This window comes from Lissotriton helveticus, chromosome 2_1 (genome assembly GCF_964261635.1).
Source record: "Lissotriton helveticus chromosome 2_1, aLisHel1.1, whole genome shotgun sequence".
Lineage (NCBI taxonomy): Eukaryota > Metazoa > Chordata > Amphibia > Caudata > Salamandridae > Lissotriton > Lissotriton helveticus.
In genome coordinates, this window is record NC_136059.1 from 1,245,745,954 (window position 1) to 1,246,034,311 (window position 288,358).

The 288,358-nt window shown below is 45.6% G+C and overlaps 1 protein-coding gene across 2 annotated transcripts; it reads right to left on the reverse strand.

The window, feature by feature from the left end:
* Positions 1 to 1,112: 1,112 nt before the first annotated feature.
* On the reverse strand, positions 1,113 to 231,683 carry PLAC8 (placenta associated 8). 2 transcript variants are annotated; one of them, XM_078676192.1, is made up of 4 exons: positions 231,545 to 231,683; positions 60,413 to 60,541; positions 8,792 to 8,916; positions 1,113 to 3,237 (listed from the first exon to the last, which is right to left on the reverse strand). In XM_078676192.1, exons 2-4 carry the CDS (start codon positions 60,513 to 60,515, stop codon positions 3,133 to 3,135), a joined length of 333 nt encoding a protein of 110 aa, XP_078532318.1. In that variant the 5' UTR covers positions 60,516 to 60,541; positions 231,545 to 231,683; the 3' UTR covers positions 1,113 to 3,132. The 2 variants fall into 2 exon arrangements, with proteins under 2 accessions (XP_078532318.1, XP_078532317.1); XM_078676191.1 differs by lacking the exon at positions 231,545 to 231,683 and adding an exon at positions 82,465 to 82,649.
* Between the last annotated feature and the right edge of the window lie 56,675 nt (positions 231,684 to 288,358).

Here is a 288,358-nt window from a genome sequence, read left to right on the forward strand (position 1 = left end):
CAAAGCAATTTTCATACATTATACTTAGCATGACGTGTACATAGATCACAGTATTAAGCATATAAACATTTCCATCACTCTCATAGTCCCAAATTCGGATAACGCCCTTTCCTACTTTCTCCCTTATCCCCACGTGTGTTGAACAGTCTACTTTGGCTGGTTCATTTAAGTACTCTCATCCGAATCATAATCCTCAGGGGGCGGCTAACATTAATCTCCCAGATAGGAGTTCCATCTCCCCCACACCCCTTCCCACTTTTTTGGACATCCCCGATGAATAATGACAGACTTTTCCGCCACCATTGCCAGGTCCATGTCCGTACACCACTGGGGAAGGGTAGGGCCAATCTTAGACCCCCATCGCTCTGCAAGGTTCCGCTTTGCCACTGTAACCCCAAGAGTCACCCATCCCTGAGTCGTCGTACTCAAGTCCGTTGGTTCCCATATATTGAGCAAGCAGTACCTCGGCTCCGGCAATATAGTGACTCCAGTGACCTGGGAGAGTATCCTCATCACTGCCATCCAGTATCTCACTAATGTGGGGCTTCTCCAGATGGTATGGAAAAAAAAAGTCCCCAGCTCCCCGCACCCTCTCAAGCAGTTCGGCTTGTCTGTCCACCCAATTTTATGGAGGAGCACCCTCGTGTAGTATGTGCGGTGGAGAATGTTAAGTTGGATAAGTCGTAGCCTTGACGGAATTGCCGCCTCTTTAGGGGAAGCTAGCACCTCCCTCCAGTCTGCCTCATCAATGTCTCCCATCTCTCACTCTCCCATGCAGCCTTGACAGTCCATGTGGTGTCCGGTCTATTGTTAATTATTTTTTTTATACGTCAGTGAGATCACTTTTTTTGCAGATGGTCTGTCAGGAGTCTATCCTCTAATGGCGAGGTTTCCTCCGGGGTCGCGCCTGGCGGTAAGACTGATTGCAGTGCATGTCTAATCTGCATATAGCAAAACCTTTCAGTTTCAGCAAGGCCATAGGTAGTCTGCAGGTATGCGAATGGAACCACTTCTCCTTTCTGCCATAAGTCCCCTAGCTTGAGGTATTCTTGATATGGACCGGAGCTGGAACAGTTGTACTGTGCTCCTTGGAATAAACCGGATTTTCTGCATTTTTTTTTTAAACAGATTTTATTGATAGATCACATAGAAATCACAGAGCTCTGTACCCCAGAGACAACTGCCAATCATAGAAACAAACATAGTGCTTTGCGATCCATCATGTCTTTTACATTGAAAACCATAAAATGAATGCCGTTAACTCCCCTCCCTCCAACCCTCCCTCCAGCCCACCCCCCAGCTCCCCCAACCCTCCCGGAACCCTCCCTCCCTGCACGGTTTCAAGCAATGTCAGCAATTTGTGTACACACAGGATTTTCTGTATTTTAATATTTTCTGTATTTATTGCTGGAATCTAACAAAGCCCTTTTGAAGAGGAGGGCATTGGGCAGTTGGCTACTTTGCCCAAGACTTAAAAAGTCTCTGGGGGAAAAAGCCAAGAATGAAGCTTCCAGGGTGAAAAACAAAGAAAATTCCCAAATTAAAGGAACACACTAGTATCTAGCTTTGACTGAATATTAAGGGCCATATTTATCAAAATGTAAGGCAGCGCAGCAAGTCACTGTGTTCCAGGGAAAGGGCAGGAATGCGCTGAATTATGGCACATTCCTGTCCTTTTATCCCTGCGCCGGCACACAATTGGCTGCTGTGCGCCACCGCAAGCACTCCTGCACCATGGTGCAAGGATGCCTCTGTTGTAAGCAGGATTAATTTTGTGTAGGAATGCAGCACACATAGAAAGAGGAAAAACGAGGAGAAATCAAGATATTTTTCCTTATTATACCTTGTCTGGGAGGCGTAGCATTATGGAGTTTTCCCAGGTCTACCAGTGATGATAAATCTGGGAATGCGTCAAAATCCATAGTTGTTGCATGGGAACACCCACACACCACCAACGGAAGACCTCTGGGCAGAGTAACATAATGGAGTGATTTGAGCCGCTTTACTCTGGATTTATCCTGCTCAGGGGCCTTGTGTGGCTTGATAAATTGAATCTTAGGGGTTGTGTCGCTTCTGAAACACGTTGTGTGGTACAAAAGCGATGCAACCCCATGATAAATATGGTCCTAAGTATTCATAGCCACAGCATGGGACCAAATCCATTTTACACGTGTAAGAACTCATTTTATTTCAGCCATTTCTCCCACCTGCCGTCACCTCGCGGGACTGCAAAGTACCTGTACTTCTGGGAGTACAGAGAGCCAAGAGTTCACCACATACACATCGTAGAGAAAATGCGTCACCAAATTCCAAGCTTAATTGATATTAGACTTTAGAGTCAACTCCCAGCCAACTTGTGATACAGCAATGGAACACAGCCTTTAAAGCAGACAGACATCACACTTACAAACGAGAGCACATTATAGGTTTACAGGTTTTTAAAGACGGCGGCAACTCAATTTGGCTTTTTTCCCATGGCTGCAAAAGCTGATCTTTTACAAACAGTGCCACAGCTTTGTGAAAAATAATAGACACACCCACAACATCATTGTCTTTTATTGACTGTACAAATATAATATTTTACAAATATTCTTGTTTCAAGCCAAGGGTTGCAGGAATAAATCTAGGAAGTAGAAGAGTAGGACATTATCAGTCTATAGTTTTAAAATCATGTTTGCTTGCTTACCACATTTCCAACCCCCTACGGGTAACCCCATTTGATATACAAGGCTGTGATTTAAGGTCAAGCACTGTCAATTAATAGGTTTTATGAAACTCCAGTAGGGCTTAGTGATCAGGTTCATTCAAGGGGAAGTATTTTGGAAATGTTTTCATCTGCATTCAAACTAAGGCCCACATGTACTAAAGTTTGCACTGACGCTCGTGTGATGCAACACAGTTTAGCACTGTGCACTAGGTCCTTTACTAAAGTAATTAAATAGACACTATTTTTGCATTGCACAAATGCCCGTGCAAAACTTTCGAAATTGTGGGCTGAAATCTCTCTTTGACTACTACATTTGTCATTTTCTCGATCTCCTTTTCAGCACACAATTTAACTGGATGGTTGAAATTCTGGGACACTGAACTTCTGCATTTTGACAGGGGTGTTCACACTGCAGCTGCATTCCATTAAAAAGTACCCTGTTGTTTTCTCGCATTGATGTCTCTTTTGAGTTGGCAAAGTGTACAGTGAGGGCAAAACAATGTTAACAAAAAGTCATTGCAGATGGATCCCTGCGGAAACAAAAAAAAACGACAAGTGAGGAGAAATGATGACTAACATTTTTAGGCTTCTTTTTAGTTTATACCTAGCCAAATTGAGTACAAGACATGGCTGTTCTTCCAGCAGAGAGATTTACTTTGCAATTAGAGTCTGCCATTTTTTTCGTCTTAACTGTCCTCACTAACACACACAATATAAGTAGCACCAACATAGGTAACAAACGGTTTATTTACACAAGGTTGCACAGGTTCTTGTGAGCTGCTGCGCATTTTTTTGCAGGATCTGCAGCCATTTGCAATGGTAAGCAAATCGAAGCAAAGCTTTGCGCTGTGCACTTTGTGCCACATGCAAAACCTAAGTAAATAGCCTCCATTTTGTTTTAATACCTGCGGATATGTTTTTCTAAGAGCTAATGATCAGCAATCTGGGTCTCTGAACAATCAAAGTGTGGGGTTATTTTACCAACAGGGAACGATGCAACCACGTGTAATATGACCTAGTACACAGATCTCCGTCTTTCACTATAATAACAGCTATTTATGTTCAATGAAAATCATCCCAATCTACTAACAAACTGTCAGCGTTCCAATAGTAGCCATTTCAGACAAGATTCCATTGGTGGCAGTCGTATAATGGCTTACAATCAGTGCATGAAGCCAGGTCACCAATAATAACGTAAAACAAAAAACACTTTATTAATTTTAGTTTTGACTCTCGTAACGTGTCATAGCAATCATATGGGATGTCCCCTGGCATTTAGGAAAAAAACATCAGTAATAAATCTCCCCAAACGCAGCATGAATAATCAATTAACTATCGGTCTTAGGGGAGGAGCCTAGCTCGCGACCGAGATGGCCGCGTTTTAGCTCGGCTCCGTCCGGCCGCCTGTTTGTCTTCATTTATCCTGTATTCCTCCCGCCCCGGGAAGTCTTCCTTGCTGTGTTTCGGTACTCCAGTCATTTGGCGGACACTTACCTGTTGCTCCGGTGATCCTGAGTGCTGTCGATCCTGTGCAGTGGTCCCGCTCGGAGCCTCCGGGGCGGTCTGGCCGGGCCTCCTTGCTACGCTGGGCCGTGACGGAACGAGTTGGTCGGCCCTTGTTGGCGCTGTGGAGCTGGACGCGGAGGCTGATGTGTGAATTGGCCGGCTCTGCCCCTTGACGGACCCGACTGGCCTGGGCCCAGAGGTATGAACGCTGCTCCTCGCGGGAGAGCCTACTCAATTGTCTGGTGGGGTCCCCCTTCTGTTCCCCGGCCCGGCCATTTTGAATTTTTCCGCCCGGGCTCGGAGAGCGGGGCCGGCGATACGGGGGGACCGACGGACATCCTTCTTCTGGTGGCTCTCCTTTCCGCCTTGGGGCGCCCTGCCGCAGACTGGCTGACCTCCTTTTGCTCTGGTGTTACCCCGGCCGGGGTTCCCGGCGACCGGAGACGTGCTGGGCTCTTAAGATGGCGGCCGGCCCTGGGAGTCTTTGCCGGGCCCGGGCGAGCACTGGGGGCCCGCCGCATGGCCCGGACGTCGGATCTTGTAAAGAGCTTCCTGCGCTTCGAGTTGTCCTGGATGCGCTGCACTCCTGGCGGACTGCCGTGGCTGCGTCTGTCTCCACTGTGGAGGCTGACCCTCGTCTTGAACAATGCGGGCCCCCGTCATCAGATTTGGCCTCCTCGTCGATGATCGCGACTGATGTGCTCCTCGACTCTGTGCCCCCGGCGGGGACCGCATCCTTGGCTCGGAGAGTCTCCGGCGCCCCCCGTTGTCCTGTCTGGTTGCCTCGGCCATTGGGCGGCGATCCGCTTGTATCCTGGCCTGGCGTTGACGATCCTTCCAGTCTCTCTTCGCGCCGACTCCCCGACCGAGAAATATGTTCCGGCCCGGCTGGGCCTGCCTCGTTCGAACTGTCCTTGGAACTCTGTCTGCAATACGATTGTTGTACTGTGACTTTCCTGGATCTTCAATTTTTTCTTTCTAGTTTCTTCTTTGGACTGCCGCGAAATTTTCTCCTGAGCCCAGTGTCCCTCATCGTTTGCTCTTTGTTGGTTCGGTTGGTTACAACCTTGGACAAAAGTGGACAGGGCTGAAACAACTTTTATATGCGGTAGTCTGGTTTCTTTGCTATGTGATTGACAAGTGCTGTTGTGATGTTTCTGTAATTTTCTGGGACTCCTGAAACTTTTTCTCATATCGTTACCTTCCCATGGGCTATACCCTTCCCTTGTAGCAGGTGGCGGGATGGACGCAGATGATACTGATTTTTCGCCCTCCCCCGTGTGTGCGTTGTTCCTTCCCTTCCCCTGCCCCTTCCCTTTTGTCTTTGTTTCTGCCCTGTTCCTTTTCTTCTATATTTCGGGTTCTATTTAGGGCGACAGGCACGCTGCCGGGGGGTAGGCCATAGCCCTCTGCAGGGGTGTAGGGTGGGCTTGTGGGGTGGGTGGGGGGGTCTGTTGTTGTTTTTGGGGGGGTTTTTCTCTCCTCCCTTTCTTCTCCCTACTTGGTTCTATGGCCCTTGTGTATCCCCTTTTTCGGGGCTCTGTCTGCCGTCTGTCCCCCGGGTGTCTTTCTGGTGTCTTTTTCCGGTACTACAAAGATGATGATTTGTGCTGTTTGTCTTCCTATTTTGTGGTTGATTTTGTACCGGAGTTTTGTTTTTCCTGCTTTGTCACCTGGGGGCGGGTGGTTGGGTTGGGGTCCCTTCCTTTTCCTTTTTCCCCTCTCCCCCCCCCTTACTGTGGGGTTTTTTCTACTTGGGGGTACAATTCGTGTCGCTTTGGTATTTGGGTCCTTTCTTGTGCTGATCGGTGGGACGGGCGGTGGCTACGGTGGGCGGGCAGTGGATCGTGTGCACAACTGTTTTTCTTTCTTTTCGTTGTTTTGCCCGGTACTTACTGGTGTACTTCTGTTGTGTTGATTTCTCCTGTGTCTTTATGATCGCTGCGTTGCTGCCCGCCGCGACCCCGCCCCTCTGGCCTATGTTATGGCCCGCCAAGCTCCTGATCTCCCAAATCCGTTCTTTAAAAAGAAAACTACCTTTCTATTTGTTTGCTCCTGAGATTGCTCTAAGATTCTTGCTCTTTCCCCTGATTTGTTGCCTTAGTATATTGTGACGCCTGAGGTATGTCTCCTGATGCTTTTCTTATGTGGTGGCCAGCCCTGGTGGGTTGTAGGCCCGTATTTGTGAGCTTTCTCTGTTCAATAAAGGTTTTCAAAAAAAAAAAAAAAAAAAAAAAAAAAAAAAAAACTATCGGTCTTAAATATATTTTTTCTCCAAAAATTAACTGATCAGTTCTGAAAATACACACATTTTGCTTTAATATACATACTTTAATTTTGGAAACATGCATAACTCAATTAAACAAAAGTTATTTATTAACTCGGTTCCGCTTCTCACAAGTAGCTGGAGATCTACCAGTAGTTACTGAGCTACTCGTTGGAGAACCCTAGATTAGATTTTAAGATGTGGCCTGACAAGGCAGCTATTTGCTGACCTAATGTTAATAATTCTTTAAAATAAACAGAAAATAAAATACAGAGTGAGCTTTGGCTGGGCCTACAGACGTATTTTCTCTCTCACTTCTGTTGATGTATCATTCTGCCTTTTATGGATTGCTTGCTATGCATAAGGAACTATTTTACTATCCAAAGGTACTCTAAATCATATATTAAATTAATTATCCTATAGAAGCATTCTATATAGAAAGCAATCGTTTTTACACTGCATCAGGCATTTGTTATTCTTTTATAGAAGCCTTGCCAAAACTTGTTTAAGGTACGCCTAAAGGATTATACCATTTTGAATAACTTAGGTCACATCTCAGTTCTCCTGTGACCTTGGGTGGGATGAAAGCTACATAGCTGCAGCCGAGTGATGAGCTTGTAGCCAATCAGCAGCCAGGAACCCTGCAGGAAGCATGGACCACTGACTCGGCAGGTGGCGCTATGGGTGATCTTCGGAACAAGCAGCCGCAGGGCATCTTTCAGTGCGGATTCTGCTGGGCATACCTGAAACATTTGATACTCTGGTGTAGACAACTTGGGCTCTCCACATACCTCTGAAGACGCATTTGAATGGCTTGGGACGGTTCCTTCTGGACAGAGTTTAGAGGGTGAGAATGCAATCTTCATGGATCTTATGAATCAAAAACTGATTCACACCTATAAGGATGACTGAGAATGCGGTCATCAAGGATCTTATATAAGTGGAATCAAGTTGTATGTTACCAGGGCTCGGATTACGATTTGCGTGGCACTGATGGGGCGCAAACTTCTCACCTGTGTTTACCATTGCCATGTTGTAACACCGTACCAGTACTCAGCAGTTATGCGCTAGACACCGGAGAATGGGAAATTACTGCGTATAATCTGTATACACCGAAGAGGAGTGAGAAGTTTATGATGAGGGTTTACCCTCGGCTTCCCTATTTTACTATGCATTAATACAGGAAAGGGGAGACCCAGTTATTTGTGACAGTGTCTGTCTTGTCTGTATCCCAGGTAAATCGGTGCTTGCTTCACAATTTCTCAGACAGTAGTCTTTATCTGAGATGGTGTGAAAAATTAAACTATTTACATATATATTGTAGCTGAAAAGAGAAAAAGTGGGGGAAGGATTAGGCACCTGTGGGTGCTCGTACTTTATTGGAGCACCACCCCAATGGTGAGATTATTAAATAGGCTATAAGTATTTAGGTAAAAACCATGGGTTTGCCTTAAAATTGTAATAATTAGGATTGCTGCCTTCGCAGGGGCAATGTGTGCAACTGCGTGAAAATGCTACATCCGTGTCACCTTTCGGCTGCTGTACAGGAGTATGGACATCCAACGGAAAGTAGGAAGCCTTTCAAAATCTAGTCTAAACATGCATGGTTGTACCCATAACACCCGAGGGGGAAAAGGGACTTGTAGTAAAGAGTAGTTTAAAATATCGACTTTGAGCTGGCCAACAACTCATTAACCCACTAAGGGGGCGATGAGCTAATACTAACAAGGACAGATTACACCAGGGCCTCAATAAGCGTGATATGATTTTAGTTGAGATCACCATTTCAAGTTTTACTTCTCTGAATGAGGGTGTAACCATGGAAATCGGAGATCATCCTCCAATTTCCACAGATTTCCCGATTCCAAGCCCTAACTTCCTAATACATTTTATAGAATGTTGTGGTTAAGACTTTCTCCATAACACGCTTAATTTGTATTTGGCTGGATACTCCCATATAGAGCCAAATCAGGATTTTAAGATAGCTAGTTTTGAGGGCCTAAATGGTGGCAATGTATATATTTCTCATCAACATACTTTTTTGAGGTTTTTGAACTATATTCAAAGATTTATATATCACGGTTCTCAATAAATATTGAAAGGTTTCAGATTTGCAAAATCATTTGTTTCGTAATTGTGCAGTTTTATGTGACCTATTGATAACTACTAAAATATAATGTGAATTTTCAGACTTGAAACTATGTTGTTTAAAAGCCACTGACTTAGTACAACAAATCAATTTCTCTGATGAAACATATGCTTTCTTGGGTTAATCCAAGTAACGCAAAAAACTGGAAGTGTAAAAAGCTTACAGGGATGTTGTATCTGGTTCTGTACATGGTCCTTATGGCGACACTTCCGCCGCACATACAGCATTCCCCCATATCACCGGCGACTTGACATCCTAAGCATGTGTAACAGAAGGCGCCACAGAGACCTGCAGAGAGAGGGAATGTGGACATTAGTTATGAAGCAGGTCTGCACTTTTACGTATGCATTACTGACCAGGAAAAAGTGACTCTCTCTGGTAAATACACTGTCTGTCCCTTTAAGTCATAGGAAAGATAACAACTATTAATTGTCAATGCAGGAGGCGGTCTAGCACTTTAGGTGCATCCTGTGAATGACATCACAATATTTCTCAAAATCCAAGGAGATGTCAAACTCAGGAAAGCTCTAGCACACCTAGTGTTGGTCATTGCTAGCAATGCAAGGCTGGATAGAGAGAACTGCTCTGAAATTATCTTTCAAAACTCTTATAGGAGACGTCCTGTAAAGGAGAAAACAGACTCCACAGAGAGCACATACCTGTACTACTTTAGGAAAGGCAACTATTCTGATAACTGAAAATGTCCCCCCTCCCTATAAATCACAGATTGTCAGCATATTGAGAGTCAGATGTACCGCCATTCCAAATTGCTATGTTTTGCGACTGGTAAAATGGAATGTACAACAGTGTCTCAGACACTGTTTGCGATTCCTGATGGTGTCGCTAAAGACTTGACTCAATAATATTAATGAGTTAGGTTGCAATTTGCGACCCCTTAGGAATCTCGCATAATACTGGGATGGTGGCTTGCTGTAGACAGCAGACCACCATGTCTAGGTTTGCTTTTTAAATAAAGAAGCTTTTTTTTCTAATGCAGCAAAATGGGATGCTTTTGAAAGAAAAACAAAAAAACAATTTTGTTTCATTAATTAAGGGGCAGGTAGTGAGTGGTCTGTGGATCCACTGCCTGCTCTTTAAAAATATTTTCACATACATTCACAAAGGGGAAGGGGTCCGCTGGGATCCCTTACTGTTTGTGAATGGCTTACCACCTATTTGAAGCAGGTAGTAACTGCGATTGTTACACGACCACATTTGCGGTTGCAAAACAATCATACATACCAGTGCAACTCGCTATTAGGAAGGGACGCCCTTGACACGCCCCTTCCTAATAGCAACTTGCAAACCCTATTTTGCGAGTTGGTAGGTTACCGAATCGCAAAATAGGGTTTGTACATACCACAACACTTTTTAGGGGTCGCATACCAGCTGATGTTCCGTTTGCGACCGCTAAAAAAGGTTGACCATTCAACCCTTAGTGTATGTATGTTAAATTTGCTGCATTTGTGTAGCCCACCGTCACCCTTTGTACGGTCCTGGCGCGATTTTGTAATCTGGGTGTCAAAAAATTCAAACAAGAAACTACACATACATATCTATAATCAGGGCCACTGGAATTAGGCGATTGGGGAGAAACAAATTATGCGGTTGGGGTGATTTAAGTATGTAGTAAGAAAATGCAAATTATGCAGTATAATGCAGCACATTTTGTGACAGAATTTTTTTATTTTGTTGCTTTTACATGCGCTGCTGCATTTTTAGGAAAGTATGATCCATTTGAGCTACAAGCATTTATTTTGTTAGAATGTACAAATTATGCAGCAGATAATGGGGTGTCAAATTTTGCAAATCCAAAATTGTGTAAAATGCTACAGCCACCAAATTACATAATTCCAGTGGCCCTGCATCTAGTACACAATAGATTTAACATCCCAAACGAAAGGACACACTAGACGAGGCTGCACACAATAGGTCTGATGAGACTGGTACTTGGATGTCACTGTACACACAGCAGCATATTCCATCAGGAAACAACATCCATCAGGAAACCTAAACAGCACACTGAGCACATATCCAAAACCGCTTACAGCCTTACCAAACATTATATGTATATCTTTTTTTCATATAGCGCGAAGTCAACCCAAAGGTATTGGATCACTTTACATGAGCACCAGTGAAAATACAGGAGGACACATTCATTTTTGGTTGGCTCGGGGAGATAGTGATTTGTCCAGAATCACAGGATGTTGAGCCGACGCTGAGACTCGAACCTGGTTCCCTAGTTGGCTGCTCTGGCCGTTATACCACATCCGCTCCCATAAATAACAAATATTAACAATTTCCCACCAAACACAGTCACAATATATACACATTCAACACAGCTGACAGGCAACATATAGGTGGGCTCAGAGTTCACAACGCCAATCCACATGAAACAATATACAACTGCACGACAACACATAACACACTGAACCAAGAGCTCGTCTGGTGCACAGTGGCGAGGGGGTGCATGTTAGGGACCGTTTGCGCATAGCACGCCACTGAATAATCGCACGGTCGCACCTATCCTGATAAAGGGCTTCCTCTTCAGATTGAGAATCGAGTAGTTTTCACGTCAACTAGTGACTTTCAACACACTTGGGACTAGTCTAGTCCCAAGTGTGTTGAAAGTGTCCAAGTTTTAGCTCGATGTCAATTGAAGTACAGCAAAGTGCTCATATTCAGGCCTACAGTGCCCTCTAGCGAGTCAACAATAGATCACCGTCTTGAAAAAAGCCCGTCTTCTAAACAGCAATATTTCTGCTTTATCTCCACATGATGCTTAATGGGTAGAAATATCGCCACAACAAGAGCGGGAGTTAAAATTGCCCAATTAGGGATCCCGATCCGCACAAACAATTTCCTTTGTTTTTGGACCGAGTGTTGCTGATGTTTCCAAAACGATCTGCACCTGACTGAAGAGAGCACAAAGTTGATTCAGTAAATTTAGCACGCTCCTTAGCAGGGAGGGGGTCGCAGTCACAGCACTTGCACTGCATCGTTTGAAGAAGTCGATCAGTTATAGGATAATTTTGCCACTCGGCGCAGTCCATAGATCGATGGAATGTGCTATCCATGTCCATTACCCTAGGGACGGTTATGACATATTAATATTTTCAAAGCTATAAGGTCCCAGGCCCAGACGGTGTCCCAGCAGATTTGTGCAAACAGAATCCAACTATTTGGGCAAAAATGTTAACTAAAGTTTTTTATGTGGCTAGTCAGCAGGGATTTCCGATGTCCTGGTCTCACTCCACCATTATTTTGGTTTTCAAAAAAGGCCAGAGAGGTGACCCAATCTGATGTAGGCCTATATCCCTAATTGATTCAGAGGTAAACGGGCTAGGGAGAGTGATTTTAAGTAAACTTTTGGATTGGATAAATTACAGTGATGTTTTAATAAATCTCGAATATAGTTTTAGAAAAGGTAAGAGCACACTAGATCAGTGTTTAAATGTGCACTTATTAGCAGGGAAATACACAGTGGCCAAGGCTGGGACATTACAGTTGGCCTTTATGGTTCTATCCTCAGCATTCAATCTAGTAAATAGATCGAAGCTATGGGCCATATTGATTGATATGGGAGTGGATCACTGCTTAGTCTATTTCCTGGCCGACCTACACAGGGATCTTTTGGGGAGGGTGAGAGTTAGCCAAAGTGGCGCATGCACAAAGCACTTTAGCATTGGTAGAGGCATCCAATAGGGCTGCATTTTAGCTCCCCTGCTTTTTACCCTTTATATAAACAATCTAGGCACCTCCCTATGCTCTGCCAGCCAGATATTCCATGTGTAGGGGACAGGGCTATCCCTACCCTCCTATGCACAGATTATGCACTGTATTTGACTCGTACAGCTGACTCCAGAGGCTTCTGGACTCATTTGGGGCCTTTATGCAATCTTTGAATTTAACTGTCAACATAGCCAAATTGTATGAGAAAAACAAGGACCCCCTGAACCATGAATAATACGATTCCTAGGACAGGGACTAAGCGCTTGAAAAGTATCACTCCCAGGCAATCTAAGATTTGAATACCAATAAACAATTTTTAAATGTGGCACAATATAAAATGTGAAGTATAAACAACCAATGATTAAAAAAAGTACACAGTTTTTAATAATGGGTAAAAAGTCCCAAGACCGGGATTTACACAATACATACAATATTAGACATTAAAAAAGAAAAATAAGTTCAATTTTATATCAAAAGGCTTTAAAAGTGGCAAAATCTTTCAATTCTGTCTCGACGCGCGTTTCGGCATATGAACGCCTTCTTCAGGAATAGCCACAATATATTCTGTAGATAAAAAAAGTATATAATTTAAATATTTAATATTAAAATCCCCACAAAATTTGAATTTTATCCATAGATCACACAGTAGGTTTTACATTCAGTTAAAAACACCATTTATCAATTAATCACTTTTTCTAATGAAACACAATCTGAAACTTCTGTATACATCCTGAAACAACATTGGTTCTTCACATGTCCCAACTAATATAATATTACTTGTCAGGTACTCATACAAGTGCTCAATGTTCTCAACTTTCAAAAATAAAGGTTTCTTCCTTTAAAAAATCATGTCTCTGGTTTCATATTTAAAACGTCAAAAAGATTGTATACAGAAGTTTAAGATTGTATTTCATTAGAAAAAGTGATTAATTGATAAATGGTGTTTTTAACTGAATGTAAAACCTACAGTGTGATCTATGTATAAAATTCAATTTTTGGGGGGATTTTAATATTTAAATTATATGTATTTTTTATCTACAGAATATATTGTGGCTATTCCCGAAGAAGGGGTTAATACGCCGAAACGCGCGTCGAGACAGAATTGAAAGATTTTGCCACTTTTAAAGCCTTATGAAATAAAATTGAATGATCTTGTTATTTTTCTTTTTTAACGTGTAGTATTGTATGTATTGTGTAAATCCCGGTCTTAGGACTTTTTACTGATTATTAAAAACTGTGTACTTTTTTGGTTGTTTATACTTCACATTTTATACTGTGCCACATTTAAAATTATTTATTGGTATTCAAATCTTAGATTGACTAGAAGTGATACTTTTCAAGCGAACGTAGCCAAATTGCACACGATGATTATGGGCCAGAGACCAAAAAAGCTTAAAACTTTTTATTGTGACGGCTTAGAGCCGTCTAGGTTGACCTCTTTTACCTATTTAGGGGTATTGTTTGAAAAGAGCGGTTCGTGGGTTCCTAACACAAAGCAATAAAATATGCCATGGCAGCCGTCCATGGTTTTTCTCAGCGACTTGGGGCCAAGCCAATCAAAGTTTCCTTCGTATATCTTCGAAATTTGGTGCTGAAATGTTTTGTCACCCAAGCTTACTGATGAATTCTATTTTAAATCTTATTATTGGTTTGATAAATGTTGTATGTTGTGTACTTTTATGGTTTTTATTAACAGAATAAAGTGGTTTTCACTGACTAACAAAGCTTGTGTGACCACCGAAATAATGCATCACTGAACGGAAATGTTTTTTCTGCTGGAGAAAAGACTAAAGAGGAGAGGAGTGTATCCTAGGCTCTTGCAGCCTCTGAGAGGCCAGGACATCCCAGCATTTCTAATGAAATTAAAACCTACAAAATAAATGAATGACATTTCAGAGGGGCCTCTGCTCAACACATGCAATGTTAGGCAGCTTGGCCAAGGGCAGTTTTAGGACTGCTGCATTACATTTTAAAAAGTGGACGTCATCCTTTTGCGTTACATCATGTAGGAACCTCATGTCCCGCTTAGAAGATGGCTGTTAAATCCAACCTCGATGATTTGAACAGTGATGCGGATGGCAAATTGGTATGAGGAGTCAAAATGTGAAAAGTTGAGTCTCTGCGTCAGCTCAACATCCTGTGATACTGGGCAAATGTCTTTATCTCCCAATGCCTACCAAAAATGAAAAGATCGCTACAAAATTGTTTTTATGACTAGGGCCAACCTATCCTGCTTAATCATGCTGCAGATTAACAGTTTGTGATAAAGGCCTTCCTTTCCATATTCCCTCCATACTCGTTCCTTCCCAAAAACAATGAGAGGCATATTCCTCTTGTGTGCTGCACACATAGAAAGAGGAAGTAATGAGAAGAAATTAAGACATTTCTCCACGTTCCGCCTCTCCTGGGAAGTAGTATCTTTTTGGTTTTTTCCCAGGTTTACCAATTCTGGTAAATTTGGGAATGCGTCAAAAATCATGGAAGTTGCATGGGAACACCCATGCAACATCCATGGAAAGCCATCCTAGGGCACACTAAGGCACCGCAACGATTTACGTTGCATTGTCTTGCGCCAGATTTATGGATCCACGCAGGGCCACGCAAAGTGGCCTTGAGTGACTTCATAAATCTGACTAAAGGGTTACGTCGCTGTGCAAGAGCAATGCAAACCAGCTTGTAAATAGGCCCCTAGTTCAGTTGATGGAACATCAACCACTTTTATTTTTTATCGTACCCTATCCGCTAAGGTCCTAATAATGTCCTTAGTTTGACAAACTGAAGCACACGCAAATTAATGCTACTATCCTAAGTACAACTGCAGTGACCTCTAGTGTACAATTAACACTGCAACATCCTACTGAAAGCATGTAATAAAATAAAAAAATAAAAGAAAGATTCTAACTGAAAAACGCACTTGCACAAAAAATGTAAAAGTCTGGGCTATGTTCAGTGAATGTGCTCATTATTTTAATGTCTGTAAGGTATGTGATATTGTGGATACACAAATATGGCCCACGTGCAGACACAGGTAGATGATAACATTGAGGTGAGAAATGTGATGTCTCGAATTTGACAGACTGATACCTCGATCAGCAGACTCTCTCCAAGAAAACAGGCCACAGACACGGGTCTTAGATAGCAGAGCTATCCCTCATAGGATAGCTAACTTGATTGTTGGCTCATTCTTCACATAGAAGAGTAATCTTCTGCTTATTCAGTGGTAGGCATCAGCTATCACATAGAAAGGTCTATTACAGCACAGCAGTCATAATGCCCCACAGGATAAATCAAAGGCCCGACTGAGCGAGTGGTGTTGCAAGCATGTTCGTGAATGAAGGAGGGTTGTAACTAGGGTGAAAAAGTGTGTGTGTGCAAGCCATTATATGGGATTTACTAAGCCTCGCAAAGCTACCTTGAGTGGCTTTTTTGCATGGCTTAGTAAATTCAGAGTAACGCAAGCCCGCGCAAATCGCTGCCTTGCATAACTCTGCGTTGAGGAGGACATTCCCATGCACCCTCCCATGGATTTAGATGCTATCCCAGATTCAGGGGTGTGGAATTTAATAAAATATCTACTTGTCCATGGGACTGGTAACTTTATAAACCTACTTGTCCTGTACAAAATCCACTTGTCCTTTTGGTGCCATGTAGTGCACCGTCAAATAATGGCAGCACTCATTATAGAAGAGCTCGGATAATAGCCTCTCTGGTTATGTCAGGCTCATAGCATAGAAGGATTTGAATACTAGTGATTTCCTTATTTTGTCTCTTTTCTGCAGATCTACCCATTCATTCACCAACTGATATCTAGCATTTCACCTATACATTGGCCTCCATTCATTCTTTCACCAGCCTTTCTCCATTCTCTTTGTAAATCCATCCATCTGCTCATCCATATCTACCGATCCATCCCCAAACTTATCCATCTCAGCCATCTGTCCATCCTTTCGCTCACCCATTCTTCCGCTCATCCATCAATTTACCGTTTCACTCATCCATCCTTTCACTTACTGATCCGTCCACCCTGCAACCCATCTATCTTTTCACCCTTTTCTTCATCAATACATCCATCGTCCTTCCACCATCCCTGTCACTCATCCCTCCTTTCACTCATTCATCCATCTAGCAAGCCACGCTAACATTCATACACTCTCATCTATCCACCCTTTCACCCACACATCCATCCTTTTACTCACTCACCCCTACACGTTAATTATGGGCCTTTGTCTGCCGAGCTGCAGAGAGAAGAGGCTCATCAAGAGTTCAACCCCCGCTGTAACTGCTAAAGTGAGTGTTTCAGGACACCCCTGGCCAAACCTATCCTTCCAGCTCCAAATCTATCATTCAAACGCCTCCATCCCTCCTCCCTTCCTTCCACTCATCCATCCATCATTTCGCTCATCCATCCACTTTCACCCCCTCCATCCATCCTTTTACTCATATCCATCCACTTTCACTCATCCCTCCCATCAGCCATCCTTTTGCTCCTCCATCTTTCATCCCTCCATCTTCCTTTCCACTCATATCCATCCACCCTTTCACTCATCTCTCCATCCACCGTTTCACTTAACTATCCACCCATCAATCTATCCATCCGTCGACCCATCAATCTATTTATTCTTCCACCTATCTATCCTTCCACCCAGCCATCCATCCATCCACCCACTCCATCAGCCATTCATCCACTCTCTCTCATCCATCAATTCACCCTTTCATTCAACCATCCACTTTCATCTCAACCATTCATTCACCCTTTCACTCATCCATCCTTACATCCATCCTTTCTCTCATCCATCCACGTCCACCCCTTCCATCCATTCCTTCATCCTTGCAATCATCCATTCATCCTTGCACTCATCCATTCATCCATGCACTCATCCATCCATTCTTTCACTCATCCATCCATTCTTTCACTCATCCATCCTTACATTCATTATTTCACTCATCCATCCACTTTCACCCCTTCCATCCTTCCATCCATCCATCCTTTCACTCGTCAATCCATTCATTCATCCTTGCACACATCCATCTATTCTTTCACTCATCCATCCTTTCATCCATCCTTTCACTCATTCATCCATGTATATATCCAAGCACCCTTTCATGTCAATTATGAACCTTTGTCTTGACCTGCAGAAAGAAGAGGCCCCTTGAGAACTCCACAGCTGCTGTAGCTGCTGTAGCTGCTACAGCAGCGTGTTCAGGTGCCCCTAGTGAATGCACAAAGTGAGATGAGAGGCCCAGTGCAAGGAGAGAAATGAGGCTGTGCCTGAGGATTGCTTGAATTTCTCATGGGGAAACTAATGAGCTGTAAGGAAAGCCCTGGATGAGGTAAGATACGAGAGGCCAAGGGGAGCGGGTCAGGTCAGTCAGACGGGGCAGCAGAGGGGGTGGGGTGGGGTTAGCAAGTACATGCACCAGGTGAATCATAAGGTGTACAGGCAAAGGAAAGTGCAAATGAGGGTTGCGCAGGGGCTGCACGAGAAGGGAAAGCATGGGCTTTACTGTAGGCCCCCGGAGGCAAGGGTGAGGAGGGATCTTGGGCCGATTTGAAGCTCCAGGGTGAAGCACAGAATGAAAGGCAGGGGGTCACAAGGTTAAAGTCAGAGGCGTCTCGTGCTCGAAGAAAATGAAAGGACCCGCAAACCACACCAGTGCTCGGGGAGAAAGACAAAAGACTCTTTCCTGGCGGTGCTGTGGATGTTTTATATGGAGCTGCAACTTTGTGCTCATCTCCATCATGATGTTGTTCTGCTCCGGGGAAGTGCAGGCGCCAGCTTTTGCATTGACCCTTTCACTGCCAATAAACTGCTCGGAGCTCCTTATTAACTGGCTGTGACCAAAAGGGTTGAACAGGCTGCAGCTGTGTATCGGATTACCGTAAGACTTTCTACTTGTCCTTTGGACAAGTTAGAAATTAAAACCTCTTGTCCTTGTAAGGAATCTAGATGTCTCGGGCGTCGGGAGATAGGAATTCCCCACCCCTGCAGATTTACTAAGGTCCGTAGATCTGGGGTTGCGTTAAAATGGTACGCTTTAAGTGAGGCATAACAAGGAGAAATATCTTTATTTCTACTTGTTGGTTCCTCTTTCCACATGTGTAGCATTCTGCAGTACATGTAGAAAGATGTAAATGTATCTAAAGGATTGTTTTTGTGCAGGAAGGTATTCCTTCCTGAACAAATCAATGCCACATTTACCATAGGCACCATGGTGCAAGGATGCCCTCTTTGGCACCAAGTAGCACACAGTGCGCCATTGCAGGGAGTGAGCAGACCTGCATCATTTCTTAGTAGATATGCCGCATTTCTGCTCTCTCCCTGTCACGCAACACAGTGCAGCAAGTGGTCTTGTTGCGTTGCATGACTTTAGTAAATCTGTGATTCCTATGGTGTACCACACAACCAGTATTTTGGTGCCTCTGTGACTTTGTTAATGCATCCAGACCAGTGCTTAATTGGAGCAGGTGTGGCCCACTGGCACTCATTTGTGGGGACCTGCGCTTATTTTTCCCCATAACATTTACTGAGAGCAAGAGAGGAAAAGAGACGAAAAAACCATCGCAAAGGGAGAAAGCAATTGGTGATAATTGTGAGATAAAGGGGCAGACAGTGTCTCATATTGGATTAAAGAGAACTGTGGTGGATTCAAGACTACCCAGCCTTGCTTTTCGCCACACTGACATTTAATAGCACTGACTGTGGGCTTCTAAGCAGAGCTTTAGGCATTCATTTTTTTGTGCAAATTAAGCATTGTTCCAGATATACAACAAGCAAATGCCTTATCCCTAAAATTAGCCAGGACTATTGGCTTTGATTATATTCGTTAGCTGTTTAAGATAACGTTCTATACAACAATATGCTATAATGGACAAAAATACAGATCATCATCATCCTGGAAATAGCCAACACTCGTAGGGAAAGCAAAATAATGTAAAACACGTGGAAAGTGAACAGGAACTAAATTGCTGACATGGATTACTTTCCCATTTTTTACGTTCATGGTTTGGAAATTGATCAATGAGTTTACAATTAAAGTACGGACAATGATACCAGATAGGGACCTGTTTCAATGTCCATTTTTAATTTCCATCGGATCAGACGGCTAGATTGAATGTGACCTGCGGTAAATGGACGACTTGTATTATGAGGTGCCACATTGGTTTTGCAAGCCAGTCACATAATGGCATACCATTATCCAAGTAAGATTAAAAAAACACTTTTCAAATTAAATTGATGTAATAGGTGCCCCTATTAAGTGATGATGCATCATTAGTGAATAAAGGGAGCATACAGTGCACCAGTGTTTTTTACAATGACAATATATACACGTGACTGATAGGGACAATGGGATGTTATTACTAGTAGAAAGCTTTGAGAAGAACCTAAACCCACCAAACAACTTGCGGAAAGTGGAGGAACTTACAGATCATTACACTACAACAGTAACAAATATAGTCAACACCACGATGCCACTAAAACTGAAAAGAGTCACAGAAGATTAAAAATCCATGGTTCAGTGGAACACTGAATGAAGAAAGGCGGAAACTAAGACTGGCGGAAAGAAAATGGAGACAACACCCATCATCTCCCGAACTGAAATCCATCAGAAGAATCAGGAGCGAATACAACAAAAAGATCCTAAATTCCAAAAAGGAATTTATCAGATCTGACTTGGTGTAGGAGAGTAGGGTCTGCAATCCTATGATCACCCAGATTTTTGCTTTTTGCTGCACTGGTTTACGACTTTCCCTGGCTGTGGGCCTGCTAATCAGACCCACAGCCTAGCTGTTCTCTCTACCCAAATTGTACTTAGGTACTGAATTGGCACTGGGCCCTCTCCAAGTCCCTGTACCCAGGGCTGAGGTGCACCCAGAAGTCTCCCAGGGGCTGAAGCATGTATTATGCCACCCCTGGATTGACTAACTAAAACTGACACAACTGGCTGCACGACAGCTGGGGCAAGGTGGTGTACTCACCCTTTGCTTTAGATATAGTATACCTATATCTAACCCTAAAAATGGACACACAGATCTCCTATCAGTCACTCCTATAGCAGGCCTTAACAATCCTGAAGGCAGAGTGCTTGGAATCGTGTGAGATGGTGCTCTAGCATGAGCTGAGCCTGTCTGCGGCTTTCGGGATCCATCCCTTAGCCGTTTCCATGATATCGCATACCATATACTCTTAAGTGCATTATAATCCTCGCGGTTATGTGCCAACTCTGGTATCGCTTTATCAAAACATGTCGAGTAAGGTGTCATACGAATTGGAATACTAACCCCTCGCCAATTCTGGCGACGGGGTTAGCATTCCACCCTTCTAGAGGGACACGACATGCCTGTAACCTATAACCCGGTTAAAAGTCAGACAGAGCCTTAGCATCCACAAAATGGATGCTGCCACCGAGACACAAGTCTGCCCTCCTGCTGCTGGGAGTCCTCCCAGAGCAGGAGATAAGGACAAAGGGTTTCCTGCCAGGGGCGGTGCCAGCACCGTCCCAGACAGGGTTTTGTGTATTGTAGGTAGGCAGGGCTTTAGAGGAAGGTGACTGCAAGTAGCACCCCGGTGCTCACTGTGCATAGGCCGGCTTGAACCAGTTCCAGGGTCACTCCAGACCCTGTGCTGGGGAAAAGCCCGCCAAGGAAGTGGGTGTAACCACCCCCCTCCTAGTCCCACCCATAGGGCAGGACTTAGTCGCGTGCCAGCCCCTTTTTACAGGATAAAGGTAGAGACTGGCCCCCTTCCAAATCAGATCATCTTTGAATCCTGAAACTACTTTCTGCGAAAGGAACTCAAGACTTCTTCCTAAGATTTCTCCCTTGTGACTAAGGAGTAGTCACCCTGCATCCGCAGGCACCATCTAAGAACACTGCGGTCTGCTGCAAGTCCTTCCTCCGGAATCCGACTGCCCAGCTCGACGAGAACCGGCTTCCCTGGCACCTCTGACCTCTACCCACCTCTACAGCCCAGCTGAGAACCGTGGGTGCGACGAGACCTCAAGGGACCGGCCATCTGCAAGACTGCACGACTTCTTTCCAGCAAGCCCGCCGAGTGAATTCCTGGTGAGTGCTTTGGGGTCCGAGAAGCCCCCACCCTGAGCAGCTCCAGCACCGAAGAGCAGCCCCCCAGCATCTCCACGATCTGCGTGGGGCCCTTCTGCTTTCCGCTGCTCACCGCGTTGTTTGGCTACTAGCCCGTTGGCTTGTGGCCTCCCTGACGACGCCCGACGACATTTCTGCTGCTGGTCTGGTTGCTCCAGACTGGCCCTTGCTCCCTCCCAGAAGAGGAGCACCCCGGACCCTCCTGGTCCACTCAAGACGCCATTTTGAGTCCACCGCGTGGGCTTGAATTAGCCAAGGCTTGTTGCCCAATCCTGGGTAACTTCGACGCCAACGACTTCATCCTCCGTGGGACAGCTCGCACCTCCATCCTGGTCGCCGACAACGCCTCCTGGTCCGAGAGACTGCAGAGCCCAGCAGCGCCCACTCACCTGACTGTGGTGACTTCGCCCGGTGCCATCCTGGTGCCCACTTAATCACTGGCTAGTGATTCAAGAACTTGGTCCCCTCTGCTTTCAGGTTTCTTCTTCCTTGATCCAGGCTTGGATCCATCGAACTTTCCTTCACTGGTCGCCTGCCAGCAACTTCTTCCTTCCAGGCTCCTGGTCCGGCAACGAGATCCCCGACGTCTTTTCAGACCTATGCAGCTGCAGCCCTGGGCTAGGTAACTTCGGCACTCCGGTGTCCCAGCATAGCCTCACTATCCAAGGGTCAGGATCCACTGTCGTTTTCTCCCTACCAGGTCGGGTTCGCCCGTGAACACTAACTTTGTGAGTTCTAGCTTCCATAGACTTTGTCCCGCATCCCGCGTGAGAGTGCACACTCTGCACCCGAGTTCCCTAGGCCTCCTGCTAGTAATCTAAAGGTTCAGTAGTCCAGTCCTAGCGATCCCAAAGCCTCTGAGAATCGTTACTTACCTGCTAGTAATTCGCATTCCACTTTGAAAGTATATGGTTTTTCGTGCCCCTCGGGCATTTGTGTAACGTGCTAACTTAAAAGTATTTTCGTAAGAGTTTTGTTGTGTGCTTAGCACCCTGTCCTCATAAAGAGTACAGGGTTGTTGTGATTCTAATAAATACATTGTTTATTTTCATAACACTTGTGTGGTGTCCTTTCACTGGGTGTTCAAGGGGTAATGAGGTGGTAAAACAGCTGGCTTAACACGCCCTCTAGAGTCTTAGCCTTAGACTGCTCGTATCCATGCTACTAGGATAGCTGGTCTATAAGGTTGACTTACAACCAATCATCAATAAGGGTTGTTTGGACTGATATATAGTGATCACTAGAATAGTGAGCACTGCACATCAGGCCAACTTCTCACATTGGTGAGCAGCGGTTGGGATTTGAGCTTGCTGTTGTTTTACCACACATGCCCTAAGAATATCTTGTGAAAGATCACATAAGTACTAAAGGTACATATAACTTAGCTTAGAATACTCTGAGTTCTACTGAACCAGCTGTTGTAGCTCCTAGGGCCTAGCACACCCTAAACTACAACTCTAGCAAGGGATCAGTAGGCAAACATATAGTGTAGGTAAGTGCACCACTTACACCACACTAGAAAAGCATGTCGACTCAGGGGGACTCTACTGAGACTCCCCTGGTCAGTGTTGACCCTCCACAGGTCACTTCAAGATATGCAGCTCTCAATTTTCAGGAGATGAGGCAACTCTGTGTCTCCAGGAAACTGAAGCAGGGGTCTAACCCCACCCTTCCCTTTCTGATAGGTCTCTTAGAGACATATGATGCCAGAAAGCTCTCTCAGTTACATGAGAGCATGCCAGCCTTAGAGGGAACCTCTGGGGATCCAGACCTCCCCAACACTGATTCAGCAGTTGAGGAGGAGGATGAGGAGGTACTCTCTGGGGATGAGGTAGACAAGGGTCTTGAGGTAGTCAGAAGGCTAACTAGGACCAACTTAGACTTACTTGGGCTAGGATCTGGGGGCCCCCCAGTACTAACCCGAAGTGGGCCTAACCTTGGAGTTAGGAGAGATAGATCTCTTTCTAGGGACTCCAATAGATCTCTGCACTCTAATGCCTCTTCTCAGGGGAGAAGGAATCCTCCACAGAGGAGATTTACTTCCCCTCAGAGAAAGGAGCATGAAGCTAGGATGAGACAAGCTGAACTGAGGATTGAAAGGGAAGAAATTGCCCTGGCCAAAGAAAAGCTTGCCCTGGCAAGAGAGCAGCAGATGAGTGGGCTAGCTCCCACTGGTGGCAGCAATCTCCCAAGAGATAGAGAGAAGGGTTTAGATACTAAACACCTGACGAAAATAGTGCCCCCCTTTAAGCAAGGGGATGACATCCAGAAATGGATGGCTGCTCTGGAGAGGGCCTGCACTGTGCAGAACATTCCCCAGAGTCAGTGGGCAGCTATACTGTGGCTCTCCTTTGATGGTAAAGGTAGAGATAAGCTCCTCACTACAAGAGTGGAGGATGCTAACAATTACCAGGTCCTGAAGAATACACTGGTTGATGGGTTTGGTTTAACCACTGAGCAGTACAGGTTGCTGTTCAGAGACACCCAGAAAACTCAGTCTCAGGACTGGTCTGATTTTGTGGATTGTGCCACTAAGGCTTTGGAGGGCTGGTTGCTGGGTAGCAAGGTTACAGATTACACAGGATTGTATAATCTAATGATGAGAGAGCAAATTTTGAACAATTGTCAGAACCAGTTGCTGCACCAGCACCTTGTTGATTCAGATCTGACCTCTCCCCAAGAATTGGGAAAGAAGGCAGACAAATGGGTCAGGACAAGGATCAAGCAGAACCAGAACCAGAACCAGGGTGGTCAGAAGAAAGCAGACCAGAAGGGTAATGTCAAGAATGAGCAAAATGACCAGAAGTCTTCACCAGGTCCCCAACAAACCAAAGAGGGTGGGGGTCAGGCTTCCCAGAAGAAGAAGACTCAAGAAGGCCAGTCCAAAAGGTGGTGCCAGTACTGCAAAAGTAAATCTCACTGGTTTAGTGAGTGCACCAAAAGAGGAGGAGGACAAACTCCTACCACTACAGCTCCTAAAGCAACTGCACCCCCTAGTACAGTCAGTAGTGGTAGTGTCACTCCCAAGGCATTAGTTGGGTTAACCTTGGGTACTGAGGGGTCTGACAACTTAGTTGGCACACTCACTCAGGCTGTCCTTGTCTGTACAGGGGATATGGATATGTCCCCTGAAATAAGTCCCAATACTTTGGGCAAATACAGGCAGACACCTTTGATTAATGGCAAAATGGCTCAGGCCTATAGGGACACTTGTGCCAGTGTCACCATGGTGACACCTAACTTTGTGGACCCTGGACAGATCATGCCAGGTACTGATTTCCTGGTGACCAATGCCAGCAATGTCACTACTAGTCATAGTGTGGCAATTGTAGCTTTCTCCTGGGGTGGAGTGAAGGGACAAAAGAAAGTTGTAGTCAGTTCAGACCTCCCAGTTGATTGTTTGTTGGGCAATGATTTGGAGTCATCACAATGGTCAGAAGTGGAGCAGAGGACTCACATGGAGATGTTAGGCTTGCCAGCACATGTGCTTGCTGTGACTAGGTCACAGGCCAGAAGATGCCCCACTGAACAGGTGCTGGATCCTGAAATTATGGACCAGACACCTCCCAAGAAGAAGAGCAGTAAGGGTAAGGCTTTGCCTTCCCCCTTGCCCCAGGTTGAGGATCAAGTCTCTGAGGAGGCTGATCTAGAAGAGCTGAGGGAAACTGAGCCTAAAGAGCTTGAACTTGATCAAGTTGAGTTTCTGGGCTCAGGGGGACCCTCCAGAGCAGACCTGGGAAAGGAACAGTTGAGCTGCCCTTCCCTTGAACCCCTCAGACAGCAGGCTGCTGCTGAGGCTGCAGGGAATGCCACAGGTGCCCACAGGGTATACTGGGAAGATGGACTCCTGTACTCTGAGTCAAGAGACCCCAAGCCTGGTGCAACCAGGAGGCTGGTCATCCCCTTGTCTCTGAGAGGTTTCCTTCTCACCTTGGCCCATGAGATTCCCCTTGCAGGTCATTTAGGTCAGACAAAGACTTGGGACAGGCTTGTCTCACACTTTCACTGGCCCCATATGAATGAGAATACCAAGGAGTTTTGTCGCTCATGTGTCACTTGCCAAGCCAGTGGTAAGTCAGGTGGCACAACAAAGGCCCCCCTTATACCACTACCTGTGGTGGGGGTTCCCTTTGAAAGAGTGGGGATTGACATTGTTGGTCCAATGGAACCCCAGACAGCATCAGGACACAAGTTTATACTGGTGGTGGTGGACCATGCCACCAGGTATCCTGAGGCTATTCCCCTTAGGACCACTACAGCCCCTGTAGTGGCAAGAGCCCTAGTTGGAGTGTTCTCCAGAGTGGGTTTCCCTAAGGAGGTCGTTTCTGACAGAGGTACAAACTTCATGTCAGGATATCTGACTGCCATGTGGAAAGAGTGTGGTGTGAACTACAAGTTCACCACACCCTATCATCCACAATGCAATGGGCTTGTTGAGAGATTCAACAGGACCCTGAAAGGGATGATTCATGGACTACCTGAACCTCTTAGGAGAAGATGGGATGTCCTGATCCCCTGCCTCTTGTTTGCTTACAGAGAGGTCCCACAGAAGGGGGTTGGCTACAGCCCTTTTGAGCTTCTGTATGGGCATCCTGTAAGGGGACCCCTGTGTTTGGTGAAGGAAGGATGGGAGAGACCTCTCAAAAAGCCTGCAACCAACATAGTGGACTATGTACTTGGTCTCCGCTCCAGGATGGCTGAGTATATGGAAAAGGCATCTAAAAACCTTGAGGCCAGCCAGGAACTTCAAAAAGCTTGGCATGACCAAAAGGCTGTACTGACTGTGTACCAGCCAGGACAGAAGGTGTGGGTGCTGGAGCCAGTGGCCCCAGCAGCTCTAAAAGACAAATGGTCTGGGCCCCACACCATCATTGAGCAAAAGGGAGAGGTTACCTACTTGGTGGACCTTGGAACTCCCAGGAGCCCTCTCAGAGTGCTCCATGTTAACAGGCTCAAGGCATATGTTGACAGGAAGGACATGAGCTTGCTCATGGCCACAGATGAGGGACAGGAGGAAGAGAGTGACCCTCTCCCAGACCTGCTCACTCAGAATCCTGATGATGGGTCAGTTGATGGTGTTGTCTTTTGTGGCAGCCTCACTGAACATCAGCAACAGGATTGCAGGCAAGTTCTGCAATCCTTTCGACATATGTTCTCTCTGACACCCAGCCAAACTGATTGGTGTACCCATGATGTTGACACTGGAGACAGTCTGCCTGTCAAGAATAAAATCTACAGACAGCCTGATCATGTTAGAGACTGCATCAAAACTGAAGTGCAGAAAATGTTGGAACTGGGAGTCATTGAGCCCTCAGATAGCCCTTGGGCTAGCCCAGTAGTTCTAGTGCCAAAGCCTCACACCCAGGGTGGTAAGAGAGAGATGAGGTTTTGCGTAGACTACAGAGGCCTCAATGCAGTCACTAAGACTGATGCCCACCCAATACCAAGAGCAGATGAGCTTATAGATAGATTGGCTTCTGCCAACTTCTTAAGCACATTTGATTTGACAGCTGGGTATTGGCAAATCAGGTTAGCTGAGGAAGCCAAACCTAAGACAGCATTTTCTACCCCTGGAGGGCATTATCAATTTGTGGTAATGCCCTTTGGACTGAAAAATGCACCTGCCACCTTCCAAAGGTTGGTGAATCAAGTCCTCACTGGGCTGGATGACTTCTGTGCAGCTTATCTTGACGATATTGCTGTCTTTAGCTCCACCTGGGAGGATCACCTGGTCCACCTGAGGAAAGTGTTAGAGGCCCTGCAAAAGGCAGGCCTCACTATCAAGGCCACCAAGTGCCAGATAGGGCAGTCACAGGTTGTATACCTGGGCCACCTTGTAGGTGGAGGCCAGGTTCAGCCACTGGAGAGTAAGATACAGGCCATCAAGGACTGGACTCCTCCAATCACCCAGACTCAGGTTCGAGCTTTCTTGGGCCTGACTGGGTACTATAGGAAGTTTGTCAGAAATTATGGGTCCATAGTGACCCCCCTTAATGACCTGACAAGCAAGAAGATGCCAAAGAAAGTTCAGTGGACAGCAAGCTGTCAGAAAGCATTCAATGACCTAAAGCAGGCCATGTGCACAGCACCTATCCTCAAGAGTCCAGATTACTCCAAGCCATTCATTGTCCAAACAGATGCTTCTGAGTTGGGTGTGGGAGCTGTTCTGTCTCAACTGAATTTTGATGGTAATGATCAGCCTATTGCTTTCATTAGTAGAAGGTTGACACCCAGAGAGAAAAATTGGTCAGCTATTGAGAGGGAGGCCTTTGCTGTGGTCTGGGCCCTGAAGAAGCTGAGGGCCTACTTGTTTGGCACTCACTTCACCATTCAGACAGACCATAAGCCCCTCTTGTGGCTAAATCAGATGAAGGGTGAAAACCCCAAACTGCTTAGGTGGTCCATTTCCCTACAGGGGATGGATTTTACAGTGGAGCATAGACCTGGGACTGATCACAGCAATGCTGATGGGCTCTCCAGGTATTTCCACTTAGAGCAAGAAGACTCACCTGGTCAAGGTTAGCTTATTGTCCCAAAGTTTGGGGGGGGGTCATGTAGGAGAGTAGGGTCTGCAATCCTATGATCACCCAGATTTTTGCTTTTTGCTGCACTGGTTTACGACTTTCCCTGGCTGTGGGCCTGCTAATCAGACCCACAGCCTAGCTGTTCTCTCTACCCAAATTGTACTTAGGTACTGAATTGGCACTGGGCCCTCTCCAAGTCCCTGTACCCAGGGCTGAGGTGCACCCAGAAGTCTCCCAGGGGCTGAAGCATGTATTATGCCACCCCTGGATTGACTAACTAAAACTGACACAACTGGCTGCACGACAGCTGGGGCAAGGTGGTGTACTCACCCTTTGCTTTAGATATAGTATACCTATATCTAACCCTAAAAATGGACACACAGATCTCCTATCAGTCACTCCTATAGCAGGCCTTAACAATCCTGAAGGCAGAGTGCTTGGAATCGTGTGAGATGGTGCTCTAGCATGAGCTGAGCCTGTCTGCGGCTTTCGGGATCCATCCCTTAGCCGTTTCCATGATATCGCATACCATATACTCTTAAGTGCATTATAATCCTCGCGGTTATGTGCCAACTCTGGTATCGCTTTATCAAAACATGTCGAGTAAGGTGTCATACGAATTGGAATACTAACCCCTCGCCAATTCTGGCGACGGGGTTAGCATTCCACCCTTCTAGAGGGACACGACATGCCTGTAACCTATAACCCGGTTAAAAGTCAGACAGAGCCTTAGCATCCACAAAATGGATGCTGCCACCGAGACACAAGTCTGCCCTCCTGCTGCTGGGAGTCCTCCCAGAGCAGGAGATAAGGACAAAGGGTTTCCTGCCAGGGGCGGTGCCAGCACCGTCCCAGACAGGGTTTTGTGTATTGTAGGTAGGCAGGGCTTTAGAGGAAGGTGACTGCAAGTAGCACCCCGGTGCTCACTGTGCATAGGCCGGCTTGAACCAGTTCCAGGGTCACTCCAGACCCTGTGCTGGGGAAAAGCCCGCCAAGGAAGTGGGTGTAACCACCCCCCTCCTAGTCCCACCCATAGGGCAGGACTTAGTCGCGTGCCAGCCCCTTTTTACAGGATAAAGGTAGAGACTGGCCCCCTTCCAAATCAGATCATCTTTGAATCCTGAAACTACTTTCTGCGAAAGGAACTCAAGACTTCTTCCTAAGATTTCTCCCTTGTGACTAAGGAGTAGTCACCCTGCATCCGCAGGCACCATCTAAGAACACTGCGGTCTGCTGCAAGTCCTTCCTCCGGAATCCGACTGCCCAGCTCGACGAGAACCGGCTTCCCTGGCACCTCTGACCTCTACCCACCTCTACAGCCCAGCTGAGAACCGTGGGTGCGACGAGACCTCAAGGGACCGGCCATCTGCAAGACTGCACGACTTCTTTCCAGCAAGCCCGCCGAGTGAATTCCTGGTGAGTGCTTTGGGGTCCGAGAAGCCCCCACCCTGAGCAGCTCCAGCACCGAAGAGCAGCCCCCCAGCATCTCCACGATCTGCGTGGGGCCCTTCTGCTTTCCGCTGCTCACCGCGTTGTTTGGCTACTAGCCCGTTGGCTTGTGGCCTCCCTGACGACGCCCGACGACATTTCTGCTGCTGGTCTGGTTGCTCCAGACTGGCCCTTGCTCCCTCCCAGAAGAGGAGCACCCCGGACCCTCCTGGTCCACTCAAGACGCCATTTTGAGTCCACCGCGTGGGCTTGAATTAGCCAAGGCTTGTTGCCCAATCCTGGGTAACTTCGACGCCAACGACTTCATCCTCCGTGGGACAGCTCGCACCTCCATCCTGGTCGCCGACAACGCCTCCTGGTCCGAGAGACTGCAGAGCCCAGCAGCGCCCACTCACCTGACTGTGGTGACTTCGCCCGGTGCCATCCTGGTGCCCACTTAATCACTGGCTAGTGATTCAAGAACTTGGTCCCCTCTGCTTTCAGGTTTCTTCTTCCTTGATCCAGGCTTGGATCCATCGAACTTTCCTTCACTGGTCGCCTGCCAGCAACTTCTTCCTTCCAGGCTCCTGGTCCGGCAACGAGATCCCCGACGTCTTTTCAGACCTATGCAGCTGCAGCCCCTGGGCTAGGTAACTTCGGCACTCCGGTGTCCCAGCATAGCCTCACTATCCAAGGGTCAGGATCCACTGTCGTTTTCTCCCTACCAGGTCGGGTTCGCCCGTGAACACTAACTTTGTGAGTTCTAGCTTCCATAGACTTTGTCCCGCATCCCGCGTGAGAGTGCACACTCTGCACCCGAGTTCCCTAGGCCTCCTGCTAGTAATCTAAAGGTTCAGTAGTCCAGTCCTAGCGATCCCAAAGCCTCTGAGAATCGTTACTTACCTGCTAGTAATTCGCATTCCACTTTGAAAGTATATGGTTTTTCGTGCCCCTCGGGCATTTGTGTAACGTGCTAACTTAAAAGTATTTTCGTAAGAGTTTTGTTGTGTGCTTAGCACCCTGTCCTCATAAAGAGTACAGGGTTGTTGTGATTCTAATAAATACATTGTTTATTTTCATAACACTTGTGTGGTGTCCTTTCACTGGGTGTTCAAGGGGTAATGTGATGGTAAAACAGCTGGCTTAACACGCCCTCTAGAGTCTTAGCCTTAGACTGCTCGTATCCATGCTACTAGGATAGCTGGTCTATAAGGTTGACTTACAACCAATCATCAATAAGGGTTGTTTGGACTGATATATAGTGATCACTAGAATAGTGAGCACTGCACATCAGGCCAACTTCTCACACTTGGATAACGCCAAAAATAGACCTCGGAAACTAGTCGAGATTTTAAAACAGCAATCCAATAAAGTGGCCAAAACTGCCCAAGGAAACACAAAAACTCAACTAAGTTGTGAAGAGTTCAACATTCTTCACAGACAAGGCCAACACACTGGAAAGAGCTCAGGAAAGAAGTTGACAACATTGGCATTACGGACAACCAAACACCCTCAGCGGTAAATATCACCTTGGAAAATACCCAGAATAGGACAAAAAACAAGGCACTATGGGATAACTTCAAAATACTTGACCAAAATACCATCGCCAAAACACTATCAGACATCAAATCCAACAACCACTATAATGATCCACTCCCCTCAAAATGCCTCAAAGAAATAAACCATATTGTGATTCCCATATAGACGAACATAATAAACGCCTCCCTATCCCAAGGGATCCTTCCAGATTGCCTAAAAACAGGTCAAGTCATTCCCATCATCAAAAAAGCCACAGCGGACCCAGCAGATCCAAATAACTTTCGCCCAGTGACCAACATCCCTATCCTTGCCAAACTAATAGAGAAATGTGTACAAAACCAATTAAGCCAACACATTACTAACTTCTCGCTACTAGACGACTGCCAGTCAGGATTCAGAACAGGACACAGCACAGAAACAGCGATCCTACATATTGTCGATGATGCACTAGAGGCATTAGACCTTAATCAGACATGTCTACTTATCCTCCTTGACCCATCATCAGCATTTGACACGGTAAATCATGAAAAATTACTGAACAGGCTCCAAGACAGGATGGGATTGTCTGGAAATGTGCTAAAATGGTTTGAATCATTCCTTCAGAATAGAACGCAAAGATTCCTGGTCAACCAATCACTCTCACCATCATGCCTTAACTCAATTGGAGTCCCTCAAGGTTCTACATTATCTCCATCACTGTTTAACCTGTATATCGAACCTTTCACAGAAATCCTTTGAAATGCCAAAATATCCTATCACATGGACGCGGATGATACGCAGATTTACATCAAGATCACATCCATGGAAGACATCAAGAGAATGAATGAGGCCTTAAAAAAGTCATTACAATGGCTGACAACCATCTGAAACTAAACGCACAAAAAACAGAATTCTTACTAATCACACCACCAAAGAAACACACGGAAGTGAAGGAATGGTCCAATATGATCACAGCGTTAAACTGCACTCCTACCCTAGTTGGCTCCGCGAAATCACTAGGAATCACACTTGATGAAAACCTAGACATGAAAGCCCACATCAAATCAATGGCAAAAAGCGCCCGCTATCACCTGAACTACATCAGAAAAATGAAACCATTCATATCTAAGGCGGATCTCAAATTGGCAGTTCAATCACTAGTTATCGCAAGGATTGAATATGGTTGTACAACGCTAGCAGGTCTACCAAAAATTTCAACAGCACCACTAAAGGCATGTCTCAATGAAGCTGCAAGACTGATCACCGGATCAAGGAAATTTGACCACATATCACCACACCTGAAAGCATTAAACTGGCTACCTTACGAAGCAAGAATCCAGCTAAAAATGGCATGCATAACCTACAAAGCGCTCCACCACAATACACCCAGTTACCTTGCTCAGAAAATTAAAATGGATGTATGACATTACAACGCATGCTTTTACAACGCGATTTTTACAACGCATACCATTACAACGCATAGTGCTTTGGGGTGCTGGATAGTGAATTGTTTAATTTACTATTCCAACTCCAGTCCCCGTGGATAGTAGGGGAGGTGTTGGATAGTACATTAAACCTATTCCCTATCCTAGAGCGCCCCCCAGCGCAATGCGTTGTAATGGTTTGCGTTGTAAAAGTTGCGTCGTAAAGGCACTGCGTGGTAAAAGTTGCGTTGTAAAGGATGTTTTCCAATTAAAATATCTGGAGGAAACAGACCGGCCAGGAGTGCATAGGAGCTGGTGTTGAGACCAGCCATCTTCCGGAAGAAGAAAACTTACGATCGAGCTTTCTCAGGAGCAGCCCCCAGGATCTGGAATTCACTTCCTCCAAACATTAGAAAAATTCCAGACAGCATCATTTAAAAGGGAAACTAAGATCTTCCTAATGAGTAAGTTCCTTCCATAGGCAAAGCTCGGGACTATAGAATACATGAGCACGGACTGGAACTGAAATATACACAAGAAATAGACACTTAGGATCTATCGATTCTGTTACAAATTATATTTAGCTATAAACTAAATCTATGTCATACTTTCTATATATTTTTCTGTATAACTAATAATTTGGTATTATCATTCTATTGCTGTATATGTACTTACCTCATAACACTTTGAAAGTTTACTATAACAATGATCGTCTACAACTACCTCATGTAATGTGAAGCGCTCTGATACCCAAGGGTCTTGTTCGCGCTATAGAAACCTCTTAAATAAATAAAATGTTATAAACAACCCTTGTAATACAAGTGTTGAAAATACACAATCAAAAGTACAAAACAGTCCACAAAAGAATTTTGTCGACGTTGCGACACACAATGCAAGCCTTGGATTTGTTCCGGACCGCAAGCGCCTTTGAAACAAAACACCGATCTTTTAGATGGGGTATACTAGTCCAAGGGGTTAAATCAATACCCCAGAGTCCACCAAGTTGTGGAGGAGATTTTGAATTACGAGCATCTACGTATCAGTTCTATGGTACTGATGTTCATCGTAAGTTTTTTTTCTTCTTTTGAACAGTGGCGGTGTGGGTCCCCGGGGGCCCCTAGAGGGGGGGCTGACCACAGACTGGTGGTCCGACCCCGCTGTCTTACCTGACTCCGTTTCCTCTCCACAGCCGCCTGACCCTGACATGGACTCAGACTGGAGGATCGGCGACCTTGAATACTGGTGGCCGACGTCGGACTTGGACGACACCTGTTCCTTTAAGGGGCTGGACACTCCACGGGTCGCCCCGCCCCCGGAGGACGACGCGTCAGCGTCAAAAGGAGCCCGGATCCAGGAAGTGGCGGACAGCGTTTCCCGAGAAGCGAGCAGAGGAGCGTGTGAGCAGTCGTTGTGAGGAGGAGGAGGAGGACGTTAGCCCGAGGAAAGTGGAGGAGACGGAGAAGCCAGGAGGCCAACGGATCTGCGAGCCGCCCCGCCACGGTCCCACGGGAGGAGCGTGGCTACAACAGGTACGGGGTCGTATGGCAGGGTGGATGGGAAGTCGAGTCCCGCCTGTTATTGATTTACCTGTACAGCCATTGTAAAGTGCCCCTGACCCCCCCCTCACGAGCACTTCCTCTCCACATACGATCTGTATATACCACATGGCACGGGCTTCCCTCACTCCCGGTCCCTTACCGTGTAGCAGCATACCTAGTCCTGATACTCCTCCGTCTTTTTCATACGGAGCCCCGGGTTCGGAGGAAGCCTGGAACCATCTCAAGAGCCACACTGGATCAACCCCGCCCTCCGGCCTATGACCCTGCGGCGTTCGCCAGAGAACACATCACCAGCCGAAGGAGAAAGACTTGCACCCAAATAAAACCTTCTTTGAGAAGCCTATTTAAGTTCTCTGCCTCTCCTTCCCTTGAGGTGCCGATTAGCCCAGTAGAGGATAGACTAACTCTCGTGTCCCCGGACATCCCGGGACAGGCGGTCAATGGTTTCAGGGTTAATTCTAGGGCATTGTGGTCACTATCTTGCCTAGAGAGAACAGCCACATTAACTAGTACTGGCCATAACCTAATATCCAGTAATATATAGTCTATGAGACTAGAACACCGGGGACGGTTAAACCTGTGACTCCCCTCGCCATCAGATCTAGATCTCCCGTTACACGTCCGAAGGCCATTGCTGAGTGTAAATGCGTTAAGCTGTATTACTAGGACTGACCATCTCTTGATGGGGTGAGTGCAAGACTAGGAACACCTCACACATGATCTTCCTCACTGATGGAATGCCCATGTGGAAGAAATAAAGGCTCCAATTTACAGTCGAAATCACCTGCTATAATCTTCAATGAATCCATATGCAGTTCTGCCAGGTGAGAGACAACCAAATCAATTACTTGGCACTCAGTGCCTTTACCTCCAAGCCTGCAATACACATTGTATAGAGATTATACCCCACCAGAAGGAAAGGAAAGGAGAAACGCTTTGGATATCTGGGCTGCTCACATCAATCTCCCTGGACATACAATGAAGGGTAGACCTCACCCAGATTGATAAGTCCACCGATGGCCTTTCCTTCCTCGAGGAGATGGCAGCCAAGGAAAAATGTACAAACCCTGCTCGAAATTACATAACTACTGACCATGTCTCTTGGAACAAACAGATTTCAAATGCATTTGTAAACAGCCCTCGAGTGGGGCACTAAAGTTTAAATGCTAAACCAGCAACGTTCCAAGAAACTACCTTGGTTTGGGAGAACTAGTGAAAAAGTGTCTGGCCCGAAGCTACTGTGGGAATGGGAGGCAACCCATTACTGCTAAAAAAAGAAAGGGCTGTGAATGGCAGACATCAGGAGGGGCAGTGCTAGAATATGAGAGCATAGTGGAAGAAGGCACCACCTTGTTAGAAAGTTGTTTATGTCTAACATCATTCCACACTTCTTTTAACCCAGAATTCAGAAGGGCACCAATACGGTCAGGCAGTATTGGCAGTCAATCCAAATCATCCAAAGAGGTTAATGGAAGAAATCTATTGGCAGTAGGGATGCGAACACATCACCTGCAACAACACTGGGGGGGATGAGGCCCATAGCTCGCCCAATTCCTCAGCCGCAGGTGTCTATGGACGAAGCCCAAGGGGACAAGACCAATACCATCTTTCATCATGCAAGCTCTCGCGCCACGCTTAAGTAGTCGCTATACTAGGCTGGGGCTTCTACAATTAACAACCACACAGTCCCCTCTGATGTGTTTAGGCGTAGGCCGCACCCAACTCACCCTCCTGACTAGGAGTATATCGTCATACTCAATTTGACTGTAATCCATATGACACGGCAACCAGTGGCAGACCCTGTGCTTGAGGTGTACGAAAGTTTCTTCTCTAGGACTCCCATTAACCTCGTGCATGCTCATGACAAGGTGAGCTCGTCATGAGGCACACTGGAGCTGTGCTCATGACAAGGTGAACTCGTCATGTATAATGGGATTCAATAAATATCAGCACAGGAGGGGAAAAGCCTTAGCAGCCAAGTGGTTAAGATGACTACATGAGGGTGGCAATCGAGGGGGAGGTTGAAGGGGGGCTAAGGCTGGGGAGCTGAAGTCTTACCCTGTATGCTAGTTCCCCAGTAGTGCTCCCTATTTGTGATCCCTGGACCAGTGCCCCCTGACACCCCTACCTCACCTGCTCCCAATGCGAAGGGAGCATGGATTACGTAGTGCTCCAGATGGCAGACTAGGCAAGCTAGGTCTTTCAATGGCCAAGGGCCCTAGGGGAGCAAATAAGGAAGAATTACTACATTCAATGCTAGTCGGCTGGAATTGTACCTGGGACTGTTGCACCAGAGTCTGTTGGCCTAAAAGTGAATTTACAGAAGAGGTCAACTGCTGAACAGCAAGTTCTAATGTGCAGATCGTATCCACCAAGGGGGTCTTACACATATGGACCAGTGATGCAAGTCCATCCAAAATGCCATCCTGATCGATATGTAGTGGTGTGCTACTCTCGGTCAAGGGTTTGGAAGAATCTAATCCAGGCTGTGATGGGAGAACGTTTGCAGGATCTTTGGGCCAATTCGTTCACTTACATCTTCTTTGAGAATTAACACAACTCCCTTGCTTCATTTTGCGCTGAGTTTTGCACAAGGTTCACGATCATTAAAAGGGAGAGGCGACAGATATGGACAGATAAATCAGTTGCTGGGGCAACATCCTGGCTTACAACCGTGACTAGAGGCAAACCTGAGGTACTTGAATGGCTGAGAGTATGAGGCCTGGGGAGGGGCCTACTAAAGGAATTAATGGGCCATCAGAGGCAATATCAAAGTCCTGTGAGAGTCGCCTCTCAGCCAATTCAATCTCTTTGGATACAATATTGACTGCTCGTACCAACAAAAAAAAAAAAAAAAAAGAAAAAGGAGTTCAACGTTGTGCTGCATGGTCTGTTGACGATGGTAGTAACCTTTTCCCCTGTAGTTTTTCTTTTACTCATTGATCTACTCAAGCAACAACAGCCTGTGGGCAAATGTAAAGAGGGGAGGAACAGCGGTGGCGCCGCTCTTGGTGCAAAGGATGCTTGATACAGTTGTCCCCCATGATGCAGCACCCGAACACAGCAGAGCCGATGGTTTTCCCCTTACATCGGCACCTCAATGGATTTGGAAGACACTTCAAGGAAAGTACACCCCTCCTCCCCCGAGTGGATACACAGACAGAAATACGTAGTAGTTCAAAAGAGAAAAAGCTTTTGCAATGCCATAGGTATCGCATTTGCGAGAGTTTGAGCTATTGGCTTTGTAAATGACTATGCCTTTTATTTATGTGTTTTGAAAACCTGCAAGCAATGTGTAAACACACACTTTGTACTTGTAGTCCTTGCTTAAGAGAAGCAAGGCTGGCAATAAAAAAAGGTACAATTACATGCATATAAATGTATTACCAATATTCATACTATATGTGGACTCCTTGTTCCCAAAATCATTGACTGGATCCCTGATCCAATGTTTGTAAAACTCATAATTTCGACCTGTTTCTGCAAGCTAAGGCTGGGAAGAGAAGCCCACGAATATTAGCTAAGTTTGGTCAGCTTGTATGTGGCACTTGGTAAAAATGGGTCCATTGTGATGAAATGTCCTCCGGTTGTGTTTGCTCACCAGTCCAGGCCTGGTCACATCATGCGCCATCAATTTAGGTGAAAGATGGGGATGCCAGTCAAATTCAGAAGTTTTTTTTTTTTTAAAGTGATCACTCCAGCAGTTTGCAGATAATTAGCCACACCTCCCAAAGAGAGAAAGAGCAACTATGAACATTAAGAGTTCAAAGGGCAAGGACACAAATGGATCTTTATATAGTGTAGGACTCCCAGTATGACTGGCCTGTTAAAATCCACGTTATTTCCCCACTCAGGAGTTACCATCACTGGCTCATCAGAATTCATGGGATGTTCATAATGAAGGCCTAGGTACGGACTGTCTAATGTTGGTCCGGATCCATTCTAGAGTAATTATATGAAGGAATTCCTGTTAAGTTAATTTTGTGCAAATTTGCATTGTGTGATATCCTGAAAATATGACTTAGATTTGGTCTTCCAGGGATTTAGATTGGCCACTCTTAATCTGCTGGTCAATAGTCCAGTGCGTAATTTGTGCTGATATTTGCAGGTGGGACTCTTCGGATCCCATTTTTGGGGGAGTGGGGCTTATTTTTCATCAGACTTTGACTCATCGCAAAAGAGACCGAATGAACAAAAGAGGAGGAAGAAAAAGACAGGCACGCGCTGCCGAAGGGGGAAATCGGGGATGAAAAGGAACCTGCAAGAGTGAAAGAAAAAGGCAGGGAGGGTCTGGTGGTGGATGCAAGAAGGATGATGTAGAATACAGCTGAGATGTTTTAAGGGATGGGTAGAGGAGCCCCAGCATTAAAAGGAGCCTCTTTGGAAGGCGTTCTCTGTATATATAAAGATATCTATTTATCGCCTAGGTCTATTTTTCAGCCTCAGCCTCTTACCCTCTCCAGTGTAATCTAAAGGATCTTTGAGACTCAAGCAACATATATATTAGCTGTTTTTCTGCAAATCCGTTTCTGAAAGATTAACACTTGCTACTATTATTGGACTTTTCAAATCTTCAATTAGCACAAAATGGGTAAAAAAAAAAAATTAACGATTGTTCTGAACAGGGGACCCAAAAAATCTTTTGCTAAGGATCCATAAATTCATTGACTTAGGAATATACATGCTATTACATGGAGACTGGCGTTTACTTTCTCTAACTGCAAAATCAGAGGATTTTGTCAAGTGCACTACGCGTCACTGTTGCTGGAGTACAGTGAGTGTGCAAGGAAAGGCTGTGAGATGCTGTTTCGAACACAACAACATTTAAATACCTGGATATTAACTGTACAAATATTTCAGAAAGAGGAGTTAGGAATGCAAAAATTAAATACCTTGTTTGTACTTCTGAAGTATGATGGACACAAAGATTTGAGGTGATCAAAACATATTAAGGCACTTTACTTGGTGATGTGCAAAAGATAAATATTTGCTGAAACTCGGTTTCCACACATCATTGTGTGTGCTATATACAGTTTAAGAACAAACAGAGAACTAGGGGTCTTCAACAGAAGAATTAGGTACAATATATACTAATCCTATTGCAAACGATGTCAATTCAATAGTGAATACCAGATCACCCTATGATCTGTAAAAACCCAGGGTACACACTTGTGCAGCCAAAACAGGATCGCAAGTGGTGGTCAGTGAGACTCACAAAGGTCATAGTCATGGATTCCCATCAAAAATCTCTTGTAGATCTATATTCTCATCTGGTCATCCAGAAAAACTGGGGTGGTCTGTCCCTCGAGCATTGGGACCATATCCACGCCCAATCGCAAAAAAAGAGTCTCAGTGAGTCAAACCCACATTGTCTATATACAGTTTACAAACTACACTAGGGAGGGTCAGAGGGAGAGTTTAATGACCGAAAGTGCTACGTCCCTCAAAGTACTAGACACCAACTAAAGAGTAACACTCAGTCAAAAACCTACTCAAAAAATGAGGGTTGAAAAAGTGTGTGCGCTGTTTGCCAAATCAATAACAGGACACCCTTGCGATAATTACAGTGTTCCCATCAGGGTTCCAACCTGTACCGCCCTTCATCATTTGGGAAGGCCACCATAAGTACACAGGGAAACCCCATATACGATCAAGCATGGCATGGTGGAAACCACTGCCCAATGAAGTTGTAACAGGTCGGTGGCAGGATGTAACCAATAAGCAGTGCTAAATAATGAAAATAAAGATTTTTCAAAAAGTGGTGATATTAAAAAGGGGTAGGTGAAGGAAAATAGATTTATTAACAACCTTCAACTCCCACTCTCTAAAAACAGTGCAAAGAGGTAGTGTGAGCAAACCTGTTACAACTTCATTGGTACGGTACAGGTTGGAACCCTGATGGGAACACTGTAATTATCGCAAGGGTGTCCTGTTATTGATTTGGCAAACAGCGCACACACTTTTTCAACCCTCATTTTTTGAGTAGGTTTTTGACTGAGTGTTACTCTTTAGTTGGTGTCTAGTACTTTGAGGGACGTAGCACTTTCGGTCATTAAACTCTCCCTCTGACCCTCCCTAGTGTAGTTTGTAGTTTGAGCAGTCGCATGGCTGCGGGTCAATTTTAAATTTTGTCTTTCTTTAATAGACAGTGCTTACATGTATAGTTCATGAACACTAGTCACACATACACGTAGCCAGAGGATACTGAAGTTGAGGTACATTATTTGGTTGAGGTTTCAGGCCTTGAGACAACGTGGTCTCTTAGAGAAATGGCAATGAATTTAGGCTTAGCCTTCGGTGAGGAGGAGATACAGAATATTCTATCTGAAAATCCGAGCATTGTAGATATGGTACCTACTGCACAAACGAATACTGATGAAGGCTGGACCAAAGTGCTCACACTTTAAAAAAACCAAGCAAGGGTATGTGTGCATGGCACCATTATGGCGGAGTATTTGCGTGGCAACTGTGCCCCGAGTGGGCTCATAGTCACCAATACTCCTCGCTTATTTTTAGATGACAAGGACTTCCTCAAAGACTGGTATCTCATCGCGTGGCGTTGTACACGCGATTGGCTTGTCTTGATTATCAAGGCGGCCAAAAGAACAGCGGATAACATTCTGATAGAGATCCAGACTCTTGAAGGGCAAATTAGAGCGACCCTGTCTTCTACTAAAATCTTCACGAAGAAACAGGAGGAAGGCAATAAGACCAGCAAGGACTTTCGTGACTCAATTCTATTTACGAAACTAGAAAAATTCAAAAAAGATCTGGTGAATTTTAGTACTACCAAGATCTATCCCTACACTAGTGATGATTACTCTCCGCCAACATATAACAAGAATAACCAGAAAGGAAGCTCTAATTATGGTTCCTCCGCCTCTGATACCGGATCGAGTGATTCGGATACTCCTCAACAGGGGGACCCCTCTAAAAAACAGAGAGGAAGAGGTAATAACAGGAGGACTTGGAGAGGTCATGGCCAACAGTTTGGACCACCACCACCACCTTGGTGGCAACCGTCACCGTGGGGACCTTACCCCCCAATGATGGGGATGTATGAGCCTAACCTAACCTTTCAAAACTATGGTCAGCAGCCTTTTTTAGGGTCTGGCCGGAGAGGGAGAGGGCGCCAACGGACGGCACAACAAGGCCACGTGCGCTGGACCGTCCCTCCACCACCAGCTCAGCCAATGGGACTGAGGAGCGGGAAGGTAGTAGGACAGGACCAAGCCGGGATGTCGAGCGGTCCAACATCGTAATAAATTTGAGCACGCACCAACTCACAGAGATGGAGGAGAAAGTTCTGAATAAAGGTTTAGGCTTTGTCTCAACCAATAGAAGTGATCCCTTTCTCACGCAAATAGAGATGGGCAAGTTCTATCGTAAAATAAGACTACACTACCTGTTTGCAAATAAACAACAGGTTTCCAGTCAATTGACTATGAGAGACGAAAACACGGGCCTCAAACGACCCTCAACGTTTAATCCCACGACAGTAGGGATGCCAGCTAAAGTCATCACGTTTGAGGAAGCAGTAGACCAAGATCTCAAAGAGTTGTTCGAGAGAGAGCACAGACCCTTTCAAAATATCTCACGAGGAGAACAAGAGGCGATCACGAGTTTAGCGAACAACTCCGCTTTGGTCATCAAGCCGGCCGATAAAGGCGGGGCGACGGTGTTATTAGACTCTGATACTTACAGACAAGAATGCCTTCGCCAACTAGAAAATACCTCTGCGTATCAAAAACTGACCACAGATCCCACTGCTAGATTAACAAAGCAAATAGCGGAGGTAGTAGAGGAAGCACTGAGCGAAGGCTGGATAACAGCGAAAGAAGGACAGTTTCTTTGCACTGCTAACCCAAGAACTCCCTACTTTTATCACTTACCCAAAATCCACAAACCCCAGCGACCACCACCTGGTCGCCCCATCATTTCGGGGATCGGCTCCATTTTAGAGCCCCTGTCGACTTTCGTCGACGTGTTTCTAAAGCCAATGGTAAGTGCAATGCCCACGTATCTCAAAGATACGAAGGATGTCTTGAGACTACTGAGAGACGTTGAGTTTGATCGTAACACTGACATCTTAGTATCATTCGACGTGGAGAGTTTGTACACCTCTATTCCACAGAAAGAGACATTAGAGGTAGTGGAAATGCTCCTCTTAGAGAGATCTAGATTCCATCACTCCCGTCAATCTTATAATGACTCTGGCTAATATAGCCATGACCGAAAAAATTTTTCAATTTGAAGATTCACTATATCTCCAAGTCAGTGGAACGAGCATGGGCAGCATTTTTGCTCCATCGCTAGCAAATCTGTATGTGCATAACTTTGAGACAGAACACATCTTCTCTGACAATAACCCTTTCACAGACCAGGTGCGTCTGTGGAAGCGGTATATTGATGATATTTTAGTCATCTGGAGAGGGAGTGAAGAAGAGTTAACCAGATTCCATGAGTGGCTGAATAAGAGAAATCGCTTTCTACGCTTCACGATGGAGCAGAGTAGAGTTCATCTAGCGTTTCTCGATCTATTGATTACACCCACGACTACAGGTTTGGCCTCAGAGCTGTATCGCAAACCGATGTCGCGTAATTCATTACTTGACTATAACAGCTGTCATCCCAAATCTCTTCGAGATAACTTACCTTATGGGCAATTTTTGCGCATACAACGCAATTGCTCGAAGAAAGAACGGTTTGAACATCATGCCGACTGCCTCACAGAAGACCTAGCACAAAAACACTATCCCAAAGGCCTGATTCGTAAATCAAAAAAGAGAGCCTCCAATAACAACCGTGAGGGGCTATTGGAGTTATTGCCACCCAAACCTACCCAAAATCGAATGACCTGCGTGAGTACTTTTACTCCACAATCAAATGCCATACAGAAAATAATAAAGAAACGCTGGGGCATTTTGAACACTGGAGGCGACACTATTCCAGCCCCATTGTTCGCCTTCAAGAGAGGGCAGAGCTTGAAGGACAGATTGGTTCACACGCGTCCCAAAGGGGACATACCCCGAGCCTTAGGCACTTTATGGGACATGCCTGCGGCCACAGGACACCATCCCTGTGGAAATTGCGCGGCCTGCCCCCATACAACGAAATCCCAAACTATAGATATAGGGACTGGGAGACCATGGGAACAGCGTCGGTTCACAAATTGTAATAGCTCCAATTTAGTGTACCTAATTAGCTGCCCTTGTAATAAGAGGTACGTGGGTATGACTACCCGCAGAATCAAGACACGCATCTGTGAGCATAAAAGCTCGATCCGGTGCTCAAGACAGTCAACCAGATTGACGAACCACTTTTTAACAGCCAAGCATACGTCGTCTGAGTTGCATTGGACTGTGATAGAGCAGCCTCTAATACCAGCCCATGTCACCGACATTAAGAGCTTTCTATTTCAGCGTGAACAGCGATGGGTACACAAGTTGGGCACAGACAAGCGGGGATTGAATGAAGACATCCCTTGGATGTCTCTCAAGAGTTAGAGGCACAAAGATAATTAGTGCTTTTTTTGATCCCTTGATTGAGATGCCCAGAGAGAGGTATTTCAGTGACGATCTGATAGCATCAGGACCTGATGACTGAATGTGTGTGGCGGATGGGCTGTCAGTGATGGAACATCTTCACTGCCTGAGTGCATGGAAGCCCAGGACTTTTTTGCCCTTTTTCCAGGATAATGTATACAACGCAAGATTAGCGCGTTTGTAATGACCCTGTTACCCAAGATCTGTCTATGTCTTACTCAGATGCGCCATGAGCCTAAGTACGACATGGTCATTTGATCTTACTATCAAGACAGAAGGGGCTTTGGTTTGATGCCCCCCCCTTCCTTGGCACGTTGGATTTGCCGCCAAGCTGTGTCAAACTTTATGTAGACTGAACACTCTAAAAAGGTCTATATTTTTCAAATTTTAAAAAGAGAACAAGGTCGCCATGACATTTTGAGCGCCATCGCCAAGTGTGTATGGTAAAGATCTGAGGAATCTGGGAGACCTCTAAGGCCCGATACTATAGGTAATTGCGTATAGTACACACGAAGGTTTTTTGTTAAAAACTACAAATCCCACATTTCCTGGCGTGACGCGCTCTCGTCACGCACCGCGCTAGCCAATCAGCACACTCCTCTGGCAGACCCGGAAGAGGACAGACTGATGCGAGCAGCTGGGAGCGGGGCAGCGCGTCCGGACTTACGGTTTGTGCTAGCATACCCATAAGATCTAAAATCTATTTAAACAACACGACGCATCCCGTCGGTACCTCCCACAGACAGCCCAGTTGGACGTCTGGAGTACCGACGGAGAGGTGAGTGAACAGAGAGAATTGGTGCCTCTGTAAGCCACGTAATGCCGAGTGGCCTGCCTTGACCTTTTTAGTACTTCCTTTAATTAATTCTGGTTCTTTTATGTGTTTGCGATCCATACAGAGCGGGGCTCCGCAGTACCTGAGCTAATGCCGGGTGAGGTGGGGCAGCATTTTCCACAATATGGGGTGAGTGTTTCTGTACCTAAGAGACAATCTGGCTCTTTTGGGAATTGTTGTTATTCCAAAATAAGTGTGGAAGATAGTGGATTATAGACCATTAATTGTGAGACCTTGCTTGGCTTCTGAGTCTCGCCCAGAGAGTTTTTTTGCTAATAGGCTTGTTCTCTCTTTCTTCTTTTTTATGTGTGTGTGCTGTATTGCGAAATCCACCGGTTCCTCTAACAGAAAATCTGAGGAGAATGTAAGGTGAAATTTACTTTATTTAAGTTTCCTTGTTTTGCACTAATTAAGCAGTAGCAGGATAGGTCCTGAAGAAGCAGCGAGTGACCCCGGGGCACAGGTAAAGGCTGCAGAAACATGTCGACCGTGACTTTATAAACTGTCGAGGTAGTAATTTGCTCACACTACCTCTTTGCACTGTTTTTAGAGAGTGGGAGTTGAAGGTTGTTAATAAATCTATTTTCCTTCACCTACCCCTTTTTAATATCACCACTTTTTGAAAAATCTTTATTTTCATTATTTAGCACTGCTTATTGGTTACATCCTGCCACCGACCTGTTACAACTTCATTGGGCAGTGGTTTCCACCATGCCATGCTTGATCGTATATGGGGTTTCCCTGTGTACTTATGGTGGCCTTCCCAAATGATGAAGGGCGGTACAGGTTGGAACCCTGATGGGAACACTGTAATTATCGCAAGGGTGTCCTGTTATTGATTTGGCAAACAGCGCACACACTTTTTCAACCCTCATTTTTTGAGTAGGTTTTTGACTGAGTGTTACTCTTTAGTTGGTGTTATATACAGTTTAGCCAGTAAAATTTTACATTTGTTCAAATGCAGAGGCTATTTTACGGGCAAGTGTGCGGTCTATAAATGGCATAAAAGTGTAAGAGCTCCGAGCGGGCGCTCCCCGGGCTAAGGATCGCCATATGGCATAAATCCTGGGGAAAAAGCCCACCCATCGAGCCTCCGTCTTTTGGGTCCAAAGGAAGCCATCCTGCAATCCTGCAGGGCTGAAACGAAGCACGTCAAAGACCATGCAGCAACCAGAGGAAGGAATCCGGGAAGTCTTAGGGTTAGGGGTCGCCGTCGGTGCAAATCCCGCTGGGTGCCTCCAATGACCGCCAGTGCTACCTTCCAGGTACACCCCGTCAGCTCCCAGGGGAACAGAAATCTAAGTTAGCTCTAATTGCTGGGGCTCACTGCCACTCCTGTTCTCCTGCACACCTGTATCCAGTCAGAGTGGGAGATGGCGAGGGTGAAGCAGCCAAGAACCCTCTGCCGTCCTACTCAGTTGCCTGATGAGGTTCTGCGGATGGCCACCAGCACCGCTTCCCCTGCTCTCTCCGATCCCCACTGGGGGCAAAGTAAATCCCCATCCCACATCGAAGAAAAAGTGAACACGAGCTGGAACCAACTGTGGGGGCCAATGGCTGCTGACTCTCCAGTCACCGAGACGCAGCGACCTTTCACACCGGAGACTAATGATATTGAGGCGGCCATGTTGGAGGTGTGGAGTCCATCGCTGCATGCCTCTGCGCAGGGCCAGCGCTAGGCATGGGCAGTATGGGCAGCTGTCCAGGGCCTCGCGCTCAGGTGAGAGGCAGGAGGCCCCCCCCTTCACTGTGAAATGAAACACTTTCACAGATTGCCCCCCTGCTCCACCAGGGCCCCCTCCCCACACAATTACAATACACATCAGAGATGTCTGGTGTCGACTGTGTGGTGGCATTCCTGGGGGTGCAGGGGTGGGGGGGAGGGACAAACAGAGTGTGGAAGTCAAAGCGGCAGGGCCAGTAATTAGAGCTCAGAGTGTCAGGGGCGAGGCAACACCTCTCTTAAGTACCGGCCATTCCCTGTCTGCATTTTGTTGCTAGATGACAGAAGGACCTCAGACTCCCTGTACAGGAAAACGCCTTCAGGAAGCATTTAAAAACCTGGATTTTCAGTCTGTCAGATGGTTTTGTAATGGCGGTCATTTAGATCTTATCATTTGGTTTGTACACGTGTTCAGCGCCAGGATGCTCCTTTCAGAGCAACAGTTAGCGCTCTAGAAATACCCCATACAAATACAAGGCCCCTTTGTTTCCAGGACCAGCAGGACACAGGTAAGAAGCAGTGGGTGAGGGGAGGAGGGAGCAGCCAGATCAACTGGTGCTGGGGCAGTGTTCTAAGAAAGGCCTTGTTACTGCTTCGAAGGCCCAGGGGAGGGGGCCCCCTTTCCCTGGGCCTCGAAGCACTAGAGCAAGCTGCAAGGTCCAGGTGTGGGGCCCTCTTTCCCAGGGCCTCTAAGCACTATAGAAATCTGCAAGGTCAGGGTGTGGGGGGCCCCTTCCCAGGGCCTAATAGCCACTACTCCCTCTTTCTTTTCCTTTATTTGTTCCCCTGTGAAATGAATCCAAAAAAGAAAAACTTTTTTGCTGGAAAGGTAATCTTTTTTGGAACTTTTTCACTTCCAAAGTGCAGCCTTGGGAAAGAGAGAAATAAAAAATTCAAAATGTAAAAAATAACTAAAGCAAGACAGAGTGGGTCGAAAAGGGGCCAGATTGATTTTATTCACACCCAAAATACATTAGTGCCACTACACAGAGTTTACCAGTGAAGCGCTACTTTTGTTTTCTTGCCTTTCTCCAAACAGCATTGTTTTCCCCAGGTGGGCAAGTGCACCATTTCTGGATGTACTGCAATACCTGCTTGATGGGCGGACTGGAAAATAAAGTGCATACCGCTGCTCTGTATTCACAAATGTGGTCTTTTTAAACCATATTGCTTTCGTTTTGTAAGGATATAAATCAATGGGCATTGAAGCAGGTCCATTCCGGCCCTGTAGTCAGGTCCTTAACTTTTCATGCAAAAGCACGCATTCATTTCTGAATAAGTGCAAAAGCGTTAAGGTAACCATGTTGTTCCTGCTTACATTTCACATGCTTTAAGTAATCTTACATTCCTTATGAGCGTTTGCTTTTTCCAGAATGTTGTAACTTTTTTTTTAAGGCAGCATATTGCTCGTCTAGTGCGTAATTTGAAATGGGTCGCCTCTAGGTGTTTGTAGCGGGGCACAATTGGGTTGTAGTTGAAGGCAGTGCAAGTTTCTCTCAGTGGGGTAGTATGGTGTTCAGTGGGGAGAGGATGTGGCACTATGGTCAGAGCTGTCGAATTTGGAACTGGGGAAAAGGTTCAGCCTTCATGACCAGTCCAGCAGACCAATCTCCCTGAGGGAGCATATTACCGTGCTAGACCTTGGAAGGACCCGCAAGACCTTAGAAGCCCTGGTGTCTTAGCAACAGCAGGTGAACCCTAGCAGTGGCAAGTGTGGGTTAATCTTGAAGGCCTGTCTATCACAATCCCTATTGAAGCCCACCGCAAGTCTTTTGGGCAGGCCTACGAAGCAGCACACCCTAGAGCAACAGTGACTCTGTCATTGAGGTCACAGGGCCCTTGAGCTAGGAGGCTCTAGGGCGGTGCAAACGGTGAGATCGCATTGAGCGTCGACTTTGGGTCATGTTTGCGAGTATATTAGGTTTCTAAAAGCACTTGCTGCCTCCTTCCTGGCCTCCAGGAATTTTCGGCAACAATAAAAATGTCATGAAACTCTGGTGATCAATGTTCTTCCTAGAGAGAGATGGAGGTTTGTCAAGTGGAAGTTTTGACTCATGGAAAGGTAGCGCAGAGGGTTAATGTGCTCGCTGCAAAGAACATGTACCATGCAGATCACTAAGTCCACATAATGTAAATAGGCCAGTGGATTACTGCTTTTGTCAGAGAGATCCTATTGGTACTTGCAGTTTATAAGTCAAAATCCTAACATAGAACAATGAGCTATTAACTGTCCTCTAAGAGCTGCATGCCAACTGCAAGATATAATTTACATCGTTATGGTTTTGTCCCCAGTCTTTGATCAACAGAAACGGCTCTGATTAAGGCTGCTGATGAAATTAGAACTACAATGGACAACGATGGTCAGGCTATTTTGATAATGTTAGACTTATCAGCGGCCTTCGACACGGTCGATCACTCTACTCTGATCGGCCGTGTCGAGGCCATCGGTATCAAACACAAGGCCAAGGACCTCATAGCTTCTTTCCTGGCTGACCGCAAACAGGCAGTGAAGATGGGTCCATTCACCTCACCAACATTCAAACTTCCTTGCGGTGTTCCTCAGGGCTCCTCGCTAAGTCCGACCCTTTTTAACATTTATGTGTCGGACTTAGCGAGCGTAATAAAAGCGTATAACATCAACCTGACTACATACGCCGATGATACTCAGCTGGTATTGTCTATTCACAAAAACGGATCGACGATAGCGGCCAACTTTAAGGACGGTATGCGAGCTATTAGCAGTTGGATGGCTTCCAACTGCTTAAAGCTTAACTCTGCTAAGACCGAGGTAATGCTGTTCGGCAAGGTACAGCCTGCCTGGTCTCCACGGTGGTGGCCGGAAGAGATGGGTACTCCACCTGAACCGGTTGGTAAAGTGAGGAATTTGGGAGTTACATTCGATGATAAACTCCTTTTTCATCACCATGTGAACTCTGTTGTTTCATCGTCATTTAATATCCTGCGAAAAATCAAAAAGCTTTTGCCATACCTCCCTATTACAACAGGCAAAACTCTTATCTCAACTTTGGTGTTTTCTCGCACGGATTATTGTAATGCGCTCTTCCTCAATGAGCAGGAAAAAGTCATTTCCAAATTACAAATGATCCAGAATGCCTCCGCCAGAGTTCTACTTGGCCTTCCAAAATTTGCCTCTGTTACAAAACACTTGGCCCAACTACACTGGCTCCCGGTCAGAAGCCGTACGAAGTTTAAGTCCTTATGTATTGTGTACAAAGCAATGCACAATATGGGACCCAAATTTCTTAGAAATTCCTTGAAGCCCCTTCCAACTCGCAGAACGCTTCGTTCCAACACGACCCTCCTGCTTCAAACCCCCAGAACAAGGAAAGTAAACTGGGGAGACAGACGCTTCAGTGTTGCAGCAACAAGATTATGGAACTCCCTTCCTTTCATCATAAAATCCAGCCCCACATTGCTCACTTTCCGAAAGCAACTTAAGACTTGGTTGTTTTCTCAATGACCCCTTAGTCCTCTAGACTCAGAATTCACCTGTTGCTAGGACCCCTTAGTCTTTTAGACTCAGAATTTACTTGTTCCTAGGATACTGATATTATACATAGCTCCTAGCGCCGAGACACCCTCGGGTAATTGTAGCGCTTTAAAAGTCACATAAATAAATAAATAAAAATAACATAATGTTGCGAAAAGGGCTCACTTGAACAGAAATCAATTCAGGTTATTAACCATGGTATTACGTTCTAAATTCAGAGTTTGTGTTACTCCAGATCAATCACTATTAAACTATACTGCCTACTAGTACGATTGTCAAGTGACTCCTAGTCCTTTGTCTTATGTAAAATTACCTATTGTGATTTACACACGTATTATTGATTATCTCTGTGTAATGTGCGATATAAAGTTCTCTGAAACTCTAAACTGGTATCAGTGGTGCGGTTTATCAAATTAAATGCATCTGAGAGAGCGTGTAGTTATGGAGACTTGAGGGGCACTGTTACAGGGTGGTAGTGAGGAAATCCGTGGCAGAGCAAGTCATTGGGGGCACCAACATTGTCACACAGGGCTCCACCAGTGCTAAATCTGGCCACATCTACTTCCTACAGTTCTAACACCAAATCACAAGCGTTGATTTGACAACCCCTTGAATCTGTAGCAAACCTTCAAGTGAATGTATGATTTAGCAGTGGTCTTGGTTGTTCTAAGTCTTTTTGTTTATGTACAATCTTTATTTGTTTGCAATGGTGTCTTGTAATTTTGTACTATATGTGTTGTGTTTTTGCACTTAACATAATTCTGGTGAGTAAAGAGCACACACACAAAAAAAAGATTGTCCTACGTCTCTTAGCATGGGAGTGTGGGATTCTGGTGAGAGGACTTGCGTTAAAACATATTACGTAATGTCATCCTAAGGTAGCACAATAATGTCACAGAAAGATAAGGGAGCCTTTTGAAATGTGCAATTATATCCATGGTGTGAGAGGTTTTCTCTTGCGTCATTTTATATTTTGAATGATCCCGCCCCTCATTACCTCAACAGGATATCCCCCCTTTAGGAGGCAGAACTGGAAATTGTATCATGCACTCATCTGGAAACAATCTGTTAACGAGGAGTAAATAATATACATCTTTGTGAGACCTGCACCTAGCTTTTCCATCTAATGAGACAAATGTAATCCATTTAACAGTTTTAAAATATATGGACTTATTTCATTTGTATATTTATCTTTTTGTCCATGTTACTGATATCCACGTTCGGTCTCTTCAGGGATGCCAAATAAGATCAATAGTCCTGCGATGTCACTTTCTATGATGTCACTTCTTGTGAGGTTACCAAGGGCGGCTCCTTCACTAGGGCGGAGGAGCGATGCCCCACTACTTTCTCGCAAAAGCAGAAACACAAAATGCTAAAACGACCATTTTATGTTTCTGCTTCTAGCACTGCGAGAAAGCAGAAGTGTTTCGTTGGGGGCGGACGGGTCTGTTTTAGGGCAGGGGAGGATTGCCTTGTCAACTGCTAAGGGCGCTGACTGTTCGGCCAAACCAGTCTTGCACACTCTGGCCTTTCTCTATGTAGGCTGCAATCTACATGGGGAAAATGGCCTCCCCATAGGCGCCTGGCTGGTCGGCGTCCTGATCAATCACAACGCTGCCATTGCAGCATTATGATTGGCTTAGGGGAGGGAGGCTGCCTGCTTCCTGTTCTCCCCCCCCCCTTCCGATCTCCCGCGAGACCCTCCACCCGAGAGTCATGCCAGCTGCGACTGGAAGATACATGTCAATTAGAGGGGCCTCTCATCTTCTTTCGCCCGGGGCCCCAGGAGTTCTAGGACCGGCCTGCCTCTGCGGTTCAACCTCTCTCAGCCCGCTGTGCTCTACCGACCCTCGGTGAAGAGGTTGAACTACTACGACTCCCTGATGCCTTGTGCAGTGCCGGGAGACAGCCAGGAAGGTTGTCCCGCCTGGGGCACGATGACTACAGCCTGGCTTGCTCCCCCTGTGCAGCGTGAGCCCGACCTCTGGGCTGATCGCGGGGATGCTTGGATGCATTTTGGAAGTATTTGCGAATCGAACTAACCAACCAGTCGATATCAAACAAAAATTATGTAGTCTGCACCCGTAATGCATCCAACAATGGTCCTACAATGTTATCTCTTGTCGATTTTATGCAGACATATGTCTTTCTATACTTTGTTTGCATTATTGCCATGCACTCGCATATCATGCTATACTATGTTTATATTCCTTTCGCTCACGTCCTGCTAATACTCTTTGTGCTCACTTCCCGCCTATATTGCCTGATATCTACACTGTTAGCCTACACTTTGTGTTGACACTAGTGTATCTGTTTCGTATCTTATATGTAACTCATGTAACTTTTTTGATACTCTGAATTCCTCATGTAATGTACCTCATTCTATTGTAAAGCGCTCTGACACTTCTGGGTAAAGTACGTGCTATATAAACACGCATAAATAAAAATACCATGGTTTAGTGATATATATGCAACAGGGTGCTCCCAAATGCACCACCCTCTATGTACTACACGCATGCTGACTATATTGGCTACACTTGGTTTTTTGTGCGACACGTGCATTTTTCACAAACTGTGTAACTTCGGCCATGTAGCATTGATGGCAGAACCCCCACTCTGAAAATTGTTCCAGCACCACTGCATTAAACCCGATATGCAGGAGCTCTGGCGATGGGCTTTTGAGAAACACTTTTGGCCCCAGCACTTATTCTTTGACAAATTAAGGACCACAAGAGGCTTGCACAGTCCTCAGATAAATGAGAAAGGACGTGAGTTGGGGATGGGCTAGGTAGTCACTTATGGGATCAATTGAGGCGCCATTGCTGAAACTGTCAACGTCATTGTTTTTATGAAGCAGGTTGTGCTCAGGGCACTTTGAGCTTTTTTTATACTCGTGTGTACCTTTCCAGGCAGGTGTTTGCCTCGTTACAGATAAGCTATATTTGAAAAGCAAACTAATCTTGCCTCGTTTATTCATCTGTGGTCATGAAGGGAGAAACACACAAAGCCGCCTTTTGTTTGGGGTAGGAACAAAGAGTGAAACCTGCTGCCCAGCCGACCGCACTGCCTCCTTCCTTTTAACCCTTCTCGGAGATTACAGATTATCTGTAGTCAGGATTCATAAATCGAACCCTGATCTGAGGTGCTAAAAGAAACCTTGAGTTTATTTCCATTGATTTATAATCCACTTCAAAGGAATTGCTGAACAATACAAAAGTGAGATTTGCCGTCGAGAGGGGGTGCATTATTGGCAAATTCAAGCCAAAATTTACATGGCAGTCACACAACGCAGGGTAGAAAGTCAAGTTACTTGACTGCGTTGTGTGAACTAGAGACAGCAGAATAGCACCATATCTACGAAGATGGGGAGTGGTCCTGCTCTCTCCTTGCACGGCGCACTTTTGGCTACTATACACCAATGCACAATGACGTGAGCAGTAAGTGCCATGTGGGAAGCACAGGTTTGGTGCTGGAAGGGGCCCCTTCTAGTATAAACACTGTGTTTGGGGCATTTCTCATGTTGTATGTGTGCAGAACAATGCAACACACATGCAAAGTGGCAACAACGAGGAGACGGGCCGGCCTTCAGGATCTTTTTAGCAAATCCCGGTCTGCAATTCATTGTAAATAGAGTTCTGCGTCGAAGCCCGTGGATGGTAGCACGGGAGTGCCCATGCCATACCCATGGAACACTCCTGTGCTGCAAAGGAACGCGTAATGCAAACCCGAAGTAAAACTTTATAAATCTGTGCCGCATTGCATTTGTAAAGAGCACCTGGGACTGAAACAGAGCATTTTGGATGGTACTGGCAGGTTCATGAACAGTTCTGGCTTAGTTATCTATTCTTTTGTCAGGGATATGAGGAAAGAGTGAAACCTGCAGCCCAGCTAGCCGCGGTGCGTCCTTCCCTTTAACGATTCTCAGGCATTTAGGATTTACTCATGGGCTGGGCTGCTGGAAGAAACCTGGAGTTTATTGGTTTCTCTAGAAGACTACATGATTCTAATGAAGGGAGACACACCCCCAAGGATTGAGATACTCCAAGCAGCCTTAGTTGTTATGAGGAAAAGCCTGTGGTTATTAACTAATCACCAACCTATGAAAGTATGAGCACATCTCCCTGGCCTGGAAAGAACTGCTCCTCCTCCCTGCCACATTCCCCTTTAATGTTTGTTGCCTGATCTACAAAGCACTGCACCTGAGAAAACCTTGATTCCTTCCATTTAAACAGAGGTCCTCCAATGGCACACGCGCTATATAGACAGGCTGGAAACCCAAAAGACGATCAAATAATGCACACACGAACAGACTCTGCATATAGTTCAAGACTCGCGGGGGACCTCCCTTCCTACCTCAGAGGTACTTTTTATTATTTGGCCATTTGGTATTGCGCACAACTCACTCCTGGAGGAGTATCTCTGTGTTGCGCTGCTCAAAAGGGGATAAAACATTCTAAAACAGCCAGGTCTTCAAACCCTCCATAAAGGAGGTGAAGTCTGAGCAAGAGCGAATACCAAGAGGGAGTTTGTTCCAGTGGTAAGGGGCTGTGTAAGAGAAAGCTCCGATCCCATATCTTAAACGTACAGATGCGTTGGATCACCAGAAGTGCCTTATCAGAAGTTCTTAGACATCTAGGAGGTGGATGAGACGTATGGAGCGCCTTATGTGTCACACAACAGTTTGAAAATGGGGTGCTTTAATTGCAACCGGAATTTGCTATCTTGCTACATAATTTATTTTCTTGAGATTTTAGGAAAAAACTGTGCTTTTGGTTCAACTGAATCGAAAGTTATCCCAGTGCTACAAGAGGGCTGCAAAGCCTCACCAGAGTTTTTATGAAGGTTATCTTCAGCTGTTGGCGGCTGAGATAAAAAAACAAATAAAGGTGTATTGCCCGGATAGAGTAAACATCCCATATGATGAACTAGGGAATAGATTTTGTCTGTTGCAATAAACCGAAACCTCAAATACTGAAATGTAATTTAAATGCTCTATACTGTTCAGCAGTCCTGTTTTTTTCAAATTAAAGTGTTGCTGCATATTGCCACATAATTTGCCTTTTCCTTCCACATCATTCAGTCAACCAGGTACATCATTTGGTTCTCCGCTGCTGCTTAATTCCAAGATCCTGCCTATTAGTAACCAGAGTGCTTGGGATCAGATTATATTTTAACTTATTTTTTCTTCTCTGTTACCGTTTTCAGCTCAAGCATCGTTTTTCACAAACAACCTACTTATCTATGGAAGGCTATGAGGTTCTCGGGGATTAAGAAAGATAACCTAAACATATGCAATCTTTGCACTTGTGCAATGTTTGCTGAATATATGGTTTTATGGCTTTGGGTGGGTCTGCCCTGGAGTCCAAGGATAATTATTGTCTTCCACACGGCTTCCTCCTGGCTCACAAGTTCAACCTTTTAAATCTACTCACATTTTGGAGAAACAATTTAATGATGGCAGGCTTCAAGGAGACAATTGGCCATCTAACAGATGCTGCCTGTTGCTTGCGTCAAGGCACGTAGCCTCTATTACCATGATTGAAATAAATAAATAAACAATCATTGTACTAGGGTTGCTGATCATTCAGCTAGGGCCTAACCACAGCGGATAAAACTACCAAAGCCATCTTGTTTTGCATTCCTATTTTGAGAGGCGAAACTCAGAGCCCCGACTTGGAGTATTGGAAGCCTCCTGAAGGGGTCTGGTAAGTTGTTCCAGGAATGTGTTTTTTTTATCCCTCCCCACACCCCACATTCAGAGGATCCCTGGCTGCTTAATGTTCCACCTTCCTGCCTCCACGCAGCACCAGACGTCTCCTCTTTGTCCTTGCAACAGTGGTTCTGGGGCCACCTACTGATTTTCACTCACCCAGTGGCGGCTGGCAGGGATTTGGGGTGGCGGGGTAGGTGAAAGAAATATATTACACTTAACTCTTCATGGGCACCATCTCTCCTCCGTTGTCTCTCCTCAGCTTCTCTTCCTGACAAGTCATGGAAGCAGGAAGCACAAAGGCTCCCTTAAGCCAATCACGACTCTGCTGTTACCAGCATGACAGCAGTGTCAAAGGTCTGAGTGCGATGGTTCGGTGCTCAGACAAGGACTGGGAGCGTGAGCATGTTCTCCACCCAGGCTGTGCTATACAGCCGGGTAAAAAACATCCTACGTGATTATGACAGTTTGGCCGGCCCAAGACGGCCGGCCGGCCAAACCGTCATGCGCCCTTAAGGAAGTGCTCACCACTCGTCCCCCAGCTGGTTGCGGCGGCAGCCAAGCCCCACCCACCCCAAAATTGGCTTCAGCACAGACAAATAAAATGATAACTTTTAAACATTTTTATTTTTTTGCTCTACAGAAAAGTAGTAGGGCGATGCGGAAAAGCCGCCGCTGCACCCACCTTGTTTCGCTAACTTAACTTTAGTTCCAGATACTTCTCCCTGCTCTCTTTTTGATATTCCAAGAGCCTAATTGACAGCAAAGGAGGTGCTATTTTTTTCCTTTTAGTGATTGAATTTTGTGTGCAACATTTTAAAATAGGTTGCAGAGCAGAACATAATGATATCTCCGTTACAATATCCAGCAACACAGCACTAAGCAGTGCCCACTGACGAGTTAAGTCGCAACAATATCGATAGCTTCATCCCTTTAGAAACATGGGCATAGAAAAAAGACAGAGTAGAGCCCAGAGGCAGTGACAATCAATGAGGCAAGCAGGGTTAAAGAGTCAGGAATTTCAGCTGGGAATAGTCGCTGGGTCCAACTATGGTCCCTTCAGGTCAACTTGCGGGCTTGTCATGAAGTATATAGTGTGAACAATTAAAATGCTTCTTCCCCCAAGGGTTTACATACTGCAGTCCACGTGCAGAGAGAGGCAGAACATGAATGTGGAATAGCTTAAAGAGATGTGAGCCGAAATACTCTCAAGTGAGTCCCTCTGTAAAAGTCATGCCACGCCATGAGCCATGTAGAGCTCCAACTATGTGTTCCGGAAGGGTTTTATATTGCATGCATGTGGGCACGATCTTCAGAAATGGTAGTTATACATGATCCCCTACCCATTTTAGCTGCGGTCCTTTTCAAGTACCCCCTTAACATTCACATCTAGGGACACCATTAAGTAATTCCTTTCAGAGATTGTCCCAAAAGTCGAATCTGGGCCACGCACATTAATTCCCATAGAATTATTTTTTATATCAGCCTGAAAGTGATGATTGGACTAATTAATATGGTTTTGTATATGAAGTTAGTTGAAGGCAGTCAACGTGAACGCAGTCCTTTAGTTGATGTAAAACGTTATTTATGGGACATTTGACTGTACACAGGGACAATACGAGCGCAACCAGAGCTGTTGTTCCTGAGACCTTAATGACGGAACCCTACAAAATAAGGTTTATTTTACTTGCTTACCTACTCTTTCTGCTCTTTAGTATGTGGAAGCAGTTCTTAATGTTTAAAAAAGGAGGACCCTATTTATCAGCAGTTTGTATCACATTTGCACTATATAACGTGGTGCATGTACGACAAACCCTAAAATGTGATTTGCAAAGCCACTTTGCGTGACCCTGAGTGACTTAATAAATCAGGAGTTATGCAACGCAGCGCAAATTGATGCAGTGCATTACTCTGCCCTGGTAAGGCGTTCCTTGTGCGTTGCGTGGGTGTTCCCACGCAACTCCCATAACATAACATTTTGACGCATTCCCAGATTTACCATTGCGGGTAGACCTGGGAATGCGCCAAAAGGCTGCACCTTCCCAGGAGAGGTGTAACAAGAAGAAGTATCTTTATTTCCTTAGGCGATTGTTTTTGTGCAGAAAGGTTCTTCTTGAACCAGACACCATGGTGCAAGGGTCCCTGTGTGGGTGCTAGGCTGCCATAAGGGCACCAGCGCTGGGGAAAAGGCAGGAATGCACCGTATTGTGTTAAATAGGGCACATTCCTGCCGGTTCCCTATAACGCAACAAGGTGACTTGCCGCACTGCGTTACCTTTTAATAAACAGGTCCCCAAGTACAAGGCCCCAAAGTTTTTTCTTAGGAGCCCCTTGCCAATGTTGCCAAATGCCGGCATTGCCGAATACCAAGGCTGCCTAGGTCTTGATTCCACCTTAAGCCTCCTTCGTCAACCACTCTACTCTTCCGGTCTCCTTATCTCACTCCTGGAGGTTCCTTTCCATCTCAGCTTTCTCCATTTGTCACTGGTTTCCTATCCTTCTCTTGCTCCTTCTTACTCGTTGTTGTGCCTTTGCTCTTGGTCAAAGTCTGATAATGACAAATAAGCTCCTGGTTCCCACAAATTGAGTGCCAGTGTGCACCATCATCAACCATCTGCACAAATGAAGCATTTTGTGGAATTAAGCAGTATATTCCTCTTCCCAAACTCTCATCATAGCACTTACTTTAGGCCTGCACTGTGTTGTGCAGCATGAACGTTGCCAAATTACTTCTCCTAGATGTTCAGACAGTTGCATTGTCATCTCACCTAGCAATTTCAAAGTTGTGACCGGCAATCCTAGTAGAACATGGCTGATCCATTTAGAAGGTGGTTTTGTTAATCCAGCTGAACTAACTACATTTCTGTATGTCTGTAGACTGATGTTGGTCTATTTAGTGAGGCCTGTTGGACTGGGTCAGGCTGTTCCAAGCACTTCAAGCATAACGTGTGTTTGTAAAAAAGCACATTCACCCACACTTTAGGCCTCTTGATGCTGAATTAACAGATGTTTATTGTTACTCAACAGTACCCATTTTATTGACCTTGGAAGGATGAAGTGGGAGTCGAAAAAGGATTTGAACCTGTGAGCATGAAGTGGTTGCAATAGTCCACTGAGCCATCAAGGGGGAAGCCAAAAAGTGTCCATAGGGGTTTTGCATCCAGATGCCTACTGTTTGTAAATGCAACACTTTGAAATGGGAGGAAATTCAACTGAAGAGTTAACTTTATCATTAAGTGAACTCTGCATTTTAAGTTTCTCTCATATAGAGCATTGAGAAATATAATTGTGTTCTCATGCTCCAATACTGAGTTGAGAACAACTTGTATTCAAGAGTTAAATAACTCAGTGTTTCAGTACTGAACCTCTGTGACCCACATGGGTCTTAAATCGAAGTGGAGCACTGCTCGTTCAGGCTCTGCTATCTGCAGCCTGATAATAATGTAAAATAAACATATAATTTCCTTAACTTTAAAAAGGAAAGCACAACACTTATTGCAGTTCTTAGTTAACGCCTTAACCGCGGCGGTTTGTCCACCGCGGTGCAGGCGTTCTAAAGGGTGGGTGGGGCCGCATCAGCCGTTGGACGTGCACAGCACCAGGGAGGTAGCGCGCGCGACGTCCAACGGCAGCAGGGAAGGGGGTAATAAAAACGAAACCAAGGCTGGGAGCTACTCTTAAGGTTTCTGCTAGATACAGGTAGCTCGTGATCGACTGGTTGGAGACATCTGTGTTAGCGCTTTCTGTTAGGGCTTCTTTCATCTCTCTCTATGGTTTTATTTGTTTCCATGCTTATTTGTCTTTTAGTGCCAAGAAGACTTGTAGACAGTTGTTCACTTTATAAATACAAAAAACATTTTTCTTTTACATTCTGGGGCCGATTCACAAAAACACTGATCAGAATGAGAAGTTACCTACTTCTACATGCCTTTGCTAATCCCCCCAAAAGAGAACTTCCTATTGAGCAAGGTAGGCACAGTCCTTTCTTTATGTATTATTGCAAATGAATTGTATAGTGCCCGTGAAATGACAGATTATTAGGCACTGGGGACACTATCGAACACCCACCAAGATAATGGTTAAAAGATATTGAATGCTGCAATGCATGGCTCAAAATATTTACAGAATTGAATCCCTCTTCACGACCCAGGTACATTTGGGACCCACTAAAACATTCATATTGTATGTGTTGTTTCTGAAACTTCCTTTTCCATAAATGTCTACTTCCACATAGATGCAGCAAGATATATCTGTGCTGTAATGTGCAAAATGTGAATATGTGTGATTATTCCTATTGTAATAAAAATTAACACAAGTAAATTATCCTTAACTATTCCTAAATTGTATGTTTTGGGGTCAATTCACAAAGAAGTGTACCAGTACATAAAACAGTACTACATGAGTACTCCTTTACCTTCTCCAACATCATTTTGTGAATAGGAACCCTTGAGCCACTGGTCACAGAATAAATAAAGACAGGATTTTATGCCCACCAGGACTCTGTGTGCAGCTCACTGAATAGCAGTACTGACAAATCATACCTTAATTAGTGGTGTAATGAATTGATTTAAAATATGAAACATTATGTGTAAATGTATTTGTGTAATCCACACTTGATATACAGATGGTGTAGATAGTCTCCAGCAACCCAGGTACTGAACAGCAGTCTGTAGCTTCTCAGCTGTGGTGGCGCTATAAAAATACCAATACATACAAACATACATACAGCTTCTTTTTTCAGCATCAGAAAACAGTGTAGACTAACAAATTCAAGACATACACGTTGCACATCATAGCTTATTCCATAATGGTTCTCCCTGAACAAGAATGTATGGGGGTTATTTACAAGCCCCTTGCTCAGCCGGTGCAACACTTAATATGGGAAAAATAACGTACCAGTGGCGTCAGGGGCTTGTAAATCAGCCCCTGTATGTCGGAGCAGGAGAAGCATTTTTCTCTTTCTTTTGGCGATTACAGCGCAAACTTGGCTCAAGAGCATTAGAACGCTATACAGGGGACCTAAACTTAAGCCATTTTTTAGGGCACGGGTAAGTGATTTGCCCAGAGTCAAGGGATGTTGAGCAGAGGCTCACCCCCAGTTCTCCAGTTCCAAAGTCGGCAGCTCTAGCGCCTCAGCCGCATTAGCTCAGTGCCGTTTATGTTGCTACTTACAGACTCCGCAGTCATCGCAACAGTCGCACATGTCGCTCTGCCATTGGCTTTGCGAGAGTTGAACAGTAGTCACAAACTGTGGTTGCATGGTGACCGCTGCCATGATGAAAGGCCTTTAGAGCGTGCAGGCTGGAAGTGAATAAAAAAAAAAACATACAAACATTAGATGAAATAATGACAGTGGTTTTTCTAGTAGATACAGCTTGCAATTTTTGTTGCTTCTACAAAGCGATAAACCTAAACATAACATTAAAATGAATTGAAATGTATTCTACATTCCATGGAAAGATACTCATGACTTTGGGGGATGTGAATTACTGTCCATTTTTTTCTAAATAAGTGGTTATCATTCCCCCAGAATATATTGCAGTTCAAAAAGTTTTTTCAGATTCCATATTTCTTTTAGTGTTAATGCTCCGGTTACTTATAGGTAATCTTCATTATCCATGGTCCGTAGTCCTCGTCACAGTCATTTACTTGTGACGTGATCCCACCTCATCCACAGGACCAAATCCAGGATGGAGGAGCGTCCATGGCATAATCCCACCCATTAAGGGTAGTATAAGTCATGGCCAAGCCCACCCTACTTCCTGAACTACCAGGCATTCTGAAGCCAGCAGCTCCAGGGAGGGAGGGCCGTAATGACTGTGCCGAGCAGTATGCACTCAGGATAATGAAGATACTGCTAGGTAACCAGAGCATTATTCCTACATCCGAACGTCCTCGTCCCAGTCATTTACTTGTGAGGAATACCGAACATGAACTTCCCGAAGAATAACTCCACTCATCAGTAAATGTCCCATAACTCAAGGTTTTTGTTTGTGCTGTAATTCTTTATTCACATTTTTTGCATAAAATGTAATTATGAAAACAATAATTTCAGTCGCTTATTGCAATAAATAGGTAAGTAAATGAATAAGAGGCAGTTGTGACTTAAGTCTCTTAAAGGTTAAAGAGAACATAAGTATTTAAATAAGTTAAATAGCCCAGAACGCAAGGGAAAAGAGAAGTGAAAGGGGGAGTAAAACAAGAAAATCTGAGAACTGGTAAATATATCAATAACAGCAAAATCAATACTGGCCCAAGGTTTGAAAAACTAAAAACAGTAATTTATAATTAAGGCTCCCGGTTTTCTGTTTTTATGGATTTTTACAGATAAATACAGACAAAAAACAATGTGTTTTCGGTCTGCATTTATTTTTTTAAAGTGGATAAATACGAAAAATGTGCTGCTCTTAAGTGACTCTCCGTGCTGTCTTTTATGAATTAGAGCAGAACAGCTGAGCAGATGGACAGCATGGGAAATTAAAAAACAGGATGACATTTATTTAAATAACGGCATCTGTCAATATACATTTGTGGTATAATGCTAGTATTTAGCTGTGGATGTATTGTTCTGTATTTGGCAGGGTGTACAGTCATAATATCGAGTCAATTATTTCGACTGGACAGAATATCGAGTAAAAAATATAGAATGGACATAATATCGACTAGACATAATATAGACAACAAAAATATCGACTAGAGAAAATTAATATCGAATAGAATGGACATAATATCGAATCAAAAATATAGAATGGACATAATATCGACTAGACATAATATAGACAAAAATATCGAATTTAAGGTAAGAATAATAATTTTTATTTTTTGTGTAATATAAGTCTGTAGCGGGTTTATAGGGGAATAGGGTGGGAAGTAATTTAATTCTAATTAATTAAATATGTTAATTTATTTATATATATTTAGAATTAATTGGTAATTAATTAAAATATAATTGGTAATTAATTATAATTGATTAATTGATAAATATTTTAATTTTAGTAATTTATTTTCTGTAGCGGGTTGTGGGTTTATAGGGGAATAGGGTGGGAAGTAATTTAATTCTAATTAATTAAATATGTTAATTTATTTATTGATATTTAAAAAAAAAAAATTGTTAATTAATTATTAATTGGTAATTAATTAAAATATTATTGGTAATTAATTATAATTGATTAATTGATAAATATTTTAATTTTAGGGTTCAGGGTCAGTTGTCAATTTTTGGGTAAAGGGGTATTTTTAGGGTTCAGGGTCAGTTTTCAGTTTTTGGGTAAAGGGGTATTTTTAGGGTTCAGGGTCAGTTTTCAGTTTTTGGGGTAAAGGGGTATTTTTAGGGTTCAGGGTCAGTTTTCAGTTTGTAGGTAAAGGGGTATTTTTAGGGTTCAGGGTCAGTTTTCAGTTTTTGGGTAAAGGGGTATTTTTAGGGTTCAGGGTCAGTTTTCAGTTTTTGGGTAAAGGGGTATTTTTAGGGTTCAGGGTCAGTTTTCAGTTTTTGGGGTAAAGGGGTATTTTTAGGGTTCAGGGTCAGTTTTCAGTTTTTGGGGTAAAGGGGTATTTTTAGGGTTCAGGGTCAGTTTTCAGTTTGTAGGTAAAGGGGTATTTTTAGGGTTCAGGGTCAGTTTTCAGTTTTTGGGTAAAGGGGTATTTTTAGGGTTCAGGGTCAGTTTTCAGTTTTTGGGTAAAGGGGTATTTTTAGGGTTCAGGGTCAGTTTTCAGTTTTTGGGGTAAAGGGGTATTTTTAGGGTTCAGGGTCAGTTTTCAGTTTGTAGGTAAAGGGGTATTTTTAGGGTTCAGGGTCAGTTTTCAGTTTTTGGGTAAAGGGGTATTTTTAGGGTTCAGGGTCAGTTTTCAGTTTTTGGGGTAAAGGGGTATTTTTAGGGTTCAGGGTCAGTTTTCAGTTTGTAGGTAAAGGGGTATTTTTAGGGTTCAGGGTCAGTTTTCAGTTTTTGGGTAAAGGGGTATTTTTAGGGTTCAGGGTCAGTTTTCTGTTTTTGGGGTAAAGGGGTATTTTTGGGGTTCAGGGTCAGTTTTCAGTTTGTAGGTAAAGGGGTATTTTTAGGGTTCAGGGTCAGTTTTCAGTTTTTGGGTAAAGGGGTATTTTTAGGGTTCAGGGTCAGTTTTCAGTTTTCGGGTAAAGGGGTATTTAGGGTTCAGGGTCAGTTTTCAGTTTATGGGTAAAGGGGTATTTTTAGGGTTCAGGGTCAGTTTTGGGTTTTTGGGGTACAGGGGTACTTTGTAAAAATAAGGTAAAATTACATTTAAATTACATTTATTTAATAAAATTAAATTATATTAAATTATATTATAATATTTTTTATTAATTTATATTCAAAAAATTATTATATACTTACCAATACTTATGTTGTAATGGTATGCGTTGTAAAGGTATATGCGTTGTAAAATCTTGCGTTGTAAATGTATGCGTTGTAAAAGTTTTTGCGTTGTAAAAGTTTTGTTGTAATGGTAGGCGTTGTAAAAGTATGCGTTGTAACGTCATACATCCCTGGAGTGGGAATAGCAATTTTAACCTCTACGCTATCCAGCGCTTTCCCTACTGTTGCACCCACTGGAGTGGGAGTAGTAAATTTTACCTCTACGCTATCCAACACTTTTGCTAATGTTGAACTCACTATAGTTGTAACAATAAATTTTAAACATTTTCTAAAATGTTATATATGTTTATTTAATAATATGTTTAAATATATATATATATATATATATATATATATATATATATATATATATATGTGTGTGTGTAATTTTTGGTGATATAATTTTTTTAATTATATAAATTATTTATTAAAATTATATTTTTTTAATAATTATTTCTAAGTTTATATTAAATATATTTATTACTATATTAGTTTTAACTTACTTTTAAGACATTTTAAAAAATCGATATTTTGACAGTCTATATTTTTGTAAGTCGATATTTTGGAGTCGATATTTTGGTACTTACCTGTTTGAAGATAGGGAGTCGATATTTTGTCAATCGATATTTTTGACTCGATATTTGTGTATCTCGATATTTGTGTCGTCGATATTATGTCAGTGATCCATTTGGCAGCTTGAAAAGCTAAACACGGCAGGTGTCAAAGTATGAGTGCACGTCTATCAGTTAAATAAATATGGAAATGTACAGTTTTATACCTTCATTTATACGCAAAACACAAATTAAATATAGATAAATACAGATAAAGTGGCCAAATATAAATATTGATGAATACAGACGGAAACGTTAAAAAAATACCATGAAACCTAGAGCCCTACTTATAATTAGATAATATATATTTAATGGAAAAATATTTCTAATAATTCATATTAGAACACTGGAATATGAAAAACACTATAAGCCAAATGTGAATGAAAATGTGTATGGCAACTGATAATTCTGTTCATTTTTTTAATTAAGTAAAGCATCAAAGAATCTTACTTATTAAAACAGTTAACAAAACTATGTAACCAAAACTTTTTTTCTCCCAAACCTACTCCCTGAATTTTGTAGTGCGTCAGGAAGGTATAAGGATTGGCCCAGGTTTCGGCTCGACATTTCCGATACGGAAACACGTTCTAAGTAAACCCAAGATGCAGCCACTCCTCTTGTTGACCTGCCCTTGACAATAATTGGCGGAGGAACATTTGAGGACTCGTAAGCCAATGCAATAGTCTAAGCATCTACTTAGAGGCATGCTCGAAGCTTTACGACCTGGCCAAAGGTAACAAAAAGCTTATCAGTTTTCCTGAAACTCCGAGTACAGTCTAAGTATGTCAAAACTGCCCTCTGGACTTCTAGAGAATGCAGAAGAGATTCTGGGGAAAGGAGGATGGGGAAAGAAAGATTTCCTGTTCCCTGTGGCTCAAAGAGGGCACCTTCGTTAGGAAACCTGGGTCAGTTCCCAAAATGATGTCATCCTCCTCAACCGTCAATCCTGGAGGTTTACTAACAAGGAACCTAATTCGCCAATTCTCCTTGCTGATGATATTGCCACCAGGAAAACTATTTTCAGTGTGAGGAATTTAAGCTCTACAATAGGTAAAGGTTCAAAAGGGAAACCTGGAAGGCTTTCAGGACCAATGGTTAATCTCAAGTAGGAAAGAATGGACTAATCATGAGTGTAGAAATAAAGGAACATTTTAATAGCTTAACCGCTAGGTCTCCATCTTTAGAAAAACCCCTACCTGGATCTTTGAAGATTTTGATAGCCGTCCACTGTGCTCTCAACGTAGTTACTTATAAACCTTTGGTATAACCATCAAAGAGGAGTTGAAGTATAGTGCCAATAGTACAATCAATTAGAGAGGTATTTTCTAGTCACCAGCTTCGGAAATTGTGGTTTTCTCTCCTTCACAAAGGAGGGAGAAGATGATCTCCTCATTTGGGATATCTTCTCCCTCCTTTGTGAGGGAGAGAAAAACGGTTTTAAAGAAACAAATTTTAACAATTGGATTGTCTCAGAGAAGGAAACTATAAAGGTGCTAAACAGCAACCTAAGCCTGAAATTTCAACTTGATTGGAATAACGAGTCTTTACACACCGCATGGCCCATACCGCAATGGAATAGAGGAGCCATAGGAATACAACGGGAATTAACCTTTTGTCTTCAAGGTGAACACTTGAAACAATTGTAAAAAGAGAGCTATTAACTGGTATTGATAAAGATGGAATAAATTAGGAAAACCATCGAAACGCGTCGACGCCCTAACATACACAATCTATCTACCCAGCATTGTTGGAATAAGGAGAAAAACTTACAATGTATCTTGCAATGCTAGTAAAATCTTCTTGATAATAGATGTGTTAATTTTCAAGACTAATTAGATTGGTCTGTACTTGTAACTCTTCTGCTGCTACACTATTAATTATTAGTATCATTATGGAATGTAATTGTTTGATTTTGTTTTTTAATACGATATGTCGAGCTGAATGTTCAGTTCTTTTAAATTGATGCATTTAAATTTTATCTAATGAAATAAATGTGGTATAATTTTCATTTTGTATAGTTGTCCTCGAGTTATATGTGGTGTAATCTGCCCTCCGATTATATATGGCACAAAAACCTATGTTGGGGTGAATGGTGAGAGAAAGGAGTGAATGTGATACAGTACAAGTCGTCATCTAGAGATAAATACCTATTTGACACATAGAAAAGTTACCCCATGGGATTTCTGTTATTCCACTGTTCCTCGTGGAGGTACTGTCCAAAGTTGAGATGCCAAAGGAATGTATCCAATTAGTCATATTGTTATATACTCAGCCTGTGGCTAGGGTGCAGGTCAATGGTCTTACATCAGACCATTTCCCTACACATTGTGGCACCAGGTAGGGACACACCATTTAGCCCTTACTATTCGTCCTAGCAATGGACAGCCCAGCAAGGGTTTTGTTGGAGCGACATCTCCACCGAAGGCTCACCTTCCCCACTTGCTGGCTTCTGTTATCTATGTATGCCGATGGCATTATACTATTTGTCAAAAACCCGCCAGAGAACATATCCTCCATAGTCCATGAAATAGTTATTTTTTGGAAGATACTCTGGATCTATAAACTAGTCCAAATATGAGCTATTCCCCTCTTAAGGAGTCCACCACTCCCGTGGACCTGGAACCCCCAACTCGGGGAATGATGGACTCAGTTAAATATCTGGGGTGGAGTGCTATAGAGATAGGGAATTGATTATTCATCTCAACTGTGTTCCACCCTTGGAGTGGCTGCAGACGCAGATACATTTGTGGATCAGACTACCCTTGTTCCTTGCTGGAAGGATTGCAGTCCTGAAATTGGTGGTGCTCCCCTGCCTTCTATACCTCTTGGTGAACATACTGATCCTACTCACGCAACAATTTTTCCAGACACTTAGCAGTACATTGCTCAATCTGGTGTGGGGCAGTAAACCGCCTCAATCAATCAATCATTTGTAAAGCGCACTACATACCCGTGAGGGTCTCAAGGCGCTGGGAGGGGGGGGGGTGCTATTGATCGAACAGCCATGTCTCGAGTATCCTCCTGAAGGTCAGCAGATCTTGGGTCTGTTGTAAGCTCAGTGGGAGGGTGTTCCATGTCTTGGCAGCGAGGTGGGAGAAGATCTCCCACCGGTGGATGTTCTTCGGATGCGCGGGACAGTGGCGAGTGAGAGGTCGGCGGAGCGTAGCTGGCGGTTGGGGATGTAGAAGGAGAGACGTCTGTTGAGGTAGGCTGGGCCAGTCTTGTGGAGTGCCTTGTGTGCATGGGTGAAGAGCTTGAAGGATATCCTCTTGTTGACGGGGAGCCAGTGCCGCTTTCTCAGATGGGGGGTGATGTGGCTGTGGCGTGGTACGTAGAGGATCAGTCGTGCCGAGGCGTTTTGGATGCTTTGTAGTCTTTTGATGAGCTTGGTCGGGGCTCCCGCATAGAGGGCGTTTCCGTAGTCGATATGCTGCTGACGAGGGCATGGGTGACTGTCTATTTCTTGTATCTGTCTGGATCCATCTGTAGATCTTGCTGAGCATGCGGAGGGTGTTGAAGCAGGAGGAGGAGACTGCGTGGACTTGCTTGGTCATTGAGAGCGTTGAGTCGAGGATGATTCCCAGGTTGCTTGTGTGGTCAGTGGGTGTCGGGGCTGCCCCCGGTGCCATCAGCCACCAGGAGTCATCCCAGGCTGAAGGGTTGGAGCCGAGGATGAGGACCTCCGTCTTGTCAGAGTTCAGCTTCAGACGGCTGGTCTTCATCCAGTCGGCGACGGCCTTCATTCCTTCGTGGAGGTTGGCTTTGGCGGCGATGGGCTCCTTGGTGAGGGAGAGGATCAGCTGAGTTTCGTCGGCGTAGGAGATTATGTTGAGGTCGTGCTGCGTGTGCGAGCGGGGCCATGTACATGTTGAACAGCGTCTGGCTGAGGGAGGATCCCTGGGGTACGTGGCAGATCTCCAAGGCTTTGAAACGGAATGGGGGGGTGGGGAGGCGGACGGTCTGGGTTCTGCCAGAGAGGAAGGAGGTAGTCCAATCCAGAGACTTGTCCCGAAACCCTGCGGCGTGGAGGCGTGCACGTAATGTGCGGTGGCAGACTGTGTTGAAGGCGGCAGAGAGGTCCAGGAGGAGGAGTGCTGCGGTCTCGCCGTTGTCCAGCAGGGTCCTGATGACATCGGTGGCGGCGATGAGGTCAGTCTCGGTGCTGTGGTTGCTGCCGAACCCTGACTGGGAAAGGTCCAGGATTCTGTTTTCTTTGAGGTATCGGGTTAGCGGTTTTCTCGGTGACCTTGGCCGGGATGGGGAGCAGAGAGATGGGCCGGACGTTCTTGAGGTCTCTTGGGTCTGCCTCAGGTTTTTTGAGTAGGGCGTCGATCTTGGCATATTTCCAGATCTCTGGGAAGGTCACTGTCTTGAGGGAGAGAATGATGACGTTGCACAGGTGGGGTGCGATGGAGCTGCTTGCTCTGTTGGAGACGTGTTGCAGGAATGGGTCTGACGGAGAGCCGGAGTGGATTGTGCGCATGGTCTTGATGGTGTCATCGATGCTCACGCTGGCCCAGGCTAGCAGAGGGTCGTGGTCGATGGTGTGCGGAGGGTCTGTTGGGGCTGTCTGGGTGTTGAAGCTGTCGTGGATGTCTGCTATCTTGCAGTGGAAGAAGGTGCCGAGCTAGTCGCACAGGGCTTGTGACGGCGGGATGTCGTTGGTGTTGGAGAGTTCCTTCACGATGTTGAAGAGCTCCTTGCTATTGTGTGCGTTGTTGTTGAGGCGGTCTTTGAAGGAGGTCCTCTTGGCTGCCCTGATGAGGTGGTGGTGGTTGCGGATGACGTGCAGGCTTGAGGAGAAGACAGGGGCGAGCATGTGGCCGGCTTGCTGTCATCTCTGTGGGGGGGTTCTTCAGCGGGGCGAGGGTGTTGGCACAGTCCTCGATCCAGCGTCTGAGGCTGTGGGCAGCGTCTGTGTTGGACGGTCTGGTGGGTGGGCTGAGAGTGAGGTTTGCGTGTAGTTGGTCTTCGGTGATTTTGCTCCAGCAGCGGCGGGACACCTGATGGGTGCGGTGGTGGATTTCTGGAAGGCGAAGTGGATGCAGCGGTGGTCGGTCCAGAGGAGTTCGGTGGTGTGGCCGATGGAGACATGCAGGCTTGAGGAGAAGACAAGGGGGAGCATGTGGCCGGCGGAGTGGGTGAGCATTGTGAGCCTAAGATTAGGTGGGATATTATCACGCTCTCATATGGGAAGGGGGAGGACTGGAAGTGCCCCACTTTGAATTATATTATTTGGTTGCCCAGGCCCACTACCTGCAGCACAGATTCCACCTGAACGATTGATGTTTGGTAGCTAGATCCGAACACGGATCTAAACTGATGGAAAACTGTCTGAAAGCTCATGGGCTAGAGTATTTTTCTCTTTGAAGATTCGATGAAGCTTCTCTTCTAATTCAGGATCAAACAGTTTAACCCCTCCAATTGTATTCACTGGGCTGCATTTTGCTGTGCATAATCAGTGTGCCAATCTCTTATAAAAACATTTCTTTTCACAGTAATTTTTGCGCTTTCTGATAAAGTTTCTGCTCTCACAACATCTAAATAAATGTCGGATAAAAATTCAGTTTGTTTTTCCAGACTCATTAGGAGCAGAACAACCTTCTCCCTCGTTAACAGCTTTGGAAAGTTGCTTGAAAGCTAAATGCATTATTGATTCGTATAGATACCATAAATTCCAGTCTGCAAGTCTAAAATTGGCCCTGCATAATCCTTGTTTAGCGCGGAATCAGTTATTTTTTATTTTTAATCAGAGGAGTCATCCTCATAATCATACTTTCCATGGCCATCGAAGTGCACTCCAGTAGACTGGAAACCAATGAATCGACACACAGATTAAGGATACTTCTTGTCAAGACCCTCCAACGGATAAAGCTTAGACATGAAGTGATGCATAATGATCTTGTCTGGATCTCTCCATTCCTTTGAACTACATCCAGATAGGCTGATGAACGAGCAAGGCTGGAGACTGAGGTTATACATTTTTGTAGAACAGGTTCTGTAGAAGTAGAAGACATGTCATACTAGATCGTATTCTGGAGAGGATTTCAGGAAGAATCTCCTTATCAGTGTATTTGCCTTTTGGATCAGAAGACTTGGATAACTTCATCTCCTCCTCATCACCACCACTTCCAGAAGAGGAGATAATATATATCTTTTGTCTGGATTCTTAGGGCCTTCTTGGATACCCAGTAAAGTCGGCAGGATTATTTTCTTAACTCTTCCCGTAAAAGAAGTATCTTCAGTGTCAGAGGCTCTCCTGGATTTCTTTATAATCGGAAACCTAGATCTTGAATTGTCATAGAAGGATTCTAAATGCATGCGATTTCTTATGCCGTTTACCCATAATGGCAAATCAAATGTGAGGAAAACCAGGAAAGTAATCGCTAAATGTTAGTAATCAAGAAGGTATAACCCTGTTAGTCTAAAAGAAGTCTTACCCAACCCAGCCCTCCTTTAAATACCCTTAAAAGGGTGTTGAAAGGAAATTAATGTAGGGGAGTGTGCACTAACTAATTTAAGGAGCTTTGTGACAGTAATCCCCTCACGCATGCATATTGCGTGCTCAAATCAGGAAATGTAGAAACCCATAAAAGAGCTAGTACCGGTCACACCGCGCACAGTGACAGTACATGGAAGAGTGACATAGAACCCATCCTTGAAGAACTCTGTTTGCACAAGTAAGGTACACCACAGCTGTGCTCCACCAACCTCCGAGCAACAGGGAAGGGCACGAATGGGCCCGCAACCAGAAGGACTCCCACATGCCTTCTGTTTGGGAGTGGCGCTCCCTCCTTGCACAGACATATCTCACCATAGCCCTGCAAGGCAAGATCATGTCTGTCACCTGTTGTAGACCCCATGCCCGGCAGGGATAATGTTCCAAACCTCCTGGTCTAAGTCATTAGAGTGGAACAAAATCAGGACGAAAGGTGGGCTTGGCCATGACTTCTACTATTCTTAAGGGGTGGGTTTAGGTCATGACCACTCCTACTTCCTGGCTGAGCCACTATGACGAGGGCATTAAGACGTAGGGATAAAGATATATTTTTCTTGTTGGAACATAAATGCCGACAGCCAGTAGGCAAGAGTCATCTTGTTTCTGGGTGCAGTTCCAGCGGACGCATGGGAAGCAAATATTTTGGGGACAGTACTACCGTTATCACATAATATTGGCACTGACCTAGGAAGTTGTTAAAGGTGCATTAAGTACGCTGAAGTGACAGAAGGTTAACTTCCTTCTTCACCAGTATTCACTGAGTCTATCCATCTTTACTTTGTTCACATACCCCATTCTCTCACTCTTCGCATCTCTGTTTTGAAACTTTAACCGGTCATCAGCTCCTATACTGCCCTAATTTTGAATTCCACGCCAAATCAATAGTGTTTACTCTCTTCTTTACTCTTCCTTTTTCCAGCGCCTTGAAGCGCTCAAATTGGCTGGCATGACAGATGACAAGCGAGCACACTATACAAAACACAGTAAACAAACGCGAAAGGGCATACAAGAACTCAAAACCATTAGGGACACTATATTCTAATCCAGTTGTTGATCGCAATTGGTTTCACTGAAACAAACAAACGACTACAACTCCCCAACTTCACGATTTTTATTACAATGAAAACCCAGGACCTGTGATGCTAAAGTCTATGTGAGTGAGGCAAACAAGGCAGCATGGGCAGATATTAGATCCGAAGCAATTGTTTTCCCGTTCCACTAAAATGTCAACTTAAAATATATGCATAAAGAGGAAGTGAAGATGTGTCTGAAGACCGCAGAGGCACTAAACTTCGCAGAGCTGTTCCACCGACAGCCAGGCACCTGAGGAAAAGTACCGTGGTCTCATTATTTTTATAATCCATTTTATTGTCTCCAACGAGGTGCAAGCGCCCTTTGGAAATAGTTTTGTTTGCTAAGTCAAGGCAGGCCCGTAAGGGTTACTGATTCACTGACTTGTTCTGAATTTTATGGAGTACCCGGTACCTCTGGGTGCCACTAATTGGAAGGGGCAGCACGTTGGCCTTTTTCTAAAGAGGGTCATCCCTGTGACGCAACATGTGCAGTCTAGCACCAGCGGGTGACTGGCCACGAGTGGAGAAATGTGCCGTGCAAGGGCGTCCACGTGCAGCATTTTCTGTCCATCCAATACAAAAGTGGGATTTATTTTACAAGCCCCTTGCGCCGCCGGTGCGTCACTTTTTATACGGAAGAAAGTGACGTACCGGCGGCGGGAGGGCCTTGTAAATAAGCTCCAGTATTCCACGTGGCCAGGGACTGGATAAAGGGCCACAGACACTTACACCCGTCAAACGCTGCTTCAGGAATTCGCAGGAGAGGGGGGGGTACAGGGGTGAGTTTACAAATTGTGGGTGCAAACTGTAATCCCCACCAGGTCACCTTCCTGGCTCTGTGTCAGGAGGATGAAGCCCACGCGGACATTCCGGACACTCCGGACACGCTCACTACTCTCTGTGGCAGACTGTCACGTGGACAGCATTCACTCAGGATATGAGGGGAGGGACTGACCGATTTTTAAACCACCCACAGCAGTGACAGGCTTAATGGTGATTTGTATGCCTGACCCCTTTACTACTGTCTTCTCAGGCTTCAGGCACACCCATCCTTCCTGCTGCCCAGCGGTTCACAGCAGGCAGGTAGACAGCCTGACTTTATTTGAGCTCAAGGTCATATCTCATATATCGAGTAGTACATGGTTAGCCTCTTAGTTGTTCTGCCTTGCCCTCTGTGGACAAACGTCCAATGCTGCCACCTGGTGGCTGGACAGGCTCCAGCTGGCAAAGGGCACCTGAGGATTGTAGAAGAGAACACCAAGCCCAGAAGGACTCCGATTGGTTGGAATAACGCGTGTTGCTCAGAAGCGGAGCTGTGCCATTGACTTCTGGTACATCATAGAACTGAGGCTGAGAAAACAATCAAGAAGTTGGTGCTAAGAGTGGGACCGTTAACCCCTTCTCAGCCAAGGGTCGGTGGGATAATCGCAGTTCATTTTCAAGAATATCACATGATCAGGCAACTACATATGGGGAAGACGCAGTTTGCAAAAAGGTTGCCGACCTCTTCAGGACATCAATGGCAAAACAGCTGTTAATCTCCCAAAATGGCGCCATCACCCTTTACGTCATGAGCCACAGGGACTTTGATTGGCAGGGCCTTGGAAGTGCCAGAATCAATAGCGGCCTGGTTTACGTACAAGTCAGCAGCACGAATGTGTTTGATGACATTACGTTTTCCGTCACAGTGGGTTGTAAAATGTGTTCAATATGCTGTGCAGGGTTTTATTTCATCAGCACTGGGTGCGGGAGCCACAACAGTCGAAGGTCCATGTACATCTTATGGTCGACTAGTGCTTCCTGGAAAATGTGATGCTGCCCGTATTGATTTTGAGATTACCTCACAGCTGTGGGCCAATGCCTCCTGCGGCCGATATCTTTTGTTGAATGCGCTTTTCAAGAAAATACTTCTCAATAACATTATCTCTCCATTGATAAACACGGTCAAGGGAGGGGCACAAATATAATTTGTGGGTGGGTTAATTTAATGGTTAATTTAATGTATTTTTTTTACCTAGTTTTCCATAATGTGGCCATGCGGGTGACGAATCACTGTACATAAACATTCACCAAGAAGAACAAGTACTGACAAGTCCAGGAGGTCTGACTAGCATTATATGTCCGGACTAAATTTTAAAAGCCTGCGGCAGTGCAAAAACAATACAAAACGTATCGGTTTTTTTTAATAACAAATTTTATTAGGTTATTTTGCATTATGAGGGGCACAAGTCCTACAGTGACCGGTTTGTACAATAGGATAATATTTGCATCGGTAACCACTTTTATGATAATAAACAATACCTGCCAAACATGCAGGTACAACAATACAAACATTATGCAGACAACAAAACAGAATGTATGGTTTTCGAGTTCCCTCAGGGGGCGGCTGGCATCTTGACGACGGCCACTTGACTGGTGAGTCGTCCAGCTGACTGAGACTAGGGGTTATATATGCTCCATTGCCAGTTGAGGACGGACGGCAGTCTTTCAGTGCTGCCACCATTTCGATTTTTGATTGAGGGTTATTACTGTCCTCCGAGGGTTACGGGTCAAACTAGACATAACAGCGTTTTGGACTGTTTGAAGTCGAACTCGAACCACAGCACATCTTTAGTTCATATTTGAACATAAGAGGCATGTGTGCCAGGATTCTGGGCCCCCAGGATGTCTGCTGATTGTTTGGATATAACCTTTCCCGTCTTTTTATAGAAAGACCTCTGAAGAGGCATCACTAGACCTGCCATTGACCCATGATCTCAAGATAAGGAATACTGCCTTCATTTGTATGGAAGACTGCTTAACCCCTTCGACGCTCATGACGAGCTGGGCTCGTCATGAGGTAGCCTCCTCGCACGCTCATGACGAGCCCAGCTCGTCATGTAAAGTGCACTTTACAGATTCCCAGCGTACGGGCGGAATTCCGCCCGCACGCATCAGGTTAATAGCCCTGACGAAGTTCCAATGGAACGAAACGCGTTGGCTGAGGCTTTTTAAAGATTGGAAAAAATAAAAGGACTCAATTTTTGGAGACATTGGAAGTTCTTTGAATCTCGTTATTTGGTGCACAGTCCATTTCTTCAAAACTTCTGGTATCTGTTGAACAGTGGAGCATACGTGTGGCAAGCTCCGGAAGCGCTTTGCACAAAGCAAGGACTTCTATATTAACTTTGAAACTGAGGTGCCTAACCATGGTCAGCCACACTGTCTGTCTTTAACAAGTCCAGGAGGTCTGACTAGCATTAGATGTCCTGACTAAAAGTATAAAAAGCCTGCCGCAGTGCAAAAACAATACAAAACAGATAGTTTTTTTTAAATAATCCAAATTTTATTAGGTTATTTTGCATTTTGAGGGGCACAAGCCCTACAGTGACCTGTATGTACAATAGGATAATATTTGCATCGGTAACCACTTATGATCATAAACAATACCTGCCAAACATGCAGGTACAACAATACAAACATTATGCAGACAACAAAACAGAATGTTTTGGGTATGCAATGCATCCATTAGATAAATAATGTAATGTGATGGTTCAGTGTGCTTTTAAGATGTAAAATAGGCCTCATGCAATACAAGCATTCTATGGAAGGTGGATTGACACACTAAACAATCAATAACATGAGGTGACAGAGATTTACGCCTCTGGAGTCCAAGCCCACTCTGATTGTTTGAAAGACTTGGTAGCAATATGCTTAGTGGGTCATTCATCACCAGAATGCAAGAGCATAACGGTGCTTGGCTTGCATCACCCAATTTAAGGAATCCATCACCGATTTTCCCTGCCTGAATCTCCCCTGCTAAATCTGCTGGATGGCGGATTCGGGAGAGAAAAACAAAAAATGGTCCCATGCAAGGAGCCATTGTATATTTTTTATTGTGCTGAAAAACTCCCGCTTTGGGAGTTTTTCAGTAAACCAAGCAATAAATGTTGAGTGGGTGAAACAAACATGGAGCCCGTTCTGCATTCAGCTTTGCCTACAGGGCATCAGCTGCAAACCCAGGTGCCCAGAAGACACAGATGTCCCCATCAGGCAGGTGAGAATCCCTGGGTGTGTGTTCCAACACAAGATGTTTGTGGGCTTAAGTCTCCACTGCCACTGGGGGCTGGTGCACCATCCTCCACACTTTAAAAGTGTCCATCATTTTGAATTTAGGACTTCCAAACCATAACCAGATCAAAGTATTTAGCAAGAAGAGACATGCTTAAATGAATGTGCTCTACAGTAGGCCGGAGGGTCATCAGCGTACTTATGGTATCCAACGCCACGTCTTTAGGAGGTCACTCCCAGGCAGTGGGACGAGGGTGAATCCTTGTGGGACACCCTGCGGGTCAGGGTACTGCGGACAGTAGGGTTTTTGTCATCTTCCTTTCAGAGAGATAAGATCAGAACCATTTTGGTGCAGAACCTTCAATGCCAAGCCTTTTTTGCACGGTTTTAGGGAATGTCTTATTGTCTACATATCAAATGGCTTAGAGAGGTTCAAAAGTACCATGAGACACGACTCAATGTCCATTATTTTGACACCCTCACTGACAACATGGAGAGATGCTGTTTATGTGCTGAGACCTGATCTGAGTTATAACTGTTCAGTTGAAATCCTACAGAGTTTTCTATTTGTTTAGCCATAGAAAGAAGGCTAGTAGTAGTTCTCCAGTTGTGAGGATGTGACAGGTCGTTGTTATTTTGAGGAAGATATTTAAATATGTAAATATTTATTTTCTTTAACGTTTTTACAGTGATGCCAAGGCCCACATACGCTGCGGTCTGAAGGGCGAACGTTCTGCTGCTTTTCCGATTAGGAGCGGTGTTAGGCAAGGCTGCGTCCTGGCCCCATTCCTTTTTAACTTGTACCTAAATGGACTGGGGGAGGCTCTTTTTAAAGACAACCAAGACTTCCCCCTAGTAGCCAGTCGCTCTATTCCAGCCCTCTTGTACGCAGACGACGCAGTGTTGATGTTTTAGGAGTGTGGCAGAGAGACTGGAGAAGGGAGACAGTAAATATATCCAGCCATGTATCTTCGAGTTTGAAGCTTTTTGGTTTAGCAAAAGTCCAGAAGTATAGCAATGCCTATGTAAGATGGTTTTAGGAGTACTATCACCTTTCAGGGAAACATTCTGTTATTGAGCGTAAACCACCATTCCGTTTCAATAAATTTATAAATATTTCCACTTATAGGTAAGTAAAATCTAACATAAGGGCGGTATTCAGAGTTTGGCCGATGGAGCACTCCATCAGAAACATGGCGCGTGACCCGTCCTCCATCACAAACATGGCGCGTGACCCGTCCTCCATCACAAACATGGCGCGTGACCCGTACTTATGACTAGAATATAGTAGTCCATGGCCCTTGTAATACGGCTAGTGGGATGCCTGTCAAGTTTTAACAGAGTATACATTTGCCAAACTAAATAAGGTCCAAAGTTTCTTGATTTTCTTTGCAGCCATCAGCCGGAAATGTGGGGTTGACTTAAATCCGAGTCATATTTTTGTAATACTTCAAAAAACATATTGGTCTAGATTTGAAAAAAAATCTTCCTGTGGCTTATCTTCCTCCCTGACTGAGACAGCAGAGATGACGCCAGAAATTGCGCCAGAAGAGGGTATTTAACCTCTTCTGTCGTTTCTTCTGGGTGTTTAATTCTTCGGAGTAGCCTGGGCCGCAAGTCAATAAAAAAAGAAAGCATGTGTGATGCGAGAACCGAACTTTCATTGCCTTGTTGGCAATATTATTTTTCTCTGAAACTTTAACAGATCTCGTGCGCAGCAAGTGCTAGCATTTTTAAGGAACAGCACTTTCCATACCGGTATTTGCAGGACAATGCCTGTAATCGCTACATCACAAATAAAAATGCAAAGCTCACAAAATGCTGGATGCGGGCTTCGCACATCTGAAGAGTTAAATAGTGTAAAGGCAGCATTAGGACTTCATGATTGGCACATTTCGTTCCCTGTAGAGAGTACACGTGGGTGTAGAGACGGTGCAGCATAGGCCCTGGAAGTAGGGGGATGGGGTGGGGGCTGCAACACCCCCAATGTAACCATGTTGGATTTCAGAAGGGGAGGGCCAAGAAAGGGAACTTTCAGATTTGTATTTATCTTCTCACATTTGCTGCGATCACAGACAAGTCAAAGGTGAGGCGTTGTCTTCTGACAAACGGTTGCTTATTTGGAAACTGGTGTTTGCTATTATCTCTTGGACTACAAAGTGACAGGATTGTGTGTAAGGCAAAGTACCTGGCAATATTACTGGGGTACAGGCAGTGAAAGGAAAGAATACAGGATGTCAGTTTTATTCCAACAAACAACAACATTTAAATACTTGTAAATTAACTATGTACCCATTTTCAAAATATATCAGCACAAATATACACACATTTTTGGGAACTGAAGTGTGAGGGAAACAAAGATTTTAATAGGATTAAAACAAAATCAAGACACTTAATGATGCGCAAAAGATAAATATTTGCTGAAACCGGATTTCCCCATATTACTGTGTGTGCGTTATATAGTTTTACCAGTAAAACTGCATGCCGGTGTAAATTTAGAGGCCATTTCAATGGAAAATGTGCTTTCTGATAATGACAGTGTGGTACCTCACAGGTGCTCCAATCTGTAAAGGACAGTCCGCTACCTATCCAGTGCTCCACAATGCACCACTGGCTGTATACCACACCCTCTCTGCTCTCCTGCTGAATGGGCGTGGCTCATTTGCTGCACTTTATTTTTGTGTGCTGCTTGGATTTTTTATAATCCCTAGGACTTCAGTGAAATAGCATTAATGGCAGCACCCCCACTCTGAAAATTGTTCCAACACCGCTGCAGTGCTGAACCTATAATGCTACGCAGTCACTCTTCGGAGTGAACCTCCAGCATGGGAAGCTGCTGTTCTTTAGCCTGCAATGCCAAGCCTGTCGCAGAGCTGCTAGAGACCGCTTGCGGTATAGGGGCAATAGAAATGTTGCCAGTCGAACAACGTTTCTTGCCATGATGGTCGCTAACGATCTGGAATTCATTAGGACCAAGAACCTAATCTACAGGTGACTGGGGTAGTGAAAATGTGCTCAAAATAAAGGAATAACCAGTCACCCAAAATATTCATACTCACTGCAAGTAGAGTATAGCAGTGAATTTATAAAAAAAAAACGAACTAAAGAGAGGAAACAAATCAAAAGGTAGGGAAACAAGAAATAATTAAAGGCTAGAAATGTGGATATCTAGACTAAGACTGTACTAGCCAGAATTAGTGCGCTTCTACAACTGCGATGGTTAGTAGTTGTGTTGGTACTGTCATTGGCAGAGCGAACAGCGACAATGGAGGGTGCAGGTTGCAGTAGCCTCCCAAAATGGGCACTGGCACTTATTTATTTTAAAAAATTAATCTGCAGCAATTTAACTGTAGCAATAAGCAACAGAAAGGTGACCAGTCATCCTTTGCAAAGGGCCTTCCACCGCGTGGCAACATGTTGCCACGTTATTAGTAACTTTGATGCGTTTGAGCTAGAAACAACACTTTTTTGGTGAAATCTGTAGATCATAGAGGAGATGATGAATAATGTGGAAAATCCGTAGTTATGCAGAAAACGTGGCAGCCACTAAATCGCATAATTCAAATGGTCCAAATTATGAGAGAGAGACCACTGTGGGTGGGTACACAGCTGAAGCAGGTAGCCAACTGTTAAGGCTTGACAGGCTAGGATCTAGTTGGGGTGTTAACATTTAGAATTATGGAGGGTGGCAGGTATATTAAATCCTTCTCATGCCTGTATGCAGATCATGAGTTACAGACTACGTAGTTTTACAGGTACCTCCAACAGTCATAAGATTGCTCTTTTGGCCTGATTGAGGACAAAGCGACTTCTAGCAGTGCGAAAACATGTGTAAGTTGGGGCCTACTGGCTGCCAAGATGGACACTGTCAGAAGCTGGAGTATGAAGAATCTCATTCAAGACAGGATTGGATTAGTGGTTTTGAGAGATGTATGCCTCTAGAGGAGGGTTTTCCAAAGTTGGTCCTGGAGGGCCACGTTGTGCCAGATTTTTAAGATGCCAGATTTTTAGCATATCCTCATTTAGATAAATGTAGTTATGCTAAAAATTTGGCATCTCTCCAGAACCGACTTTGCAGAACCCTGCCCTGGATGTTCCGGTATACCGGTGGCCCAACCAAAGCACAAGTAGATACTCTGCAACCGAACCCCGCTGGGACTTTACATTCAGGAGCCATGGATTGAAAAACAAAAAGGTTTGACTTGAAAGTATACATCAGCACATCCTTAGTAGCCACGTTACACATTTGTTTTCCAACACTACATCATCCTTTGCCCCATTTCCTTCCATATGCATGCCTGCCACCCCTCGCACACCCTCTCCTTCCATGTCTGCGAAGCCTCCAAGTCCTGTTTTCCCAGTTTCAGTGTTTATCTTTGAGTTATATGTAAATCTTCCAGAGACTTTCCCCGGAAATGCACCATCATCACCACTCCTGCTGGCAGTCAGAGCAAGAAGACAAACATTGGATGGGCATAAAATCTGAACTTCCTCTTCAGAGAAGGAGGGTGGTATACCTGTCGAGTACTGCTGCCATGTTTCCACCCCTAGGGCATTCAAATTACACTATTCTGGAACACCAAATCCCCACTTCAGGTTTCCCCCAAGCGCCTCGAAGCACCCTGGTTCACAAATAGCTATACAAATCTAACCAAATCACTTAGATATGTACAGTACAAGACCTTCAATAATGACGTTTTAGATCGAGAAAAAGACCGAATGTATTCTGCTCCCCACAGTCCAAACTTTCCAGTGGAAAAGCACGGTAAGTGTCACTCCTGCTGGCAGTGTCAGCAGAAAACCACACTTTGAATGGGCAAGTCTCCAGCATCACGCGCACTCGCTAAATCATCTTACGGGCAACAAGCGAGTGGACTAGTAGATGGAGAAATACACAAACACAGCAACGATGACCATAGCCGTGAACAGGGCACAAACTGAAATAACAACACATACCTAATACAATTATAAACTATACGTAATAAAACGCACCTGCTCCCCACCGTCCAAAACCGGTCCTGGAAAGACACGGGAGCTGGCAGTGTCAGCAGAAAGCCAAACATTGAACGTATTGTAATCTAATGTAAACATTTAATGGTCAGGTGAGATCTAATTGCCTAGCAGCCAAAAAGACAACCGAGGTTTATGTTCTTTGGTTTACTTTGTTCCTTGAACCCAATGTGTTCAAATGTTTTTTTCTGTTTGTCTGACAGTAACGTCCAATGCTTTTTTCCACACCTGAATGAGAGCACTGCCATTTGAAGGAACATTTGATACTCCTGGTGGAGCTAATGCATGGCACACCTCTACACTTTAATATCAATTAGTCCAAAACGAAGGGCATTTTCTTCACTTAACCATAATTGACCTTCATATTCCATTAACTCCCTAGGGCGCTAGCCAGAGGGTCTCCCCGGTATATTTAAAAGTCAATGCAGGCGCAGGCACTCCCAAGGTCACAGTAAGGTCACACACTCCACGAAACCATGAGGCAACCCCGCAATCAGCGCACCACCCCAGCTGCCTCTCATCGACACAGGCGCGTCATTAACGTAACGACCTTTCCCCCGCCCGAATCTCCACGTGCCCGCTGCACCTGGCATCAAACCAAGCGCACAGTTAGTGAAATCTAGTGAAACCTCTACGCCCCGCTCATACACAACATTTCCATCAATCAAGCGAGCTTAATTTGCCAGGGCACATGAAAGGGGCAGTGATAAAGCAGACGAATATGGATTGGCAGGAGCAGTAAATAAGAGAAAAACAAATTTTGTAAAATAACCAATATTTTGGAAGACTTTCAAAGCAGAGAGGGAAGAGAGCGTGTGCGTTTATGTAAAAATGCTTGGCGAAATCAGACAGACCCTTCACCATACCCGGCTGAAAGCAGCTGCACCCAACTAGTTGCCATAAAAGATATTTATAGGGGGGGAGGGGACCCACCCAAAAACCTGAAGCTACGCCCTTGTAAAAAAATAGTGATTATTATAGAAATGGTTTATCTCCCTTTCACCCAACTTTGCTTTTATCCATATTTCATTTACCCCCTCGCTGCCTCTTTTCCTCATCCTAGTTGCGGTCTTTCTTTTATCATGTTTCTCTGCCACGCTCCGTTTCTCTCTCTTCTTTTTCCGCGTTTCAGTCGATAGCCCTTTCTGCCTTTTTTGCAAACTTGTTTCCCTTTCTCCTGTCCCCATCTCTTCTTCTTTCCATTTTCGCAACTTACCGAATGTGAACTGTAAATGTACTAACCCTGATTTACTTTGTCGCTATTCAACCGTTGAAGTTTCGCGTATTTTGCTAAACAGTACCAAACAAGAGTTTGTGTTTAATTACGCAGCCGTTGGCTCAGTGGGCTACCAGTGGTCCGTGGCCCACCCCATCCTCGTAGTTTCAAAGTTAGAGGGTTTACTCAGCATTTCATCCTTCCCAGATCGATAAAATGAGTACCACTGACTCGGTAACACTAACGACCTGTTATTCAGACACAGGACCTGCGGGGTGAACGTGCGCTTTACAAACATTTGAAATTACATTAATACAGCGCTTACTACCCTGACGAGGCGCTGACACATGTTACGCTTATTTATGCACGGAGTGTTAAAGGTAACGGGCATACAACCTGTCGAGCTGCGGGGACGTGACTGGACGGACGGCTGCCTTCCTCGGCGTGTGGAGACGTCTTTATCAATCCCAGGTATACACACCTCTGTGGTTATATTAAGTTACCGCCCACAGACCGTTTCCCGGAAGTTAGACTGGTAGTTTAAGGAGGGTGGGAATCGCCTCAGCGCCTGCTCCCTGACTGCGTCACTTGTGTGTTCTTTTTCTTATCGTGCACTTTGAGTTATGCCCCAATCATAAACTCATAAACACTTTAATGGCAGGGTCATAACGTGGCTGTCAGCCCTTTTGTGTGGGTTTCATTTGTGTAATAGAAGCTAATGTATGTGAAGTTTCAATGTATTGGGCGGAAAGGTGCACTCTAGCTAAATCTCACGTTACGGCATATTTCATTTAAATCTTCGTCTGTTCAGTTGTGGAATTACTTTTTTTTAGGTGGTAAATTAACAGAATTTTACCAACAACTGCCCCAATGCAAAGACAGACAAAAAAAGCAATATAAGAAATATTCTGTTGCACTGTGATGCTGGTATGCTTGCTACAAGTTAGCGGTACTTGACTTTTTGACTACTGGGACCCCCAAGGTGTACTTTTAACAGGTATAAAAGCCCTTTTAAGTTTTACTGCACACCAAAGGAAAATGTGAAATCCAGAAGGAGCAAAGAAAAGGGACTATTGGCTTTGAATTGCTGTTACCTGAAAAGATATGCTAACAATAAAGATATGCACACAAAAAGTAGAAAAAAATGAAAAAGAATAAAGACTGGAATGAAAAAAAAGTTTGGCAAATTAGTGTAGTGTCCCACCAGCCCTGGGACTGACGCGCACTTCTTTTGAGGAGGATGTGCGCTATAAATGAGTTAAATGGTATCACAGTGCAAGAGAGTCACATGAGGCATGCTCTGGTGGGTGGGAGCAAAATGCGAATGACAAGTGAAAAGACTAATGGATGAAGAGCGCCGAGGCAAAACTCCTTTATGTCTGTATACATATATGGATTCCTATATTTTATTATTTTTTGATGACACGAGACTAATAAACAACTAGACCTGTCTCTAGGCCAGACCTAAAAAGAGAATTGAAGCTGCTGGGAGAAAGGGAGGTTTAAAAGTGCCTGTGAGGCCACTTTGAAAGCATTTCATTCTGCTGCTTTGCATGTTTAGCTGTGGTGGTGTGGCAAGGGAGGCAGGGGCTCCACTTTTCAGTCAGAATGACGTATTCCTCTCCTCCATCTCTGTCATGCACACGCAGAAGGCCTTATTTCTCTAAAATTAGTAAAGGGACATCACCCACTGACATCCAGCCCTAAGTAAGGAAGCATTAAATCTTCGATGATTTCTTTTTGGGCAAAGGTCAATATTCTGCTGTTGTAGTAACAATCATTCAATTCAAACTTTATTCGGAGACAAAAAGCATCAATAAAAGCAGCTCGCAGTACATACAAAGTTTAGTCCTCATAACATATTACTGGTGTATATCAGTACAATAAGCAGCATGGTATATTGCTAAAACAACATGGACCTCCTTGCACGGACAGTCGATTATAAAAATGACCCAATGTGCAAAACTGCCTCTTCACTGGTTGATAACAATACAAATCTAAAAACAGGTCTACGTTCAATATGAGAACAATATAATTCTTTTTTTTAAAAAAGGGGTTACAAATTGGCTAGTATACATGGCATAAAATTTACAAAAAAACATAAAATGAAGCATAGATTGGGGTGGACACACCATCACAGGGACACACTTTGACTTCAAGATTATGAACAAAGTCGGATGGAAAACATTCCCAATAGCCACGTGCACATTGAATATAATCGTTGGTGCTATCAGTTTCTGACCGGTTCAGATAACTAATCACATTTGGCTTCCCTATCACATTCATAATCCTCTGGGATCCAGCCCGCTCGAAGAATGCACCAGCTGCAGTTTTCCTATTCATGCTAGCACTGAGTAGAGAATCCAACCAATGGAATGTAACCCAATTTTCATATACTCAGCTTTCACATACGCGATCCAGGGAATTGACAGACCTCTATCCAGAGAGAGACAATCATTTATAATATACTAGCAGCCCGTCCCGACGTTGTCCGGGTATGAAATGCTGCCGGCCAGTAGTATATTGTTTTGGAGGATTTCGTTTTGATAGCATTTCTTATCTGTGACAGGCCTCTGAAACGCTCCGATTCACAGTGCACTGCTGATGCACTTAAGAGTGCGCGTTCAGTAGTGTGTGAACTCGAGTTTCCCTACTTTATTTTTCCTTGCAATATTATATAGCGCGAACTCGACAACATGGCATGAGCACAATTTACATTACAGAAGAACACATTCATTTGTGGTAGGCACGGGGAGACAAAGTGATTTGCCTGGAATCACAGGATGTTGAGCTGATGCCGAGATTCGAACGTAGCTCCCCAGCTCTAAAGTTCGCAATTCTAGAACTTGTGGCGGGAGGTCTGTCTAAAAGTGTATGTCGGTGCTGGCCATCAATGAGAGAGACCTGGGCAATTTTCAAATGGGTGGTGAAAAAATATGAGTATGTTGCTGGAGATTTGGGCCGCCGTGCCACCAATGTACTTACCGGGGGAGGGTAAACACCCATTATTCTGCAACTTTCTTTCCGCATACCATCACTCCGCATACTTTCATTACGAAAGTACCATGACTCCGCAATGCCATTATAACGCCTGGCATTACATTTTATATGCTTTTACCACGCATACATTTACAACGAAATTCGTTGTAAATGCATGCATGGTAAAAGCATGTTTTAAAAAAAATGTTTGGATAAGGTAAGTATGGGTATAGGGGTATATGTTTTGGGATACTGAGGTATATGTTTTGGGGTGTTTGGGTATTTTAAGGGTTCAGATATAGTTTTGGGTTTTGGGGTACAGGGGTATTTTTAGGGTTCAGGGCTAGGTTTGGGTTTTGGGGTATAGGGGTATTTTTAGGGTTCAGGGGTAGGTTTGGGTTTTGGGGTACAGGGGTATTTTAAGGGTTCAGGGCTAGGTTTGGGTTTTGGGGTATAGGGGTATTTTTAGGGTTAAGGGGTAGGTTTGGGTTTTGGGGTATTTAAGGGTTATGGGGTAGGTTTGGGTTTTGGGGTACAGGGTTATTTTTAGGGTTCAGGGCTAGGTTTGGGTTTTGGGGTACAGGGGTATTTTTAGGGTTCAGGGGTAGGTTTGGGTTTTGGGGTACAGGGGTATTTGAGTGTTCAGGGCTAAGTTTGGGTTTTGGGGTACAGGGGTATTTTAGGGTTCAGGGGTAGGTTTGGGTTTTGGGGTACAGTGGTATTTTTAGGGTTCAGGGCTAGGTTTGGGTTTTGGGGTACAGGGGTATTTTTTGGGTTCAGGGGTAGGTTTGGGTTTTGAGGTACAGGGGTATTTATAGGGTTCAGGGCTAGGTTTGGGTTTTGGGGTACAGGGGTATTTTTAGGGTTTAGGGATAGGTTTGGGTTTTTGGGTACAGGGTATATTTATAGGGTTAAGATGGGTTAGTGTTTAAGGGTGTTGGGGTATTTTAAGGAGTAAGGATGGGTTATGATTATGCGGTGCAGGGGTATTTAAAGGGAGCAGGGTGGGATTAGCACACGATATGAGACATGGCATGAAGGGCGGAACGTACCACACGCCCCCAGCGTTTGTCACGCCCCCAGCACACGCCCACAGCACAACGCAGACACGCCCACAAGGGACTACTTTGCTGGCACGGTTCTTTTACCTTTTAAATGTATATGGTGGGCATCTGCATAGCCTATGTCCTTCTGCTGCAACTGCCCTTTCCAACGCTGTATTGGGTGTTGTGATTGGTGCTTTGGTTCCTGAGATTACCCGCCTCAAAGGTTTGGGCTCTCTCTTTATTATATTAGTATGGATATGGATCTAGATAGACTAGCCTCAGTATTTTTGCCAGACAGATAGCCACAGTAAAAGAGGCCTTAACCTAATCAAATCAGTAATATAGCGGAGCCCGAGTTCCTTGTGGCAAATAGGATAGGATAAAATTTGTAAAGCGCACTAAACCAAATAGGTGTCAAGGCGCTAAGCGGGACGATAGGGAGGCATACAATCACCAACTATGATGCAAAAAGCCAGGTCTTCAACATCTTTTTAAAGGAGACAAGTGAGTTAGCCGAGGTGATAGAGAGAGGTAAAGTGTTCCAGAGTTTGGCGGCCGCAACAGAAAAAGAACAACCACCCCATTTAGAACCATAGAATCTAGGCAAGACAAGCTTTTTCTGGGTGGAAGACCTCAAGGATCTGCCTGGGGTGTACCAGTGGAATAAGGTTGCAAGGTGTGATGATTGAATACCATGCATAGCCTTGTACAACAAATTCAGAGCCTTAAAGGTGATGCGCTTCCTAATCGGAAGCCAATGTAAGTTCCGAATTCCTTCACTGATGGAGTGATATTTGGGAATGTTCAGAATAAGTCTTGCAGCGGCGTTTTGAACAACCTGCAGTTTGTTCAGTGAGCCTTTACTGATATTAAGATATAAGGCATTGCAGTAGTCAAGCCGTGAGGTGACTAGGGCAATGATGGTGGGTCGATGAAACTCTTGGGGAATGTAAGGCAACACTTTCTTAAGCATTTTACGGATGTAAAAACAGGTGCTAATCGTATGGTTCACCTGGGCATCGAAGGCCAGCCCCTTGTCAAAAATAACACCTAGGTTTTTGGCAGTTGTTACCGGAACAGGGCCACATGTATTAGGCCATCAGGCGGCAGACCAGATTAAGGGCTGAGTGCCAAAAACCAGAACTTCAGATTTCTCTGTGTTGATTTTAAAAGAGTTTTCCTGCATCCAGTGTATTATGCTGGTCATGCAGGTTTTAAACCTTTGAGCGCCCAGCTGCAAATCATCAGAGATTGAGATAATGATTTGCGTATCGTCCGCATAGGAAAGGACTTGAAAGCCAAAAGATCTCACCAGTTAAGCCAAGGGGGTCACATAAAGATTGAAAAGAGTATGGCAGAGCGAAGAGCCCTGGGGGACCCCACAAGGAAGACTGAAGGATTTGGATTTGAACCCGCTGTAGCTGACTACGTTAGTCCTGTCGTGCATAAAAGATTGAAGGAGCTGTAAGGCCTTCCCCGTAACACCAACATCCCGCCGTTGCTGAATCATGCGAACTGGGGATATGGTGTCAAATGCTGCCGAAAGTTTGAGCAGGACCAGCACTGCTGACCCGCCCTGATCGACCTGCATGCGGATACAGTCAGAAGCTGCAACCAAGGCGTACTCGGTGCTGTGTTCTGCCCGGAACCCATTCTGGAAGCTATCCAGAATGTTTTGTGTTTCGATAAATTACATGAGTTCTGAATTAATACATTTTCCAGCATTTTGGCATTGGTGGGGAGAAGAGAAATAGGTCTATAGTTCTTTAATTCTAAGGGGTCAGCATTAGGTTTCTTAAGGAGGGGTGAGACAGTGGCTTCTTTCCTAATGACTAGATAATATCCGGATAAAATAATGTTATTATACATTTTACACAAAGACTCTGCTATAAGATCGGGCACCGGCTTAAGTGCGGAAACTCTACAAGGATCAGTAGGAGACCCAGATTTAAGACCAAGAAGGAGTTCCATAATACGCTGAACTGTAATAGCTAGGAACAGTGCCAAGTTAGGCATAGTAGGCAGGACTGCAAGAGGGCCACCCTTAGTAGGCTTAATTTCCTCAGAGGAGGGAAATTCGTGAACATTTTTCAGGACTTTCTGCTCAAAGTGGAGAGCTATGTCATCGCAGAAGTCTTGAGTAGGATTAAGGAGTGGAGCTCCTGGGGGTTCGGTAATTTCTTTAATGATTTTAAAAAGCATGCTAGATGAATTATCAGCGGACCTGATTTTATCAGTAAAGTACTGGGATTTTGCCTGGAAGATGGCATGCTTATAATCCTTCAGCAAGGACCTCTTTATCAATTTTTCTTGTGAAGAGGGGGCTGCCCGCCACTTCCGTTCTTGTTTGCGACAGAGCTGCCTAAGAGTTCGAAGTTCATTACAAAACCACAGGGCCAAAGGTTTTGCTCTCTGAGTGGTGCAGCATTTATTAGGAGCGACAGTGTCCAATGCATTGGTAATCCAATCACTGAAGTCTTTAGCCGTTATTGGATAGCTATTAGAACTACAGGCCGAGGTTAAAGTCAGAGCCTTCCTCCAGTCCGTGGCTGTAACCTTTTGCAATTTTCTACTGAAGCTATTTTTGGAAGCCAGATTGGACGTGATTTTAGTACAGGGGGGGAAAGGTGATAACAAACTCAACCAGCCCGTGGTCAGTTCAGTTAAGAGGCAGAACGGTTTTGACCTTAAGACAGCTGTGATTGACAAAAATGCCGTCCAGAGTGTGGCCGGCCCTATGTGTAGGGGAATGAATAAGTTGCTCGAAATCCATGGACGTCATGAGGTCAAGAAGGTATGCTGAGTCAGTACTCAGATTACAATCAAGATGAAAGTTGAAATCCCCAAGGACTGTATAATGTGTCATAATAGCATAGGGTTCTAAAATTTCACCCGATGTTTCAAGAAAGTTTGCCCTAGACCCTGGAGGGCAATAGACCAAAGACCTGAAAAGCTAGTCTCCTCCGGATTTAATGCAAAAAGTGTCCGCTTCAAGAGGCAATCCCGGAGCTCCCACCAGCGGAGTGAGGGTACAGTTGAGGAAATCTTTAGCTACAAGGGCTAGGCTGCCACCCATTCTGCGGGGACAGTCTTGTCTAAGGATGGTATAGCCTGGGGAAACAGCATCGGTCAGGTCGGACCAGAGTGTTCCTTGGCCCAGGTTTCAGTAATAAAGAGGCAGTCCAGATCAAGCGTAGTGAAGGTTAAAGCAGTGTCTGTCTTATGCTTGATCATAGAGCGGGCATTAATAAGTGCCCCCTTGATGACAGAACATCTGCTGGAAATCAGAGATTCATTATTATGCATCTCTGCAGCTCCCCACACCTGCAGCCAGTCTAAGGGAGCCGGAGAGGAGGCCAAACCATTAATGGGATGAAAATTGCACAAATGGCAATGGTCAGCCTCCTTATTAGTTAGGTTTATACTAGGTTCACACCTCCTAGGAATAGGGACAGATAAAAGCTTTTACCTAACCTATTTATACTGTTGTAGTAACATTCAATACCATTTGTGTCTCCAAGGAGGTACTTAATAATGGAAATAACATTTAACCAGTGGAATGTTGGCCGCCAATGATGTGACAGAAGGCCAATAATGGCTGGCATAGCCTCCTGCTTAATTATTCCAAAATTTGTCTTTCTAATTCTTTCTGGTTAACTTAAACATTCTATCCTCAGTGAGTGGAACATTCTAATAGCATTATGGAAACATTCTATCCTCAGTGAGTGGAGCATTCTAATAGCATCATAGCCCTTTTGCATCGGCTATACATTAAAGTCTCTCATTGCCGTATTCGACCTCGGTCCCAGCTCTGGCATATAATTCAGGTAGACGGCCTTTTATGATACTTATAGCCCTCTGCAGTGGGCTGTAATGCCATAATGTGTCCAATTACACAGTCACATGATATAAAATGTTACACTAAAAGGCATTGCACAGAGGAAAACCCTAATAGCTGATCATTTTCTCTAATGGCGGCTGCTTTGCAGCATTAGCAAACAATAAAACCTCTTCTGTTTAAGACTACTCTAGGTGGGGAAGATGACCTATTGAAGGAGTAGTTTCTGTCCTGTAACTCCAGTTCTGTAGTAGGGGTATCTCTGTTATAGTCATAATCTAGTGAATAGTCCCGCCCATGTGCGTGGACCCCGGAGCAATCAAAAATAATCTCTTACAGTGTCAAAAAATGCAGAAAATGCATAGACACTTAAGAGAGAATTTAAAGACAGATAATGCAGCCAAAAAGGCTACACTGTCCAGTACTTCAACTAGAAATTCCACCATAAAATCCACAAAACAGCAAAGCCTGTACAGATTTCCCTTGCTTAACAGCAAAATCCCTCAGGAATGATAGAGAGAAGAACCTGGACAGACAAGCCCCATAGGCTGCCATTATGTGGCTTAATTAGGATACTGTGCCTTTAAGGAACCTTCCAGAACCTTCTCTCAGTATCCCAGAATGCATAGCAGGTCCAACTTAGCCTCAGTTCTTTTTGAAGGCGCAGAAAACGCCAGACCTGTAGCATTATGATCATGAACAACACTCCACCGGGGAGGCGGGAGGGCGCTTATGACTATAACAGAGATACCCCTACTACAGAACTGGAGTTACAGGACAGAAACTACTCCTTCTGTAGTAGGGGATCTCTGTGTATAGTCATAATCTAGTGAATAGAATGGCAAGCCCATCCCCACACCAAGCGGCGGTGGAGAATAAAATAACGCCACTACTGTGCGAACAGATTCCGCAGCGAAGCCTGCCCAACCTGAGCGTCTGCCCTGGCATCAGTGTCCAGGCAGTAATGCTTAGCAAAGGTATGGACCGACTTCCAAGTGGCCGCCTTGCAGATCTCTGCAATGGGAACATTACGGAGCATAGCTGTCGTAGCAGCCTTGCCCCTGGTGGAATGAGCCTTAGGTTTGCCCCCTAAGGTCTTATTAGCTTTGCAGTAACACAACTGAATGCAGGACACAATCCACCTAGAGATGGACTGTTTAGAGGTAGCAAGACCCGTCCTGACTGAGCCATAATTGATGAACAATTGGTCTGACCTACGAATATCTTTAGTCTTATCAAGATAAAACTTCAGCACCCTCCGCACATCCAGGGAATGTAAAGACCTTTCCGCCGGAGATGAAGGATTCTGAAAGAACGTAGGCAAAGTGATAGTCTGATTGATATGAAAATCAGAAACAACCTTGGGAAGAAACTTAGGGTGAGTACGCATAACAACTTTAGCATTATGAAATACAGTATAAGGTTCTTGGCAACACAATGCCTGAATCTCACTCACCCTGCGGGCCGATGTAATGGCCACGAGGAACGCCGCCTTCCAGGACAGGTGCTGCAACGAAGCCTTATGAATGGGTTCAAAAGGCTCCTTCATCAATCTGGACAGCACCACATTCAAGTCCCATGAAGGCGAAGGAAGCCTGACAGGAGGGAACACTTTCTTCAAGCCTTCCAAAAAATCTTTGATCACAGGGATCTGGAAAAAGGAAGTCTGTGAAGGGCCTTTCCTGTAGGCAGTCAAAGCAGCCAGATGAACCTTAATGGAATGGACATTAAGGCCAGACTGCGCCAGATGAAGCAGATATGGAAGGATGACATCTTCCTTGCATGACGTAGGGTCATAGTTCTTAGACTTGCACCAGATGCAAAACCTCTTCCACTTGTAAGCATAGGAAGTCCTAGTGGAAGGTCGCTTAGCCTCCTTCAGTATGCCCATACAATCCTCTGGGAGATTCAGATGGCCATATTGCACTATTTCAGGAGCCATGCCGCCAAACTCAAAGACGAGAGGTTGGGGTGCACCATCCGCCCCCCGAACTTCGTGAGAAGGTCCGGCCTGCACGGCAGCTTCATGTGAGGAAGGAGAGATCGGTGAAGCAGGTCCGTGAACCACCACTGTCTGGGCCATTCCGGGGCAATCAGAATCATTCTCGCCCTGGATTGAGACAGCTTGATGAGAACCGCCGGAATCAGGGGAATTGGTGGAAAAGCGTACAGAAAGCTGTTCGACCAGTTGATCCATAACGCGTTCCCCAGCGTCCCTGGCTGGTAGTACCTGGAGGCGAAGCCTCGGCATTTGCTGTTTTCGGCGGTGGCAAACAGATCTACGTCTGGAGTTCCCCACCTTGCGAAGACTTCTCCTAGTACTTCGTCGTGTATGACCCATTCGTGGTTTTCCTGCACGATTCTGCTCAGTTCGTCTGCCTGAACATTCTGCACACCTGGCAGATGGGTGGCCGTCATCGACAGTCCTCGAGCCAGAAGCCAGTGCCAGATCGCCTGCGCCTCCTGCGACAGAGTGCGCGATCTCGAGCCCCCCTGCTTGTTGAGGTAATACATCGTTGTCGTGTTGTCCGTCTGAACAAGCAGAGAGTTGGTCTGAAAGGACGGATGAAAGGCCTTCAGTGCCAAGTGAACAGCTCTCAGTTCCAGGAAATTGATGTGGTACGTGGACTCCGTCGGGGACCACGTCCCTTGAATTTGCAGGTCTCCGGAATGCGCCCCCCAACCTTGGAGAGACGCATCCGTCACGATGGTCTGTGTGGGAATGTCCTTGTGGAAGGGAACGCCTCTGAGGAGATTCTCCTTCGAGCACCACCACTTTAGAGACTGAAGAGCATGTAGAGACAGTCGTATCCTGTCGTCCCAAGAACCTCTCCTCTGGTCCCACTGATCCTCCAAGCACTCCTGCAGAGGTCTCATCTGTAGCCGTGCGTGAGGAGTGAGAAAGATGCAAGAGGCCATCGATCCCAGTAGAGAAGACACCGTCCTCACAGTCGTAGACGGAGTTTTCATGAGAGCCTGAGCCTTCCGAACGAGTGATAAACGTCGCTCTTCCGAAGGAGACACGCTTGCTGACAGCGTATTGATGGAGGCCCCCAAGTACTGGATGCACTGTACCGGAATCGGGACCGACTTGGACATGTTGATGTGCAACCCCAGCTTGTTCAAGAGAACGCACGTCTTCTGGAAGTGTGCTTGAGCTTCCGAGAAGGAGGAGGCTTTGATCAACCAATCGTCCAGGTACGGGTAGACAAACACCTTGTTCTTCCTCAGGTGTGCCGCTACCACTGCCATACATTTTGAGAATGTCCTGGGTGCAGACTTCAGTCCGAAGGGTAGCACCGTGTATTGATAATGATTGGTGCCGACTTGAAAACGCAGAAATTTCCTGTGTTTGCATGCAATGGGCACGTGGAAGTATGCGTCCTGTAGATCTATGGCACACATCCAGTCTCCTCGTTGCAGCTGAGGGTAGATCTGATGCAACGACAGCATGCGAAACTTTTCTCTGTGAATCCACTTGTTTGCCTGCCGCAAATCCAGAATGGGCCTGAACTCGTTTCTGTCCTTCTTGCGGACAAGAAAGAACCGAGAATACAGACCTCTTCCTCTTTGAGACAGAGGTACGTCTTCGATCGCCCTTTTCCGTAGCAGAACGTCCGCCTCCGTCTGAAGCTCGCGCAGTTGATACTGCAAGCTGACGGGAGGAATCGATGGAGGAGGGCTGGTGAAACGTAGACTGTATCCATTGCAAACAATATTCAGCACCCACTTGTCCTGAGTAATTTTTCTCCACTCTGCCAGAAAAAATTGAACGCTTCCCCCCACCGGAGCGGGTAACGGACGAGGGGGAAGTAACAGCTCAGGGACGGGACCCGGCCGGGCCCTTGGTCGCGGTAGAGGACTGTTGACGACCTCTACCACCCTGTCGCTTCTGGAAGGGCCGCCTGTACTGCTGCTGCTGCTGCTGCTGTTGATGTTGTCCAGCAGACTGCCCCCTTCCACGACCCTGCGACCCAAACCGACGTTGGTACTGTCGGAAGGGTTTCTTTTCCTTGGGCTTCTCCAAGCCCACTGCCGTCAGGGTCTCCGCTTCGGCCTTCATCCTGGCCATCTCATCATCCGCGTGTTTCCCGAAGAGGGTATCTCCGGAAAACGGGAGATTCGCCACGCGTTGCTGTGCTTCCGGCTTCAATGACGTCAACCTGAGCCAAGCGTGGCGTCTCTGGTGAATCCCGTGGCAATATCCGTGCGCGGACAGCAATGATATGTCCGCTGCGGCGCCGATGGCCTGATTAGAGACCAGCATCCCCTCCTGGACGATCTCCACAAAGTCCTCCTTGCGGTCTCGAGGGACAAGGTCTGCGAACTGCTCCATCGAGTCCCACAGGGACCGGTCGTAACGTCCCAGCAAAGCCGAGTCACTGGCGGCCTTCATGGACGAGGCGGATGTCCCACACGCCTTACGACCAGCAGAATCGATCCAACGGCTCTCTTTGTCCGGAGGCACCGTGGACGCAGGGGAGGTGGCATGAAGCTTCCGTGCAGCAGTCACGATGACCGAATCCGGTACCGGGTCCTTCCTCAAGAAGGCTGGGTCTGAGTCCGGAGCCCTGTACTTTTTTAGGATCCTGAAAGGTACAGACTTCACCGTTGCCGGCGTCAGGAATAGCTGTTCGGCGGGCTCAAGGAGCCCCGGCACCAGAGGTAACAGGGGGCGAGACAAGTGCCTTTTGTGTAATGTCTCAAATATCACCGAGGTAGAAGCCGTAGGCGCTTCAACCTCAATGCCCAACTTCGCCGCTCCACGCAGGAGAACCTCCTGAAATGTGCTTATATCGTCTATCGGAGACACCCTAGTCTCCGGCGAATCGGACAGCGTGGGCGAGTAGGAACGGGTCCCAGATGGAGAACGTGACCTGGACCGACGTCTCTTGTGATGACGCCTGGATCGTGAGGAAGATCCATGGCCACTCCTTGATCTGTCCCGTCTCCCCGAGCGAGACCTCGACCTCTTGGGCCTCGGACGCTCCTTCGGCCTCCCAGGGTCAGGAGTCCTAGGTTTCTTAGGAGTCTTCTTCGGAGGAGTCGGAAACTTAGGCATCGACACCGCCCTCGGTGGGACCGGGGGTGGAGGAGCAACCGGACGCGGGGTCTGCGGAGCCGGCTTCGGAGGTGGGGTAGGGGCCTTCGGAGGCGGACCCTTCGGCACAGCAGGCCGCGAAGGAGGTGTAGAAGGCTTCATCGGAGTATCCACCCCGGAATGCGTCGTTCCCGGCGAGCCACCATCTCTTCCGGAGCGTGGGGAGCCCCCCACAGTCCTGGGCCTGTCCTTAGGACCTCCAGACGTTGAAGACCGGTGCCCAGACGACGACCGATGTCCCCTCGACGTCGAACGGTCCTTCGGCGTCGACCGAATCACACTTCTCGACGTCGAACCGTGTCTCCGTCTCGACGTCGACCCCGACCAGATCGACGAGCCACGAAACCTCGACGACGGGCGATGGTGCCTCGACGGCGACCTCGACCTCTTCGCCGGCCTCGACGTCGACTTCTTGGATCGCTTCGACGTCGACCCTTTGGACCTTCTCGACGTCGACCTCTCTGACCTTCTCGACGTCGATCTCCTTGACCGTCTCGACGTCGGTCTTTTGGAATGCTTCGACGTCGACCTCTTCGGCGCCGGAGACGCCTTCCGTCTCGACGGCGACCTCGACGACGAGGATCCCCTCGACGACGATGTCCTCGACGGCGAACGGCGGTGTCGCCTCGACGGCGAGCGCCGACGCCGGGCCCTCCGATGTCGACCACTCGACGCCGACAGCGACGACGAGGATATCGACACCGGCTTCGACGGCGGCCGGAACACGTTCCTCGACGTCGACGGGCGACGTTTTCTCGACCCAGAGCCCTGGGGAGACCTGGAACTGGCCGTTGACCGTCCCCTCGACGTCGTGGTCAGCGCAACTGACCCAGACGGAGATCTTGGGCGAGGGCTGGTCTTCCTGCCCCTGGGGAGCCCCCCAGAGGCCTCAGCAAGGGTAGAAGGAGCCCCTCCTGACCCACCTCGTGCCTTCAACTTTCTCTCCTCAAGTCCCTGAAGCCTGATCTTCTTCCTCTCCTTCAGGGTCCTTCCAGAGAAGCTTCTGCAGATCACACACTCCTCAGGAATGTGGGAAGAGGGAAGGCAGAGAATACAGACCTCATGGGAGTCTGACCTGGCCTTCTTTCTTGAGCACTCAGGGCATTTGTCGAATAATGCAGGCATTATGGACAAAAAAGAGTGCAGAAACACAGAAAGAAAGTCACCAAAGTACTTTAAAAGTACCAAAAATCGAAATTAGTGTAAAACACTAACAAAAACCCTTGAAAAGGGAGAGCTCAATGCTCCAGGGTCCTGCTTGCAGGAGCCGGAAAAAAGAACTGAGGCTAAGTTGGACCTGCTATGCATTCTGGGATACTGAGAGAAGGTTCTGGAAGGTTCCTTAAAGGCACAGTATCCTAATTAAGCCACATAATGGCAGCCTATGGGGCTTGTCTGTCCAGGTTCTTCTCTCTATCATTCCTGAGGGATTTTGCTGTTAAGCAAGGGAAATCTGTACAGGCTTTGCTGTTTTGTGGATTTTATGGTGGAATTTCTAGTTGAAGTACTGGACAGTGTAGCCTTTTTGGCTGCATTATCTGTCTTTAAATTCTCTCTTAAGTGTCTATGCATTTTCTGCATTTTTTGACACTGTAAGAGATTATTTTTGATTGCTCCGGGGTCCACGCACATGGGCGGGACTATTCACTAGATTATGACTATACACAGAGATCCCCTACTACAGAAGGATGTTTGCTCTTAAAGACACTACTCTGCCACACTTGAGCACCAGTCACCTCGCTGCCATGTGAAGTGTAATAATGTTTCATGTCCGCTTGCTTTACAACAAATATTATGCTTGATTCATTATTATTTTTTTTAAACATACTTTATTGATTTTCTCAATGCATAGCACATCATACAATTCTTTGATACATAAGGTTCACAATAAACCCCACAGGGGGCAAAGTATAAGTGAGCTTCTCCATGCGTACAGTTTACAAACCGAGTAGAATCTATAAGCTAATATGACAGTTTATATTCTAGTACGCACGTAGTGCCATGTATCATATGCAGGCAGATAGACAACAATTACAGTGAAACAGCTAAACTACCCATGGCCACCTTCCCACCTCCCCCTTCTGGATCATCTCAAGATTGGACCACAAAGGCAAAGAATACAACTCCGTCTGAATGGCATCTGCGTGCTAAGCCATTTGGAATGTGTGTGATTCTCCCGACGAGCCGTGCTCCTTGTGGGCACAGGGGCACCATCCATAATTGCGAGCTAGGGGTGGGCTCGCACCCTAATGTGTGTTATAGTGTTGAGAAGTCGGTGGCTTTAAGAGTTTCCGGCATCAAGTCCCATTCCATGGAGATCATTGTTTTCCGTAACCCCCTGTACTCCTCCCTACGAATAACTGCAATCTCTGCTCTTCCCCATCTTATTACAACCAAGATGGGCGCTGGGCTGGAGCTCTGCGAAGTAGCTCCTGGGCTAGGGATCACTTTTATGTGAAAATCCCCATTAAGGCCCACATGCCCACCCATATGCTTGACACCGCCGTAAAGAGGACAGTCTAGGCTTTGCGGAAATCTGGCACTCTGTCCAGTAGCTGTCTACGACGTCAAAGTTCCCCCTATACTGATGCTGACCAGGGAGTGGACGGTCACATCGTCGCAACGAGGCTTATGGACGTGTGTGCTGCCACTTTCCCTGCATTGGACCCGGATGCCCGAAAAATACATTGATATTCCCTGGAGACTAAGTCGATCCTGTGAGCAGATTGGATACAACCGAATTCGGGCGCTGTTACTGGTGAGTCTGGAGGGTGCATTTAAGAAGTCTAGGCTCCCAAGACTGATTGCACCCGGGCCACTGGAAACCGACCCCTGCTGGCGAAATGGCTCCCCTGGGACTCCCTCTAACTCCGGAGCTGTGCTGGATACGACCGAATCCGGGCGCTGATACTGTTGAGTCCGGCGGGTGCATTTAAGCAGTCTAGGTTCCCCAAGACTGATTGCACCCGGGCCACTGGAAACCGACCCCTGCTGGCGAAATCACTCCCCTGGGACCCCCTCTAACTCCGGAGCTGTGCTGCGTCCTTGGAATCTCGACCCTGCAGCAGCTGGGTGAATCGGCTTTCCCGCAGCGCGCCCCGGCCTTTGATTGCTACAGAGGGCTCCCAGGATGTTCTCCCTCCGCCGCCTGCTCCGTGATTGAGATGGGACACTGGTCATTAATATGTTGGCGCATGCCTGTCAAGTGTCACGCTTCAGGTGTGACACTAACGCATTTCAGTGTGGTGTTCCGCATCACCGCACTGAAATGCATTGTCACGCATTTTGAATCATGCCAGTCTGAAACTGGCTACGCGCCGGCGCCCTCTTTAGCATCTGTGCGCCGGCTCTGCTGCTTCCAAGAGACTTGCGTTGCAGCAGCAGCGCTCTGGTACAGTAAGTTAATAGTTAAATATCTGACTGCTCAGCTCTGGAGTCCGAGTGCCACAATGTTACAATTTACCTCCGCTGTTGCCAGGCTGCATTTCCTGCCGCAGCGCGGCTTTCAAACGCCACTGTGACTCACACTCTCTCATCAGACCCGGGGGCCTGCCCTTTGCAGTGGTTATTACTGGCTGCTGGGGACCCGTTGGGGGGCCTGGGATTGGTTGCGGCCTCTTAGCTCCTGACGTCCTGGATGAAGAGGAAGTGAGTTAAGGTGGTAGGCAGGTCAGAGAAGTGGCGGGCTATTCAAGAGTCGAGTCCTGGTAGTGGTGCGCTGCTATTTGCGCAATAAAACTCGCTTACACCAGCGGGAGGCGGCGAGCATCGAGTGGCTTGACTAGTCACTCACTTGACTTCACTCTTTCATGGCTGCCGCGGCGCATCATCAGAGGCGACATCAACATCCTGGTGACGATCGCCGCGGACACAAACTATGAAGTGCGGCCCGCCGGTCAGGGGCCGAGTCAGTCAGCAGTTGTGGCCTGCGGGAGAAGACTGCATCATGCACTGTGGTGTGCTGTGCTGCCACGCGGGTGCCAGTGTGGATTACGCCGCGGCCGCTGGACCGACCGGAACGCAGAGACACAGCAGTCTCTGTGAAGTTCATAATTGATAAAGTAAGTGTACTCAGATGCCCCTCTCAGGGGCGCGGGCTGCCCTCAGCAGTGGTTGCCACTGGCTGTAGCACACCTTGGGGGTAGATACGTTTTCTTGTCGGGCCTGTATGAGCAGTCGGGCCTGTATGAGCAGTCTGTGTATTATCATTTTTATTCGCTTCAATACGTGTTCTGTACAATGACAGAATGAAGGCTAGATATGAAGTGTCAGCTGTGTGTACGTACGCCAAAATGTACATTCTTTTGGATCATGACCTGCTCTTAAAAGAATTCCGTGTACACACTTAATCAAAAGGTTCGAGCAGTTTGTCCTTTTGTCTCTGAGGTATATCTGCATTTTGAAAGCTGTTTTGAGCTCTCTGCCCTCCAGGCTTCGCCATCCATGGTCTAAAAAGTTTGGATGTGAGGCCAAGATTAACTCGATCTTCTGATCATGGTCCTGCTTCAGCCCCATGTGCAATCGTGAATTTTTCTGTGCGCAAGAAAATAAAGATTCACGGCAGATTTGTGGGCCGGCTGTTGCAGAAGCTCTCTACCAAGTGTGTAGATGAAAGCTGACGTTTCTCATGCGAAACTGTTTAATGTAAGGTCTCTCTCTCACCGAACCGTTCATGTAATGGGAAGTTGCAAATGAAATGTTTCTATCAGAAAAGACAATTTAGAATTGCTTAATTCATACAGGCTTAAGGGTTTCATTATGAAAAAGGAGAGCTGTTTTAATAGTTATATGACACCACAGACAATGATTCTATAGAAGTTGCTTTTTGATTGTTTTCCTTATTGAAACGAGTTTTATGATAACAATCGAGTACAATTGAATTAATATTTGAACATTTATGTAGTCACAATCCATATTTAAGTCGTCTTCATTTTTTATGAGTGGCAAGATCTGTCAGTTTCCCACTGTTTTTCTTTATGCAGGTTGGGGCTGGGGGTGTACCGTCACAGCCAAGAAGGCAGCGCCCATGGACACAGTGTCTGTTTTAGCCCAGGATATTGTGATTCCATAGACTGGTACCTGCCTGAGGCAGCAGGCATTTCCCCCAGCACTTACACTATTAGTAAGTCAAAGACTTGCTGGAGAGAGATCAGTGTTTTTGCTAGTGGCAGTTTCGAGATGACTCATCATATAGTAGTGCAGAGGGTTAACATGCCTTCAGCAAAGAACCGAACTGCATTTTATGTAGATAGCTCAGTGGGTTATTGGTTTTACCACAGAGATCCTTTTGTTTCTTATGGTTCAGCTGCAGCTGAGTTGAGGGGGGAGGTGCTTTGCTTAGTCATAACTTATGGGTGTAAAAGATCCTGCTGAAGAGTTACTTGTGGGTCCAGCAGTTTTCCCACAATAAAAACATCAAAGTTAACTGATAAATAATGTTCCTGTTGGAGAAAGATCAGAGTTTTGCCTAGTAGCAGTTTTTAATCACCATAAAGTAGGGCAGAGGGTTGAAATGGATGCTGCATAGATCAGGTGCTTTGCACCAGTTTCAAGATCTTCTTGGAGTTTCTCGTTGCTCAAGTGGGTGTAATTTCTGATATGTTTCTTTTTCTATGTACTGCATTGCTTAATTTTGCTCACAAGAGTGCAAGAGAAGTGATGGGAGGAAGCAGTCCATTAGCGCTCTGCGCAGAAGGTAAACAGTAGCACACAGCATTTATGTTTTGTCAAGCAGAGAGGCAGCAATTGTAACAAGTACAATTATCATGGAAGTGGTCATCCTATAAATGGCAAAGCTAGAAGAGTGTCTCATCTCAGTGGAAAGACTGAGTGATGGTTTAATCTCCCAGTTACACTTGCTACGCTAAGCTATAAAATTAGCTTTTCGGCTAGCATGCAGTCATGAATGATCAATGAAATCTGAGCAGCTGCAGTGCCTGTCTGCCCTCTGTTACTGAGAACTAAAGTCACGCAGTCTGTGTCTGGTTAGTGCACTTCCAATTCTGGTGCTTTGCAGCAGTTTTAAGATCTTCTTAGAATTTCTTGTTGCTCAAATGGGTGTAATTTTGAATATTTATATGTTTCCGTCATCTACATTGCTTGATTTTGCTCGTGAGAAAGTGTCACTCATACTCGTTCAAATGTCACTCATAATTACACTGAAATTATGAAAATGTCACACACAGCAATCTGAAACCTTGGCAGCTATGCACCTCCGAAGCGCACCACATGGTGGTTTGTAACTGCTCACAGAGTCCTTGTGGACACCTGAAGAACCCATGACCTCCATCTTGGGTTTGCTTTCCGTCCCCTTCCTCTCTGATCTTGCCCAATTTGTTCATGGACATAAAAAAAGAGACTACTGTCCCTGAGGCCCTCTACAACAGAAATTGAAAAAGGACTACCGGATTTCAAGCCCTCCTTCATTTGCATCTACCGAGGTGGGGGCCATCTTGGACAGCGTAACCCTCAGTTCTATAAGGCCCAGTGATACCCAGAAGGTACTTTCATTGGGTCTGGGCCCGGATAGAAATCCTCTGCCTCTAACCAACCACAGTGAAAGATGTATTTAATACAGTGTATAACTGTATGTCTTCAATCCTTGCAACAAAGCAGTTCCGCTAAAGACTTTTCTGCCCCTTACACTGGGTAGTCAACCACTTAACCTGTGTTATGACACTGTGCAACTCAAACTGAATTTGGCTTCTGATCTATTTTTTATATTGAGACTTTTGAAAAGCTCTCCTGTGAACCTGCATGGAAGGCATTGAACCTATACAACATTAAAGGATTATGAAAGTGTAATGCAAAGGTAATGCAAAGATAAACAATTCTCAACCAAGTTACACAAAGGTGTACATGATAAAGTCACCTTCTTGCCCCCTACTCATACATCTGCCAGTAAAACATCTCTCAAAGAAGCTACATGAAGTAAACTGGGATAGATAGAATGTATCTTGTTTAACTGAACACCTTCCTTATTGATCAGATCAAGACCAACACCTAACCCCGAGTCACCTAGAACCGGAACTCTATATCGCAAACCATGCGCCCGCTAAACCCCCCCCTAAACTCAGCACTCAGGCGTTATGGACCCAACTCTTGGTCCATAATCTACCCAGAAAATCTGTCCAGTTATGCTAAAAAGAACTTCAAACATAGAACCCTAAAACAGTACCCGGAAATACTCATAGTAGACAACTACCACACCACAACTAACGGCAAGACGAAAAGGGACTTCGTCTTCTACACCAACCATCCGACAAAGTGGAAAAACACCCCACATCTGCACTTCTGAGTCACCAAGTCTGTCAATATGCCTTATGGCGAAAAAATCTAAAGGGGAACTCACCATTTCCATCTTCAGAACAGGAAACATTCTCATACTGGCCACGGACCCGCACTTCACCATATTTGATTGTCACTTCCCTTCACTACTCTCCTCTTTGACGCAACAGAACCATCAAACCCATCCTCCCCTACCACCCCCACCCCGACAAATGTCCCAGAACAATGCCAGCCGCCCTCCCCAGCCGATCCACTCTACATCTCACAGACCTCCACCCTGACAAATGTCCCAGAACACAGCCAATCGCCCGACTCACTCAATGACTCATGGACATCCACCATCACTCATTACAACCTCACTACCCCCATTATCACACTACGCCGGCAAACACCCACTATCACGACATCCACTAATCCCACCAGGACCATTAAACACACTGCTAAGAAACACCGCAAAACTGTTCTCAAACCAGACAGATCGGACACAAACTGCAGTCTCCCCACTACGGGAATCGATACAGCCACACCCTCCTGACCTCAGTAGATTCGGCTCTACTCTCACGACCTACCCCCAACTCCAACACTGACCCTACTCCATCTGCCATAAACATCCCCAGGTCCAACGGCACCAATAATCCCTCGGATGCTGACCTCCTCCAAAGCATTACTCACTCTCCTTCCTCCAACCCAAGACCACATGCCCAACTCACCCCCACCACCAATATCACTGCCAATCCCTGGACTCGGACCCCTGCCAGACCTCTGCTCACCCTCCTCCCTTTGGCCATAGTCCCACAACACCTCCTCCTTACATCAAGTCTGGAAACATCAATGATCCAACTCAACACGCTCAACCTATCCCTACGCCTACCCCCAATGTTTCCGTTCATTCCCAGAACCCAGCACTCTCTCTTTCTACACACCCTAGTCATACGCTGCCCCCTCCAAAGACTAGTTACTCTTTTAACTCCCTTACCCAACAACTGACCAGAATGGAGCAAATAATCGATGCCCTAGCTGCCGTCATCCTACATCTACAACTAGACCGGCCCAACGTATTCAAGCCACCTTTCTCATGCTATCCGGGTAGTAACACTCCTCCTCCCCACACAACTGCTTCCGTGGCCCATCCGACCCCCCATGGCCCACCATTCCTTTGGGGAGGCAGGCTCATCGACCTAATCAAGCTCAGATCCCCGACACAATACACCTCTATCCTTAATGCACCCCGACGTTATAACGTCCTGCCATTTATCCTGCATTCTCTTCAACTGCAGATTAGCAGTACAACACGCCACAAACATTGCTGACGTTATGCTTAGGGAAGAAATAGACATAGCATTTCTCACAGAAACCTGGCTCAATGATCACTCCAACCCCATTCTTGACCTACTCTCCCCTCCAGGTTACAACATCATTAGACAGGACAGACCGCTCAAATTAGGTGGAGGGCTAGCAATCGTCCACAAAGAAGGTATTCTGATCACCGCGTTAAAACCTGCTGAATACCTGACTCTGAAGTACCTTGGCATCAAACTTCCAGTCAAAGGCAAAACCCCCATCAAATTTCACACCATCTACCACCCCCCCTAGAAAGTGCACCCACTTCGCCGAAGAACTAAACGACCTAATAATACGCTTCTCCCTAACAGACACGAAAGACGTGTTCCTGGGTGACTTCAATATCCACTTGAACAACACAGAAGACACCATGGTCCAGAACCTCGCCTACCTGCTTGAAATAACCAACCTAAAACAACTCTGCAATGAACCAACTCACATCAAAGGAGCAACTCTAGACGCAATCATCACCAGTAATGAACTAGTCTCTCTGAGGTCAATCTCGCCCATTGACGGGTCTGACCACCACCTCATTTTGTTTAATATCAACTCACCTGTCAGACACCAACCAATACTATCCGACAAACCCAAGCACTGGATCAGGAAGATCAATGAAGTCCTTATCTCCAAAATTGAATCAAAGATACACGCCCATCTACAGTCTCAGCCTACCACTATATGGGCCGATGACCTTACAGCTCACTTTAACGCAATAATGACGGAGGTGTTAGATTAAGTTGCGCCACTCAAACTTAAACAATTGAGATCTATCAAATCTAAGTCATGGTTCAATGTGAACCTCAATACCGAAAGACGACAACTCAGACTGGCTGAAAGGACTTGGAGACCAGACCCATCAACGAGGCGCCTAGCACTTCTTAGGTCTGCTCGGTCAGAATATAAAAAGCACATCTTCAGAGAAAAGGCCTCATTCTTCCGCAGCCAACTAGACCAGGCTAAGAATAGACCTAGAGAACTCTTCAATATTGTCAAAAGGCAAAAACCGCGAATCCCCGCATGAAATTATAGCAACCAAGGATCGATGCAAAGAAATTGCCAGCTTCTTCACAGACAAGATCACAAAAATTGAGCAATCCTTCATCCAAACCTCAATACATCTTCAACCTCAACCTGCCCCCACTACTTGCCCTTGACCAAGCAGATCTAGTTCATACCAAGGACAACCAGGTCCGCTGCCAACTGAAAAATGATGCGAATTGGTCGAACTTCGAACTTGTATCGGAAAACGAGGTATATAATTGCGAGCTTAAAGCCCACCTCCCACACTAAGGACCCCCTCCCAGCCACTATTGTACAAAAACTCAACCACATCATTACCTCTTTCTGGACTAAGATCATCAACTCCTCTCTCACATCTGGCTGTGTACCAGACTCCCTTCAATTAGGACAAATCACACCCATACTCATAAAACCAGGAGTCGACCCTAATAATCTCAACAATCTCAGACCTATCTCCAACCTCCCGTTCCTAGCCAAAACCTTAGAGAGGTGCATTCTCCAACAACTTAACAAACATATTGATGACTTTGACCTCCTCGACACCTTTCAATCAGCTTTCAGGGAAGAGTGTAGCACTGAAACAGCTATGCTTAATATTTTGGACGATATACACAGAGCCTTAGATGAAGGTGAAGCCTGTCTTCTCATCCTTATTGACCTATCTGCGGCTTTTGACACAATTAATCACCTAGCTTTACTTGAGACTCTGAAGGGCCGTTCTGGCATTGATGGCATGGTACTAAAATGGTTCCCTTCCTACCTCCAGCACCGGTCTCAACAAATTAAAATCAACTCCTGTCTGTCTAAGCCAACACAAGTCACACTCGGGGTCCCTCAAGGCTCGATCCTCTCCCCTGCCCTCTTCAATCTCTTCATCGAACCCCTTACAATCATTCTGAAAGAAGCAGGAGTTAAATATCACCTATACGCAGATGGCACTCAACTCTACTACAAAATCAAATCACCTAGTGACATTCAACACCTCAATGTCATACTAACCAAAATACAATCCTGGTTTAACGCAAACCACTTAAAGTTGAACCCAGACAAAACGGAATTAATATTGTTTGCTACAAAAAGTAACCACTTCCTCGCTATACCGACTTGGTTAAGTCACTAGGCATTACCTTGGACAAGAACTTATCGATGAAGGACCACATCAAAAACTCTACAAAAAGTGCGCTGTACTCTTTAAAACACCTGAAGAAAATGAAACCTTTCATTCCCCAAGACTATTTCAAGATTGTTGTTCAATCCCTAGTCCTATTCAAACTAGACTATGGAAACGCCATCCTTACAGGACCCCCAAAGATCACCTAACCCCTCTAAGGTCAGTCCTTAACATGGCTGCTCAACTCATAAGGGGGTTCGAAGGTTTAATCACATCACACCGTCCCTCCACTCCCTCAACTGGCTACCTATTGAAGGCAGATAGATCTACAAATTGGCCTGAATCACACACAAAGCCCTCCACTCACATTCCCCCAACTACCTTAACAGCAAACTGGTCAAAGCTGGAAGGTTCAGATCTCTGAAAAGTTCCAACTCACTTCTTCTATTCCCTCCGAAATTCAAAAAGACAAACACTCAATCCCGATCCTTTTCTGGTAACGTACCCAGGATATGGAACTCACTTCCGATTGACCTCAGATGCAATCCCTCCTTCCCGTGCTTCAAAATGTACCTGAAACTCATTCTCCTCAAGAAATACCTTGCCGTCCTAGTCAACGAACCAAGACTCCAATAACCTAGTTGACTACCTGCTTATTTGTCCATCATGGATAAGTGGAGATTGGACTGTTTTCAACCTCGTGAGCTCCCCCTCTATCCTTCACTGCATGCCAAATTATAATGTGTTGCTTATATCCTCATGCACCGCTATGTCCTGCTATGCAATGTAAGACTACTTATAATGTTTGGCTTTTATCTGTATGCGTCCCTCTGTCATGCTATGTTATGCACCTATGTATGCAAAGCGCTCTGATACCCCGGGTCTAGCTAGCGGTATATAAAACTTATAAAATATAAATAAATATAAAAAAATAAATAAATAAAAACCTCTTCATGCCAACTATGTACTGTTGGGGGTAAGGCTGATTTCCACCTCACAGTAATGGAGCGCTTTGCGATAATTAAGGGCCAGATCTGCAAACCTGAGCTGTACTTTCTGTGTCGTAGAGCGTCAACGCAACCCCAGTATATACTGTTCTGCTGGCCCTGTCACAGTTCCTAATATGTTTGCAACCTTGTCCCAGAAGACGGCCAGGCATGGGCACGTCCACGTCATGTGTAGTAGGTCAGCGTCGTGTGCGTGACATCTTGGGCAGTGTTCAGGATACATGCGGTTTAATCGGTGCAGTGTGAGGTAGGCCCTCTGGAAAATCATGTACTGTATGAACTTAAATCTAGAATTACAGGACACCCTCTTGGCGTGGTCAAGAACAGAGACCCAATCCTCGTCTGAAAGGTCCTTGCTAAAATCTCTAGCCCACTTTTCTCTAAGTGCCGTGAGGGGGATTGCTGCATGCGTGCAGATGCCTCTGTAAAGCCACCTTATCAGGTGGCGACTGTCGCCCATCAGGTATAAAGCATGGACTAGCTTGTGAGCAGGAGACTCCATACCATCCGGTGCCCAGTGCTTCTTCACATACTTAATTATAGCTGCATGTAGGATAAATAGGGATCGCGGGACTCCTTGCTCCTGAGCAAAATTCTCATTACCCATCAACACACCCTCCATAAACATCGTCCCTACTCTGGAGACACCCTTCCTTTCCCAGTTATGTATGCTCCGCCCGGTTATCAACCCTGCGGGTGAGGGGATCCCCAGCAGCGGGGTGTTGGGCGCACATGGGAGCCGCTGGCTTGTATATTGTAATGCTCTTGTCCAGTAAGCTAGAACTATTCAAAATAGTGGGGGGGCTGCAGGTGGAATCCTGCCTTGGGGTAACAGTAGGGCATGGAGAGTGCCTCAGGCCAAGGATTATGATGTATATCCCAGCTCATGTAGGTTACGCCCTGACAGCCAGTATGCGAGCCATTGCAGCTGACTTGCAAAACAGTAGGCGCGAAAGTCAGGTGCCCCCATGCCTCCTCTGTCTGTCCCGAGCTGCAGCTTTATCAGCCACACCCTTCTCCGGCCCTTCCCCCAAATCAAGTCCGACAAGACTGTGTCTAGAGTTTTGAAAAAAGGGGCAGGGATCAGTACATGCTTGATTCATTTAATGAGCAATTTGCCCAAGTCTGGTGTATTGCTAATATGTGCATTTACAACACTTTGGGGCCAAGTACGATGTAGGTTGGAGTTGCCTCTGACCGACACCATCACGTATTCGAGACCGACCGATCTCCAGCTGGCGGTCCTGACCAAATGATTATGATGCAACTGCACACTGTGGGGTCGCATAGTCCCATTTCTCTATGGCAGCTTGTGCTAAGGCCATAAACCACCGGCCGTAGCACAAGCTCCCATCGAGAGATGAGAGTTTGTTTATATCTCTGTGGCAAGCATCTCAATGTGCCGGCCACATGGTGGAGGGATTTACAGGGGAGCACCATAGGGTACCCCAAAGTTGCTTTCCGACAACATTTCTGTGTCGGAAAGGCCGGCACGGAAAGGCTGTCGGGAACCGACATCGTATTCCCTACAGAGGAAATGCTTTCAGAATCCAGCCAGAATGATCGGCAGGTTTATATTCTGACCGCCTCGGTTGTAATTTGAAGGTCAGAATTGAAAACCATGATGTCGGTCGGAAAGCCTCTGATCACTGGTCGGAGGCTTTCCGACCAACATCGTTATCGGCCCCTTTGTGTCTAAAATCAAATTTGATAAGTGGACAACCAAGGCGTTTCTTCTACTCCTTGTCAATTCAAGCCCAGGCAGATGGAATCTCTCTTGCTTTCCATGGTTCACTGACAACATTTCGCCTATGAAAATATCGCTATACCGAAAAATCATGACCAAAAATATCGTCATCATATCCTTATAATGCTAAGTACAAAAATATTGAGAAAAAATATATATCATTGTCATTAATATCGTTTTAATATCGTTTTAAATATCGTTTATTAAATATATATATATACATTTAATTATAAATATATTAAATAGTAATAACAATTTAATAGAAATAAAATAGATTTAATATATATTTCTGCAAACATAACAAATACACTTTTAAAAAAAGTTAAAGAAACATATATATTAATATATATACTTACATATATTTAATTAAAAAACTATTATTAAACTAATAATTTTAATTTATATTATAATTTAAGAATTTTTCAAATCATGTAATATTATAACAAATATTTATATATACATATACCAATAACATAAAATATTTTGAAGAAAAAAAACATTTTAAATAAAAGAAAAAAGTACACAGCATAAGTTTCTTACAATTTTGTAAAACTATTGTACACATTAAAAATATTAATTCCTAATTATAAGTTTAAACAAGCAAACACATAATATAGATTGTAACAATATAAAGTAGTTATGTAATTTTACATTTAGTACATATACTATTACCATTACAGTTTATAGAAAAGTAGGCAAAGTGTTCTACCACAGATGTATAAAATTTACTACTCCCACTGCACGCAACACAACAGTAGGAAAACTGTTACATCACACAGGGGTAACATTTACTATTACTACTCCAGTCAATACAACAATAGAGAAAAAGTTGGATTGCGTAGGGGTCAAATTCACTATTCCCACTCCCGTCAATGCAACAACAGTAGGGAAGTGTTGGATTGTGGAGGGGTAATATGTACTATTTCCACTCCAATCAGTGAAACAGTAGGGAAAGTGTTGGATTGCAGAGGAGCAACATTTACGATTCTCACTGCAGTCAGTGCAACAGTAGGGTAAGGGCTAGATTGTGGAGGGGTAGAATTTACTTCAACAGTAGGGAAAGTGCTTGTCTACGGAGGGGTAAAATGTACTATTCCCTCTCCAGTCAGTGGAACAGTAGGGAAAGTGTTGGATTGCAGGGGGATAAATGTTACTATTCCCACTCCAATAAGTGCAGCAGTAAGGAAAGTTCTGGATTGCGGAGGGGTCAAATTTACTAGTCCCACTCCAGTCAGTGCAACAGTAGAAAAAGTGTTGGATAACAGAGGGGTAAAATGTACTATTCCAACTCTAATAACTTCAACAGTAGGGAAAGTGTTGGATTGCAGAGGGGTAAAATTTACTATTCCAACTCCAGTCAGTGCAACAGTAGAGACAATGTTGGATAACAGAGGGTTAAAATTTACTATCCCAACTCCAATAACGTCAACAGTAGGGAAAGTGTTGGATTGCGGAGGGGTAACATTTACTGTTCCCACTCCAGTCAGTGCTACAGTAGAGAAAAAGTTGGATTTCAGAGGGGTAAAATTTACTATTACCACTCCAGTCAGTGAAACAGTAGGAAAAGTGATGGATTGCGGAGGGGTAAAATGTACTATTCCCATTGCACTCTGGGCAACAGTAGGGAAAGTGTTGGAATGCGGAGGGGTACAATTTACTATTCCCACTCTAATGAGTGCAACAGTTGGGAAAGTGTTGGATAACAGAGGGGTACAATTTACTACTCTAACTCCAATAATGTCAACATTAGGGAAAGTGTTGGATTGCGGAGGGATAAACCTTACTATTCCCACTCCAATGAGTGCAACATTAGGGAAAGTGTTAGATTGCGGAGGGGTCAAATTTACTATTCCCACTCCAGTCAGTGCAACAGTAGAGAAAATGTTGGATAACAGAGGGGTACAATTTACTATTCCTAATCCAATTACTTCAACAGTAGGGACGGTGTTGGATTGTGGAGGGGTAAAATTTACTATTCCCACTCCGATCAGTGCAACTGTAGGGAAAGTGTTGGATTGCGGAGAGGTAAAATTTACTATTCCCAAACTAGTCAGTGAAACAGTAGGAAAAGTGGTGAATTGCAGAGGGGTACAATTTACTATTCCCACTTCACTCTGTGCAACAGTAGGGAAAGTGTTGGAATGCGGAGGGGTAAAATGTACTATTCTCACTCCAATAAGTACAACAGTAGGGAAAGTGTTGCATTGTGGAGGAATAATATTTTCTAATCCCACTCCAATGAGTGGAACAATAGGAGAGTATTGGACTGTGGAGGGGTAAAATGTACTATTCCCACTCCAGTCAGTGCAATATTAGAAACAAAGAAATGTTCTTCAACACAAAATAATTGTAAAAACATAGTAAACAAAAAAATATAAATATGGAAAAAATACAAATATATTTTATATAAAATGTTTTAATACATATTGCAATGTTAAATACATATCATAATAACTACAAATATTATAATAATTAAAATAAAACATATTTGTAATTTAAATAAATAATTGTATTTAAGTATTAGTTCATAATCCACGAATATTTTTTTAAATAATTTTATTTTAGTATCTTTTCACTCTATACCCCTACAAAACTTACAACCCACACCTAAAATGTAACTTTAAAAAACAAATTATTTACACTATTAACATAAATATTTATTAATAAATGAATTATCATTCATTACAAATTATTACTTAATTATACTTAATTTACTTCCCACAGTATACCCCTACAAAACACACAACACACTCCAAAAATGTAACTTAACACATTTTTTTAACATAATTATCAATTTAATAATTAATATCATTAAAAAAGATTTTTAAATTAATTAAAATTAACTTTTTTTAATTTTTTTTAAAATGTCTTTTAATTTTATAAGGAACACAGCTACCAAAAAGGTTTCCCGGCGCCGCTAGACAGGAAAAAGAAAACAACCCAGATTAGCTGAAGATTATTGGTTAAACAGCCAGGTTTTTAAATGTTTACGGAAACTGCTGAAAATCGTTTCATCCCTAAGAAATGGGGGGAGCGAGTTCCACAGATGAGGACCCAGGTAAGCAAAAGACCGACCTCCCATACGAGACACTCTAACCTTAGGGACTGAAAACTTGGCCTGGGTAGAGGAACGGAGTGAACGTGCAGGTGTATAGGGATGGACGATGGCCCTTAGATATTGAGGGGAATTGCCAGACTTCACTTTAAACATGTAGCTCAGGGTTTTGAACTTTACACGATTCTCAACCCTGAGCCAATACAACCCTATACACCTACAAAACCCACAATTCACACCTTAAATATAAGTAAAAACATGTAATTGCACAATTGACAATTATTATTAATTAAAAACTAAATATGAATTACTTATAATTGATTTACTTCCAACCCTGTACCCTTCATAAACACTACATCCCACACCTAAATAAAAAATAATAAAAAATAACACAATTAACATAATTATCAATTAAGTCATTAATATTACTTACCAACTAATTATTAATTATTTAGAATTAAGTCACTTCCCACCCTGTACCCCTATAAACCCAACAACCCGCACCTAAAACAAAAAAATGTACACAATTAACATAATTAATTATCAATTAAATATTATGAATTAACAAATAATTTTTAATAAATTACAATTACATTACTTCCCACCCTGTACCCCTATAAACCCCACAACTCAAACCTGAAATTGAAATCAAAAACCCACAACCCGCTATGGTATTAAAAATCACAAAAAATAATTACATTAAATTTCATAACTACTAAAAATGTAGCAACTATATTAAAAAACATAAACAAGGGAAACGGAGAAGATCCACTACATCAACGCCAATGGCAACACAAACTGAAAAATAGAACTTGAAGAAAATGGTATGTCTACTTGACCATGCCATAATGATTAATTGACTTGATACAGTAAATCTGCGTGTGCAGGCCCATCATATCTAGCACAAAAACAACCCCGGACAATTTTTCCTCTTTGGGTGGTGTGAAATGGCCCCTCGGGAAAGGACCCCGGGGACACCGTCAAGTAAACCACCCGGACTACCACCACTCAGACTCTCACCTTTCCCGACGGATCCTACAGCGGCAGCATCCATGACTCCAGAATCCCCTCCCCTCTCTGTTTTGCAGGAACCAACCCGGGAAGCCCGAGAACCGGAAGCACTCCCGCCTGACCCCGGAAGTCCAGCCTCCCCGCCGCCGGCAGGAGAGAGAAAAGACGGAAGCAGAGGACCAGAAGGCGTCGGAAGATCGTGGCAGGAGATTGCGACTGGCGAGGAGGAAGAGAGCGGAGAGAACGGAGAAGCAGACGAGTGGTGTGAGGACTGGTGGAGTCCCCAGGAGGAAGCTGAAGAGCGGCCGCAACTCACCCGGAGAGTTGCGGCGGAGCGCGTGAGTAGCACCTAGCCTCTCTGTTGCACCTTAAGTGCCTGTACATAGTTTAGAGCATTTTGTCTTCCCTACTGTGCACTATTTAGGCACGCTAACCTTGACAGCTCACTGTGAATAATTGTAAAGCACCCATGTTGTACATAGCCCTAGGATACTAACCACCCCCCCCCGACACGATTCACACTGCTGCACTAGCATCTTTTACTTTGTCTGAACCCCGGCGCCCTGAAACCCGATACCCGTCTCCCCTCACGGTTCTATTTCAAGCCCTCACGACCCGGTGCTGGTAGTGGTGTGTATATACCTTTACGGTGGGACTAACGGCTCCTTTCTATCTTCTCTTACCGCCCTCCGGAGGACTCCCCGAGGCAGAGCAGACACCCATCCCGAGACCCAGACCATCATCAGAGACCCCGACCTTCACCCAAGACCCGGACCGACACTCCAAGACCAACTCTTCACCCCAAGACCCGGACCCCTTCGAATCCGTCCTTGCCTTACCAACCACCCACCGCGCAAGATTCAGTTTCTTTGGTTTCTTTCCTCCCTCACCCCTCTTGGACTACGTTATCAGGACTCTCAGTATATATATTAAACCACACTATTGCACGCTATATCCGGCCTCCTTGCCTGCTTTTCCAGCCAGACGACCGCCCACGACCACAGGTGGTTATGTCAGTTCTTGAGAGACAGCCTGATATCAATTGGCAAGGAAGGTAATAGTGTAAGTCTTAGAAACCAGTTTCACATTGTTTTAGCCTTTCTGAGGATATAAACCGCATGTCCTCGGGACTCACGCAGATGTACTAAGGACTTTAGCTAACACCGTGCCGCTTCTTGCACTGTCACTTCCACAATGTTGCAGTTGAACTTCGCTGTATATAATCTGTCACTGTGGCAGTTGTAATTAAATCCGTATCCACAGCCCTTCAACCGACTTGCCATCAGTCATAAGATTCGAAGAACAGGCTCCCTTGAACAGCCTCCTAACGGAGAGACAAGCGGATGTGTTAATGTGCATGGCAGAGTAACGACCTCGGAGCATGCTATACTACCCCACAGGTATGACAAATGGGGGACCAGAGATTTCAGAAGTGGAAACGGCTCACCCAAAAGGACATTTCCGTACAGGAGGCACCAGCCGCAATCAGGGTGTGCACAACCAGCCTACTTCTCACTGAAACCAGCACTGGCAGAGTTAATGGTCGCTTCCACAGCAAAGCAAATTGCATATCTGGGAGTCCCCCCTTAACGACTAGCTATCAAATTTAAATAGCGAGCAGAGAACCACCTACAACTGGAAAGCTGCGCGGAAGCCCTGATTATCATTGCCTGGCCGCGTGGAGGACCGGGGCCCTTTAGGAATGTTGCGCAAAGAACTCCGACAGTAACAATTGCAATTAGAAGCGCTTAAGAAGCAAGACAACGTCTAACATGACGGCCACAACTAACCCTCCGGCGTCTCTCCTGACCTTACCTCCCTCCTCCCCCTACCCCTACCCCTCTCCTCTCTACTCTTCTCCACTCTCCTGCTACTGACCTTTGCCCTCACCTGCCCTGACCCTTAGTCCCCACCCTGTTTATCTGTGAATTTTCCCTCGTCAATTGAGATCTAGCTATTTTGTCTGATGCCCGGTGGAGCTACCTGGTTTAGCTATAGGCGGAGACAGACCGGGGATTCCCTCCTTGGACGTCACCTACCCAGTCGGTTTTTAGACAGACTTCCTTTTGTCTCTCCTGTCGTTTCTTCCCGCATCCTCCCTCTATTTATGTCTCTCCTTTTCTCCTCTCTCAATGTACTGAGACTGAACTATTGTGTCTGATGCCCGATGGAGCTACCTGGTTTAGCTATAGGGGAGATGGGCCGTGGTTTGCCTCCTTGGTCGTCACCTACCCAGTCGGTCTTTAGACAGACTTCCTTTGGTCTCTCCTTGTTGTCTCCTCCCTTAGCCTCCCTTTCTCACCTCCCCTGCCCCTTCCACTACTTTTCTCTCTCCTTTCTCTCCTCTCCCAATGTATTGTGTAATTGTTGGTCTTTTTCTGTTACATTGTTGATTCTCATGTAAAGCGCTCTGATACCTTCGGGTCTAGCCAGCGCTATATAAAACTCTTTAAATAAATAAACAAATACATTTAACATATATACTAAAATGCATAACAAGAATTAAAAAACGATAATATAAACAACTACATTTTTGTATACTGTTAGAAACGGGACCCTGGCCGGCCAAGACTCGCGTCGAGGTCAGTCAGGGATCATCATTTCTAAGGTCAGGGCTAGGGAGTCACACACCAAGATAACCCCCGCTCACCCTCTAGGTAACGTGGCGCGAGCAGCAAGGCTAATCTCAGAGGCGATGTGTAAAGCGTTTGCGCGCGCACCCCAGCGACAACAACCAAAGGCCCACCACAAAGGAAACTCCACACAAGGTTATATCAAAAATAGCCTTTGTATTATAAGAATAAAAACACATTAGATAACACACACACTTTACAATGTGCCAACAGGCACGGGCAAGATTTACAAGGGATTATGTACAGGACAGGGCCACCTGGACCACTGTCAGGGGTATGCACTTGTTAGAAATAATACTTGTAGATATAACACTTTAGCACATAAACATATAATGACTGTAACACAGAAATAGAAAATGTAGCATACAACCAGTAACTACTGGTAAAGGGAAAATACCTCCTACGCCACCCTAGTCTCTGTAGGGAAATCACGCAGGGAGCTAGGACCTATGGAAGGAAAACCTATCACCTACTACGCCACCCTAGTCTCTGTAGGGAAATCACGCAGGGAGCTAGGACCTTATCATCAGGACCTATGGAAGGGAAACCTATCACCTCCTACGCCACCCTAGTCTCTGTAGGGAAATCACGCAGGGGGAAGGAAACCTAAAATAATCACCTAGGCAAGTAACATTTAGCAAAGGCAATTAAACATCAACATTCCTCTAAGCAGGTCACTTTTAGCAAAGGGAAATAAAAGAACAAGGCATTACCTAAGCAGGTCACTTTTAGCAAAGGTAATGACACCAACAATCCTCTAAGCAGGTCACTTTTAGCAAAGGGGATAAACACATAAAGAATTACCTAAGCAGGTCACTTTTAGCAAAGGTAATAATAAACAAGAATTGCACATGTAACATTAAAACACATTCAGAGGTGCAGGTTAGAACTTTTGCGCAAGAATCATATAGCAAAGAAATCACAATGCGCAGGGTGCCTGTAGCACAACACTCAAAATGTCCCTCAGGCCAACTGGCCTCGAAAGGGGCGGAATGCCCTGAGTCTCAGTGTCAGGGAGGTCTGCGCAGGCAGCACAGAACACAAAAGCCTAAACGTAGCAACTGTCCACTAAGTGCTGGACAGTTGTGAATAGCGAGTAGGCAACGTTGGAGCCAGGTGGGCTCAAGAACAATGAATGGCACCCAAGAGCCTCTCTGGGGCTCTAGAACAACTGTGGGCGCTGTGAGCCTTTCTGGCTCTAAATAAATCAACTGCCCCCTCGAGCTTCTCTGAGCTCGCAAAACAAAGTAGGCAATGTAGAGCTCCTGCGCTCTAAACCAATGAAATGCCCCCAGAGCCTCCTGTGGGCTCTAACTAAATAGGGGCGAGAGCCTCGTGGGCTCAAAGACAATGTGGCCGGGAGCCTCGCTGGGCTCGAAGAACAGAAAGTGCCCTGAGCCACTCGGGGCTCTCGGGAACCAATGCGGGCGGAGCCTCTAGGGCTCAAGAACAAATGTGCCCCGGATCGTTGGAGTCCCCCACGGGGGACTCAGGAATCAGAAATGCCCCCAGGAGCCTCGGGGCTCCAAACAGTCACAAGCGCTAGGTCGCGCTATGGGGGAGGGGCGGACACCGGCAATGTGTCCCGCGGCCCCTCTCCCTCCTTTCAGGCACTCACCGGGTGTCTTGCTGCTGGAGCAGCGCGGGGCTCCTCACCTCACTCGGGAGCCTCGCAGACACGGGAGCAGACGTCCTCGGTCTCCCGCCTGGCCTCGTCTCCTTTCCCTCCGCCTGACTTCCGCCGGGGCCGCCAATGGCAGCGCGGCCCTGGGGGTCAGGAGGCGGGACTTCCGGGTCGCAACTGGCAGCGGCCCGGCAACGGATTTCAGGGCTCCCGGGCTGCGGCGGTGAACACGGGACAATGCGGCGTGGGCAGCCGCTCTTAAACAAATAAATACCACGGGGCAATGCCGGGTGGCACCGGCCTTCAATTAATAAGATAAAGCGAGGTGGCACTCGCTACGCCGAAAATCGGCGAAATCAGGCGGACAGATGCCGGGTAGGCACCGGCTGCATACAGCGCGCTCCCAAGCGCTTAGGGGCCACAGAAAGCGCGCCTAGCGCTAAAAATAGAAGCAAAGCGCTATTGAGCGCTGGGGCACCAGGAAAGCGCTCCTAGCGCTATAAATCCAATAAAAGCGCTTCCAGGCACAGCACAAGCTCCAGCAAGGTCTGGAGGCAGACAGGGGGGCAGGGCAGGGCCAGAGCCAGCACACTGGGTCTCCAGGCAGGGAGACAAGCCAAGTGGCGGTCCTCCTGGCCCCAGCAGCAGCAGCAGCCCCCTCTGGCAAGGATCCACAAGTAGACCTTTTCTGTGGGGACACAGCCCCATATTTATACAGAGAAATCCTTTGTTAGGAGGTGCAGGGTGGGGGGAAACCAGTTGCAGCTGGCTTGGGAGTACCCTTGATGGCCCAACCACCCCTTTCATTCACTGGGGAGGCTAGGGTCATTAGACAAACCACAGGGGGGCGGAGCCAGCATTGTGTGGGGAAAACCCAGCCCATCCAGGACACAGATCTACTCCTCCCACACATCACTCAGGCTGATCTCACACTCACCACCGGGCAGACCCATCCAGACTTCCTGGAGCCTGGCATGCCAGCCAGCTCCAGCCAATCACGCTCCACTATCCTCACTGCACACATACATCAATGTCCAGAAGTAGCACTTCCCTTCTAGACACACACAAGCCGCACATACCATTGCGCAGCATTCGCTCTCACGAGTTCATACATACTAAACTCGAGCCTGCACTCCCCACACATCAGGAACTACCAGGGCACACACATTCCCCATGCATTCCTATGGGAGGGCAGGCCAGCCATACTACACGCACGCACTTTCACTCTGGGACACAGGGAAAAAGTGCGCCAAGACCCAAAAATCACTACACAGGGTCACAAATAAAGGCAAAAAGATTAGGGGTGAACCTGCCCTAAGGCCCAAGTCTAACATATACGATATTAATTACGTCGATATTTTAAAAATCGATAATACTTAACTTAAAATCGATATTCCTGACAACGATATTCCTGCAGACGATATTTCCATATTACTGTATTTGGAGACAATATTTTGGCATGACGATATTTTCATTTTGATATTTTGTCTGAATACCGCTTTCCACTGCTAGCTGAATAAATTAACAACCTCCTTCTTTTATTGAAGACTTAATAGATAAAAAGCAACAGGACATTTTTAGAGAGCACCAGGGTCAGACTGGGGGCCCAAAAGCAGCCTTGGCAAAAATTCTCAAACCAGCCTGCTCCCTTTATCTCCTCACAAACTCTATCTTTCCATCCATCCTTCCTACCCCTCTCTCCTCTCTCTGTTCTCCCTCTCTGATTGTTTTCATTCTACCTCCCTTTCCCTATCTTACTCTCTCGTTTGAAGCCTTCTATGCCTGTTGCAATTAATCTTAGGAATCTGGGGAAAGTGACAGGCAACAGGGGCTAAAACACGCTCAGCCCACTGGGGAAATGCCCGATGGAATAAAAGGCCTGTCCGGCCCTGGAGTGCATGCAATCTTTTTTTCCAAGGTCTGTCCCGGGTTAGCCCAAGCCTGATTCTGCAGTTCATGGGGTTGAGAGGGTAGTTTGTGGAATAAAAAGCTATGGTAAGGTATTAACTGGCTTTAGGTGTCTGTAATTTCCAGTATTTCTTTATTTGGTTACTTTGTAAAGCACTAGCTTGAGACAACAGTCGCATTGTATTGCTGTTGGTGTACTTGACAGAATGGTATTGGGGTGACCCTCCATCCTGACTTGCTCTCATTAGGCCCTTGCTTAATAGGGATTAAGATTTATGAATCAGTATTCAAACCAAGGGATCTTTGGGGTCCGATCTGCAGACGGTGAGGCCCTAGCACATTTTGAAGGGCCAAGGGCTATCCTCAGTGACAGTGTTAAGGTGCTGTGAAGAAAAGGCCGCGTTGAGTAGGAGTTATGTTCTCAGTTTTGTCTTGAAGGCAGCAAGGTTTGGTTGCGCACCAGGGTGTGGGCGTGGTCTATTCCAGAGTTATTCTCCTGTCTGCCAGAATGATCTGATTCAGTGTGACCTTTGATTAAGTCTGCCTTGAGCAATCAGATTCTCATTGCTGGGCCCCATGGTATGGTGGGGTTATATAGTTAAAAAAAGCATGCTTTTTGGCTATTTCTTACCGGTGCTTTCAAAACGGTACTGCAAAGTGTGAAATGTATTCTCTGAGAGGCAACTTTAGATGCCTCGTTTTGTAATATTCTAGTTTCACAACCTATTTTTGGGAGGCCCTTTTACAGATATGTGGCATTAATCCAGTCTTCACATCATGAGGGCCCTGGTCACTTTTAAATGATATTGTAGTTGGGGCAGAGGGAGGATCTTTCTCAGCAACCGGAGGTAAAAATCAGTATTTCGTATTTCAAGTACAATTTGGTGGCCAAAGGATATTGTAGAGCTAAACCATGGACTAAGATTCTATTTTTTTGTTTTGCAGTTGTTTTTATACTGGTATATATAAGGGACATTTGGGCAATAGGTAAGCAATTTTTCCGTTTCATGTTATTAGCAAAATACACAGTTATATTATAGGACATACATCCAACAGTAGTAATAGTTCTTGCACAGGGGAGAAAATCCCAAAATGATATAAAAATAAAATAAAAAGGACGTGAATGTCTTGCTGGTATGGATGAACCCTAATGAAACAGGGCTAAATATGGAAGCAAGGTAAAGGGCAAAACTAGTAAAACACCTAAAACATTAAGAAGCATCAAGGGAAACAACTGACAGGTACATTTACAAGGGTGCAAATTAACTCAGTCAGGATAGTGCAAGGCATGTACGCCAAAGGCATTAGAATGGGGCCACCTATCACCAATCTTGCTGGGAGTTGACGGGGAGTAGTCAGGAACCTCAAGACATCCATATGGTCCCAAAGGGAACCTGTAGTCCCTGACTGTGCTTGGATGACTTCTCAGTCAAGGCATAACAATGCGAACATGACAGCATCCGAAGCAGTATTGTGGTCGAAACTGTTTGGTCCCTGGATTGAACAGTTGCACTCAATACAGGAGACAGAGCTGGGGGATCAGGGATGTGTGTCACTGAGACGTCCAATCTCACATCAATGGGAAGGTGGCATTTTGGGGTAGAGAACGTCTAATGGTTTTGGTGAATCATGTCTTATGACCATTTGTACGGAGCTGGGTGTCTCAACACTTTTCGGTGTTGCAACACATCATTCACCAAAGGAACAAATGATGGGTGGAATGCTGAACAATACAAGCATTCACCCCAGCCACAAAGATCTGGGTTTAATCCATCGTTCTTTTGCTCACCATACCACCCCAGTTTGGGCCCAGCCATATGCTACTCAGTCTTGACCATGTTCCTCATGGGAACAGTCCAGCTCGAACTGCCAAGCCAGGTCCTCAATGGACCAGAAACAAGCATCCTGGGACCGATTTCAGGGCATCAACCCTCATCAGCCAGGCTAGCTTGATTCCAGTGGTGCAGTGAGCACAGGCCCATGTCTGGGCATACCCTTCCCACTTAGGTCGACAAAAGTAAAAGGAACAAATGATGGACGGAATGCTGAATAAATGCAAACATTCACCCCTAGTCACAAAGATCTGGGTTTAATCCATTGTTCTTTTGCTCAGCACACCACCCTAGTTTGGACCCAGCCATAGGCAAATATGTCTTGACCCTGTTCCCATGTGGAACAGGGTCAAGCCTGATTTGCATATGGCTGGGTCTGTACTGGGGTGGCGAAGTGAGCTAAAGAACAATGATGGATTCAACCCAGATCTAATAGTGACTGGGGGTGGGAGTCTGAAAAGTTTCAGTGCTCATGTTTGTAACACATCATTCGTCAGGGGCGTATTCATATAATAGAGATACAAAACTATCACAACATCTAAAGACTAAAGGGCTCATTTAATGTGTGGTGAGCCTCCCAACTGTATCTGTGGGGGGGGGGGGGGGGGGACCGTACCACATCAATGTGACCCAGTAGAGAGCGGACCAATGAACCAATAGTTTTCTACAAAGAAGGTTTCTGAGCTCCTTTGTTGAAACTTGTAGTGTCCATTTATATCTTGCTGGAAAGGAAACTGTGTTTCAACAGTAATGGGGTTCCCTCCCTGCCAAGACTATGGTCCTTCTGCCTGATTTAAATGATGGACCATAGTTTTGCGACAGTGGAGACTACTCCATCTCTGGCGTGGTCAAACTTTGACTATATATCTGTCCACCTAATTTAGATGGGCAAACATATAGCTGTTTTTCAATGCCACAACCAGGAAAAACCTCGTGGTAAGGGGCATTGAAAAGTGATCCAAGCCCCTCTCGCCATGGGACGAAACTGCCATGGCGAGGGGTGCACTGTGCTTTTTTTCTTTTCAAAAAGAAACTCTCACTTTGTGATTTTCTTTTTGAAAATAAAAAGAAATTAGTAAGTCTGCCATACAGCTCCATCATGTACAAAGCATTTCCTTTAACTGCAGGGACTGCGGTTCCTGCAAATGCTAGAAATTACCACTGGGCCGGCGGACATCTCTAAATTTGGCTGTTGGCTCCTTCATCAGGACAATAGAATAATTTACTCTGCTGCCCTTATGGAGGACGGGCTCTCATTCAAGATATGAATGAGGCCCTAAAGGCTTCAGGGGAACCACAAGTGCGGCGGCGAGGAGCACCAACAAATCACGCCGTCTCCCTGTTCTGCAATCTCTAAATGAGACCCAAAGAACACGAACACAAAGGCAAAACAGAATAAAAAACTGAAAGGAACTAGTACAGAGAACTAAACCAGCAGTACTCATCAACGTGTAAGAATCAACAGAAATAGTGGTGAAAGGGAAATACCCTGCTGAAAAGAGAAACATTTTAATCAAGTCACAGGGCACCCTAAAACCCCTGAACAATAAAAGAAGACTTAATTTATTTTTCTGATGTCTCTGCATTGAAAAACTGACTGGAGATTATTTTTCTGCCTCCCAGGTCAGTTGTCTCGCCCCTGACTTGCTATAGGTAATATCTTCCCTCGACAGGCTTTGGTATTGTGCTTTTAGCTTTATGCACTTTGTGACTAAACCACAGTTGGCTAGTGATCCAGCGGCCTATAGAAAATATATCATAAACTACGCTACCCAACTTCATAACCTATAAACAAAATTCTATACTAAATATGGACCCATTTATAAACCTGACATATTTTGGGCCTACTGAATCAGGTGGTCAAATTAAATCTATATACACATTATCTACAAACTATATACATATTTATACATCTGCGGAAAGAATGTTGTCATTATAATAAAACTATACCATTTAAATGACCACCATTGGCGACGTGATCTAGCTAATAGTAACCTACACTTCTGAATAACCAAGACCAGCTTGTTTGTCAAAAGTAAGATTTAATTTACTAAATTATGGTATATAATTTGATAGTTTTATAAATGAATTTTATTTGCAATAAAGCAAGCATGATTGTAAAGAAATATGAGAAAAATACAATTTAAGCAAGTGAATCAAAATCAAAGTGAATATTTAAAGTTTAGCATTTCTAAAATCTAATTCCCTAACTGAGCTAAATAGATAGAAATTAAAGTAAAGTTCTTTGAGGATTCTTACGTGCTCCACGCAAAGTCCAACAGCACATCACCCTCATCGGAAAGTCAGAAAGCAGCAGCCAGCCCATCCCTAAGGGCATGACTTTTTATACCTTTCTACGCTAACTGAACTAAGCAAAGGAAAGTTTTCAGAAATCTTCGACGTCCCATTGGCTGAGAGTGACAAGTGACATGTCACCCAGTTTTCAAAAAGTTCCACTAAATCATATTTCATAGAGACCATTGTTCCTTCCACGTGAAGCCAGAAGCTTCCTCATATTGCAACAAATGTATTAAGTCATTCTCGCAGCGTCCATTGACTTTCATTATACTTCCGCGGATGCCAAGTTAAGGATTGACAAAATGTTCACTTTCGACCTTGGCCATGTCCGACAGAATGATGACAGCATTAGTTTTTGCTTTGTGAACGCAGTTTTTGACAAACGCTTTAATTCAGAATGGGCGTCTCGTGACTTTCTGCAGAATTACATGTCAGCTCTTTTCTGCGGCTCAAGTGACTAGGCCCAAAAGCAGGCATCTTATGATTTCTAATATAAAACAAACACAAGAAAAGTATTAATGTAAGAAATAATGTAGATTCTGTATCCACCCCTTGTTTCACTAATTAATTAACCCACCCGATTAATCAAAATGTTACCTAGCCATTGCAAACAAATAAAGCAGCGTTTATATCTACCAGTCTCCGTTATTCCATGAGACTCATATGCACCTAGAATAGTAGAAATGACATCACACAGATAAGGAAAAGCAAAACAAGCACATGCTTCTTTTAAGTTTGCAGCAGTTAGTAATGACAAAAAACGAAAACAATAAATTATTTTATTATTTTGTACGAACAAAAAGATGCAACATTTATGCACGTTTATGAGCACACATGTTAGTCCCCCCACGTGTAAAGTTTAATCTAAGTTGTATTAGCACGACATATCACAAATCATTAATATTTTTATTCATGTTATGGAAATGTGACTTCGCGAGTTTAAACAAAATTTTGTTTTCTATCTCGCTCCATCAACTCCCTCATCTGGTGATTAACAAATCACCACACCAGCACTCAAAATTTTGGTAAATTAAATTTTTAAGAAATCGATTCAAATTCATTTGTATCAGTAAACCTAAAAGTCTGTTTCTGCATAATCTTTGCAATTAACATGACGCTCTCTATGTAACTCCTGTAATTCGATCTCCCTTTCTTCTTCTTTTCTGAGTTTATAGATTCTTTTCTTTTCTTTCAACTGTTTCTTTCTTTTATGTAACAAACAACCTAATTTGGTCAAAATAAAAATGAATACTATTATAATCAAAGGTGCCAGAATCTTGCCAAGAATTGAACTTCCGATATTATGAAACCAGTTTTTAATTGCTTGAAACCTTTTTGAAAGTTTCCCTGTAAAATCTTCTTCTTCTAAAGGAATTATCTCTGAATGCATTTGTGTAATATTCTTAATATACATTTCAATATTCTTACTTTCATCAGGTATATATGTACAGCAATGTTGAACATGTAAAATGCCACAGACTCCTCCCTCTTTTGCTAAGAGTATATCTAAAGCAAGACGGTCTTGAATTACCATAGATCTAATTGCAATAACTTCAACATTCACTAATTGAAACCCATCAGCTGTGTCAGTTGATAATCTATCAACTATAGTGGACAATTTTCTGATTCTCCCTGCATTTAAGGTTATACCAACAAAAGGTATTACAGCTTGAAAAATATCTCCCAAAACTTCAGTAAAAGTTTCTCTTTTAGCTCTATTTACATAATTATGAATTTTAAACAATCCTTCTGAATCTCTGTCAACATGAAACACTTTAGGAAAAACAATTCCCACATAACAAGTTCCATACCAATGGTCTGGAAGGTTGTAATAGGCTTTGTCACCACAAACAAAATAAATTCCAGGAAAGATAGGATCTTTTCCACCTTTAAATCCCCAACCTCCCAAAATCTGATAAGTATCTTCACAGTTACTTGCACCTACAAAGTAATTATCAAAAAGTGTATTATCTCTTCTAATGCAAAGTTTTCCACTAACTGGTTTGTCTATGTGAATTGCAATATTTTCAAGCATTTTGCCATTTAATCTCTCATCCTCTTTTTGCCAGAAGGCTGACTTAGTCTGCTTGACTAATTCATTTCTCTTATAAATTGCTCTTCTCTCCTCAACCATATTCAAAAATTTCTTTCCTTCAGCACTTAATTTACATGTTAGATTATTCTTGTAAGCATACTCATAAGTGAGTTCATTAGTAACAAGGAAAAATTCTCTCATTTGTTTTGCTTTCTTATGCTTATTTAAAGCGTTATCAATCTTAATATTAGCAAAAATCTCATCATAATTTGAATAGTAATATTCTAAACGTCCAGTTTGATAAAATAAACTAGTTAATACACTACATGTTACAGCATAAGTGAGAGGAAGCATGTTATATGTTACTCCCTCAGAAACAGAAGCAGGTAATTTAACACAGACATAGCAGTCTTTTGCATCCATTACTTTAACATATTCACTCAATAGCTTTGTGAATGTATTACTTGAAAAATCACCTATTGATTTATCTTGATGAATGTTAGGCTGATGATCAATAACTTTTGCAGATGCACTATGTTTAGTTTGGCTAACCAGAGCTTTGCTTGTTATGTTAACTTTGTGTAATTCTCTATTCATTTCTAAAGGGATAATCACAGCTAGTACCAACCAGAGCAGAACTAAAATGAGCAGACATACCAGAGTCATCTTACAGCATCTTTTAAAAACAGAACACTTTGAAGTGCTCTCCTTAACATAAGGCATTTTTGGTTAGTTTTAGTCTCAAAAAATAAAAATAAATTTTAAAATTTATATACACCCCCCTTTTAAAATATATTTTTCTTTTATAACCCTAAACAAGATTTCTTCGACCTTATGTCATACATAAGTTTTCTTCAACTAAACAGTTTTTCTTCGACCTTGTGTCAACTAACAATTTTTCTTCAGCCTTTTGCCAATTTAATAATTCTGTACTTTAATCATTGTCACTAATTTCTTGGATTTCGTTTTCTTCTTCACTACTATCATATATGTCAATAACAGGTGGAATTACTAAGTAAGTCCACTCAGGAGACTTGCATTTTTGGTTTGGTCTTATTATTCTCTTCCCTTTTCTCGATATCACTTCAATTTTCCTTCCAACTCCAACTTCTTTTCCAGGACTCTTTTGACTACTGATTTCTTCAACTTGTTCTATTGGCTTTTTGATCAATCTGACTCTCAATCTTCCACCTGGCCAGTAGTCTGCTTTTCTCACGTACTTCTTCTTTGGTTCAGAATTATTTGATTCTGACTTCCAAGTCCTTTTCTTTCCGTTTTCACTTTCACCTTCCACGTCACTTTCTTCAGTTTCGTAGTCTGAAATTTCAATTGACTCAGGAACTTCTCTATTCGGCAATTTCACTCCTTCAGGAACTTCACTTTGTCTTCCATCACTGGTACTCGGTAATTCGTTCTCCTCCTCTTCCTCAATTACCTCCAACTTCCCAGATTTCAGATTTTTGTTCCTTACTTCAGAGTTTGTTATCTGCCTTTCGATACTCTCCTGGTCTGAAACTTCTTTTGGTTCAGCTTCTTTATCTTCAATAGAGACAACCGAATCCTCAGTTATCTTTCCTTTTAACAGATTCTCTTCACCTTCAGAATCTATTTAAATTATTTCCAAGTCTTTTCTTGTCAGATTTCCATTCACTGGCACAGTTTCCAGATGTCGACTTTCTTGTCGATCTTCAGAATCTGGAATTACTTCACCTTCTGTTTTGTCTTCTGCTTCAGAATCAGAATCATCTGTGGTATCACTTTCAATATCAGAACTTTCAGGAGTTGGTACTGGAATAGTATGACTAGGATGTATCCAACGTTTCAATCCTCTGCACTTTACAGCATTAGTAGTGATCAAGATTATCTGCCTAGGTTTCTGCCATCTAGGAGCTAGACAATTCCTTCTCCGATGTACTTTCGTTCTGACCCAATCGCCAGGTCTCAGATCATGAGTCAAAACTTTTTCATTTGATTGAGCTTCAGTTCCCACCTGATTAGACACAGAAGTTACCATATCAGATAACCTTTTACAGTAATCCAAAATTGCACTGTCATTTATGCTCAACAGTTTACCTACAGGTACAAAAGCTTGCCTCATAACTCTTCCCATTAAAATTTCATGAGGACTCAAACCTGTCTTTTTATCTGGTGTACTTCTTAATGACATCAAAACAAGTGGAAGAGCATCAGTCCACTTTATACCTGTTTCAAGACACAATTTTCCAATTCTGTTTTTGATTGTTCCATTTATTTGTTCAACTACTCCTGATGCCTCTGGTCTGTATGCACAGTGTATTTTCTGCTCAATGCTCAAAGCTTCGCAAATTAACTTCATCAGTTTGTTATCAAAATGGCTTCCTCCATCACTCTCAATAGTGACTGGAAAACCGTACCTTGGGATGATTTCTCTGAGCATTAGTTTTGCTACTGTAATTGAATCACAGTGTCGTGTAGGAAAAGCCTCTACCCATCGTGAAAATAAGCATACAATTACAAGTACATATTTCAAACAATTGTGTAAGGGCATTTCAATGAAATCCATTTGTAACCTGGTAAAGGGACCACCTTCTCGACCAATTATTCCTGTCCCCACCACTGATTTTCTGTTTGGATTCATTTGTTGGCATGACAAACACCTTTGACAAAAAGATTCAGCAATAGTTCTAAACTTGGTATTGAACCAAGTTTCTCTGAAAAGTCTGACCATAGAATCTCTTCCTAGATGTGCTGGACCATGATATAATCTGGCCATGTCAGCAATCAAACAATTTGGTAAGACTACTCTGCCATCTTTGTAAACCCACACTCCATCTTCTTCACGTGGTCTACAATCTGATCTTAACCACAAGTCTTTTTCATCATCTTCTGCTTCGTTTTGTAAATCTCTAATCTCATGCCATGTTTCTACAACAGTTGTTAGCATTAATGAATTTGAATCAGTTTCTTTACTCCTCTCCCGATTGTATGAATAATTTTTCCTTGCGCAGTACTTTGCTGTTTCATCTGCGAAGGCATTTCCTTTGGAAATATAATCAGTTCCTCTAGTGTGCGCTGCACATTTAACAATGGCAATTTCTTTTGGCAATTGTATTGCTTCAATTAATCTCCTTATGAAAACTGCATTTTTAATTGGTGATCCTGTTGATGTCATGTATCCTCTCTGTGACCAGAGTTGTCCATAATCATGCACAACTCCGTACCCATACTGACTATCAGTAATGATGGTAACTCTTATATCCTTTGATATTTCGCATGCACGAATTAAAGCAATCAATTCAGCCACTTGTGCTGAACGAACTCCTTCAAGACATGATGCTTCTTCAACATCTACGACTGTACAAACTGAGTATGAAGCTTTCAAGACACCTCCTTCGGATCTTAAGCATGAGCCATCTACAAAGTAGACAAAATCCGATTCAGACAAAGGTCTGTCTTTGATGTCTTTTCTTGGTTTAGTGCAGAATTCCATGACATCTAAACATTCATGTTCTGTTTCAATGTCATCAACAATTTCAGAATCAGGCAGTAATGTAGAAGGATTCAGATTCAAACATCTTGAAATCGAAACATTATCTGCTCCCAGAATGATTTTCTCATACTTTGTCAATCTGCTACTTGTTAAATGTTGAGTCTTACCTCTTGTCAGTAATATTTCAACTGAATGAGGCACAAAAACTTTCACAGGAAATCCCATAATGATTCCTTCACTTTGTTCAAGGCTGATACTTGTAGCTGCAACTGCTTTCAAACAACCTGGTAATGCTTTTGCAATTGGATCAAGAACTGCAGAGAAGTATGCAATAGGTTTCTTTAAATTTCCATGTCTCTGAATTAACACAGATAATGCACATCCTTCTCTCTCGCTGCAATACAGTTCAAAATCTTTCTCATAATTTGGCATACCTAAAGCAGGAGCTTGGCATAAGCTCTTTTTCAGGTTCTCAAAAGATTCCATCTCAGCATCATTGAGAATAATTGGATCTTTTATATCTGACTTTGTCAGTCTTTGTAGTGGTTTTGCAATTACTGGAAATCCACTTATCCATTGTCGACAGTAACCTACCATTCCCAAGAACATTCTGACCTGTCTTTGTGTTCTTGGTGGTAACATTGCTTGAATCATTTTTATTCTCTCTATTGTTACTTGTCTTTTTCCCTTTGCAATTCTGTGACCAAGATATTTTACTTCTTGTTTGCAAAACTGTAGTTTTGCTGGGGACACTTTATGTCCTTCTTCTGCAAGGCGATTTAACAGGATTATTGTGTCTGTTACACAATTTTCTCTTGTCTTTGCAGCTATTAACAAATCATCAATATACTGCACTAGTGTAGATCTGCCAGGTAAGTCTAGGTCTTCTAATGATCTTTTTAACAGTTCGTTAAAGATTGAAGGACTTTCTGTATAGCCCTGTGGGATTCTTGACCATCCGAGGGTCTTACCTTGGAATCTGAAAGCAAATATTTCATAACTGTCTGGATGTAAGGGAACAGTAAAGAATGCATTGCAAAGGTCGATGACTGTATACCATTCAGCATCATGTGGAATCTGAAATAGAATTACTGCTGGATTTGGGACCACAGGACAACATGGAACAACAATTTGATTAACCTTTCTCAAATCTTGTACGATTCTAAATGTTCCGTTAGACTTTTTAACTCCCATGATTGGTGAATTACAAGAGCTACTCTTCATTTCCTTTAATACACCTTGCTTAATTAATTTTTCAATTATAGGTGTAATACCTTCAATTGTTTCTGTTTTCATTTTATATTGTGGAGTATTTGGAAATTCTATTCCCTGTTTCAATGTAATTTTTACTGGATCTACGTTTTTCATCAGACCCATCTCATTTCCACTAAAATCCCATATTTCAGATTTCACTGTTTCTTTGAGTTCTTCAGGTAGATCTTTTTCTTCAAATGCAGGAAACAATTTTGTTTCTTCTGCTTCTATCATCATCATTGTCATTCTGTATAAACCATCTTCCTCCATTGTTTGTAACTCAACTCCATCAGGAGAACAATATATTCTACAATTCATTTTACATAGGATGTCTCTACCTAATAGATTCACTGGACTACTATTACAAACCACAAATCTGTGTTTGTCTCTGTAATTTCCAATTTCAACTGGTACTGGATCAGTTAAGCCAGTTTTAATTTGCTGATTACTTACTCCAACAACTTGGATGGTATCCCCAGAGAGAGGTAGGTTTTCAATTTCCACTGATCTAACAGTAGAACGGGTAGCACCAGTGTCCACTAGAAAAGTGATGTCTACATCATTAACTTTCCCGTTTACAAAAGGACCAGACTGGTCAACCTCAAGAGTGGCTCCAACAACACACTCTTCCTCCTCTCTCGGGCACCTTCAACAATAATCATCAGAATCACTGTCTTGACTTTCTGCTAATAAGAATTGTTGTGAAGCATTTTGCATTTGAACCCTTTGCTGCTTTTGCTGTTTTTGTGGTTTTATTACCTGTTCACTTCCCTGAAATCCCACGTTTGGATTATATTTTTGAACTCCCCCACAATTCGGAAAAGGTGGTTGTGGTAATTGGTCTTGACGATTATTCACCTGTTGTTGTTGCTGTTGCTGTAACTGTCGTTGAATATTAAATTCGTTTAACCCCTGTTGCATCTGTAGCTGTCGCTGCAGGTCAACACCATTCTGCATCTGTGGATTCAATAAGGGATTCTTTAAGTTTTTAGGAGGATGAGGACACTCGTCCCTCCAATGTCCAATTTCGCCACAATTAAAACAAGGTAATCTTTGCTTCAGCTCCTCAATCTTTGGGCTAAATTTCTTTGGGAAATTATTACCTTTAAACTTTCCTTGTATCTGGTTTGTATTTCCAGTTTGAACAAAATTAGTGTTCTTATTTCCCATGCTGGCAATCTGTTGCTCAGCCACCTTTACCTGAGCCCACATGGCTTTCTCCTTCAGCTTCTTCTGTTTTACTTCTATTTCATCGCTACAATACTTTGCTTTTCTTAGAATATCATCTACAGATAGTGATTGCCATCCGACAATACTAGTTCTGATCATTTCTCCAATTTCAGGTTTTAGTCCATAAACAAATCTATAGACAAAATGACTCATGTCTTTTTCATCTAATTTTTCATAACCACTGTATTGTTTAAAGATTAACAGTAGTCTTTCATAAAAAGAATGAACTGATTCTTTTGTTTCCTGTTCTGTTCTTTCTATTTTAACCCAATCGACTTCTTTGGGTGGAATTTTGTTTTTCATCCAAACAATTACTTTTTCATAAAAATCCATTACAAGTGGATTAGGAGCACCTGTTTCTTTAATTCGCTCAGGTTCTGTTTTTGGCCAACTAATCGATATTTTGCATTCTGTCCAAAGATCAGATGGAACGACAATGTCAAAAAATCCATCTAAATCAATCCACAGAACTTTTGACACTTTGATGAATCTATCAACTTGCCTGTACCACTCAACTGGTTTTTCCCTCAATTTTGGAAAGTCATTTGTGAATAACAGAATGTCCTGTCTCGACCAAGGGACATGAACATATCCTCCACCTGCAATTTCTCTCATTGGAAATTGTTTTGACAATTTATCCAATCTTTCATCTTCCTTCTTTTTCGTCCATTTTACTCTCCACTTATTCAGTTCTCCTAGCTTTTTGATATAGACAATCAAATCTTTAATATGAACTATTCTTCCCATTGAGTTCAAACTCTCAATGTCACTTTCTGAAAAGTCTAATCTGTAATGCTTTGCAAAATTCTTTTGTTTACTCACATCAATTTCAAGTTCTGCTGCTAGATCCTCTAGTTGATCATATTTATTTTTCGTTTTCCACTGAATGCTTTTGCAAATGAACAGTAGTTCATCATCCCGATAGTAATTTAAACTATCTGGACCAATTGTTCCAATTATTAATTCTTCGATATTCGCTTTTAATTTGGCCACATCTAGTTTTGGTGTGGTTACCCTGACTTCAGGACTCCCTATATCTGATATAGCACCCATTGGTGTTTTTGGAGATAAATCCTCATTAAAGGTTAAATCAGGCATTCTTGATTTAGAAGTGTTTATTTCAGATAAATCTGAATAAAATTTTTCAGCAGCCTTTTGAATTTCTGTATTTAAAGGAATAGTTAATCCAGTTTTGCTTGTTTCCCTTTGGTCAAATACAGGCTGAACAGGACCAATTGTTACTGGAACTGTCACAGCTTCCATGCCTTTTGTCATTCTTTTTTATTAATTCTTCTTTAGATCTTATATATTCATTATAATCAACATCTTCAACATTTCTTGCCTCTCTCGTATAATCTTTTGGAGGTTCCCTTGCTCTTGGAGTCATTGTAAAATATCTACCTTCATTTCGAGCATTCTCGAATTCTGGTCTTTTAGGAGTTTCATTGTTTTCACAATTATTTGGATAAAGTTTAGGAGCTTCACTAATTGGAGGTGCACTCGGTGAAGTTTCAGTAGAAACCACCGGAGTAGACCATGACCTAGGAGGTCTCAAAGGCTGATTAGGCTGATTCTTTCTAGCAGTTGTATATATTTCTTCCATAACTGCATCCTCAGATTCACTTTCCATAGATTTCCCTGTAGGAGTACCCATTACCATTTCATGAATTAAATACAATCCTTCACTCATGTTTCCCTGTCTCCACATTCTCAATCTATCTTCATGAGTTTCTCTTTTCCAAGATGGATTTTTAGAAGGTCTTTTAATTCCACTAGCTTCTCTTTGTAACTGATATATCTCGTCTTCCCACTCAACTAAAGCTTCAAATTGAGTTGGTCTCGGTTTTGGAACAAGAGCATTCATTTTCTCTCGTAAGTTTCTTAAGACTCTTACATTAAATGAACCTTCATCAGGCCAAGTTAAAACACCGTCGTTTTTAGTATAACGTTTCCAACTGTCAAACCATAAGACAGTATGATATCCATATTCACCTTCCATGTACGCTGCAGGTGTTTTATACTTATGAAGTAGTTTACCACCTCGCGTTTCGATTTTCTTGTCTGGTGAAAATAAATTCTTGAATTTCTGAAATAATGTTGACTTTTTCTCAACATGTTTAAAATGATAACTCATTTTTAAGAGTTAAATCTAATTCACAAAATCGTTCGTAAAATATTTCCGGGATGTTCCGCAAACAACCAATCCGTGCGCGAAACACACCAACAAGCCAATGACAGTCGAGCTACGTCACTTTTCTGCTCAACCAATAAATTTAGAGATTTTCCGAAGGACCAATCAGCTCACAGGCCGTCAGAGATTCAAGAGCCAATCAGAATATAGCTTGTGACGTAGGTCACCCAATCCCAGCGCGGCTCTGTGACGTACACAGCAGCTGCGGTTTCTCGTTTCTCACTCCTGGCGCTTACCCCTCCTTCACAAAATCTTTTCACAACGCCATTTTAAGAACACTTTTCAGTGTAAATTAATTCTTAACAATGACTATAAAGACAACATCTGTTCGTTTCACTATTTAGGATAGTTTACATACATTCAAGTATCCACACTTCGGAATAGACGGCGCTATTCACACTAAGGATAATATTCAATTGTCAGTAGAGTAACCTTACCCCACCCTTCTAACACGTATAATTATGAACTCGCTTTGCTCTGAACCCACCGCGAAGTGAAAGTTCTAAGAGTTCCACTTGAACATAAAATACGATTCAAATTCGCACTTTCACACTGAAATTTCCCTAATTTCAAACATACATGAAATCCGTACAGGACTCTCACCTGTTTATAGAAATCATGCACCGTTAGCAAAATAACGACGTTATCCGTACAGGGCTCTCACCTGTTTATAGATATGAAACATGTACCCGTACAGGACTCTAACCTGTTTATAGATAATCGTGTACCGACGCTAATTTACCCTTCACTCAAGCTCGGATATAACTAATACTTTTATCACAGTGAGTTTTATGGAAGGCGCTTTGTCCCTATTCTCATGCTGCTCTAATTTCTTAGAAAATCCTTACTATACAAGATTCAGACCTAGCCCTAAAACTGTGCTGCTCGGCGACAACACTATGGTACACGGCGATACCTCTTGTGATACTCGGCGATATCACTACAAACAGAACAGATGGCTTGCGTGACTAATTTCTCGCCACACAATCTATACCGGTATAGCTTACAGATAGCACGAAAAACGAACTTAACATGTGTTAAAACATCGATCCTATTTCCATACCATAACGCTTTAGTAACCCTTAGCAACCAACATATTACCTTGGTTACCCTTAGCAACCATCCATTTCTGCTACCAGAGAATTGATCCAGCGGCCTATAGAAAATATATCATAAACTACGCTACCCAACTTCATAACCTATAAACAAAATTCTATACTAAATATGGACCCATTTATAAACCTGACATATTTTGGGCCTACTGAATCAGGTGGTCAAATTAAATCTATATACACATTATCTACAAACTATATACATATTTATACATCTGCGGAAAGAATGTTGTCATTATAATAAAACTATACCATTTAAATGACCACCATTGGCGACGTGATCTAGCTAATAGTAACCTACACTTCTGAATAACCAAGACCAGCTTGTTTGTCAAAAGTAAGATTTAATTTACTAAATTATGGTATATAATTTGATAGTTTTATAAATGAATTTTATTTGCAATAAAGCAAGCATGATTGTAAAGAAATATGAGAAAAATACAATTTAAGCAAGTGAATCAAAATCAAAGTGAATATTTAAAGTTTAGCATTTCTAAAATCTAATTCCCTAACTGAGCTAAATAGATAGAAATTAAAGTAAAGTTCTTTGAGGATTCTTACGTGCTCCACGCAAAGTCCAACAGCACATCACCCTCATCGGAAAGTCAGAAAGCAGCAGCCAGCCCATCCCTAAGGGCATGACTTTTTATACCTTTCTACGCTAACTGAACTAAGCAAAGGAAAGTTTTCAGAAATCTTCGACGTCCCATTGGCTGAGAGTGACAAGTGACATGTCACCCAGTTTTCAAAAAGTTCCACTAAATCATATTTCATAGAGACCATTGTTCCTTCCACGTGAAGCCAGAAGCTTCCTCATATTGCAACAAATGTATTAAGTCATTCTCGCAGCGTCCATTGACTTTCATTATACTTCCGCGGATGCCAAGTTAAGGATTGACAAAATGTTCACTTTCGACCTTGGCCATGTCCGACAGAATGATGACAGCATTAGTTTTTGCTTTGTGAACGCAGTTTTTGACAAACGCTTTAATTCAGAATGGGCGTCTCGTGACTTTCTGCAGAATTACATGTCAGCTCTTTTCTGCGGCTCAAGTGACTAGGCCCAAAAGCAGGCATCTTATGATTTCTAATATAAAACAAACACAAGAAAAGTATTAATGTAAGAAATAATGTAGATTCTGTATCCACCCCTTGTTTCACTAATTAATTAACCCACCCGATTAATCAAAATGTTACCTAGCCATTGCAAACAAATAAAGCAGCGTTTATATCTACCAGTCTCCGTTATTCCATGAGACTCATATGCACCTAGAATAGTAGAAATGACATCACACAGATAAGGAAAAGCAAAACAAGCACATGCTTCTTTTAAGTTTGCAGCAGTTAGTAATGACAAAAAACGAAAACAATAAATTATTTTATTATTTTGTACGAACAAAAAGATGCAACATTTATGCACGTTTATGAGCACACGTTAGTCCCCCCACGTGTAAAGTTTAATCTAAGTTGTATTAGCACGACATATCACAAATCATTAATATTTTTATTCATGTTATGGAAATGTGACTTCGCGAGTTTAAACAAAATTTTGTTTTCTATCTCGCTCCATCACTAGTCACCTATTCCCTTGCCTTTTCAGGCTAAGTCTAGGTCCGGGGAAGCACCACATATGACAAAGTTCACTCCTCCCAGGGCTTAGCTAAACAGCCATACCCCATCCCTTATAACCCAGCTTTCAGCCTCAAGTGAACACCTTTCCTACTAATAATATTACCTACATAGAAAGGGTTAGGGCTGGTCAGCCAATTTAAATTACCCAGCAACCTGCTTTCTCTCTTCTGCAACAACATATCTACCAGAGAGAACACTTCAGGGGACTTGATTCAAGAGAGAACTTTGGATTTATGACTGCATAATGTTTGTAGTATTTAGGTCATTGTTTTCTTGTTGCTTTTTTCTTTACCTGATTCTAGTAGGGAGGAGTACTCTTTGAGAATCAATTCCATTCCACATATAACTTAACTGGAAACACTTTCAGGCCTGTCACTGCCAATTTACAAGGCCAATGCTCACACAACGCCTGGGGCATAAGATAACGAAAACGCAGAGGGAAGTTTGTACATATTTTCACAATATTAGGAGGTCAACCTAATTTCCTTGATCACATTGAACTTTCCAATTCGAATTGCATGTATCAGCAATCATTCTTCATTTTCAATGACTTTCCATGTTTTGTTTTTCATTTAATTTCCAGGCGTTGGTGTCTTTTTCCATAAAGTTATTTTTGTTAAGTATCCAATTCCCTGACACTTAAAACAGACCGAGCCAATGCGTTTCATCCCTTATAGGGACATCATCAGCACAATTTGATTTCCTCCTTCTCAAAATTCTTCTTTTCCATTCATTCCTTGTTTAAATGTCTGGGTTCCGTTTGCGCAGCCTTTCGGCGTGTGTGCCCTAGTCCTGTCTGATCAATCAGTTGTTTAAGTACATAACTTCTTTTGCCTCGGTGTGGTAAAGGAGAGCTATCAAAGTGACCATTTTCGAAACCTAATCTCAACTGCTAAATGGTGAACTGGATCACGTGGCCATGCCCGCAGACATATTTCTTGTACATTCCTAGGGTACAAGGCCCTGGAACGCTACTTGGGATGCAAACAAATATACATACCCCTTATACACTCCCAAAGAAAGACTCATCACTTTGTCATGCACTTCCAGTGAGGCGGGGATCAATTAATTTGCCCACATGTCTAAATTGCTATAAACAATCTAGAATATGTTAACTATTACAAAAATCACATGCTCTATACAAACAAGTTCACGAGAATCTACTGTCCACATGTTGAACAAACGAGCATTGCAAAGGATGTAAAAAACAACTGCCTGCAATTCACTACGTAAGATGAGGGAAGGAGGGAGAGGGCGGGACAGAGGTCTGGCTTAGAGACAGCTTTACCTGAAAAAAATCACTAAATCACATACATGTATGTATAAAGACTTAAGGCCTAGTTACGATGAGGTTCAGACCACAACCAATGGCTTGTCGGTTGCGGTCTGAACTACATCTACTGCTGTAAATGTAAATGTACAGGAATTTATATAGCGCAAATCACCAAGCGGTTTCTAAGTGCTTGCTTAGGGAACCCGTCCTGGTATTCCCCTGTGAGATAACCCCGGCAGGGTATCTGCAAGGTGAAAGCCAGGCATCCCGCCGCGAGGGGCCGTTGTGGAGATTAAGCAAGCTATTGCCCAGAGTTGCAGAGTGTGAACCCGTGAATCGAGTAGGCACCGGAGCGAGAATTGTCGAGTCCATGGACATTTTAGGACTCAAGACCCCGCCGAGCCGGGAATTGAACCCTGGTCCCGGGCTGACCTCTGCTTCCAGGTCTGCCTCCTCTAACCAGTGAGCCACACTTCTCCACTGCTGCTCTACGAACGACGCATTACGGTGCATGCGGTCGGAGGCAGCTGTCAGAGGGACCGACCAACGCTTTCCGGCAGGCTCCTGGAGCCCATCGATTGGTCAGAAACTCCTGTGTTTCCGCCGTTGGGAATATGATGTCGCTTTCCCACAGTCTTTCCATGTTGACCTTTCCGACATGGAAAGTCTGTCGGAAAGCAACATTGGGGGTCCCTAGCAGGGCCCCCTTCCCCTCTGGCCCTCCGCATCTGGACTTGAGGGGCACCTATAGTGCCCACCTGAACATCCCTGCACCCTGTGGCAGGCACCTTGAGGTGCCTGCCACATGGTGCAGGGATGTAACTAAACTCCCATTTCTTAATGGGAGCTACCGTCCGTCGCACAAGCTCCCATTGAGAAATGGGAGTTTCTGACAACAGTATGTGTGTTCGGATTGTAATTTGGTGTGCAGAATCGCCGACATATGGTCAGGTGGTTCCTCCACCGAAAGGGTGTCAGTCAGAGGCAACTCCGACCGACATCGTAATCAGGCCCAATGCCTTTTGATTAGTTCCCTTCATTATTTGATATAATCTACTGTCATTCACATTTCTGCTTCTCCCCAACACAGCATACACCATTGGGTCAGCACACTTCAACCAATAGCTCCCTTCACTGTGAGTGACAGCATTTTTACCTGTTCACATGTACGCATCCACTGAAAGTGCTGTCCATTTCAGTACCAAGGTTGGTAGGTCAATCTCAACTTTCCTTTCTGCTTTCATTTAGTTTTTTTTATTTATTTTTGAAATGGGTAATTTTTTGCTTATTGTTTTTTGCACACATATGCACACCACAAAGACTCATGATATTACATATTTTTTGACAAAAATATCTCAAAGGAAAACTTTGCTAAAGATTTACCTGGCGTAATACTGTGTGCCTATCAATGGACTTAAAAATATGTTCGATGGAAATAAAATTTCATAGAAAGGAATTTGGATGGGTAATAATAGGACTGTGCCGATGGAGATGCAGGGCCAGATTTTATCATTCTTTCACACAGTGCAACCCAGCAAGCCACAGGGCTGCACTGCCCTGTGTGAAAGGGCAGGAATGCGCCATATTTACCAATATACTGCGTATTCCGGTGCTTCCATAGTGCTGGCGCACATTTGGCTACCTAGCACCAACACAGGCACTCATGCATCGAGGTGCCAAGGGGGGCCTGCGTTGTAGGTAGGATTTTTTTTTTTGTTGCTAAAGAAGGGACACCTTCCTGCGCAAAACCAATCTTGAGAGTAATTTTCCTCTTTCTACGTGTGCTGCAGAATGCAGCAGATACAGAAAGAGGAAACAACAAAAAAAGTAAAGTATTTTCACCTTGTTGTGCCGCACCTGGAGAGGCGTACTATTTTGACACATTCCCTGGTCTACCTCTAATGGTAAATCTGGAAATACGCCAGAATTAATGGGTTGATACATGGGAACACCGACGCTCCACCCGTGGAACACCTCTCTGCTGCAAAGTAACGCAAGGCGATGATTTGCACTTCATTGTGTTACTCAAGATGTATCAAGGCCTGCAGGGTCATGCAAGGTGGCTTTGCTTGGCTTGATAAATTTCACTTAGGTTATGTGTTGGCATCGCGCTTTCTTTCGTGGCGCAAGAGCAATGCAAGACCTTAATAAATCTGGCCTGCAATGCATATCTGCCGCCCTGAGGAAGGATAATGGCGTTCCACGAGATGGGATGTGTAACAGCGAGTAACAAAATACCACAGTTTCTCTGTCTCCTTCCACCTCCAAACGAGGCAAGTCTAGATGAGAAAATGTAATTAACCTTATTATTGGTAGATGAGTTATGATTTATGGGAATCATAAAACAGCACATAAAGTAACTTAACTGATGGAGTTAAAGATCTGGATATCATACATCTTTCTGTGACGCTTTGCTTCGATTTCAGATAGAAATAAAATTAATTCAGTTGTAAACGTACGTTTATGACCAAATTTACTATTTTTAGGCATGTCAGGAATTCCCAAAGTGATCCTGGCAGACAAAAATCCATTTATTGTGGATTACTCTGCGGCAGTGTGGCGAAATCTGCAGTAGTATATTACTCTAAATGGGGTAGGAACTAGGCTTTTCAATAATATGTGGTTTGCCTTCAAAGGATGGGAACAGCCACAAAGATGTTCTTTAGTAGGCATTCCCAAACTCTTCTCTAATCCATTTTCATCCTGGAAATACACCTGCATAAAATAAAACCTGCATTTGCACAGGAGGCGTTATTCCTACCTTGCAGGCTTCTCTGCTATGGAGACCTCCTCTCAGGAGGAATATGAGACTTTGAAAACACAACAAAACACGACTCTCTCAGGTACGCCTGTAAACCTGGGCCTGGAACAGCTGTCAAGAGTATTTCTGGGGAAGTTTATGAACATCAAAACTGAGTAAATGTACACACCCTTGGGTATATGTATTTTAGGGGCTGGATATTTCCTACTTGACTGCTTTTTAGGTGAATCGGGCCAATAGTGTATCACTATAAAAAGGTACAGCTATCATAAAATAAAATAAAAACGCCACTTACCTTTCCTTTCCTGGACCTTTGAGTTCTTGTGTGGGATGCTGTCTGTCTTTTAGGGCAGGCCGGCAGGGGAAGAGCCTTGGCAATTAATTATTTACAGAAATAGGAGGAGAAACTGAAGACATCACGCCTGCAGCCAATGTATCATGTCTCCATTGACACCTTTTATTTGTTTACTTGGGCGTGATCACGTTTAATCCCTGACCTCAGTGCAGTCCCAGCATTTACTGGCAACGAGACCTCGAATGGAGGCTGATGATGGTGGGGAACAAAACAGGGTGACTCTTAGGTGGGTTACTATGGAGACATTGCATAGCACTTCAAAGCATTGTAAATATAACTAGAGCAAACAGCAGGGTGAGATATTGATTTAGCGTTCAAACTATGTTTTATCCCTCAGGTCAGTGCTTAATTCCTGGGAAAAAAATAATAAATAAATAAAATATAAGTACAGGCTTTAAATGTTTTTTAGGAGCCTGCCCTCGATTCTGCTGCTGAAAACCGAGGCTCCCTAGCCTTCACACCACCTCATGCCTCTTTCTTCTACCACCCTACACTTCCTGCCTCTTTATCTCATTCATGCAGGTTCATTTACATCCCCGATATCCCTTTTTGTCTCTCTTCTCTTTCTTGTCATCCTGGTTTTCTTCTCCAACATTCTCTCTCTTGCTCTGTGTCAAAGTCTGATGATGAAAAGTCCCGGTCCCCAAAAGCACCACCAGTCCAAGCATCACTTAGAGCAAGAGACGACCTCTCCCTTTGAAAAAAAACATACACACACAACACACACACACCATTGACAATCACTAACATTCGTTAAGTCCACTACACCCAAGTGGTCATATGTCCAAGGGCATCAGGGTCACATCAGTAATCACTATTTTGAGTTGTCTCCCCTTTTCTTATTTACACACTGAAAACATATTCATAAACGGTGTGTGTTTTGTGCGAATACTCGCACCTTTTCGAAGCTGTTTCTTCTTTTGTTATTTACACACTCAAACACTTGTTCATAAACTGTGTGTGTCACGCGTGATCACACAGCACCTATGCACAATCTATCCATGCATCCTTCTATGGGCCTTTTCTAATTAAAACGTGCACAACGTTTTATTTTCCCAGGTACCATTTTCAAATTGCATATATGACATTGATTTCTCTTTATAACTATCTTTATATTTTAATGCATTATTTCAGGAACCATTGTGTCTATACATGCGCTGCACATGTGGTGGATGGCCTAACTCTTTCTCCCTCTCCTACTGTTCATGACTGAGGATTTTGACCTTGTATAGCTGCTGTATAGGGATATTGGGGGACAAGGCTGACAGGTCTGAAGCGTGTGCGTGGCATGGGGCAGCAATGCCTTGGGAGTAGGTAAACTGACCCTAGATATTTTATCCCATCACTCCTATCTGAGAACAATGAAAAAAGAGATGGGTGGAATGGGTTCATGAATTTCAATGTATCATGTTTCTCACTATGCCACTCCAGACAGTAACAATCATATGCAAATTAGATCTCGCCCTACTCCAGCAGGAACAGTCTACTAGGCCAGATCCCCACTAGACAGGAACATAAGCAACCCCCCTGACCAGTTTGAGACTATTTGGGTCTCCTCACGAGGTGCAGTTTGAGCCCAATGGCATGGAGAGCACAGGACAATGCCAGACCACATTCAGTGCTCTTAAATGATCTCTTGTAGAAAATCAAAAATGGGATGCATGAATAAATCTCAGCCACAGGTAAATACACCCGCCAAATTCCAGTCTATTGTGTTTTTCCCCAAATGCCACCACAAGCAGAGACCAGCCATATATGTAAATCAGTCTTGGTTCTACTCCAATAGGAACAGCCCATTGGAAACTGCCAGGCCTGGTCCATTCTAGGAGGGGAACATAAGCAAGCAATCCCAGACAAGTTTCAAACGTATTGCGCCTAATCAGTGACAAGCAACTTGCAGTAATGCCAGTACAAGTGTGAAGGCACGTGAAACTGTTGCAACGTTGTCGCTTCCCTATCTATGAATTTTGCTCCCTTCGGTCAGACCTTTTTTCGTAGGGCATGGGAGGTAGTCTGGAACGTATAGTAAACACTGGTAGGCCTTCGGAGCAAGAATGCCATTTCAGTTTACTTAACCCTTAAACTGTTTCTGCCATTAACTAACATCTCTCTCAGATTTTGATGTGTCTGAAAAGAAGACTCACCACAGCTGGCAGCAAGTTCATGGGCTCTACCTCCATAAAAGAGGCAGCATGTGTCTGGTTTTGTGCTCAGCGTGGGGTGTGGCGTCTTCCCCTCTGGCACTCTGGCAGTGTTAGCATCTCCTAAGTGGGAGTCTGTCGGGGGGCTTTTCACAGGTCTTGTAGAGACAGTCTAGGAAAAGGTGGGTAGAGTGCAGGAGTTTCCCTCTTCTTGTGTCTCAAAAACTCTATTGTCCTGAAGAAGGCTTCCTGGTCAGCCTTAAATATGTTGATATCCGAATGGGTCACATTTGCAGTGCTTTTTGTTTGATGTTCTCAGTACAAGATTGAGTTAACACTTTTCCCAGTGATGTCATTTCCTAGGTGGACCATACATAAGACGGTTTCACGGTGAGATGAGGGTGTGTCACAGCAAATATGTTCCCCTCTTTCTTTGCTGCATTCATCACCCACCTTGAAGCCTTTTTGTCTTTGACTTTTGATATTTTTGTTGTATTTTAGCAGTTAATGGATTCTGTAGTTCTGAAGGTTCTTATGCCCGGTCCTTTCCCCAACCTGGTCCATGGTAGTTCTGTGCCTTGCTTATCAACCCCTATATCTTCCATCATCTGCAATCAAGAATCGCAAAGATCGTCAAGGAGGTTTTTTCTGTACTTCTGATTTTTCCTCATAAATAGGGTCCTATTAAGTAGACACTTGACACCTTTCACATGTATATTAAGTGCATTGGAGCACCGTGACTACAGGGAGAAGTCACCCTTTCTTTGGGCAATCAAGGAGGACACTTGAGAGACCTTTCATAGTGTCCAGTCCTTGACAGGCTGGAAAATGGTTTCCATTAGTTTTTATTCTGATGCACAGTAATATGAGAGTGTAACAATGCAACACCAGTTATGAAAGCTGGTATAGGTATATACAAAGATCTCAAGGGCCCCAGATGGGACATTCTGGATGCAAAATAAAAACAAGCATTTACAATGCAATGGTCTCGTCTTTGTTAAAGTTAGCGCTATTGGCATTGCAAATGTAATTTTTTTCATTTATTGTTTTTTTTAAACCGATAAATATATGGTATTGTCATTTACAGTGGCAATAGGTAAGCATTAGAGAGTAGTAGAGAGTAATAGCTTAATCTCTCGCAAATGCGAGACCTATTGCATTTGCACACACACACACAGAACCCCACACACAGAGCTCCACACACAGAGCCACACACAGCCCCACACACACAGAGCCACACACACACACACACAGAGCCACACACACAGAGCCACACACACACACAGAGAGCCACAGACACACACACAGAGCCACAGACACACACAGAGCCACACACACACAGACACAGAGCCACACACACACACAGAGCCACACAGAAACACACACACACAGAGCCACACACACAGAGTCACACACACACACACACAGAGCCACACACACACACAGAGCCACACACACGCACACACACAGAGCGCCCCACACACACACACACACAGAGCCACACACACACACACACAGCCATACACACAGCCACACACACACACGCTAGCTCTAAAGTAATTGAAGTGAAGTGCTGATCTCCTATACCTAGTTTTGTTATTTGTTTTATATCTCGCATTGACGTACATGCACTTTGTATTGTCAAAACTGTCTCCAGCTAAGATCAATCAACTGTTTTACATGATTATATTCTTTCACATGCACAATCAGGGGGGCAGAGGCAAGAAAAACGAGCACAATCAGGGGGGCAGAGGCAAGAAAAGCCAGCACAATCAAGGAACAGAGGCAAGAAAAACAAGCACAATCAGGGAACAGAGGCAAAAAAAACGAGCACAATGAGGGGGCAGAAGGCAAGCAAAGCGAGCACAACAAGGGAACAGAGGCAAGAAAAGCGAGCACAACCAGGGAACAGAGGCAAGAAAAACGAGCACAACCAGGGAACAGAGGCAAGAAAATCGAGCACAACCAGGGGGCAGAGGCAAGAAAAGCGAGCCCAACCAGGGGGCAGAGGCAAGAAAAGCGAGCACAATCACATCTCAGCATACTACACGCTCCGAAGCGGAACCTCACTGGCAACTATAAAGTTTTCTCACCTGCAGGTAGCGCATGCCTTGCCCATGTTGAGGTTCCTTCTTTGCACCATACTCAGCTCCCTCACATCCATGCGCACCTTGGTGCCAAGGGACTCCACTAATCCGAGCGAGGGGCTGGCGGCCCGAGGGGTGGGAGCAGAGCAGCTAGAAGGCGGTGCGGTGAGCCGACAGTGTGGGAAGGAAGGAGCCTCCTGCCGTGCCTTGCACCCCCACACAGGGAGACCTGGTGACCATGCGAAGCTGAAGTAAGCGCCGTGGAGGGGCGTGGCCGGACGAGCCAACATGGCGGGTGCCTTCTAGAGCGCTCTGGCCCATTGTGCTAAATATCCGTCAAAATCCTTCCTATTTCCCCATATCTGGTGCCCAGACTAGCCCAACCCAATATCAGATTGGAGACTGTGGGGTGTGATGTGTGCTAACGATGAAGCTTTGGCCCCCAGATAGCGTGCCCTAACAGCTGGTGATGTGCCTAAGTGGGCCTGCCCTGTAGACGCCAACGCCTACCCATCGGCTGGGCTGGACTGAGTGGAGCGGTGCCTGGTGCTGTATTGTCCACCTTCCGCCACGCAGGCGGCTGCTGGGACATAGCGTCGGTCCCGGGGACGCCGTGGGGGCTGGCTGCTCTGTTGCCTGTGGCTGAGCTCGGCGGCAGGCTGGGCTGCCGTGGCCCGACTGGAGCGCCTGCTGTGGTTTACCTCGGTGTCCGGGAATAGGCCACTCCCGGAAGACAAGCCCTCAATTGATGCATGGCAGGCATCGGAAGGGTAGCCCCCTTATACAGCGGGTGCTGCTGGAGGACGCTGCCTCCCGGTGGGACAGCCGGCCTGCAGAGTACATCGAGTGGAACTGGGCATGAGAGCAGTGCCGGCGGCTGACTACAACCCGAGGGAGCGGTGAGTCAGTGAAGCCTGGTGGGGGGCCACTCCGGCCGCAGTGGGGGAAGCAGTCAAAAACAGCGCAGAGGCACTACAAACAAGCGCTCGCCATTTGTCCCTAAGCCCCGTCTTTTTCGGATTGGGGGGTGTGTTTTTGTTGAGTGACTGAAGACGTCACAGAGAAAAAGAACATGAAAAAACACGCCCCTCAATCGGAAATGGACGGGGCTTAAAGTGACAGACAAAGTTCTTCTCCAATGGCTGGCCGCCGTTTAGGAAGCCAGCCAATGGAGAAGAGCTGGCTTGTTTAAGCTCCATACTAGAAGACATAAAATCTCGCCAGCGAGACTGCGCAAGCGCAGCCTACGCTAGCCGAGACCTAACAAGTCTAAATCGGTGGTAAATCACACCAGCAATATGGAACTATTTGGAGTTCAGCAGAACCAGTGCATTTTATCCCCCCCCCCCCCCCCCCCCCCCACCACCAAATGCAGGGCTTATTTTATGAAGGACCAAATGCTATTTCACAATAAGTCTTAGGCTCTGGGTGAAACAGTCATTTATCTTAATTGACTGAACTGTGAACATAAATGGCAGGTCTGCAATGTGTGAAATATCCATTAATTTCTTCTTATGTGCTTCTTCTGTGCTGCATTTCTGCCATTTCTAAGCACTGTAAATGCCAGATGCTACAATTACCCAACGTATGGCGTGGCAATTTATCAACCTCAGACGTACGGAGGCACAGGTGAGCCTTGCTAGGTAGCTCATGGCCTCCTGCACATTGCATTTGTCCAGTGCCACACATTCTACTCTCTCTCAGCCATCTTCCTCATTAAATGTATAATTTTCCCATTGAGACGTTCCCCATTCCCGAAAGATGCATAGCGTGCTTTTGGCAGGCACCCCGTAGCCACATATATGTATTCATGTGGAAGGCTGTGATGGAGGCACCCAGCACATGACTACCAGTGACCATGGTGCCCCCGTATCCATCACGGAAGGAGCTTCAGATGCCTTTGACTCAAACAGGACAGCACTCTGGGAATGATCCTAAAGAGGAGCACAGCTTCCCTAAATCTCCTCTTCCCAAACTCAGGGCTCAGCATGATGCAAGGGTGCTTAATAAGGGAGGAGAAACTAACTGCTGTTATTGCTCTGCAGCTAAGGGTAATAAGGCTAATAACAATCTCTCCCAAAATAGTTAGCACTGCAGGAGCTGCCTCTCACCTGAAAGATACGGTCAGAATAACATGGTTCCATTCTTTGGCAACCCTCCCTCTGCTTCTTCCTGTAGGCAGCTAGTTTAGACAAGGCTGGCCGGCACCCCCGTGCTTTTATAGTGATGGAGGCCCAGTCAACTAAAGCAAAATACTGTAAAGGGACTGAGAAAAGTTGGAAAATGTAAAGAAAGGGGCATATTTCTGAGAGGCTTGCGTCACGTTTGCAACATGCGAATTGGTACATGCGTGATGCAAGCCTCTAAGTCAGATTTATGAAGCCACACAAAGCCACTGTGCATGGCTTTGAATTGTTTTATAAAGCTGGAGTAAGGCAACACAGCGCAAATCGCTGCATTGCCTTACTCTGCCCAAAGGAGGCGTTCCATGGGCATTGTGGTGGGTGTTCCCATGCAACTCCCATGGATTTAGACACTGCTCAAGATTTACAAGGACTTGTAAACCTGAGAATGTGCCAAAATGTACGCCTCCCCAGATGAGGCATAAAGAGGAGAAATATCTCCTAGTTTTTTCCATTTCTATGTGTGCCGCATTGTGCAGCACACACAGAAAGAGGAAAAAGCCTCTCAGGATTGTTTTTGTGCAGGAAGGTGCCTACATGCAAAGGAGGCAAGGGTACCTGCGTTGGCGCTTGGCTGCCGAAATGGCACCAGGGCAGGGGGGAGAACAGACAGGAATGCGCCATATTGCTTAAATAAGGTGCTTTTCTGCCCTTTCCCAGTGACACAGGGCAGCGCAACAAGGTGACTATGTTGTCACTGTTTTCATAAATATGCCCCAAAGTTTTTCTACTTTGCTTGAACAGATTGGTCTTCCCTCTAAGCAAACAAGTGGACTAGCCTGCACAGTATTGCCTAACCAGCTGCTTAGAGGAAGAAGTTGAGGGAGCACTGCAGGAGAATGGAGGAGTGAATTTTTCTCCATACCTTCAGGGAAGAGGTACTCCACATTTACCCTTAGGCTGAGGATGAGGAGGTGGCCCACACCACACTCCAAAATGGAGAACGGGCAGCAAAGAATGCTCCTTTTGTGGCTCTGTAACTAACTATTGGCTGAAAAAGGAGCACTCTGATTGGCTGACCAGATCCCAGCGTTCCATCGAGGGTGCTAATTTAGGTTATGGAATGGAAATGGGCTGGACACAGAAGAGCTGACTAGCTGGACTGCTCCTTATGCAGCAGTGGTATCTGAAAAGCCACTAAATTGTTACAATTTGTGAAAACAGGGACATGCGTGGTACAACTTTTATACTCCTGGCTCAACTGAAAATTACAAGACATCTATCTCTCTTTGGAGATTCCAAATGCCAGTGTCACATTGGACAACTGAGGCTAAGGAGCCAGTTTAGAAAAAAGGGGTGCAATAAATAAAGGTAAAGCCTTTCACATTGTGCAGTGGTGTACCAATGCTTAATTTGAGTCGGTGGTGTCCGGTGCTCGGCACCAGCATGACCATCTGCCACATGGTGCCAGTATTTGTCTAATTTAGAGATGGGCACCAAAACGGGTTTTATTAATTTAATATACATTAAAATGACTAATATCTACCACCCAACCCATTCTTATACCTTTGGGGACCAGAAATAGTCTTAACTGTCACACTTATAGCTGCGGGGACTGTCATGGCTCGCTGGCAGGAGTAATGGCTGGTGCAAGCTGCAGTGGCCTCCTGAAGGCGGCCCTGGCACTTATCTTTTTATAACTATAGCACTGCAGGTAATGCAAGATGTTGAGGCCTCCGCAGAACCTGATGAGAGGCCCAGAGTCTCCAATGTATCACTTATTAATTGGCCTTGAACGCCCCCCCACCCCCCACCTTGAAGGGCTGGGGGCTGGTGGAGGGTTGGGGCCCGATGACCCACAGGCGCTGCAGGGGCCTAAGCTACGGCCTTGTTGGAGAAAACTTGGGGGCATATTTACAAGGGCTTTATCTCTGCTTTTTTGGCTTACAAAGCCAAAAAAGCGGAGATAAAAGCAGCGCCCTATTTAAAAGAGGGTGCTCGCATGTTAGCACCCTTTTTCCCAACACCTCCCTTTGCATCTCCAATGAGATGCAAAGTGGGCGTTACTGGGCGTGCCCCAGATGGACTACCTTGCAAATATCCCTGATGTTTACATCGTGATATTTACAAGGCAGCCCACATGATTTTAGCAAACATTTGATTTTGGCTAGAAATGGCGTTTTCGCCAAAATCTAAAGTCTGCTAAAATCCTGACTTAGCCATCCTAGCATAGGGGGTGGATTATGCTGATACGACCCTGTGGGTCGTATCAGCAAGGTTATCGCCCTTTTGCAGGGAACATCGCTGTAATACCAGTGATATTCCCTGCAAAAGGGAGATAACCTCGCTATCTCTGGAATTTTTATCGCCCTGGAGTAACACGTTGTTAATTACCCGCTAACAGGGCAATAAATACCAGAGATAGCCTGTGATAATATAATTATCGCTAAGCACGGCCAGCGATTATTATCGCTGGCCGTTGTTAATATGCCTCTCGTTTCTTTAAATGTGTGCCTCACATACATATTTATTTCATTTTCACCGGCTGCATGGCAGGTCACATCCGATTACAGGCAATTGGGAATTTATGGAGAAAAGGAACCCTAACCACCCTTAAAAGCAACTGCAGGCATTGAGGGCCAAAAGTGGGCCTCTCAACTGGGCCATATGACATTAAGGCCCAGATTAACTAAGGTTTTGTGCCAACTCTGGTGGTGCAAAGTGATGTGTGCTATTTACTATTGAGAGCAATATGTGTTTTGAATAGGAAAGGTAATGGTTTTATAGCAAAAAATGTGCTTTGCACCACTTTTCATCAAGGGAGCATTACAGGGTTGATTCAACAAAAACACTCATATGGTTTGATGCAAAACGTAATCTACACAGATAGCTAGAGTAGGTTTTGGGTCAAATATTGATGCTTCCTCGAAGCAGGCGCAAACAACGGGAAATGGGTTAATTTCTCAAAAATGGACACATTGCATATGTGCTGCAGTGCACAACATACATCCAGTGCGTGGGAACCTTCTGAGTTTATCTATTGCTAGAAATTGGGTTATTAGTTATTGGTTGAGTTGGGTGGAAACCCTACTCAAGCAACAACCACAACCACAGAAGTCACTAAATTAACCAGTGGTTAACCTTCTGGCAGCTTGGTACAAAAGAAGGTAGGCGTAACTTAGAGGCACTGTGTTGAGTATTTATGCAGCACACAAACAGCAATAGAAAACAATACAACACAAGGAAAATGCCACACCAATTTAGAAAAATAGAGAACATTTTCAATAAATAAAATGACACTAATATGGCAAAATTCCAATCGGTAGAACTAGGAAATTTGAATTTTAAAGTTTGAAGTAAAAATACCGCCAAGAAGCAGAAAGCGCTAACTGTGGTTATCTGATTGCACTGGACTGGGACAAAATCACAAGTTTAGGGTGGCCTTATTGGTGCACAGGCCGGGCACAGGATCAAATTTGGCCCACTGAGAGTTGTTCCTTATGTCCTTGGTATGAGGTCTGCAAGGCGGAGCTTTGTGCGGATTTGCATCACTCATAGTTGGTTCCAATGAAGCTTATTGTGTATGGCGAGGCTTTGCAGAGCTTTCTGTCACTTTGTATCGACTCTGATGAAGCTTGTAGTTGTGCAGCGTGGACTTGCTGGGCATTGCATCACTTGACATTGGTTAGAATGAAGCTTTCAGCTAAGTGGCGAGGCTTTGCATTGCTCGGCATTGGTTCCAATGAGGATTTCAGCTGTGCAGCAAAGCTTTGTTGTAGGGCTTTGCATAGCTCAGCATTGTTCCCATGAAGCTTGTAGCAGTGCAGCGAAGCTTTGCGTCACTCGGCATGGGTTCCAATAAAGCTTTCAGCTCAATGGCAAGGCTTTGCAGGGCTTTGGCTACAATAAAGCATTCAGCTGTGCAGCAAGGTTTTGCAGGGCTATGCGTAGCTTTGTGCCAGATGTGATGGAACCTTCAGTTAAGCCAGGAGGAATGCTCTCTGATGCCAGCCAATGGATCCGTACTTAGAGAGGCTCCTCAGGGGATCAGAAATTCATTCCAGCAGAGGCCACCAGGGTTTAGGTAGGACCAGTGCAGCAGGTCAGCAGGGCAGTTGCATGGAGGCCTCTGGAGCTTGTTGTGTCCCTTTAGCTCAGAACAGGAGGTTGTCCAACTGACCCTTGCATTCTGAGTGACTTAAATGTATCAAAAAGGAAGGTTTAGGCTTGGCACATGGGCTATTTTGCCTGGTCAAATTGGCATTTTATAGGTACACTGCAGGCAGCAATGTCAGGCCTGAGACATGTTTTAAAGTGCTACTCCAGTGGATGACACAATGAGTGCTGCAGGCCCACGAGTAGCATTTAATTTACAGGCCCTGGGTATATGTAGTACCACTTTACTAGGGACTTACAAGTAAAATAATTATGCCAATGAGGTGTAAGCCAATTTTACCTTTTTAATGTCGAGAGTACAAGCCCTTTAACACTGGTTAGTAGTGGCAAAGTGCAGAGTCCTAATTCCAGAAAAAATAAATTCAGATACCAGGAGGCATGATGGCAAAATGTTTGGGAGTGACAATGCAGAGACGCAAAGTCCAACATTTCTGCATAGCAATTTTTACTGGAAAGGTATGCCTTTATTACAAACCTTATACTAGAAAGCAGGAACTCAATCTATTCACCCTAGTGCAAGGCAGTGTGTCACGAAGCTCAGTATAGCATATTTGCATGCTGCTCTGCATTAAAATGTACTAAATTTGGGCCACACAATCACTGTAGCAGGCAAAACAGAAGCAGGTGTTGCTCTGCTGCTAGGATTGCAAAAAGATCAGATGATGGACAGAATGCGGAACAAATCAAATATGCACCTCAGTCACAGATCTGGGATAAATCCATAATTTTTTGGCTTGTCATTCCAATTCGGACCCAGCCATATGCAAATCATTCTTGACCCTGCTCCACATGGAAACAGTCCAGCCTGAAAAAGCATCATGGGACCGGTTTCAGAGTATCACCCCTCATCAGCCAGGCTAGCTTGAATCCGGTGGAATATCGAGGACGGGACCCACTTCTAGGTATACACTTCCCACTTAGGCTGACAAATGCCCAGACGTGGGTCCTGTGCTCATTGTGCCACCAGATTCAAGCTAGCCTGGATGATGAGAGTCGATACCCCGAAACCGGTGCAAGGATGCTTGTTTCCGGTCCTCGGGAGGACCTGGCCAGGCAGTTCGAGCTGGACTATTCCCATGAGGAGCAGGGTCAAGCCGGAATTGCATATGGCTGGGTCCAAAGTGGGGTGGTGTGGTGAGCAAACAAACAATGGATTAAACCAGATCTGTGACTGGGGGTGAATGTTTGATTTCCTTTAAAAAAAAATATTTTTATTAATATTTTTCCTTTTAACACAATACAGTTTACTCTTTCAAGCAGTTGATTAAATATCATCATTACATATGCATCATTAGACACAGGCACATATAATATTGATGCATTATCTAGTGGTGCATACTTCTCAGATACCCAGTGTCTCAGTCCCACCCCTATTTCCTTTTGCACTGCCCTTTTGGGTAAGTTGGGTTGTGGCTTGCGAACCCTCCTCCGAGAAGCCATAGTATTGTATCCATGGGTTCCAATTTTTTTTAAACTTCTTTGGACAACCTCGGCCTGTGTATGTGGTTTTTTCTCCTGACATGTATATGTCCATTCCCCTTTTCCACTCACTCAACGTGGGCCGCTGTGCCGACCCCTATTTGCGCGCCAAATCTCTCTTTCCGACCACTAAACCCAGGTTGACCAGTATCATTTTTTTCCTGGGGAGATCAAAATCTGTAGATATACCTAACAGCACACATTTGGGCTCCATGTGTATCTTGTCCTCTAATACATCCTCAAGCTCCTTCACTATTGTTCCCCAGTATCCCTGTATTTCTTGCCATTCTCAGATCGTGTGAATGTATGTGCCTGTCTTGTGAATACATGTAAAGCAGTGAGGCGTTTCGGCCCTTCCCATTTTGTGTAGATGATATCTGTCATAGTGAATCCTAAGTAAAACCTTAAACTGGATGAGGCGGAGTCGCGACTTAATAGCTACTTGTTGTGGGTGCATCAATGCAGTTTCCCAATCAAGGTTGTCCATGACTTCCAGTTCTAGTTCCCATTTTGCTCCTAACTTTATGTGAGTGTCTGGCTTATTATTTATTAAACTCTGGTAAGTCCAGGCGACCGCTTTTTCGCTAATTTCTCCCATTAGGAGACTTCCCTACTACTGGGCACATTCTTGGAGACTTTCCATGTAAATTTTCTGCGCCTTCCATGTGTGAGCTAACCGAATGTATTTGTAGTGCTATTTCTGATGCAGATCATATTCTTTTTGGAGATGTGAAAAGGTGGCCAGTTTCTTACGGTCTAATATATCTTTGATTATAGAAATGCCCAACAAATAGCATTTCTTAAATCCTTTTAATTTTACAAATTCTCTGAGTCTCCCCCCTTCCTAGAGTGGGGTCTCTCTAGTTGCTTGGTTGCTCCATTTCAATTGTCTTTTTGCTTTTTTCCAGGCAGTTATCACCACCTGCGTGGCTGGTAGTAAATTCTTGGCTCCCTTACCGCCATAAAGGTAGTGTGTGTGGGGGCGCGTCTCAAATCATGCACGTTCTAATGCATATATGGGGTGGTCTCCTGACATGTGTTCCCAGTAGTATATAACAATTAAGTGGGCCGCCCAGTAATATACCCTGATATTTGGTAGTCAAGTCAAATGTACCTTTATTACGGCCAACATGGCCCAGAAAGTGAAAAATGTACAACAAATTGACAAATAATTTTTTTTTAAAAAGCATTAAAACCAAGAATAAAAAGAAAGCTTGTGTCATATATGCAGTTTAAGATGAATAAAACATGTTGGTTAAAAAGTAGGGTAAGAATTTTGTCTTCCTCCCTGACTCGTTACATAGCAGCATAAAGTTTTGTTTAAAAATGCGAGGTGCATTATACAAAATTCATTTGCTATTTTGTTCCACCCCTTGTTATGCTTTTCCTTCCTACCAAAGCCAAATAGTAAAAATAAGGAAGTTCAGTAGCTAGTTCTTAACCGCTGGGACATTTGGAAAATTAAGAAAGACCCTTCTTGTGCACCACATTGAGAACAGAAACCCCGCCACGGAGTAGACAATAGGGGTGCTCGGATCACATTTCAGTATCCTAAATGTTTCAACACAGGACCCCCTGCCTAGGTTTCTGCATGTCTGGGCTAGCCATCTCCTTCTCGTTTTGTTATAGCCCGGACATGCAAAAAGAAATATGAAGCTCGGATTCCCCAGAGTGATCACAAGCAGGGCACATGGACTCATTTTGAGGTTTCCATTTAGAGGTCATGCAACGCAGAGGCAAAACCCCAAATCTGAACTGCAGATAGAGTTTTCTAGCTGCCAGGGGTTTGATTAAATCAAGAACTATCCAAGAAGGTTAAGGTTGTTTTGCCTATGTTGGAATTAGAATGTAACAAAGCCATCCTATAGTTTTTGTAAGACATTTTTAGTTTTTTTCTTAGAGATTTGGGAACAAGCTACCACCAGATCAGACCAACAATCCCCCAAACCCATATCAGCTAATAGATGTTTAATATGAGAGAACCAGGGAAGCCTAGCAGCGCCCCTAATTTCTAGAACTTCAGACAGTTCCTCTCTGTAAGTGATGAGTTCCGGGGTCGACCATAAGCGGCGCCAATATAAAAGGGGTCTAAGACATAGCACATCCTCTAGATCCATTAAACCCAGATCTAAACGGAGAGGGACTAGAGGGGTGCTACGCGGTAATGTAATGAGATTCCTAATATATTGGTTTTCTATATGCAGTAAGTGCCTAGACCTGCAATGCCCCCACAGTTCTGCCCCATACAATGCACCCCCGCATGCCTGGACCTTATACATTTCCAGTGCCTGTCTGATGGCGCTACTATTGGAGTTATTGAAATCCTTCAGAATACCCCCTGTAGACTGAGCTAATTTTAGTGTTGATTTCCTTATATGTGCCCCCCAATCCATTGTGTCAGTGATTGTAATGCCTAGATACATAATGATATTACTCTTTCTAAGGGTACATTATTTAGTAAAGGGTTTGGATGAGTGCTCTTCGGTTTATTAAAGACCATGAATTTGGTTTTCTGGAGGTTGATCTCTAGCCCTCTATCCTCACAGAACAATTGAAATTTGTCCAACACCCTTTGAAGCCCTATAGGGGATTTTGATACCAAAAGCATATCGTCGGCAAACATCGTAGCCGAGATTTTTTTTTAGGCTAGTTTGGGGGCATCTAGGTTTTTTTCCTCTGCCAACACTTTGATCAAGTCATTTATATAAAGGCTGAATAGTGTTGGGGCAAGTACGCAACCTTGGCGCACACCTCGTTCAATCGGTATCGGGCTGATAAATTGCTATCCTTACCAAATCTAATTTGTGCAAAGGTGTTTTCATGCAGACGTTGTATAAGGTGTACTAGGTATGCCGGAGCCCCCAGCTCAAGTAAGACAGACCATAATTTTGACCTGGGCTCCAAGTCAAAAGCTGACCTCAGATCAACAAAGATCAGGTACAAGCTTCCCCTCTCAAGACAAACCGTCTTCCAATGGAGTAGCTGAAGTCTTAGGACCTGATCTATGGTAGACAATTTTTCCCTAATGGTGACAATTTTTCCCTAAATTTGGTAGTGATATGCCCCGCTGTATTGGTTACGCTGCAATGTTGCGAGTGCCACTCTGGGAGTTCCCCCACCCAAAAGGAATGTCCTCAGTGCCTCGTCCGTCTTAACAAAAACCTCCTCTGGGAATGTGTGGTATGTGTTCTGGAGTATATATAAGAATTTCTGCAGTGTTATCCTTTTGTATAGCGCGGCTTGCCAGAGGAGTGTCAGAGGCAGTGTTTTCCATCTTTCTATGTCGCTATTGAATTCTGCAAGGACTCTATACAGATTTTGGTTCAGAGCCTCCAGTCTGTTTACGGAAATGTATATACCTAAGTATTTTATCCCCTCCTGTTCTACTTTGAGCTGGCCCATGTTTTCAAGGAGTTCAAAGCCCGGGCTTGCTGGGTAAAGACAGGAATTCTCCCAATTAGTTTTGTAACCTGCATGCTCTCCATATCGTCCAAAAGTGTCAAAGATCCTGGGGAGAGTGACCCTGGGTTTAGTGACTTATAGGAGGATATCGTCTGCATACAAAGATATGGGTTCATCTGTTGACCCATTCTCGTTTCCTCGAAAACCAGTCATCTCTCGGTGTGCCCGAATTATGCACGCAGGGGGCTCTAGTACCAAAGCAAAGAGGAGTGGGGATAGGGGACATCCGCGTCTTGTACCACGCCTTATAGCAAATTCTCTGGAGGTTGCTCCATTGACCCGCACCTGGGCCATTGGTTGCTCATAGAGGATAGCTATCCATAGCCCAAATTTGGGGCCGAAGCCGAATTTCTTGAGGGTAAACAGAAAAAGGGCCAATGGACCATGTCAAATGCTTTTTCTACACCTAACGACAGTATTAAAGGTGGGTTTGGCCTGGTTCTTACAATTTCTAGCCAGTTATGTAGCCTTCGCAGGTTTAGCCTAGTTTATCTCTTGGGCATGAAGCCGGACTGGTCTCAGTGGATGAGGTTAGATATGACTGTTGTAAGTTTACTGGTTAATATGCGGGTGAGAATCTTAGTCTCCGTGTTTAAAATTGAGATGGGTCAATAGGAGCTGCACCTCTCTGGCGGCTTACCTGTTTTATGTATTACCACTATTGTGGCCGTCCGGAGGTCTCTTGGGAGGATGTCCACGTCTTGTGTTTCTAAAAACAAATTCAGGAGGCGGGGACTTAGCAGGTCTGCATTCTGCTTATATAGCTCCGACGGTAATCCTTTAGGCCCTGGGGATTTCCCAGGCTTTAGATCGCTAATGGCTTCTCTAACGTCTGTGAGTGTTATCTCTTCTTCTAATGTTTGGGCTTAATTTTCTTTTAATGCGAGAACTTCTATCTCAGCTAAATATCTTTCTATTTGCGTTGTCTCAGCGAGGGGACGCTTCGCATAAAGGTCCTCGTAATAATGTGCGAAAGCCTTTACTATTTCATTGGGTATAGTGTATTTTTTTTTGTTTAACATTTGTTTATTAGCATATCAAGTAGAGCATCAGTGTGTTACAGTCGGTATAAAAATGATCTCAGATTGGCATGCTCGTTGCGGTACAATAATAACAGTTGTGATATAAATTTTCTATTTTGTTGCATTGCAGTTAACTCAACAGAACCCCCATGAAACCTTCCACCCGCCACCCCTTGTGAACCCACCCTAGACACTCATATTACTTAATTGCAGATATCCATTGGTATTTGGCTACTCCCATAAACTGCTCATTTCTAACACATTATTCTATACAATCAGCCAGAGTCATAAACAACAAAATGCATGGGTTTCCCCGTTTCCGAGTTTCAAAGTGCACCTGTCATTATCGCGGTAAGTTGTGGCGTGGTGAGGGCGGCCTACAGTTCAAGCTGCGGACAACGAGACATTAGATCCCTCGTCCCCCTCCGCCTCAAAGGCTCCTAGTATGGCAAACCAGTCCAGCGATATCAGTGTCCTCCTGTGGCCCCTACGTTCCTCACGCTGCAGTGCCTCTCCCTCTGCTCTGCCCCAACGTATAACCTCTGCTCTCCACATGTCAGGGTCAGGTGGTTTGGGCGATTTCCACTGCATGGTTATCGCGCGTTTCGCAAGTAGCATGGCCATATCAGTGAAGCGTGCCGACACACTTCTTTTACGCGCCCCTGGCCCTAGCCCTAGTATTGTGAAATGAAATGAAAAGAAAAGAAATGAAATGAAAAGATGCTTGCTAAAGCGCACTGCGGCCAAGCGGCTTCCTGGCACTGGGGGGGGGGGGGGGGGGGAGGAGTCAGATTCTACAGTGCTACCAAGGGACTAAACTGGGAAGGCCTGGGAGAAAAGAAGAGTTTTTAAGGCTTTACGAAAGGAGGAATAGATGGGAATGGACCGAATGGACAACGGAAGGCTGTTCCAGAACTGGGGGGCCAAAACCGAGAAGCGGGTACCACCGGTTCGGGATTTGCGGAAACGGGGTACTTGGAGGAGAAGATGAGAAGAGGAACGAAGGGTGCGAGTCGGGGTATAGGGAGTGACTAAGGAAACAATAAAGAGGAGCAGAGTGGGTGTAGGCCAGAAAGGCTAAGCAGGCTAGTTTAAAGAAGGAGCGGAAGTGCACCGGGAGCCAGTGGAGGGACTTGAGGACAGGCGTGATGTGAGAAAATTTGGGGAGATGGAAAATGAGACGAGCTGCTTGGTTTTGGATTGCCTGTAGCCGTCGTGATTCGAAGGCCGGGATGCCAACATAAAGGCAATTCCCGTAATCAAGACGAGAGGTGATGAGAGCCATGATGATCGATTTAAGGGCAGTGGTAGAAAAGAAGCGGGAAATTTTTCGGATGAGACGGAGGGACAAGAAACAGGATGAAACAACGGAGCTGACTTGGGCGTGCATGGAAAGGTCATTACTAACCTTGATGCCCAAGGTGCGAACAGAGGGAACAGGGGCGGGGGGGGCCAAAGGAAGGGGGCCAGTAGGAAGGGGACCAAGGAATGGTGGGACCACCCGTGAGGACAAGCTCCGTCTTGTCCGGATTCAACTTGAGATGGTTCGTGATCATCCAATCCGAAATAAAAACTAGGGTTGAACTAAGAAAGGAGGGAGAGTCAGGAGTGGACAGGTCAAAGATGAGCTGAAGGTCATCCGTGTAATTGTACACGGAGACCCCCAGCTCCTAAAGAGAAAGAATAAGAGGGTAGATGTAAAGATTAAAGAGAAGAGGGGAAAGAGAGGAACCTTGAGGAACTCCACACACAAGAGGGCGGGGAGGAGCGGAGAATCCTGCGAGATGGACTGCCTGGGTTCTGCCCTGGAGGAAGGATGCTATCCAAGAGAGTGCAACACCTCTAATGCCGGCTGCGCTGACACGGTCGATGAGAATGGCGTGGTCGACCGTGTCAAACGCAGCCGACAGGTCGAGGAGCACCAACGCCTGGGGAAGGCCGAGGTCAGCCTTGCCCTTGAGCTCATCCAGAACGGCGGTGACAACACTCTCTGTGGAATGGCCGGGGCGGAAACCCGCCTGATGGGAAGCTAAGAGGCAGTGTTCCTCGATGTGGGAGGACAGACAAGAGGTGACATGCCTTTCCAAAATCTTTCCGAGGTAAGGGAGAAGGGAGATGGGCCTAAAATTCGGGGGAGAAGAGGGATCCAAGCCCGGTTTTTTGATGATAGGGAGGACTATTGCGGTTTTAAAGGAGGAAGGGACGGAGCCAAGAGCCAGGGAAGAATTAAGCAGGGTAAGAGGGGGTCCAGGACAGGAGGTGAAGAGAGTTTGAAGGATCCGGGCCGGGGCACAGTCAGCTGGGGAGCCGGACTTAACTTTAGCAAGCAAAAGAAAAAATTGTTCAAAGGTGATAGGGGGAAAGTGATCCAGCAGCAGAGGTGGCGGAGGGGGAGAAAAGGTAGCTTGAATTTGAGAGACAGTGGAGATGTTGTTTTTGATAGCAGTAATCTTGTCGATAAAATAATTGTTAAGAGTGAGGCAAAAAGACTGAGATGGGGCAGAACTGATATTTGTGCGGTCAGAGGTAGCAAGCTGCTTGACCAGAGAGAAGATCTCGCGAGGTTTATTAATAGAGAGAGCAACCTTCTCTGAGAAATAAGCTGTTTTGGCCGACACAATAGCTTTCTTATAGCTATTCAGTAACAGTTTGTACCTAGTGCCGAGCAAGGGACAATATTTGCGTCTCCAATGGCGCTCCGAGCGCCTGAGACTAAGTTTGAGGTCTTTAAGTTCACCCGTGAACCATCTATTGGCATCGTGAGGCCGGACAGATTTGACTTTCTTAAGGGGAGCAGCGATGTCACAGGACGAAGAAAGCCAAGAGCTGATAGCATCAGCTTGGGATTCAAGAGGGAGATCCGTCAGATCAGGCGCTGTAGAGGCCAGGGAGGAGGAAAGAAGAGCGAGGTCCGTCTTGCTCCAACAGCGGACTGACACATTCTTGGTGAACGGAATTTTAACAGGGGGGGCGGAAAAAATATTAAAAGAAATCATAAAATGATCCGACCAGATGCAGGGAAGGATAGAGGGAAGGGAGATTTGGCGGCGCAATGACCAAATTTGGTCTAGAATATGGCCCTTGTCATGGGTAGGGAGAGTGATGTGAGGAGAAAAGTTGAGTGACTGAAGAGTGGCAGCGAAGTCTTTGGAGGCGGAGCATTCTCTGGGATCGTCGGGCCAGTAATTGAAGTCCCCAAGCAAGATTACGGACGAGTTGTTAACTGCCAGGGTGGCCAAGAGGTCCTGGAGTAGTGGGACAAACTGAGGCATGGACTGGGGAGGCCGATAAACAAGCACAAAAGTGAGGGGATCAGTGAGATTGATGGACCGAGCAACCAGAAAGTCTACATGAGGTATGGGAGGGTGGTCAAGGAGCTGAAATCTGAGCGTTGAGCGAATGATCATTGCCACACCGCCACCGGCTTTGCCCACCGGGCGATCCATGCGGAGAGCATAGTAGGTGTCTGGGAGGATAGCCAGAAGATCAGGAAGTGAGTCTGTCGTAAACCAGGTTTCGGTAAGAAAAAGATAATCGGGGGAATCTAAGGATAGGAGATTGGAGAGTTCGATTTGGTGCTTGACTGCCGACCGAGCAGAAGAGCAGAGGCTACGGATGGGGAGGGAGACGGGGGGAGTGTTGTCAGTTGGGCAGGAGGTAAGGAAGTGAAGTGGGGGGAGAGGGGAAGTGAGCAAGGGCAGTGAGCCGCGAGGACACCAAGTGAGTCAAGGTGAAGTGTCAGAGAAGGAGAGAGAGGGTTGGGGGTCATGAGAGCAGATAATTGAGTAGGGGAGTATGTCAAGGATTGAGCAGGGTCTATGGCCCCTGGTCCCGGCCGGTCGCGGCCAGGCGCAGACGGGCTTGCCTTAGGCGCGCCCGCTGCGCCCGTCCGCTGCGCGTACGGGGAAGCACATGTTTTATAGGGCTGTTAAGGGCGTGGCCAGAGAGAGTGGGCGTGGCTGGGGGAGCGGCTCGCTGAAGGCGGCGAGCGAGGGATCCTGGGACCGCTGCAGCGTCTACCTCAGCTGCGCGGGAAACTACCAGGCAAGGGAGAGGTCCCTGAATGAGAAGGTAAGTTTTTAGTAAAAAGCGCGAGGCGAGCGCTGTGAAGGACAAACAAGGCTTAAAAAAATCAGGGCTTTAAGTATAGCTCCCGCGGAAGGCAGGGGAGAATCCAACTGATTGAGCTCGTAGTCAGCTCCTCTTTTAAAGCCCAAAGTGGGCGTGGCCAGAGAGAGTGAGCGTGGCTGGGGGAGCGGCTCGCTGAAGGCGGCGAGCGAGGGATCCTGGGACCGCTGCAGCGTCTTCCTCAGCTGCGCGGGAAACTACCAGGCAAGGGAGAGGTCCCTGAATGAGAGGGTAAGTTTTTAGTAAAAAGCGCGAGGCGAGCGCTGTGAAGGGCAAACAAGGCTTAAAAAAATCAGGGCTTTAAGTATAGCTCCCGCGGAAGGCAGGGGAGAATCCAACTGATTGAGCACGTAGTCAGCTCCTCTTTTAAAACCCAAAGTGGGCGTGGCCAGAGAGAGTGGGCGTGGCTGGGGGAGCGGCTCGCTGAAGGCGGCGAGCGAGGGATCCTGGGACCGCTGCAGCGTCTACCTCAGCTGCGCGGGAAACTACCAGGCAAAGGGAGAGGTCCCTGAATGAGAGGGTAAGTTTTTAGTAAAAAGCGCGAGGCGAGCGCTGTGAAGGACAAACAAGGCTTAAAAAAATCAGGGCTTTAAGTATAGCTCCCGCGGAAGGCAGGGGAGAATCCAACTGATTGAGCTCGTAGTCAGCTCCTCTTTTAAAACCCAAAGTGGGCGTGGCCAGAGAGAGTGGCGTGGCTGGGGGAGCGGCTCGCTGAAGGCGGCGAGCGAGGGATCCTGGGACCGCTGCAGCGTCTACCTCAGCTGCGCGGGAAACTACCAGGCAAGGGAGAGGTCCCTGAATGAGAGGGTAAGTTTTAAGTAAAAATGCGCGAGGCGAGCGCTGTGAAGGACAAACAAGGCTTAAAAAAAATCAGGGCTTTAAGTATAGCTCCCGCGGAAGGCAGGGGAGAATCCAACTGATTGAGCTCGTAGTCAGCTCCTTTTTTAAAACCCAAAGTGGTTGTGGCCAGAGAGAGTGGGCGTGGCTGGGGGAGCGGCTCGCTGAAGGCGGCCAGCGAGGGATGCTGGGACCGCTAAAGCGTCTACCTCAGCTGCGCGGGAAACTACCAGGCAAGGGAGAGGTCCCTGAATGAGAGGGTAAGTTTTTAGTAAAAAGCGCGAGGCGAGCGCTGTGAAGGACAAACAAGGCTTAAAAAAATCAGGGCTTTAAGTATAGCTCCCGCGGAATGCAGGGGAGAATCCAACTGATTGAGCTCGTAGTCAGCTCCTCTTTTAAAACCCAAAGTGGGCGTGGCCAGAGAGAGTGGGCGTGGCTGGGGGAGCGGCTCGCTGAAGCGGCGAGCGAGGGATCCTGGGACCGCTGCAGCGTCTACCTCAGCTGCGCGGGAAACTACCAGGCAAGGGAGAGGTCCCTGAATGAGAGGGTAAGTTTTTAGTAAAAAGCGCGAGGCGAGCGCTGTGAAGGACAAACAAGGCTTAAAAAAATCAGGGCTTTAAGTATAGCTCCCGCGGAAGGCAGGGGAGAATCCAACGTGTCATCCAATGTGTGTTCTAAGGTGCGGGTTAGCAAGGGAGTACCCGCATTGGTAAGTGAGTCGTGTATGCTGGTCCAGTAATAGCCTAAATTCGGGCAGTCCCATAGCATGTGTATTAGTGAAGCATCATCTGCTCTGCATCGGGGGCAGGTGTCAACAGCGTCGGGGAACATAGCGTGTATACGGCGTGGCGTGAGATACGCCCGGTGCAAGACCATCAATTGAATGAACTTGAACTTCGGATTTCTAGCCACTCTTTTGGGTAATTGCAGGATTCGCTCCCATTCTTTATCCTCGAGTGGCCTTCCTATGTCGCCCTCCCATTTGACTTTAAGGGGCAGTAAGGAGGTCGCTCTACCGGTTTTGATTCCAGCAGTAAGCCATCTGGTCAGGTGGCTTCCTGCTCCCATGAGGTATTGCATCGTCGGTAATGGGTTTGTGGGCGGCTCTTTGCCCTCTCTTGCCCACATCGCTGTCACGTAGTGACGTAAACTAGCATGTAGGAGGAACGAGCCTCCCGGGACGTTATGTGTGGCCCTGAAGTCCTCAAAGGACAACATGCGTCCATCCACGAAGAGGTCTCCGATGTGCATTACCCCTGCGTCGTGCCATGGTGCTAGCTTGTGGGTTGTGAGCGTACCCGATTCCAGCGGGATACCTAGTAGCGGGGTCGTAGGGGCGTATGAAGTCGTGGGAGACGTGTACTTTACTGCTTTCCGCCAATATCGTATAGCAAGTCGGAGAAGAGGGGGAGTGTCCCCAGGTAGCTCCGATCGGGGCAGAAGTAAGGTATGGAGTTTTCCCTTGGACCGGTCCTCCTCTGTCATGTCAATCTCATGTAGGTTCCGGCCAGCCAGCCAGTAAGCCAGCCATTGCAACTGACAGGCATAGTTATAGGCCCTGAAGTCCGGTGCTCCCATTCCCCCAGCCCCAGAGGTAAGCTGTAATTTAGCAAGGCCTATGCGTCTCCGCCCCGACCCCCATATAAGCTCCGTTAGTAGTGTGTCTAGTGCCCTGAAAGTGGAGGCTGGAATCAAGAATGGCAAATTAGTGAAATAGTAAATGAGTCGGGGAAGCACCACCATCTTGGAGACTGCCACTCTACCCGCTACTGACAAAGGCAGTGACAACCAGAATTGTATCTGTGACTTGAGCGCTCTCATTGCTCTGCCCAAATTGCCTTCTATCATTTCCTCTGCACCTCTGTAGATTTGGATCCCAAGGTAGCGGAAAGTGGTGTCCGATATTTTTGGAAAGTGTACGGCGGGAAAAGCAGTGGTGCAGATGGTTCAGTGGCATTAAAGCAGTAACCATATGACTTGGGTTCGCTTATCGTGAGGCCCGATAGCAACCGGAATTCCTCAAAAAGTGAGGGTATAGGGTGTAGGTCACCCTTCAGATCACGGAGGTACAGGATGATATCATCAGCATAGGCGGACACCACGTGTGTCGTCCCGCCTCCCTGAATGCCACGGTGAGAAGCCTCCTTCCGGAGCTTACAAAGTAACGGTTCGAGCGCCAGGATAAATAAGAGCGGGGAGAGTGGGCACCCCTGTCTGGTGCCCTTCGCAATGGCCAATGGCTCAGAGATGCATCTGGACGTTCGCACCCGCGCCGTGGGGCGGGTGTAGAGCAGCCTGACCCATGCAACATACTCCGGGGGCAACCCAAATTTTTCAAATGTAGCAAACATGAAATCCCATCTGAGGGAGTCGAAGGCCTGTTTTAGGTCTAGTGAGATACAGCCCGCAGTGCTTCCAGTCGCCTGGTCTCGTAACATCAGTTGAGCTAGTCTACGGAGGTTCATAGCCGTGCTCCTACCAGGTACAAACCCGCACTGGTCGGGGTGGATCAGTTGGGGGATGTACTGCGCCAGTCTAGTTGCCAGCACTTTGCTCAGTATTTTGGAGTCAGTATTAAGGAGAGACAAGGGTCTGTAGTTAGCTAAGTGCATCCCGTCTCTGTCCGGTTTTAATAGGGAAGTTATCAAGGCCTGTAGGGATGATTGTGGCAGGGAATTGGTCTGTAGTGCTTCGTGATAGATGATTTGTAGTCACGGGGCGAGCAGGTCAATAAATGTCTTGTAAAATTCTACAGGTATGCCGTCCGTCCCAGGGGTTTTATTCTTCGGGAGGGCGCGTATTGCCTGTTTAATCTCCGCCGTAGTGATAGTACGTTTCAGATCATCTCGCTGTCTATCAGTGAGCCGTGGTAGAACCAGGCCCTCCATGAAGTTCTCAAATGCCGTGTGCGAGAGGGGCTGGTTCGGGCCATATAGTGTGGCGTAGTAATCCTTGAATGCAGTGTTGACTCCTAATTGAGTCGAAGCTATTGAACCTTCTTGGTCTGTAATTTCCAAGATTGGGAGGTGTGCCGGGGAGTTCCGTATTATGCGGGCTAACAGTGGACCTGACCGATCAGCTTGAGTGTGCTGTCTGTTAGTGTATTCGCGATAGTCCAGTAATCTTAAGTCATCAAGTAGCTCAGCATGCCTTATGTGTGCTTCTTGTAGTGGCGTAAAGTGTAGGTGTGTGCCCACTGCTTCTTTCTCTAGCATTGCCAGTCTACCCTCTACTGCCTTAAGGCTATCTAGCACCTCCCTCCTCATGCCCACTCGGATGGCCATCGCCTCCCTTCTAATGTATACTTTAAATGTGTCCCACTCCAGTCGTCTGGAGCTAGCAGTGCCAGTATTCGTAGTAAAGTAAGCCTCAATGGTGTCCGCCATGGATGATTTGAAGACAATGTCTTCCAACAGGTCGGTGGGCAACCTCCAGGTCGGTATCGGTGTCAGGAGCCTACCCCATTGTATCTCCAGTTCGACAGGGTTATGGTCCGATAGTGTCTTACCCATATGTTGCGCTGTGAGAACCGCCCCCAGTAGAGAGCGGGAGCAGAACACGCGGTCGATTCTGGTGTGCAGTTGGTGTGGTGGGGAGAAGAAGGTGTATTCCTTGTCAAGCGGGTGTTTGCTGCGCCATGCATCTGCTAGGTCCCACCCTTCTGCCCACTGTGTTAGTGCAATCGCCTGTTTCCTGCTTTCGGTGGCGTGTAACGGTGGGTGCGATCTGTCCAACGTGACATCCAACACAGCGTTAAAATCCCCCCCAACAACCCATTGATATCCTGCCCAATCCGCTAAGACACCATTAAGTCTAGTTAAAAAATCCGATTGACCCGAATTCGGTGCATACACACATCCAAGCACAACAGCGGTACCATCCAGTACGCCCCTTACAAATACATATCGTTCCTCTTTGTCAATTCTCTGCTCAACTGGTTTGAAGGGCACAGAATTACGAACCCATATAGCCGCCCCCCTTGAGAATGCAGAGTAGGATGTAGCAAAGAGTTGGCCCCTCCATTTCTTTAATAGTTTCAAGTTCTCAGCACTGTTCAGATGTGTCTCCTGGAGGCAAGCTATCATGACCCCCCTACGGTTAAGTTGGGCCAGTATTCTGTGTTGTTTGTGGATCGAGCCCATGCCCCGCACATTCCAGGTGCACAAGTTGTATACATTAAGTGACCCCATGACTGATCGCATAATGTGGAAACGTCGAGCTCGTGGGTGAGCAAGCCAAGTATACCCTGTGGTGGTAGTGGAGTGCCATTTGAATTGTTAACCCCTGAACATTGAGGTCCCCAGAGAAACGGACCCGGGGTCCAAACCATGATACCCAACATGGGTAACAGTCAAACACAACCATGTCCATATGATGGGGGGTGCAGTCTATTCGGTCCTGATTTGTGCTGACCTGCGGTGACCTAGCAAGCCCGTAGCACATATAACCCCCAGGCCACCCACCTGCGTGTGGCTACTGCTGCTGTCCATACATTACCACCTGTGCATTATTCAAGGCGCCGTCGTTAAAATTCTTCAGCCATTTGCGCCGTGATCTTGGGGAAGAGCTGTAAGCTGTCTGCCGACCCCGATACCTCTGTATGTGTGTCCGAATTGCTGGCCACTTCTCTCGCTGTGACTGCATCGTGAGCGGCCAGCGCTTCCTCTGTCAGCTGCGCCACCTTCGCCCGTTCCTCCGAGCGGTTCGTTGCATCTTGTCCTTTAGGTGAGGTCCGTGGTGAGGGTCCTTGGCCAGTATCGGGGGTAGGGCGTCGTCGGTCTGGCCGATTCCGATGGCCGTTGCTTTTACCTTCGGCAAATGGGTCCTATGAGGCCGGCGGCGTGAGCGTTACTTCCATCCATTCCTCCGCTTCTTCTGGCGAGTCAAAAAAGTGTGATCTGTTGCCATGTAGAATCTTGAGGCGGGCTGGGAATAGGAGGGCATATTTCAATTCTCGTTCGCGCAACTTGCGTTTAACCCCCAAGAAGGTGGACCTGGCACGCTGCACCGCCGGAGTGAAGTCTGGGTACACAGATATAGTCTTGTCCTCGTATCGGAGTGGCGCTTTCTCCCTCGCTGCGCGTAGCACCGTGTCACGATCTTTATAGTGAAGGAGGCGTGCGATCAGAGGGCGCGGCGGTGCTCCAGGTTGTGGCGGTTTCGAGGGCATCCTATGTGCTCGCTCCACGCTGTATAGGGCAGTCAGATCCTCTGGTCCTACCATCTGTTTGAGCCAGTCTTCCACAAACGGAGTGGGATTCCTCCCTTCACTGCGCTCCGGAATGCCCAAAAGGCGGGCTCGTCCTTCCGCGTCGTCCACCTTGTCCCATAGCTGTCTAAGTTGTTTTTCCATGCCTTCCAGCTTCGTGGAGTGTTCTGTCTGTTGGGGTATTAGGTCATTGAGCGCGAGTTTCTGCTCCGACACCCTCTCCGCCAGTTTGTTGTGATCTGCCCGGAGCAGTGAGAGGCCCGACGCCATGTTGTCCATACGTGATTCGAGCGCTTCTCTTGTTGCCCGTATTTCATTCAGGATAAGGTCCAGTTTGGCATCCTGCGTCCCTTTCCCTGTCGGTGGGATAACATCCATATTGGAGGAGGCCAGTGGGTCTTCCGAGCCGGTGGACTGCATATCTGTTGTTGCGCCCTGGTCCTGTGCCTTGCCCCGGTTTCTCCCCATGGATCTAGTGTGCAGGGCGATGCCGTGTCGATCACGCACCCCTTTCGCAACCTCCACTGTGCAGTGGCCCACGATGTCCTGCGTCCTGGCTGTTCTTGTAAAATGGGATCCGAGAGGAGATAGGCGTCGGTAGTACAGTAACCCACGAGGGGCTAGGGGGATCCGCCGTTTCAGTGTCTCATGTAGCGCCTGTAATGGACGCGGCAGCGCTATAAGCAGCGTCCTCAGCGGAGTAGTATTGTGTGCTTTGGCGGGGGTGGTAGGTGGCGACTGCTGCGAGGCACAAGAGGTTCCACCAAGGGGGGGTCAGAAGCGCCGCGTTGCAGCCCCAATGGAAGTATTCCCACGTGTGGTGCCGTTGCCCCCGTACCTCGGCCCACGAGGGCGCTGGGGTCCGCCTCCTGCAAAGGTGTGAGCGGGGTCTCCACTGGTGCCACGCCGTGCCCCCTGTGCCTTGGTTCCGCAATCGTGGTCCAGGACTCCGGCGTGTGCAACTCACTGCGCAGTTAGCGTGGTGTTCCCTGTAATCCTGGAGGGGAGGCAAGATGGCGTCCGCCAATACCGCTGCAGAGCCGGCCTGCGTGGTGCAGCCGACGCTCGCCCCGGTCCGGTGTGGCGGTCCTCTGGTTATCTCCGCACTTGTCAGGGTTCCGCAGCCTCTACGCAGCACTCAGGTTCTCGGAGGCGTGCGGGCTGTGCGGCGGCGGAGCCTCAAGCAGCAGCCCTGTCCGGTGCGCCGCCGGTCTGGGTTGTATTCGGGAGGGCAGGGCTGGTCCCACAGTGCGCCTCGGAGGGGATGCACCCGAGCTGGAGGGGCAAAGTAGGGGGTCAGGTGCGCGATCGCGCTCAGTGTCCACGTTTACCTCCGGCGCCCCCGCAGAGTTCCGCCGGCAACATCAAGGTCGCGGCTCCACTCGAGGCAGCAGGCCTCAGCGGGCACTGTAATTTTTCCCGGTTCCAAACGGCATCGGAGGACGACAGATCTTCGTCGCCGCTTCTCCTTCCCCCGCCGAAGCTCCGGGTGTCAACTTCAGGTGGGTGGTGTTACTGGGAAGCAGGATATGTAGCTGGTATCGTGGTCTAAGGACGGAGCTCAGAGACTACACGTCCGCCATTGTCGGCTCGTAGCCACGCCCCTCCTTCATTGGGCATAGTGTAGATTTGACCATCATCTGTGTGTATTGGAGTCACCCACCTGGCCTCTATTTCTTTTTTGCTGAGCCATGCGAGCAACCTACCCGCCTTATCCACGGCATCGTAAAAGTGCTGATACATGGCTTGGATAGCATTTTGCACATCTCTCTGGGCTAGGGAAAGGTACTCCTGGTGGAGCAGTTAAATCCTTCGTACTAGCGAAGGATCTTAACTGTTTGAGGACTGCTTCTCCATTTGAAGGAGTTTGGATTAAATTTAGACTATCTCTTCTATTTCTCCACCTTTTTTATGCGCTATTATATTCTGGGCTCTATCTCTTAGTACTGATTTATAGGCCTCCCAACGAGTTATAGCAGACTACAGAGCCTGTGTGAGAAGTTGGCCTGATAGGTGATGTTTCCAATTCTGGAACCACCTGTTATCAGACCAAACAATCCCTTATGGTGTCTGGTTGTAAGTCAACCTTATTAGACAAGCTATCCTAGGGGTAGCATGGACTAAGAAGCCTAAAGGCTTAACTTAAGAGGTCGTGTTAAGCGAGCTGTTTTACCACATACAATCCTGTAATATCAAATGAAAGGACACCACACAAGTATATATTATAAAAATATATGTATTTATTACTAAAAACAATCCCCAGTATTCTTTATGAATAAAGGGGCACAAGCGTTAAATCAAAAGCACAGTATAACATACAAAGTTGCACAAATATGGATGAGGGCGAGGGGCCACTCAGACCATATACTAAACAAGTGGTATAAGAGATACCAATCGAACAGTGGTTAGGCCTAGGGCCTAGGGAATCGCTAGGAGCAGTCGGGACAAGCAATGCTGAAGTCGGGAAAAGCCCGCGGGATTCGGGTGCAGTGCAGAAAGCGCACGCATGCACCAATGGTGCGTAAAAGTTACAAAGTTAAAGTTAAAGGACACTTCCGCTGAACCTAGAGGAACAAAACTTAAGACACAGACCCTAGAGGTGTGTACCAGTGTGGGAACACCGGCGTTGCAATGTTACCTCACCCACAGGAAGCGGGTGCACAGGGTCGAAGTTGAGTCGGGTTTCGTCACGCAGGCTCTTGGTGCTTGGAGCTGAAAGGGCTGCAGGCGGGGTGAAAGAGAAGTGTCCGGTGGAGTCCAAGGGTGGACTCAAGTCGAAAAGTACCTGAAAGCAGAGGGGACAGAGTCTGGGTCACTCAGCAGTGACCAGGGTGGAACCAGGACGGAACCAGGCAATGTCGGGCGCAATCAGGTGGTCGTCGAGGCGCTTCTCTCCGCTGTCACGTGGGCTCTGGGGCATCTACGACGTCCAGGAGTGGGTCACGATCTGTCCCACGCAGGCTCTCGCCGTCGGCGCTGTCGGCTTCAAGATTGGAGCAAACAACACTTGGCAAAAGCAATCCACGCGGAACCGGGAGATTGCTTCTCACTCGAACCAGGAGGGTCAGAGTGGGGGCTCCTTTTCAGGGGAGCTGGTGCAAATCTGGAGCAACCAGAATCGCAAGTCGAATTTCAAGTTTCGTCGGCACAGGGGCCACAAGCCAGCTGGCAAGTGACCGGGCCAACGCGTTGAGCCAAAAGAAGCAGAAGGGCCCCACGCAGCACTCGTCGAGTGTGGAGGGCTGAACTTCGGTGCAAGAGTGGCTCAGGGTTGGGGCTTCTCAAACCCCGGTGTACAGCTTCGAGGGTCACTCGTGGGCTGCACGGTCAGCGTCTCGTGGTCTTTTCAAGATGGCGTGCCCCACGCTTCCGGTCGCCTCCACAGGTCTCAGCTCTGCAGGGACTGTGGATCGGGCTGTAGGAAGGCAGGCAAGCTTGATCTCGTCGATCTCTGTCGCTCGAGTTCCGGCGGGAACTGCAACAAAGCAGACGTCGATGGCTGGATGGTGCCTGTTTGCACAGGGTGGTCACTCCTTGACCACAAGGGAGATTCTTCAGTCTTCTACGTTGAGTAGGATGTCGAAGGGTCCAGAGTTTCGTTTCTTATGTTTCATCAGGATAATCTGAAGTGCATTGGCACTGCTCCCAGTCTTATACTAATTTTGGGGGCTGGATTACCTGCTAGGTCCCCTCCTATGGGTGGGACCCAGGAAGTGGGTGTATACACCCCCTTCCTTTGATCCAGGCCGCCCTGGCACGAGGGCTGGAGTGCCCCAGAACCGGTTTGGCCGGATTATGCAAGGGGCAGCCTTGTGCTCCCCATGCAGTGTCTGGTTTCTTTCAAACCTCCCTGCTACAATCCACTATCTCCTGTCTGGGGGGGTGTAACACCTCCCTGCGACAGGAAACCCTTTGTCCAGGCCCCTTTGGCTGAGTTTCGGTCAGCTTCAGGGGGTCAGACTCGTGTCTGTGGCAGAGGCATCCATTTTGTGGATCCAAGGTCCTTTTAGAAATTAACCGCATTTAAGTAAAGTAACATGTCTTACCCCTCTAGAGGGGTGGAATGCTATCCCCGTCGCCAGAACTGGCGAGGGGATAGTATTCCAAATCGTATGACACCTTACACGACATGTTTTGATAAAGCCAAACCAAAGTTGCTATATAACCGCGAGGATTATAATGCACTTAAGAGTATATGGTATGGCATTATCCTGAAACAGCTTAGGGAGTTGTTCCCGACAGCTGCAGACAGGCTCAGCTCATGCTAGAGCTCCATCTCACATTAAACCACGCACTCTGCCTCCAGGATTGATGAGGCCTTCCATAGGAGTGGCTCACAGGTTTATATGTGTCCAGATATAAGGTTTAGACATAGGTATACTATATCTAAGTAAGGGGTGATTACACCACCTTACCCCAGCTGAGTGATCAGCCAGTTGTGTCAATTTAAGAACCAGCCAGGGGTGGCAAAAGATATGCTGCAGCCCCTGGTAGGCCTTGGTGGCCCCTATGCCCTGGGCACCTATAGTGCATTATACAGGGGCTGACAAGGAGTCCATTTCCAATTGTGGTATGTACCTAGGGTACATGGAATCCATTTTACAGAGAGAGCAGATGGCCTGGGGCCCTGATTAGCAGGGAACCAGGTCAACTAAGTCAAAAACCAGCTAAACACAAGGCAAAAAATCTGGGGTAACCATAGTCAGGTAGCCACCTTCCTACAGCCTGTATTCTCTTTAAAGTAAATTTTTGTGTCAACTTTAATTTCCTGTGCAACCTTAGGGTCTTTAAGTTCCCAGACTTAAGTTTCCAACCATCTCTGGTAAGCTGTCTGCCCCTACCCACCGTGAGCCAAAGAGGCGCGTGATCCGAGAGGACTCTAGCCAGATATTCTAGCTTCTGAATCTATGCTACTTCCCCAGCCGGGGCAAAGATATAATCTATTCTGGAGAAGAATTTATGTGCACCTGAAAAGAAGGAATATGCCTTGGTATACTGGTGTTGTCTGCGCCATATGTCTGTTAACGCTAGTGTGCCTGTAAAGCGCTAAAGTTGTTTGTTTTGGGGCAGCCTATAGTCACTGTGGTGCGATCTGACAGGGGGTCTATGACATCATTAAAGTCTCCCGCTATTAAGTGAGTGCTAGAGCCTGCTAGGAGGATATCTGTAAGCTTTCCCAGCGTCTGTTTCTGTAACCCCAGGGGTGCATAGACACTAATCAGGGTGACGTCCTTCCTATTCCATATACCCTTTACTGCCACATATGTCCTGTTAGGGTTCACCCATGCGTGCTTGACTCTAAAAGGTGGAGATTTCCTGACAAGAATCGCAACCCCTCTTGCGCCCGTGGAAAAGCCTGCATGTGCCAAAGTCTTATATGCCCCTCTGACTAGAAATCCGCATTGAGTACCTTTCAGGTGTGTTTCCAGTAGAAATATTACCTCGGGATTCAATCTTTTGATGTATGCCGACACTAGGCCTCTCTTCACTTTGTTCCCCAAACCATTCATGTTCCAGGACAGGACTGAGTATGTATTGCTATTGTGCACTGCCATGTTGCATCTGAAAATGTCGGGTAATCTTGTTTAAGGTGTTTTCTGTGCCCCTTTGACTTCCAATGTATTGCTTGAAATTAATGCTACCTAATCTAAACTCTAACTTAACTTTCTGATTCCCCATGTCCGAACTCCTTACCCTCCCTGCTCCCCCACCACTCTCCCCCCACCCACGGAGCTACCCATATGGGTCAACGTGACCAACCGTGCCGTGGATGAATTGAAGAGGTCTGTCGCCCACCTGCCGTAAAACCCCAAAAATGCTCCTAGTCTCCTATCTCCCTGGTTGCCCAATGTATTTACCGCACCGGGAGATGGCTGTGAGGTGGCTCCTGCGTCTCTGTATCCACTTCTAAAGCCTCCACTTGGAGAAGAGAAGGAGGAGACACTATGTTGAAAAAGGAACAACACTATACACTTTCAACTAAATTCAAAAATCTAAACTACTACTAAAAAGAAAAGAAAATCACAAGCACACAAACGGGGGGGGCAGGAAAACTCCTCACCAGCTTACTGTCCTGTCGGCCCTCGGACGGCCCGATAATGCTCCTCAATCTTCATTTCCACTATGCCGGGGCTGTGGTACTGTTTCATGTGCCGTTCTGTCTGAGTTAGGTTCCTCAAGGAGGTTAATATCTTGCAGCAAAGGGTGAGCACAATCTGAGTCTGATAAGATTTCTTGGTCTGTATGCTCCCGAGGTGTTTTGCTGTGATAACCCTGGTTTATAAATCCGCCTTCTTGTATTGCCTCTCGGGCGATCATCTTCAGAGTCTGTAGTGTGAGGTATTGCTTTAGTGGTTTTCCTACTGCTATATAGCGTTGCCCTGCCAGGATCTCCCGAACGGCCAGTGTTAATCTTCAGTTTTAGCCTCTGTGATCTGGGCCTATTACCTGTCAGGGGCCCTCTCCCGGAGGATGCCTCTTGTTACCCCGATGCCCTTTTGAGGTGGTGTTCCTCTATCCAAAGCCATGTTTTTTTTGGGAGTTTGAAAGAAGAGCGATCTGGACTGATATATTACTTTTAATTTGGCTGGAAAGAGTAGCATATATTGTGTCTTGAGGTTCCGCAACTTTTCTTTCACCGAATCAACTGTCTTACATTGTTTTTGCACCTCTCTAGAATAGTCTGGGAACACTATTATTTTGGTATTCTCGATTCGGACTTCTCCGGTTTGCCTCATTGCTCTGAGTATGAGATACCGGTCTTGATAATTAAGAAAATGTACAATCATGGACCTTAGCAGTGCTCCAGTAGGGGGTTTATGCCCCGGTATTCTGTGGGCCCTCTCGATCACAAAGCAGGAGGAGAATTACGTGTTTGGGAGAGAGTCCTCCAACCATTTGCGCAGGAAGGCGCTTAAGTCTGAGCATTCTATTGCCTCTGGAAAACCAATGAAGCGTAGATTATTTCTAGGAGCTTGATTTTCTGCGTCGTCGACCCTCCTGGCCACTTTCTTCATGGCTGTGGTCAGAGCTGTGACCACCTTCCTAGGGGTGTGCGAGGTGTCTTCAACTTCTCATTTACATCCACAAATACGCACATTTACATAATTGACTTCATGCATGCTTCCTACTTCCACACACTCAACTGTTCATGTTTACCTGATTCACACCAACAAACACATAACAATCACAAACACACCAGTCCATCTGGCATCTTTACCAGCCACTAGCCATTCCCAGGAACCCAACATGCACGCACACACGATATTGAGACCAACACCATTCGCACAGAGAAAAACAAAGAGCTGGTCAGATGTGTTCACAAAGTGTCCAATATTGCTTGCTTAAACAAAACACACACTCATAACCAAACCTGCCAATGTGTAAAGAAGCACTTTCACATAGAAAGCAGTCAGAACTATTGACTTTGACAATTTTTGTTTTATTATGCCACTGATATGATATATGATATGATAGGCTATTTAGATTGCACACAGCTACTCCAAAGAGTGTCCCGGCGCGGTAGCAAGGTCAGCGGAGAAGGAGTTAGGCTTGCACAAAGAACCAAGGGACATATTATCAAGAAACGGCGAAAATGGGCTTGATAATATGCCCTTGAGAATTCAAATAGAAGCCACACCAGAACATGGGCTTCTATGGGAATCCACAAGGACATATTATCAAGCCCATTATCGCCGCTTTAGAGGCAGGAATTTTAACGCCGTTTCTTGATAATATGCCCCCAGGTTTTTAGTTTCTTTTTAAATAGCACTGGGTTATTCATGAAACACAGATCCAACGGGAGCTGATTCCATGCTGTTGAGTATTGTCCAGTGAATTGTGAATGTGCCTAGAGTGAGAGTGGACCACTTGAGGTGAATTTAGGTATCTGTACATCTGTGAAAGCACTTTCCGTCCACCCTGGTCCAGTGAAATTAAAGGCTCGGATTGCACCATCCTTTTCATTTACTAAGAATGTGATGAGATGACAGATTTGACAATTGTGAGGAAAGCGACACCCTCACAAATATGCAAAACACAAGGTGATGGACGGAATGTTGCACAATGGCAAAAATTCACCCCAGTCACAGATCTGGGTTTAATCCATCGTTATTTTGCTCACCAAGCCACCCCAGTTCAGACATGGCCATATGCAAATCAGTCTTGACCCTGTGCCTCATGGGAACAGTCCAGATCGAACTGCCAAGCCATGTCTTCCCTGGACCGGAATCAAGCATCCTAGGACCGGTTTCTGGCTATCAGCCGTCTTCAGCCAGGATAGCTGGACTCCAGTGGCTTAGTGAGTACGGGACCCACGTCTGGGCATACCCTTCCTCACAAATATGGCGGAAAATGGAGGGAGGGGAGAGCTTTGCATTGACTGACTATAAATGAACATTGACTGATACATTTTGTTGTAGAGCACACTTGCAAACTGAATGCTTTTGGGCAGGAATATATTTTTTGTAGGTAAGAGGCCTATATATGAGGTTGTGGGCCAAAGATCAGGTAGTCTCGGTTTATGGGCAAGTTGGGATTTCGACAATATTTCCTAGTTTCAAATAGTACAACTTTAACTCTAGGACAGATAAACCTCCTAGAGCATAGGTCTATAAACGGTAGGGCGTGCCCCCCTGGGGGGGCATGCTCTCCACCCCACCACTTCTCTTCCATTGTTAATTTCAGCGCCAAACGCCAAGTGCCTAACCCCCTGCTGTCTGTCGTGTGTCTCTGCAGCTCAAGCTGCTGGGGGCTCGGCTGGCCAGTGTCTGGAGTCCTATCTTCAGCACACCTAGGCTGTGCCTGCCTGGCTGGATTTCTGCAGCCCTCCCAATAAAGAGAGTGTGGAAATATACCTTTTCCAGGAAGGAAACATTCCTAGCTGGAAATTGTACCAGGAAGGCGATCAAAGGCAGGATTCAGACAAGTGGGGCTTGAATCTTGCCAACTATTCAGGAACTGTTAGTCTTTCCTTCTTGGCGTGTTTTCGTCCACACTATTTGATTCTCTAAAAGGGAGAATCTTATAAGAAGATAGCAATAATTTCACCGGGTTCCCCTCGATCTGGGAACTAGCACAATCCTGTACTCTTGAGGAAACACTGTCCGTTTGTAGGGAATTATGATAGGCATCCAGCTGCATGTGGCATTTAGCACACAAGTTTACTTGAGTTGAGGCGTTTATTTACCAACATAATCTGTAATTTAGAGGTGATCTATGACCTCTATCTTTTTATCTCTGGATTCTAAGCACACCTGTCTGGCAGAGCTTTTTTCACCACTGTTATAAAACATTTAATTACAGTTCCCCAGCGGAGTAAACATGTCAGTCCTCATTCTAGTGACAGTTTAGTGTATTGTTTAGCCTACTAGACAGCACATCCATAGTTGTGCATTAGTTCCATTGATTTCAGCACATGGTAAGGACTCTTTGGTTTAGCTATGTGCCATCTTGGAAATAAGGCTTTCCTCTCTAAGAGCAACATGTTTTGCATTATGAACAAATGTTAAATATGTAAATGCTCAATATTATTGGTCATGTGTTCTTTTAAAAGAAAATGTTTTTTGGTGTGGAAAATGCAGACAAAAAATATTAGAGACATTATCTAGTGTTCACATACTTCTTGATCAGCTGTGTCATTACTTCTTAGGCTCCCACTTAATTCCTCCAACTGAATTGTGTGACTTTGTTTCATTGTCAGCATGCCCCTAACAAAGTCTATAAGTGGCATTATAGTGCTTCTTCTATGTCCCTGACAGTATGTGCCATTGTGGTCTTTTCTCAATGTTGCCGGTTGAACGTGCCACTGCTGTCCATCTATATCACTTGTGCTATGCCCCTTTATTTTACCTCGTTTACGTTGCCGAGTCTGTGTGCCACTCTGGCCCTTCCTAAAAGTTGCTGTTTGAATGTGCCACTGTAGACTTTCTTCTATGTTTCTGATTGTTGTTCTTCTTAAATATATTACTTTCTTAGAAACAGTAAATTCAGTCTTGCTAATATAAGTACTGCCACATTTATTATTATTGTTGGTATTTACATCACAGTTACTTTACAGTTGCCATAGGTGCTGACTTTGGTTCTGGGGACCTGGGTCTGAGTTCTGACATTGGCTCAACATCATGTGATCCTGGACAAAATCACTTAATTTACCAGTGACTTACGAAATATGAATTTCACCTTGATTAAAGTCGCTAGTGCTTGTTTAACATGTTCCAATCCCTAGAGCTGAGTCCACAACCCTAATATAACAAATATTGTGAAGTATGCCTACCATCTGTCCTCACTTCCTTCGTAGACCAAATTTAAATGCTTTCTTGTGCAGCTATTTCTGAAGCTTTGGAAGGTATCTTCTTTATAAGCCAACTATGCTAACAAATTGACTCTTGATGCTGCTCGAGAATAAAGCTGTATATATCCTCTTGAATCACTTATATCATATGGGTATGTAAATGTCTCCTAGGCCTTCTTGGGAAACTGTGGCTGGCCTCCTACTGGCATGGCAACACCTGGCCATACTCCACATGATCACAGATATTTCAATTGTGTCTGAAAGCATGTTTTGTGGAACCCCTTTTTCTGATATCTTGTCTAGGGGCAAGGATGTGGTGCAACAGCCAGAGCCGTGGAGCTGGGAAACCAAATCTTGGTGTTTGCTCAACATCCTGTGATTCTGGGCAAATCACTTAATCTCCCTGTGCTTACAAAAAATGAATGTGTGTCTGTGTAATGTAAAAGATTCTCCTGTAAAGCGCTCCAATACCTTTGGGTCATGTTCACTCCATATATAACTGAAGGAAATATATTACAAAATGTTGTGAGCACTCCTGTGTCCAAGTACTGCTCAAGACTGGAAGTGGAGCACAACCTGAGGATGGCAAAAGCAAGAATCCATCCACACATTGTCCGTCTCTGTGGAGAAAAACAGGCACACCCTCACCTATGTTTTGGGCGTGTTTTTACTAATCTATCCTAAATTTGAGGTTTTATGTGAAAAATAAAGCACCAATGTAATTTTTGTGCTAAGTTTTTCTTGGAGACTTTTAGTTTGAACTTTATATTAAGCACAAGCACTACAAAAACTTTAGTTTACTAAACACTCTTACTTTATTTAATATTATTTGCCCTATACGACCTGGGCTCTGCAGGAGGGAATGGCCATCAATGATGCAGAGTACTAGCTTCCAGAACATTTTTGTCAGAAGGTGGTGGTGGTGGGGCTCAATGTGTAAAAAGGGTTAGATGGGGGGCTCAGCCGACAAAAGTTTGAAGACCTCTGCCCTAGAGAAACATGAATGACAACTCACACTCGTCAACATGCAATGGTCACATTGTGAACCTTTTGCACGTTCATAGAAGGAAGGCTTTAAAATGTGAATCTGCTGTGTGTTGTTTGTAGATGGTTTCCTTGTTTTCATTCAAGTGCTATCAAGCTCACCGAAGCTTCACAATGGCAAGTTTTCAGCATGTCTTTAAAGGGTTCTGATGGGATCAGGTGATTTGGTGTTAATGGGGCTTCCTTCTGCTTGATGATGAGCACAAACCCTAAAAGAAGACACCGTCACCACAAAGTATTTATGTCACACACCCTTCAGAGAAATGTGACTCGACACAAAGATTAGGGTTAGAAGGACCCAGACATATCAATTATTTAACCGACTTTGATTAAAGAGTCTGTGAATACACAAGACCCATCAAATATTAATGGTACGCGTTTAATCATCACCAGGAGGAGGGCAACCCTATAACGCCCCTAAGACAGGATTAAATGTGCTTAAAGGGCGACAACCACCTCACTAAAGAGTGAGTGGGCCAGCTTTCATCCTTATATGAAAACTGGGTAACACCCTTCCCACTGCAGCACTGCACACCAAAGCAGTCATCTAATAATTTTATCTTTAATTCTCTTCACCTGACTTGTGCCCTCTCCTCTCTTTCTATGTGAACACTCCTCTGTCTAGACAGTGCCCTCTGGCTCGGCTGAGAAAGAGACCTGGGAGGTGGTAAGACAGAGGAGAAGGACCAAGAAGGGTAGAGGGAACGGTGAGGAAGAGGTAGAAGGGAGCTTGTGGTAGAGAAAAGGGTGAGGCGGGAGAGACTTAAGGTAGATAAAGAAAGGCGAGGTAGCCAGAAAGAAAGATAAAGAGATTTAAAAAAAGAGGCAGAGAGGTAGGTAATGTTTTAGAGTGCAGAAGATCAGCAGAGTGAGCCAAAAATAGAGAGAAGTGCTGGGGTATGGAGAGATGTGTGGTGGAAAGAGAGGTGGGTTGAAGAAAGTCAGAGGCAGAGAAGTGGGCTCCTGAGAGAGGTACAGAGGGATGCAAACAGAGAGAGACTGACAAGCTGGAGAGATGGGTTAAATGAAAAATACGTTATTGAAAGAGAGATCAGTAAACAGAGTAGTAAGGCAGAGAGAAACAAAAGAAATGGAGAGCCGAAAGAGCTGAGGTGCAGAGAGAAATGAGGTGACGTAAAGTAACAGACGTGAAGTGGGGAAAGAGAGAAGAGGGTCATATAGAGTGAGAGGGTGAGGTAGAGACAGTGTGCAGAGAGAGGAGGGCTAGAGAAAGAGAGATGTGAGTACAAAGAGGGAGAGATAGTTGGAGATGAAGAAGAGAGGGTAAATTGGAATAGAAAAAGTGATACAGAGGAAGATGCAAGAGGAGGTAATGAAAGAAAAATAGAGTAAGAGATTGGAGTAAGGAAGTGAGGGAAGTGAGCTACAAGGACCATAGATTAAAAGAGAGTGTGGGAGCTAAAGAAGTATTGAACAAATGGTGAAGAGAAATGAGAAGTTGAGTGGTGAGACAAAAGGAGTTGGTGTAGAGCATGGGTACTCACAAACTTTCTCTCGGGGGCCTAATTTACAGTGTGGTTTGTGTCCGAGGGCCGCATCGGTGGGGTTGGGGTCAGTGGGAGAGGGGGCGGGGCTAGAACAACAAAAAAACTGTGACCATGAGGTTGAACACAGGTCCCTGAAGCGGACACCTTCGTCCTCTGAGCCACCAGCCCCGGCATACACACATCTCTTTCTCTCTCTCTCTGCCTCCCTCCCTCCATCCCTCTCTCCCTCCCTGTCTCCCTCTGTCTCACTCTGACTGTCTCACTCCCTCTCACTCCCGCTCTCTTCCTATCTCTCCCTCACTCTGACTGACTCACTCCCTCTCTCTCTGTCTCCCTCTCTCCTTCCCTCTCCCTCTCTCCTTCCCTCTCCCTCTCTCCTTCCCTCTCCCTTCTCTCCTTCGCTCTCCTTCCCTCTCCCTCTCCTTTCCTCTCCTTCCTTCCCTCACCCTCACTCCCCCCTCCCTCCCTCACCCCCTTTCCCCCTCTCCCCCTCTCACTCCCCTTCCCCCTTTCCCTCCCTCACTCCCCTTCCCCTTTCTCACTCCCCTTCCCTCACTCCCTCCCTCACTCCCCTTCCCTCACTCCCCTTCCCTCACTCCCCTTCCCTCACTCCCTCCCTCACTCACTCCCCTTCCCTCCCTCACTCCCTCCCTCACTCCCCTTCCCTCACTCCTTCCCTCACCCCCTCACTCCCTTCCCTTACTCCCTCCCCTTCCCTCACTCCCTCCCTCCCTCACTCCCTCCCTCCCCTTCCCTCACTCCCCTTTCCTCACTCCCTCCCTCACTCCCTCCCCTTCCCTCACTCCCTCCCTCACTCCCCTTCCCTCCCTCCCTCCCCTTCCCTCACTCCCTCCCTCACTCCCTTCCCTTCCCTCGGCCCCTCCCTCCCCTTCCCTCCCTCCCTCCCCTTCCCTGACTCCCTCCCTCACTCCCCTTGCCTCCCTCCCTTCCCTCCCTCACTCCCCTTCCCTCACTCCCTCCCTCCCTCTCTGTCTCCCTCCCTCCCTTCCTCTCCCTCTGCCTCCCTCCCTTTCCCTTCCTTCCTCTCCCTCTGTCTCTGTCTCCCTCCCTCTACCTCCCTATGTCACCCTCAAGGTTCAATATGACTGTCACGCCCCCTTTATTAGCTGGCTGGATTATAATGGTGGGGTCGTCATTGAGGGATTTGACCGCATCACGTAGTTTGTTGGGCATGTTGTTGTATGATGGTTGATGGAGGCTCAGATTCTACCATTTAATCACCAGAAAGGGCATTTTTATCGACCTTGGTAGGATGATGGTCTGATGTGGGCCCTACTTGACAAAATCTGAAAATATGCTAAAATTACCAATTTTCACTATATACTATCAGTAAATAGAAGCCCACAGATTCCATGAACCCAATATACGCAGGCCTAAGCCAAAGGCCAAAGGCCACCATCTTATGATATCTATCAGTCTTTCATATTAAGCTCCACTAGGCCTGATGATTTCAAAACATGTATTTCTGTTGCACTGAAAACAACAAGGTAAATTGGGCTATCACAGGGTACAGTAATATTCCACAGCTTCAAGACCAACGCCCACACACATGTACACAGACCCAGCCGGTACAAGTTGGCACATCTTGGACTCTTGCTTAAATATTGTTTTGAAAGATAGCTTGCACGAAGTAAAAGCCACAACCTCTTACAATAATAGCACCTGTCGTAAGTTCCGCTCTCACATATGTTTTTAGAGATATGCACGTGACAAGATGTTCTTTGTTTATATCTTGTGGTCAAAACATGGCCAACCACCCGATCAAACCAATTGACCAGTTCCGTGTTCTTGGACTTGCGGTCAGCCACCTTCACCTAAAATGCGTCAGTAAGGGCGTCAGAATAGAATCATGGTTCCGCATTTCCAAGTACATCAGACCCAACTGGCCAATTTGAAGACAGATCTCTGCAGGTGTGGCCTTCACATGCGTGGGTTCTCCGGCCGGCCGTTTATCTGACTTGGGACTTTTTAAGCCTCTTCTCACAGGTGATCAGCTCCCAGTCTAGATAAGATTTTTGCCTTTTTTAAATCTGACTGTGCTCGATATTTCTCCTTCACACCCAATTCCTTGAATTTTAGGTTTCTTTAAGTGATTAGGTCTTGTATGGCTAGTCTCCCTAGTTAGGCAGTCTTTAGGCAATGGATTTTATAAAATGTGTTCTGTATTCGCTAACTAATTTTAATTGTGCCTTTTAAAGATCCTAGTCCCTTGCATCTTGGGTCTCTTTATAATGTTTAACATGCAAGGATAATTCTCTCCAGAACAGCTTGTTTCTAGGCGAAGTATTTTCATGAAATGTTTTCAGTTTCCTTTTGAATTTCTAGCTGATTTAAACGTGATTTTAATAGATCCTCACTCCAGCATGCCCTATAGTCCTCATCAGAAAAGATTACTTCTAGGCACTAGAATTTTATAACAAATGTACTCCTTATTTTTGGATCTCTAGCTGTTTTTAATTATGCCCTTTTAAAAGATACTCATTTCAACTTGCCTTATGAAATCTTGAGCATTTGTCATCATGCATCCTTTCCAGGAGGTTTATCTCCTTGAGAACGGCCTTCTCAAAAGTCAAGACCAACAACCTGATCACATGCGTCACCACTTACACTCCAATATCCAACAGGATAAAAAAGATCATCAACTGGAATTGGAAGATCCTTAATAGTGACTCACTAGATCTCCCACCACCACGCTTCGCGTTCAAGAGAACAAAGAATCTCCGGGACCAGCTGGTGCACACACGCCCGCAACCTCCAAGAACTGCCAAGGAGACTACGTTGTGGCACCTGCCCGCCGTCACAGGACATCATCCATGTGGCACGTGTGGGGTATGCCCCTTAACCAAACATACCAAAACACTGCAACTTGGGAACTTCAGATGGGAACAACGTAAGCACACAATTTGCAACACCACCCACTGTATATATCTGATCACATGTCCCTGCAATCTCTCATATGTTGGTATGACCACACGAGCGATAAAAGTGAGGATCACTGAGCACAAAAATACCATCAAACGGAAACGTACGGCCACTAGGCTCCCAAACCATTTCATTGACAAAGGCCACCCTTGCGAGGCCATTAATTGGACAATCCAGGAGGCCAACTCCGGTTGGAAAAGCCACTCACTGCTTAGACGTGAGCAAAGATGGGTTCACCGCCTCAAAACAAACACCCGTGGCCTAAACGATGAAATCCCATGGGTAGAGCTTTGACTTAAGACATAACCTATTGTCCTTCACCTCAAAAGCAGCCTAGGGGTTTTCTGTTCTCCTTGAGACATTACCAGTATATCCCTCCATCCAGTACGTCACAGCGCTTAGCCACCAACTCTGCCTATATGTGCTGATGTCTACTACCCAGCAATATTATGATCACGGCTCTCCATAATGGAGTTATGGTTGCCCCATAACTAGCATTTATAAACACTCATTGCTCTATTCTACAAGTGATTGCGAACTCCTCATCCGGGACATTGGGACCATGTCAAACATCTAAATACTTTTTCCTATTGAACGCGCCTTTGACTATCTTTCAGAGCAAACTGTTTTTATCTGCTGAAACTTCAATAACCTTTGATATTTCATTCTGAGCAACCTTTTTAAATATTTGTTTACACTTCCCTGTTAAACACGTTCATTTCACACTAGCAAACACCTTGAAACACTTGCCAACAGCAGTCTAGTACACCATCTGCACTAGACACATGCGCGACAGAGTGTAAGTCCACTGTGTATGCGCCAATAAACACTATATCCCACGCAGCCGCAGCTGAATTGCCGATGATTCGGCATCCCGGAAGACGGAACCTCCCCGCCTTAACCACCCGGATCGGTATATATCACGGCCATGGGACCGTGCAGCCTGTCATACAAGCAGGCGTCAGGATGGGGCAGGTTTCTCGAGCCGGCACCCGATCTCTAAAGTGAGTATGACCAACGGGACCTCGCAGGGGATACCTCTTCTTTTCAAGTAAGTTTGCGAGTGGCTGTATCTTACCATTGAACACGGGCCAGGAGAGTAATTGTTTCTCTTTTCTGACCCCCCCCCCCCCGCAGCCCAACCAGGTGTGGGCCCCCTACGCCATAAGCTTATGGAGCACTACTAGGGCTCCTTTAGGTAAGACAGGAAGTATTATATTCCTTTATATTTAAGCACCGACTACAGATCCACAGTATCTAAGCATTTTCGGACGTCTAAGGTGTGCTTAGCATATCGTCATCATTAAGACCCAGCCTCGATATATCGAACAACACAGTATGATGACGGGTCCATGGCATAATTAACGTGTAATATGTTTCAACTCTGTGTGGTCAATGTCAAGCACACTTCAGCTAGTTGAGACCTGTGGGATTAGTTGGCGCACTAGCCACAAACGGGAGACTACCCGGTTTGAGTTATGTTACTTGCCGCTCGAACTGACATGTCACGCTGTACGCGCTCTTTGTGCGCCATCACACAGGAATCACAATGTTAAGTGGTTAAGCTTTTAGTCATGTCTCTCGTTTATTTATCTCCACATGTTTCTTCCCTATCCTGAGGTAGAAGTACGTGATTTCCTGTAAACACCACCATCACGTGTGTTGTGTTGTTTTTGCTTTTGTCTCCCTGTTTCCTCCCCTTTTTTCCTCATCTAGGTCATGATCTACTGGGTGCTGTCATAAGCCACTACTTCACTCATTTCATAGAGTGGCCCCCCCAGATCTTTCTGAGGGCCAATGTTGCCCCTCTATTAACAATATTCACTATCGTGCACCACACTATCATCACTTTGTTTTTGGTCCTGAAGAAACGCCAGGGATCCTTTTGACCGTCTAAGGCGTGAAACATGTCGACCTGATTAGTGGAGGAGTGTGGCTCAATGGTTAGAGCGGCCGACCCTGATGCAGAGTTCTGGCCAGGGACCAGGGTTCGATTCCTGCCTCGGCGGGGTCTTGGGCTCAATTTCCTCGGACCTGTTAATTCTCGCCTCGGTGCCTATTCTAATCACGGGCCCCACTCTGCAACTCTGGGCAATAGCTTGCTTAGCCTCCACACCGGCCCCAACAGTGCTAAGGATGCCTGGCTTCACCCTGGGAGTGCCCAGGAGTGGACACTTCACAGGGAAAGCCATGAGGGGTTCCACAGCGGTATGAGTATCAGCGCCAGGAAGCCGAATAGGCGACACCGCAAGGTGACCGTCTGGTGACAGTGCGCTCTATAAGTACCATGACATTTACATTTACATTTACCTGGGCACATTGCGCCTGCATTGGTAACCCCGAACTTACGGGTTCTTTTACTCTACCAAGGGTGCCTTCTTATTAAAGGTTTCTTAGGTATAGCCTTAGGTAGTTTTAATACTCACTACACGCACAACAGCACTCAAATTCTTAGGACTCCACCCACACACCCACATGCACCTGACGGCAGTTGACTAAAAGATCTCTGCTAAAGTGACCCTTCGGGGGACCCGTAGGGCAGTGCACTGCCGGCCCGACGAGGAGCAACGGCCCAATGATTAAGCATTTTCAACTGACCTGAGCTGCCCTACCCCCCCCCCACCCCTCATCGCCTTGAGACCCTCACGGGTGAGTAGTGTGCTTTACAAACCCCTGATTGATTGATTGAAGCATGACATCCTTCGGGTGTGTGAGGGCAACATAAGACAAGATTTGTCTTTCCCAGCACTTCCCCTCACTCTAACCACTGAGTCAGCGACCTAGCACTTTTCCTCTATTTTTGACACATACAATTTTTGGAACAGTGCCCCCCCTTTGTTGTTGGCTATAGGGTATCTAATATCTTGTTCTTTTCACGCTCTGAAGTTCTCTGAGATACGTTCTCTCAATGGCCTGATGGTACTCCCCACATATACTTTACCACATTTACAGATAAGAACATAAAGAACAAATCTGGTAGTACAGTCAATGTGTCTACGTCTAACACATTTTTGTGAGTTGTTACAATTGAACTCTGTAACTCCACTGATAGCCAGTCTACACTTGTTACAACATCCACATTTATGCGAACACTTTGCTTTCGTATGTAACCATGTTTCACGTGCTGGTTGTGTGGGGTAACTGGGGCTGACTATATTACGTAGTGTCCTACCCCTACGATACGTCATACTGGATGGTCTGTAAAAAAGGCTGTAAAATCCGGTCTGAGGTAAGTAAGGACCAATGTCCCCTAAGCATTTTGTGCACTGTTTGTGAATTTGGGTGGTAATCGGTAATCAATATCACTGGTGCCTTTTTACTCTTGGTATTTAACAACAAGGGGTGGTGATGGACGGAGTTTCTGAATTAAGCAGAATACTCTCACCCAGTCAAGAGATCAGGGCTAGATCCAACACCGTTTTTTAGCTCACTGCACCATCCCAGTTCAGAACCTGGCTATATGCAAATTAGTCTGTTCCTGTCCCAGTGCATGATGGGAACAGGGCAAACCAAACTACCAAGCCAATTCTTACACTGGGAAGGAAACAAGCTTCCGGGGACCGGTTTCTGGCATTTCAGCCGTCGTCGGCCCGGCTTGCTTGAATCCTGATGGTGCAATGAGCAAGGGACTCACATCTGAGTATACCCTTCCACGCTTAGGGTGGATAAAATATTTAACAACAGGGGGTGGTGATGGACAGAGTTTCTGAATTAAGCAGAATACTCTCACCCAGTCAAGAGATCAGGGCTAGATCCAACACCGTTTTTTAGCTCACTGCACCATCCCAGTTCAGAACCTGGCTATATGCAAATTAGTCTGTTCCTGTCCCAGTGCATGATGGGAACAGGGCAAACCAAACTACCAAGCCAATTCTTACACTGGAAAGGAAACAAGCTTCCGGGGACCGGTTTCTGGCATTTCAGCCGTCGTCGGCCCGGCTTGCTTGAATCCTGATTGTGCAATGAGCAAGGGACTCACATCTGAGTATACCCTTCCACGCTTAGGGTGGACAAAATATTTAACAACAAGGGGTGGTGACGGACAGAGTTTCTGAATTAAGCAGAATACTCTCACCCAGTCAAGAGATCAGGGCTAGATCCAACACCGTTTTTTAGCTCACTGCACCATCCCAGTTCAGAACCTGGCTATATGCAAATTAGTCTGTTCCTGTCCCAGTGCATGATGGGAACAGGGCAAACCAAACTACCAAGCCAATTCTTACACTGGGAAGGAAACAAGCTTCCGGGGACCGGTTTCTGGCATTTCAGCCGTCGTCGGCCCGGCTTGCTTGAATCCTGATGGTGCAATGAGCAAGGGACTCACATCTGAGTATACCCTTCCACGCTTAGGGTGGACAAAATATTTAACAACAAGGGGTGGTGATGGACAGAGTTTCTGAATTAAGCAGAATACTCTCACCCAGTCAAGAGAGCAGGGCTAGATCCAACACCGTTTTTTAGCTCACTGCACCATCCCAGTTCAGAACCTGGCTATATGCAAATTAGTCTGTTCCTGTCCCAGTGCATGATGGGAACAGGGCAAACCAAACTACCAAGCCAATTCTTACACTGGGAAGGAAACAAGCTTCCGGGGACCGGTTTCTGGCATTTCAGCCGTCGTTGGCCCGGCTTGCTTGAATCCTGATGGTGCAATGAGCAAGGGACTCACATCTGAGTATACCCTTCCACGCTTAGGGTGGACAAAATATTTAACAACAAGGGGTGGTGATGGACAGAGTTTCTGAATTAAGCAGAATACTCTCACCCAGTCAAGAGATCAGGGCTAGATCCAACACCGTTTTTTAGCTCACTGCACCATCCCAGTTCAGAACCTGGCTATATGCAAATTAGTCTGTTCCTGTCCCAGTGCATGATGGGAACAGGGCAAACCAAACTACCAAGCCAATTCTTACACTGGGAAGGAAACAAGCTTCCGGGGACCGGTTTCTGGCATTTCAGCCGTCGTCGGCCCGGCTTGCTTGAATCCTGATGGTGCAATGAGCAAGGGACTCACATCTGAGTATACCCTTCCACGCTTAGGGTGGACAAAATATTTAACAACAAGGGGTGGTGATGGACAGAGTTTCTGAATTAAGCAGAATACTCTCACCCAGTCAAGAGATCAGGGCTAGATCCAACACCATTTTTTAGCTCACTGCACCATCCCAGTTCAGAACCTGGCTATATGCAAATTAGTCTGTTCCTGTCCCAGTGCATGATGGGAACAGGGCAAACCAAACTACCATGCCAATTCTTACACTGGGAAGGAAACAAGCTTCCGTGGACCGGTTTCTGGCATTTCAGCCGTCGTCGGCCCGGCTTGCTTGAATCCTGATGGTGCAATGAGCAAGGGACTCACATCTGAGTATACCCTTCCACGCTTAGGGTGGACAAAATATTTAACAACAAGGGGTGGTGATGGACAGAGTTTCTGAATTAAGCAGAATACTCTCACCCAGTCAAGAGATCAGGGCTAGATCCAACACCGTTTTTTAGCTCACTGCACCATCCCAGTTCAGAACCTGGTTATATGCAAATTAGTCTGTTCCTGTCCCAGTGCAAGATGGGACAGGGCAAACCAAACTACCAAGCCAATTCTTACACTGGGAAGGAAACAAGCTTCCGGGGACCGGTTTCTGGCATTTCAGCCGTCGTCGGCCCGGCTTGCTTGAATCCTGATGGTGCAATGAGCAAGGGACTCACATCTGAGTATACCCTTCCACGCTTAGGGTGGACAAAATATTTAACAACAAGGGGTGGTGATGGACAGAGTTTCTGAATTAAGCAGAATACTCTCACCCAGTCAAGAGATCAGGGCGAGATCCAACACCGTTTTTTAGCTCACTGCACCATCCCAGTTCAGAACCTGGCTATATGCAAATTAGTCTGTTCCTGTCCCAGTGCATGATCTTTGGACTGGGTAAGAGTGGTCTGCTTAATTCAGACACTCTGTTCATCACCACCCCCCTTTTTTGAATCGTTTTTGGCCACTATAGGTGTGGCAGGGTATACTCAGACATGAGTCCCTTGCTTACTGCTCCATCAGGATTCAAGCAAGCCGGGCCGACGACGGCTGTAATGCCAGAAACCGGTCCCCGGAAGCTTGTCTCCTTTCTGGTGAAGAATTGGCTTGGTAGTTTGGTCTGCCCTGTTCCCATGATGCACTGGGCCAGGGACAGACTAATTTGCATATAGCCAGGTTCTGAGCTGGGATGGGGCAGTGAGCTAAATAACGGTGATGGATCAAGCCCTGATCTTTGGACTGGGTAAGAGTGGTCTGCTTAATTCAGACACTCTGTTCATCACCACCCCCCTTTTCTGAATCGTTTTTGGCCACTATAGGTGTGGCAGGGTATACTCAGACATGAGTCCCTTGCTCACTGCTCCATCAGGATTCAAGCAAGCCGGGCCGACGACGGCTGTAATGCCAGAAACCGGTCCCCGGAAGCTTGTCTCCTTTCTGGTGAAGAATTGGCTTGGTAGTTTGGTCTGCCCTGTTCCCATGATGCACTGGGCCAGGGACAGACTAATTTGCATATAGCCAGGTTCTGAGCTGGGATGGGGCAGTGAGCTAAATAACGGTGATGGATCAAGCCCTGATCTTTGGACTGGGTAAGAGTGGTCTGCTTAATTCAGACACTCTGTTCATCACCACCCCCCTTTTCTGAATCGTTTTTACTCTTGGTAGCATTCTTCACATCTCTGAGTGTCTTAATGAGTTTCAATGAACAGTATTTCCTTCTTGCTTTCACAGTTACATCGTTATCATATCCGCATGCTAGAAATCTCTATTCTATATCAGTAATGTTAATAAAAAATTCCAAATCATTACTACAGTTATACATCACTCTCAGAATCTCTCCATATGGTACCGAGTTAATCTGACACCTAGGATGCAAGCTACTGGCATGAAGTAGGGAGTTGCATGACGTCGAATTTCTGAACATCCTGCTGTGAATCTTGTCACCAAATATAGAAAGCTCAACATCTGAACACACAGCCTGTTCCTCACTGTGTTCCAATGTGAAAGAAACATTATATGTGTTATCATTTAGAGAGGCAAAAAATTCCATCAGTTCCAACTGACTGCCTATCCAAATCATTAAACTGCTGTCAATGTAACCACCCCAGTAATAAATGTGGCAGTTCTATCTAAATCCTACTGGACCCCAGATATACACCACCTCGAACCACCCCATAAATAGGTTGGCAAAAGACGGTGCACAACCAGGGGCACCTTGGACGGTCCACCGTTAGATAAAACTACTCGTCATCACTTAATAATCCTAATCCCTGCCTTTGTTTCAAATTAGTCTTTACAAGTTTATTAATCTCAGAATTGGGATTGTGGCTCAATCTTTGATAACATGTTACATTGTTCAGTTGTCCATAAATCTCATTATCATAGTCGCATCTATCCATAACAACCATATTTCCACCTTTGACTACATCCTTTCTGTTTATTCAACATTTGCTCAGATAAAATACACATATTTCACCGTTTCATTCTAAACATAAGTTTTGACACATCAGCAATTGTTGTACCCGAACATGGGGGCTTCCATGGACTGAACACTTCACGGGGAACACCCCATCTAGGGCCCTGCACGCGAGCGCAGCAACAAACAGATAAACCCTTCCCAAAGACCTGGGCAGCTCCGCTAGAACCCCCTAAACTCCCCCCAGATTTCCCACTTCCTAGGATAGCCTCTGCTCTTGTCCGCATCTCTTATGATCAAATCCTGATCCATCCGTAATAATTTCAATGCCTCTTGTTCACCATAAGTAAGGTTGCCCTTGTGATAGCCGCCCTTCTTATATAGCAGTTTTTCACCCCAGCTGTGAATTTCATTCATCAGCACTTTATAGAATAGATCAACATTATTTGCACTTGACAGTTGGGGAGCCCATTTAGATCTTAGTATAAAACGAATGTCTTCACTTAAATCAGTACACAGTTCTAAGTTATACATTGTGAATAGTAATCGGTTCTGTTCACATTCTGTGATGGATAGCAACATAGTCATGTCCCGGACATCCTGAATTGAAAAATCCCCAACCAATGTGTCCTGTATAGACGCTTTATTAGTCTTAGGATTTGTGGCAAAATTGTTTTTCGATTTAAGCTGCCTAACAAATTTGTAAACATCAATCTTAATGTTGGAAATGTCACAATTTGATGTTGGGAAAAAACTCATGCCCGTCTAAAGTATAGACACCATATCCTTTGTTAATACCATACTAGATAAATTCACCACTTTCACATCTAAGGTCTGACCCTGATCATTGTTTGTTCCTGTTCCAGGATATTGTTTGCATCGCTCTCTTCTCTTTTGGTACCCCTCTCCCCCTTGCTCCCTTCCTGGTTTGTATAACTCGTTTCCTCGTAGCTATAGCTATCTGGATGGTGCCTAAGCACACATCTCATGACGCAATCTGATTGGCTGCCAACATTTTAACCAGGAAGTGATGGCAGACCACTTGGGACTATGACTTGGCCAAGTCCAATGAAGAACAGTAAAGAATACCCTGATCCCCCTAGACCTAGTGGTGGGGTCCCACAGAGACCCACCCCGCCTGGGGTCAATAATGTTTTATTTTTTTTTATTTTACAGCGGATCTGCAAATCCTTGGTAAAATGAAAAGAAAAAAAAACAAGCGCGGGCTGCCGAGCCCTGCCAAGTACCATGCATAAGGGGGTTAAACTAATGCATTTTAGTGCTGGTGTGCACATCACCAAACTAAAATGCATTAGTTATGCATTACACCACTTCCCACCTCATGTGTAAATGATGCAAATGCAATTAAAAATTATATTAAAACAGCAGCCAGCACAATTAAGGGTGCTCTCCATTGCTCGCAGCACCAGGTAATTAATTCACCAGGTAATTTATTCACTGCCGGCCGGGCCTTAACTTGTTTCTTTGGTGACAGATCAGGAGGGGGTTGTCACCTAAAACATAAACAACAAGAACAGGTGTACCATCCGGTTTACCCCACATTTGAATGGTTCCAGGAAGGGAGATTTTTTTTGGTATGATTTTTTTCCATGCTGTGCAACTACAACTGTGTGTTGGTTTAGGCGGGGAGTGCAGTGGGCATCATCGCTTTCTGCCTCTTTGCAATGGTGTCATGATTGTTATCCTGGCACCCTGTGTGAAGTGAGCAGCTTTGCTTCAGTGTTTTTTCCCTCCACCCATGCCCGAATGGTCTCCCTCTATGTTAGGGGTTTGAGACCTGCAGCGAGAGTTAGGCATTGACATGTGGCTAGATGCAAACCCCATGTCTCTTCTGTCTCATTCCCTAAGAACCGGCAGTGTTATGGACTTTAGAGACGTTCCCTAACTAACGTAAAGGGACGCTCTGCCCGTAAGCCGACGCTTGGCTTACTTCCGTGACCACGCCCCCTTCCTTGTTCCTGCTTGAGCTTACGCCTTTACCCCTAGCGTTTCGCTCGTCCTCTTGTTCTTGCCCGTCCTGTTTCGAACCCTTCTCCTCCGCTTTTCTGAGGATTGGAATTGGAGCGGAGATCTTTTGCTCAGCGCAGACCTCTCCGCGCAAGGTGGTGCTCGCCCCCGGCTGGCGAATAAAGCCGGTTCTCCTTCTTTCCGCGCCATTTGGTGCACGTCTCGGCTGGTGAGAGAAGCCGATTCTTTTTTCCCCGCATTGGTGTGCACAGCCTTATTGCACAGCTTGTCCGACTCGAGAAGTCGCTTCAATCATCCCTATTTGCTCCTGGCTCATAGTAAGAAGTCTTGAGTCATTCGGCTCGCCCTTTTAAGATTTCTTCTTACCTATTGAGAGAGTGTTGCTCCGCCTGGTGCTTGGTCCCGGGCCGGGCTTCGCCTCTCTTGAGTGAGTAGATGCTCCGCTCTTCGTTGCCCCAGAAGAGCCGGCCATTGCTCCTCAAGTCCCCGTGTTACCCCCTTTATTTCTCTTTGTATATTTCCTTTGGTCTGAGTGTCGTGTGAATGTGATACAGAGTAGTCCATCCCAGAGTTTCAGGACTACTGCTTCCCCGAGTCCGTTGCCTTACCCCCTTCCTGCTTCAAAGACCTTCTGGGACATAACTGGGGTAAGTGAACTGCGATGCTAATCACATGTCAATGTAATTGTAGGTGAATGTTAGCACAGTGTATTTGTATCCTCATATTGTTTCCTTGCAGCTTCCTTGCGACCAGACCGACCTGTTTCCCTCCTGTGATTCCGCCCCATGTATGGGGAGAGTGGTGGACACTCCTTGGAATTTTCCCCCATACTTTTAGAGAACAGCCTATAGAAGTGTATGCTAAACATCATTCCTGTGGTTGTTTTTTGGAGGTTAAGGGGATTTCTCTTCACTCCTGTGGACCCGTGGCTCCTGGTTCTTGATTCCCGACACTCTACGGCAGTCGGTCCTGTCCAAGACCTAGCATGGGGAGAATCTGGCACTCAGACTGCCCCAGGAGTCAGGTGCAGTGGAGGACCGTCGCCCCATTTAAAATTCCTCCAAAAATGAAAAATAAAATGGTAATTAATTACCATTTTTTCATCCCTCGTCCCGAGCCGAGCGTCAGGATGGGGGGGGGGTGGTGCTGCTCAGTGACAGAAGCATGATTGTCACTCAGCAGGGAGGAGGGTGGGCTGGTATGGAATTGTTTAAAGTGTGCATGTTTTTTGGGACAGCCATCTTGCGACAGCCAGCCACACATGCACACTTAAAAAACATCTTTTACCCAGCGGTCTTAAGACAGCTTGGTTAGAGAAAAAAAAAGCCTCCGGAGCGCTGTTGAGTGCCAAGTAGGCAGCTCCCACCAATACTAAGGCTGCTCTCATTCTGGTGAGAGCAGCTCTTGGATTAGCTGATGGAGTAATGATTGATTCCGGTTGCTGTGTTGAAAGAAAAGGTGCGGAGCGAGGACATTGCCTAGTGCAGGTAAGTTTTTATTGTTTTAATAAATATAATTTTTAGCGCGTGACCCCCTCCTCCCATGGATGCCAGCCGCCACTGTCAGGAGTACAAGTGGAGCCTGCCAAATACATTACTTGAGACCTTTGCACTAGAGGAAAAGCAGGGAAAAGGGTTAAAAACAGGAAGTTGTAGTGGCCGTCAGCGGTCTAGTTCTTATCACGCACACGCACCCATGCATCCGCAGGCCAGGCGTGGCCTGCGGCGTACAATAAAAGGGGTGCGCGCGCTCGAGCACGTCACTTCCGATAGTGTAACGGTGTCGGTGTGTGTTACTGCAGCCGCGCTGCCAGCCCCTGCGTAAAGGCCACCAATCACCCTGGCCTCTGGTGGTCACCATAACGCAGGGCACAACACTGGCGACGAGCGGAGGGGGCCCGACCCTCGCTCGCACACCCGTGCCACCTCGGAGCAGGTCCGCTCTGTCCCGCGGTACCTGCCGCGCCTCTACGGCCCTCTGCACCTGGCCGCGCTGGGGCCTGCTGCCCTGTCTGGGTTGTGGATCTGGGCCTCTCCACCCCTCTGGAGCACTGGGGGGAGGTCGCCTGGGTCGGAGGACCCCCCCTGCCTCAAGCGGCACTGCCGTATACGGAGCCAGCCCACCTTCCGCGACTGCCTGCCAAATCCCACGCATTACGCGTGAGCCGCGGATCGGCCCGGCACCCCGTTTTTCCTCACGCATTGCGCGTGAGAGGCCTTATCCTGCCAGGGGGAGACTTTCCCCAGCGCCTGGGAGCAGAAGACCACAGCGGAGGACGTGCCTGCCGCCCCCTGGGTACCCCACTGTGACCGGCAGCTGTGCAGCGTTGGGACCACTACGCCAGGAGGCCTACTATCACCGCGACGACGCTGAGGTGAGACACGCGACGCCGCAGAGCCTGCGCAGAAAAGGGAAAGGGACTTGTCGTTGGCACACTGTGGTACCACCGTCATGACGGAGGAGGACGCACCGGTGCCGGTTATCAATATTCCATTCCAGCATGCCGCGACAGGGGTGCTGCCACCATTCAGTGAGGCGGCGGACCCGTCTACGGCCTCCCCCAGATGGAAAATATGGCGAGAAAGGTTGGAAAACTACTTTATCGTCACGAGGGAAACAGACAAAGCGGTGAAGCGGTCGCTTCTACTCCACTACGCGGGCGATGAAATCTTCAGACTGTTCAAACACCTGCCCAATACAGGAGATGACTACGACGCAGCGGTCGACGCTCTGAACAGCCATTTTGACCCCCAACTGAACGTAGACTTCGAGGTCTTCAAACTGGGCCAATCGCGTCAAAGGGAAGGCGAGACGATGGACCAATTCCATGCCCGTGTCAGAGAGCTGGCCAGCTCCACCGACGAAGACCAACCTAAGGCCATAAGGCGACAGATCATCCAGGGATGCCGGGATAAAACGCTGAGAGGGGCAATCCTCCGCAAGCCAGGCATAACTCTAGAAGACATCTTGATCCTTGCTAGATCTCATGAGCTCTCGAGTGTCAGGGGTTCCGCCATGGAACAGGCACTGCACCAACTACAAGTCAAGGCAGAAGCCATCAAGGTGGAGCGGGCAGATGCTGTACGACCCAAACCACGGGGACCTCCGCAAAGGGAATATCGGGGAGACCCACCGCGGGCGCGGTGTGGGTATTGTGGACATGAACCTCATGGGGCAAAAGACTGCCCGGCTCAAGGTAAAACCTGCGCGAATTGTGGGATACCAAACCATTTCGCCTCGGTGTGCCGCAAAAGAAACACCTCAAAACCATTTCGGAGGCCACGGGCGCCCACAAAAGCCGTCCGTCAATTGTCGTTGGAAGATGCAACACCAGCCAGGGCAGAGAAACACCTTCCCACGGTGTACGATGACTCAGAGTCGGAGGATGAGGAGGCGTACATTGTGTCGTTCGCACGAGAGTTAAAACAGCGACGGCGGCCACAGCCCACGTGCATTGTGCAAATGGCGGGAAACAAAGTGAAGGCCATAATTGACATGGCGCTACTGTGAACGTAATGGGTTTGCAACAATTCAATAGACTACGCCCACGGCCCGAAATATTACCGTCCAAGACCAGGATTTTTGCTTATGGAGCGGACACTCCCCTGCCCTTAAAAGGGAAAATAACAATACCAATCCAGGCCGATGAGGCACAGGTAATGGCGACAATCCACATCATCAACCGTGAAGCCGATACCTTGATCAGCAGTCACACAGCAGAGGACCTGAAGCTCATCGCTTTTGCTAACCGGATAAGATCACACCAGGTGGATGAACTCTTGGCGCGGTTTTCCGAACTGTTCCAGGGCCTAGGCTGCATCAAATGCGAGCCTATCACATTGCACATAGACAAATCAGTCACTCCCACCGCCTTGCGACACCGCCGAGTACCCTTCCATCTACGCCCACTGGTGGAAAAGGAACTGGAGAAACTAGAAGCTCTTGGGGTCATCGAGAAAGTCACGGGGCCCACCCCATGGGTATCCCCCATGGTGATTGTAGAAAAGCCCAAGCAACCAGGCGCCATCCGCCTGTGCATCGACATGCGACTACCAAACGCCGCCATCCGGAGAGAGAGACATCTGACTCCGACCATGGATGACATCGTCGCTGACGTAAATGGGTCGAAGTGGTTTTCGAAGATAGATTTAAACGCCGGATACCATCAACTGCCCCTAGTGGAGGAGAGTCGTTTCATCACCACCTTTAGCACTCACCTGGGACTCCGGCGTTACAAACGACTAAACTTCGGCATTTCGTCAGCGGCGGAGGTGTTTCAAAACACCATCCGTGAACTCCTCTCAGGATTACCGGGGGTCATCAACGTCAGCGATGACATCCTAATACACTCTGCCACAGCCTCAGAACACCACAAGCACCTGAGAGACGTCCTGAAAAGACTCAGTGCCCTTGGAGCAACACTCCACAAAGAGAAATGCCAATTCTTTCAGCCCTCAATAGAATTCTTTGGCTACGTGTTCAATCAGGAGGGCATTCAGATTGATCCGAAGAAATCCAAAGCCATCAAAGACGCCCTCGCGCCAAAGTCCCCGACGGAGGTGAGAAGTTTCCTCGGTATGGCTACATACTGTGGCCGGTTCATACCGGGTTTGGCCACTAGGAGTGAACCGCTACGAGCGCTAACGAAGACGGATGTCCCGTGGCAGTGGGGCCCGAAGGAAGAAGAGGCCTTCTGGGGGATCAAAGACGCGCTTTTGGAGAAAGCCACGCTGTCCTACTTCGACCCCAAGAAGCGCACAGAAGTGATTGTGGACGCTAGCCCGGTGGGGCTCGGCGCGGTCCTAACCCAAGAGCATGAGCCCGGCCAGTGGACGGCGTTAGCATTTGCCAGCAAAGCTCTAACCCCGACGGAGACTAGATATGCCCAAATCGAGAGGGAGGCGCTCGCTATCAAGTGGGCCTGCGGCCATTTCCACCTCTACTTACAGGGCCACCCGTTCGTGATGGTCACGGACCACCAACCACTAGTGTCCCTCTTCAAAGGAACTGCTCCACACCCCCCGCCTCGCATTGAACGATGGGTGGTGCAACTACAATCCTACGAGATGGAGGTCACCTATCGCCCAGGAGCCAAGAATCCCGCGGACTATCTGTCGCGCCACCCTTCTCCGCAAGAACATGAATCAGGGGAGGACGATCGTGAGGAGTATGCCCAGTGGGTAGCCCTCGCGTCATGCCCGAACAGCATGACCATAGATGAAATAAAAGAAGCCGCAGCAGACGACTATGTGTACCGGAGAACGATTCAGGCAGTGCAAGATGGATCGTGGACAGAATACCTGCGCCCGCCCACGTCCTGGGTAGCGGGGGAAAAGGAATCACTCACAAGATTCTGGCGGATCCGGCACGAGCTGAGTGCCACGGATGACGGAGTACTACCGAGGGGCTCACGGCTGGTCATACCCCACAGCCTGAGACACAGGGCGATACAACTAGCCCACGGAGGACATCAAGGCTCGACGAAAATGAAGGCACGCATGAGGGAAAAGGTATGGTTTCCAGATTTGGAGACCATGGTGGAAGAATATGTACGAGGATGCATGGCCTGCCAGCTGACAAGCGATCTGGAGAGACCCGTGCCAATAATCACAGAAGAGGCCTGCACCTCCCCATGGACCAAAATCAGTATAGTCTTTGGAAGTTTTCCAGGCGAAGGACATACACTGGTAGCCATTGACTCCTATTCCAAGTACCCCGTAGTGGAGAGAGTTATCTCCACGGTATTTACTCATGTGGGACCGGCGCTAGAAAAGATCTTCTCCATGTTTGGCTACCCGTCGGAGGTCCGAAGCGACAACGGGCCGCCGTTCCAAGGGGCAGAATTCGCCACGTTCCTTACGACCAGGGGAATTCAACACCGCCGCATTACACCTCAGTGGCCACAAGCAAACGGAGACGTGGAGAGGTTTATGCGGACCCTCAATAAAGTGTTCCGAATCGCCATGGTGGAGCAAGCTGATCCCGAGCAAAGGCTGCACGAGTTCCTAAGAGAGTACCGGGGCACACCCCACTGCGCCACACAAAGGAGCCCATGGGCCCTGATGTTCCAAGGACCACGGAGAGATCTCCTCCCAACCGCCCCAGGATGGGCGCCACCCCCAGCTGACACGGAAGAGGCCCAATCACGGAGGCGACAAGGAAACCAACGTGCCAGCACATACAGGAGGGCCCAGCCGAGGCGCCTCAGCCCGGGGACCCGGGTGATCATTCGCCACAGACGTCCCGGTGGGAAGTTCCAAACCCGATATGAACCAGGCCCGTGGACTGTCACATCTACCAAAGGCACCATGGTCACGGCCAAAAGAGGAGAGGAGGAAGTATCACGGAACACTTCGTGGTTCAAGGCACTCCCACAAGGGGGCAGTCAGCGACCGGAAGCGGCAGGAGAGGAGACCCGACCCAACGGAACAGCGACAACCAGAGAGGACAACGTCAGTGTCCCGGAAATTCAAGCGGAAGAAAGTGGATCCGTGGCAACGCCCCAAACACCGGTGGCTGAAGCCAGAGACACTTATCAGAATAATGAAGGTGGTAGGGGCAACGCCCGAAGATACAATCTGAGGCCTAACCCCCCACCGAGCCAGATGCTGAAAGACTATGCCTGCCGGCTGGTGCCCTGAGCCCAACGTCAATGGACACGCAAGTACCCAGGCATTTTCATGTAATATGTTGCAGGACTGAAAATGTTTTCTCGTTATCTGTTTGAAAAAAAAAAACATTTGCAAGTTGGGGAGGGATGTAGTGGCCGTCAGCGGTCTAGTTCTTATCACGCACACGCACCCATGCATCCGCAGGCCAGGCGTGGCCTGCGGCGTACAATAAAAGGGGTGCGCGCGCTCGAGCACGTCACTTCCGATAGTGTAACGGTGTCGGTGTGTGTTACTGCAGCCGCGCTGCCAGCCCCTGCGTAAAGGCCACCAATCACCCTGGCCTCTGGTGGTCACCATAACGCAGGGCACAACAGAAGTGACGTTACGGCCACAGCTTCCGACTTTGGAGCTGGGGAAACAGTTCAACTATCAACTTAGGCAAAGTACTCGAGACTTTTCTGAATAGCTCTCAGAAGTCCAGGAAAGTTATTATTTTTAATTGCAGCAAAGGCTGTTTATTCAGGGCAGACGGCCTCCCTGTGCACACAGTTTGCTCTCTGTGTCATGATGACTTAAAGGTTAAGAATGAGGTTAGACTTCTCCCATAGCTTTCAAGGGCTTACTGCAACCGTCGCCTGGCTACGTTTACAAGTAATAAACAAGCGTCCGCGAACTTGAAAAACACAAAGGAAATACACTTTAAAGCAGTGTTGTCTGCGAAGAGAAAATAACTATTTTTGTCGGATGTGAACAATGTGTACAGGCTTTGTACAGTCATTCAAAATGAAGGCAGAGTGCGATGACCCTTGACCCTATGCTGTACTCTGTGGTGGGCGAATCAAAATGTGAACAACAATTTAACAGGCCAATTGATGAAGACCTGTGACCAAAGTCCCATTGATGTGTTTTATGTATTTCTTTTTTATAAAAAGAAGTGAAAGAAAAATTTCCCTTGACAGCAAGAATCCGTGCACTGCCCCCACTGGGTAAGTAGTGATAGTAGACTAGGTGGGCATGGGGGTAAAGAAATATGCTGTGATCGAGTAGTCCAGGAGTAACATTGATGACTGCATGAGTCCTATTTACTATAACCCCGGCATATGAACCCTCTCACAATAGCAGTCGCTATGATGAGACATCTGCTGGAAAAATGGCATGCTTTCAGTTCCCAAAGGGGTAAAAAAAAAAAGCTCAGGCGCTGTTGTCATGGCAACACAGCACAATAGCACCATGGATCATCGTAATTATCACCATTATTCCATTAAAAGATACTCTGTGAACTACCCGCCATCAGTCTGTTTATATTGAATTGTATTAGCCACAAAATACTGGGGTACGGGTTGTCCTCTACCCTATGATGAAATCATTCGAACCATGCTCTCCTTTCAAACTTCAGATATTGAGTGATGTGCGTTTTTCTCGGAAAATGTAAATAGACATTTTAAAAGACATGTAATGCTGTGGTTAAGTCTGTTTGTAGACATCATTATGTAGTTGAAGGAAATGACATAAGGGGAGAAGATGTGACTTTGCCTAAATGACAAAATTTGGGCAATGGTGAAGATTTTAGTGTATTGCTCCTTGTTTCATAAGTTACCAACTTAAGTACCTTAACTCCAAATATTTTCTGAGCTGATAATAAGAATAGTCAAATAATTCCAATATATTTTTGTAAGCAGCATCTAAATTGACAGGTGTCGAGGTGTTTTAACATCTCTTAATTGAACCCAATGCAATGGCACTGGTTGCATCGAGCTCTGAATGAAAGTCCAACATGGAACTTAAAGTTCATAGAAATGTGAGCCATGTCACCATCTGCATCAGCTACATATAAGGTACTCGAATCGAAAGTGAGATATTTCGCGCAGCAGATTAGGAAATATGTGTGCATCGCTGAGATACTTTAATTCAGGATGATTCTATGACTTGCTCAGCTTTTCATCCTTCTATGAGTGCCATTGAGTTGGGTAACAATAAATACGTATTTAAGCATGAAATAGACACTGATTGGGACATGTGCAGCATGTATTCTACAATGCATACCCTCAAGCATGCAGCTGGCGCCTGACGACGAGATCCTCAATGCCTCGGACACATTCTCTAATGACCCCTGATCCACGTGTGCGCTCGCGCTGCTTTGTTACCACAGAAACCAATGAGCTGTCGCAGACACCGAGCGCGGGTTTACCACATGACTCAGCAGGTGAGATAATCACACTTAATGGGACCATAACACAGGCCTCGCACATGCGGTAGCTGACTGGGCCTTCGAGCAGTTTGTTTCTTGGTGACTGCTGACGCTCATTCATCAGCCGCACTCGTTATCTGATATAAAAACACTTACGCTCATTCGACAGTTACCGGAAGTCAGGCAAAGTCGCCTGTGACGGAGGCGGGGCTGCGTCCGGACCGGAAGAGAAGGCGGAGTGAAAGCGTCTCGAGTCGCAACGCCAGAAGGAGAGCGGAGTCCCTCAGAATTCACCTGGTAAGTTGAAAATGACTGGGGATGGGGCTGGGGCTGGGGCTCGGTTCCCTCGTTGTGTGTGTGTGTATGTGTGTATGCATGTGTGCGACGGCGGGGGAGAGGGGGGGTGCACTCGTGTGTGTGTGCGCGCGTGTGTGTATGTGAGCGGGGGGGAGGGGGTGGGTGTCTGTATGTATGTGCGTGGGCGCATGCGTGTGTGCTTCCCAGGAGACGACGCCTGACCACAGCGCTCGTTCGCGTGCGCGTGTCACTTTGGAATCGCCTCCAAGGCGATGCGCGCGGCCAGGATTGTCTCCTGGGAAGCACACATGCCGACAAAAGGGCCTCGGCGGAGACGCGCTTCCGCGCGTTCAGCCGAGCCCTAAAAAACTACAGGTGTGTGTTGGGGAATAACACTGGCTTTAGCGACAAGTAAAGTGGCGCTGCATGGATTGGCGTTTCTTGGGAGGCATTGAAACTCTGAAAACAATACTTTAAAATTAGCACAGTTTAGGGCAGATTTACAACTTCTGGCGCATCTCTGCTAACCTTCAGGGATGCGCCAGAACAGTTGCGACATGCAAAACCACCCGTGCGCCACCACTGATGCTCCGCATTTACAATTGGCACACGGATGGGCAGATGCGTGTCGCATCCCCCGGCGCAAGGGCGGCGCATTGCTGGAGTCGCGTTGCAAGCGCAACGCAGCTCCAGCAAAGCTCGGGGTGCCCCTATGCCTAACATGCTGCGTCAATCCTTACGCCTGCTTCAAGCAGCCGCAGGGTTTTGACGCAGCATGGCAGTAAAAGTGACTGAGTGAAATCTTTTAGATTTCACTCAGCCACTTTTCAGAGGTGTTCCTGCGCCGGAATGCCCCCCCGTGGCGGAACGACCACATGTGGCGCAGGGCTTTACAACGTGATGCATCTCCCAGATGCGTCACGTTGTAAATACCCCACAGCATGGTGCTGGCTTTGCGCCGCCGCTGTGTCATACAAGTGACGCAACAGCGGCGCAAATGTGGCATATGGGGCTTGTAAATCTGCCCCCTTATGTTTGAATCATTGTTCTTTTTGTGTAGGTCTCCCAAAGCATGCATGCATTACAATCGATACCTCAGTCACCTGCTCGAATTCTACGTGGCCAAGGAATTTCTGATCATGTAACTCCTTACTTAGCCCGGCTTTGAGTTGGCTAACTATTGATTTTGTTCCCAATTTTATAGTTATTTGTAGCCGAGATGTAGCCTGACGGCCAGACCAGCAGACTTTGGAACCAGCGGGCCAGGTTCGAGTGCTGGAGTCAGCTCACCATCCTGGGATTCTGGGCAAATTACTTAATTTCCCATGGGTAACAAATAAATCTGATCTTGTGAAATGTAACTGCTGCTCATAAAGTGTTCCTATACATTCAGGTCGAGTGTGTGCTGTGTAAAACTGCAAAAAGTGGCTTTTAAAGGATTCTCTGTTCTGTAGCACGCAGGATGTAGTTTAGCATAGGAATGCTGCTGACATTTACACAGTCGCTGTCGGACATAGACTTAGACACCATAAGCAATAAAACGTTTCCGTTGTTGCTCAATTATTTTATGGGGTTCCCCCAAAACGTGAAGGGGGTCATTCTTGCTGTATCATAAAAATGATATTTTTTGCAAGAATGTGGTATAGAAACAGAAAACTGGTATTTTGCATGGAAATGTGAAAGTTTTTTGGACACACTGGGCCCGATTCACAGAATGAACTTAAGACTAAATCCTAAACTTACTACTATTTGGTATTCCCAGAATGCACTTACTACTTTCGGGATTCACAGAGTGAACTTACTACTTTCGGTATTCACAGAATGAACTTACTACTTTCGGGATTCACAGAATAGATTTAAGACTACTAACTTTACGTCCGCACTCGGGCTGGAAATTCCAGCCTGGAGGCGGAGTTTCCGGCATGGAGGCGGAGCTTCCAGCTTGGGGGTGGAGCTTGCGACCCGGAGGCGGAGATTCCGGCCCAGAAGGGGAGCTTGCGGCCCAGAGGTGGAGATTTCAGCCATGGCTAAATCACCACCTCCGAGCCGGAAGCTCCGCCTCCGGGCCGGAAGCTCCGCCTTCCGCCCGCAAGCTCTGCCCCCGAGCCAGAAGCTCCGCCTCCGGGACGGAATTTCCGGCCCGAGTGCAGACGTAAAGTTAGTAGTCTTAAATCTATTCTGTGAATACCGAAAGTAGTACGTTCATTCTGTGAATCCCGAAAGTAGTAAGTTCACTCTGTGAATCCTGTAGGTAGTAAGTGCATTCTGCGAATACCAAATAGTAGTAAGTTTAGGATTTAGTCTTAAGTTTATTCTGTGAATCGGGCCCACTGTTAATTAACCTGCATGTTTTACGTTCAAATATTAAGTTTTATTAGCGAAATACTCATAGTGTGTAACGGTCATCCTTTACTGAGCATGATTTTTAGACAAAGACAGGAGCGAAGAGATATAAAAGAAGCATTAACAGGGACAAAAAAGATAGGGATATGTGTGGACAAACACAACAAGCATTTGCAATGCAATAGGTCTCGCACTTGCGAGAGTTTAAGCTATTAGTATTGTAAATGACCATGCCTTTTATTTATGTTTTAAAACCCAAAACATAAAAAAGGCATTCCCCCAGATTCATCAATCTCAAATTCTGCGATTCCTAAATTGCGAGAAATACCGAATCGCAATTTAGAAATCGCAGAATGGGATTCATGAAAATTTGTGATAAAAAAAATGCGAATCGCAATCGGCCGCAATCGCCGATTGCAAGTTACCAAAAATCGCGGAAAAATCGCAGAATCGGCCGTTTTCCTTGTTGAAATTGCGATCTCGCAATTAGCGATTTCGCAAATTGCAATCTCGCTAATTGCGAGATCGCAAAAACGGGAAGTCGCATTTTGAGCACAGTGATGACATCACAACCAGGAAGTAGGCAGTTCCCACCCTCATTCTGCATTCTGAGCCTGAAGTGGAAGCAGCATTGTTCTGAGCTCCACTCCAGACAAACTCCAGCTGAAAACCAGGAGACACCCCACTGCAGAATATGTCCCAGGAAGCAGCAGGGGACAGTTCCTCAGGAAGGAAACGGAAAATTAAATTTTCTGAACAAGAACTTGAATATCTCATAGAGGGAGTGTGCAAGGACCACGATCGGCTCTTTGGGAAGGACTCAAGGAGTGTGCCTGAGGCCGACAAGAGAAGGATTTGGGTGTGCATCGGCGCCAAAGTAAATTCTGTGGGAGTGACCCAGCGCTCCCTAGATGATTTAAAGAAGAGGTGGCACGACCTCAGAGGGCGTGCCAAGGAGAGGATCGCAGAGAGGCTGGGGGAGCGTGTCGCAACAGGAGGAGGAGAGCCCACTGTCCCACCAAACACCCCACTTAAGGACCTTGTAGAGGACACCCTGAATCCCCAGGCATGCGTGGGGGTAACCCAGCTGGACTCCTCCCGACTCACCCAAGATTCCCAAGGTAAGTGCCATGCGACTGCGACCCTGTCCCCTAACAATGGCCATGACCCCAGATCCACCCATTAGAAACCTCAGTCATGCAGCCCATGCACACCAGAAAAGCCCTATTGCATTGTGGGACATGTAGTCTGACCACATTTACCATCTAGCACCATACAGCCAGACCTGTCCAGTGAGAGTCAATCTTACAGCCAGTCAGGGAATATTAGCCTGCATGCATGTAGCAACCTTCCATGTGCAAGATACATGTCATTAATCAACGTCCACTTTACATCACAGGTGGCGCTGAAGTACCCAGCACGGATAGCGATGCCCTGCAAATTGAAGAAATTCCTGAGGACACCGAGGGGGACGTCCATCCATCCCCTCAACCAGGACCATCAGGGCAAGCTGCAGCACCAGCGGTAGTACCACCACCTGCCCCTGTGGACAGTGCCACCTCAGCGCCAACAGGCGCACCACAACCGCAGCGTGTGACTCACATGCCAATGGGGCTGACAACAACAGCAGCAGCACGTAAACAAACCCGCCGCACTGCCGCTGTGAGAAGCCAGGCCAGCGGACTGGGGAGGGAGCCGCACAACACAACACCACGCGCTGGCAGGGGGGTGAATGCGTGTGCACCTGGGCTCTCCATTGAGCGCCGTATGCTCCGCATACACCAGACACAAGCCCGTCATCTCGCAGCAATTCACCTACAGCTGCACAAGACCACTATTAATGTGGGACAGCTGTCAGACAGGATGGAGAGGATGACCGCTGCAGTGGAGGAGAACACCCAGGCCATGTTGAGCCAGCGGGATGTCAATCGGCGCCGCCACCACCAGCTGCTGACCCGCCTGTCTGCGTACACGCGGTCAAATTACATCATAGGGAATGCCACCTCCCAACTGTCACGACGCTCGTTGGCCATGCAAGTGAAAATGGTCCAGTGCTGCCAGGATGTCAAGTCAAGTCAAAAGATCTTTATTCGGATATAAAAAACATCCATAAAAGTACATATAAATCACAATAATCATCCGAGTAGAGCGATAAAACAATCATTTAAAAACTAATAAAAATGACACAGTTGATCTTATAGTCTTATGATGTAAGCTTCTTGTAAAACGCGTATCATGACAATAACATTTTACAATAAATGTGCAGTATGATTTAACCTCACATGAACTAAAATTAAGAGAATACATATCTGATTTGCTGTGACATGTGCAAAGAAGCAGGCGCTAGTGCAAATATACAAAATGTAAACTGTTCCAGAGTAGTGCAAACAGATCAGACCATGTTCATTGTAGCTCGAGAACGGACAGCGGATTGAAGAAAGCCACTAACTCTAAACATTACGTCATCAGAGCCTAGCATCAATAGATATCTAAATGCTAAGTTAAAATCCATCAGTGCGTTCTCCCTAAAATACGGAATTATGTAATGTTTAGTATATTTTACATTAAAACCATAGAAAAACACGAAATGTAACAAACTTTGTTTTCCACCTAAGTTACAGGGACAGCTTAAATTTTCCAAATTTTATTAAAGCCTAATGGGAAGCAAAGAAGATTTTTAATGCTTCCGTCCCTGAAACGAAACAGCAAGCTCCTATTCCATCTGCCCATTACTTTTCGCAGGTATCCCTGAGGCATGTTGTTTGGCCTACCACATGATTCCAGAAGGGGGATGTACCTGATGATAGCCGGCTTTACAAACTCGGTCCTTTCCCTCTCTTTGCAATATAGGTCATACAGAGCCCTTTTTACTAGAGTCTTATGTGTGCAATCAATAGTTAGTGGTGATGATAATAAATGCCCCTTTTCCACACTTACTAAGCTTTCCTCCACTGCCCTGAGCCAGGGTATATGATTAGCCCGCTCGCATTTTAAGCAATCCGTGATGATTTCACGGGTCAGAGAGGCAGCAGAGTTCCGCCATATTTTCAGCCAAAACAGGGCGGGCCTAGATCTAATAAAGTCCTCTGTATATGGGAGATTCAATTCCCTGTGGCATACGTAAGTTGGAGCCGAAATGACCCCCCCCAAAGCCTTCCTGCAAAATCTATTCTCTTCAGACTGTATGTTGGTGCAGTTTGAATATCCCCATACCTCGGCACCGTAGGTTCCTGTTGGTAAGCATTGGGTTCTGTAGAGTTGTAGCAGAGGTGTTATGACCTCAGCATGTTTGGGTTGGCGGAGGCTAATTATGGAGTTAATGGCTTTGCCCATTTTGTTCCTCCCCCGGGCAACATGGGGCTGCCAAGATCCGGAGTCGGAAAACAACAGGCCTAAGTAGGGGAAAGTACAAGTGCTTTTAAAAACATTATTTCCTGACATAATTTGACGGATTTTATGCTTTTTTGGGCCACACGACATTATAAAGGATTTATTAAAATTAGTGCATAGGCCAAGGTCAGCCATATATGAGACGAAACCAGTTATTAAAATACGCAGTGCATTGGGTGTGTGGCCCATAAGGACCGCATCATCCGCGTAAAGGAGAGCGGGAAGTGATTTTCCGTTGATGTTCGGGACATCGCTAGTTAATTTACACAAAGAATTACCTAATTCATTTATGTACAGAATAAAAAGCAGGGTGGCCAGAACACAGCCTTTTCTGACCCTCCTGCCAATTAAAATGTCCCCTGAGACTTCACCGTCATTATTTATTCGAACACGGGCTTTCAAGTCACTGGGTAGGTGGGCCAAAAAATAAACAAGAGACTCATCGAACCCATAATTTACCAGAACTGACCATAAGCGGGACCGGTTAACAAAATCAAAAGCAGAACTTAAATCCATGAACCCCAAGTACAATGGGGATTTTTTGGCAATGGTGTATTTGGCCAATAATAAATTTAGGTTTAAGGGGGGGCGGAGCTTGCAAGCGTTGATGGCGGACGCCTAGTTGCAGAGCTCCGCACCGTTACCCTCAACGATCCTGTTAAACATCCTCTATCTACAGAGTCAGACGGTGCCTGAAGGAGGTATTGTCCCCTGAAGCCTGGCGGCGGATACTGTGGAGTCCCCCGGTGACGAACGACAGCCGGAAACGGAGATCCGAGCCGGCGCTGCATCGTGGCGGACTGAGCCGCAATCCCCGGACTCGCCTGGGGAGCCGCCTGGTCGGCGTAGCTGTGCGTGCGGCTGGCTGAGCAGGGACGGCCTCGGTCCTGCCGGAACACTACCTCCGTGGAGGAAACTACGGACTGGAGCCGACTACGGCGGCCATAAGAGGTTAGACCAGCTGCAGTGCAGGGCGAGATTGGGGGCATATTTGCTCGTGCAGCCCAATAATTGAAGGAGACCTGGTGAGGGCCTAGCTTTGGTGGTGCACGGAGCTGGGACCACGCGGTTTGCTCTGCCGGACGATTCCCCGGGGCAGCTACACCGCAGGAAGGATCTACCCCGGACTTGAATCTGTACACTCTGCCCGCGACGGTGATTCTGCACCACAACTGCGTGTGCTGGTTTACTCGCGCGTGGCTGCCACTACAGAAGGAGCGCCTTCCCGCACCTGTACTATCGGCCCTTTGCCTCCACAACGATCAGGGTCAGCAAGGGCCCAGACACAGAAGGGCTGGCGCGAGCGCGGGCTACTGGGCGGACAGGAGGTGAGGACCAGGGGCTGGGGAAAGAAAGTGTTTATTGACAATTATTGAAGCCCTGCCCCTCCCCCCTCCCGCGCCATTTTGCGATGCGGTAACGGGACCCCTGCCCGCACACCGACACGACTTCTGCGGTGGAGTGCAAAGGCCTACTGAGCCCATCAGTTACTGGCGGCTGCCTGATCGGACTGTATTTGCACGCTAATCCCATCTGCTTCAGAGAGTGTTGCCACACCAGACGAGGGGTTTGGAGAATAACGGTGTTCACTGCTGCAGCGGGTGTGGCCCTTTGAGCTTGCGCTGGATGTCGCGACTACCCCATTGAACAGCGAAATCGGGAGGTAGAAGGTGGCATAACTCGAGAACCATTGCCCTAAGGCCTTTCAACATACTAGTCATCGGGCCGGGGGGAGCCGTAGAGTGGAACGCACGCTGGTCTGCGGGAGCGGCCTGACGAGAGATAGCTAATCGAAGTGTCCTCTCCGAGTTGGTCTTTGTTCAGGCGTGGTGAGTCAGTGGTGGTTTCTTAATCTGGTCATCCTGTCTATTCGTCATGGGCAAAGGCGACAAGACCCAGACCTGAATCATCACCACGGGGTGGTACCCCTGAGAGCTCACTGTGTGCGGATATCAGAGAAATGTTGATGTCCATGGAGAAAGGCCTTCAGGACAGCATGGCCTCAATTGGCTCCAAAATCGATGCCCTCACTTACCGTATGGACCGTATGTCCGAGCGGGTGGACAAACACACGGAGCGCCTCGACATGTCAGAGAGGCGCCTCACGGAAGTGGAGGAAGCCCAAACTGAATGGGACAAAGACCGCAAACAGTTTGGTAGACTACTACAGATCATCCAGGACAAGTCGGAGGACTTGGAAGCCCGCTCGAGAGGCTCGAACATTCGCATTACGGGGGTATCGGAGACGACGCAAACTGGAAAAATGGAACTCTTTGTAGAGAAACTCCTCATCACTCTCTTGGGAGAAGACGTCTTTTCGCCAATGTTCATTGTGGAAAGAGCCCACCGCACGCTGAGACCTCGGCCACGTCCGGGGGCACTCCCACGACAGATAATAGCTAAACTATTGAACTACAGAGACGCAGCGTTGCGTGTGGCTAGAGACAAAGGGAAACTGCAGTTCGAAGGTATGGACATCTCCTTATACCCTGACTTTACTGCAAAGGTCCAAGAGGAAAGACGGCACTTTGCCCCATACAAGAAGCAACTTCGCGAACTAGGGCTGGACTACGCGATGATGTACCCAGCGAAGCTGCGGATTAATAGACAAGGTCACTCACATTATTTCACGGACCCCAGGGAACTCCAGAAATCCTTAAAGGAATGGTCTAAGGAATGGAGGAAAAACCCAAGAGACCGTGAGGGTGAACAAGAAGAGGCCACCCACTTGGATGAGCAGGACGAGTAATGCTGCGACTACTCAGACTTTCCCACTACCTGTCGGCTGAGGTTGAATGGGGGGGTGGATACTAGGTCCTCTACCGCAATGAACCTTGAGAACTGTTCAGCATCAATTATGGACCCTAAGGGCGCCTTCACGGAGACCGTGCTGCCATGGCTGGGTGAGATCATTTCATTATATTTGTGTTCCCCAATAGACATGATATTTTGATTATTGATATGTGACCTTTGCTGCAGAGTGTACACTATTGCAAGTAATGGGCGAACTTTCAACATGCTGAGTGGGGGGTAGGGATAATGGGGAGATGCCCGCTGAAGACTCCTGGAGTAAAGATGTTGACTCATGTTGATAGACACTGGAAGGGTAACGGTGCAGGAGCAGTTTTGTAAAGTACAATGCTGAAACATGGCTATTTGTTTTTTCTGGTAACCTCTGCCCTTGTGCTGTTAGCTCACATGGTCCCTAGAGGGGCTGGTTTGGGGACTGTTAAAGGGAATTGCGGGGGGGGGGGGGAGCGGAAAGGGACTGTCTGGCCAGGTTGGGGGTGGTCAGCTGTGGGTGGGGGGAGCGAGTTCAGGGGAGAGTTTTGGTTCTGGGAAGGAAGAGCTGAAAGTAACGCCAAACAATGAGTTGCCCAATTTTACCTATTGTAGACTGAAGATGACAGTTATGGCTTTGCAGCGATTGGTGAGCAGGGCCGGGAGAACGCCGTTTGATGACTATCGCATCTCTCTGCTGTGATGACAGATACAAGCGAAATGTCCTCAGTGGGTGACTCTGAGTCGCTGAGAGCATTGACATGGAATGTGAGAGGGCTTAATGATTATCGTAAGCTTAGGAAGGTGCTTAATTTCCTATACAGGCATCACGTTGACCTCGCCCTTATTCAAGAAACCCATCTCCCACTCAACAGTAAGATACTATCAGCTAAAGGGTTTGGGGGCAATAGTGTGGCGGCAGGGTTCACTACACACTCCAGGGGGGTAGTCACATGGGTCAATCCTAGATCTAAACTAAAATTGGCACCGATTGAAGCAGATCCGGAAGGCCGCTACATAATCGCCAGGTGTGTCGGCAAGGGGCACGATCTTATAGTGGTAAATGTCTATGGGCCCAACTAAGACAACCCTGAGTTTTACAATACTTTGGCAGCACATTGCAGAACCCATGTTTGCTCCAGAATGCTATGGGGGGGTGATTTCAATTTTGTGTTCGATCCGGACCTAGATTGATCGAAGGGACCGGTCCGACGACCGGCTGCCGCGGCCCTACATATGCAGGCGGAACTGGTTAAACTAGACCTTGTTGACGTCTGGAGACATAAGCACCCCACAAAGGGCGGTTATACACACTACTCAGCCTTTCATGATGTCTACTGGCTAGCATCCCAGGCATTGCTGAATAGTATTAAGAGGTGCGTGATATTACTGCGTACTCTCTTGGACCACTCCCCCTTGCTTTTGGTACTTGCGGTCCCGGTGAAGAGAATTCCCCCCCTTCATATGGCGGTTTCCCCCTTATTTCCTATTGGATGAGGTGTTCAGGGGAGAATTGGCAGAGGACATAGATAGCTTTTGTGAGACAAATTTGGGGTCTGATGATAGCTTTCAGACATTTTGGGACACATTTAAGGTGTAGATCAGAGGGGTGGCAATGGCCAAACACTCAAGTGTGCTTAGGTCTATAAGGCAAAGACTGAAGCACCTTGAGGCCCAACTGTCGGACCTTGAGGGGCGGCAGCGGCGTGACCCCGATGCTGACACTGCAGCGCAACTCAAAACACTAATTGCTGACTATAATGAGGAGGCAGATAGGGAAGTGCAGCATATGGGCAAGTATGCTGCGGCACGCACATACGGGGAGGGGGAGAGACCTAGTTCACTGTTGGCAAGAATGATGCGTAACGACAGACGACCACTGGTGATTGACGAACTGATCACGACCGCAGGGGGGGTAATCACAGACGAGTCGGGGATCCTCCAAGAGTTTAAAGACTACTACACTGACCTATACAAGTCAAGATCCTCACAAGTGGAGGAGGAAATAGACGATTACCTTAGCTACATTAAAATGCCCTTCTTGTCCAACCCTCAAAGGGAATTTTTGATGACGCCCATACAAAAGGAAGAGATCTTAGAGGCACTGGAGGGGATGAGATCTGGCAGTGCCCCAGGGGTAGATGGGCTGACAGTGGGCTTTTATAAGGCTTTTAAAGACAAACTGGTCCCACATCTGATAACTCTTTTTGATGACATCTGTGAGGAGGGCAGTGCGGGAGGGCAGGTTTGATGAACAGGCGTGGAGGCTTAAGTAAGGGTTTAAAGGATGATTTATTAGACAAAGTAAGAGATGTGGATTGTTGAGATACAGTTACTGGATGATTTTCCTCTTCATCCGATGAATCCTGTGAGCTGGAGTGGTCTGGTGATGATAAAGGTGAGGTTCTTCGTTCTGGTTGTCCTTGACCGTGGTAGTTACCCCGGAGGCTCATAGGAGGATAAAGAGAGGAAAAAGTAGCCGTCAGAATGTTATATGGCACTTTTTACGGGTATACTCCCATCACCACACCTTGGTGCACTAGATTGCTACGGTGCCTCGAGAGTTCCAACAGCCAAGGATGAAAGGAAGAAGAATGAGATCGGGGAAAGGAAAAACGATAAATCTCCTTTGGAGGAGTTGAGTATAAGTGCCTAAGTTAAGAAAAGAAATGGTGCACACTCGTTCAAACATAAGGATTCTTTGGGCGTATCTGGTCACAAAAGGGAATGAACGCTATTGCCCCTCTGTTATACGCTTTTGTCCCGCTGTCCCGATATTCCCCACCCACTTCTTCTCCCACCCTCACTCTTTCACAGTTCTCAATTATGACCCCGAGCCACAAACACTCACCTGGCTCCGCCGTAACTCTCCTGAGTCACGGCCGCTCCCCAGCAACCTCCGGACACCACCAGTCCTTGGTATTCTCCGCCGGCGCCCAGGTCTCCTCGGTGTCAGGTCCCGCGTCTTCTGTCCGCCAACCGGGTCCCGCGTCTTCTCTCCGCCAACCGGGTCCCGCGTCTTCTCCTTTCCTCAGGCCGTCTTCGTGCTTCAAACCGGGTCCCGCGTCTTCCTTCCTGGTTGTCTCTTTTCCGCCTTCTTCCTCCTCGTCACAGTCGTTCCACTCCTCTATTATTGGTCCAGAGTATCCTCTTCCGGTTCGCGAAGACGGGACTTCCGGGTTGTAGTTCCGATTGCATCCCTGTGGAAACAGAGTAGAGGAGTCTGGATCTCGTGGTCTTCTGGATTGGTATGGAACCTCGCTCCGCACAGTATCTTTCTCACATCCCCTTTCCCTTGCTGTCTTTCTTCTAGGGGGTTGTGTCTCTTGTGGATATCTCGACAGATAGTCGGCATTCCCTTGTTCTCGCCCTTTTCTATGTCGAGTGTGGAATCTATAAGGTTGTAAGGATAGAAACCATCTCAGCACTCTCTCATTGTGTCCTTTATTCCTAGCTAACCATTCTAATGGTGCATGATCTGTGAACAGAGTGAATTCTCTTCCTTCCAGATAGTACCGCAAGGTTTCTATCGCCCATTTGATGGTGAGGGCTTCTTTCTCGATTGTTGCATAATTTTTCTCTCGAGGGAAGAGTTTACGGCTAATGTACAGAATTGGTTTCTCTCCCTGAGGTGTCTCTTGAGAAAGGACTGCACCTAACCCCTGATCAGAGGCGTCCGTTTGTAGGACAAAGGGACGAGAATAATCTGGACTAATTAGGACAGTTTCCGATGTTAGAGACTTTTTCAGAGCATCAAAGGAGCGTCGTACTTGACTAGGAGGGCATTGTAATATCTGTTCCGCTTTACAGTTCTTCTGTAGAAGATCAGTCAGGGGAGCCGCCATCTGGGAAAACTGGGGGATGAATCTTCTATAGTAACCTAGTAAACCCAGGAATGCTCTCAAACCTTTTTTTGTTTTTGGGAAAGGTTATATGGGAAATAGCCGACAATTTCGACGGTTGTGGTCTTATGACACCTTCCCCCAATAAGTATCCTAGATACTTGACTGTTTGGGCGCCAAATGACTTTTGGCTGGGTTGATTTTTAAACCCTGTGTACCTAAGGTTTGCACGACTGTGGTGAGATGGGTTAAGTGTTGTTCCCATGTGTCGTTGTATATTACGATATCATCAATTTAAGCTCCAGCAAAATCATCATAGGGCCTTAGAATTGTATTCATGGCTCTCTGAAATGTTGCAGGAGCCCCATGTAAACCAAAAGGCAACATTCTAAATTGGTACAACCCGTCGGGTGTGGAAAAGGCTGTTTTTTCCTTGTCTTCTTTTTTTAAAGGTATCTGCCTGTAACCTTTACACAGATCTAGGGTGCTGATGTATTTGGCTTTCCCTATTCTTTCTACGATTTCATCCACTCGAGGGAGCGGGTGTCAGAACTTAAGTTATACACTTTAATGCCTTACCCGTTCTTGCACGGGAACAGAGATGCTAGGTCCCTAGTCCCACTCAGCAATGTTAGTAGGTCTTTACTCAGAACCCACAAACCATTACCTTGGGGGACGGGGGAATTGGATAAAATAATAAACAAAGAAGAGACTGGTCCGGTAAGGTTCCTTCAGTCAGCTATCTGCGGACGCCTTCTGTTTCTTTCAGTGGAACCTGAAAATTAATGCAACATTACTACCCTTGCTTCTACTCTACACTAGTATAACTCTACTGTATATCTCACCCACCCTAGTTCTCCTGGACCTTGCTTCTCTTCTGGTTGTTTGTGTCTTTCTGCCCTTCTTGCCAGCTAGTTGTCACTGATAAAGAAAACAAACATTAGTTCCTCTGGTCTTCCCTTTATCCTATAATCTTATTAAATTATTAGTAAGAGCACTTACTTCACTAACTGCTGGGCACTTCTTTAAATGGGTTTCTGTGTCTTTCACTCTGTTCCTTAAACTGACGTTTTTAAATGTCTTTCATTTTAAAGCCTGTTCCATCTCTCACAGGTCTTCTTGAAAGTTCAACTTCTGTTCTGGTGATTAATTGCTGTTTGCCTTAGTCTAATTTCGAAGGACTCTAAGAAAGCTAACTACTTCATTTTTATTCTGTCACAGGTTTTACAAATGCCCCAAGTTCAGTTCCGGTAAGTATTTACAGAATTACAAGTGATTTTCATTTTTCTCAAAAGTTCTATGCTCTAGAAATAATAATGCCTCTTTCGTTTTCAGGTTTTGCAACAGATGAATATCTATTCTGGTAAGTTCGTTTTTTCAACTATTTACTACTGTGATTAATTGCACCTTAGCTCTGTGTTGAAATGTGGCCTCTTTGAACTGCTCAAACTTTTAAACTGTAATTTCCTTCTTCTGACGAAGCCTGAGTCACTCTCGGCGCGCTCCAGATTTTCTGCTCCTGAAGTGACTCACACGAACGCAGGATGGCGAGTCTCTCTGGAAATCTCTCCTTCTCAATTCCGAAAATAAACTGGGGGAAATATATTAACTATAACTGGACTGTGAAGCTCTGGAAACGTAGCGCTGAAACGACGACCTTCCTGACTGATATCTTCAGTGAAGTGCATCGTCACTGAGGCGCTCGCGCTGCTTCTCTACTCTCCTGCAGCTGTGGGCACATTGACTAGACCGCTCACCTCAGCTCTAGCATCGGTGGCCATCTTAGCCCTCCAACTGCGGACCAGACCGGTCCATGCACTACAGCTAGGGAACTCTTGCTCCCTAATCAAGGAACATACTCCACAAATTCCTTCACTCTGATTTGCGGTTCTGACAGTGGGTAAGTGTCGAACTCTGACATCTTGTTCACCTCTCTAAAGTCAATGCAAAATCTAATTGACCCATCTGGCTTAGGCACGAGTACAATGGGAGAATTCCATTCGCTCTTAGATGGTTCTATAATTCCCATCTGTAACATCTTTTGTACTTCCTCTCTTATTGTTTGTCGCCTCGCTTCAGGTATGCGGTAGGGTCTCAGTCTAACTCGCTTACCAGGTGGTGTTTTTATGGCGTGCTCAATAAGGTTGGTCACTCCTGGGGTAGTGGAAAAGACATAATCAAGAGGTTGTAACACCTCGATTAACCTGTCGTGTAAAGGTTTAGGTAATTCTGGATCGATGCATTGTTGAAACAGGGGCCCCGGGGTTTCTACGCTGTGAACAGCTACTGGAGCCGGTCCCTCCCATTTCTTTAGCAGATTCACATGATAGATCTGCGAGATTCTTTTGTTGCTGTCTACTTCTATGCGGTAGGTTACAGGGGTGACTTGTTGGAGTACTGTGTAGGGTCCCTGCCACTGTCCTAACAGTTTCTGGTCTGATGATGACATCATAAGCAATACAAGGTCCCCCACCTGGAAGGTTCTCAGTTTGGCCCCTTTGTCATATTGGATCTTTTGTGCGTTCTGTGCATCTTCTAAATTGTTTCTGACTATCTCTCCTATTTGTCCTAAATGTGTTTTTAGATTTGACACATACTCCGGTAAGGGTTTGGTATTATCTCGTTCGTTCTCCCACTGTTCTCGGGCCATATCTAAGAGGGTGCGGGGTTTATGTCCATAGAGTAACTTGAAGGGAGAATAACCAGTACTTTTTTGTTCTTTACACCTGATGGCAAAGAGGGCCAAGGGAAGAATGTCTTCCCACCTTCTGGTTTCTAGGTCCAGCAGCTTCTTAAGAGTGGCTTTGATAGTGGCATTGTATCTTTCCACCAATCCATCCGTTTGTGGATGATATGCAGATGTTCTGATTTGTTTTATCCCTAACTGTTTACATATATCTTTCATCAGTTTGGAGACAAAAGGAGTTCCCTGATCAGTTAGGATCGCTTTGAAAAATCCTACCCTGGAAAAGACTCCAATCATAGCTTTGGCTATATTAGTAGTGTCAGGACGACGGAGTGGTATGGCCTCAGGGAACCTAGTGGCATAATCAAGCATAACCAGTACATATCTGTATCCACTTCGAGAAGGTAATAGGGGACCAATTATATCCATATCCACTCGACTAAAAGGGTCATTGATAATGGGAAGTGGTAGCAATGGGGCTCGGGGGGATGATACCGACAGTGTCGCTGACAAATAGGACATTCTCTACAGTATTTCTTTACTTGCTGGTATATCCCTGTTTTCTACAATGGTTTTCTCAGTTTTATCCGCCTCAAAATGACCCGCTAAAAGGTGACTATGTGCAAGATACAATACCTTTTCTCGAAAGGGTTCTGGTACTAATAACTGGGCTTTTTGGTCGAGGCCTCCTTTCCGATACAACAATCCATTCTTAGTAAAAAAATATGGACCTACATGTTGTGGGTCTTCTTCTTTGAGTGCATTTTTCCATGCCTCTTGATGTACAGGGTCCTCTCGCTGAGCAGCATGAAAATTGCGGTCTGTTTCCCAAGGGTTTTCTATCGTAATGACTGGCATTACCAAGGGTTTTATTCCTTTTTCAGCCCTTCTCTGATTTCGGCTTTTCCGGGGTTTGGAAGGCGGACATTCTTTTTCTGTGTATCTAGAAAAAGGAGCTGTAGCTAGCCATTCATTTACTTCCTCTGATCCTGATTCCTGCAGCAACTGGGGTAGCTTGGCGTAATCATTACCAAGAATAGCTTGTTCTGGTAGTCGGGGTATTAAACCTACAGTCAGGGACGTGCCCTGATCCTGAGGATGTTGAATCAATACCTTGGCGGTAGGATACGGTTTGGTGTCTCCATTTACACATTTAATGGCTACCATACCGTCAATGGGACCTATATTGTTACCTAAGTCTTGAGGCCGGACTACATTATGTAGACACCCTGTGTCAGCTAAGGCTGTAACTGGTTGTCCATTCACAGAGACAGTGCATTTGTAAGGAGGAAGTTTCTTGTTGGGGGGAGAGCAATAGTAATTGCGCGCCATTCCTATTTCAATAGGCTCCTCTCGTTGTGGACAAAAACGGGCTATATGTCCCATTCCTCCGCATTGGAAACACTGGGGTCCAGTTACAGGAGGTCTGATGAACGGGATACTGGGCATAGGAGTGCTGGGAACAAGAGCCAGTGGTTCAGGCTTCTTGGCTATAGGAGGTCTTGTCGGCCTATGAATTGGATGCCCCCCAGGTTTCCCTACATTTTCTTCTCTACCCTTCTGAAAGTCCTGGGCCCTACTATAAGCACTAGCTATTTCTACTGCAGTTTCTAGAGTGAGGTTTGCCTGCTGTCGAATTCAACGTTGAATGGGGGGATACAAGGAGGTTAGATATTGTTCCAGATATATCTTTGCCATGATTCCATCCTTATCTGTATTGGCAGGTTTCAACCAACGGTCAGCCATGTCTTTTACCCTAAAGTACAGAGCACGTGGTGTCTCCTGCGGGCCTTCTTTCATTTGCCTTAGTTTAATTCTATAGGTTTCATCATCAATTCCCAGTCTTTCTAGGATACATTTTGTTATCTCTGCATAGGGAACTGTTCCTTGGGGGGGTGGCAGCTTGGTATGCGGCCTGTAGGTCTCCTGACCACAGTGGTCCCAAATACTGGCCCCATTTATCTGCGGGCCATGAGGCTGCACTTGCCATGCGTTCGAAATTACTGAAGAAGAAATCAGGATCTTCTCCAGCTACATATCGTTGTAGTACTACTGAGGGTAGAGTTGTCGGGCCTCTTTGTTGTCCTAGCGCCGTAGTGAGTTTGTCCATAACGGCCCCTTGAGTCTGTTCCTGACCAGCGAGTACTTGGTGTAATTCTCCTCGATCTTCCTTGACAACAGTCAAAAAGCGTTCCATAACCTTTCCCAAATGTTCTTGGTTTTCCGCCATTTTTGCCAGGGCAGCCACCATTTCGCCTTTAGATCCCACTTCTGACACCACTTGTGGGAGGGCAGGTTTGATAAACAGGCGTGGAGGCTTAAGTAAGGGTTTAAAGGATGATTTATTAGACAAAGTAAGATATGTGGATTGTTGAGATACAGTTACTGGATGATTTTCCTCTTCATCCGATGAATCCCGTGAGCTGGAGTGGTCTGGTGATGATAAAGGTGAGGTTCTCCGTTCTGGTTGTCCTTGACCGTGGTGGTTACCCCGGAGGCTCATAGGAGGATAAAGAGAGGAAAAAGGAGCCGTCCGAATGTTATATGGCACTATTTTACGGGTATACTCCCATCACCACACCTTGGTGCACTAGATTGCTACGGTGCCTCGAGAGTTCCAACAGCCAAGGAAGAAGAATGAGATCGGGGAAAGGAAAAACGATAAATCTCCTTTGGAGGAGTTGAGTATAAGTGCCTAAGTTAAGAAAAGAAATGGTGCACACTCGTTCAAACATAAGGGTTCTTTGGGCGTATCTGTTCACAAAAGGGAATGAACGCTATTGCCCCTCTGTTATACGCTTTTGTCCCGCTGTCCCGATATTCCCCACCCACTTCTTCTCCCACCCTCACTCTTTCACAGTTCTCAATTATAACCCCGAGCCACAAACACTCACCTGGCTCCGCCGTAACTCTCCTGAGTCACGGCCGCTCCCCAGCCAACTCCGGACACCACCAGTCCTTGGTATTCTCCGCCCGTCTTCTCTCCGCCAACCGGGTCCCGCGTCTTCTCCTTTCCTCAGGCCGGGTCCCGCGTCTTCTTTCCATTGGTCGGGTCCCGCGTCTTCTTTCCGTTGGTCGGGTCCTGCGTCTTCGTGCTTCAAACCGGGTCCCGCGTCTTCCTTCCTGGTTGTCTCTTTTCGGCCTTCTTCCTCCTCATCACAGTCGTTCCACTCCTCTATTATTGGTCCCGAGTATCCTCTTCCGGTTCGCGAAGGCGGGACTTCCGGGTTGTAGTTCCGATTGCATTCCTGTGGAAACAGAGTAGAGGAGTCTGGATCTCGTGGTCTTGTGGATTGGTATGGAACCTCGCTCCGCTCAGTATCTTTCTCACAGGCAGCATGCCTGTTTCTATGAGGGAGGCCCTGCTTGTTACTATTTTAAAGCCTAGGAAACCTCCCAATGCCTGTAGTTCTTATAGACCGCTCTCCCTGATAAATGTGGACACCAAATTGTATGCTAAGGTCCTAGCTACTCGCCTGGCACTGCTTGTGCCGGAGCTGGTGGCGCCGGAACAGGTTGGATTCATTCCTGACAGGAACCTCACGTATAATATTCGCACGGTGCTAGGGACCATGCAGCATGTGCGTCAAGAAAACAAAGCGTTGGCGATTTTCCTTGACATGGAGAAGGCCTTCGACTCCGTGGAGTGGCCGTTCATGCTAAGAGTCCTACGTAAGCTGGGGCTGGGGGAACCCTATCTGCAAATGTTGGGAGCATTGTATTACAAACCCACGGCGAGGCTAAGGATAGGGGATAGTGTCACAGATGCCTTTGAAATAAGCAGGGAAACTAGGCAGGGCTGTCCCCTCTCACCCCTCCTATACGCGCTGGTTGCGGAACCACTGGCATGTGCGATCAGGGAATATCATAGCTTGGAGGGTGTCAGCTTTCCAACATACAAAATTGGTATCTCTACGTATGCTGACGACACCCTGCTATATGTCCGAGACCCGGAAATGAACCTCTCGTCAGTCCTAAGAGAAGTGGTAAGATTCGGGGCTCTTTCAGGACTGAAAGTTAACTGGACCAAATCAGTTGCGTTCCCATTAACACCTGTAACCCAACCGTTTGATATGGAATACCCATTTCAGTGGACTACGGACTCGGTCAGATACTTAGGGGTACAACTCCACACAGATCCAGACATACTTGTGCGGGAGAACTACGGGGTTGCATACGCGAAATTAGTGGAGGATGTGGATACATGGTGTAAGCTCCCATTATCATTAATGGGAAGAATAGCCATCATGAAGATGGTGATCTTACTACGATTTTTGTTTCTGTTTAATAACATCCCCGTGGTTTTATCCAAGGCCTTTTTCAAACAATTGACCCAGGTCCTCATAAAGCTTGCCTGGGGGGGCAAACAACCCATGAGGGGATTGGGCGCTCCGGACTTGGAAAGATACTATAGGGTGGCACAGGCAGCTCATCTGCATACATGGATACATGGAAACCCAGATATCCCTCACGTTATTCTTAAACGGTTATTCGCTCACCCTTCCCCATTACCGGCCACTGTCTGTTATCCGGTTGACCGCGGCGTTGGTAAACTGGACTCGATCAAGACTACGAATCACGCCTGGCATGCGTTGGTACAGGCACAGAATTGTGAACTGCTGTATACCCCACTAATGCAGATAGAATGGGCAGTATGGCTGCCCCCGCTGAAGGAGAAAGGAGTTACGAAAGCATTGCATGAACTGGGAATTACAAAGATGGAAGACCTATTCATAGATGGGGCGGTAAAAACCTGGGAGCAGGTTCTCCCCTTGCAGACAGAGGCCTTGCTTTTATTACGCTTTCAGTTTCATAGGGTCCGAAGTGCGTTGCTAGACCTCTTAGGCCCGGACCTGGCAGAGCCGCCCGAAGTCCCGGAGCTCACTTACGTGATTAAAACGGTGCCGTCCCGCAAACTAGTTACTAATCTCAATAAACTAGGAGTCCAACATAAGCAGTACCAATACTCCAAGGCTAGGACAGAATGGCAGCGCGATTTGCAAATGCAAATAGATGACGAGATGTGGAAGTATTGTTGCACCGGCACTAGGAAACTGTCTCTAAATGGAAGGCACAGATTGGTTCATTTCAAATACATACAACGTGTTTACTATACTCCAGAGAGACTACATAGATACGGACTTAGGCAGTCAGCGGAGTGTGAACGCTGTCATGTGCAAGTTGCAGACTTCATAACATGGAACTGTCCTGGTATTGCTAAATTCTGGATAGAGGTCTTCTCGGAACTGAGCCTGATATTAGACACAGAGATCCCGGTAAGCGCGGCACTGGCCCTGCTGGGATATTCCAAGACACTCCTGGTGGCACTGCGACGCTTGGCAGATATGGCCTTGCTAATTGCCAGGCGGGTTGTTGCTGTTTGTTGGATGAGGGGTCCGTTACCAACTAAGAAGAGATGGGCCAGGGACATGTTATACTGATGCACTCAATCGGAAATATACAGCGAATTACTACCACCTAAGAGTCGTCCCAAGAATTTCTGGGGTCTATACCAGACATATCTAAGTGCAGGGGAGGAGGAGGAGACAGAACAGGGTGAGGTAATTGATACGCTTGAAACACTTGAGGTGCACGCTGAGCTTGATTAACAGGGGTCCCCACTGAAGGAAGGGGGTGTACTGAGTAAGGTGGGAATCAGAAGGGGAATGATATGTACCTAAGGGGAGAGTGGGGGTAGGGTGCGCTACCCAACCTAGCATTTCTGACAGGGGAATTGAACGGGGGGGAGTTCTAAGCGGCGCTGTACTAATGATGCCGAGGATCAGACTCCGGAAGAGGTGCAAGCCTTCCCATAGTAGGCAAGAGGAGGGGTCGTTTGATAGCCTACTTCCAGGTATTTAAATCGGGGGGGGGGCAACAGCTGGCGTGTTGAGGGTGGGGGGTTGTTGGGGTAGGAATTAAGGATTAGGGTTTTATAAGGAGCCTACTCTTGGTTTACAGCTCACTGGGCTTGGCGTGATAATGGTCCATCTGTAGAAGAATGCATTGGTGCAGGGTGCTTGGAATAAGTAGAACGCCTTGGAACTGATGATACGAGCGAAGATTCTAGCATTACATCCTAACTGTACGCCGCGGGGCCCCCGGGACGCCGGCTAATTGGCTGTGTAAGATGTGACTATCTAGGCGAACAAACTGCCTATAACTTGCTGCCAGACCCAGGGTTGTAGCTGCACGCTGTGTAAGATGCTTTGCAAGAGAATAAAGGGTTTTTTTTAAATCTAAAAAAATAATAATAATAATAATAATAAATTTAGGTTTAAGCATTGCTCCACAGTCCCCATGTTACTTCTAAAGCCTAACTGGCATGGCTGTAAAATTATATTTTCCTCTGCCCAAGTCCTAATCCTGTTGAAGATGACCCTCCCTAGAATCTTCAAGGTGTTATCTATTAAAGATATGAGACGATAATATCCAGGATCTAGTCTATCGCCTTTCTTAAAGATTGGCACGATAGTGCTGTTTGACCATGTTACTGGGACTGGGGTATGGTATAAATTATTAAAAATATTACACAATAATGGTGACCAAAAGTCAGGCTCTTATTTAATTTGGTCGATGGATAGTCCATCAGGACCAGGAGCTTTATTGCCCGCACTTTGTGAGATAGCATCCTCCACCTCCATTATAGAGATGTTTAATGCCATAGAGGGGTAAAAGGTTTCAGTGGATAGATGCGGTACAGCATAAATACTTGAAAAATGGTTCATCCAGGTGTCCCCTGATATATTGCAATTTATGGGGGTAATATTTGATCCAATTGATCTCAAATTCTTAACCTCGCTCCAGAACCCGGCGACATCCCTCAGTGCTGCCGTGCGCACCAAGGATCCCCAGTGGTCTTTTAGTAACTCTTCTATTCGTATTTTTACATTGCGCTTATAACTTAACCTCAGTCTCCTCACCAGAGACTGGTCCAGAGGTTCAGCCACAAGAGCAGCCCGTAATTCTCGATTAGCTGTGGAACACGAAGTGTCAAACCACCTGGGAATTTTATTATTGTTGGCTACGACTGGTTTAGAAATCTCCTTTTTTATGGCCATACACAGCCCTGTAAAGGCCTCAATAATGTCGTGTCCAGAATTAACAGTAGATAAACAGACAGACACTAATGAAGGGTGCATTTTAATGGTACGAGCTAAGACCCCCTTATTATCTATCCCCTTCCGGACTACCCTAAGTTTGTCTGTTGACGCTACCAGGTTTTGTGCCCCAATTTCTCTACAGTTACCCGTTTTTTTGATGGATTTAAAGCCGGTCAAAATTGGGTTGTGGTCACTTTATATGGTACTAACCACCTCAGCCTCTAATAGAAAATCCCCGAGCAAGGAGGATACGAATACATAATCTATTGTGGTTGAGCTCCCACGACCAACATAGGTTGCCACGGGTCCCTTATTCGCGATGACGTTTGCCTTCTCCATAATATTAACTAAATCTCGTGTGGCTAGATGATTCAGCAATTCTTTCCCTCTTTTACAGCGAGGGGTTCTGGGATAGATATGTGCATTAAAATCACCTCCTAAACATATGCCATCAAGTTTGCCGTACTTTTGACCTTCTGTAATTCCATTAATAAAATCAAACAATCATATAAAATTTGTGTTGGGATGAGATGTGAAGTCATTATTATAAAAATTAATTAAACATAACTTTATCCTGCTAGTATAAATTAAGGCCTAGAAACTCATATCATTGGTCTGCAAGGATTCAATTTTAGCTCCTGCGGTAATCTTAACCCAGATAGATAAACCCCCACTAGGTCGGCCCATAGCCGGAATAGGTACAGTTTGGTTGTAGCAGCTATATCCCTCATGGAGCAGAAAGCTAGTGCACCAAGTTTCTCGGAACATTAAAATATCAAAGTTAGTCACCCACCAATCCCTTGATTTTAATTTTGCAGGTAGACCTGCAATGTTCCAACTCAAAATTGTCAATTTATCAGGCGGTGTAGGGGTGACGATGACTTGAGCAGTTATTATTGGGTCAGGTAACAGTGCAGGCTCTATATTGCCATTAGACACCCCTATAGGGGGGCCGGTTATCAATCCTCCCACGGGGCCAGTTGTGTTCAAATAGTCACCAGCTGCCCTATCTAAGAGGATAGCTGGTGGTCAGTCCAGGGCCTCCAGCTCCGATAACACACTGTATCTATTATACAGTGGATAAGGTGGTGGAGCTGGGCTGAATGGTCCCTGTGGGGGCCTATAGAAGTAACTCAACGGTAGTAGAGTTACAACAGTTGAGGGGCTTGAAGGGATGTTGTTGCTATTAAGTATGAATTTTACTGTAGAGGGGTGCCTAAAATTAATTACGATACAGTCTCCGTTGATGTTCTTAAACAAGTGACCAACTCAGCTCACTCGGCGAACTGACAAGATTTCCCTCGATATATATGGCCCTTTGTGTTTAGTTAACCAGTCAATGCACTTGTTATTCAACTGGACCCATGATTCACCTACTCCCTCTCTAAGCGATGGTACACCAGCTAAGATTAGAACGTAAGGGCAGGCATCAGGGGGCAGGTGAAGGGCTGGCCCCTAATTTTTTAAGGGCCTAGTGACAGCAGTTTGACCTTTGTCTAAACCAATAATATTAATGGATTTCCCCGACTTCGTGATGGCAGAGATAGGTCCGCCCTTTGATATTCCGGCGGCCACACTAGTGGGGCAGGGCAGTCCTGCTGCTACAGCCAGAGTATGCTGTGGTGTCGAAACGGATTCGTTTTTTCCTGCAGTAGCATTCGTAGGGACAGTATTAGTGGTAGGAGTACTACTAGTGATATTAGGCCCACCTCCCAAAATGCCCTTACTAGCAGCCTCCACATCTTTCAATATACGTTCTCCCCTTAACAGATCAAGACTAATCACCCCTTTCCTTTTTGCATCTTCCTTTTTGACCAGGTTTTCCAATCTATCTAGTCTTTTAAAAATTGTATTAAACTGTTTGATCATTTGACTTTCCATTTGTTTAAAAATTGTGTCGACTATTGTCTCAATAAAATTCCCATGTAGCTTTTTTTGAGTAACACTTTCAGTTATAGGCTCAGTCTGTGTACAAGCAGAATTATGTCCTTCTTTAGGAGGGGTTATGACTGAATGCCCCTCAGCTATTTGCAAAAACTCATTAGTATCGGTACCACCCCCTGGTGGTTGTTTCCCTCTCGTCCACATGCTCTGGGGGGTAGGTTGACTCTTGTTACGAGGAGGTTGTTTCCTCTTATTTACTGTTAATTTCGACGAGCCTCTTTTCCTTTTCTCTCCGGCAGTCTTGTTGCTCGGGGTCAGAGCAAAGATGACAGGTTGGGCAACAGGATCATGCTGTGAGTCAATAACTCGGGTGGATAGACCGATGAAGTGGGTTTCATAATTCTGACCACAGGGGAGAGCAGCAAAGCGTTATTTGGGCTGTCTTGCTGGTGCTCTACGTCTAAACTTGTACGGCCCATTGACATTCTCCTGTCAGTATTAGCAATTTCATTCGTAACCAAATTAAAAGCATTTACCAGCATGCTTTCAAAGGTGGGCGGAAGGACGGAAGGACCTTCAGCGGCCTGTGTGGTGGTGCCGGTATTTCGTTTTCCCATTTTATATTATACTGGGCTCACCTTAATGACAGCTTAGAAGGGTGGCCCGCGCGACCACTGATGACCTCTGAGGGCTTCAGAGGGCTCGCCCTTTGCCCGGGCTTAGCCCGGCGCTCCCGCGATGCGGGAAGTGACCCGTAGCTTTATGCGCCTCCTGGCGCGAAACGTTCAGTGCGGCTTCCGGCCGCGGGTGCCTCTGGTTGTTGGAGTCCTGGCTCACCCCCTCTCAGTGGCCGTGGTGCAGATGAAAAGCCCCGGCAGCAGAGGGTGAGCAGACGGCCAGAAGGAGCGCCAGTGATGCCAGGTGCAGGGTGCAATGTCCTGGCCAGAGTTCAGAAAGCCCCAGCTAAGTGTTGTGCTGGTCCGGTAAATGCCCCCCCCAGGATGTCGCAAGGGCACTGGAGCAAGTTACCACTGCAGTGCAGGGTCTTCAGGCAACTGGCCATGGCCAGGCGGGTGGGGGGATGACACTAGTGAGGCTAATTCAAGCCACAGCAGCCAATCGGTGCCACTGGTGATAGTACCCCGCCGCAGCACCAGGCCCACTGCTGCCTCACGGGCAAACCCTGAGGAAGAGCTGGAAAGCTGGGAGCGTCCGCCCAGAGGCGCCATTGACATTTTCGTTAGTACAATGAAGGGCCATGCTGCTGACACAAGCGCGTTGCCCTCCTCAAATACATGGGGACATATGACTTACAATAGCTCTCATGTAACTGTGTGAGAAATTCCTAGTCTATTTTGTACAAAACAATAACAAATATTCAGTTCCAGTTAATCTGACTCATGTCATTATTTCAATTGTCATGCATGAGTGAAGTGTTGGGTGAGGGGAGTGGGTGCACTAGAAACAGTTAATAGTGATTTGGTTGCAGCGCCTATGTCCTTCTGCAGGATTCTCCCCGCGTGCATGACGCACATGTGCAGGTGGGCGGTTGTCCCCTTCCGACTCACTACCAGAGATCTCTACAGGTATCCTGCGCTTGGTAGCAATGTTGTGGAGTATTACACACACGGCCATGATGCGGCAGCAGACCTCAGGATCGTATTTGAGGGCACCACCAGTCTTGTGGAGTATGCGGAATCGGCTCTTCAAAAGGCCAAATGTCCTCTCAATGCAATTTCTCGTGCGTATGTGTGCAGCATTGTAACGCCATTGCTGTGATGTTGCAGGGTTGAGGTATGGGGTGAGGAGGTACTCACGGAGACCGTAGGCGCTGTCACCTGAATGAAAGGAGCAGAGGGTGAGTGTCTGTTATGCGCTGCTACATGGTCACAGTGTACTATTTGTTGGCATGTGTACTTACCGAGTAGGTGTCCTTCGCAAAAGTCTCCCCTGGCTAGTCGTGTGTGCATGCCGCTGTGCCGGAACATGAAGGAGTCATGTGTGCTCCCCGGGTATTGTGCCACTATGTCTGTGATGAATGTCTTAGCGTTGCACACCATCTGTATGTTCAGGGAGTGGTAAGATTTGCGGTTCCGGTACATGTACTCAGTTTGTGCTGGTGGGCAGATGTGGATGTGGGTACAGTCAATGCATCCTATGACATGTTGAAATTGCGCAATGTTGTAGAAATTAAGCTTGGTTTCATTTAAGTCCTGTTGGGTTGTCGGGAATGAGATATAATGGTGTAGCCGGGTCAGCATTGCCTCCAGGAAACTCCTTAGGCAGCGGGACATGGTGCTCTGGGATAACCCCCCAGCAACAGCGACTATCCCCTGGAAGCTTCCTGAGGCCAGTAGGTGCAGGCTGCACAGGACCTGGACATGGGTGCGCACCGCATTGGTCCTCCTTGTTGGGTGCTGCATCAGGGGGTCTAGGTCCCGGATCAGCTTAATGATCATTGCCCCATTCAGGCGGTACTTTGAGTAAATTTGCTCTGCAGTTTGGCCTAGAAGGGTGATCCGCTGGCGAAATATTCGCTCCTGGATTCTGCGTCTGTTCTGTGCTGCAGCCTGGAGCCTTTGCCGCCTGACCACCATGTAGAGTCCTGGCATTGTGAAAGTCCTCATGCTCCTACTGTGTCTCCTTAAGTGTGTTTGATCAGGCCTGCATCTGTGGCTAGTTAGGAGTTTTTTTTTTTTTTCCTTCATGGTTATCACCTGGTTTTGGTTCTCCTTAAATTGCGCGTCGCAAAATGCGATTTTCAGATTTTTCGCAATTTGCAATTTTTCATGAATTGCGTTAGTGAATATTTAGCGAGTTCGCAAGAAAATTCGCAGAATCTATGGATTCTCGCTATTTCCGATTCACTATAGGGGTTCCTCCTAGATTCTGCAAATTATTTTGCGAAGTCGCAATTTTATTTTTGCGATTTCACAATTTCTGTGTTTTTCACATCATGAATTGCTTTTCTGTTAATTGCGATCGCAATAGCTAATTCGCAGCTATTGCGATCGCAATTTTGCTTGATGAATCTGGCTGATAGTCATTTATAATGTCAATAGCTCAAATTCACAAAAATGCGAGACCTATTGCATTGCAAATGTTTCTTTGTAGAGCGTCAACATGGTGCCTTCAAGGCACATCAGAATATTTTGAGAATCTAGAGAGATAGAAGGAGCTAGACACGTGATGCCGTATTCGTACACAGCAAAAGACACATTAATGCAGTTATTGGTGTTTTGCGTAGCACCAACACGCTACCTTCCAGGCACTTCAGTGCGCTTAGAAGCCTGCAACATTGATGAAAAGTTAGGTACGTAACGCGATCTTACTTGCAAAGCAGAGACACATTTCTTTCGTTATCTGTGTATTTATTTAATCATTTGTATTTTGTGTAGTGCCAACATGTTGTGTCCATGCATCCATACGCTTGATAGCGTTTCAAATCCCTGATTGGAGGAAGACAGCACCAGGCTCGTGCTATTTTTTAAATGTAAAGAGACAGGTTTATTTATTTTTATTTATTGGAGCTTAATATAGGTCATTTACACCACTTAGGGACTCTGGAGACAGCGAGTAGGTAGATCTGGGCGTACTCTATCATTTGCATAAAAAAGATATACGCATTTTACATTTCACCAAGGCTGACTTTTGGGATATGTGTAGCGCCTGCATTTTGCCTTTAAGATACTTCAGGGAGCCTCATTTTCTTGCCGAAGACACAGTTGTGCATAGTGCATTGTTTCTGTCTAGAGAGTCGTTTATTATTTATTAGTCCATTGCATAGCGTCAGCATGTCACCTTTCAGACACCTTAGAGCAGGGGTCTCCAACCTTTTGTATAGTGAGAGCTACTTCTGGTCAGTGAAAATCGTCGGGAGCTACTAAACTCCAAGGAACTTGTGCATTTTTCAAAGATACCCCCACGCCAGGTTTCATTGACTTCAAGTCTAATTTCTTCAGAGCCCATACTGTGGTTTGAACAAAATATGTTCCCTAGAAACACTGAAAGGATTGACTTTGGATTTGTGTTGTCAAGAGTCGACCCATTGCAAGTAATAGTGCACCTCTGATAGTATATCAGCCCCCCTCATATAGTTGCTTATAAAATTACTGTATGATAATGAGCTTCCCGACTTCATCACAAACTACCATTCCATCTCTCATTCTAATTTCACCTGTGAATCATCTCACTTAGCGTGTGTTCTGAGCCTGTTGACAAGTTGCTTTTATACCCGGCCTATTCCATGTTTTGTAAAAGGTTTGTTCTGAATGTAATAATCATTCAGGAACAAGGAAGTATTTGCTCACTGTAAGCATTTTGGAATATGGGGAGTTAAGTATAATTAAGCATGCTTCGTTGTTTATGTTCACTTTCTCTAACAGAGGCCTGCTCGAATATAAAGGCTCAGTATAAGTGAAGTTAGTAATTAGTTGGAAAAATAATTACTTGTGGTAGGAAGGCCGAGGCTTTGTGCACATTGTGGAAGTAGAAAGGGTGCAGAAAGGGAAAGATACATTGTGGGAGGATGAGGGCTCCCTACAGGTAGGGGGAGTGTGGTGATAGATGCAAAGAGTAGCTCCGGTAACAGCGATGTTGGCACTAGAAAGGCAAGGACTTTGTGTGGCAGTTGCACGGTGGGCGCTATAGAAGAGGAACGAACTGTGGCAGTTGCAGGGGGGGTACTCTATGAAGAGGTAAATGTTGGTACTATCAAGGAACCGGGGCTTCATAAAAAAGAGGCAAAGTTGGTGCTACATGGGCAGTAGCAGGGGGCACTAGTGTAGTGACTTTGGCATTATCACAGGAGCACGGGGTGTGAGCTGCACACGTCATTGGGAAGGCCTTGTCACTTACACCAATTTATTACTATTACTGTAAGATTAAACTCAAGGCTTTTTACCCTGTAACTGACACCTACTGTACGTGCCACAGGAGCCTGCCCTGCAACGATTAATGGTCCAGGCCTCACCCTGACTCCCAAGGTAGCTCTCAGAAACTTGCAGTCACCAACCCATCTCTAAAGTAAACTGAGAGCAGAACCTAAATGTGCCCCTGCTTCCAAAGACACAAGTGCTGGAAAACTGCTGGCTCCATTTCAAAATGTAAGACGTGCACAACACTCAAATTCTTATACATCGGAACAGCCATATATGCCTGCTGTAGAAAATTGACCCTCTCCCTCATACCCAAAACAGAGGAAAGTTAACAGTCTGAATCCCTATCTCGTGTCCACCCAAACCACCTACCGGCAGGCCAGAAGCTCTAGTAGTCTAGAAAAGGAAATTGTTTAAAGATGTCCTTCACTAAGGCACGCTCAAGAACGGTGTTTAGGAACGTCTTCCATACAAATATACACACTCCTGTTTTTTAATTTATAGCTCTTGCTGGTACAGTTTAGTCAGAGGCTTCATAGCGATTTAAATATGTCAAAAGTCTGCGTTACCCATGTTATCGACTTCAGGAAGATTAAAGGCTAAGTTCGCCTGACCACACTGAAGCCTCACCCAGCTGGCGTTACACACATCCTTTCAGCAAGTGCTGGTACCTCCTGCGTCCCTCCAGGTCTGTGCTGATAAACACCATGCATAACCTCTGAGTAAGCTTGAAGGCGCACTTTTTTTTACACCAAAGGACAGGTGCTGGGGTGGAGGAATGTCCCCTGAATGGCTCTGGAGAGCGTGGGACCTGCCTCCTCCAGGTCATCAGAGGAAGGTGTGTAGATTTCCTCAGCACACTTGACGCGCTGTATTCAGCATTTGTGTCAACGCGCTGTATTCAGCATTTGTGTCATGGATTGAGAACCAGAACAGGGTTCAGTGGTTTGGAGCAGTACACCCGCGTGCCCTCCTCGGGTTTGATTCCCCCGGCCTAATCTACGGGGGCTGGCAGCGGTGGCAGGAAGATGAATGGCGCTGCCAGGGCAGGTCATCTTACCTGACCCTTACATCGATACCGACCCAAAAGGGAGCCATTCAGCCAGCAGCTTGAGAGGAGGATGGGGGCAGCACTGGGCTGTGTCTGACTGACATAAACGCTGCAAAAAGGGTTCTAATTCCTACGGCTACAAGTAATTTTCTTAAATTGGCAACCACGTGACTTGACTAACAATAAACATCAGTGTTAATACCGCAGAGCGGCCTCTCCTATTATCAGACTCCCATGACCAACCGCTTCATGGCGAGAAAACTATGTCCCTGGCCTGGAAATTGATGAAAGGACCCTGCATGTTTGAGGCTTACACATGATGGTATGCAGGGTCTTTAGCAGGCCTAGTCTTTAGTACTTCAAGGGCCCAGGCCGGGGGTGCGCTCACGGCTTACCTGCTGCTCTGGTATCGATGAAAATATCAGGTGGCAGGCTGTGCTGCTGAAAACGGAAGATGGCGAGGGTCCCGGCAGTTCTAACTGCTTGCACGAATGTCAAACCAGCTGCTCTGCCCTGCCACGCCTGCTGCAGCTCCGCACTAGCACCCTTTCACCCTCGTGACACACAATGCAGTGCGGTGCTAGTGAGGGAAAGGCAGGGGGCGCATAGATGGTCACGAGACACTCATCTGCATGTATCCTCTTCAACCTGCCCCGCCCCAGCTAAGCTCAAAGCCAATCTGAGCAGCAGGTTTGGGTGAGGGCAGGAAACGAAGCCTCAAAACAGCCTAAAGAGCCCAAACAACACTAAAGGGCTACTAAATTGAGGAGCAAGGTGTAATGATGAGATTGATCTTAGATATTGGTTCCAGCTTTATTAAAAGAATAATGCAATACAGGTGAGCGCCAGGGAGCAACCACTAAGCAGTCCTACTCCTCTGCAACCGCCCCACTCTTCTAAAGATGCACCATAAACATTCTACAATACATCATAGTATTCCTACCCCGAGGCACCCGTCTTAAAGGTAAATTACAATGAGGCAACATAACACAAGGTGCGCAAGCTACTCACAGGGTCTCTGCGAGCTACCGGTAGCTCGCGATCGACCAGTTGGAGACCCCTGCCTTAGAGAACCTCGCGATTCTGGAGCGAGAAAAGACAGAGCTAGGCACAGTGCATCATTTTCCAGCTGGACACACATTAATTATCAGTTCCTTGCCCAACGCGCTTAGATACCCTGTCCTGAAGGAGAAAAGGAGGAGGGTTAGACGGATGTGGGTGATAGAGCATGCAGTGTGGGAGAAGGGGGTCGCTTCACCTACAGGGGGGGTCTATCTTCACATCGTCTTTAAAAACACGTCTTCAGTGTAGCATCAACTGTGCCACGTTGTAAGCTCCCGTGCTCGCCGGCTGGCAAGGCACAAACTGCCATGGGGTCGACAATGTGAAGACTGTCCTCACAGGGCCCCTTGTGCCGGATCACACGTCGGTTCACTCACGCGCACACGGCTGAGCACCACTGAAAGTTCCATGCCCACCGGCTGGCACACCGGACGCTGCCACATGCTCGTGAAGGCCGCCCTCCCAGGACAGACACCGCACCACCAGGAATCCATGCACACGATCACAGGCCGCTGCACTCATGCACACACGGGCTGAGCACCACTGTAATTTCAATGCCCACTACCTGGCACAACGGGCGCTGCCAGGAGCTCTTAAAGGTAGTACTCCCAGGACATCCGTGCACACAATCACACGTCGCTTCATGCACTCAAGTACACAGGAACTGAGCACCACTGTAATTTCCATGCCTACCAGCTGGCACACCAGACGCTGCCTTGTGCTCGGGATGTGTGCACACGATCACACGCTGCTTCACGCACGCAAGCACACACAGACTGAACACCACCACCGGTGACAGAAGGGATGGCAGTATGCAGCAAGGGACATCTGTCTGTCCTTCCTTCGCAGTGAAAGAAAAGCAAAGAAAAAACTAAGGAAAGCTCAAAATAGGGAAAAAATTAAAAACCGAGCAGCAATCTTTTCCACTCGCACACATACAATTAAATCAGCTACTAGCTCAGTTAAGCTTTATCCAATATTTCTGGAAAAATCATCAGGAAAGAACCACAAAGAAGTGGCAATAACTTACTCACAACCTAACAAACAATCAATGACTAAGAGCTTAGTTGAAGATTCTCCTCGAGAGGCGATCCCCTCTAACATCTCCCCCACTTGTCTCTACAACAAGAAGAATGGGGAGGCCTGCACAACGCCAATTTGTCTCAAGCCCTCGGAAGGTTTAGGCGTGAGAATAAGCCCTGCTCCCGGCCATCACTGCTAACTACAACCTTAGGGCCACAGGCGGAGGATACCATGCCACCATCTTCTAGCACTACACATAACACTAATATGCAGCACCAACAGGCGGTAAACTCTCAGCCCGGACCCACGGTTATAAACACCCTTCTTTTTTTTTTTCTGCATGGTTGACCTTTATTATTTATAGTAAAGCCTACATCAAGTCTCAGATCTTGTTGAAAGCAGCAATGTCGACACTCTGCACGTAATCTTCAAACTTCGTGATTTCCTCCTCCAGGATGTCTGTTCCAACCTTGTCCTCCTCCACCACACACTGGATCTGGAGCTTCTTAATGCCGTAACCAACCGGAACCAGTTTGGAGGAGCCCCACAGCAGGCCGTCCATCTGAACCGTCCTCACGCACTCCTCCAGCTTCGCCATGTCCGTTTCATCATCCCACGGTTTGACGTCGAGGAGGATAGAGGACTTTGCAATAATGCCTGGTTTCTTGGACTTTTTCTCAGCGTACTGGCGCAGCCTCTATTCTCGGATTCGCTCAGCCTCTTCATCTTCTTCATCATCACTGCCAAAGAGGTCAATGTCGTTATCATCGTCTTCTTCAGGAGCAGCAGAGACTTCAACTTTCTTCACTGGAGCAGAAGGCAGGGCATTAATAGTGGGTGCCACAGATGGAAGGGCTGCGGCGGGCTGGCGAGAGACCGGGGATTTCTCAAGTGCTGGGAGACGAACCTCAAGCTTCGAGAACGCCAACTGCAGATCTTCAACAACTTTGTGGAGTGACTGGTTCTCGAGCTCCAAATGGGCAACTCTGGTGATAAGGTCACTGGGTTCTCCACCTGGTCCCGCAGGAGGAGCCGCGCTCTCTTTATGTGGTGATTTTGTGGCCGTTTTGATACAGTAGCCTTCTTGCAGGGTGACACATTTGCATTAGCAGGTCTACTTAGCTGCTCGTAGTACTGCCTCTCTGCATCATCATACCTTGGCTTTTCAAACCAGACCTTAATTAAAAAAATTTAAAAAAAATTAACACCCTTCTAATACACAAACCAATACCTGAATTTGACAATCCAGACATATCGGGAACCTTAACGAGTAGCAGCCGACTAAAACCAGGAGAGGCGGAGGTTGTATTTACACCAAGATACCACGCCAAAGGCAACTACGATGTCTTGAACAGAGGCAACATTCTGCGCCTATTTAATTACATCCCATCATTGGAACATATAGGCTCGGCAGATATTGCCTGAGTGAAATTTCAAAGCCTATCCGGTGACTCCCACAACGATTCAACAGTGGTTGGGCTATATCAACAGTTACACCTGACAGCAATATTACGTGAAGCTAATCAACTGGCAGACTGGGGCATTGAGATCAGGCATCCACCTCAAATCAGATACCCTCACGTATTAGCTAATAATTCCCAAAATACTTACTCCATTTTAAAATGCAAGGCAGACTCGTGATCTGGAAACAACTCGGCCAACACTCTTCTTCATCACGAACATCTGAGGATTACTTGCTCTACTAATCAGAGAAGAGTCTTTACCAGCAACCAGGGCATTATTAATCAATCTGGGTGCCAGGTCGAAAACGGCCGCCATTCAGCTCAACGGTATCTTTGACTTCCCCAAAGGCAAAACGGATTATACCCTGAACAACCAAAATAACTACCTAACAATCATCTCCTGGAACGTGGCCGGCCTCCAGAAACTGATTACAAACGATTCGGCTGTAGAGTACCTTCGAAGCAGCGATTTAATTTGTCTCCAGGAAATATGGGCAACAACTAGTACAGCCCTTTCCGGATACTTTGAAATCCATGTTCCTGCAACAAGACGCAATATTTTTGGGCGGCCTCTCAGTTTACATTAAGCATTCGTGTAGGCTGGAAGTAACTACGAAAGCATCCGATTTCCCTGGAATCCAAGTACTACATATCAACGGAATAAAAATTCATTACAACCCGCACCGCTTGCTACTATTTAACTGCTACGTTAATCCAGCCTTGCACCCGAGAAACCAAGCACTTGATGATCTGGCCGCCATCATTGGAGATTTCCTTATTAAATATCCCAATAACAATCCTCTTATAGTTGGGGACTTTAACAAAAGGTCCCTTGACAAAAAAGGAAATGAAAATAAGCACGTCAAAGAGGTCGCGCTACTACAAGCTTTATTTAATGCCTGTTCTATATCATCCGCCCATAATCTAAGGAAAGCAAATGATCATACATGGGCTCCGCCACCAATGTACAGGAACATCTCTACTATCGACTATTTGTTCATCGGAAGCACACTAGCCCACCACCTAAATGATTTTAACATCGATTATCGAATAGAGAGCGACCATAGGCCCCTAAGAACATCCTTCAGCCTTTCCACCATTGCATCCTGTAGATTTACACCTGTAGGTGAATCTACGGGCAAGGAAATCGACAAAATCCCACGCAGGATAAAATGGTCCATTAATCTAGGGACAAAAACTGTCTGTATGGGCAATGAAAAACGATCAACTAATAAACTTTCATTAGCCCACAAGCCCTCTTAGACTATTGGCCCATTCTTTTGACATACTTGCATCGGGCTCTGGGGGGGAACATCTGAAGTCCAAGAAAAACAGGGGCCAAAGGCTTTAAATCGAGACTCAAATAAGAGAATTCCGGAAAGCAACTGGAAGAGCCAAAACAGCCCAAAGGGAAGAAAAAAAGGGGCAAGAGCATTTCAACATGCCACAAAAGGGCCACTTCGAGCTGCATGCAAGAAGCGTGCATGGGCCCAACGGATCAATCGAACATAGGAAGCCTGGCTTAAAATTTTCTCTCTCATAAAAGAAAAAAATCCGGCCCCATTTTGGAGATATATCAATCAACTTAGCAACAGTGGCCAGACTAAAGAGAACGGGGTACCTGAGAATGTATGGGCGAATCACATCAATCAGCTCTACTGCAGTGGGGCAGAGGAGCTGTCAACTCCCTTCTTGCCTCAAGCACTATCTTATGAAAACATCCAGGGACTGGATATTTCTGTAGCAATAGTAACCAAGATCATTAGTCGTATGAAGAACGACGGGGCGCCGGGGCCAAATGGAATACCCGCAGCAGTTTTTAAAACATCTTGACTGTTTTGGGCAGAGCTCTTCACACCTATCTTTGGACAAGCCTTTCTTACAGCCACAATTCCCTCTACCTGGCAGGGCTCAATACTACACCCAATTTATAAAAAGGGCAACCGCTCAAATCCGGCCAATTACAGACTAATAGCTTTGCTGGACATTGAAGCTAAAGCCTACGCCCGTGTTTTACTGGCGTAACTTGAAAACTGGGATACAGAAAACAATATCTTGCCCCGCTCCCAGTCAGGCTTCAGAACAGGCTGCTCCACGACGGACAACATAATAGCGTTATCCTATCTGTCGGGGAGAGCTAGTTTGCCCAACCAGCTACCCCTATTCTGCTGCTTTGTGGACTACAGCGCAGCAATCGACAGAGACAACCGAGGGACGCTATGGTACAAATTAAATTCTTGGGGGATACCATCTTCACTTCTTTCAGCTTTGATATCTTTGCACCATAAAACTTGGGTGAGGATCAAAACAAGTGCAAAAACACTATCTACAAAAATTGCAACTAAAAATGGTCTAAAACAAGGCTGCGTATTAGCTCCACTATTATTTAATGTTTACACCGCCGATTTACCTAAAGAACTGGCAGGTGCAGCCTTGGTCGCCCTAAAATTGGGTGGGATACGTCTACAGATAATGCAATACGCTGACGATATCATCATTATGGACCACACAAAAATTGGATTACAAAGATCACTCATTGCCCTTAATATGTATAATATAAAGAACCATCTTCTGATGAACGAATCAAAAACCAAAGTTTTGACCTTTGGGAAATACAAAAAAAAGAAAAATCTGTCTTGGCGAGCAGGGGGACTGCATAAAGCGTCCTGTACCAGCTATAACTATCTAGGAGTTTGGTTCAATGAAAAGGCAAACCAAGCATCTCCCCTCAGACATTTAAGGCCTAAGGGCATGGGGATTATACATAGCTTGAGGCGCCTGAATCGCCATTTGCACAGCCCCACAGCCGAGCCAGTGCTAAGGGTGCTACGGGCCAAACTACTTCCAGCAGTGTCTTACGGCCATTTGGCCTTCCCCGGAAAAATTGATACATTTTTAGCTAACCTACAAATAAAAGCTTACAAGAAAATATTTTCTGTTCCGCAGCACACAAGGAGGTCGAGGCTGAGACTTGAGCTGGGCCTGGTAACCTCAGACCTCCTCTGTTTGGGAGACTTAATTAAATTCTATATTTACACTCTACGAGCTTCAGCACAATCTATGAAAGAACAATTGCAAGCTGTGTTCACGGACAAACTTTCTCCTTGGCATAAACAGTTGCACCTCGCTATTTCCACATTAAAGATCGAAGCCACTACCCTCACTAATCCAATCATCCCCCTGTCAATGTGGAAAAAAACAATAAAAAGCCAAACCACTCTTGCGTCATTCCAGACAGACGTTGCCGGGCTTTCTAAAAACGCACTCTTCACAGCACTGAATGATTCGTACATTAAAGGGAAATCTCAACCATACTTCAACTAATCTCTTCACTCACAGACTCGCAATAAAATACTGTACATGAGGCTGTTAGCTCTACCAATTTTTGATTTTAATCCGCTGTGGGCCCGGCGGAATGGGCAGCTTACTTGCAGGCTCTGCAACTATCCACACAAGTCCTGGCTTCACCTACTACGTTGCTGTCCGCATTTTGCCATAGATCGTCGCCGCCTATTGGCTCCAGTCTTTCGGAAAAGACATTGAGACACTGCAGGGAAGCATCGGATTTGTGTTTTAGCAATAACTCAGCCCAGGCTCTAGCAAGAGCTGGGAAGTTTGTTAACATTATCTTAACTGCACTGCACAATGCTTAGCATTAAGAAACTGACTAGGACTTTCCCTTTTTAACTTTTATATTTTAAATTTTATATTTTATATTTCATTATGTATTGACATGTTTGTATATTATGGTTTTAATTAACTGTATAATAAAGAGAGAGTAGTCCCTTCGCAGTGAATGCGTGCACCTGCTGCCCGCCTGCCAAGTTCACTGCACTCCTGTAGGAAGCAGGCAACGTCTTCTGTCCCCTAAACATGGGGCTAGCGAGTTTTGAAGCCCATCTGTCTGTTGCAAATCAGTAAACCCTGGTGGCACGGGTGAAAGATGGACTTGCCCAAGATCACACAGGTTGGTGGTCAATAAAGTAAACACTTGCTGTTGAGATCTGTGTGCAGCCGCCAGTTCGAATCCATGCCCTAGCCTCTCGCCTGTCCATGGGTGATAAGAATATTCAACTGGGTACCCCGAATCAAATGGTAAATGCTTTATAATCCAATCAAAGATCTGTGTATATGTTAGGTAGTTATGGCATACATCTAATTAATTGTACAAAGCGTGGCACTGTATCACTTCAGACCTACGTGGAGAGTGCGTAACAATGACCTCCCTTCACAATAATACAGAACCGCGCCCAGCTCAAGTAAGCACTCATTTTAGTAAATACAGTGGTTCTGTCGGGCATGCCAACTGATTACTTCAAAATATATATATCACTCTTTCCAAGATTTTCCCTTATTTAATCAAAGGCTTATTTTATAGAATTATGAGATAACCGCTATTCTCAAAAAAGCAAATCCCATACGAAGAACAATGTAACACTATACTTTTTAGGTCGAGCTGACGTTAGCATTCATGCGAAGCATGAATGCTGTCAGCTCGACAACTAATGTGATCCGTTTTTAGGAGAGTGGACACCAAAGTGTTACGAGCGTTTTCAGTGCCGGATTTCACCTCGGGAGCGCGCAGCATTGTCTGCAGTGGCAGTGTCAGTTTCGCTTTTTTATTACTTTCGTTTTTCCCGAGGCTGGCTGAGGCTGGCTTGGAATGAACAGGCTTGCCCCCGCGCATGCGCAGAGTAACTCACAGCCCTTGTTTATATTTGTTTTAGTTCCGTGATGCTCCGATCTTTGCCCCTTCCGAGTGGAGCTTCCGAGTGGAGCTTCCGAGTGGAGCTTCCGAGTGGAGCTTCCGAGTGGAGCTTCAGAGTGGAGCTTCAGAGTGCAGAGTGGAGCTTCAGAGTGGAGCTTCAGAGTGGAGCTTCAGAGTGGAGCTTCAGAGTGGAGCTTCAGAGTGGAGCTTCAGAGTGGAGCTTCAGAGTGCAGAGTGGAGCTTCAGAGTGGAGCTTCAGAGTGGAGCTTCAGAGTGGAGCTTCAGAGTGGAGCTTCAGAGTGCAGAGTGGAGCTTCAGAGTGGAGCTTCAGAGTGGAGCTTCAGAGTGGAGCTTCAGAGTGGAGCTTCAGAGTGGAGCTTCAGAGTGGAGCTTCAGAGTGGAGCTTCAGAGTGCAGAGTGGAGCTTCAGAGTGCAGAGTGGAGCTTCAGAGTGGAGCTTCAGAGTGGAGCTTCAGAGTGGAGCTTCAGAGTGGAGCTTCAGAGTGGAGCTTCAGAGTGCAGAGTGGAGCTTCAGAGTGCAGAGTGGAGCTTCAGAGTGCAGAGTGGAGCTTCAGAGTGCAGAGTGGAGCTTCAGAGTGGAGCTTCAGAGTGGAGCTTCAGAGTGGAGCTTCAGAGTGGAGCTTCAGAGTGGAGCTTCAGAGTGGAGCTTCGGAGTGGAGCTTCGGAGTGCAGAGTGGAGTGGAGCTTCAGAGTGGAGCTTCAGAGTGGAGCTTCAGAGTGGAGAGTGGAGATTCAGAGTGGAGAGTGGAGCTTCAGAGTGGAGCTTCAGAGTGGAGCTTCAGAGTGGAGCTTCAGAGTGGAGCTTCAGAGTGGAGCTTCAGAGTGGAGCTTCAGAGTGGAGATTCAGAGTGGAGATTCAGAGTGCAGATTCAGAGTGCAGATTCGGAGTGCAGATTCGGAGTGGAGCTGAGCTTCAGAGTGGAGCTTCAGAGTGCAGAGTGGAGCTTCAGAGTGGAGCTTCAGAGTGCAGAGTGGAGCTTCAGAGTGGAGCTTCAGAGTGCAGAGTGGAGCTTCAGAGTGGAGCTTCAGAGTGCAGAGTGGAGCTTCAGAGTGGAGCTTCAGAGTGGAGCTTCAGAGTGGAGCTTCAGAGTGCAGAGTGGAGCTTCAGAGTGGAGCTTCAGAGTGGAGCTTCAGAGCGGAGCTTCAGAGTGCAGAGTGGAGCTTCAGAGCGGAGCTTCAGAGTGCAGAGTGGAGCTTCAGAGTGGAGCTTCAGAGTGGAGCTTCAGAGTGGAGCTTCAGAGTGGAGCTTCAGAGTGGAGCTTCAGAGTGGAGCTTCAGAGTGGAGCTTCAGAGTGGAGCTTCGGAGTGGAGCTTCGGAGTGGAGCTTCAGAGTGGAGTGGAGCTTCAGAGTGGAGCTTCGGAGTGGAGCTTCGGAGTGGAGCTTCAGAGTGGAGTGGAGCTTCAGAGTGGAGCTTCGGAGTGGAGCTTCGGAGTGGAGCTTCAGAGTGGAGTGGAGCTTCAGAGTGGAGCTTCAGAGTGGAGCTTCGGAGTGGAGCTTCGGAGTGGAGTGGAGCTTCAGAGTGGAGCTTCAGAGTGGAGCTTCGGAGTGGAGCTTCAGAGTGGAGTGGAGCTTCAGAGTGGAGCTTCGGAGTGGAGCTTCGGAGTGGAGCTTCAGAGTGGAGTGGAGCTTCAGAGTGGAGCTTCAGAGTGGAGCTTCGGAGTGGAGCTTCGGAGTGGAGCTTCAGAGTGGAGTGGAGCTTCAGAGTGGAGCTTCGGAGTGGAGCTTCGGAGTGGAGCTTCAGAGTGGAGTGGAGCTTCAGAGTGGAGCTTCAGAGTGCAGAGTGGAGCTTCAGAGTGGAGCTTCAGAGTGCAGAGTGGAGCTTCAGAGTGGAGCTTCAGAGTGCAGAGTGGAGCTTCAGAGTGGAGCTTCAGAGTGCAGAGTGGAGCTTCCGAGTGGAGCTTCCGAGTGGAGCTTCCGAGTGGAGCTTCCGAGTGGAGCTTCAGAGTGGAGCTTCAGAGTGCAGAGTGGAGCTTCAGAGTGGAGCTTCAGAGTGGAGCTTCAGAGTGGAACTTCAGAGTGGAGCTTCAGAGTGGAGCTTCAGAGTGCAGAGTGGAGCTTCAGAGTGGAGCTTCAGAGTGGAGCTTCAGAGTGGAGCTTCAGAGTGGAGCTTCAGAGTGCAGAGTGGAGCTTCAGAGTGCAGAGTGGAGCTTCAGAGTGCAGAGTGGAGCTTCAGAGTGGAGCTTCAGAGTGGAGCTTCAGAGTGGAGCTTCAGAGTGGAGCTTCAGAGTGGAGCTTCAGAGTGGAGCTTCAGAGTGGAGCTTCAGAGTGGAGCTTCAGAGTGGAGCTTCAGAGTGCAGAGTGGAGCTTCAGAGTGCAGAGTGGAGCTTCAGAGTGCAGAGTGGAGCTTCAGAGTGGAGCTTCAGAGTGGAGCTTCAGAGTGGAGCTTCAGAGTGGAGCTTCAGAGTGGAGCTTCAGAGTGCAGAGTGGAGCTTCAGAGTGCAGAGTGGAGCTTCAGAGTGCAGAGTGGAGCTTCAGAGTGGAGCTTCAGAGTGGAGCTTCAGAGTGGAGCTTCAGAGTGGAGCTTCAGAGTGGAGCTTCAGAGTGGAGCTTCAGAGTGGAGCTTCAGAGTGGAGCTTCAGAGTGGAGCTTCAGAGTGGAGCTTCAGAGTGGAGCTTCAGAGTGCAGAGTGGAGCTTCAGAGTGGAGCTTCAGAGTGGAGCGTGGAGCTTCAGAGTGGAGCTTCAGAGTGCAGAGTGGAGCTTCAGAGTGGAGCTTCAGAGTGGAGCTTCAGAGTGGAGCTTCAGAGTGGAGCTTCAGAGTGGAGCTTCAGAGTGGAGCTTCAGAGTGCAGAGTGGAGCTTCAGAGTGGAGCTTCAGAGTGCAGAGTGGAGCTTCAGAGTGGAGCTTCAGAGTGCAGAGTGGAGCTTCAGAGTGGAGCTTCAGAGTGGAGCTTCAGAGTGGAGCTTCAGAGTGCAGAGTGGAGCTTCAGAGTGGAGCTTCAGAGTGCAGAGTGGAGCTTCAGAGTGGAGCTTCGGAGTGCAGAGTGCAGATTCAGAGTGGAGCTTCAGAGTGGAGCTTCAGAGTGGAGCTTCAGAGTGGAGCTTCAGAGTGGAGCTTCAGAGTGGAGCTTCGGAGTGGAGCTTCAGAGTGGAGCTTCAGAGTGGAGCTTCAGAGTGGAGCTTCAGAGTGGAGCTTCGGAGTGCAGAGTGCAGATTCGGAGTGGAGCTTCAGAGTGGAGTGGAGCTTCAGAGTGGAGCTTCAGAGTGGAGCTTCAGAGTGGAGCTTCAGAGTGGAGCTTCAGAGTGGAGAGTGGAGATTCAGAGTGGAGATTCAGAGTGGAGAGTGGAGCTTCAGAGTGGAGCTTCAGAGTGGAGCTTCAGAGTGGAGCTTCAGAGTGGAGCTTCAGAGTGGAGCTTCAGAGTGGAGCTTCAGAGTGGAGATTCAGAGTGGAGATTCAGAGTGGAGATTCAGAGTGGAGCTTCAGAGTGGAGCTTCAGAGTGGAGCTTCAGAGTGGAGCTTCAGAGTGGAGCTTCAGAGTGGAGCTTCGGAGTGCAGAGTGCAGATTCGGAGTGGAGCTTCAGAGTGGAGTGGAGCTTCAGAGTGGAGCTTCAGAGTGGAGCTTCAGAGTGGAGCTTCAGAGTGGAGCTTCAGAGTGGAGAGTGGAGATTCAGAGTGGAGATTCAGAGTGGAGAGTGGAGCTTCAGAGTGGAGCTTCAGAGTGGAGCTTCAGAGTGGAGCTTCAGAGTGGAGCTTCAGAGTGGAGCTTCAGAGTGGAGATTCAGAGTGGAGATTCAGAGTGCAGATTCAGAGTGCAGATTCAGAGTGCAGATTCAGAGTGCAGATTCAGAGTGCAGATTCGGAGTGGAGCTTCGGAGTGGAGCTGAGCTTCAGAGTGGAGCTTCAGAGTGCAGAGTGGAGCTTCAGAGTGGAGCTTCAGAGTGCAGAGTGGAGCTTCAGAGTGGAGCTTCAGAGTGCAGAGTGGAGCTTCAGAGTGGAGCTTCAGAGTGCAGAGTGGAGCTTCAGAGTGGAGCTTCAGAGTGGAGCTTCAGAGTGGAGCTTCAGAGTGGAGCTTCAGAGTGGAGCTTCAGAGTGCAGAGTGGAGCTTCAGAGTGGAGCTTCAGAGTGGAGCTTCAGAGTGGAGCTTCAGAGTGCAGAGTGGAGCTTCAGAGTGGAGCTTCAGAGTGGAGCTTCAGAGTGGAGCTTCAGAGTGGAGCTTCAGAGTGGAGCTTCAGAGTGGAGCTTCAGAGTGGAGCTTCAGAGTGCAGAGTGGAGCTTCAGAGTGGAGCTTCAGAGTGGAGCTTCAGAGTGGAGCTTCAGAGTGGAGCTTCAGAGTGCAGAGTGGAGCTTCAGAGTGGAGCTTCAGAGTGCAGAGTGGAGCTTCAGAGTGGAGCTTCAGAGTGCAGAGTGGAGCTTCAGAGTGGAGCTTCAGAGTGGAGCTTCAGAGTGGAGCTTCGGAGTGCAGAGTGCAGATTCAGAGTGCAGATTCGGAGTGGAGCTTCAGAGTGGAGTGGAGCTTCAGAGTGGAGCTTCAGAGTGGAGTGGAGCTTCAGAGTGGAGCTTCAGAGTGGAGCTTCAGAGTGGAGAGTGGAGATTCAGAGTGGAGATTCGGAGTGGAGAGTGGAGCTTCAGAGTGGAGATTCAGAGTGGAGAGTGGAGCTTCAGAGTGGAGATTCAGAGTGGAGAGTGGAGCTTCAGAGTTGAGATTCAGAGTGCAGAGTGGAGCTTCAGAGTGCAGAGTGGAGCTTCAGAGTGCAGAGTGGAGATTCAGAGTGGAGCTTCAGAGTGCAGAGTGGAGATTCAGAGTGGAGCTGCAGAGTGGAGATTCAGAGTGGAGCTTCAGAGTGCAGAGTGGAGCTTCAGAGTGCAGAGTGGAGATTCAGAGTGCAGAGTGGAGATTCAGAGTGCAAATTCAGAGTGCAGAGTGCAGATTCAGAGTGGAGCTTCAGAGTTCAGATTCAGAGTGGAGCTTCAGAGTGCAGAGTGGAGCTTCAGAGTGCAGATTCAGAGTGCAGATTCAGAGTGCAGATTCAGAGTGGAGCTTCAGAGTGGAGCTTCAGAGTGGAGCTTCAGAGTGGAGCTTCAGAGTGGAGCTTCAGAGTGGAGCTTCAGAGTGCAGAGTGGAGCTTCAGAGTGCAGAGTGGAGCTTCAGAGTGGAGCTTCAGAGTGGAGCTTCAGAGTGGAGCTTCAGAGTGGAGCTTCAGAGTGGAGCTTCAGAGTGGAGCTTCAGAGTGGAGCTTCAGAGTGCAGAGTGGAGCTTCAGAGTGCAGAGTGCAGATTCAGAGTGGAGCTTCAGAGTGGAGCTTCAGAGTGGAGCTTCAGAGTGGAGCTTCAGAGTGGAGCTTCAGAGTGGAGCTTCAGAGTGGAGCTTCAGAGTGCAGAGTGGAGCTTCAGAGTGCAGAGTGCAGATTCAGAGTGGAGCTTCAGAGTGCAGAGTGGAGCTTCAGAGTGCAGAGTGCAGATTCAGAGTGGAGCTTCAGAGTGGAGCTTCAGAGTGCAGAGTGCAGATTCAGAGTGGAGCTTCAGAGTGGAGCTTCAGAGTGGAGCTTCAGAGTGGAGCTTCAGAGTGGAGCTTCAGAGTGCAGATTCAGAGTTGCATCATTGTAACAGGTGCATCAACCAACTGAGCTAGCTTGAAAAATTCCGGAGTGCAAACATACTAGATTAATAATGTAAGGTTCCTTTTGTAACACCTGCTTAGGACAGCTGCTAATCACCAAACATCTGATGCAGAGACACGCATTTTTTCCTTGACTGAAGCAACTATAACGATGATGCATATGTCATAAGTACATAGAAAGCTCACGAAAGTAAGCATGTGATGCTGAACATTTAAAAACATGATGGAATAACAATCTAGTATTTTAGCTATTCATCTTAACAAGACCAATGCATTGAACACCGTTACGTTGGCTGATAAAAGCGCATTTTATTTACAGTAGTCTAAAAGAGCAAAACTGCAGGAAAATGACCACTATACAAAATAAAAATAGCACTACTCTGCGCGCCGCCACTCCCGTGCACCATTTTAATTATGAAGACCCGGCCCGGCTCCAGTGCGTACCACTACCAACTATTTAATTAATTTTAAAAAGGCTCAGGCCAGGCCGGTAGGGCGTGCGCATCACGGCACCATAATTAATGTTTATAGGCCGGGGCCCGTTACCATCCGTCCCTGGCGTGCGTTGCGCACTGTAACTATTATAATATAGGCTTGCCTGCTTGCTTGCTTCAGCAGCAGCCGAGGGCAAATGGAGCAGGCGAGGAAGCAACAGGGGTTGGGGGGCTGGTTGAGTGCAAGGGCGAACCCAATATGGAGGGAAGCGGCACACAGGCAAGAACAGAGAGCAACACTGAGTGCGGCCCCGGGAGCAAAGAAGTACAGAAGCGAGAAAGCATGTTCTATAGGAGGGACAAACACGAGTGACAAGTTGGGACATAAATAAGAAGCAGGCAAATGCGCGACAGGAAAGCAACTAATTAGTGCACGCAGCAGGCCTGGAGGCAGGCAGCCAGCAGCAGCCCTGCCCCGCCGGTCGGTGACGGAGACGGAGTGACAGACTCTGAGTGACTTACTTTGGTCTTCGGACTCGGATTCGGAAATCGGACAGGGCAGCTCAGCGTGGGCGGGCCTGGCCGCCTGGCTGCTTTGTCTTGGACTTGGAAGGCAGTTAAGTTCGTAGTTTTCGTTGTTCTTCTCTTGTCTTCTTCTTTGGCTATGCGCGCCGCCTGCCGCGCCCCATATGCCACGCACAGGGGCTTACTGCTTATTGGCCCGCATAATGTTGTGCGTGCCCTGGGGCTGCCTGGCATTGCTCACCACCACTCAGCAGCAGCCAGCCCTGCTGCCCACGCCCCCAACGCACGCGGCACGCGCATACGCGGCGGCGGAAGTGCGGAACGGAAAGTGAAAGAAAAGGATAAAGGCCTGTCCCGCGTCCCGCCGCCATTTCATAGAATCAGGCGGGCTTAGACTAAGATAACAAAAAGTGCCTTACACACTGTGTAAGGCACGGTTTGTTATCATTGTCACTTTTGCCTCATGTAATGTAACGTTTGCCTTTGTATTTTGTTCACTAGTAATGTTCTCATGTATCAGTTCTGTTTCTATTGTGAATTCGCTCTGACACCTTCGGGTGAAGTCCGCACATCCCTTCTTACTCGGCTTGCTTAGCTGGCAGAATGGTGTTGCAGCGTTGGCTAGGAGTTTATTATAGTTGAGCTTTTTTCTTTCAGTCAAACAATAAAGTAACATTCATACAACCTAAATTCAGGATGCTGCCTCCCTGCCAATGTTTTAGTCATCTCTCTTTTTAAAGTCGGGAACATTCTGTTAAAACAGCTGTTTAGGATGTAAGGTATTACTTCTCACGAAACAGACTGATTTTTGATAATGTCCTGAATGCAGCAAGGACCGTCTGAATCAATGTAAAGAATTGCAGTGTTCCTAATGTTCTATATGCGATTTGCCTTCAACTAGTAATTACCATTGGATCATTGTGTGCTGTCTCACTCTTAATGCCTGTTTAAAAAGAGTGCTCTATATGCTGGACCCAAGTATGTTGCTATTTAAACAACACCAGCGATCAATGCACGCTTCCACCACACGCACACAGAACCAGACGTCGGTGCACGCTTTCACCAGGCGCACACACACACCACCAACCGTCAGTGCACACTTTCACCAGGCACACCCCATCAGCCGTCAATGCACGCTTTCACCGGGCACACACGCCACTAGCTGGCAGTGCACACTTCCACCAGGCACACACACCATTAGCCATCAGTGCACATTTTCTACAAGCACACACACACCACCAGCCATCAGTGCACGCATCAATGGTTAGCACATCCACAATTAACTATTGTAGCAATCGCAGTATGGCGCACTTTACTTCTAAACATGTCAGTGCACGCTTTTCCACCATGCACACACACCATCAGCCATCAGTGCACACTTTCAACAGGCACACACACACCACTAGCCATCAGTACATGGTTTCATCAGGCATACCCACCACCGGCCGTCAGTACACACTTTCAACAGGCACAGACACCATAAGTCATCAGTGCACGCTTTCACCAGGCACAAACACCACCAGCCGTCAGTGCACGCTTTCACCGGGCACAAACACCAACAGCCGCCAGTGCACCCTTTCACCAGGCACAAACACCAACAGCCGTCAGTGCACGCTTTCACCGGGCACAAACACCACCAGCCACCAGTGCACCCTTTCACCAGGCACAAACACCACCAGCCGTCAGTGCACACTTTCACCAGGCACAGACGCCATAAGTTGTTCGTGCACGCTTTCACCGGGCACAAACACCACCATCCGTCAGTGCACGCTTTCACCGGGCACAAACACCACCAGCCAATACAGAGTTTGGAAAAGAATTCATGCAACACATTGTCATATACAATGCCAATAACTCAAACTTGAATGCTGCGAGACCTATTGCATTGCAAATGCTTGTTAATCACTGTATTAGTTATATTCATGAAGATCTTTGCTTTTTATACACATTAATTAATCAAAACAGTTAAACAATACTTCATAATGAACGGCGCATATGAATACAGTGCATGCAAAGTGACATGTGGTGTACTCGTGAAAAAGTGTGTTATATACAACAAGTGAGTGACGAGTGGGAGGGGAGAAGGTTCGTGGTGTTTTTGACTAAACACTTTGCAGGCCAGTTTCTATATTGAGTTATAATACATTCAGCACGCCACTCCACTTGGCCTTAGGAACTGAATGTTTATAAACTGGTCAGTTGATGGTAATCGCGTCGACGTTTCGACCCTTGAACGTCTTACTTTAGGGTATAGGGCGGGTCTTCTTCAGGACAATGGGTGTGGGGTAGTAAAAGTGCGCCTATGGGGTATTCTGGAATTATGATCCCCGTGGGTGTTCGAAAAAATCACCCATCCAGTAGAGCCGTCCGGCTTCAAGAACGCGTGGTTCCTGTCAATTCAATATATCAATTCCCTATATGGTTTCCAGTAATTAGACGGGACGTTCCTCATCTATGACTCAGCCGCAATGAATTGGGCGACCTGATTTGCCGTGTTCGATCTTTAGAAAGCGTTGTGCACAGGATTTAAATTCCTCCATGCACTGCACTGTACTGCACTGGTGCCAAGCCGGCGACTCACGGAGTCGCCGACTTGGCACCAGTGCAGTGCATGGAGTAATTTAAATCCTGTGCACAACGCTTTCTAAAGATCGAACACGACAAATACGTTTTTTTGCCGAATTTCTCATTTGAAATGAACAGTCAAAGTGAAAATATTCGCAAATAAATAAATACCTATATGCATATAAATATTGCTAAAACCAATTTATTGTACTTAAAATGAAAAACTCATGGTTTAATATAATATCCTCGTTATTGGTGCAAATCTGCTCATGATGTGCAAAATACGCAATTAAATAAGTGCTGACGTTTTCTTCAAAGAGAATGGGGGTATTTGTTGTGGGTGGTATTTGTAATAGTGCCCCAGTGGGCTTTGACCTGTGGTGCTAAGACAACTGCGTCTACACTGCCCTTCATGTTATGGTCAGCCCTTGTTACACATATATATATATATATATATATATATATATATATATATATATATATATATATATATATATATATATATATATATATATATATATGTGTGACTCTTTCTGCAAAATAAAATTGTGAAGTACCTCGAGGTCCGTGTCCGGTGTTTACTTGCTAGCAGAGGATTCTGCATGTGCCTGTGAGGAACGGAATTCAGGATATATATATATATATATATATATATATATATATATCCCAAAACACAGTTCACCAGCCACTGCTCCTCTTCGTTGGAGATGCGTCCTCTGCGCGCGGTGACACGGGCCGATAAATTGCACAACACCAGTTTTTACAATCCAGGAACTGCTTACACGGGTGCACTCAGGAGCCATATATCGGGTCAAAGCATACATTTCATTTATTCGATTTGTTACAGCGAAAGTTGACAACTTTCGCTGTAACAAATCAAATAAATTAAATGCTTTGACCCGATATATGGCTCCTGAGTGCACTCGTGTAAGCAGTTCCTGGATTGTAAACACTGGTGTGTTGTGATATATATATATATATATATATATATATATATATATATATATATATATATATATGTCACATCAGGATCCCAGAGATGCAACAACCTTCAGAGGGAGCGGCGCAGTACCGGGAAACAGACTCCGCAGGCAAGACTTGTTGCTTAATGATGTTCATTTACTGCATCAAATGTCCAAATGACGCGTTTCGGGCGCCAGACATGCGGCCTTGATCACATGGCGCTTGCAATGATGGAAGGGTGCAATATATACAGTGTTACAAGTGGCAGCATTTTTCTATGTTCATTGAAGTGACTCAACAGGTTTGCATCGTGTGGTATAGCAACTTGTGTGACGTCCCAGGTTTACTGCACACATTTTACTACAGTGTGCCTAAACATAGTAAAGAGACTATAAGTACTGGGCACATGGTTCAGAGCCAGTGATGGCCACAAGCAAGATGTGCTGGTCGACAAGGCTCCTAGGAATCTACTATCCCCCATGTGTAAAGATAAGTAAGAATGTTGCCAGTTTCCTGTGTTAGAGCATGAGACCACGAGTGAATGCCTGTCTCCACCGAGACATCGCTAAACATATTAAAGAAGCGAGGTAAATGAATAAAGGGCGGCATATTATGCCAATGAAAATGTTAAATGCAACATATGTTCACAAGTGTGAGTCTGTCGGCGGCTGAGGCAATCTCTGTGAAATGGCATGGTATATAATAGAAGTATGCAATTCACGTAGAGTTGTGACTTCCAGTTATAAAGAAACTGATCTAGGTGTATCAGATGGCGCCTGGTGTGTGTAGTTCATTCAGTGCATGATGTAAAGTAAAAAATAGCACATTACTAACGTTGAAAGCCAAAGAAACTAACTAACTATATATATATATATATATATATATATATATATATATATATGCGTTTGCGAAGAGGTTCCTACCGGTGATCCCTCGCTATCAAGGGGTGGCTGGTGTCCGGCGGAGCAAGCCGGAAATAATATCTATATATTAGCAGAACAACTCAGCACTCAGCAGAACCCCACAGAGTATCCACAGCACAGAGAATGTCCACAGCACGGCAATTTCCTTCAAGGTAAGTTTATTTTTCTTCTCTTACACCATGTGCAATACAAAGGGACGGTCGACGCGTTTCGGCTGATGCCTTCAACTGGACCATAGAGTCCCACCGTCTAGACAGTCTACTTAAAGTGACAAGTGCAATTGATCCCTTGTTTGTTTCTAAAAAAAATAGACTAGACCACTCACCCACTTAAAAACATTTGTGAGTCAGCAACCGGCGGCTGCCATTTTCTTAGAGCATTCATTAAATACAATTTACATTGTAAAAACATTGTTTTAGAGTGATGTTTATAATTTTCACAGTAGAGTACTCTCATTATCCCCGGATGGAATGGTGATGTTTGTTATGTCAGGCCAGTGCTTTCTAACCAACATGTATGAATATGTGCATACATATATTGGCGATGTGTTTAAAAGAGGACGATGGAAACCCATAAGTGGTGAAATGGTAAAATTCTCGGGGTTCTACATGTAGTAGTTAAGATTTGGGGTATTTAAATACTTTTATGATATATGGTCAGTAGTGCATATATAAAATACTTACAAAACATTTATAAAATATTTATAAAATATTTATAAAATATTCATAAAAACACCGTTGTGTGGGTATCTCCAAGATTTACACATGTTAAATGGGATATCAGAAGTCTTGACTATCTATGTAAAGTGCTATATGTAAAACCCAATTTCCCAATGTGTTTTCCTTAACCCCTTCGCTGCTTGTGTTATTCCCCTGCTGTGCTGGGGGGAGGGGGGCGCGCACAGCGCCCGCAAGCTCATGACGAGCTCAGCTCGTCATGGCATACACCTCTCGGGTGCTCATGACGAGCTGAGCTCGTCACAGGTGCATTGGCTCCCGTGGAACGCTCAGCACAGCAGGGGAATTCTCCCAGCACCTGAGCGTTCCACGGGCCATGACGAGCTGAGCTCGTCATGAGCACCCGAGAGGTGTATGCCTTGATGAGCTGAGCTCGTCATGAGCATACAAGGGGTTAAGACAAGATAAAAAAAATTGTCAAAATTCCATATATATATATAAGTCAAATTCAATTCCAAGGCCTGTATTACGTGAGGCTGTCCCCAAATTATTACTGCGATTACAATCTTCATCGGTCATGGGAGAAAGAGAAAGTGTTGTGTGCTTAAGTGCAAAGTGTGCATTCATGGGTCCTAAGTAAGATAGTCCACCAATTTTACATGATATGTCCTAAACACTCAGGCTGACTAATTAATAGATAAAATAGCTGTTGTAAAGTACATTGTGCAATTTCATATTTTAGAGCCTGTGCTCAGGTAATTCATCAATATCATTGTCTTTTAGGACCCAATCTGTAAAGTGACACGTGCATTGTGCCATCTTAATGTGCAAAGTTGCAATTTTTAACCAAGGATATTCCTTTCTCCAAATACTCCATCTTTCTTCTATCATGAAGATTATTTTTAGTATTCTTTTGGGGCATTGCTTCCATTACTTTCCCTGATCGCATCAAGGCCTGGATAGTCTCTCCACTAATTCTACACCACGATGGTAATTATTATTCCATGTCTCCCCAATAGTACCATTATGCGTCCATTATTAATTCATTAGCCAATTTTACTGAATTGCAATAGTTCAATAGTGTACCATGAACAGGATGATGTTCATTTCCTTCTCAGCATCAGTTTATTTCATAGACCCGGTACGTGTCTCAAGGGTTATGGACGGGTCGGTACTCAGAGATGGACATGTAATTCTGCATCCAGATTATGGCCAAAGGGTTTTTCTGTCCCTAGTGCCAATATGAGCTTTGACTCTGCTCTTCTGAGTTCCAAGGTTTTATCCCCCCCTCTTTCATTTAGTTTAATCATCTTGGCTCCATAGTATCTCAACCCTTGAGATTTTCCTTGATGTTTTTCGGAAAAGTGTTTTGCCGTCGGATATGCCAAGTCTTTGTTTTTAATCGCTCTAAGATGCTGTAAAATCTGTAGTTTTAATTTGTTAATGGTACTTCCAACGTAAAGTTGTTTACAGGGACATTCTAAAACATATACCACGTGCTTTGATTCACACGTGATGTGTGCGGTAATCCATTCCTTTTTTCCATTGGACAGTACATATGATTGTGTATTCATTCCGTGTTCACAGGCCTTGCATTTTGAACATTTCCAAAACCCTGGAGTTATTAACCAAGTTCTTTTCATTTCCTGATGTTTCTAGGTGGCTCTGTGTTAAGATGTCACCTAGCGATGCAGTCTTCCTGTACGTTATCTTAGGAGTTGGTGGTAATTTCCTCTTTAATGACTCATCAAGCAATAGTATGTTCCAATGCTTTTTCAATATGTGTCGTAAACTTTTGTTTTCCACATTAAAGTCCAAAATAATTCGAGTGGTTTCGTCATCTTCCACATCAGTTATCTCATTCAGTAATTCTGATCTTGGTTTCTCAATTACTTTATTTTTCGCTACTTCAATCACGTTCAAGGGATAGCCTCTTCCTAGAAATCTGATTCCTGTGTCATCAAGACTCTTGTCTATGTCATTGTCTTCTGAGCAGTTCCTCTTAATACGGAGCATTTCTCTGTATGGGACACTCCATTTCAGATGTTGTGATTGTCCGCTATTTGCATGGAGGATACTGTTGGTGGCAGTCGGTTTTCTGTGAATTCTGGTGCAGAGCATCTTTTTTTGTATAAACACTTCCACATCCAAATAGGTTACTTGCGTCCTGCTCCAGTTGGATGTGAAGGAAAGATTGTAATTGTTTTGATTCAGACTTTGAATGAAATCTTCTAGGGTCTGCAAGTCTCCTTCCCAAATTATTAATAAATCATCGATGTACCTCATCCACGATTTAATATTCGGCCTGTACCTACTAGACAAGGGGCCAGATGTAGGTAAATCTGATTTACCGACTCTAGAATACCGAATTTTACCGATTCGGTATTCTAGATTCGGTAAATCAGATGTAGGTAAAAAATCGGTATTTTTTACCGAATCTGTATGATTCGGCCCATAGGAATCAATGGCAATTACCGAATCGATAAATACCAATTCGGTAAAAATACCGAATTGTCAAGGGAAACAGGGTGTCACTTTGACACCCTGTTGCACCCCTGGTTTTGGCTTGTGTGCCATGTGGCACACATACATGCCCTAAGGGCATGTATGTGTGTCACATGGCATAGGTGTACATGCACAGATGTGCATGTACACAAGAATTTGTTATTTACCATGCAATAGTATTACATGGTAAATAACGAATCGGTAATGGCCTGTGGCACTGTTTGAAGTGCCACCTACATCTGGATTTACCGATTCGGTAAATTTACCGATTCGGTATTTTACAGAATCTGTAAATTTACCGAATCGGTAAATATACCGATCCTGTAAATATGAGTCCCCCTACATGTCAAATCCCAAATACCGGTCGGTAACGGCCGAAATCGGCCGTTACCGACCGGTATTTGGCGACCTACATCTGGCCCAAGATGTCCTCTTCCCAGACTGCCATAAACAGATTGGCATATGTTGGGGCAAATGATGTCCCCCATTGCCGTCCCTTGCCTTTGTAGGAATGTCTCCCCATTAAAGAGAAACACATTGTGTGATAAACAGTAGTTCAGCATGACCATGATCATTTCTGAGTGTTCCAGATAGCTGAGGGATCGTGTCTTCAGGAATTTGTTTACTGCAGCTATGCCATCTTTATGAAGGATGGATGTGTACAATGAGGTCACATCAATTGTGACCATAATTTGATCGTCATTCCATTTCACAATTTTTAATTTGTTCAAGAAGGCCGTGGTGTCCCTTAGATATGACGGGAGCTTCATGACATATTCCATCAGGAAAACATCAATATAATGTGATGTCCGTTCCAGGAGAGAGCCCATGGAGCTAACAATTGGCCTGCCCGGGGGGTCCGTTATTGACTTATGTACTTTAGGCAAAAAGTATATTGTTGATGTTACAGGATTTTCCACCTTAAGATAAATGTATTCCTCGAAATTAATTTGTCCCCTTTCCTTCCAAGCCAATAGTTGTAGATGGTATTCTCCAGTCCATTGTTCCATTGGATTATTTTCCAATTTTTGGTAGTGCTCCTCATTTCTCAGCTGCCTGTAGGCCTCGGCGATATATTGTTCTCGATCCTGGAGAACAATATTCCCGCCTTTATTGGCAGCCTTGATGATGATTTGCCGATTATCCCTGAGTTGTTTTAGTGCCTTTTGTTCTCTTTGGGTCAGATTCCATGTTTGTTTGTAATTTTTCTTCCTCATGGCCAGCTGGTTGAGCTCCTCTACTACAATCTCGTGAAACAGGTCAACCTTGTTCCCGGGAGGTAGTTGCGGGCAGAACTTTGACTGAGTTTTCAGTCCACTCTCACCACCATGGTTGGTCTGTATGCCTTCTCTACGACAAAATGTTACATCGTCTGCAGTATTAAGAGTATGACTTTCACTGTTGTCTTAAGTGTAATTCCATAGATTAGACATTGTTTTTAGAGCAGGCAAGTCATTTTGGTTTAATGGGGAAATCTCTACGGTTTTTAGACCAAGTTTACCCCACATAGTCACTGTTTTTTCCTCAAAGTATTTTTTGAGTTTGGCTTTACGGCAGAATTTATATAGATCAATGCGGAAATTGGGAATATCTAGATTTGTGTTTGGACAGAAGGTTAGTCCTTTATTTAAGAGGCTAATATGATCGATGTTAAGAGTCATACTTGAGATGTTGATGACCAGATCCTTATTTAATGACATCTTTTTTATTTTGTTTTTTTCTTGTCTTCGCCTCTTTTGGGCCTTGTTCCTTTTTTTGCTGCGTCTGGTTGAGATGGGTTTTGTCCCCTTCCCCTCCCCATGTTGTTCCTCTTGCTCGGCCTCGCTGTCGCGTCTCCATCTGGGCCAATCTCATTTCCCCGCAAAAATCTAGTTTGTAGATTTCTGTATCTTCATCCGCCGAGCTCATATCAGAGTTGTCATACATTCCCTGGGCGTCATGACTGACGCATTTATCCATGGCTGCTCTATTTCTAAGGGAGTCATATTTTCTGGCAAACGTGTAGATGCGACCGTTTGCATAATCCATGGGGTCGCGATTGAATTTACTGGCTTTCCTTTTTTCCACATCCGTCTCATGTTTGGTTAGTTTTTTCTCCATGGCCTCCACTGATTCTTTTTTTTTCAATATTTGTGGGCAATTTGTCAAGTTCTTCCTCCAGGCTCTTAATTTTTTCCAGGATCCCTTCTAATTTCCTTTCAGCGTGTAAAATAAGTGTCTTCATTAATCTCAGGGAACATTCATTTGTGTCCATCTGCCATTGTTTTATTAGGTCCATATCAAGGTCATTGGGCATGATGAGGATGCGTAGACCTCTTGGCACTCTTTTAAACTTGATGTACTTCTCCAAAGTTGTTTTCTCCCACCATTTATTTATTTCCACTATTTTAGCCTGTTGTTGATCTCTGACCAAGTTTTGGACAGTTTTTCACCTTCCTTCTGAATGTACGCTGCCAGTGCTACCTGCACTGGAAGGATCATTCGATGTCATATTATCATCCAGGAGTTCATTAGCTCTCTGGGCCCGGCTTGAATTTATATTCAGTGAAAAAACAAAGGTTAAAGGGACGTTATAGTTAGGAAATAGAATTTGTTTTAACTTAGAAATTCATTGAAAAAAACAAAGGTTACAGGGAAGTCATAGTTAGGCTGAGATTTTAAATGTACAAAACCATAGAAATTCAGCCTTTATAGTTACCTGAGGTAACTATAACTTACGCCACACAGTGCACTGCTTATGACCTCACATCTTACATAACTCATGACATGGTCAGTGACATCACTGATGACATCACTGACATCAGTCCCCCTCCCTGAAAAGCACTTACTTCTGTACGGTTGAGGTGTAGGAATGTGAAGCCCCATGTTCTCTATAGCGGTTGGACATCAGTTATATGTATATTTTCACATATTTGCTTTCTGTCAGCAAAACTCGGATTCGTCAGTTTGGTGTTGTGCAAAAAAAAATCTTTTTAAGGGGTGGGATGCAGAGACCTTTTAAATGCAGGAAAGTTGACTTACCCTCAGAAGTACAAACACTGGTAACCCAATTTTTGGGACACTCTCAGTCTGTTAGCGTAACCTTGCCATAAAATTGAGGCGATGAAGAACAGTGGAGGCTCTGCAACATTTTTTATTTTAATATAAATTCCCTTTGTGGAAAGATGTGTATTTCACTTTTTAGGTCTGGTGTTAGCCAAGACCGACTGAATTTATTAAACTTATATCTATATTGCACTTATAAGGGCTTTCAGCCAGTCCTATTCATCCATTGGTCTGTTATTTTGTCCTTCACATTTTTCTTCAGCCCACTACTGCATGCAGTATAGGGCGATGGGTCAAACTAATTCAGTCATTGTGAGGCACCAACCTTTTGCCCTTTCACAAGGAGCACCTCTGCACACAAAGTAGTTCCCTTTGGTGTTAGGGATTACTATGGCAATGCATGCCTTTTGAGACCCCAAAAAATGATTTTTGCCAGTATTTTGTTTTTAAAAAATGTTTTTTTATTTATTTGATGAGGGCCGGCACCTTCCTGAGCAATAAAGGTTTGCAAAATCAATAACAAAACAAGCATTGACAAAGACAGAAGGCTAGTAAGCAGCACCAGACATATTAGCTTTGCCAATGCTTTTTTCTAATAGGAATGAAATCATCATCTTTCTTGTTTGAGTGAATGTTGGCATTCTCTGTCAGACAAGTAGCGCTTTAAGGGTGATATTTTGCAGGATGAAACACATTGCAAAATGTCAGTATGCATCTATGTACATTTATGTCATGCAGATGAAAATTAGGCCCCTCCCTCAATATATGGCCCTTGTCGGAGCGACCTAGCGGCAATGTGTACTCTGAACACCCAAATTTGAGTCTGTCTCTGCCTACCCATCTCGACACAGTGTTCTCACCCTCAAACTACCATGTGGTGACAGGCTTTTGATCCAGTCACAACTAGAGTAACCCTACTAATTCACTTTGTATGGATAATGAAAAATGTGCTTTTCTCTTTCCCACGAAAGTAAGATACAAGTGCAGCATCAATGCCTCCTCGACTTGTAGCAGGAGGCCATGCTTACTCTCTTTCTTAGAGCGGGCTGTGATGGTGACTCGCCCCATAAAAATCAAAGTACTTAAGCAAAACAATAACGCCATTTTTGAGTGATAATAGCATTGCCTATGACAAATTTGAATGATATACAATATTGTGTGGTAACGTTTTACAGATTACATCGCAGTTTATGGCCCTTCTGTTTCTTGACAAAGACTCATAGATTTGGCAAACAAAACCACAGTCACCAGGCCCCGTTTTGGGTCTGGCCTAGAGATGGCTTTAGCTGTTTCGCCAGCCTCACGTTCTCCCAAAAAATCACAGTAAAAATACATACACATTTGCAGGGACTTTTGGTCAGCCCTCTTCATCCATCTGTCTGTTTCAAGTTGTTTGGTTTTTTTGGGGCGTTTTTATATAGCGCAAACTTAACCCAAGCCATCATCAGGCACATGCATCAACGTAGGCTTTTGCGATTCCTTAATTGCGATTATTAAGGAATCGCAATTAAGGAATTGCAAAAGCCTATGCATGTAGGAATCGCTATAAAATTAGTGATTCCCAAACATTCCTTAATTGCGACTCGCAAATAGGAATGAATGGGAGATTGCATGCGCAATTTGCGAGTACCAATAGGTAGTCGCAAATTGCGCATGCAATTTCAAGGGTGCAAGTGTGTCAAGAGGACACCCTGTTGCACCCTCGAAATTGATCTGTGCACGCATGTTGCACACACACATGCCCAAAGGCTATGTGTGTCTGTAACCTACAACTTTGAAAAATGCACTTTAGTACATTTTTCAGTTTTTTCAAATTACCATCAAGTACAAATTGATGGTAATTTGCACCCCCTATTAGCAAAATCAGAATTTGAGATTCCATCATGCATTGTATTTAAGGAATCGCAATTTGCAATTCCTTAAATGCAATCGAATTTAAGAAATCTCAATAATTTGCGATTTCTTAAATTGTGAGAGGCTGACAGGTTGATGCATCACAGAAGCCCTTTTTGCTGGCGCAAATGGACAATTATTGCGAATCGCACCATTTGCGCTCGCAAAAAAGGTTGATGCATGTGCCTGCAAGCAAGCACTTTATATGAGAATACGCTATTTGACCCTAGAATCAGTTGGGATGCTTTTTTAGGCACACGTAGGTTAAGTGATTTGCCCAGAATCACACAGTATGTTGAGACGAGGCCGTGATTTGAACCTTCTTCCTAAGTTCTAAAGTCAGCAGCTCTCGCTGCTTGGCGACATTTCCTCCCTAGTGCCATTCACATTTTGTTTTGCATTCACTCACCTCAGCAAGCGGCAGTGACCAATGGGTGGGTCCATTTCATCCATAGGGTCTTATGTTGTAACTGATGGGAGATTTTCTGCTCACTCATGCCCGGCTGCGACAAAAGGAGTGCTTTCAAGAGCCTGGGCTGGTGTACCTTTTCTTTTTGGCAAAATGCATGTTTGCAAAAAAAAAACTACAATTAAAAGGGCCGATCTATAGGATTTGGCAAAGTGTGCATCAACCGTGACACATTTCCTCATGGGTTTGTGTCTAAACATGATCAAGTTATATTCAGAATTGGATTGAATAAAGTACGGTTTCACATTTTGGGACAAAGTTTGTGGCATTCGTTCATTCTGTTCAAATTCTTTTTTTTTTTAAATGTTATATGTATTTATTGGATTTGCTGCAGATTTGGTTCAGGGCCAGTGGTTACTAACGTCACACTTCGGTGTTTTTGTACAAGGCTCTTAAAGCATACATTGGGGCATTCGTTTGCTGGGTGAATACATCGTAATGCTAAAGAAAAGACAAACGGTATCAGCACAAAAGAACGCTTGGTTCTGGAGCTCGTCCATAGAGTTATCATTCAGGACCCCTCCACCCCCCCAAAGATGTTTGTGTTGCGGTTTAAAATGGTTCTGCGGTTGAAAGGCCTGTAGTCCGCATAAGGAGAGCAAACATAACTCGGAGTGCCCAAGTGAGCCAAACTACACAGGGCGAGCAGGATAACAAAGCCTTTATTCTTTTCTGATCACACCGCGTGCCCCTGAAATGTAGCTGCTCCTAACCGTTGACCTCAAAAGCGTAATTGCATTTATATAGCGCTTCATAGCCTTCACGTGGCCCTAAAACACATTTGCGGGGATGTAGCATGCTGATCTGTGAAAGTACTATGATATAAAAATGTGGGCCATGTAGGTAGAATAAGACTGCGTGTAGGAGTGCCAGAATTGTGCTAACATGTGCATGTCACTGTATGTAGGAGTGAATCTGAAGAGAATTAACAGCAGGTGGGTGAGCGAATGGGTATGAAGTGTGAGGGTATTGTAGGCATACGTATGAAGTGTGTTAGTGCATAGGCATGTGGGGTGGGGGGTCATACATGCATGGAAGAGACTCTGGGCCATGACACTGCACGCATGTAGCTGAGCTAGCACATTGGCTGTAGGGAATAGTGAGAATAGATGCTTTCATGCATTCGTATATCAAGAATCTGTGGATGTGTCGGTGACCTACAGCTCATGTCGGAAAACTATGGCATAATAAGGCACGCCCTTATACATGCCTTATGGGGCTATCGTAGCCGCAAAAACAATTATCGTGGGCCGGACAACTCAAGAATAGGCAGGACACAGATTGACCATTAATAATGGGTGTTATAACTTATAAGTCTAACCATGGTGTTCGTCAACCATGTCTGACCAGGAGTGGCAGATGAGTCTTACGAGAGAAAATATGGACTGAGAGGCAGCACTCAAGAACATGTGGCCTCCAGAAGCCAAGGAGAATCTGGTACTCCCAGCATTAAAGCGGACTAGCCATAACGCTGGCGACGCTGACCACCAGCTTGTCCAACAGTATCATTAAGTTCAGGCAAGGCTTAATGGAATAACTGCAGCAGTAGTTGTGCAGTAGATTACATTTCATACCAGTGCTTCCCCTCACACTACATGGACAGATCAGTAATACATTCAATATCAAGTGGGTCTTGGTGAGTCCACCCAGGTTTGACAGAGGTAATGGGCATCCTGTGATCAGTGGAGGTAAGCATTAAAGGTTAGTTCAGGAGTGCAAAGCAAGCATTCTTTGGATGACTGGGAGAGAGTGGTGCAGCCCAAGGGGGGTGACCTGCTGTGGCCGTGGAAGAGTCTGATAGTTCTAGCAATGTCTGAATTACAAATGAGAAGCAGCAGTGTTGTTCGCACAAACAAGTGTAGTATGAGAACGCATTTCAATTCATGCTTGCCTCAGACAAATTAAGTAATGTAGCGATGATAGTACAGCAAGTTACCATTGATTCCGGTGACGCGGTTTATGCAAACACGTCAAAGTCAAGCACATTTCACATATGATCAGCTAATGTGATAACAGTATTAGACTAATTGTAATACACCATTGCCACTATGTGCAATGTTCGAGAAGATAGAGATAGAGCATGAAGCTCAAACTAAATCAATATTAGCAGAACATCTCTTAAAGATAGGTTCACGAACTTCAGTAGAGTCTCAGCAAAATAAGACAAAAATAATCCTGCAGGAGCAAAGTACATCAGCAATAGGTTCAAAAAAATAATGGCAAATCAGCGCTCAGCCTTCAGCATAAAGCCGTTAGCATTAAGCTTTAGTATATGTATGGCATATGGGTAGGATCATGAAGGGGGATAAAGTATTAATCGACTCTAGGAACACGCACAAATATGAACAATTGAAAAGAAATGTTGCAGTTCAAATTGCATCTTCTCCTCTCTTCCAATCAGCTTTCAGTATTCTTGTGAGAATAGACTATCTTCTTCCTTTCTCATGTTGGGTACAATAGACCACAGAAAGTTATTATGAAAGGAGAATCATTCTTAAAATTGTATCAGATAGCACCTAAAAGAACGAAGTTGATAAAAGGACCCGGTAGGGAGGCCCCATGGTTTACGCCATTGCTGAGGGACCATAAAGGAAACTGAGAGCTTTGGAAAGAGGGTGGAGGAAAACTCAGCAGGACTCAGCCAGAAACCTCTACCGAACCTCCCTCAATGTATACAAAAAACAAATCACACTTGCTAAAGCCAAATATTATGAATCCCGCCTAAATAAGGCAGCCAATGTGCAGAAAGAGACTTTTAAGATCCTGTTGGAGTTGACTAAAAAACCTGACAGTTCCCAGTCCGCCATAGATTGCAATACCTTCCAGGGATACTTTCTGGAGAAAGTAAGAACTATCATCCAGGAGATAAAAAGTGGTACGTTAAAAAGGATGGTTACACCTACAGCTCCTCATGAACCAGTTGACTGCTCCATCGCACTGTTTCCAGAGATTGACACACTGAGTCTGGAACAGCTGATGGATAGAATCAAATCCGGATCTCCAGCGGACCCGTGTCCACCTAAAGTCTTTCAGGCAGCCTGTCCCTTATTGGAGGAGCGTGTTATCTCCCTCCTAAATAGATCCTTGAAGACAGGGCAAATTCCAGCAGAACTTAAAGAAGCGCGTGTAAGACCCCTACTGAAGAAGCCAGGCGCAGACCCCGCAATACTAAAGAACTACAGGCCGATCTCTCAGCTACCATTCCTTTCAAAAGTACTGGAACAACATGTACTAAAATCCCTGTCTAAGTACTTGGAGTCTCGCCACCTACTTCATGAACGGCAGGCAGGGTTTCGAGCGCATCACAGCACTGAGTTGGTGATGCTCTCGGTGCTGGATGAATTGAGAAGCCTGGCTGACGGTAAGAAACCGAGCGCCCTGATTTTGTTAGATCTTTCAGCGGCGTTCGATACCGTTAGCCATGCTCTGCTCCTGGAAAGAATGAGTGACTTTGGTATCAAAGGCCTGGCCTTCAGGTGGTTGCAATCCTTCCTGTCGGGAAGGACCCAAAGAATACAACTTGGGGAAGAAACATCTGTAGTGGGGACGTTAGAATGTGGGGTACCTCAGGGCTCGGCCCTGTCCCCACTTCTATTTAACCTATACCTGCAACCTCTGATTGCTTCCCTGGCGCGCATGGGCTGCACAGTATTTAACTATGCGGACGATACGCAGCGGTTGCTGAGTGTCGATAACACAATTGCCGCACAACTTCACACCCAGAACATCTTGAGGTACACGGTCCAATGGATGACAGAAAATCTTCTAAAAATTAACCCAGATAAGACCGAGGTATTGGTGATTCCATCTGCCACCTCACCATGGTGTGACCTCTACTGGCCAGCAGAGTTAGGCCCGGCCCCAAAACCAAGCCTGAATGTAAAGAGCCTGGGGATTAAACTAGATTGCGACCTATCAATGGTCAATCAGATTTCTTCCGTGGTGAGTAGCTGTACCAACATTATCCGACAGCTACGGAAGCTAGTACCTGTCATCTCCCAATCCATGCAACGTTCTATCGTCGCAGCCACCGTGATCTCGAGGATAGACTACGGAAACGCCCTCTACCTTGGCCTGCCAAAAACCCTGACTAATAGGTTACAGGTCATTATGAACGACGCTGCTCGTCTCATTTTTAGACTGCCAAGACGATCCAAAGCATCTCCCCTGCTACAGAGCCTTCATTGGCTCCCTATTAAAGAGCGAGTGGAATTTAAAAATCTGTGCATAGCCCACAAAGCAATTTATGGTTTGGCGCCTGCATACATCAAAGACCGCATGGTGGTGTACAGCCCAATGAGAACTCTTAGATCTTCAGACTCTCAACTATTGGTCTGCCCCCGGTACAAACTTGTTACCAAGGGAGGAAGAGCCTTCTCTGTGCTAGTTCCTCAGCTATGGAACACACTACCTGAGTCGCTGCGCAGGGAAGAGAACCTCCTACGCTTTAGGAAGGGTTTAAAAACACTATTGTTTAGAAGGTCTATGAATGCTATTTAGACTAGTGGATGCCTTTTTCTGTATTGCCAAGTTGTTGTTTGTATCATCGATTTCCAAACGCCTAGAGACCTGTAGGTGATTGGGCGCGTTATAAATCAAAAATAACAATAAAAATAACAATAACAATCTACGTATGAGGCCTTTCGATTTCCAGACCTTCTTTTCCCATGAGCGTGACTACGTTCTAACCTTCTAACAAAATAAATTGCATGTTAGCTAATGAATGGGCTATGTGAAATAGAAACATCAGCTACAACTAAATATTATTCAGCACCACATCTTTTCTTTATAAAATTAGGAAAATATATCAAAAAAGTCAACATTCTATTCATGCATTGTATTTTGCGTGAAATAAGTTTTAATTTCATCTAACAAAGATTTTTCTAGCAAGCATTTTCAAAACATTATTAATCAAAAACATTCTGTAATGTTATGTGAGCTTACATTAAAGACGCAGGGTAAGGTTAGCTTTTAAATATTGTATGCGTATCTTAAGTCACATGTAAAAGAAAGCTTGCTTTAGGCATTTTTGAGGCCTAATCCTATTAAATATAGTTACATACTACATTTTGCACATTTTAAATGTGTCAGTTCAAGCATTTATTTGGATTATATGTATGTATGTCTATTACTTTGTATAAATGTGTATACTAATTATGTTTATAAATACATAGACATTCATTAGGTTTGCTTAACTAATGTACATTTTACTTATGGTTATATTATTCTATGTTAAACATGTATGTAGGTCACTGCATATATAAGTACATTTTTATCATAACTATTCATCTACACTATGCTTCACTATTGAATTATTAAAAGGAAAAAAGGGAAAACCTTTTTAAATAAAACTTAAAGTACAGCAACATATGAAAGTCTGAGTTTCTTACATACAACTTACATCCAAATATATTACCTCCCTTATAGATATGTATCTCCCATTTACTTATGTACCTTTATATTTATTACTTTGCTCCCAATTCAGCACCTCCAATGCACTCCCTATATCTCACCCTATACCTCTCTTAATATATTCTCTACCTTCACTCTCTGACTCATCCCAAACCTTATTCCACCACTCTCTCCAATGCACTACCCTATTCTCACCCTATACCTCTCTCAATATATCCTCTACCTCTACTCTCTGACTCCCAAATCCCCTTCTACTACTAAGATTTCCAAAATTACCATTTCTAGATTCTTTCCTTCTCTACCCCTCCTTGCATCATTTCAAACCTCTTTTACTACCCAGAGCTCTCAAAAAAGCCTTTCTAAACCCTTCCCACATGTATCTCTCATCGACTCATCTGATACCTCATCTCTCTCCCTAATCCACTTTTAGAGACTCTTTCCTCTGCTTTACTCATCTCAAACCTCCTTTTACTGCTTTGATCTTCAAATAAACATGTTCTAGACATTTCCTTCTTCTATCACTCCACTATCCTTTTCAATCCAACAAACAGACTGACATGTCCACCGCTCAAATTAATTTCATATTTCCCTATACTAATTAACCTCCAATACTTTTGGGTTCCAGAGTAGCGTGCTACTTGCCGAAAAGCGCTTCAAAGCCTCGTCAGGGATAGTAAGCGCTATATAAATGCAATTACAAGTACAAATCATCTGCATATCCACCATGCAAAGTTATCAGTAATCCATGGAAGTGTTTGCATCCTTGCTTTTCTCGAGCTCAGTATCTCATGTAGTGTCTGTGATGAGGTGGTTCTTTCTTGTCTTCTGCTGCTGGGATCAGAGATCCAGCTTTAAAAGTTTAAAAACTTGAAGTATGGAAACTTGCCTAGGAACCCTGACTATATACATTAGCAGTACGCAGTGTCTTCCCACACTTTTCTCAGGATGATAGCTAGCTAACTCAAAGGCCCCCTGATCCTGTTTCCTGGAGACGGGTTCTTGATGCCTAGGAATACGATCACATTTCCATCAAACAAATAAGCACTGACTTATGTAAAGTACAAATCATCTAAGTGTATTTTCTCTGCAGTTCCACTTGTAAAGTTATCTGTTGAAAACACTCGAGTAACTATCAAATTGGCAAAGTTACAGACACATCAGGTACTGGAGACATTTTCTCGTTGTCCTTTACGCAGCTGTAGTGTAGGAGATGCAGTATACATTTATTCAACAAAGTAGCACATACTAAAGCCAGTAGAAAGTACTCCAGTTGGGTAAAGGTGTTGCACAAAACAGTGGCGTCTACGATAAATATGCAGGGCAGGATTGATTATGACACAATGCACATTTCGCAGAAATTAAACCTCAACGGGAGGCACTTAAAGATATAAACTAAACAGGTGCCCGAGTTGAAGCTCCACTTCTGTAAAGTACTCATCATCCTAACTTCGTACGCATGGCCAAGGCAAAGCAAGTGTATTTTCTCTGTATTTCCACTAAAAGGTTATCTGTAATCCGTGATAGAGGAGTTTGCATCCTTGCTTTTCTTGCGCTCAATATCTCATGTAGTGTCTGTGAAGAGGGGGTTCTTTCTTGTCATCTACTGCACAGACCAGAGATTGTGTTCTAAACTTTTAAAAACTAGAAGTATGTAAATTTGCCTAGAAGCCCAAGCGATTGGTCCTGCCCATATACATTAGTGGTATCCAATGTCTTTCAGCCCTTTTCCCAGGATGCTTGAAGGCTTACTAAAAAAGGGCCCCTATCGCATTTCTCAATGATTTTGAAGACGGGGTCTTGATGCCAAGAAATATGATTGCATCTCCACCAAACAAAGAACACTTACTTCTGTAAAGTACAAATCATCGAAGTGTGTTTTCTCTGTAGTTCCACCTTTTAAAGTTATCTGTTGAAGACGCTCGAGCAACAATCAGATTGACAAAGTTACAGGCACACAAGACCACTGAAGACATTTCCTCAGCCTTCTTTACGCAGTGGTAGTGTAGGAGATGCAATATATATTAACCCAAATAGGTGGCACTTACTAATTAGCCAGTAGAAAGAGCTCCATTGGGTTGAGGTGTTGCACAAAACAGTGGCGTCTTCTTTGATAAATACGGAGGGCAGGATTCATTCTGGCATGATGCTCATTTCACAGAAATTAAACCTCAGCAGGTTACAGTTAGAAAATACATTTTTAAAAACCGTTGAAATTCACTGAAAAACACAATGGTTGCATGGATGGTATAGTCAGGAAATATAATTTGAAAAACCTCGGAAATTCACTGACCAAACCAAACGTTACAGGGACATTATAGTTAGGAAATAAAATGAATAAACCTTAAAAATTCACTGAAAAAAATTAAAGGTTACAAGGATGTTCTGGTTAGGCTGACATTTCACTCGTACAAAATGAGAGAACTTCTGCAGTTATAGTTACCTGAGCTAACTATAACTTACAATCCTGCAATGCACTGCTGACCTCACATATTACATCACTAATGACATGGCCAGTGACATCACTGATGACATCTCAAATGTCAGTGAATTTCTAAGGTTTTTTATGTTCTATTTCCTAACTATAACGTCCCTGCAACCTTTGTTTTTTTCAGTGAATTTGAATGCTTTTTTTCATGTATTTTCTAACTGAGCATGAGTGTGCACCACCAGCAACTGCCCGTTCACAGTTGAAAGAGTTCTCTTTAGATACCTGGGGATAAAAGTTAGAAAGGATACCTGTGAATATGTGACCTCAATCTAACACAAGTCTTAGGTTCAGTGCAGAAACAGACCATTGGTCCACCACTCACTGTCGATATTGGAAACAGCTGGGGTACTTCAGAGTACCCCAGCTGATGGCCAAATGGTCAGGACACCTTTCCTTGGGAGAGGAGAGGCAGAAGCCCACATACAGTTTTGACAAGTTGTGAACAGTAAGTGGTGCCGAATATTTAAGAATGTTGAGGTACCACCTAACTGTAAATCGAGCCCCTATATACTTAACTTAAATGTGCAGTCTGCTTTTTAAGAGAGGGTACATGTACCAGGCAGAAGTAAGAAGGACTTTGCTAGATTGATGTGACACTAGGGGCAAAATAAGTCAGAAAACCAGGTTCACATGTAGTTGGGTACTCAGGGCTGCACACCTCTATACCAACGCAGGGGACATTCCGATGACAATGCTGGCTAATATTGTTTGTCTGTACAAACCATATATAAACAAAAAGATTATATCAATGTGTGGTGATTTAATTTTTATTTTTTATTATTTATTTCTGTGGGTGGTGAAAAACTAATAAATAAACTCTCTCTTAGGGTGATAAAGATGAGAGCACAATGTGCTTTTTAAAATACCCCTCACACACTAAAAAAATCCAATAGTGTCATGCTTCATCATTGGGGTCTTCCCGTCCCTCTACGGGGCGGGGCGTGCTACGACCTGACCGACTACGCGGGAGCACTAGTATGGTGACAGGGCTATGTGACAGTGCAAAGTGAGTGATGTCAGTGAAGTGTAGGGACCTAATAATGTGTGGGAATTAAAAAAAGTTAAAAATCCTCTGGCTAGTGGAAAAAAACAATTTATTCACTTCCCTAGCTGGGGACGTTAAGAAGGGGGTTTTGAGGTAGAGCAATTCGCTACAACCTGGTCTACATGTTTCGTAGGCAGTCCCCTACTGCCTACTCATCAGGACCTTCTAATGGTCCCTACTAGAACAAAGCTCAGTTGCTAAGTGTAATAAGCCTGTCGTCCTAAAAACTAGCAGTAAAAATCCACTGTTAGTTTTAGCTTAAGGGCATGAGCTGGCCCTATGTAAGCAGAAGTATCAAAAATAATGACCTGATTGTGGTCTCTGTAAAGCAAAAAGAAAAAAGGGAGAGAAAAGCACAGATTTTTACAATTGTAACTGTAGTTTGTCTTTGGGCACTCATTATTATTAGCGCCACAAGTCCCACTTTTTTGTTTCAATTACCCATACCACAAAGGATGCACTTAAGACTTTATGGACAGAGTGATGGTTCAATCTGCCATCCCCTGGATGTTCGTTTTTTTGCCGAACATTGTGATGACCCTTGTAATTAGGGTTTTTTTATGGACAGAGTGATGGTTCAATCTGCCATCCCCTGGATGTTCGTTATTTTGGCCGAACATTGTGATGCCCCTTGTAATTAGGGCTGTTTTCATCTCAACACACACACACTCTCATAACTCAATGCACACAGCGGCACCCCACAGGGTTAAAAACGAGGAACCCGACTTATTCAATGCCAGTAGTGGTCTTAGAATCCATCATTAAAATCCCCAAAGGGCACACCCCAATTTTTGAATAATTAGCGATACATACTGCTGTGGCGCATGTGATATGCCCCATGAGCTGACACTCGGTAGGTATTCACCGCGGCGCCCTGAAAAAGAGAAACCGCGCCCTTAGCATCCCAATAAACACACACCCGAAATCAATGCAGCCCCTGTCTCAAAAGCCAAGTGTTTAGAGACCTTTGGCAAAGTCCATAACTCACATTGTCCGCATAGTCATTAAGCCTTACTTCCACCCGAGATGCCGCTCTGAAGAGTGATCGCGTCTGAGGCACGGTGATCTTATGAGCTACACTGGGCGCCGGTGTCGCGTAGGAAGTCTACTTGCAAGACTAGAGCGCTGACCCAAAATGGCCGCCCAGAATGGAACGGGAGTGTACTATTACGGAAGTCTTTCTTCCGTGCCTATTAGGTTTACAGAAGTTACCAGCCCAGATGATATTTTGGTAAAAAACATATTCGGTGGAAATGTAATCCCATCATATCAGCTCGTAAATTCTCAGGGGTAATTCTCATAAACGAACACTTCTGTGGAATTGGTTTTGTTAAATCACACTGGAACCCCTTTGGAAGGCAAACGGGCCAGAGTGTGTTACAGGTTCACAGATTGAGTATGCAAATATATAGGGTAAAAAACTGTCAGGCCTCTGCCCAGATTGTGTTTACAGGATCGCAAAATTTACCAGTATGAAAGATAAGGGGACTACCCTCGGCCGGTGAACACCAGGAGCTGGGTAATACCTAAGGCTTTTCAGAATTTTGGTCTATGGGTTATAAAAGGCTTGGCAAATGTTTTCATTGAGTTGCTGATAGGGCGCAGAGTTTGTGCAAATTGGCCATGGGCGAGGTGCCTCTCAATGGGGAGTGGGGGTACATAACCTATAGCTGCCCCCACGGAATTTCATCGTTCAATCCATGTTTGTTGGACTGGACACGAAAAACCCATCTTTGTTCTTTTTCCAGTAGATGTTTCTCGTTGTCAATCTGTTCAATTACTGTCCAAGTTATGTCTTCAGGTTTATGCCCACTTTCCAAGAAGTGGTTTGTTAGTTTAGTACTCGCCTTCTTACATTTGATTGTACTTTTATGCTCGCCTATTCTCAACTTCACTGCCCTGCTCGTCATGCCAATATATTCGAGTTTGCAGGGACAGGTGATGAGATAGACGACGTTGGAACTGTTACAGTTGCTGAAGGCTCTCTGTTCCCATGTGGTCCCATTATTAAAAGTTAGTTTCTTGCTCTTTTTGGTGAGGCAGCATACCTTGCATCCGCCGCACGGGTAGTGCCCTTGTACAAAATTGGGATTGCTTTGGGTGTTGGCCTTGTTGTCCTTGGGTCTGGTGTGTACCAGTATATCTCTGACACTCTGTGCTCTTTTGTGTGAAAACATGGGTTTCGGAATTTCGAGACCTCCGCTATTAAGAATCTTCCAGTTCTTATTAATGATCTTGGTTACTAGATCGGAGTTAGTGTTATATGTGGTGACACATATTGGTCTCTGCACTTCCACTGTTTTCACTTTTTCCTCCAGGAGGCTCTCTCTGCAGTTGTTCCTTGCTCTTTTGTAAGCTTGGTCGATGATTTTTTGAGGGTAATTCCTCATTTGTAACTTCTTCCTTAGATCATTTGACTGTGCTTTGAAATTGGCGACTTCCGTGCAGTTCCTACGGAGTCGCAGAAACTGGCCGTAGGGTAGATTATCCCTCAGATGTCTCGGATGGAAGCTTTGGTACATCAAAAGACAGTTCTTTGAGGTGCTCTTAAAGTGTGTCGTTGTCATCAGTCTGCCATTTTTGGGAAAGATGTTCAGATCAAGAAATACCAGATTAGTTTTTGTGGTGACACTGGTGAATTTGAGGAACTCGTCTTGGTAGTTGAGCCACGTGAGGAACTGCTGGGCGGTCTTATCATCTCCATCCCAGATGATCAGGATATCATCAATGTACCTCTTCCAGGTCAGGATCTTTTGTCGGAATGGGTTGCTGGTACTCAATATCTTTGTTTCCTCGAGATGGTGAACATAGAGACCAGCTATGCTTGGAGCAAATGTGCTTCCCATGCTGGTCCCATGTTTTTGAAGGTATAGGGTGCCATTGAGCTCAAAAAAGTTCTCCTTAAGTGCCAAGGAGCAGCACACCATCACCACGTTCCGTGGGGTTTGGTACTCCCAGTCGTCTGCGAATAGTACATCTTCGATTATTGCCAGGGTGTCGTTGTGGGGCAAACTCGTATACAGACTTTCCACATCACAGCTGATTAACAGCTGTGTGTTAGGGTCAAATGACACCTCCTCTAGTAGATTTAACACATCCTATGTGTCTCTAAGGTAGGTTGATGTCCTCTGTACCATGGGTCTTAAAAATGCATCTGCAAACCTAGAGACTGGTTCGAGGACTGACCCAATCCCTGATACGATGGGTCTACCCAGTGGGTTCTCGAGGTCCTTATGAATCTTAGGTAAGATGTATAGGTAAGGGGTTCTAGGGTTCTTCTGACACAGGAACTCCCCCTCCTTGTTGGTGATCCAATTATGGGACAGTGCCTCCTCTACCATTGTTTTGATCTTGATTGTTATTTTTTCAGTTGGATTGGTCAATAGTACTTCATAGTTCCTTTTGTCTTGTAGCAGCCTAGAGCACTCCTTATCATATTGTTCTCTATTCATTAGCACAGTTGCACCCCCCTTGTCCGCTGGTTTTATGACCACCTGTTTGTTGCTACTTAATTTGCGAAGCGCTTGTCGTTCTTCATTAGAAAAATTTTGGAAGACTCGTTTCTGTACTGGATCGAGGGCTTCGAGATCCTTCATGACCGCCTTTTCGAAGGTCAGGAGTTCAATAGGGAGAGTGTGGTTCATAGGGGTGAAGGTGGATCGTGGCTTCAGTCCTGTGTCTCCTTTTTCTTGGTTGTCTTTCTTGTCTTTAAAGAAGACCTGCAGCTTCAGTCTCCTTATAAATTCCTGGATTTCTTTGCAGAGGTGGAATTTGTCCATGTTGGCAGTGGGGACATATCCTAAGCCTTTCTCTAATACTTTTTTTCTGTGACTCGGATAGTTCACTGCCCGTGAGATTTACAACTAGGCTTACTTCTGGTTCTTCGATGCCCCTGTCATGCTCCTGGTTGATACTCTCGGAGTTCCTTCTTCTTCGTTGCTCCAGTGTACCGAGTTGCCTCTCCGGTTCCTTCCCTTGTTCTGTCCTCGGCGTGCCCCTAAAAAAGGAGCAGAGTTGTCAAAGTATCCGTAGTCTTGTTGGAATCCCCATGGCGGGAAAGGGGCATTCGGATGTTGGAAGGGCGGTGGGCCAAACTGTTGTGGGGGGTACATCATTGGCTGGGGGTAGCTGTTCCATCCCCGCATGCCACGATGATTGGGTCGTCGGAAATTCCTTCGTGTGCCCTGATATCTGGGGCTTTTGTTGCCACTAGAATTGGAGCTGTTAGATCCAGCGTCCGATGAACCATCATTAGAAACATTGTCACTTGATGGTTTATAGTTATCTTTAATATAGGGATAGATCTTTTCTTTACTCCATCTGCTCGTATCTTTTTGGAGTTTTTCATATTTACTATCCTTGAGAGTTATTTCAAAGTCATTCAATGTTTTGTTTAGTTCATCAAGGTACTTTTTTAGATTTGCTGGAGATTCATAGCTCTTGAGACGTATCTCTACTGCTTGTATCTCCACCTTTAAATCACTTGCTAGTCTGCTTGCTGTTTTGATGATCAAAACGATCCAATCTCGTGTGCATCTCCATGAGATTTGGGACCAATCAATTTTAAAAGTTTTGTCCTCAAGAAATATAAATGGTTCGTTCCGAACTACAAGACCCGCTGGAGCTGTATTAACCTTCAAGTATTCGGACATCAGTAGCCCATGGATGGCTGTTTTTATTTGAGTTCTCCTTAGTTCCTCCAGCTCATCCCAGTCACTATTTTTTATGGAGGGGCACCCAGAGTTTAATCCTTCAAAAGTCCCTAGAGAGGCCATTAGATTGGAGATCTAGTCTTCAGTGAATGCGAGGCCTAGGTCGGCCATTTCTATGCCAGAAGAGAACGGGAAACCTCTATCTTCCCTGCTGATATGCCGTCGGGTGCAGAATCACAAAGTGGTGTTGAAGAGATGAATCCTTTTGTTGACTTCCGCAGCTGCACGCTGCCAGTAATTCCAAAACAATAGAGGAAGTGAGGAGGTATTGACAGAATCACCCTCCAATCTGATATATATAAACAAAAAGATTCTATCAATGTGTGGTGATTTAATTTTTATTTTTTATTATTTATTTCTGTGGGTGGTGAAAAACTAATAAATAAACTCTCTCTTAGGGTGATAAAGATGAGAGCACAATGTGCTTTTTAAAATACCCCTCACACACTAAAAAAATCCAATAGTGTCATGCTTCATCATTGGGGTCTTCCCGTCCCTCTACGGGGCGGGGCGTGCTACGACCTGACCGACTACGCGGGAGCACTAGTATGGTGACAGGGCTATGTGACAGTGCAAAGTGAGTGATGTCAGTGAAGTGTAGGGACCTAATAATGTGTGGGAATTAAAAAAAGTTAAAAATCCTCTGGCTAGTGGAAAAAAACAATTTATTCACTTCCCTAGCTGGGGACGTTAAGAAGGGGGTTTTGAAGTAGAGCAATTCGCTACAACCTGGTCTACATGTTTCGTAGGCAGTCCCCTACTGCCTACTCATCAGGACCTTCTAATGGTCCCTACTAGAACAAAGCTCAGTTGCTAAGTGTAATAAGCCTGTCGTCCTAAAAACTAGCAGTAAAAATCCACTGTTAGTTTTAGCTTAAGGGCATGAGCTGGCCCTATGTAAGCAGAAGTATCAAAAATAATGACCTGATTGTGGTCTCTGTAAAGCAAAAAGAAAAAAGGGAGAGAAAAGCACAGATTTTTACAATTGTAACTGTAGTTTGTCTTTGGGCACTCATTATTATTAGCGCCACAAGTCCCACTTTTTTGTTTCAATTACCCATACCACAAAGGATGCACTTAAGACTTTATGGACAGAGTGATGGTTCAATCTGCCATCCCCTGGATGTTCGTTTTTTTGCCGAACATTGTGATGCCCCTTGTAATTAGGGTTTTTTTATGGACAGAGTGATGGTTCAATCTGCCATCCCCTGGATGTTCGTTATTTTGGCCGAACATTGTGATGCCCCTTGTAATTAGGGCTGTTTTCATCTCAACACACACACACTCTCATAACTCAATGCACACAGCGGCACCCCACAGGGTTAAAAACGAGGAACCCGACTTATTCAATGCCAGTAGTGGTCTTAGAATCCATCATTAAAATCCCCAAAGGGCACACCCCAATTTTTGAATAATTAGCGATACATACTGCTGTGGCGCATGTGATATGCCCCATGAGCTGACACTCGGTAGGTATTCACCGCGGCGCCCTGAAAAAGAGAAACCGCGCCCTTAGCATCCCAATAAACACACACCCGAAATCAATGCAGCCCCTGTCTCAAAAGCCAAGTGTTTAGAGACCTTTGGCAAAGTCCATAACTCACATTGTCCGCATAGTCATTAAGCCTTACTTCCACCCGAGATGCCGCTCTGAAGAGTGATCGCGTCTGAGGCACGGTGATCTTATGAGCTACACTGGGCGCCGGTGTCGCGTAGGAAGTCTACTTGCAAGACTAGAGCGCTGACCCAAAATGGCCGCCCAGAATGGAACGGGAGTGTACTATTACGGAAGTCTTTCTTCCGTGCCTATTAGGTTTACAGAAGTTACCAGCCCAGATGATATTTTGGTAAAAAACATATTCGGTGGAAATGTAATCCCATCATATCAGCTCGTAAATTCTCAGGGGTAATTCTCATAAACGAACACTTCTGTGGAATTGGTTTTGTTAAATCACACTGGAACCCCTTTGGAAGGCAAACGGGCCAGAGTGTGTTACAGGTTCACAGATTGAGTATGCAAATATATAGGGTAAAAAACTGTCAGGCCTCTGCCCAGATTGTGTTTACAGGATCGCAAAATTTACCAGTATGAAAGATAAGGGGACTACCCTCGGCCGGTGAACACCAGGAGCTGGGTAATACCTAAGGCTTTTCAGAATTTTGGTCTATGGGTTATAAAAGGCTTGGCAAATGTTTTCATTGAGTTGCTGATAGGGCGCAGAGTTTGTGCAAATTGGCCATGGGCGAGGTGCCTCTCAATGGGGAGTGGGGGTACATAACCTATAGCTGCCCCCACGGAATTTCATCGTTCAATCCATGTTTGTTGGACTGGACACGAAAAACCCATCTTTGTTCTTTTTCCAGTAGATGTTTCTCGTTGTCAATCTGTTCAATTACTGTCCAAGTTATGTCTTCAGGTTTATGCCCACTTTCCAAGAAGTGGTTTGTTAGTTTAGTACTCGCCTTCTTACATTTGATTGTACTTTTATGCTCGCCTATTCTCAACTTCACTGCCCTGCTCGTCATGCCAATATATTCGAGTTTGCAGGGACAGGTGATGAGATAGACGACGTTGGAACTGTTACAGTTGCTGAAGGCTCTCTGTTCCCATGTGGTCCCATTATTAAAAGTTAGTTTCTTGCTCTTTTTGGTGAGGCAGCATACCTTGCATCCGCCGCACGGGTAGTGCCCTTGTACAAAATTGGGATTGCTTTGGGTGTTGGCCTTGTTGTCCTTGGGTCTGGTGTGTACCAGTATATCTCTGACACTCTGTGCTCTTTTGTGTGAAAACATGGGTTTCGGAATTTCGAGACCTCCGCTATTAAGAATCTTCCAGTTCTTATTAATGATCTTGGTTACTAGATCGGAGTTAGTGTTATATGTGGTGACACATATTGGTCTCTGCACTTCCACTGTTTTCACTTTTTCCTCCAGGAGGCTCTCTCTGCAGTTGTTCCTTGCTCTTTTGTAAGCTTGGTCGATGATTTTTTGAGGGTAATTCCTCATTTGTAACTTCTTCCTTAGATCATTTGACTGTGCTTTGAAATTGGCGACTTCCGTGCAGTTCCTACGGAGTCGCAGAAACTGGCCGTAGGGTAGATTATCCCTCAGATGTCTCGGATGGAAGCTTTGGTACATCAAAAGACAGTTCTTTGAGGTGCTCTTAAAGTGTGTCGTTGTCATCAGTCTGCCATTTTTGGGAAAGATGTTCAGATCAAGAAATACCAGATTAGTTTTTGTGGTGACACTGGTGAATTTGAGGAACTCGTCTTGGTAGTTGAGCCACGTGAGGAACTGCTGGGCGGTCTTATCATCTCCATCCCAGATGATCAGGATATCATCAATGTACCTCTTCCAGGTCAGGATCTTTTGTCGGAATGGGTTGCTGGTACTCAATATCTTTGTTTCCTCGAGATGGTGAACATAGAGACCAGCTATGCTTGGAGCAAATGTGCTTCCCATGCTGGTCCCATGTTTTTGAAGGTATAGGGTGCCATTGTGCTCAAAAAAGTTCTCCTTAAGTGCCAAGGAGCAGCACTCCATCACCACGTTCCGTGGGGTTTGGTACTCCCAGTCGTCTGCGAATAGTACATCTTCGATTATTGCCAGGGTGTCGTTGTGGGGCAAACTCGTATACAGACTTTCCACATCACAGCTGATTAACAGCTGTGTGTTAGGGTCAAATGACACCTCCTCGAGTAGATTTAACACATCCTTTGTGTCTCTAAGGTAGGTTGATGTCCTCTGTACCATGGGTCTTAAAAATGCGTCTGCAAACCTAGAGACTGGTTCGAGGACTGACCCAATCCCTGATACGATGGGTCTACCCGGTGGGTTCTCGAGGTCCTTATGAATCTTAGGTAAGATGTATAGGTAAGGGGTTCTAGGGTTCTTCTGACACAGGAACTCCCCCTCCTTGTTGGTGATCCAATTATGGGACAGTGCCTCCTCTACCATTGTTTTGATCTTGATTGTTATTTTTTCAGCTGGATTGGTCAATAGGACTTCATAGTTCCTTTTGTCTTGTAGCAGCCTAGAGCACTCCTTATCATATTGTTCTCTATTCATTAGCACAGTTGCACCCCCCTTGTCCGCTGGTTTTATGACCACCTGTTTGTTGCTACTTAATTCGCGAAGCGCTTGTCGTTCTTCATTAGAAACATTTTGGAAGACTCGTTTCTGTACTGGATCGAGGGCTTCGAGATCCTTCATGACCGCCTTTTCGAAGGTCAGGAGTTCAATAGGGAGAGTGTGGTTCATAGGGGTGAAGGTGGATCGTGGCTTCAGTCCTGTGTCTCCTTTTTCTTGGTTGTCTTTCTTGTCTTTAAAGAAGACCTGCAGCTTCAGTCTCCTTATAAATTCCTGGATTTCTTTGCAGAGGTGGAATTTGTCCATGTTGGCAGTGGGGACATATCCTAAGCCTTTCTCTAATACTTTTTTCTGTGACTCGGATAGTTCACTGCCCGTGAGATTTACAACTAGGCTTACTTCTGGTTCTTCGATGCCCCTGTCATGCTCCTGGTTGATACTCTCGGAGTTCCTTCTTCTTCGTTGCTCCAGTGTACCGAGTTGCCTCTCCGGTTCCTTCCCTTGTTCTGTCCTCGGCATGCCCCTAAAAAAGGAGCAGAGTTGTCAAAGTATCCGTAGTCTTGTTGGAATCCCCATGGCGGGAAAGGGGCATTCGGATGTTGGAAGGGCGGTGGGCCAAACTGTTGTGGGGGGTACATCATTGGCTGGGGGTAGCTGTTCCATCCCCGCATGCCACGATGATTGGGTCGTCGGAAATTCCTTTGTGTGCCCTGATATCTGGGGCTTTTGTTGCCACTAGAATTGGAGCTGTTAGATCCAGCGTCCGATGAACCATCATTAGAAACATTGTCACTTGATGGTTTATAGTTATCTTTAATATAGGGATAGATCTTTTCTTTACTCCATCTGCTCGTATCTTTTTGGAGTTTTTCATATTTACTATCCTTGAGAGTTATTTCAAAGTCATTCAATGTTTTGTTTAGTTCATCAAGGTACTTTTTTAGATTTGCTGGAGATTCATAGCTCTTGAGACGTATCTCTACTGCTTGTATCTCCACCTTTAAATCACTTGCTAGTCTGCTTGCTGTTTTGATGATCAAAACGATCCAATCTCGTGTGCATCTCCATGAGATTTGGGACCAATCAATTTTAAAAGTTTTGTCCTCAAGAAATATAAATGGTTCGTTCCGAACTACAAGACCCGCTGGAGCTGTATTAACCTTCAAGTATTCGGACATCAGTAGCCCATGGATGGCTGTTTTTATTTGAGTTCTCCTTAGTTCCTCCAGCTCATCCCAGTCACTATTTTTTATGGAGGGGCACCCAGAGTTTAATCCTTCAAAAGTCCCTAGAGAGGCCATTAGATTGGAGATCTCGTCTTCAGTGAATGCGAGGCCTAGGTCGGCCATTTCTATGCCAGAAGAGAACGGGAAACCTCTATCTTCCCTGCTGATATGCCGTCGGGTGCAGAATCACAAAGTGGTGTTGAAGAGATGAATCCTTTTGTTGACTTCCGCAGCTGCACGCTGCCAGTAATTCCAAAACAATAGAGGAAGTGAGGAGGTATTGACAGAATCACCCTCCAATCTGATATATATAAACAAAAAGATTCTATCAATGTGTGGTGATTTAATTTTTATTTTTTATTATTTATTTCTGTGGGTGGTGAAAAACTAATAAATAAACTCTCTCTTAGGGTGATAAAGATGAGAGCACAATGTGCTTTTTAAAATACCCCTCACACACTAAAAAAATCCAATAGTGTCATGCTTCATCATTGGGGTCTTCCCGTCCCTCTACGGGGCAGGGCGTGCTACGACCTGACCGACTACGCGGGAGCACTAGTATGGTGACAGGGCTATGTGACAGTGCAAAGTGAGTGATGTCAGTGAAGTGTAGGGACCTAATAATGTGTGGGAATTAAAAAAAGTTAAAAATCCTCTGGCTAGTGGAAAAAAACAATTTATTCACTTCCCTAGCTGGGGACGTTAAGAAGGGGGTTTTGAAGTAGAGCAATTCGCTACAACCTGGTCTACATGTTTCGTAGGCAGTCCCCTACTGCCTACTCATCAGGACCTTCTAATGGTCCCTACTAGAACAAAGCTCAGTTGCTAAGTGTAATAAGCCTGTCGTCCTAAAAACTAGCAGTAAAAATCCACTGTTAGTTTTAGCTTAAGGGCATGAGCTGGCCCTATGTAAGCAGAAGTATCAAAAATAATGACCTGATTGTGGTCTCTGTAAAGCAAAAAGAAAAAAGGGAGAGAAAAGCACAGATTTTTACAATTGTAACTGTAGTTTGTCTTTGGGCACTCATTATTATTAGCGCCACAAGTCCCACTTTTTTGTTTCAATTACCCATACCACAAAGGATGCACTTAAGACTTTATGGACAGAGTGATGGTTCAATCTGCCATCCCCTGGATGTTCGTTTTTTTGCTGAACATTGTGATGCCCCTTGTAATTAGGGTTTTTTTATGGACAGAGTGATGGTTCAATCTGCCATCCCCTGGATGTTCGTTATTTTGGCCGAACATTGTGATGCCCCTTGTAATTAGGGCTGTTTTCATCTCAACACACACACACTCTCATAACTCAATGCACACAGCGGCACCCCACAGGGTTAAAAACGAGGAACCCGACTTATTCAATGCCAGTAGTGGTCTTAGAATCCATCATTAAAATCCCCAAAGGGCACACCCCAATTTTTGAATAATTAGCGATACATACTGCTGTGGCGCATGTGATATGCCCCATGAGCTGACACTCGGTAGGTATTCACCGCGGCGCCCTGAAAAAGAGAAACCGCGCCCTTAGCATCCCAATAAACACACACCCGAAATCAATGCAGCCCCTGTCTCAAAAGCCAAGTGTTTAGAGACCTTTGGCAAAGTCCATAACTCACATTGTCCGCATAGTCATTAAGCCTTACTTCCACCCGAGATGCCGCTCTGAAGAGTGATCGCGTCTGAGGCACGGTGATCTTATGAGCTACACTGGGCGCCGGTGTCGCGTAGGAAGTCTACTTGCAAGACTAGAGCGCTGACCCAAAATGGCCGCCCAGAATGGAACGGGAGTGTACTATTACGGAAGTCTTTCTTCCGTGCCTATTAGGTTTACAGAAGTTACCAGCCCAGATGATATTTTGGTAAAAAACATATTCGGTGGAAATGTAATCCCATCATATCAGCTCGTAAATTCTCAGGGGTAATTCTCATAAACGAACACTTCTGTGGAATTGGTTTTGTTAAATCACACTGGAACCCCTTTGGAAGGCAAACGGGCCAGAGTGTGTTACAGGTTCACAGATTGAGTATGCAAATATATAGGGTAAAAAACTGTCAGGCCTCTGCCCAGATTGTGTTTACAGGATCGCAAAATTTACCAGTATGAAAGATAAGGGGACTACCCTCGGCCGGTGAACACCAGGAGCTGGGTAATACCTAAGGCTTTTCAGAATTTTGGTCTATGGGTTATAAAAGGCATGGCAAATGTTTTCATTGAGTTGCTGATAGGGCGCAGAGTTTGTGCAAATTGGCCATGGGCGAGGTGCCTCTCAATGGGGAGTGGGGGTACATAACCTATAGCTGCCCCCACGGAATTTCATCGTTCAATCCATGTTTGTTGGACTGGACACGAAAAACCGATCTTTGTTCTTTTTCCAGTAGATGTTTCTCATTGTCAATCTGTTCAATTACTGTCCAAGTTATGTCTTCAGGTTTATGCCCACTTTCCAAGAAGTGGTTTGTTAGTTTAGTACTCGCCTTCTTACATTTGATTGTACTTTTATGCTCGCCTATTCTCAACTTCACTGCCCTGCTCGTCATGCCAATATATTCGAGTTTGCAGGGACAGGTGATGAGATAGACGACGTTGGAACTGTTACAGTTGCTGAAGGCTCTCTGTTCCCATGTGGTCCCATTATTAAAAGTTAGTTTCTTGCTCTTTTTGGTGAGGCAGCATACCTTGCATCCGCCGCACGGGTAGTGCCCTTGTACAAAATTGGGATTGCTTTGGGTGTTGGCCTTGTTGTCCTTGGGTCTGGTGTGTACCAGTATATCTCTGACACTCTGTGCTCTTTTGTGTGAAAACATGGGTTTCGGAATTTCGAGACCTCCGCTATTAAGAATCTTCCAGTTCTTATTAATGATCTTGGTTACTAGATCGGAGTTAGTGTTATATGTGGTGACACATATTGGTCTCTGCACTTCCACTGTTTTCACTTTTTCCTCCAGGAGGCTCTCTCTGCAGTTGTTCCTTGCTCTTTTGTAAGCTTGGTCGATGATTTTTTTCAGGGTAATTCCTCATTTGTAACTTCTTCCTTAGATCATTTGACTGTGCTTTGAAATTGGCGACTTCCGTGCAGTTCCTACGGAGTCGCAGAAACTGGCCGTAGGGTAGATTATCCCTCAGATGTCTCGGATGGAAGCTTTGGTACATCAAAAGACAGTTCTTTGAGGTGCTCTTAAAGTGTGTCGTTGTCATCAGTCTGCCATTTTTGGGAAAGATGTTCAGATCAAGAAATACCAGATTAGTTTTTGTGGTGACACTGGTGAATTTGAGGAACTCGTCTTGGTAGTTGAGCCACGTGAGGAACTGCTGGGCGGTCTTATCATCTCCATCCCAGATGATCAGGATATCATCAATGTACCTCTTCCAGGTCAGGATCTTTTGTCGGAATGGGTTGCTGGTACTCAATATCTTTGTTTCCTCGAGATGGTGAACATAGAGACCAGCTATGCTTGGAGCAAATGTGCTTCCCATGCTGGTCCCATGTTTTTGAAGGTATAGGGTGCCATTGTGCTCAAAAAAGTTCTCCTTAAGTGCCAAGGAGCAGCACTCCATCACCACGTTCCGTGGGGTTTGGTACTCCCAGTCGTCTGCGAATAGTACATCTTCGATTATTGCCAGGGTGTCGTTGTGGGGCAAACTCGTATACAGACTTTCCACATCACAGCTGATTAACAGCTGTGTGTTAGGGTCAAATGACACCTCCTCGAGTAGATTTAACACATCCTTTGTGTCTCTAAGGTAGGTTGATGTCCTCTGTACCATGGGTCTTAAAAATGCGTCTGCAAACCTAGAGACTGGTTCGAGGACTGACCCAATCCCTGATACGATGGGTCTACCCGGTGGGTTCTCGAGGTCCTTATGAATCTTAGGTAAGATGTATAGGTAAGGGGTTCTAGGGTTCTTCTGACACAGGAACTCTCCCTCCTTGTTGGTGATCCAATTATGGGACAGTGCCTCCTCTACCATTGTTTTGATCTTGATTGTTATTTTTTCAGCTGGATTGGTCAATAGGACTTCATAGTTCCTTTTGTCTTGTAGCAGCCTAGAGCACTCCTTATCATATTGTTCTCTATTCATTAGCACAGTTGCACCCCCCTTGTCCGCTGGTTTTATGACCACCTGTTTGTTGCTACTTAATTCGCGAAGCGCTTGTCGTTCTTCATTAGAAACATTTTGGAAGACTCGTTTCTGTACTGGATCGAGGGCTTCGAGATCCTTCATGACCGCCTTTTCGAAGGTCAGGAGTTCAATAGGGAGAGTGTGGTTCATAGGGGTGAAGGTGGATCGTGGCTTCAGTCCTGTGTCTCCTTTTTCTTGGTTGTCTTTCTTGTCTTTAAAGAAGACCTGCAGCTTCAGTCTCCTTATAAATTCCTGGATTTCTTTGCAGAGGTGGAATTTGTCCATGTTGGCAGTGGGGACATATCCTAAGCCTTTCTCTAATACTTTTTTCTGTGACTCGGATAGTTCACTGCCCGTGAGATTTACAACTAGGCTTACTTCTGGTTCTTCGATGCCCCTGTCATGCTCCTGGTTGATACTCTCGGAGTTCCTTCTTCTTCGTTGCTCCAGTGTACCGAGTTGCCTCTCCGGTTCCTTCCCTTGTTCTGTCCTCGGCGTGCCCCTAAAAAAGGAGCAGAGTTGTCAAAGTATCCGTAGTCTTGTTGGAATCCCCATGGCGGGAAAGGGGCATTCGGATGTTGGAAGGGAGGTGGGCCAAACTGTTGTGGGGGGTACATCATTGGCTGGGGGTAGCTGTTCCATCCCCGCATGCCACGATGATTGGGTCGTCGGAAATTCCTTCGTGTGCCCTGATATCTGGGGCTTTTGTTGCCACTAGAATTGGAGCTGTTAGATCCAGCGTCCGATGAACCATCATTAGAAACATTGTCACTTGATGGTTTATAGTTATCTTTAATATAGGGATAGATCTTTTCTTTACTCCATCTGCTCGTATCTTTTTGGAGTTTTTCATATTTACTATCCTTGAGAGTTATTTCAAAGTCATTCAATGTTTTGTTTAGTTCATCAAGGTACTTTTTTAGATTTGCTGGAGATTCATAGCTCTTGAGACGTATCTCTACTGCTTGTATCTCCACCTTTAAATCACTTGCTAGTCTGCTTGCTGTCTTGATGATCAAAACGATCCAATCTCGTGTGCATCTCCATGAGATTTGGGACCAATCAATTTTAAAAGTTTTGTCCTCAAGAAATATAAATGGTTCGTTCCGAACTACAAGACCCGCTGGAGCTGTATTAACCTTCAAGTATTCGGACATCAGTAGCCCATTGATGGCTGTTTTTATTTGAGTTCTCCTTAGTTCCTCCAGCTCATCCCAGTCACTATTTTTTATGGAGGGGCACCCAGAGTTTAATCCTTCAAAAGTCCCTAGAGAGGCCATTAGATTGGAGATCTCGTCTTCAGTGAATGCGAGGCCTAGGTCGGCCATTTCTATGCCAGAAGAGAACGGGAAACCTCTATCTTCCCTGCTGATATGCCGTCGGGTGCAGAATCACAAAGTGGTGTTGAAGAGATTAATCCTTTTGTTGACTTCCGCAGCTGCACGCTGCCAGTAATTCCAAAACAATAGAGGAAGTGAAGAGGTATTGACAGAATCACCCTCCAATCTGATATATATAAACAAAAAGATTCTATCAATGTGTGGTGATTTAATTTTTATTTTTTATTATTTATTTCTGTGGGTGGTGAAAAACTAATAAATAAACTCTCTCTTAGGGTGATAAAGATGAGAGCACAATGTGCTTTTTAAAATACCCCTCACACACTAAAAAAATCCAATAGTGTCATGCTTCATCATTGGGGTCTTCCCGTCCCTCTACGGGGCGGGGCGTGCTACGACCTGACCGACTACGCGGGAGCACTAGTATGGTGACAGGGCTATGTGACAGTGCAAAGTGAGTGATGTCAGTGAAGTGTAGGGACCTAATAATGTGTGGGAATTAAAAAAAGTTAAAAATCCTCTGGCTAGTGGAAAAAAACAATTTATTCACTTCCCTAGCTGGGGACGTTAAGAAGGGGGTTTTGAGGTAGAGCAATTCGCTACAACCTGGTCTACATGTTTCGTAGGCAGTCCCCTACTGCCTACTCATCAGGACCTTCTAATGGTCCCTACTAGAACAAAGCTCAGTTGCTAAGTGTAATAAGCCTGTCGTCCTAAAAACTAGCAGTAAAAATCCACTGTTAGTTTTAGCTTAAGGGCATGAGCTGGCCCTATGTAAGCAGAAGTATCAAAAATAATGACCTGATTGTGGTCTCTGTAAAGCAAAAAGAAAAAAGGGAGAGAAAAGCACAGATTTTTACAATTGTAACTGTAGTTTGTCTTTGGGCACTCATTATTATTAGCGCCACAAGTCCCACTTTTTTGTTTCAATTACCCATACCACAAAGGATGCACTTAAGACTTTATGGACAGAGTGATGGTTCAATCTGCAATCCCCTGGATGTTCGTTTTTTTGCCGAACATTGTGATGCCCCTTGTAATTAGGTTTTTTTTATGGACAGAGTGATGGTTCAATCTGCCATCCCCTGGATGTTCGTTATTTTGGCCGAACATTGTGATGCCCCTTGTAATTAGGGCTGTTTTCATCTCAACACACACACACTCTCATAACTCAATGCACACAGCGGCACCCCACAGGGTTAAAAACGAGGAACCCGACTTATTCAATGCCAGTAGTGGTCTTAGAATCCATCATTAAAATCCCCAAAGGGCACACCCCAATTTTTGAATAATTAGCGATACATACTGCTGTGGCGCATGTGATATGCCCCATGAGCTGACACTCGGTAGGTATTCACCGCGGCGCCCTGAAAAAGAGAAACCGCGCCCTTAGCATCCCAATAAACACACACCCGAAATCAATGCAGCCCCTGTCTCAAAAGCCAAGTGTTTAGAGACCTTTGGCAAAGTCCATAACTCACATTGTCCGCATAGTCATTAAGCCTTACTTCTACCCGAGATGCCGCTCTGAAGAGTGATCGCGTCTGAGGCACGGTGATCTTATGAGCTACACTGGGCGCCGGTGTCGCGTAGGAAGTCTACTTGCAAGACTAGAGCGCTGACCCAAAATGGCCGCCCAGAATGGAACGGGAGTGTACTATTACGGAAGTCTTTCTTCCGTGCCTATTAGGTTTACAGAAGTTACCAGCCCAGATGATATTTTGGTAAAAAACATATTCGGTGGAAATGTAATCCCATCATATCAGCTCGTAAATTCTCAGGGGTAATTCTCATAAACGAACACTTCTGTGGAATTGGTTTTGTTAAATCACACTGGAACCCCTTTGGAAGGCAAACGGGCCAGAGTGTGTTACAGGTTCACAGATTGAGTATGCAAATATATAGGGTAAAAAACTGTCAGGCCTCTGCCCAGATTGTGTTTACAGGATCGCAAAATTTACCAGTATGAAAGATAAGGGGACTACCCTCGGCCGGTGAACACCAGGAGCTGGGTAATACCTAAGGCTTTTCAGAATTTTGGTCTATGGGTTATAAAAGGCTTGGCAAATGTTTTCATTGAGTTGCTGATAGGGCGCAGAGTTTGTGCAAATTGGCCATGGGCGAGGTGCCTCTCAATGGGGAGTGGGGGTACATAACCTATAGCTGCCCCCACGGAATTTCATCGTTCAATCCATGTTTGTTGGACTGGACACGAAAAACCCATCTTTGTTCTTTTTCCAGTAGATGTTTCTCGTTGTCAATCTGTTCAATTACTGTCCAAGTTATGTCTTCAAGTTTATGCCCACTTTCCAAGAAGTGGTTTGTTAGTTTAGTACTCGCCTTCTTACATTTGATTGTACTTTTATGCTCGCCTATTCTCAACTTCACTGCCCTGCTCGTCATGCCAATATATTCGAGTTTGCAGGGACAGGTGATGAGATAGACGACGTTGGAACTGTTACAGTTGCTGAAGGCTCTCTGTTCCCATGTGGTCCCATTATTAAAAGTTAGTTTCTTGCTCTTTTTGGTGAGGCAGCATACCTTGCATCCGCCGCACGGGTAGTGCCCTTGTACAAAATTGGGATTGCTTTGGGTGTTGGCCTTGTTGTCCTTGGGTCTGGTGTGTACCAGTATATCTCTGACACTCTGTGCTCTTTTGTGTGAAAACATGGGTTTCGGAATTTCGAGACCTCCGCTATTAAGAATCTTCCAGTTCTTATTAATGATCTTGGTTACTAGATCCGAGTTAGTGTTATATGTGGTGACACATATTGGTCTCTGCACTTCCACTGTTTTCACTTTTTCCTCCAGGAGGCTCTCTCTGCAGTTGTTCCTTGCTCTTTTGTAAGCTTGGTCGATGATTTTTTGAGGGTAATTCCTCATTTGTAACTTCTTCCTTGGATCATTTGACTGTGCTTTGAAATTGGCGACTTCCGTGCAGTTCCTACGGAGTCGCAGAAACTGGCCGTAGGGTAGATTATCCCTCAGATGTCTCGGATGGAAGCTTTGGTACATCAAAAGAAAAAGGAGACACAGGACTGAAGCCACGATCCACCTTCACCCCTATGAACCACACTCTCCCTATTGAACTCCTGACCTTCGAAAAGGCGGTCATGAAGGATCTCGAAGCCCTCGATCCAGTACAGAAACGAGTCTTCCAAAATGTTTCTAATGAAGAACGGCAAGCGCTTCGCGAATTAAGTAGCAACAAACAGGTGGTCATAAAACCAGCGGACAAGGGGGGTGCAACTGTGCTAATGAATAGAGAACAATATGATAAGGAGTGCTCTAGGCTGCTACAAGACAAAAGGAACTATGAAGTCCTATTGACCAATCCAACTGAAAAAATAACAATCAAGATCAAAACAATGGTAGAGGAGGCACTGTCCCATAATTGGATCACCAACAAGGAGGGGGAGTTCCTGTGTCAGAAGAACCCTAGAACCCCTTACCTATACATCTTACCTAAGATTCATAAGGACCTCGAGAACCCACCGGGTAGACCCATCGTATCAGGGATTGGGTCAGTCCTCGAACCAGTCTCTAGGTTTGCAGACGCATTTTTAAGACCCATGGTACAGAGGACATCAACCTACCTTAGAGACACAAAGGATGTGTTAAATCTACTCGAGGAGGTGTCATGTGACCCTAACACACAGCTGTTAATCAGCTGTGATGTGGAAAGTCTGTATACGAGTTTGCCCCACAACGACACCCTGGCAATAATCGAAGATGTACTATTCGCAGACGACTGGGAGTACCAAACCCCACGGAACGTGGTGATGGAGTGCTGCTCCTTGGCACTTAAGGAGAACTTTTTTGAGCACAATGGCACCCTATACCTTCAAAAACATGGGACCAGCATGGGAAGCACATTTGCTCCAAGCATAGCTGGTCTCTATGTTCACCATCTCGAGGAAACAAAGATATTGAGTACCAGCAACCCATTCCGACAAAAGATCCTGACCTGGAAGAGGTATATTGATGATATCCTGATCATCTGGGATGGAGATGATAAGACCGCCCAGCAGTTCCTCACGTGGCTCAACTACCAAGACGAGTTCCTCAAATTCACCAGTGTCACCACAAAAACTAATCTGGTATTTCTTGATCTGAACATCTTTCCCAAAAATGGCAGACTGATGACAACGACACACTTTAAGAGCACCTCAAAGAACTGTCTTTTGATGTACCAAAGCTTCCATCCGAGACATCTGAGGGATAATCTACCCTACGGCCAGTTTCTGCGACTCCGTAGGAACTGCACGGAAGTCGCCAATTTCAAAGCACAGTCAAATGATCCAAGGAAGAAGTTACAAATGAGGAATTACCCTCAAAAAATCATCGACCAAGCTTACAAAAGAGCAAGGAACAACTGCAGAGAGAGCCTCCTGGAGGAGAAAGTGAAAACAGTGGAAGTGCAGAGACCAATATGTGTCACCACATATAACACTAACTCCGATCTAGTAACCAAGATCATTAATAAGAACTGGAAGATTCTTAATAGCGGAGGTCTCGAAATTCCGAAACCCATGTTTTCACACAAAAGAGCACAGAGTGTCAGAGATATACTGGTACACACCAGACCCAAGGACAACAAGGCCAACACCCAAAGCAATCCCAATTTTGTACAAGGGCACTACCCGTGCGGCGGATGCAAGGTATGCTGCCTCACCAAAAAGAGCAAGAAACTAACTTTTAATAATGGGACCACATGGGAACAGAGAGCCTTCAGCAACTGTAACAGTTCCAACGTCGTCTATCTCATCACCTGTCCCTGCAAACTCGAATATATTGGCATGACGAGCAGGGCAGTGAAGTTGAGAATAGGTGAGCATAAAAGTACAATCAAATGTAAGAAGGCGAGTACTAAACTAACAAACCACTTCTTGGAAAGTGGGCATAAACCTGAAGACATAACTTGGACAGTAATTGAACAGAT

What these genes read in the sequence shown, in the direction of transcription:
- PLAC8 (XM_078676192.1), bottom strand. Translation starts at nt 60,515, where the DNA reads ATGGCAGCGGTCACCATGCAACCACAGTTTGTGACTACTGTTCAACTC. An exon ending in TTGCGATGACTGCGGAGTCT is followed by an intron (nt 8,917 to 60,412) that starts GTAAGTAGCAAC and finishes CTCTCTCTGCAG; the next exon opens with GTCTCTGTGGCGCCTTCTGT. An exon ending in GAACCAGATACAACATCCCT is followed by an intron (nt 3,238 to 8,791) that starts GTAAGCTTTTTA and finishes TTGTTTCCGCAG; the next exon opens with GGATCCATCTGCAATGACTT.